At 23.8% G+C, this 288358-nt stretch overlaps 5 protein-coding genes across 13 annotated transcripts; 3 read left to right on the top strand and 2 right to left on the bottom strand.

Moving 5' to 3' along the window:
• Positions 1-14616: 14616 nt before the first annotated feature.
• LOC112599085 (ribosome-releasing factor 2, mitochondrial) lies at positions 14617-39122 on the top strand. 3 transcript variants are annotated; one of them, XM_025345811.1, is made up of 15 exons: positions 14617-14672; positions 33286-33413; positions 33585-33698; positions 33770-33922; positions 33980-34150; positions 35032-35300; positions 35370-35591; positions 36308-36439; positions 36555-36725; positions 37022-37124; positions 37191-37337; positions 37722-37909; positions 38525-38620; positions 38692-38838; positions 38900-39122. In XM_025345811.1, exons 2-15 carry the CDS (start codon positions 33287-33289, stop codon positions 39068-39070), a joined length of 2211 nt encoding a protein of 736 aa, XP_025201596.1. In that variant the 5' UTR covers positions 14617-14672; position 33286; the 3' UTR covers positions 39071-39122. The 3 variants fall into 3 exon arrangements, with proteins under 3 accessions (XP_025201596.1, XP_025201594.1, XP_025201595.1); XM_025345809.1 differs by lacking the exon at positions 14617-14672 and adding an exon at positions 32920-33167; XM_025345810.1 differs by lacking the exon at positions 14617-14672 and adding an exon at positions 32920-33171.
• Positions 39123-45640: 6518 nt separating this feature from the next.
• Positions 45641-50973, bottom strand: LOC112598852 (trypsin II-P29-like). Its single transcript, XM_025345492.1, has 7 exons — positions 50857-50973; positions 50721-50761; positions 50516-50622; positions 47924-48241; positions 46521-46765; positions 46023-46183; positions 45641-45951 (listed from the first exon to the last, which is right to left on the bottom strand). Exons 1-7 carry the CDS (start codon positions 50933-50935, stop codon positions 45784-45786), a joined length of 1119 nt encoding a protein of 372 aa, XP_025201277.1. The 5' UTR covers positions 50936-50973; the 3' UTR covers positions 45641-45783.
• Positions 50974-55389: 4416 nt separating this feature from the next.
• Positions 55390-100452, top strand: LOC112598765 (alpha-1,6-mannosyl-glycoprotein 2-beta-N-acetylglucosaminyltransferase). Of its 3 annotated transcripts, none has more exons than XM_025345365.1 (10): positions 55390-55444; positions 93929-94090; positions 94277-94491; positions 95422-95637; positions 95970-96211; positions 96371-96516; positions 96928-97085; positions 97272-97376; positions 99747-99961; positions 100028-100452. In XM_025345365.1, the coding sequence occupies exons 2-10, from the start codon at positions 94045-94047 to the stop codon at positions 100236-100238; spliced, it is 1554 nt and encodes a 517-aa protein (XP_025201150.1). In that variant the 5' UTR covers positions 55390-55444; positions 93929-94044; the 3' UTR covers positions 100239-100452. The 3 variants fall into 3 exon arrangements, with proteins under 3 accessions (XP_025201150.1, XP_025201149.1, XP_025201151.1); XM_025345364.1 differs by lacking the exon at positions 55390-55444 and adding an exon at positions 74973-75263; XM_025345366.1 differs by lacking the exons at positions 55390-55444; positions 97272-97376 and adding an exon at positions 74976-75263 and having other exon boundaries at positions 100028-100450.
• A 24550-nt stretch (positions 100453-125002) lies between these two features.
• Positions 125003-259795, top strand: LOC112598705 (gastrin/cholecystokinin type B receptor-like). 5 transcript variants are annotated; one of them, XM_025345255.1, is made up of 11 exons: positions 125003-125433; positions 130794-130976; positions 131073-131228; positions 212376-212657; positions 245370-245512; positions 254172-254287; positions 256652-256841; positions 257167-257300; positions 257712-257855; positions 257938-258102; positions 259478-259795. In XM_025345255.1, exons 3-11 carry the CDS (start codon positions 131212-131214, stop codon positions 259649-259651), a joined length of 1365 nt encoding a protein of 454 aa, XP_025201040.1. In that variant the 5' UTR covers positions 125003-125433; positions 130794-130976; positions 131073-131211; the 3' UTR covers positions 259652-259795. The 5 variants fall into 5 exon arrangements, with proteins under 5 accessions (XP_025201040.1, XP_025201042.1, XP_025201038.1 ...); XM_025345257.1 differs by lacking the exon at positions 130794-130976; XM_025345253.1 differs by lacking the exons at positions 130794-130976; positions 131073-131228.
• Positions 259796-265227: 5432 nt separating this feature from the next.
• On the bottom strand, positions 265228-275609 carry LOC112598704 (succinate--hydroxymethylglutarate CoA-transferase). The gene is made up of 4 exons (XM_025345251.1): positions 275176-275609; positions 268044-268369; positions 266720-267027; positions 265228-265814 (listed from the first exon to the last, which is right to left on the bottom strand). The coding sequence occupies exons 1-4, from the start codon at positions 275607-275609 to the stop codon at positions 265590-265592; spliced, it is 1293 nt and encodes a 430-aa protein (XP_025201036.1). The 3' UTR covers positions 265228-265589.
• Between the last annotated feature and the right edge of the window lie 12749 nt (positions 275610-288358).

Below are 288358 nucleotides of genomic sequence, written 5' to 3'. Positions count from 1 at the left end.
AAGTTAGGTATCATTTTTTTAAACACAAATAAATAATAATTTTTTTTCGTTTTAAATTTTATTTTGATCGGAAGGTATACTAAATTATATTTTTAAGATATTTGTCTATTTTTGTATCTATATTTAAACACTTACCTTAATAAAATTTGCTTTTATTTTATTTATTAAAATACTTTCCTCAGCATCTATGACCATCGGATGTAATATTAGTTTTAGATTAAATTTAGGGTTAAGTGAATTATAAGATTTATTTAAAAATTAAATATTATATAGTCATATATTTACTGATAATAATTTTTTCATATTTCGAATATACTTCTACTTTAAAATACAATTACTTAATAAAATAATTTTGAGCTATTTTACTATTGAAAAATTATGTCAATGAAAATTTATTAATAACTAGATCATCATAGCAAGTATTTTAAAATAAATAAAAAGTTAGTTACTTCATCAGAGTTTATTGACTAATCGATTTTATATGTACTACCCATGTAGTAAAATATTTTAAAACGATGCATGCAAAAAATAATCTCAATATAGGGCTTAAATATATTAGATAGTAAAAATGTTTATCAAGTAATCAATTAATAGTCATATTATTTTGTATAAGAAATCAAAATTCCACGTTTTATACGGCACTATATAAATATATTTTATTTGTATTATATTCTACTCATTTGTCTATAGTTTGTACGACCGATTTAAGCAATATTTAATAAAATTAATATGACAAAATCAATAAATTTTTATTAAATCATCAATATCGTTTTTGTAAATTTTAAATAAAATAGATATATTTATTAGCTAAAATCATAATCATTTTGATTACACTGTTAAATGTTTTTTAAATAGTAAAAATGTGTCACCCATTTCCATTTAACCGTTATTTTTTTTCTTTTAATCTTATACTGACTTTTTTAATACACTTTCGGGTTGGTATTATGCTTATAAGAACATAAGACCATTATAATAATATATCTCTTCCAAATTTTACATTATAGTTCAGTTGTCTCCAAGAACTTAATGAAAATACTATCCTCAACTAAAGTTCTCTGGAAAATATTAATAAACGGCGTCACGGGACTTAAGCCGACCCTGTAATGTGCTGTGCACGTCGCGCGTAACTTTAATAAGCGCGGTCTTCATAAATCATCGCATCCAAAACTCCACATAATAACGGGCTGGACTCCCTCTCACCTCCTCCCACAACACCCGCCGACGCAAGTCTCTCCCGGTCCAACACATGGCATGGTATACGCGAATCCTTTTAAACCTGCTCACGGTTCCTACGGGCGGATATATTCCTGAGAACCCTTTATAAGCTCCCCGCTGCCGTCACCGCGTTGTCCCGAGTATACGAAACTTTCACGGAAAACCAATATTTGTGTTCAGGATTTTGCCGTACTAGACGTCACCACAGGAAATAATGAAACCAAATTATTATTATTACTATTATTATTATAATTATAATCATAATGGACAATGGAAAATAGCAGAACAAGATAACGGGGTTAGCCTGGTTGATCGTAAACACGTATTCATTTTTATTTATCATGCAGGAAAACTTCCGCTGGTTGTTGCGAGTGTGTACTTTACTTAATCGCCGTGGCCCAGTGATAGAGCTCAGCCCAAGAATTATCATTATCTACCACATTTAACGCCGTATAATTATTTAGTAATACCTAGACCGAACATGTAAAATGTAAAGATATGACAATATGATATTTCATTAACTTCTTTTAAGAATTCTACATCAGTTAAATATTAAAATATCATTTAAATATTTTATTTTTTTCATATTATAATATAAAGTATATTAATTTAATATAATAATAATAATAACAACCACAATTTATTTAAAATACACAATTTAGTCAATAATTTTGAAATCGAATGTACAATGCACGTTGTAAACCAAAAAAATAAATCAATGATTATTTATTTTTTTTTTTTTTAACTATAAATGTGTATCAATTTTATTCAATCAGCATAAGAAAATATGTGTATTAAATTGCTAACTAAAAAATGCAATATTTAAACTAATGAAATTATTTCTACTGTATTTCCTTTTTATTTATTATTTAAACACCATTATTGTAATATATTATTTAATTTTGAATTAAAATAATGTGTTAATAAAATGCGATTAACGAGGTTATTGGCACCAAAATTGTAAAAAAAAATAGAAAAATACGTATTCACTAAGTAACTTTATACTATAAACTTTAAAATAGTCTATACACTTTCAAATGCAATACATCTCATTATTATTTTATGAAGTTTATTAATTTTTTTCAAACTAATTTAAATAAAATGTCATTAAAAAACAAAATATCGTGGTAAATTATTATGAAAACCTTTTTATACAATCTTTTGGAAACCAAATGAATCGGTAATTTATAATTATTAACTACTTTTAGCTTGTTAAGTCGTACAATTTATAAATATTCTATCATATTAAACACGTACTGTTAATAATATAATACCTATAATTGATGGCGTTGATGCTACACTAACGATGTGTTATGACAACTAATTAAATGTATAAGTAAAAATACGTTATAAGTATGATTGTTTTGTAATACGTACGCGGTTTGTATTATAATTTTATTATGCACTAGCCACAGGATCATTGATGCTGTGTCGTGGGAACAAACGTTTATCCCTTGTCACTCTGTATATGAACCTGTATGTATATTTTCTCTTTTTTTATCTGTTCAAACCCGTTATATTCCAGTTCAGGACCCTTGATTGACCCCCGGTGACCGCCGGAATCAACAAGTAGAACGTCCCATCCAGAGAAAAATAAAACCTGCACCACGAAACAATAAAGGGTATTTTTTATATTATATACATATATATTTCAAAAACATAATCCCACAATAACTTTTTTTTGTGTGTTTGTCCTATACTAACCCCATTTTTATTTTTACAAATTTAGTACCTTTATACAACATGCATATTATAATCTGAAGTGAAAAGCTATTAACGATTTAAAATTAATTAAGTCGAATCCATAAAAATTAAATAAACCAAACCATTATTTGTATACAAAGTAAATATTAACATTTCAAAACACGAATAAGTAATAATAAATACAAAATAACATGTATTATATATTGTATATTGTTTATATACATGATGCGTCTTGTCGCAATAATCTGATTTAAAAGAACCGAATAATCATATTCTAATACATATCATAATATATCGATCTAATCTAACCTTTAAGTATAGACAAATGGAATCACTTAAATTGTCAATAATATTATACTAAATGTTAAATAAACACAATCATTTTTATAAATATCTTAGTTTTACATTTTAATCTTTTACTGAATTTTGCTATATCAAAGTATTTATCATAGGTTATAGATGTTACAGTACTAACTATACTCGTAAATTATTTATAGTGATTTTTCTTCTGTATGCTATAGTACATAACTCTAATAGGTAATTTACAATAAATAATAGTTATTTTCTCACATACGTGTGTATTGATAAAAATGACTATTTCATTAATATTATTGTTATTATTATTTCATATTATAATTATTACAGTATAATACACTGCACATTAATTAATTTTATTATCTTTATTTGTATTCATAAATACTGAATTTCAGTTACTTTTGAATGACGTAGTTAGATACAAATATTAGTAATAATTTTACATACGTATACCATAATTTATATTAAATATATTATGTTTATGATTATAGTGCCTTACGATATGCTTTAATATAACTGTTTCGCAAATAATAACTTAAAAACAAATATATTAACTTAATGATTTATAGAAGTTATTATTTTAAATACTCCGTGTATTTATTTGAATACCATGATCATATTTTTTTTAAAACAAATAATTAATGAAATAAAAAAAAATATATTGTAAACATCTATAACTGGGGGTTAGGTTATATATAATAGTAAAGCTTTACTTAATAAAAATTATAACTTATTATATGTGTGGCTATTAGTTAATGATTTTATCCAATATCCATCATAGCAAAATAAATAAAAAAAATTAAAATGTAACCATATATGTGACTATGTACGAGTATGAATAATTTGCGCGAAAATTTTGAATCTAAAAGAAAGGATCCTTATAGACATTTCTCATTATGGCTACGCATAAAATATGGCAGCGGACAATCCCTCATGATTTTGTAAGGGTGGTTTTGCGGTGGTGAAGAAGTGGACCCTTTTTCACGCGCGTGATAATGGCCTCCGCTTATTATGTTCGAATAAAGTATAGCATTTAATTAAACGAATTAAAACAGAGAATATCATCTTCAATTTTTATATTGAATGTTTATTGTGGTCTGTAGACACGTGCAAATTTATGTATATACTCCTAATTATCAATACTTACTATTAACAAATATTTTTCTTAACATCTTTTATTTGAAAGTAAATAATTACTATTTACTATTATATAGCTGTTAGGATCATTATAATTTATTACTAATAACAAAAAAAAAAAAAAATGTATGCAACAATATCTTATGACACAAAAACATTTCTATTTTTAATTCAATTTAACAATGGTCGATATTCTACAACTACAATTTTAATATCTGCAGTAAAACGTTACAGTTTTTTTAACAATACTTAAATTTAGTTCTAATTTATATTACATCATAATTTTACTTAAATAATAGTATTGTATTGTTTATCTCTCATTATTTTTAAGTGTTTACAGTTTAACTAAGTTGACATTGAATTTGAAATATTATAATATAATGCATTATTTGTAGGAGTTGTGTTAATCATCTTAATACTTTAAACAATATTTATGAAAATACTAAATTAATTAAACAATTTAATACTGACCATCTATAATTATAGTTTCTAAGTTTAAAATAAATAAATTATAACTATATATTTCTAAAGCAACAAAAACGTTATTGAACTTATCGAAATAGAATTGTTTTTATCAACAGAAGTAAATAATAATAATAATAGATTAAAAAAATAACGAAAGTAACTATAACTTCAATTTATTATTTAAAATATTAGTTTTTCATTCAAAAAATGTATAATAATTACCTCAAAAATAATAGTAATTAATTTTAATGATTCCCTCTAATCATAAAAACATGAATGTAAACCCTTAGAGGGACAGCGTTTAAATATATAAATTTAATTTCCATAAATATAAGGATATATCATTTTACTATAGAAACAAAGTAACGAGTATTATAACAAAAAAAGTTAAAATTTCATAAGAATACATAATAATCCATACAATATGACTGACATAATAATGTTTGAGATTTTCTCAGTCAAATAGTTTATCATACAAAAATGAGAAGAGAACTAAATATGATGTTATTTTTTATGTATATTATCTTAAAAATGTCTATGTCGATCAAATGAAATTCAACCATCTTATTTATGAATTCGATATATTATGTTGGACAAATTTAATTGTAAAATATATAGAACTGAAAATAGTATACGTACTTATATATTATGAAGGGTGTGCGTGTGAAAATGGATCGATATTACACCATCGGCTCTTGGCCCGCGTCACAAAATAGACCACCCCTCGCAAGAAGCGCCTTTTGCCATCCCCCATCTTGAAGAACCAGCGGCGTAAGGGGGTGGCTGTCCCTTAGCACTAACCCACGCGCCACCCGTCTTAGCCGAATAATCAATATGACTGTACACCCCCTTAAAGAAGACGGGCGCCGCCGCGTATATGTCGTTCTACCCTGTATATGCATCTCGATCTCGGCAATCTTCGAGTATTACGCTTCTTCTCAATACAAAATTACAAATCTTAAAAATATACTAGATATGATACAATATAATATGCCCGTTTATTATTGCAAATATATATAATATTGTCCTTAAGTATAGACTTTATAGAGACATGATCTTTACGTAAGATTAATATAGTAATATTGCTGAAAAATACTGTATCCGACTTCTATACTCCTTTTTTTAGAAACCATTAGCTATAACGTATTCATCATTACAATGTATAAAATAATTATAAACATACTTAATCTTGTTACTGGTTATACAATAATTTGTAATAAAACAAAGATGATTTTAAACTAGGATAAAACAATTCAATATAAAATAAATTATTAAATAGAATAAATATTGCTATTATAGTTACCTGAAAAAATATTATAAAACTAATGATGTAATTATTTAACTAATAATACACAATTTAAGTATCCATCTATTTATATTAATACCAGTACACCTTGGGTTATGTTAATGACTCATTATAATTTACAATACCTCTATAAGTTCAGCTCGATCTAGATTTAAAAAAAAAAAATTCGTTAATAAATCAACAATGTCAGCAATTAACGAAAGCCATAATGGATGGACATACGTCAGAAATATAAAGTAATGCGCATATCATCTATGCAATATAATATTTACTACAGCGTATGCCAAAACCAACGTTAAGATAATTCAAAAAAATAATGCAAACTATAAGAAAAACAAATTAAAATAGATTTAAAGTAATAGATATGTTAATAACTTTTACAATGAAATCTGTAAATAATTTATAATATAATAATAATTGTAGTATCTCAAGAGGATCAGTGAATCCCCTCAGACACACACAAAACCCAATTTAGGATATATATATTTATATCCTAAATTCCTAAATGAATATAATCAATAGTATTCATATACGTTAATTTATAAAATATAATTTTTCGGACTTATGTATCATTATAAGATACTATCATTTATACAACACTTAACATATGTATTAAACCGAAATACCGAAATTTAAAAGTGTCTATCATCTACAATAATATTAAATAATATAATTAAAATGAATAATTTCCAAGAGATTTTTGATTTTAAATACCTGCACTAGTAAATTATCCAATAAATACTAATTATACGTGAATGCGAGTTGACACTGAGAATACTTACAGGTGTATACCAGTTAAGTTTCATATTATTTTAGGCACTTCTCTAAAATAGTTTGATACTGAATATTTTTCAGAAAGTACACAATAGTGTTACGTCATTTTTACGTGATAATTTATATGTACGTTAAATGGACGCAAGGCAATTTGATCCTTATGAATTTTCGACAATTTTTTTAACAAATATTATTGTTTACAATATAAAGTATTTGAAAAATTCTAGTTTACTCATGTCTATTTTTATTGTGTGGATAAATTATATGATACAAACACCATATTATTATACACAATATTTAATGCATATCGAAAATATTAGCGCAACCAAAAAAATATAAACCAACATCAAAAAACAACGATTCAACTAGTACCACCTATTTATCCTCAAAATACGGCAACCAACTATTAAGTACGATAATATAATTTTAGGACTCGACTCGTGTACAGACATAATATGTACCTAACCCACAATAGTATAGTATCGTATCCATAGTAATATAAAGGTAATAAGTATTTATTAGTTTTTAATATATTATTATAAAAATAAAGACAATATATTGTTGATTTCAAGAAATGAAAATCATTCCAGCGCACAACAGTTAACTATTTTTTTATTTTTTTTGAATATGTAATAAATCGTTTATAATACATAAACATGTTTCCATATTAATATCTGTTGCCAGATTTATATTTTCAACTTAAAAATTTAATATATCCTTTTTAAACATAAAAGTTTCAAATATTTTCAAAAGTTCTTTTTTTACTTTTAAGCTATAGGCAAAATAAAATTGATGAACGTTTAATCATACACGCAGGATTTATACTGACAAATAATATTAGGTTTTACAAATCAGACTTTATTGTCACTTACTACTTTAACTACTCATTGTACATATTGTATAAATTATTATATAATGTGACTAGGTACATGGCTATATGTTCAAAAATATTCTTTAAAGCGTGTACTTATAATATTTAATAATATAGGTATGTATCGTATCAGTATATTCACCAAATATCTTTAAAATAATATACGTGTTGAGATACTCTTCTGTCATATGATATTGTAAACTTTGGAAGAAATATTGTATAATTAGCTATTGGATTTTCTAAGTACCTAAGTACCTATACTGCCGAAAAAACATTTGATGCAAAAAAGTGCAAGTCGAGAAGTTCAGTATTTTGTATTTTAGTTCGGAACACAAATGAAATTTAAAAATAGCTCCTGTTTAATATTGAATGGCATTTTAAAATGGAAGAAAATAAAATGATAATAATAAACTATAACATTATCTTTGAATCTAGTAGATTTTTACGTAAAATTGTTAATGATTACTTGTCTATATCACGTCATTTGACTGAAAATTAATAGTGCTTATCTAAGAGTACTCGGGTACTCGAACAATTTATAAAAATATACGGACAAACATACAAAATAATTTGAATGATAATATAAATAATTTTCTTTTAATTTCTTTTCAACTAGAGTAAATAACATGATAATATTATGATAAACCACAGTATTCCATTTTAAGATCAAACAATTAAAATATTATAAATTAAAATTAGAAAAAAAATAACAATATTTAGTATCAATTATTTTATATTACATGATTTCTTTTAAGTATAAAAATCAATAAAAATGTTTAATTTGGAAATTAAAAATTTTTCTCTGTCTGAAGTACCTAATAAAAAAATATTTTTTATAATAAAAATAATTATTATAAAAATCAATGTTTCATCTCTAATATTATTTTCACGTAGTTATACTGATACATTTATTAACAGGCGTAAAGTGATAATCTTCTCGTATTAATTATAAATATTTTAATTAAAATACCATCAAACTAATAAAATTGAAAGCTATAATTTAATAATATTATTATATAAGGGGTTTGACGGACAAATCAGTTGAATGAAATTATATTTATTTCCCAAGGAAATGATTAAAAGAAGGATATTATATTATATAGGATGCAACCCCAAGATTTCCATCTACCAATAATAATAATAATAATATATATGATTGAATATCCTGTACTTATATTATTATGATTTATTTATAATTAAGGTGATATAAACTAAATATAATCGTGATGTATACAACAGCGCGATCTAGTTCTATAAATAAAAACAAATAATTAGAAATCACAAAGTTAATATGGGTAGCGCTCACGGTGAACATATTTTGAACAAACCCCTAACGGATAATGATTTAATACTCAATTTATTTACTATACTTCAAAAACTATTCAAAGAAATTTTTTGTTTATGAAATATTTTGTAACTTCGGTATATTAAATTAATGTTTAAAAAAATATTATTTCAAAATGTATTTTTATTATTATAATTTGTGCATCGTTATACGTCTACGTAATCTATAGGTATATAGTTTAATATTGTCGACATCACACAATGTCCACTGTAACCGCGAGCTTACTTAAATAAGAAAAAAAGTAAAACAGACTTGTAGCATAAAAAAACAGATAATATGAATACAATAATAAGTAGATTATTTTTTTCAAATTTATTAATGAATAAATTAAATTTTTATTAGATACCTAAACCTAGAATAAAAATTTTAAGCAAATTATCAATTTGTTTATTTAATATAACCCATGGGTTATATTTATATATTATAATATTTATAACAATCTTGTATTTATATCTATACAAAAAATTAATTCAACTATGCCCTAATGGCTATTTATTTGTAAAATAAGTATTATACTTATTAAAGTCATATTAATTATCTAAAATATTACTTATGTATACCATTACCTCAATTACTAAGAAGGACATACTATACAATATATTATACTAACTATTATTAAACAATGTAAGTATTCACTAATAATTATTGTAGTAAGAAGTATTTTAAATGATGATACAAAGTATACCCACTGTTGAGTAAAATTGTATCTATATTCTAGATAATTATTGGTATAAATGTATTAATTGAAAAATAATTACCTATTCAAATATATTTTTACAATTGTTCAAATAAAAAACAATTTAACTAATTTTCAACTATAACCTAACCATTTGTTCCTTACTATGTATGAATATTGAATAATGTTATTATTGTAGTAAATAGTCTATTCTCACTATTTTCAAGACTATAATGTTATAAGAAATAAATAAATTGTTCTATCTTCAAGTTTATAATAAATATCATTCTATTGTAGGTATATTAATTAATTTTTTATCATTTACATAATCTATAAAAAATATTTATGCATTAAGTCTAAGTGTTATAGGAATTTAATGGCTTTGGTACTTGAAGGAAGAGACCTTCCAATTTCGATGTGGGTCACATATTAAATTAAATAATTTTTTTTTTTTCGATAATTTATTAATCATACATTGCGTTGATTTATTTTCTATTTATTTAATTCTCATTTGATTTGTAATAACTCCAACTAAGGCCAATTTATCGAAATTCAACTAACTATTAGATGACATATTTGAAAAAAAAGGTTATTTTGAAATATAATTTAAAAATTATATAATCTGCATATTGATATTTTTATAAGTATTTATTTTCATTTTTGTTATTATTTGATATTTACTACTTATAATAATTAATAAACCTATTTCGAAATCATTATAACAATATTTTAGTTTATAAGATATTTTCTTCTATAGTTTTATATATAAGTACTTTATTTATAATATTTTTACATTTATTCTGAATAAAATAATATATATAATTGTGTGACTTAAAATACTAAGCTAATTATTGTTTTTAATATTTAACTATTTAAAATTACAAACCTTAACATATTTAATCTTTAATCGAATAAAATAATCGATAATTATTCGAATAATTATGTTCAAAAATTAATTGAATACGTTTTCATTTGAATTATTGTAAAATACCATATAAAATACCAATCAAAATTTTATCTAAATAATTCTATAAATACAATTTTATTTGAATAATGTCTAACTCTGGGTATACATAGGGTAGATTAGGTTAAGTAATCTATACTACCTATGTACTGTTTACCTTAATATACTTCTTAGATAAAATGTATTACCTAAAATGCTAAAATATGATGTTATTTGATATAATCTAAGAATATTAAACCTAAATTAATAAATATTAGATGATTGTATCGGTACCTCGTAGAAGCATAAACACGTTTTTTTTCGATGAGAGAGAGAGAGGGCTGAATGGGCTAGCTATGTTTTATACTTTATTACTCGTAAATAATTAAAAATGTATATTTATAATTAAAACTACCTAAATTGATGACAATATTATTTTTACTACTTAAAAAGACTAATATTATAATATTTTGTATTTATGTATTCTGGGTAAAATATTTTTCACTAACCTATCTTGTGCTATATTAATTTATTTTCTATATATATTAAAATAAACATAGATTGATTTTTTTAGTTATCATTATTTTCTTCAAATATTTTACAAGATATATTATAACAATATTTTAACAATATAGATTATAGAACATTTTTAAATTTAAAAAAAAAATTATTAATAATAAATGTCTAATAACTTTGCAAATACCTGATAAAATAAATATGTAAAACTATAAAAACAATATTATATAACATAAAAATGATTTGTGTGAGTACTTATGTATAATAATTTAAATATGTACCTACATGTTTTATACAAATGATCAAAATCGCCATAACAGACAGCAGAATTTTCTTGTCACGATTTAGCAGGAAATGTAATACATATTTAATATTATGACAAAAACCAAATGCAAACATATCCGTCGTAGAAATGTAGAATTTTTTTTTCTGATGCGTAATTAAAATTCTTCAAATACTTATGTGGTAGAGAGAAAAATATGTGATAGTTAACATAGTTAGAAAAATCACGGTATGTTAACAAAATCATGGTAGCAAACATAATGGTTGGTGTAAAATAAATTCAAAACCATTTCCCTACAGTTTACTACTTATAAAAAAAGAAACTAATCCTATCGACTATTAAAATAGGTAGGTAGATAATATATGTTTAATCATATAGGTATTTGGTAACATTCCTCTTCGCCCATAAATACGCCACTAATTGTGGATGACATAAGTATTATATTGAAAAATTACACAAAGTACAAACATAATGTTGTAATATGTAGTGATCTGGTAGACACAGTAGTTTTAATTAAGAGTGGAAAAAATTGTACTTATGCTATAAAAATATTATGATTGTATTGGTATCAGGTAACACAAATTCCAATTTCAAATATTAATACCAATCACTATATATTGTTTAATGTTCATGTCGTGGCGTATAAAAAATAATTAATATATGCTTACCTAATAACATTATTTAAATCCACGGAATGTAAACATATTTATGTGTATTTGTTATATGTATGTAAATACAGGTAACGAAGTGTCCTGTCGGTAATTTAATGGAAAATTGTAAAAACAAAAATAAACTGTAAAGAAATGTACTCTGCTAATAATTTTTTTTGAATACAATATTTTTTTTTTTAAATAATATTACTTTTTTACTTACCGGCTTCCGCTAAGAGGAATCAAATAATTATAAGAGTGTCCTAGCACTCCAACGTTTCTATCTCACTTTTTTTTATCACTAAGTAAATGCAAACAAGATTTTATCACATATCTATATGACTTATCTCCCTCTCGACAATTATTTTAGCGCCTTGACATAATTCTTGGCCCTATCATATAGTAAGTGAAGCTCTAATTATCGTTTTGAAAAAAAAAAAATGTTAGCTCCAGCATATTGAAAAAAAACATATATATGTATGTATATATTATCATGTAGATATATATTTTTTAAATTATATAAAGTGGAAACAATATTATAAGCTTATAAATTATCCAATCGTGTGTTAATTTAAAAAATATTATTAAGTTCATTGATATTACGATTGAATCTTTAAACTTTATCAATCACATATATTAGATAGTTTTATAAATCTCAACTATAAATAAAGTAACATTTTTATTTTTTATAAACTCGTATAAAAGGCAAATACTTAAATTCTTTAATACTATCATAATTAATTAAATAGTTTGTATTATGTTTTCACTTTATTAAGAATTAATAACATTGATTAGAAATCAGAAATTTTGTAGCAAAAACGATCAGATAATCAATTAGAAAATATAAATATTTAAAACACTCGTAATTTAGAGCAGTTAAAGCTACCAATAATATAATCAATAAATAAAACATTTTACATACATTTTTCAACATTGAGTGACTGTAATTTGCAGTTATGCTACAGTGAATTGTATATTTTATTTTTAATAAAAACTTTTTAGAGATTACAACATACAAAGCCTCACTCAGACAACTGAAACAACTCACGGTCTTAATACTCTAAATTATTTATATCTTGGACAAATTTATGATGTATTAAACGATAGATATATCATAAATTATTATTACGATATTATTATAATAGTTATAATAATAATATAATAATATATGATAACAAAGTTTAATTTTGTTCACGTAATAACAGCTTCACGCGTATATACGTACTCGTATTTATACAGCGTGTTACATTTATAAATCCTTAACCTTTCACTTAAAATTTAAGTAAATTAATAACGTAAGTTTTTAATTATTAATCAATAAAGATAGTACAAAACAATTTATATGTTATATCTAATACATATATATACTAATATAAATATTCTGTAATAATATACATATTTTGTATTTGTATACTTAAGACCTTTATTCCCACTTCGTTTCCTTTTAATTCAAATATTATACACACTATATTATGTAATAATATAAATAATGTTCTACTAAAAATAATATGAAGTTTCAGTGGGTGATGAGAAGGGATTGTGGATGAGTTCACTTCACGACCATTACAGCTCGCACTTTTCGTTACAAAATAGCTAAGTATCAGCACTCTACCCTCTCCCTGCTGAACTGGAAAACCTAGTTACATACGCCTATACATATACAGCTGATCCTATATTTGTTTTGCACAAAATATTTGTACATGTAACATTAGTTTTTTACTTAAAATGTATAGATCAATATCAGAGTGATTCAGTGATTTACGAAGTTTTATATTATTTCACAATTAGATATATGCATTTTACTGATAGAGTGATATAGGTAAATGCGTAAACCGATATAGTTAACACGCTCATAGGGTGTTAAGCTAATAAATTTTAACTGCGAGGCTTTTGATATGGGATTCTCCCATTTATCTTACGCGCTTAAAAAAAAATCTGCACGAATACTGAAACCACCCGGTTTAACTGGTTTCTATTCATGTCAGTTTTTTAAAGAACTATAATAATAATAATAATAACGTTTTTAAAGCATCTGCTTTCGTGGACCAGTTTTTGCGGGTCCAGTTTGACCAGCATCCCTTTTAAAATATATAATAGTTCCCCCACAGTTGTTCGACGTAACGTCACTGTTATCGGGTCAGTTGCACAGTTGTATATAATCATCACTAATAGAATATTATAGTCATCGAGAATAATGTTTTCGATAAAACCTCAAGTTTAGGTACATCACATGGTTAATTGTACTCTATGCGATCGTTCAATTCAATTTAATAATGTTTTATGTTAGATATTGCTTTACAAATTATAAATATATTTAATTTACAGAACTTAATTCAATACATCAACAAATCCATTTTTTTTTTTTAAATGTTTTATTCTATTAATTAATTATTATGAAATGTTTATAATAAAATAATGAATACCTAACAATAATATATAAGATGCTCAATATCATAAATGGAATTTATTTCAGTAAGTACTATAATATTTTGATGTATTATAATATTGAATAGATACCTATGTAATAATTTAACTTATCTGTTATCCATTAATTTTAAATTGAATTATAGAAATGTTAATGTTTACATTATTTTTAAGAGATAAATACCCATTTTTTATCCAAATTGTGGTAATTTAATAAAAACGTGTTTTCTATATGAACACATACTCGTAGCTTAATTTTACATGGTTTTTTTTATTATTTTGTTCTAAATTGTAGCTAGTAATGCATAAGTAAGAACTGTTTATTTTCATTATTAAGTGCATTATTTCTTAATAAATTATTTACCTTTAAAACTGATAAAAAACACGTCAATAACAGTATATACACTATTAGATAGGTATACCTATCTACTGTATACGTAAAATTTTGTTTTAGTGTAAGGTCAGCACACATTCACTTATTTATCATAAGTAATAGTTTTTTACAATTCAAATAAAATATGTCCTGATTAAAATATTTATTATTCCATTTTTTTTTTCAAATTGTGTATTGTAAAATGAATGTGTTTTAATTTTTTTTTCAATAAATAAAAAAACTAATACTACGAGCGTACATGTTTATAAATTTGTTTCACATTTAGTTTATGAAAGAGTAATTAGATATATAAAAATGAATTAATGTTTACATTTTATACTGACGAAACGGATTACATGTTCAATAGGAATAATAGCACGCCTTAGACAGAAATTTAGTTTTGATGAACGTAATACCTACTACTGCAAGCTGTATGTTTGTGTGCATAGTAGTTAATTAAAAACGGGTTGGTTTTTTGGGGTGGAGAAAAATCTCCCCTTAAATAGACATTAAAGAATATATATGTTTATTCATATACGAAATCATTGGTAGACAAAGCTGAAAGGATCTTTTGAAAAGAAAAACCTTCCCCAGCCGTAGATTTTAAAAACGACGTACAAAACTTCCTAATAAGGTAGGTCGTTAGATGTTAAGGTTGTTTAATACACAAGTAATATATTACTAGCCTATAATTATTCATTCAGTATGTTTATCAATGCACATATTCACTATTATGACTTGACCAACAAATAATACAAGCCCTTCAGATAAAATAAATTATTGAATAGTAATTATTTTCGTAACCTATTTATTTATACGGTATTATAGTTACATTGCTAAACAACGTGTGCATAATGTAAAAAAATATATTTGAATACTAAATTTTACTGAATATAATTGAACTTTGATGATTATGATGTATTAAATAATAGATACCTAATTATAAAAATCTTTTAATAATAGTAAGATAAAAATGACTAACAATTTCCTGTTTTTTAACGTTTAACATAATAACAAAGTGAGTAAAACACGAATAACAAAATAAATGTATTGATATATTTTCAAAATTAATTACGTTTTAATAGTTAATAAAAAACTATAAATTTATTTATTAAAATAAGTAATTTTTTACTAAAAAATGTATCATTTAATATTTAAAATATTTTATTGAGTAACAATGAATACTTAACAGATTCATGGATTTTAAATCAAAGTAGTAGTAGTATATGCGTCAATATTGCTATAAGACTTAACTACGTCACGTTGATATCTAAAATTAACAACATAGTTTTCTGAATCCTATCAAAAAGCTATATTAATTTTACTAAATGGTTCAAAGATCATATTGGTTAACAATTCCTAATAATATAAATTAATAAATATATTAAATCATTTTAGTACCATAGTATTTATACGAAAAAAAGTACATTCCTGCAGGTAATTTAATTTAAGTTTTTTGAAAATATTTTAAAGATATTATTATATAATGTAACAATTGATATACAACAATAAATAATATGTACGATATATTAAATTTCTGATATTTGTAATGTATATTGAAGTGTCTATATTTATTATTTTGAAGTCTTAAAAAAGAAATAACTTCAAAAATATTTTTATTTTATTTAATGATATTGCAAAACATTTTAAAAATAAATATTTTTGAACTTTTATGTTTCTGCATGACATACATTTTTCTATTTATAATCAAAATATTTTTTTAGAACATTTCGTTTTTTATGTATCGAAGCACTCTAAAAACTATTCTATTTTTGTATACAAAATAAAAAATGTGTATAATCATTTAAAAACGTAAAAATGTAAAAAGTGAGAACAATAACAAATTTTAAGCAATATCATTTTTATGGCACTTAAATAGATCGCTTTATTTGTATGAAAAACTTAATAAATAAGTTTCATAACCAATTTATTCATTATTTATACAATAATACGAGTACTCTTAATGATAAAATATTTCTGTATTCTAATTAAATTGTTAAAATACACCCAAAATAATCTCATTAATTATTTATGTTATTTATTGATAGTAATTGTATTTTTTTATTACTATTATTGTCATTGATCTTTCACAATTTCGGAAGAAGTGACCGGTAATTACATAGTATTTGCAATTTATTTGATTATAAAGCCATACATTATATAAGTAAAAAAAGAATAACATAAATACAACGCAATTAAAATTAACAATAAATCATTAATTTAAACATCATATTCTTAAATGTTATGAAATTAATTATTTATCTTTAAAAGTTAATATTTAAATTATTGTGTTAGAAAATTCAGTACAAGGTAAGTATCAAGGTTATAGAAGAAATTTATAAATTATAATCACTATATACAAATAGCCAAAATTAAAAAATTAAATTTCAGTTATAATTATTACGCTTATTCTATGATATATGCATATATATATAACTTAACTATTTATTCTATAGTTATTATATACATTAAAAATATTTTTTTATTTATTAGTTCTTTTATCAAATACTAAATGTATAGCCTAAATATCTCACTATCGCTATTTGATAATCCCGATCTAAGGTTGACTAATAGTGTTTTTTTTTTTTTTAATAAACTTGTTTATTGGTTTTTAATAAAAATTATTACTATTTTATTAGATGATTACTTGGAGTTTTCTTAATATTTTAAGTAATACTGTAGTTGGAATTTTTATTTTAAACAATTAATGAAACATATTTAATTAGCCTATAAACCAGTCGAAAGATGGCGGCCAGTGTTTACGGTCCAATTGTCTTGGCTTTGTAGTCTCTCATAATAATATCATAATATGTTCCGGTATAATGCAGCAGCAGATATCTCTTTGTGGTGTGTACTTTGAATCGTTGTTCGATTACATGGAACAGCGGTCTTCTAAGGAACGCTGGGGTCTCCTTGCATCATCAATGGGTCTTTTAGTCAAGGGAAGGGATCTGCCGATTGATATGTTTTTCCTAACCCCTCCAGTCGCGATTATAGCTCCAACGGCGACTATCGATTGGTCACTGACTTATTCCCCCAGTGTTCTTCTAACGATGGTAAAAACATGGAAGCCTACCCCCACTCCATTTAGTCTGGTACACCAACCCTATTAATATTTTTTTACCCTTTTATTGTTTGTTCCTAAAGGGTCTGTAAATATTGGTGTCGCACAATTTTGTTTGAGTTGTGCAAGACCGTTAAAACACCTGGATTTGCATGTAACGGTGTTCATAATTTATTTTACTTTCTCATTTAAACATAACATAATTATGACAATTATAATAACTAAATTATAATGCTTATGTAATCTATATTATATTTACTGTCAACCTCAAAATAAATAATTCAATATGTTACAGATCATTCGCAGCAATAATTAATTATCTAATATATCCTGCGAAAATTATATAATACCTGTATTATATTCATTATTTACAACAACCAATTTAAAACATATTTTATAAATTAAGGAGAAAAAATAAAGAAAATAATAAAAATAAATCTTATAGTAGCTTAGTATACAATGAAACCTCTGAATAGCGGACACTCTTGGTTACCGAAATTTTGTCCGTTATTCAGAAGGAATACATTTTTAAAATTCATAAAGCGTAAAATAAAATTAAATAATGTACATACTATGTATGTATTTATATGTTGTATAATGTTATTATTTATTATAAATTATTATTAATTACATATTATAATTATTTAATTATAGTTTTACAGTCAATAATTATATATGTTTTTTTTTTAAATTAAGTACAAGCATTTTTTAAATTATTTTTGTGAGAAATAATCAATGAGCTTTGTCTATTTATAATTACACCGTCTCTGTGCAATCTCAATAATAATATAATTTGCTTAAGTTACAGTAGAAGTGAAAATAGAACTGCTTTTTATCTCTATCGATGAAATGACTTACATTATTTACAGCAGACAAAGCGTCCTGTAAACTTGTTATTAAAAAGAAAAACCATCACTATGACTCTTCCACTGATAACCGAATTCGTCGTAATTTGATCGACCCATAACGAGGTTGTTGTTGTAATTACATTATTACAAGAATACATACGAATATGAATATGTATTATTTTAAAATTAAGATAAAAATGATGTCCGTTATTCGGAAAGTTCGCTATTCAGAAGTTTTTCCATTGAAAAGTAGTGAAAATGCCCCCGTTCCCATAAAAATTCCGCTATTGAGAAATGTCCGTCAGTAGACTGTATAAGGTACCTACAATAATAAGTAATGATACAATTGAATTCCATCACAATTTTATCTAAATTCAGTATAATCATTCTAGTTATTTGCATTAAACGTATAAATTTCAATAAATATTTCACAGAACATTACATAAATAAATATTGATGATTCATCAAAAAAATATAAATAGTTTTATTTAACATTTTTAAATACTTTTAATAGATGACAATATTTCCGTCAAAAACATTTTAAATTTTTACTTCATAAGAAATATTTCAAAATATATCATTGAATATAATATAATAATAATATTGTTATAAATTAAATTGATTTAAACGATTTTTAAATTTTAGATGCTAAAACAAACAAATTTAGATCATACGTGAAAAAGATTAAGCGAAATCGTGTTAAAATCGTGTTATTTATTACATTATAAAAATGTAAAACAAATCTAATATGCTAATTATCTTTAAAATAAACTAGATTGTATTATACTATTCTAATAAATATAGAATTTGGAACACAATATTATTGTTTTTATTACTTGTTTATTATTATTATTTTAGTGTAAATGTCAAATGTACATAATATATATGCATACTTTTATCTTTTTTTTAAACTACCCAACTATCTTTTAGGTTTATAATTAATATAATATATACATATTATATATAAAATATTAATAATTCTTGATTCTTTTATATACAACTACCAAATGTTTTGAAACTAAACGTATTAAGACTTAATACAACATTAATATTATACACGTATACACTAATACACTATACATAAATATATAATACATATTAATTTATCTTTCATTATTATTTATATTGTATTACGTTATTTTAGAATTAAAGTTATATAATAGATAAACGTAGCTCAAATTTTTAATGTAGAGAATAAATTATATTATAAAACATAATAATATAGATACCATATAAATAATATAATATACAATCTACTTACATACAATTTAGATATAATTATATACGAGTAGATAATATTTATTTTTTTCATTATTATTTGCTTTTAGTATAAGACTATACTAGCTCTACAATTATAAATATTATATATACAATAAATTATTACAATTCAAAGATAATAATATTAGCAGAATATAAATAATACAGAAACTAACATAACACGCCTATAATAATAACAGCAATAAGTAATAAAATAGTTTATTAAGTATCTTTTTGGTACTTAAACAGTAAAATATATAATACATAGATAGTTACATATTATGTAACATATTATAAGCAGAACGTAGAATATTATTACAAATGAAAAAATAAAATTATTATGAAAAAACCTAATTATGGCGACCGCCGGGTTGCATGAACAATCACTAAACATTTTATGAAGTAATTGTGAACTATAATGGTCCCTTAAATATAATTTAGCGATCCGTGATTGGTCTATTTAATCTATCAATTTTTCATTGAAAGATTATTATAATAGCAGTGATAAATTAGTATAACTGATATTTGACATATATACAAATAGTCGGGAATGCTATAGACATAAAATAATACAGTTAGATAGGTATGTTCTTACTGTTTATTCGAAATAACATTAAGGTGGAAAATTAGTGGCGTGATTAAAAAATAAGTATTATTATCATATTAGTTATTTAATATCATAAATAATAATATACTTGAATTCTTAAAATGTAATAATAATTTATTCATTTATTTTATTAAAACCAAGTCTGCGACGTCAAAAACTATTAGACTGACTTTATCAAAACTATTTAAACTCGTAAATATTTGCAAAAATTGTAGTTAACATCTGTTAAAATGTTAATATTTAGAAATATATTTTAAGTGAATAAGAATAACATAATATCCTTACACTTAAACAGCAAAAGTCATTGGCGTATAATTTTTAAATAATAGTTACATCAGATTTACTCTTGCTAAAAAATCAAAAGTTGATCGGACATCGCATGGGTCTGAGTTAAGAGATTCTGACACAGAATATTCTATTACCAATTATCATAAATTTATTACATATTTTATAATATTGCTCTGCTTAAAATGAATCAAATTTGATGAAATTAAATACATTATACTCACATTAACTTAAACTCATTTACCTGCTATAAATTCCTATATTATACTTTCAAACAATATGAAATGTATTTATATTTTTAAAATAATTTAGTGCCGCCAACTTAATTTATTTATATGAATTCTAGACACGCTTTTATTCAATACTAGTAAATCGATATTTAATTTTATAATATTTAAGCCTTAGCCCATATTACTTAATAGTTTAATATTCATAAATTAATACACAGTATATTTTATATTTAAACAGTTGTGACGATGGCAATAAATAAAAATAATTTTTCGTTCATCAAACAGTACTATTTTATACTTAAAATCTTCTATCAGTATAATATAGTTCAGATTAAATGGAATTGAAAACATACAATGATACAATAATTAAGATGTTTATTGTTTCCTTGTATTTGTTTAAACAAATCATGGGTCAACTACGCCTTTAATAATGATATTATATCATTATGTCGTAGATAAGTATTTAAAAAACCATCATTAATCCCGGAATCCGTTTTATACTATTATGCGTTACACAGTCTAACCATAACAATAATTATTGATTAAATCATCGTCGTAAGCCGTAAATTAATTTTCAGTGAACCTAAATACTCATTGAACACCTAAAGATGTCAGAGTCGTTTTATCGGTATATATACACACACACACGCATATATATATACTATTCTCTCGTCTATACAATTATATGTATATATATAATATGCATATAACAATATAAACACGGACGGCAGTATTGCTATTGAAATGGGAAAGGCTATATTTCCCGGTGCACCCCTACCGATGGTGGCGTCGGCGGTGCGGCATTCGGTCGCGGGGTGTGGTGGTGAGGGGATGTTCTTAAGTTCGGCAATGTCCAAGATTAAACTGTAGGTGACATCAGGAGAGGGGGTGAGGCGGGTGCGTGTATCACGGCGGGTTAAGGAGTTTGTTAACGTTAAAGTGAACGCGAATAATTAAAGTTGCGGCGGTGTACACGGGAATGCCGAGCAATCAACCAGACGGGACGGCGGCTAGAGGAAAGTGGTGGCGGCGCGCGCGCTGGTCAAAAGGGCCCCGCGGCCGTTCGCCGGACAACTTCGACAATTTCATAATAGACAAGATTCCTCCAAAGTTGCCGGCGCGCCTTAAACTTTACGTAAACCCACCCCCTTCGTAGCTTTCTAGCACCACTGGGCCCGATGTATATATATCGCCCGCTGCAGTATAGCCCGACGCGCGCGCGCTCACACACATACACACACTTATTCACTATGACTTTACGGTACAATATACGCACACAAACATGCTTCTTGCAGTGCTAGCTATGTTCGTGCATTCGGTAAATTTAAATCAGATTTAATTTATGTGGCAAATTACAAGATCCCCCATTCTGCACTTCGGTGGTCTTTTTGGCGGTAAAAGTATATATATATTATTGTGTATAGGTACTTCGCCGCTGTGTACAGCATTGCCGGACGAAAGCGTCATCGACGACCACGGCGACTTTGGAAAACTTTACAAAGTACATTTGTGTATATATATATATATATATATATACATATCGCATTATATATAGTAAGGTACCTTATATACTTGCCTGTATAAACTCGACAAACATTTTGCCACGAACAGTCACACATTTGATATGTATAACTGTCTAAATGGTATTAAACTAGTCGTTATACGCTTAAGCTATATAGTAACTATTCTACTAAGCTAGAATGCTATATGATACAGCTGTTTAAATAACAATACTCGAATTGAGAAAGTATAGAGTCTCAATTATTTGTAAGAAATATTTAAGCGTACCCCTTCTGATTATATCCAATTTAATAAGACATTTAAATATTCAGATGCGCAAATGTTTTTTTTATACTTTTTGAGGTATAATACCTCACTTTAATTTTTTAATTCAAGTACTACATCTAAACTGTAAATACTTATGAATATAATTTGTTACCGCAGATATTTGGTAAAAATCTATGATTATAAGGTTCTTGCACACACAATTTTAATATTCAATCATTAAGTAGGTAAATTGCTAAATTATATTATGATATTTTTTGGATATAATAATTATAAGATGCAGTTTATAAATAATTATTTAAGCATACAAATAATATTTAGGATTAGTAATGTAGTATATTAGTATATAATATTATAATTCATCATCATCATCAATGTCAACCCAAGACATGGGCGAACCAGGCGGTCGCCCGAGGCGCCTCCAGAATAAGGGCACCACTATGCCTGAAACGCATTTGAAGGTGTTTAAAAAATTGTAAAAACTCATACATTTTTTTTTTTAGTTGACAAAATAATGAACTAATATAAATATATCAATATAATCATAAATATTACAATAATATTACCACGTACCGTTACTATAAATTTGGGGCACAATGACTTATAATCATCGTCAGTCGTCACTACCGCCGTACCAATTTGTCTGATGTCGACGATTAGGTATGAATGTACGCGTTCGTCGTATTATATATTATGAAATGCATTTTCATTATTATGGAAAAACTATTCAAAATGAAATTATTTGTATAATTGGAAACTTACCGAAATAATATATTAGATCGAGTTCAAAAAGCTAAACATAATATTATGTTGAATTGCACTCAGGACATTAACCACGTTAAACAACTTTTTTTTATATAGATAAGAAATGTGTATTAAAGAAAATTTTATTATGTTTGAACCAATAAATTACTCGTCTGGTCAAGGAATTTTTGGGACTATATAATAATGTAAAATTATTAACTAGAAATAAGTAACAGTAGATGTCAGGGATACAACAATGGGGTGAATACGAAGGGTAAAAATAAAGATGTATAAGCAAGAATATTATGAGCTAATTTTCAAGCTTTTTTTATGCCATTTGATTGTCATTTACTGAACTTAATAGTTGGAGATAATGTTTCTTGATCTATTGAGCCAAAAAACTTCTTTGGAACAATTCAACGAATATACGTGTTGTTCTCTGCATCGGTGGGTCATTGATATATTTTAAAAAAACACATTAAATTTTTATCTGTTAAGCCATTATGTGAGAACTCGATGAGAATGTCGAATAGATTGTATTAATGAGGTAAAAAATGAAATCTCACTAATAATAAATGCTCTGAAAGAATTAACTGAATTACTAACAGTGTGTAATAATAATATAATCATATACAATAATAAATTGTCTAAAACAATAAAAATGTTATTTAAACTACATTTTTAAGGGCGCCTTTTAAAAACTTGCTCGGGGCGTCATAATAACTAGGACCGGCATTGTTCATCATTAATGTAATATAGAGTATCGGAGTATGTACAAATATACATCGTGAAACAACAATAAAAAGACCGCTAATTAATAAATATTATATTTTAATGTGTCTGAATAGTTTAAAAACAAAAATGCACTACCTACTAATAAGTATCAAGTACCAACTAATGCAATAAACACGCAAATTTAGCAATTAGCAACCAACTTTAAAGGTGCAACTATAATAACGTCGACGTTTAAATCACAGGAATCAGAATTCATATTATATTAGATACCAAGGTAGCGACTCGATTAATATTTCACAAACATATGATATTCAAATTTTTTTTCCTAATTAATTTATTAGCTAAGACCATCTTGTATTACAAACCTACTATTATATTTTTATAATTTTTATTTATTTAAAACCATGTAATAATTGTCTTTTTACGTCATTTCATTTTTAGCGATATTATTAAATTTTAATGTACCTAAATAAATCGTTAAATTGGTGTTCAACTTTACATTATTATACTGAATTATAAAATTATAAAATGTATATAAATGAAATAATATTTTGTAATTTAATAATCATTAAGATACTACACATTTTATTTTTAACAACATACTGTCTTAGTATGAATAATATTTTATTGAGTTTTCATTAAAATTCTTCGGTACATTTAATTAACTTGATACATATTAAAAACGTTTTAATTCAAAAATAAAAAAAAATACAACAAAATTTATATTACATAAGATAAATTGATTATTTTTCATTTTCACAACTAATTAGCTGAATGCCCGAATATATATTATGTTTTATAATAGCCTTCATTTTCCGAACATCACTGTTAATTAGTAACATATTATACTAAAATGTATTTTATCTCCATGGAGAACATTTTAAACGAATTTTTTAGACTATTGTTTTTATGAAATGTATATCATCAAACATTATTTTTGTCTCATATGTTAAGTAAACGTACGTGTTACTATTAGGGTTGATTTCATAAGTGCTTGGAAGACCGGGGAATATATAATACACCTTAATATAGCAATACTAAAACAATAATACAATTAATATCTAAAAAACACCCTTTAATATCCACCGCATCAGGTTTCAAAAAAAGGTTTTCCTCATCTGCATGTTAAAATATTCATTTTCAAAACAAACCACACAACAGTCGTTTATTTAGTAGACATATTTAGACTATTAAAATAAACGATTTAGTAATCAAGCTATCATTTTAAATATTAATAATTATTTAAAGTGTTTCTAGTTTCTGTTCTCTCAACCATTGGGACGTTGTAGGACGAAGGAAAATTATTATTCATACTACAACATGTAATATTTTAAGTGTACTCAAAATAATTATGTTAGCTATATCTAAGTCGTACATATCGATATGCTTATACATTTTAATAGTATTTATTAATGTATTTAATTGTTACCTATATTTTAAATTTAAAACAATATATAATTAAATATCAACGAATTTTAGATGATATTGTAAAGAACTAAAAATAAAATTAAAATTAATTTAAATACAAATTCTAAATGTTAGGTTTTCAGAAAAGCAGAAAATGTTAAGCATTTAGAAGTGGTTTATCTTTTTAGTAAAAATAATTTATATAATATGACATAAAGCCGTTTTTTAATTTTTGGCTAACACCTTAAATTAATTGTATTTATCATTTAAATATTTACATTCTTTATCCGTTAAGTGGTTTTATTTTTTTAGAATAATGTATACTTAAACTGGTTTTCAGAAAAAAATTGATGAAATAAAAGACAATATTAATATTAATACTATTTAATATCTCATCATTATACATTGAAAATGTAAAACACCATATTGTTTTAATTTCTATTTCCTAGTTTTTAACGTATAAAAAAAGAATAAAATTCCTAGCCAGTTATATGAAAATTAAATACCTAATTCATTTAAACTTTTTATACCTGCCGACTACTAAATTCAATTGTTTTTCAATAAAGCAAATTATGTGTAGACTCACAATGTACTACATCAAACTACAATATTTTTCTTTAATAATTTCACAAAACTTACTTAATTTTAATTTTTTTTAAATTACAAATAAAAATGTATATAAAATTGATTTTGCAAATTTGTTTTATAATGACATATTTATGTTAAACATATAATGAAAATACTTGGAACTTGGTAAAATACTATGCCTCATAAGTCCTGAACTCTATTCGAACTCCTGTCAAAGTTTACAAAAGCCGTAACCTTAAGCGACCATTTTACTAGGTAGGTAGATGAAAATTAATTTTCTAACCATACTCCAACATTTAGAAAATTTAACTTTATTATACTTTAATAATCTGTGACTGTCTACATTTTAATGTAATATTTTTTGGAATATTAGGCATGATTTAAATTGTTTTCCTTAGAGCTTAAAAATATACAATTACTAATAAATGTAATGATAAATTAATTAAAATTTACTATTTTGTATTCATAACTAATTAAATATTCCACTTTTAAATTTGAATAATTATTAAAGTTGGTTGAAAAAAAATGAGTAGCTTATCAAAATATCAATTTGATTGAATTTATTGGTAGATAAAAATTATAGATTAATAAGAATATGGCGTGTCAATTAACTTGATATAAATAAATTATTATTGTGTATTAATTATAAGTTATTTAAAACTATAATTTTACAACATAAATATAAATTATTTATAAAATAATATATTTAAATAAAAGGTTACACGCACATATCTAAGCTTTACAGTTCTAATTTTAGATTCTCATTAATTCTTAAAAAAATCTTAATTTAGTTATTGACATCGGTAACTTAAAATTGTATAATCATGCTCTACTTAGTACTTATACATTAAAATAAAATTATAATTACCATTATTAGATCATCAAATCAAAAAATTGGCACTCTAACCTAATATTATTATTAATGTTAGCAATAAAACAAATACCAAATATAAATAATAATATTTTATAAACGAATATAAATCAAATGGTATCAGAAAAATATTACAGCTTCAATTTAATCCAAGGTTTTTTTATAAAAAAATTAACTAATAAAATATATTAACATCAAAATTAAAATTGTATATCTACTCTTTTCATTTATAAAAATTAAATATTTATTTATGTTCATTACACTTTTATTGTCTTATTTACTCGTATCTATGAATAAACAAAAAGTTTAATAAAAATAGATTACACATATTTTTAGTTGATATCTTCTATAAAAATATATTCCTTGTTCAAAATTGAAAATATTTTTAAACCCTATTAATATTAAAAATTATGTATTATAATTATTTTGATAATTAATTAACTTTAATTAACATCGTGTACTGATTGTCTTAATGCATATTGTTAAGTTAATAATTTTATATATTATAGAATGTTAAATGTAATTATATTGTTCATAGAACTCCTTAAAAATAAATAGCCATTATTATTAACCTTAACTTAAACTTATACAGACTCGATTAATAATAAGCTATAATCCTTAGAAATATCTGTAATGTTCTGAAAAATTATTAGGATTTATAGGATTTTTATATGATTTCGTCGCCAACTAACTATATTATTTTTTTATTTATTTGGACGCCTATTGAACTGTTGCAATAAGTCTAAACTGAGATAGTTTTTACATTAAAAAAACATTTTCTTCGCGATATTTGTTTTCAGTACTTATATATCTACCCTTGTTCCCGGCCAAGAGTTGGCTTTTTATTGCGTCTGAAAAGGGGGCTGTTTTTTAATAAAATAAAAAAAGTGATTACGACCCCGCGACGAACGCAAGCGGAAAGAGGTTTTTATGGCATTAAACCCCTCGTGTGGTATAAAGAGAGTAAAAATAAAATAAAATCAGTAGACGTTCTCGAGTGGTAGAGGTTCAAAATATGGAAGTCTGTTGTACAGGCAGCGGTGAAGCATACTGGGGAGGGTAGTTGAGTAGCGTATAAAAGGAAGGGGACGGACGCGCAGAAAGCATTCAGACCGAGTAGAGAAAAGAGGATACTGGGTGTCTAAGATGTTTCGGCTTTCCCTTACTGCCGTCGGTTTCCGTAAATTTCAATTTACGATCCAACTTGTAACTATACGAGTATACACACTTGTGTTCATCGTGGGTTTCCTTGACGTCCCGCCTCCCAGCCCCGTCATTTGCTTCCTCCGCCTCCTACGCACCCCGTTGCCGTCGTGCCGTGCTCCGACCCTTAATTAATTGGCAAACTTTAATGTACTCTCCCCGTCTTGTATATATACGTACGCGTTCTTACTGTATGTACTACCGTATAACTGCATCCATCACCCCGCCGCCTCACAATTTCTAGCTTTGTATATAATGCAAACAGAAGTTGGTTTTATTTTATGTTAAATTCCAAGTTTTTTTATATATATATATAAACAAGTTGTATATTATATTATATACTTCCAGAAATCCTGAATATTTTACAAAACTACTCAGAAACTCAAGTAATAATTGCTCATAAATAAATAATTACAACGGTTGAAAAATATCTAGATTTAAGCATATATACAGTTCCGGAAATTACACCTATATATATATACAAATAATATTTATTTGCTATCTATTTCACAATTAAAATAGAAGTTAAAGGATAAATAATCTTATGTTTATATTAAACGTGTATTTAATAATATTACATCTAATTTTTTTAATTAATTATTATAAAATAAATTATTCAAATAATTATGTACCTACACCTATACCTATATTTAATTTAGTTTATCTTAGTAAGTTCTATGAACATTTTAAATTTAGAGTTATTTGTTTTTTTAAACAAAATTTCTTACCTCTTTCATTTTTATTTTATTTTAACTTTCTTTTTTTCAAACGAAAACCCCCTCCCCCTTCAATACAATTTATTATTTAGTAGAATCTATCAATTTTTTATTACATCTAGATTTGTAATTTGATCAAGTAATTTTTTTTTTTTATGTTAAAATGTAAGTACTAAGGCCTAAGAGTACTTAATTTATCTATAGTAATGTAAGTTTAAAATATAAAAAAAAAAAAAACTATTGATTTAATGGTTATAGTTATTATAGTTATCAATATAAATGTGTTATAATACATTAATAATTTGTTATTCGTAAAAACTATTCGAAAAAAAACTAATAAGTAGGTTCTAGACTAAATATTATATATAGGCTAGTTTCTAATTTATATTTTGTATAATACCAATATTAAGGAGTATCATATAAAAGTGTAACAACTCAACAACTATTTGAATTTCAATTCAGCCACTTCAAAGTTTTGAAAAAATTATCTGACCGAATCAAGGTAATAATTTACCATAAAAAAGGTAGTTTTCATTTTTAGAGCATACTTGATGAATCTGTCTGTACATAATTACGAGAGCTAACCGTAAAATGCACACTATAAATATTTAAAATTTTCCTATATAGATATTCATGTTACATAATGTGATAGATTTCAATATAAAATATTATAAGATAACTGTGGGTATATAATTTGTATGAAGGTACGAGCTACAAATCTATATATATATATATAGATTATTAATATGAATATATATATATATATATAATTAAGAGTATTAAGACATAAATATTATTATAATTTATATTAATACATAATAATTTATTATATACCTACCCATTCTATCTACTTGACAAAATAAACAAATGAAATACTACGCACGCTGAAGCCTGGAGACCATTTTTTTAACTTCTATAGATCATCAAGTAATAAATTAAATTACAGTCAAAATACATTCATATATTAAACGTTGGGTCTTTTTATTTATTTTGACTAACAAAACTCAATTTTATACTGTATTTATGTTTAATTAGATAATAACAAGCAATCACAATATTCGGAAAACGATTCTAAGTGTAGCTTGCAGATTTAATTTAAAACATTTAAAAAAATTAAAACTAAATAAAAAGATAAATTTTCCAAATGTCCTTAATTATGCTATTTACTATGTAATAGCCAGTAAGTAAATTTGAAAAGAATCATATTTCTAACAATTTAAACATAAATGTTATACATTTATACTTATATACCTATATAAAAATGTATGTTTATTAATAAGTATTATAATACATAAGTATAAAAATAGAAATTAGAATTAAGAATTTAAAGCCAACAAATAAAAAAAAAAACTATAATTTATCGCTTCTAAATCACATTATAAACACATGAATACCTAAAATTCATTTTTTTTTTAATTTTTAATTTTTTTAAATCTATTTTTTTATAAAACTCAAAAATATTAGGTAGTCCTTTGATAATTATAAGTAGTTTCAAGTTAAATCCCTAAGCTTTAGGAGTAAGTATACCATATACCTTTCTATACTAACTTTATCATTTCAAAGGTTTTCTCCTTGACCACACTAGAAGCCTTTTTCAAAAACCTATCAAACTTTACTTAATCTTTATTAGGCTATAATGTTCTTATGGTTAACAACTTGTTGCTTTATTGTTAACTATACTTTAAGTAATAAAACTAGTTATTAAAACTATTTAGATAATTATGTTAATAATAACACACAATATTTAATTGTATACATATAGTATAACATATGGTAGCATATATTAACATTAAATGTTTTAATTATCAAATCATCCAATTTTATATTTGAAGAATATTTTAAAATATATGTTATAACGATTTTTAACCGTTGAATAACTATAGTCAGATATGTATAGAGTAGTACCCCAACAAGTTTTTTTTAAAGGCCAGGTGGTCCTGGTCAGTCAACACACAGCATCCTTTTAGAACTAGCTGTTATGAATAATAAAAAACATACAACTGAATAAAATAACCGGACTATATATAATAAATCACATCACAATCCATTTTATATTCCGAAACACGTTTTTTGACACAACAAAAAAAGACAATAGTGAAGAGTAAAGCATAAGATAATCAGGTTTGGCCACTTGTATTTCAAAGAGGGAATGCATGAGCAAAATTGACCGGTTAAACCAAATGCTGCAAAAACTCTATTGTTAGTAAGACGTTTATCCCTTTTCATAGATATACTTATAAATATTATTCTGATGGTTTTTATTTAGTTTAAATTTTATTTTACTTATTTTATTGTTAAAAAAAATATTTTTATTTAATTTTAGTCACATGGTCAAATGTAAATTAAATTATGCCTATATTTAATGGTAAACAGTGATAATTAGGGATTGAATTTTGTAAGCATTTATTTTTATTTATTCTTTAGAATAACATAATATGAAGTTTTCTTAGCAACAAATAACAATATACCATACTAATATCCAAATTGTTTTGGTTTAATTTTATTTTAAACGATTTTTAGATCGTTTGTAATTTTATGTGCGATGACTCAAATAAGCATGTTTCTTTTTTCAACACTTAAAATATAATTAATGATAGGTATAAATAATAATATTTATTTAAATACCTAGTTTATTTTCTTATCTACACAATCGAAATAAAAATGAAGTAATAAAAAGAACGCATTACAAAACAATAATATTTTTTAAATTTACACGTGTAATAAGTAATAACTAGTAACACTTAAATAAACAATTTATAAACATTTATAGATACTTCAACGTTAAAACTGTATGAAATAATTTGAAATGTAGCTCGGGACACTTGAGTCAAATAAAAAAAGGTACCTATTAGGGCCAGTTGTCCATCTCTGTCTTATATTTATATAATAGGTATACTTATACAGTAAGTTATATACAATATGGATATATCTAATTATAATATAGGTACATATGTATATACGTAAAACGTAGCTATCATATTTTAATAAACTAAATCCGCCGAAAAATTAATTCTACTTACTTGAAAAATATTACTTTGATATTAAATGTATTCATTTAATATCAAATCTAAGATTTTCTTTATTAAATTCATAGTCAAAATTTATCATAAATGATTCGAATTTACAACCTACTTTTAACTTTTAAGATAATCTCAAAAAATTATGATAAAATCAAGTCTTGTATTATCTTAAAATTAGTTATTAATTCTACCAACCTCAAATAAAATTGATGATTTCAATTTTTAAATAAGTACCCTCAACAAAACTTATGACACCGTTGAGTGCTGACTCGTGGTTTTCTAAGGATTTCTCTTTTCTAAAGCTATTCTTTAAACTATTAAGTCTTTTAAATTCTAAATTACTTAGTATTTTAATTATATTAAACATTTTATTTTAAATCTATAGACTAGAAGTTAAAATTTAAAACCATAAATATATCACTATCAAATAACAATAAATATCTTATCATTTTTAAATTATGTGATAGGAAAAAAAGTTGTGATAAGATTTAATAACATATAATTAACAGATAAAAAATAGATATTAGATATAGGTACCTATAGGTATATAATAGCCAATAGGGTTCTACGAGTATTAGGTACAGTCGTACAGATTACAGATACAGAACCATAACATTAAAATGTAGAACTGAGTATGTCATAACTACATATAAACTATTTATTTTTTTAAATTAGCTAAGTATATTTTAAGTTTGAGTACTTTTGCTATTAAATTTAGCCAAAATCACATTTATTCTTATCCAGTTTTTGAAGAAACCTCACTATTTAACACAAAATATAATATATGCAATTACAGTGATACACAACCAAGCAAGTATTATAATTATAATGTTCATTTTAAATAACTATATAATTTTTTTATGTATACTATTAACTTAGGTATAGAGTTATGAAAATTATTAATTTGTTAATTTATTTTACATTATAGAATGTTATTTCTACATCAACGATTACATTGTAATGCATACATCAAGCATATTGTAAAACGTTATTGTCACAATATCAATAAAATGTCAAAAATAAGAAACATTGGTATTTTAGCACATATAGACGCTGGTAAATATTCAATTATTTTATGTTTTAGTGCTCAGAATATTAATACATAAATAATTTATTTCACTGATAATTATTATTATACAACTCTTATTTTTTTTACAATTGATATTTATTTTAAGAATTAATGAACAATTTAATTTTTCAAATTATCTATTTGTATTTTTATTTTAGGGAAAACTACCACTACTGAAAGAATGTTGTTTTACTCAGGTTTAATACATAGCATGGGAGAAGTACATGACGGCAATACAGTTACTGATTATATGGATCAAGAAAGAAATCGAGGCAAAAATATTTTTTATTATATCAATCTTGGTTTAAAATTATTTTTATTTATTTACCATATATTATCACAGGTATTACCATTACTTCAGCTGCTGTAACCTTACCGTGGAAAAAACACAACATTAATCTAGTAGACACTCCAGGACATATTGATTTTACAATGCAAGTTGAACAAACATTAAATATTCTAGATGGAGCAGTTATTGTTTTAGATTCTTCTGCTGGTTGGTTAAAATTTTAAGATACTATTAAAATGTGTTTAAATGTTTAATGTATTTTAGGAGTTGAAGCTCAAACATTAACTGTATGGCGTCAGACAGATAGGTACATGATACCTCGTATTGTTTATGCTAATAAAATGGATCGATCTGATGCTTCATTGCCATTGTGTATTAATTTACTTAAATCAAAATTTGATATTACTCCATTACAATTACAAATACCAGTCAGAGGTAAGACTTCTTTGATTTTAAAATCAATATAAAATTCTGTAATAGTAAAAATAAATTTAAGAAACTTAAAAATAAACAATATACTTATATTGTGTACTTGATATGCAATATTTTATTTTATCAAACAACACTCATTATTTTAAATTCTATTAATATTTTAGGAAATATTTTTTTTACATTATTCCCAGTTGAAATAAAATACCATATTAAAAATATATATATATTATTTAATATTTCTATTATATTTTTTTGAATAGCAACATACAGTTTTAATTTCATATCTGAGACAGAATATTTAAACAACAATTGAAATTTGGAAAAGAAGTTTATGAGTTAAAAATATTTAAAGTTTTGGTAAGCAGAATAGTAAAACAATATTTTGCTGATTATCCCCTTAGCATTCTACTCTGCTCACCAAATTTAAACTTTAAATACTAATAATTCATAAACTATTAATCCAGATTTTAATTTGCATGTACCAAAATATTTTTTTTAAATACTCTGTCTTAAAATAAAGAATTAAAAATGTAAATTTTAATTCAAAATAGTATAAACTTATAAAATTATAACAATAAAAATATAAATTTTTTAAAAGATTATTATTTTATTTTGAATGGCAATTGTGTAAAATATTTTTATAAACGTTGATAGATTTTGAAATGATGAATTTTGTTTGATAAAAAAAATACCTAGTTTGTACATATTTTTTTTTTTAATCAACACTTATTGTTTTACTGTCAAGCAATTAGAGTTGTCCTAAGCATAAGACTAAATGCTCTCTTTTTACTGTAAAAAAAATTGTTATAGAATATTAATAATTATCTATTTAATTCAATTTATATATTTTATATTTTACTAATGACAATTATTTTATTTTTCAGAAAGCAATGGACGACTTATAGGTTTAATTGATGTACTAAAAAAGGATTTATTAACTTGGCATGGCGATAATGGTCAAAAAGTTATTTGTACCCCTATAGAAAATAATACTAAGCAATGGGAGGCTCTATGTAAAGTACGAGAGGTACTCATTGGTGATTTAGCTGATATGGATGAAACAATTGCTAATATTGTTTTAAATTCTGATAATATCAATTGTATCGATTATGATACATTATTATCAGCTGTTAGACGAGCATGTATATCACAAGTATGTCAATAAAATAATTTAAATTTAAATTTTAACTTATTTTGATTTGTTACAACTTTTTCGTTTTAGAAAGGTGTTCCATTATTGTGTGGTAGTTCCTATAAAAATATTGGTGTGCAAACACTTATGGATAGTATTATAGATTATCTTCCATCACCAAATGACTGTATTACTTTAGATCCGTTTAAATTTTTTGGTACGTCTATATCGGCTAGAGCTTTTAAAATTGTTTACGAAAAACAGAAAGGGCCTGTCACATTTTTAAGGATTTATTCAGGTACCTTAGAAAAGGTAAGAGTAATTAATTTTATAATAAAAATGTATATATAATTATTATATCATAAATTGAATATACTACTTATCATAATTGATAAAAAATATCTTAGTAGAAATCAGATTTACTTTCAAAATGATCAATTGTTATAGTTTTCTTTTGTTTAAAATCTTATAATGTATCATCTATTTAAATCCCAACGTTCTAGACATATTTGCATTTATGTTTTTTTTTTTTTTTGTAGATTTATAATTATATTTAAATGAGATTAAAAGTTACATTTTTTTAAGTAATTATGTTTATATATCATATATTTTAAACCATTAAACTGAAAATTAGGAAAAATATGACACATTTTAGTTTTGAAAAAAAGTATCTTATTATTCATACATTAAGTATAGAAAAATAGTTAAAAAGAAAAAAAAAACTTAATAAATATGATAAGAATATTTAATTGGTATTCAATTTATCACAATCTCAAATAAGGCTCTATAAGGGTTATATTTATAGTGTTTTAGCTTGAAAAAACCTTATAATAATGTAATTATTAAATATATAATCAGTTGGTTTATTTATTCTTTAGTTAAATAACTTAAAACTATCTACAATATTTTTTTAAATTATTTATTTAAAAAAATAAATATACATTTTACCTAAATATTTAAATTCTTCATTAAAATATATTTATTACTACCTTTTGTTGGTCATTAATATATTTTATATAAATTTTCAGGGCCAGAAATTATACAATGCTTCTCAATCCAAATCTGAAAATATTAATCGTGTTATGATAGCTTATGCTGATGATTATAAAGAAGTAAATAATGTAGAATCTGGAAACATTGTAGCTGTTACAGGATTAAAAGTATATTTGATATAATATGTATTTTAAATAATTTAATTTATAAGATAATTACTTATATATATTATTATTATTAAATATTATTAGTTATTTTATATGGTTATATTTATTTTTTTAGAATACTGTTTGTGGAGATTTACTTACTAGCAGTAACAATGCAGTAAAAAATGCTTTAACAAAGTTATCAAAATCAAAAAAAATAACCCAAGAAGAATCTATTGAAATGCTTGGAGTTGAAATGAACATACCAGATCCAGTATTTTTTTGTTCTATTGAACCACCATCTCAAGTAAATTATTTAATTTATATTCTTAGATAACTTTCATTCTAATAAATAATTTATTTAAATACATACATAAAATTCATTAAAAATGTTGAATTCAAAAGATTTTCGTTTTTATATCACTATTATTTTATTTTTAAAATTGTTTTAATTTTCTTTATTTAATATTTTGTGTTTAGACATTGGTTTTAATCATAATTCATAATATACCTTATTAACTATTATAAGATATTTATCAGTTCTGATATTATTAGAACTCTATAACCATTTTAGATTTATAATATTTATTGAATTTCTATTAGGCATATCAGCTAGCTTTGGATAATGCATTACTTCAATTGCATAGAGAAGATCCTAGCTTAAGAATTCAATATGATGAAGAAACTGGTCAAACAATTTTAGCAGGTAAATTATACTTATATTTATTTCTATTAAATACCTTAGAATAAATTCAATTCACTTTCAGATTAGGCATGGGTGAATTGCATTTAGAAGTAATTGGTGAACGGATAAAAACTGAATTTAAAATTGATATTGATCTCAGTCGTCCACAAATTTCATACAAAGAAGGATTAATATCGGAAGCGAAAGAAAGTCATAGACTTGATTTGAAAATTGGTACTTTATTTTTATTTTTATATGCTATTATGAACTAATTCTACTATAGTTTGATTAGTGTTTATTGTAAATTGTATCAAACTCTCATACTTTGTTGTCTACAATTTGAAATGTCTAGTACATTTTAAAATTATTATATCTTACTTTAAAATTTAAATTAAAAAAAAACTTATTAGTGTTGTAAATAATATTCTTGCCTTTAAATTTAACAATAGGACAATTTACTCTAGTATAAAAAAAATAGACTGAAATGAATTCTTCTTAATGTAAAATGTTGTATAATGTTATGCATTAATAAGATACAAAACTCATATAAAAACGATGTCCTCTTTAATTTTTTTGATGTATAATTATTTAAAAAATATAATATAAATATTTTTTTAGGTTCAACTATGCATAGTGTATACATAGTGATGTCAGTATTAAAACATGAAACTAATAAAAAAATGTTATCATTGGATCAGAGTCCAGATAATGCTTCCAATACAGCAGCCATTTATTTAGATCGATTAAATATTATAACATCAAGCATAAAATCTGCTTTAGCACATGGTCCCAAACTTGGATGCCCTGTTAGTAATTAAAATATTTGGTATATTATCTAAATATTGTAATTTTATTTTTACTTAAGCCTACAATAAAGTAATTTAAATTATATGTTAGTATGTTACAATGCTTTTAAAACCTTTAAATTATTATGAATATGCATTAAAGTGGTGCTTTATTCAAAACAATATAGGAAGTTCAGTTACAATTATTTTTATGGTTATTAAATTTATGTTAAAACTGAAAAAAAAATGTTAATATCCTTAATTAAATCAGTAATTACATGTTATTTTTAGGTACCAGTTTACGTTTAAAAATATGTTTATATCACAAATTCAATATGAAAAAAAAAATATAGAATTAAATATTCAGATTATAAATAACTTTTAAATTAATTTATTTTGAAATTACACTTATGATTTTTAAGTAATATTTCTGATCTTCAATTATTTGTAAAATTATTGAACCTTACTTGTTTTAAAATTTTAAAACCTCATTCTGAAAAAAAACTTGTATGATTTTTCTAATTTCTTCAGTGTATAGACTATCATAGCTGTATGAAATGATAATGATGAATTTTACCTTAAAACAAAATTAACAGTTTTGTATGTTAAAATAATTTGTCTACTCTATATTTTAAGGTAATTAATGTTCGTTTTTTACTTCATTGGCTAGAAATTGGCAAAGGGACATCAAATACTGTTTTGAGTTCGGCTGTAAATCAATGTGTTCAAAAAGTATATATCCCATTGTTGATTTTAACTTAATTTGTCTATACATTTTTACTAATTCTAATTATTTAAAATAGTTACTGAAGTCTGCCAATACAATTTTATTTGAACCAATTATGAATGTTGAAGTTGTGACCGATGATGATCATTCTTCTGCTGTACTTTCGGATTTTGGAAGAAGAAGAGGCTCGATTCAAGATATTTCAACTAGATCAAATTATCGAGTAATATTATATTATATTTTATAATCCTTTCTATTATTTATTTTTCTGATTTATATTTTAGGTAATAAATGCATTAGTTCCTCTAGCAGATTTATTAGGCTATTCAAAGGATCTTAGAACATTTACATCAGGTACAGCATCATTTTCTATGGAATTTCATTCTTATCAAGAAGTGTCTGCTAAAGATGAAGGGGAAGCAATAAAAAATATTACTGGTTTTTATCCATCTTAATCGTGTGTAGTATAAAATAAAAATAAAATTTGTTGTTTTGTATTGGTAAAAATGTATTTCATATTAGTCATCTGATGCAAGAGATATAATATTTATTTATTATTGATTAAAATAGAATTCATTAGACGAATCAATTTATAGTTTTAAAAAAATAAATGCTTATACTATCACTGAAAATAATGATCCCTAAAGTGTAATAATTGTAAATGACAGTTACATTCAAAATCAATTCTTACAATTTTTTATGTTGAGTTGAAACTGATTTTATACGATGAAAAATAAAGTTACTCTCCTAAGTTCTAGTCTTATCTATTATACTTATATATTTTTTAAATATGTGATAGAATATAGGTACGTCTATGATAACTATATTATTAGATATTTAGATGTGCCTTATATAAATCTAAATGTTTCTAATTAAAACTGAAGGATCGGTTGCACCTATACCTATCAGCTATCTGACACTCATTAAATGATACAAATGACAAAAATTATTAATTCAGTAGTTACAGTGTTGAATAGGAACCAAGTAGTCACTGTCATGAATGAATATGCATGACGTATGTATTTAGTCGATTATAAAAAATCACAATACAATTTAAGATATTAGGAGTTAAGACCATAGACTAAATGAAAAATAGTCTGTTTCGAAATCCTCGAATGTTATTTAAAATATCAATCAGTTCTATCAGGTGATAATTGACCAATAATGAAGTTTTTAAATTTCAGCTATTTTGTCTCAAGAGTCAGGACCATGAGGTATGAATTATGAAAACTAAAGAATTAAGATAATATCTACAAAATAATAAAAAAATGTAACCTTCATGTTTATTGTCTAAGACCTTCGATTTCATAATTATTCCTACATAAAACTTAATTTGTACCTAATGATTAAGTGCTATATTTATTCTATGGATATATCTGTGTATAAAAGGAGGGGGCAGAGGCGCGTGGAATTAGTATACCACAGCAATCGGTTAAATATTGTGTTTTTCAAACTAAGATATATAAATATGTATAGTATAGTTTAGTTTGTGCTAAATAATAAGTTATTTTTGTTTATTTATAAATATAATGATATAGCTATGCTGATGAGTCATCGTCAAAAATATTTATTAATTAAGTAGTAATAATTTTGATTGTGATTTTCAAACAAAAATATTACGTTTATGTGTAGCTTTTGACTTTTGAAAAAGTTCATAATTAAGTTCATATATTTATACCTATTGATTTTAATATATATACACGTATGTTATACATGTATACGATTATAACTTATGAGTATTGATGTTACTATTTTATATTACTTTATTATTGATGTACCATTGATGTTATAATGGTACAACACAGTCGGTGATAAATTGACTCCTTGCTGAAGAAACCGAAAAAGGTAAGACTTTTTACATCGACACCACAGGACATACCTACCCAAGAATATTTATTGTATTATTTAGTATTAAATTATCTAGAGTGTTTTTTTTTTTTTTTTGGTTAGTTAAAACAATTTCTAATTAAGAATTAGGTACCTATGTAACGAGTATTCTGGTATCTACGGGAATATCTACGTATAAACACAAATACTATAAACAGTTCCATTCAGTTTTATTATGTACAAGCAGTTTGTTCTTGTGCAAACAGAATAAAATACAAATATAGGTAAACTCAACACATATAAGTTAAATTTATAATATGTCTACAATCTACATAGGTATTTAAGATTCTGAGCGGAACGATGAATATATTGAGTTTATGATAACGTGTATTTTCTTTTTTGTGTGTATGTGTCTGTCATCTGCACCTTATTGAAACAGTAAAAATGTTTAGATTTTTAGCTTTAAATGTGTTAATTGAATTTGGTTGGTACTCTGAAAGAAAGAGGGAGAGATCAAAACTAAGAAATTCTCAATAGGTATTTTTTAAGATTGTCGAGAAAAACCAAATTATTTCCGCTAAATTAGTTATAAATTTATTTTTTTATTTTGTTATAATTTAATAACAAATAACCATAAAAATTTTATCTCCAAGTGTTCATATTATCATTTTCTATATAAAATACAAATGATAATAAAAATATAGCAAATTTCATCAAAGTAGCGAAAATCGACAAATAATTTTTAATATTCATACCTAATATATGAAATATAAATAGAGTATAAATTTTATTTCAATAACTTGTTATAATATATTTTTAAATGTTATGGCTATTTGAGGCTTGAGCACAAAATTTGAAATATTTACAAATAACAATTAATTATTCAATAACACGGAATAGACATCTATATAATATATGTATAATTGATATGTGAGTAATATTTTTGTAAAATAGATAGATGTTTCAATGTTTGTATTTATAGTATAACTATACTTAGGTCTAGATGTAGAAAATATACGTTTCCTGTTATTTGGGAGCCACCGCCTACTGTTGTCTGTTTGTAGTGTTTTTTTTTTTTTTTTTTTAAGCCCGGTAACTCAAGTCATTAGCTGTGGACAGGGACAGTAAGTTTTTTGGGTGCCTAGTGTTTATTTTTTTAAGGTTGGAACTTGGAACACGTGTGTGACTGTGTGTATGTACCTACGGGCCGTGGATTCGTCATTAAGAACGAGGGTGATCAATGATCACCTCATCCAAAAGTTAGCGACGCTGGCCGATGCAAGTGTAAACGTAATATGTGGCAGCTGTATGATAAATAGTTGGAATTTTTAGATCATTATGCGTGGGTGTGGGGGATGTCTAATTTCCCTCCCCATTCATGATTTTTCAATATTTATTCGGAAAATTTGACACCTGGTTAAAGTGGTCTGCAATTCGGTATCGTCAGGATTTTGATAGTATATTTATTATTTTATAAGAATACACCGAATTCCAAAAATAGATAAATTTATCTATTACCAGACCCGTTGACTTATTCTTAGTATTATACAATATTAATTTATTATTTTTGCAATCTGCACTTTTGCAATCAATAGTAAGATGTCGTGTATTCGACTATTGGTCTAAGCCAGGGGTGTCCAACTTTTTGTGAAGTGTGGGCCGTATAGTTTTTAATATCAATCACTTTGCGACCCCCCTCATCTATATTAGGTAAAAATTTGAACAGTAAAAATATCCTATTATTAACCAAACGAAATATAACATTTTAAATATAAATTTATAAATACCATCATATTTAGTAACTTAAGTTTATCAAGTTTGAACGTTATGTATCGGGTCAACCCCCTGGTTGAGAAACGCTGGTCTAAGGCAGAGGTTTCCAAACTATGGATCGTGATCATATTTTTAGTGTCACAGGTCACATTATATTTTTTAATAGGTAATACATTTTTTTAGACATATGGTCATTGATACAATATTATTGTGGATTGCCAAAATTTAAATAATTTCCAAAATGGGTCGTGCCATAAAAAGTTTGAGAACCACTGTTTTAACTTCTAAGGTAAGCGGTAACATCGTTTTTAGCTTCTAGACATTCTCTATAATTTTAATATTACGTGATTATTTTTGTCGTATCGACATTTATCAATTTATCAAAAGACAATTTGAAAGGTTGTTTTGAAAAATTAAGCCTTTATTCCAAATGTTGTTTCCTCCTCTTAAAAAGAAAAATATTTCACTTGATGTCATTAAATGTTCTCTGGTGTTATTTCCTTTTGATACTGAAGAAGCAAAATGCAAAGACATAGATGCCGTTCAAGCAAAGATGGAAATATTAATTGGGGTATGTAATGATAGTGATTCAAATACATTTGATACTCTACTCTCTTAAAATAAAATCTAAAGAAATGTAACACATTTTACCATAGGTTAATAAAATCTGTAAATTAGCCTTGACTGCACCAGTAAGTGTAACAACAAATGAAAATACATTTAGAAAAAATTTTCTATTTGATATTTAAAAAAATATCAATTAGCCACTTTGTTGATATGATTTTTAAAACATGTTCGTAAAAAAAAAAAAAATGAAAAATGTTCAGACGTTTATTTTCTACATTTTTTTAAAATTATTAATAAGTATATTATTTCAAATAGATTTTCTGGATAATCGATAGTCGCCGTAATCCCGTTCAATAAGAAATAAATTTAAATTTAAGTAAACTTTAAAAATTGTTTAAAAATTATTGACTCAACCTTAATTAACAGTTTTTGACACCAAAATTTTTCTAAAAATCAGATTTACAAAATAGATATTTTGATTTTTTTTTAAATATCAAATTTAATTTTTTAATTTTTTAATTTTGCATACAAAATGTTAAAGAATATCAAAAAATATTTTTAATACATCGCAAATGACATTTGACAATTTAAAAAAAAAAACAAACAAAAAGTTGAAAATGTTCAATAAAACAAAAGTAATTGCCATTATTAGTTCATTGTAAAACACTCTGTATATATGTAATGTACGTTAAAAATAGATACTATCATAGTATCATAAATCATAAACTAATATAATAGAAAAAAATTTTGATCAAAGCAAGAAAATAATTTTTTAAGTCTGCGAATTAATAGGTCTACCACCCCCTAATGAATTGTTGTTCAGGACGACCCTGAACGAACCCGGGTACATTGGCAATAATTCGTAAATAGATAGCTTAGAATACTCTGATTTTGTTGGTGTTGACTAGTTTGGCCGAATCCTAGAGTGCAATTTCGTAGAATCAGATTGGTTGTAGTTGGCTCTTATATAAAAGTATGCGGTTGGAGATGTTCATTTATGATTTCAAGAGAGGTCTGAGAATATAAGGCGGCTATTGAATTATTTGCGTTTAAGTTTGAGGTGAGGGCCCTAGGTGAGTCTTTTATTAAACAGTAGACCCAGGTATTTTACTAAATTTGTATGCTATTTGGTTTTTATAATTAATATTTATTTTTTTCCAAAAACTTTCATAAAGTTTTTTTTTTTTTTTAAGTTAAATAGTTATAATAATATGGGTCACAAAATTACTTTAATTTTATTACTGTAATTTTGCTTTCAAAATGTGTTATACTTAATGGTATACTGGTATGTATTTAGTACCTACATATCTGCTCTAATCCCAAAATAGTTAATTATTAGCGGTGAAACTAAATATTTAAAAAAAAAAAAAATTAAAATTATATTTCCTTATTCATAAAATACATACATGAACATAGAATATGTATTTATAGCTTATACTCTATTAGAAAATAGTACTTATAGCATTGAAATAATATATGAATATATGATAGTAATATAACTAGTATAGAACTTATATTTAAGTTTATTTTACCATCATCTTTACGACTGCAATGTAGTTAGGTACGTACTCTACCAATAATAATTTAATATTTTAAACTGAAAATAATATAATAGCAATAATAGCATAATAATTGTTTGTAAGTAAAGTTGTATTTAATAGTTCATTAATTTATAGCAAGTAATTTATGATACGGGTAGTAATAATTATCATATTTATGGTAAGTTAGTAAGGTTAGCCGTTAGGTAAGTATTTATGGTATTTATATACAATTTCGATGATTCGATATAGTATAGCGTAAAACCTATAATCGGACATGTTTTCCTTAATAATACCTAAATGTCGGATAATAAAATGATTTATAATAAATATTACGATATGAAATAGGTAGGTACCCAATTAATTTCAAAATCTAACTATTACAAATTGATGTAAGAAGTGAGTGACACATAATTATAACATATCTATTCAAGTTAAATGATTAATTTCACTGGTATTGGTAAGTAGGTATTCAATATTTCGATACAATGGTTATAATTTATAATGTATAGCTACGGTAAATTGGCAAATTATATTTTTTCATAAATTAATTTGAATAATTATCATAATTTATTAAATCTGAATATATAGTAGGTATGAATTACGAAGTAGGTACCTATATCGTATATTATAATCCATAAATAAATAGTTTAATCGACTAAACTAGGTTTCATATAATCATATTGTATACTTTGCAATTTTTACCATAACCTTTTACACTGTCGCATGTTTTGAATCTAAACAAATTATCATTGTTCCTTTTGCACTTTTTCTGCATAGTACCTACTTAAGCCTTTAAGCACAGTTATCTGCGGATACCGAATTTGCATTATAAATTTTCTACTAGGATCATTTCTTGTATTATATAATATTTATTTATTTATAAATTTATAATATCAGCAATCATTCGAAGTGATGAGTAATTTTAATTTTGAATAAATGTCAATGATACCGCTTGTACGACATGACAATAGATAAGTACTCTATCCATGCATGAAAATAATCACGATGTAATTTTCTCATTCACTCACATAAATTATCTAATTTCTCGTTGATATACGGTCATAAATTATGATTAGGTACATTACATTATGGACTTTGATTGTTTATAATATATTCAACATTTGTGTAATGTATGTTTTAATATAAATTGTAGATCGTGTGTTGAATACAATTATATATATATTATACATAATATCATAAGATGTAATGTGTGTAGTATTATTATCTTAAATAATTTTACTGTATACTACCAAAAATAATATTTTAAGATTTCTAAAAACAAATAAGACGTGATAAATATAGTAAAAGATATATTAAAAGGTATTAAGATATATTCACATTTCACATATTTCAATTATTATTCAATTGTTTTGATATAAATGTCATGGCTAATTATAGATCGAAAGCTAAAATAAATAAAATTAATTTATAAAATATCGCTAACGTAACAGGACTTTTCGTTAAATGACATCTTGTGCGTTCACAGCTATCCATTTGAGATATGAAGTTACTTTTGTGTAAACACCGGGTATTCCTAATTCTCCACAACTAATGCCCCAAGACACTATTCCAACATTAGTCCATCTTCCGTCATGTCTTTGCATCAATAGTGGACCGCCGGAATCACCCTGAAAAAAAATGGTAATTGTAATTAAGATCTTATTTTAAATATAAAATAAAAATATATGTTTCTACGTACTAAACAGGAATCTTTGCCTCCTTCGTACGACGCAGCACAAAGATTTGTTTTGAAAATTGGTTGTGAAAAAGCTGAAACGCACTGGTCATGCTCCCAAATCGGTATAACTACTTCTTGAAGCACGTTACTGACTTCACCGGCGAAAACTGTTCGACCCCAACCTAATTATAAAGTAAATAAATTAATACAACTATAATCTTAATAGTGAATACTTTTTATATGTCTCTCGGGCAATTTATTGCGGGAACTTCATCTTTTAGCAGTGAAAATATTTTAAGTGGGTACTATAGAAATATTTAATAAATTAAAATAAAAAATGACATTCAGTAACTGCCAATTATAGGATTTAATGAACTTAATATTTAGATAAATTTAATAGCAAAACTATATAGGGTGTATAATAGTTTTTTATTTAAATAAATATAATATATTAAATAATGAAGTTGTACATTAAAAGCTATTAACAGTTTTATAAATGGTAGTTGTTGCTTTTCTCACCGGCTACGACAGCGTTTTTTTTATACACTTCCATATTTGTTTTAGGTAAACAAATTGGTCGAATAAACGAATTGTAAATTGTAGGTCTGTTTAACCTCACTATAGCAATGTCATTGGCATGTGTAGCTTGATCATAGTCTGGGTGTAATCTAATATCTGTTACTCTGTAGTCAATGTATTGTGTCTCGTTGTTAGTAGTGAAATCGTATTCACCGAGTCTAACAACAAAATCTTGTTTCGTAAATCTGAAAATAAAGGAACAAATTTAAACATAAAACTGTAATGGGGGTAATGCCAAAGTAACTAGAATTTCTATAATCACCATGATACAATAGCATAATGAATAAAAATTTTAATAATATTACCATTACTTTACTTGTTGTCAGATTAGGTGAATACCACCGAGTCTAACAATCAAATTGTCTTTAATGAATCTGAAAAGTTTAGATTTAAAGTTAAATATGATGTTATGGCCACATAACGGATGAAATACTGTTAATTGAAATAAGTTATAACTAACATTAAAATTAAACTGAACTTCAACTTTATATTCAAATTAAATTTAAACTTAAATGACTTAATACAATCACCAGAAAAAAGTACGATAACTAAAAACCGCAGTAATTTCACCGCATCATTAATCATAATCATTTATGATAACTGATGAGTGGTGACTTAATAGAAAAAATTAAAAAGATAATGTGAGCTAATTGAGAAGCTATTAGCTGAATCATAAAATTAAATTATGTAAAACTAAAAATATTATATCATACGAAAATGTCTATATCAGGAACTGAATAGTCAAGGATGGAAAATTATAAATCTAAAATGTATTAGGACACACTTATTTGCAAAATCACATAAAGACAAAAAAAATCAGTGCGATCTTTGAATTTCATTTAATTTGAACTCTATTTTGAGAAAAAAAATCAACAAACATTAATAAATTCTTAATTTTTTAAACGGAACAATTCGTAATGACATTTTAATATAATATGTTAGGGAAAAACAATTTAAATAAATAACAGCTAATGGCCTTAATAGACACATGACTCGTTATAATTATCAATAAAAAAATTAATTTTATGTGAATATTATAAGTATGTTTTTTTTATATATACATATATTCATTTAAAAATTAAAATTTATATATCGTGTTATATTTTACAGTAATTTTTTATGATAATGAAATGTATTAGAAGTAATTCAATTTTTAATTTACTAGTGCACTAATATAGTAATGCTTGTATATAGTAGGAATATTTTCTATTAATCAAATTAAAGGTTTTGTATTGTATATTATAGTTACCAAAATATGTACACGGTATAATAATATAATTATTACGGAATATTTTAAATAGCATTTGTAGAATTTGTTTAATTTTTTATCAACTTAGAAATACTTTTTAAGACAATGAGCAGCAGTCAACACAAATCGTCGATTAAGCAATACTCCACCGCAGAAATTCATATAGTTTGTCGTCTCTAAAAATACCGCCATCCATGGCCAATCATTGGCTTTTGCATTTTGCACATTTAAGATGTTGGGTAAAGACTTAATGTTTTGTCCACACTCCGGTTCTTCTGGTAACGGTTTAATAGGCTCTGGTAACGGTATATTTAGAATTTTATCTAAGTTTGATTCATCATCATCATTTAAGATTCTTCTTTCTGTATTTAGTCGAATAACTTTATTGATAGGACAGCAAAAACCCATTTGTCTAAGTGAAAAAATATATAATTATAATATTTGATTGGGAAATCAGAAATTTTAAATATATTTTTCAAATACAAGTTTCTTATATTCGTATATATGCTTAACTAAAATAATCAAATATTGCATAAACATGTACAATATTCTTTAAGGAATCGCATTTAAATATCACAAGTGGTCGGTACAGATAATAACTCTATCCAGCGATAAAACTCGTCGATTCTATAAATTTATAAAATTTCACTATGCTACTTTGCTACTATGACAGGATGTCGCGTATGTGGAAATACTCAGAATAAACGATTTTTGTCAGCCCAGTACGAAGATTAGAATAATATTTAAGAAGAGATTTGAGGAAATAGTTTTTAATAAATAACATATATTATGGCATGTTATAAACTTTATTCACTTATTAATGATTAACTATGGATCGTATTTGTTTCTATAATTGAACTTAGAAAATCGGAAATTTTAATGCCTAAGCCTAACCTTGTATACTATTTATATTTGATTTACATTAAGCTATAGTTTATGTTAAGATATACGCGGCACGTCCTGTATAGTTGTCTCAAAAGTTTAGGGTGAGCACAATATTGATTAATAAATACATGAAATAATAAATCTTTTTATTTAAGTTAAATGTGGGCATATAAGCATAGTAAGACTGGAAATAGTTTATTCGACTATACGATCTACATGCATGTTATACAGGTATGCACATCGTACATGGTTATTGGTTATGTGAAGTGTGTATCCCATGCCCAGAATAACATAATAGGTACCGATTGTGTATCAATCACTGCGTATCGATTTGTTGAGAAAATTGCTGACTATTATTTATTAAACATGAAAAGGCTCAGAGTACAGTAAATATAAATTAATACAATGCAAATTAACTTAATTATAGGTACAATGTCAGCAAAACTAATTAGAACAACATGGAACCATTGTTAACTTGGAGGTAATGAAAGGGTGGTATGATCGTTCGCTTGGCGTATCAGGTGTAGCAGATTCGATTATTACGATCATGATTATTAACATACCGAAGATAATAATATGAAATGGAACGATAGATCAGACAAAACAAAGAGGAATTGTAAAGTTGATAAGGAAAGAATAATGTAGTGTCAGCATAATTACTATTAAGTTTTCTTTTGAAGTAAATAAACTTTAATTATCTCAGCCAGTGTAACAGAAAATCACCAGTACTATTCATAAGAATATGCAAAGTTGTTTTAATCTTATAATTGAACGTCTATACATATTTTAAATAATTTTAAAATTTTAATTATGTTATATTACAATTGTACAAAATATCTATATGCTTAAATATAAAAATGACTAGAATTACGATTTTAATTAGTAAATATATGATTTATGATATAACTGATATAAGAGTATCTTTAAAATCGTGCTGTATGTCTATACACATCCATGAAGAATTATAAAATTGGTAATAAAATTATAATAGTTATAACAACAATACATTTTGTAGGTGTATTATGTTGCATTGAAAACAGAATGCATGACATAAACATTTACTTTTTTAATTTTATTCGAATGTGTAACTATGTGAGTACGACTCTTATTAATATTTAAAAACACAAAAAACGAGCTGAAGATAACCTATGTAATATTAATTATTAGCTGCAAAGCTATGTTAAATGCAAACATTTTTTTTATATACGTATTTTATATTAATAAAGTTGAAATTAAATTTGCATATCTAAATAAAAATGTGGGTATGTACTTGAATATTATACTTTTTAGACAATATAAATTCAAAAATATTTTAATTTACTTTATTTAACAGAATATAAAGAATATAATGTTAAAAAAATATTTTCATTTCAATTATTAAATAAATATTTATTTTATAAATTCTGAAACGCATTGTAATATTTAAATATTTTTAAAGTGTGATATTGTGATGAATACTATATTATTCACACAACATTTATATAAATTCTTAAGTTCGTACAATAAGTTAATTATTAAATAAGGAATATATTATTTAAGAAAAAAAAAATAAATTTTTGAATATACTTAATAATAAAAACATAGTAAAGACATAGTGTTATATCATTGGGTGGCTGTTTTTTTCATGTGTATCAAGACAAAAAAAATGTATATCCTCCCACATGTTCATTGTAAATAAATAATTACAAATTGTATGTTTTAAAATAAAATTTAAAAAAATATAATAATAAGTGTATCATCATGCTCTTTTTATAATAATTATGATTTCAAATTAATTTGAATTTTAGTATATTATACTCACAATTCATTTCCAAAACTACATTTTTGCTGGTTTTGTGGTTCCAAATTAATATCACAGTATTCAGACTTAGAAACACATTCCATGTCTTGGCGGCATACTTGATCACCCTAAAAAGATTAAAGTTGATCAGATAATGTATTAAGTAATTAACCGATAAGTGTTTAATTGCTATTTTAATATAATAATAAATAGCTAAAGGCTTTACTTGTTTCCTGTGTTTTTCATGTTTAATTCGCACTAGTTGACCTGATAATATTGATAATAATAATCAATACGTTAATTAATTAAAATGTACAATTATTTTGAATTATTTTTTTAAATATTTACATAGTTATGATTACCTGCAGTTACACCAAGACTAACAAAGAGAAATATGCATAGTGGTAACAAGTAAACGTCAATTTTTTTTAATAATAACATTTTAAAACAATAACTTGTTCGTTGTTAGCATCCCAAGAACAATGTGTTTCGTTAAGTACAGCGTGCATGATGTGTGCTCTTTAAAAACCTATATATGGATATGATGTCATAGGGACGATATAATAAGTAATAATATGAAAAAAATATATAAATATATGTATATATATACTCGTAAGTTTTATTGGAATAGTAAAAATAAACTCGTTTAGTCAATCATTCAAAATGTATCTTAAACGTGACTTCTCTACTTTTATCACTTTATAATACTATTACATATCACTGCTATATATAAATTGTTTGACTCATTGTCTATCATTATTCTATTATAAAAACTTAAAAAAATAAATACGTTTATATTCGATTAACAATGTTAAACTATTCATACATTAAAATTAACTTAACTGTTATAAAATTGAAAAAAATAAATAAATAAAACATAAAGGTTTAGACTGCTGTTGCAAATATACAATATTTTTATTCTGGATGCATGCATTTACAGTTAGTTAGGTCATTTATAATTATTGACTCAAACAGATATTAGTGGATTTTAAAAACTGAATAAGTTGTACCTATACCATTGTGGATAATAGCAAATTCATTTTTAAAATTAATTCATGATGTAACTAATATTTAAATAAGTTTTTTAAGTAAGTTTTTTTCGTCAAACGATATAGTCGTCGTACTTTTATAAACTATAATTTAACTCCAAAAATATATATTATACGATGGTTGTATCAAATAATAAAAGAGAAAAAGTAACTTTGTTAAAAAGTTTAAATGATCGATTTTGTGTATAGCGGTAGAGCAATATAATATATATTATGATACACGCGTGCATAATATTTAGATAGTTCATTTATTTTATTGCAAGAAAATTTAGCTTATTTATGATTAAATCGTTAATGTTAACTAATTTCTGCTGAGAACAAATTTCGGAAAACTATGTGCATAATTTTAATAAATTTGATAAGTTTAACTGCAGATTATTATAAAGCTATATTATAATGGATTAATGAATTAACGATGGCTCTGCAATGATTATGTAATTACTTACTTGCTTAAATATTATTATTAACTCCGTGATGGTTTTGTTGCAGTGACCAAACATACAGCATACACAATGATATTTTATGCAAAGTTTAATATAGTGTAGGTATTTTCAATCTTAGTTTAATAGTTATATTAAATATTATTATAATATTCAATTATAAAATATATAGAATATCTAATACAAAAGTAGCAAATCAAAATGTGTATATTGCATTCATTAAATTGAACCAAATATAAATTGTAAAATAATAATAACCTAAAATATCTAAAGCAGTTAAGCCCTTCTTTATCCATAGAATTAATATATTTTAAATTTTCAGGGTATTAGTTATGTCTATAGATAAAGAAAATATTTTAATAATTCATCATAGTTGAGTAGTTGACATAATAACTCAATAATATTATTAAATTGTGTTTTCATAATTACTACTATGAAGTTTGATAGGTACCTAGGTCATTAGGTTAATCTAAACTAACTTTTCTGTTACCTTAGATAGCAAATATTAAATAAAATAAATATCAAAGAACATAATATACATCCGCTCAAATTATGTGCTTATACTAACTAAATGATATGATAAAATTTATCACTTTGTTTTTCAACAGTTTTGATAATTTTTTTTAACATTTTAAAATATTTCAAACAAAACTAGTTCCACGTGTCTTTAGAAAATTGAAAAAGTAAAACGGAAACACGTGTAATACCTATAAATGTACAAAACACATAAATATACAATATACATATAATTTATTGTATTTTTTTTTTTTTTTTTTATGGATATCATAAAAAGACAAAAATATAGAAAGTAATCGATAAAATCTAATAAAAATAATAAATAAATATTTTTTGCTCTTGAAAATATACAACAGCATATTTGTATATAAATTGTTAAAATTGTTAAAATATTTGTATAATGTATATACTGTTTTCAAAATGAAATAAAATGAAATTTTTATGAGAGGGGAATTTGGGACTTTCGCATCAATCGAACTAAAGTATCTAACCTACTATACACGATTTTCTATTCCATTATCTTTTTTTTTTTAGTAACAGACGATCGTATGTACGTCGATTCCACTCGAGTTCAGCATCAGGCGTTAGTTGTCGCATAGGAAATAGAAATGTGTGAAGAGCTGACAAAGTAAAAAAAAAAAAAAATAATAAGCTCTAGAGAAGTATTTACACACACTGATACTATACGAGTAGACATAGTATAAAATACTTTTGGTTTTTATTGCGGTTCTGCTGCCATAATAAGATGTCATTATGTTTTTGCTACTTTGCATGACACATTACAATATGCAGTAAAAATCTAAGGTATAACCCAGCTGTGTACGTGAAAAACATCATAATACAAGATTTTAAACGACAGAAATAAACATTTTTATTTTAGTTTTAAAATTGTTATTTTGTGTTATGTAGTCAATGCTTAAAATATTTAAATTTTCTTCAAAACGTTTTAAGCCACGTAATTTAAAGAAAAAAAAACTAAATAAAATGTCTACAAGCCATGCCGGTATAAAGATTGCCTTTTTTTTTTATACAATTATGTATAAACTAATATGTATATATATTTGTCCTTTGGGGTCTTTGAGCTCTTCATTAAAACCATGATCAATACTGAAATACAAAATAAAGTAATAACGCGTTAGAACGGACACCGTTTTTTTTTTGAACTCTGTTTACGCCTTAGACATTTTTCTAAAAAGAATAAACTCATTAATCTTCAAAAATACTTAATATAACACTCGCGTTTTATTTTTCTACGTTCTTGTGGCCCAACAATATACGTTTAATTAGTCCCCGAAGTTATGAGTAGAAAAAGTCCTCACTCACGTGCACCTACATAATAATTAATAATATATACAGTAATATGTACATGATATATTACGCTACGAGTATACACCAAATGATTACAGTTAAAACAACAATTTGATGTTAATCAAAGAATTTTTTTTCAAAAAAACAATGGGCTGGCCAAATCATTACATTCTTTACAAAAAAACTATGTTTGCAGACTAGGCATGTAACCATGTTATGATAAGTAAATCTAGAATGTTAAATTATTAACACGCGGCATACGATAGATTTCTTCTCGTAGATTGTAATTATAAATCGTTGTATAATGTTGTATTAAAGATAAAGAAGTTGATTTTTGTATATATCTACGAGTATAAATTCGAAAAGGACATAAAATAACTTATCGAATAGTTATAAGAAACTTATGCAGCCGACAACGCATCAATACATAAATGTAATTTTTTAGACAAAAGCCATAATATAATAAAACTAATTAGCTGTTTAGACCGGTATAAATCGAATTCCTATCAAAGCCGCTAACAAAAAGCTAATAAATAGAAAAAAATTAAACAATTAAATTCACAGGTCAGCCGACTTCGTATTTATTTTCCGTTGATTACGACGTACCTAATTAAAAATAATAAATAATTTATTTTTCCAACTAGTTCACGATTGCGTTACACCTAATCTAACAAAATCGATTTACGTAGGTAGTAGGCACCCAACAATTAATAGTACGAATCCTGGATAGCTTATTGATAATGTTAAGATCAGAAGTCACAGTGGCGCAAATAGGAATTTTAAGGGTGAAAATAACCAGTATTATGCGTAAATATGTTGTTATTAGTCTTATTTTTATCTCATTGATTTTATAATTTCTTATTTTATACCATATTTTATGATAACCTGTATAATATAAATGTTTGTAAACAAGTCTTGTATGCAATAAATTGTTAATTTTAAAAAACTAAAGTTTAAACTAAAGATTATATAATCATAGTTATATAAATTATATTGTGGTATAATATTAATATTAAGTTCTACTTATTTTTTTTTTTCAAATATCAATGTGATTTATTGTCGATAATAAGTAAGTTATATTAGTTATAACTATTCTAATTTTCTAATATCTAATTTTTGTTTATTTTAATATTTTTTCACTAAATAATAATACTTAGTTAAATAAAATTATTTTATACTCACGTGTTTCTAATATATTAAAATTAAATATAAATATAATATAACATATTCGTCTATAAATCATTAGATATTTATAGTCATAAATCATAATACTATATTTCTGAAAATAATAAGTCATAAATAATGTAGAAAATTATACTGTTCAATTAAAACTTTTTTAAAACCACTGTGTAAATTGTTAGATAAACAGGTACCTAGTCTTGTTTTTATTTCATTAGCTGCACACGTGTAAAGTCACCTATGTCACATTTTATCGTAAATGTTTATATTACATGAATTAAATTTATCATTTAAATTTATAACTAAAAAAAAAATTAGACGATCACAAACCATATTTTCATAAAATTAATTAAACAAAAAAAGCATCATCCATAAATTTTAAAATAATATCAAATAATAAATACCTATAGTATCATAAAAGTATTCATTTGAAATTGAACTTCGCTCTACTATTACAGGTGAGTAATCATTTAAATGTATATTATTATAAACTATAAAGGGACATAATATTAATAATATGTCTATGGCGTAACCAGAATTTTGTTTTAGAGGGGGGAAGGGTTGATAATTTGTTATATTGTGGAACTCCGGGGACGTAACCTGGATGCGTAACTATAGTGTGTTAACTTTATCTTATGTCAGTTTAACTATTGATTAGATTTACTTAATTTGTGGTTTAAAATAATATCAAAAATACATTTTTATATAGCAGGTATATAAAACTTAATGATGTAACTTATCTCCTATAAAAACATTCTGTCTACTGCCGATTATTTTATTTTAACATATATCTCGACATGTCCAGTGCTTACCTTCATTTTTGTTTAACATATTTGATAGACCTTTTAATACTTGCTTAGATTATTTATACTATTTAAGGAGTGTTTAATGGCGATAAATATATCATATTATAAGTATAACAAAATATCATGAAATTATCATTATTTTTTAGTACATAATTTTAAGGAACTAAAAACAACTAAGAATTTTGATTTATAATTATATTGACATTTTTAAAAAAAGGTAATAAAGTGATTCTCATTCGAACAAAAAAGAAGTAAATAAATAAGTGTAAAGTGAAAACTTAAGTGATATATACATTTTTTTTAAATTAAAATTTATTTACCACTTTTCCTTTGTGAGAAAACAAATGTTTAAAAAACTCAATTATTTTTTTTCATAATTAAAATTTTAAAATAATTATTAAAAAAAGTTAAGAATAAAATAACAATAATACGTATTACGTTTTTTGATCGTATTTTTTTATTTTTCTCTTTCTATATTTTAATATTTTATTTTATAATTATTTTTTATGTATATTTTAATCTATCTTTGTGCCTTTTTGTGGTGGCATATAGAGTATATTATAAAATTTATTATAAACGAAAAAATAAAATAATAACACCGCACGACTGTTGTAATGTCGTATACTCATGTGTACCTAACAGTGTATAAAAAAATACTAAAAATACAATTATTAACATGTTACGCATAGCAATAGGTTGTTATAACGATAAAATAAATACGCCCAACAAACGTCAGGCACGCAAAGAAAGATAGGTACTACAAATACTCGCTAATCGTAATAAAATTGAATACGGTAGTTTGTCAATAATTGTCAGTAATACTATTAAACTTCAATAGCATATTGTACTGAACACTAATAAAAGTATTTTGTATACTGAGTGATTCTTTTATCGAAAAACAATTTTTATTTTGAAATCTATTAAATTTTTTCAAAATATTTTTTTTACATATTAATTTCTATTTGAAATAAAACAATATTAATTAAATTTTTTTTTCACTTTTTAATGTTTTTTTATCGTTATAAATTCTTAAATTTTTTCTTCTTTGAATGACAGCATACATTTTAATTTCATATTCTGAAGTGAAATATTTTTCAGAGTATATTGATATATGAAAATCTAAATTTGAATGAGTAGTTTATAAGTTAAAACTTAAAAGCATTTAAATTTTAGTCAAGCAGAGTGGAGTGGTACAAGAAATAGATACTCTGCAAATTTTAATATATACTACTGTACTTACTCAAATTCTAAATAACTACTTACAACTTATAAACTACTCGTTTAAATTAAAATTTTTATACATCGAAATATTTCAAAAAATATTCTATTTTAGAAAATGAAATTAAAAATATAGGTTGTCATTCAAAAAAAGTAAAAATTAAAAAGTTATAACGGAAAAAAAATACTAAAAACATTGACTGGAAATTATGTAAAACAATATTTTCAAAAACATTAATAACATTTAAAATAATGAATGTTGTTTGATAAAAGAATCACCCTGTAAAATATTATAGGTATATCATTAATATAGCAATGCGACTAACAAAAAAAAAATCATAATATGAATGATGGTAGGTATATACAATAGAAAAATAACGTTTGGAACATACTTTTTGTTATACGATGTATTCTATGTAGATAATAATATAATATATTGTTATCAGAAGATTTGAGATAGCTATTTTTTTTTTTATAATACCTATATTCTATATTAGTGTTATTTACGATTTTTAGGTCATACAATTTTTGACCATTACAGTATTGTATAATTTATAAAATATATGTCATTTTTGATTTACGTGTGTACATTTATTTTACGATCATAAAATTAAATTTTATGTGACTGCAAGTTATTTTATTACGTATTGTTTAACGTAATTTCAGAGTATCAAAATATAATTATTCTGACTTATAACTAAACACTAAGATGATCATTGCGAAATTAATTTATAAAACTTTAAATGATTCTAATTTAATAATTAACTATAGTATCAAACTTTGTATCAAAATAAATAGGTATATATTCATGAAATATTAAAATTACTATTTATAAAACTATAAAATCCTATTTTTGGTTTTAAATATCTATTTAAATTATAGGTAATAATTATTATGTATACCAACGAAACTTTGAATTATAAGAAATAACAATAATTTATTATTGGTCACAAATTATTTGTGATTATTTTAATTGAGAATATAATTTGCGAGGATTTTTAAGTCATTATAGAATAATTTATGATTTTTATTTTTTGATATCATCGTGATTTTTTTAAAACTTTTGTTCTGTATTGGAAGAATGTAATGTTTAATTTTATATATTGAAATGAAACATTTTGTAAGCATTTGCTACGTAGGTATTAATATTGAATTCCGAACAAACAGTAATATTATTAATAAGCAATTATAAAGGTTATAAATGAGTAGAGTTGCACATCGATATTTTTCGAGATGCTCGCGGCTGCTCTACATAACAATTAAATTAAATTTTGTACAATCATAATAATTTAAATTAAATTAAAACAGTATATAATACAATTATTCTAAAATAAATTCTCAATAATAATAATATTGTATTAAACTACTTAACGTCGATTCCTTTGAATAATGTAAAACTTACAAATTAAATTCTCAAACCTGCAATAATAATATATCATATTATGTGTGTGCCTGTCACTTCCGGTTCTAAAATACATAACCTGCTTCGACATTCTAATATAAAATATTTATTAAGTTATTACATACATGTCTTTTCGATTTCACTTCTACCATTATTATTATTATTGTAACTCCTTTTCTGTTCTCACCACAGTCTCATTCAACACAATTAGCATTCTAGTTTAAGATTATTATCTTAACATCATGCATTAATGCACAATATGAATACTATTTTATATTATTTATCGATAACCAAGTATAATATCCAATACACAATGCACATAAACATATGCTTACTGTTTTTTGCGTGAAAAGAAAAAAAGTGTATTTTACCGTTGGTACTTTACACTGTAATTAAAATGTAAATAGGTACGCCAAACGTAAATTATACACACTATATATTATTACATGCCTAGTTATACATGCAAAATGCTCACAATTTATTAAATTAAATTTAGATTTTACTTAATAATAATTAACGCTTATTTTAACAGTGTCGAATAACAAAATATTCATCTAAAAATCAATATAACCGCGTGTTGGTTACGGCAGTTCGTAAATATTTAAAATACAATGGTGGAAGATGATATTTTAAAATGGAAAAACTATTGAAATATTTTAGCATCCGTCTATTTTATCATTTGATACCATACATTGAAATTTACTGGTTCTAGCTTTATATGTGTTAAAATAACGTATACCTACACCGTGCGTCTGTGCATAAAATACGTTGTTCACCATCAATTGATTTTTACATTTCACCAACTCATCCGTATGATTGTCGTACCATCATAACCGATATGTCAGAATGTAAAAGGTCATTTGTTCAACCATTAATTAATTTCAATTACCTATATTATAAATCTATGAGTGACGTAACTATACCACTCAATGAGCCTAAAATTTATGGTACTGGGGCCTCGGACTATATCTTACACATTATTAAAAAATATATATAGTATATCTATATATAAAGAATATAAAGGTAAGAATATTGAATTATAGCATTTTAGAAAAATTATGTGTTTTAAAAATAAATATTTTCTGTAAACTCGTTAATGCTGTAATATTATTATTATTATTATTATTGATATATTATGAATTATGAGTTATGAGTTTAAGTCATATTTTTCGAGTAGGTGTATCGTTTTACATTTAATACAGTAATATACTAATATGATAAAAAACAATTTTTAATAAGTTAAAAATAAAAGAACTACCTAATCTTAAATTTTTTGATAAAAAGCACTCATTTTGCGGCCGACAAGCTTTTATTTTTATGTACCTAAAAAAAATTAAAATTAAAAATTACAGTAATTTAAAAATTTTTTTTATACTGTATATTAGTATATTGTATAAAAATCATAAAATATTAGTTGACTATAAATTAATTTTTATCTTTTCTTAACTATTTTCTTTCTACGTATCTTGATTTTTGATGTTTAAGTCCATTTATTATAATGTTACAAAAATAATACGTTTGCGACTCAAGTATAACTGAAAAATCTACTACTGAGACTACGAATAGCGATTGGCATATGGATAACTAGTTAACTTTGATAAAATCTCCAATTTTACAAATATAAACTATAATAGTATGTAGGTACACACTACACGCACGCTGTAATATTATACATATCGTAAATTGAAAAAAAAGAATGCCGTATATGCGTCTCAATATTTGCGAAGAACTTTTGAATGATAACGTCAAATAATGCGGACACATGTGGGTCAAATAGATTAACAGGTTCAAACAGAGAACGTATACTTATCAATTTTTTTAAACTAGGGCTGACGACATACCTCAAAAACACATTTATAAAAATCTAAATTTCAACATAATATATAGATATTTGGTGATGCACCAACAAATTCCAAAAATCAAAGTTGTGTGTTTGAAATCTATCATTAAAGCGTATAAAGGATATGGGATGAGAAAACTTGGTGATTCACTAAATATTTATTTTAACTGTAAACCCTCATTTGTCACAAATATATTTTTTTTAAGTATTATTTTTTACAACTATTTATTTTTTTAAATTGAATAAAATATTTACAACTTTGACATTTTATAAGATCATCGTCCTTATTTGTTTTTATCACTAAGTTTATCGTTTAAAGTGTTTAAACTACTATTAACTTTTGATATTTAAATGACAACCTGTGTTTTTGATATCATAATATAAAGCAGAATAATGTTATCTTAATAACGGGTGTTTACTGTAGTGCTATAAAAAGGTACCTAAGATGATGCAAGAGGTATAAAAAAGAAAAATTGAAATTTTAAGAAAGGTAAGAAATATATATATTGGTGTATATTATATTGCAATGGTATTTAAATATTATCATGGCTTTATGAAGAAGTAGAGAATCAAAACTTTCCTATATAGTTCTTTAGATCGTAAAATACTTTTTTTATAAATGGTATACATAAGTGGTATATGATTGGGTTTATATTAACTTCAATAGTAGTATTGAAAATTTAATATACGCTGGTTTTTAGTTAGCGTGTAAGTATACTTTCAAGTTCTTGAATTTTTGCTATTATCAAAAAATAAAAATGATGTATTGTTTTTAATGAAATTAATAAAATAAAATATTTATTATAATTAAATGGTAGTTTACTGAATATTAGGAAATATTCAACTCAATGTTTTGCAAAATATGAAAATAATTAAAACCGTATAAATGTATTTAAAACAATGTTCTAATTTTTTATAAAAACTATTATATTTAATTACATTTTGACCTTCAAAAAACGAGTTACAGATACGTCAGTGCGATAAACTGCATGACCAGGTGATTAATTTTAATGTAACATATGTAAATTTTACTCATTTTTCTTTTTTTTTTCTGCGAAAATTGGTTGCAATTTTACATTATTTCAGTAGGCATGTGAATAATTATTCGCTAATAAAATAATAATAGATCTTTTAAACGAAATAATAATAATAAAAAGAAAAATTACTGACGCTGATGTGCGTTTACTTGGTATTGTTAAATAGTAGTTATTATACATTAGATATTGTGTGAGTGTATTAAAATACAAGAGATATATTATTTCAATATAACTTACTATAAACTCATTATTGTTATACCAACAGTTAAAAGCAACAAAACTACAAAAGTGTTACTCGCCCTTCAGACACTCGCCCTCGACCTATTATATGTATTATTGTTTGTTTTTTTTTTTTAAGAGAACTCCAAAATCTTATTGTGTTGCTGTCGTCATTAATACCAAGATATTATTAAATGTGTACAGAACCGTCGGCTTAACTATTTGTTTCGAATGCAAAGAAGATTATTATTCTTTATCATATAGACGTAATCCACATATTTTAAGAGCATAAAAATGAATAAAATAATAACTGTGTTATATTTTAATTCGCTACATCAATATGCCTTATAGATTTTTGAGTGTAAAATTGTCTAAAGTTTAAAGTTATGTAGAAGTGTGTATATGAGCTGAGTATCAGTGACGGATGTAAATTAAATCTACGGTGGATTTGATACGGTGCCACAGTGCATACCTATCTAGTTCTATTTTGTAAGTTATATGTAAAAGTTGAAAGCGGTATTGGATGGTGTCTAGCTATCAGTTACTACCGACGTAAGTTGGATAAACAAGGAATTCGTTTGTTATATTTCGGTTTAAGTGTAATTCAATAAAAAAAAAATATCAACAAAAAAATTTCACGTGCCGCGTAATAGCATATTTTTACGTAGGTAACAAAAAGTATTTAAAAAAATAAATAACAATAATAATACAAAAGGAAACAAAAACTAAACTTGTGTATTAATTAGCCCAAACTTTATTGTCTTTTTCTATATATTTTAAGCTTAGAGCGAAGTACAGCATTAATATTTTTATTATTTGTTTTTATATTTTCATGTAAGATGTAGATACAAAATATATAGTCATATTATATAGTTGATAAAATATTGACCAAGTAATGTAACTATATATTTGTTAAGATCGAAACTCGTTTGACATATTTTTCATTTTTCAGCTACACACCACTTTTAGTACAATATGATATATATTGTTATATACATTATAATATATAAACACACACATACAATATATGTGACTATTTCTCAACTTCTCGTACAAATATGAGAAATAAAACGTGTTTTTTCGGGTTTAGGTGGATTGTCAAATATTATATAAAAATAATAGCGGCCATCCATACACACTATATACAGTAAATGGTTATTGATTTTTATTCAGTAATAATTTCGATTCAAGAAATGTAATTACTTTAGGCTTTAGCAGTTAAGTATTATATAATATATATCATACGTAAATCTTGTGCCAAGAATATATTTTCAGAGATGCAAAAAAACAACATAATATATGCCTATATCTGTTACAAAATAGTTTAACTGCCGTTTCAATGCCACTACAGTGAATTAAAACTTGTGGTTGGGTCATTTCGACTTAAAATATGTATGTTCAAAAATAAATTATTAGTTAGTATTTACCCATATTACTTATTATTTTACAATAGCATCGATAGATATTAAACACAGGGGCTGTAGGTTTTTGATTGTATTTTATTTAGTATCATTGATTGTTGTAGCTAGTTGACCGTCTATAATCGATGTAACACTGAGAGTCATGTTTACATTTAATATAATCGTCTATTCTAATAGAAAAAAAAAATTAACGTGTTGTGAAAGATGTCGCAATTGAAAGAAAATATAATCCATGATGTAGGTAATTGGTTCTACTGATTATACTAGCATAAAACACGAGGCATGTCAATTAATTTGAACCAAATCGATTACTACCCTCGACCTATCGGAACGAATTAATTTTGTTTGAATGTAGACGTAAGTTTTATGGACTTCGAAACATAATATGGGTTAATTGCACTACCGTAAGAAAATAAAACCGTTTTGTCCTAATAATTAATAGTTTTTAAGAAATTTAAAAATAGGTATTTACAAGTATTTACTATTTAATTATATTCAAGTAATATTCAATTGGTAAATGTTCAATAAAGATATCTAATATATTGATAATGTATTACGTTGTTTACTAATATGTATAATATTCTAGAAAATCGATTGATTTTATAGTATTATTACGATACACAATAATTTGTCTGAATGCCGCTACTGATTATTAAAATTAATTAATAGTTGATCAATTAATGATATTAAATTATCTATTCCTAGATCTCTGCCAGACAAGCGATATAAAACACACACACACACACACACACGTAATAAATTACAGTATTTATACATACATTAAATATAATTATCTAATACATTATTTCTATTTATTTATACGAGTTAAATGTGTTATATTATTGTATAATGAATGCATGGTATTTAATTAAAAAGAAAATATATTAAAATTATTTTTATTGTAAAGTTACTTGGTTTAACAATATGCATATTGTATATATTATTATACAATTTTAATCTAATCAAACACAACATTCAAGATTATACAACTATTGACTGTTAAATTATATTAATTTTAATATGTTATTTTATGAAATAAATGTATATATGAGTACAACAGTCAACAACTGTTTTTATACTATTCCAAACAATTCAAAATTTTTTCATAACTTTCAGTTACAATTTTTGCGTTTAATTTAAAACTAAAAAAAAATTATTAACTTAAAGTACTATTTTGATATTGGTATAATACAGATCATGAGCTACATACATAATTAGTATACAACATCATATAAATTAGAATTTGTGTATTTATATCTATACATAGTATATACGTATAATACCTATAATATTATGTATAAAGTTTTAGATTAGAATTATTTCCTAGAAATAGTCTGACCATTACGTGTATAGTTTACTATCGAAGAAAGTTTATAGTGTTAATAAAGAAATTTTGTTTTATTATACTTATGATTCATATGAAGCATGATTGTTATAAAATTATAATTAAAATAAAATATTCAAAATAATGATATAGGTATTATATATTATTATAGTTCATAATTTAAAAATAATTAATAAAGAAGTTTTATTCATTCCTAGGTATAACTAAAACTACGTCATACTGTGTAAGTTCAAATATTATGCTTTTAATAAATTTAGTTATAATAACATTTTAATTAATAGCTATTAGCTACAAACTTATAATATTATGATATAACATATAAAATATTAATATGTAATGTTTTAAACGAAAATTTCAGGTTATTACGAAATATGATATTATTCAGTATTCACACTAATAACATATTAAATTATACAAATATTTTGATTTTTTGGCGATAAAAATATAAAATGATAACTTTATATTATTTTATCAACAAGTAATAGTTATACATACTTTTAGAAACATAGTTTTTGGTAATGCTTCTATTAAAATTGTGTGCGATAATATTTGTCTATATTTTATACGTTTGTAATTATAATTATGGAAATGTTCATAATCTCCATGTCTTAAAAATAATAAATACTAAATATTATAAAAATAAGCGTTAGTAACTATTGGTTTGGTTTCAATTTTTGTTTCTTTTGAACCAAAAAATTTACGAATAAACATTTTTTCTGACAATAATAGAATTCACAGACTCGCAGTTAATAACAATGTTCATAATTGACGTGTAAATTATTTACATGCACTATGATGTGTTATTCAATAACTACTTTCCAATCACTAATATTTAGTAATTTAAATAAAACTCAGTATAAAAAGTTATATGAGTTTGTTAATTTTTCAGATTTATTTTGATCTAATTCATGAACACATATTATTGGTTATATTAATATAAAATTGCTATAATGTTCAAAATATGTAATTATTTATTTCTAATGAATATCTTGGGTTAGGTATCAAACTCTACTTAGAATCTTTTTTTGAATGTAGTAGTTTGATAATACTAATAACTATTATCCTGCGCCGAAATAATAATACCGGTGTAATTATGAGTATTCTGTTAGTATTTTACATTTGATAATTTTATAAAAAAAAAAAATAAAAAAGTTAGTCACATTAAAATAACTGTAAATACTAGCATAGGTATATTCGAATAAAAATATACACCACTAGTATAAAAAAAAAGAAAATTTTTATTTTTATAGGTGTTCATGTTTTAAACATAATTTACGTATACCTATTGTATATTTCCTCATCAGAAATTAATTTATTATTACTACTTTAATACATATTATATACTTGAAGCTTTCCTCAATGATAATCACGATTATAGGTGAGCTAAGCCACATCAAAGCATTTGGTTTGTAGTCTATAGTTGAAATTTAAATTTAAATATAATATTATATACTATATAAAACCAGTATGCATGTTGTATTATAATAAATTATACTTAAACTGCATGATAGCATAGTGAGACTATAATTTTATTCTAAATTAAATAATGCATTAATATGTTTTATTTCTTCGTACAAAATTTTCAAATAAAATATAATTATGAACACTTATGCGTATTATGTAAATGTAATATAAATCTAATTAACAAAAAAAAAAATGTTTCTGCATTATACATTATTTACCATAATATCATATGGAGACAATATAAAATACAAGTGTAGTAATAAAAATAATTTATTATAGAATTGAAATTTTAGCTTTTACTATAAAAGGTATATTATTTAATGGTAAATATTTATAAGCAATTTATGAATTTATGTTAACACATTTTGATACGATATTATTCAGATATGCAAAATTATTTATTTAGTTTTATAAGCTTATATTATGAAATTCGAGTTTTCTATGTCATCTCAAACAAATTATACCGTAAGGAACATTTGAATAGTAGGTAGCTTAGTTGTTTTTGTTAAGATAATATTTACAAGTTGGTATGTCATGTACATACACAATATAATTATTAGTGTAAATAGTGTAATAGATATTATAAATGTGATAATTAATAAATCACAATAATAAAATAAAAAGATAATGTACGCACAATATTTTGCATTAAAATCCTAAATTCTGGTGTTTTATACCCATATAAATTTGAAATTTTTTACTTAAAACAATATAGAGTATGCTGTGCATTTCATTTGCAATTATTCAGATTCTTATTAATATGAAAGTTCTATTCAATCAATAAATATAATATTACAATGTCAATAAAAAAACCACATTATCATCTAAATATTGTATTTTTTTTATACATTGTACTGATATGAGTTATGACTTACGTAATGATAATGACTCATTTTGATAAATCTGATTCGTATTTATTTACAATTAAGGTGTCAAAATAACACATTAAATAATATAATAAGTGGTTAGTGGATAATAATTTATATAAAATACAATATACTGTTATTAACATTAATATAATTAACCAAAATCGATGATGTTAATTATGATAATATTTGAAAATTTAGTAGGTACATTGTTTGTATAATAACCACATTAATATGCATATTGCTATACAGGACATAACTTGATTTAATATGTAAAAGTTGAAATAAAAACAAACATTACTACAACCAACTGTTTAATACAGTATATTATTATTTATCATTTTGGAAACATATTTTATAATTAGAGATTCTGAACAACAATGAAGTTAATGATTGTAATCATGATTGTATTTGCAATAGAAGCTAACAACTTAATGAATAATCCACTATAAAATATATCAGGATTGAATATTGTCTATATTGGAGTGAATTTATTGAAGTATTAGGCTTTAATAACATTATCAAAAAAAAATGTAATTATATAAAATAATACATTTCATAATAAATTTGTCCAATTTTTAAAATTTTGACTGAATTTAAAAAAGTTATAGAACTTAAACACTGTAGTATAGTATAAATTTAAAGTGTATCTTGTCATTAAGTAAGATACAAATATAATATATGTTTGTTAGATCTAAATTCAAAAATAAATCATTGCATACGAAAAAATATTTTTTGCGAAGGTGACTGGTAGATCAATATCTATTTCAAAAGATACTTTATGTTTTATACTATACTTATTATTAATAATATAAATATATATTTTATCCTGGTAGATTGAACTAATTTTTGCTAAATACATCGTTTATAACAAGTCAATATTTAGATACCATAAAATAGCGGGAGTAGGTCAACGTTAGCTAAATATTTTGAAAATATTATTATTATTAGAAAAATCTTATGTGGATAACAATTTGGCAATAATTCCAAATTTTTACGATTTCCTCTTTCTAAAAAAACATGAAAAATTAGTTTTATTGAAAGTTGGTGTTACATACATTTTTCAAAATACCAACTTATTTATTTGATTAAAAAATAAATAAATACTAAAAATAGGAGTACTGTTTTTGCTTTAAAATGTGATGAAAGACAAAAAGAACACATCATTGTTGAACCAATTCTCGCTTTATTCAGTATCTACAATTTATACTTATTGCTAATTATTAATTAATGCTTAGTTAGTTAATTAAATTAGTGTTGCTGTATTGATATAAACAGACAAGAAGCATTATAAAAAAAATAACGAATTGTTACAAACGGTTAATGAATGAATCTAATTAACTATTGTAATTATTATTTAACATAATATTATATTTCAGAAAAACTATAACAAATAATATATATCATGTAAATGCAAGTTTTTTAAATAGATGGTCATTTTATTAAGTACATTTTATTGACATCAGTATAAATAATAATTGAATTTATGTCTCAAAAGTCACAATTTAATACTTTAAACTAAATCATATTTGAGATTAAAAAAAAAATAAAAAAAAAAATATCAAATTAAATGACAACCACAACAGCTATATATTGTTAAAGTTTTAATGTTATATTTTGGTTTAACTGTTCATATTACTAGGAATAGCATCAAACATAATATAATTAAATTGGTTTGTTATTGTTTACAAACACAATAATATGTTAAATATGTAAACAAATATTAGGTACTTATATAAACATGAAAGACACCTAGATATTATATTTATACGGACACATATTATAGTAATTATATTAGTAATTTAGTATGTATAAATGTACACTATTTTAGTATCTATGTATGTGTAATATATACATTATACATATTTATTATCTATAGTGTATCAATCTGCATAATCAACTGATAGTTGCTGTAATAATTAGTAAAATGTAGAAAAAAATATTTTAAAAACAAAGAAGAGCTGTTAAAAACTTATTTATGACATGTCATCTATAAACTTAAAGCATAACACAACAGTCTGTAAATATTACCGAGTACATAAAACACGGAAATTGTCAACAGATGCATTGTAAACACTACCTACATGATTTTAGTTTCTGAGCGTTTATAGCTGAATAGCTTTATTAATTTAGTAGTTTTACAACTATATATTTTCCTGTGTTGTTTTTTAGAAAATAGCTGTTGAAGCAATAAAAGAGTTAGGAAATATTCATGTAGTAATTTTTTACTATTTTATTAAAATGTACCAGTTAATTATTTTGAAGTTTGAACATATCGCGGAGACTATTAATTGTAGTATTGCATAACGAGAATTTTAAATATGATAATTATTATTTTTTTTTTTTTTTAATTTAATGTCTTATTGCAATTACTGACTATGCCAGTTAAAAATTTCCTTCTAAATATTTGATCTTGAATAATGAATAGCGATAATTGATTAACATGAATATGCTCTTTAAGCCAAAATAGTCAAATAACTTAACTATATATTTAGCATTTATAAATTATTAAAAAACTTTACTAATTAGTTTTATTTTAAAGTTACTGGTATAATACCGAGTTGATTTTGTATACTATAAATATATGTATATTATATGACTATATTATTGACTTAAAACACTATTATGTGTATGTACTAATACTTGGATTTTATTATGATTCATTCAACTGTTGATATTATTTACATTTTTTATATTATAATACGCGTAGTTGTACAAATTGTTCAACTATATTTAATATGTTATAAACTTATAAGTGTAATATACTCAGTTAAAATGTTTAAAACGTTATTGTGCATTTAATTAATAAGCGTCTAGATTTTTATGATATGTACCTACGTCGTATTTATACTTTATACATGAATTTAACGGAAATTTAAAAACCATTGAAAATTAATATAATATTGACTATTCTACAATGCACACTTCAACACTTGCACTTAACTAATATAAGAACTTACCAACTATTGTGTAACATTATTGCATAATATATTATGTGCATACTTTATTGAATTTAACAAATAATAAACCAAATTCAAAAACCACTCTTAGTGTGAAATATAATAAAGGTAATATTGTATCTTGTATCAATACTATTTATTAACTATACATATTATATAATATCAGGTTATCTGTTATACAATAACCGCGATCTACATCATCGCTGGACCTTACAATGTACACATCCAATATTATGAGTTATGACAGAGAAATACAACGCTCCATACGTCTAGACCATCATTTTTTCCTTCCTTTGATGAGTATATTACATACGAGTATACGTTGTTCCAATTATGTGTTATATATACCGTTATGGAGTAGGTATGAACAATAGAATTTTACCCTCTCCTTTGTGGTCTATATAGTTAGTGCAAATTATGATGTATTCAACTTTGTAGTTTTTTTTATTTTCAAAGAAACTCATTACGGCCAAAAATGGTTATTTTTTTTTACTTAGAATTATGTATGGTTATAGAACATAAAGATAATATGTTCCAAGTATGTATAAAATATAATACATATTATATCTGACACATCAAAAGTTAGAAAAGCTTAAAACTGATTCATCTTGAAACTAAATATTTTTTTAAACAATATTATTATTTAATTATTGGTGGTAAAAAAAAATATTTAATGAATATTATTATACACATACTTAATTTATTTTAATTTCGTATATTTTTTTTTAACATTCATCAATCATTATAGTATTACTATGCATAATTTTAGAGTAATATTATACATAATCTATTGAAACATTGATTAGTTAGAAAAATTAATTGTTTCATCTATAGTCTACATTTATATTTACGCGTGGCTTTACTTATAAAATCACCTATACCTATTATGTATACAGGGAGTGTACAGGCTATTAATTCCAATATCCGTGTGTTTAACAAGTATCATTATTCTCATATAATACTTGCAGTGAATATTTAAAGAAATTATCAATGAGTAACATTAAACTTGCATTATATTTTCAAGCTTCTTCAAAAAATGTATTTATAACTTAGAGGTTCAAACTAAACAATAAATCCAGTCAATAGCTATAGCCAGTGGCGTGTTCACGGTGGTGGAATGATAGTTATCGATATTTTATATTGTTTTCTTGTATTATATTGTTTTATAGAATCCTACAGTGAACTATAGTCACACGAATTTGTTATCGTGAAAAATCTCAATAATTATTTTTACTTTCAAGTTAAAATTACAAACGAAATGATTAATAAATAAATAACAAAATCAAACAAAATAAATTAATATTCATTATTAAATACAATTATATAATAATTTTAAACATTGTCGGCTTGTCGCCCATAAATCATAATATATTATCATCTATTAGGCAAAAAATATTTTTCTTTTGGTGACGTAAATATCATCCAACATATTATTAGTTAAAATATCCACTGAAATCCACATAAATTAAATAAGGTTTAAGTATTGTATAGGTTATAATTTTGAAGAATCCTTAAGTTATTATATTATGTCAGTTCTAAACAAATGATTATTATGATTATAAGCTTTAACTCATTAAAGGTGTTAATGGATAAAATTATAAAGTAATGTTTTAGGCGTATTATTATACAAAAGCTATATAAAATGCATTTTAGTTTGCATAAATTTTATATGCATAATAGTATAGGCAATACTATGTTTAGGTGATATTATAATGTATACTTTAAAGTTTAAGTAAAAAGTAATACATGTTCAGTACTTTTCTTAATAAATGGATACAACTGGAAATTTTACGTAAAATCAGTTTCCAATTCGATTTTCTTATTTTGTTGAATTTGAAAAATGAATAACCGTTGATACGTAGATACTTGAAATTTATAGCGATTATATTATTAAAATTATCTATGTATGATGATATTTTTATTCTTTTTAAGTTATTTGAAGATATTTGGTATTTTCTATTATTTTTAGTTTTTTTATTTATATCTATGAAAATATTTCACGTGAGAACTTGAAACTTACATGAATGGTATTTATATTTAATAAGCACGATAACTTTTTCAAAAAATTTAGATTTATTTTATGTTATTGCCTGTTTTTTATATCATTAACATATTCACACCATTCTATGGTAAGTTATAGTATTGACTCGAAAGTTAATAACAATAATGTGTGGTACAAATATATTTATTCTATTGTAGTAATTATAATTTTTTAATAATAATAATACATAATAATTGTAATGAATTTTAAAGAAAATAATTCAATCTACTGCGTTACTAACAATAAAATAACTTACCATTATAGCAGTATAAATAAAGTAGATTTGGGAATATATAGAAACTGCAGACAAGCCGTTTTCACCCAAAATGGCTTTAAGTATGAAATTATGATTTTTCATTATGTTTAAGTGTAATACACACGTTACTGCAGTCTCTTACTATTATTGAGTAGGTGGTAGGTACATTCAACATATATTAAACAGGAAAGCGGTTATTTACTTCATCCCTTTTTTTACTAATAATTGTTTAAGCACATAAGTATTTTGATTACTTTGATTTATTTTAATTAAAATTCGAATGAACGTTTTTTTTAGTTATTAAGTTTTATATATTATGACATACAATAAAGATTATATTTCTTAATAATGGTTTTAATTTAAAATAAAATACACATAATATTTAATTCAGTATATTCAGAAATAAAATGGTCGGTAATCTTTTTAGACTCTTGGGCCGCATTCAAAAATTAAAAAAAAAATTGTGGGTTATGTCAGATACAAATTTAAACGTATTAAGTCTTATTCTGAGATTTTTTTAAATAATCAATTTAGTTGTAATTTTGGTCAAACTTAATCCCCTAAATTCTAAAATCTATTACCTACCAATATTATTAACACGCTTGTTTTAATATTTAAATAGCGCGATACTGCAATAGCTCTATCATCGTGACATTAATTATTGCAATATCAGTCTTCCTCAAGGGAACATGGCATATAGTCTTTAGACTATTACAATATTATAGCTATTAAAAATGCAACTAGATATCGCTTTTTACTATCATATTATTGTGTGGACCCGATTTTTAACATTGACGATTTTTTTTATTGTTTATATTTTGTGTATATATAATAAAGTATAATATTATACTTATATATTTTCTTACTATATAATAGACTATATAGAGTTTTTTTTTATCTAATTCTATCTGTAGGGTTGCTATTTTACTTACATTTGTATAAATATTTTATGAGAAAAACCATATACCACTCTTCCATGGTAAATCACCAGTTTTAGATTAACCTATATTATCAGTTACCACACACAATGGTCAGCAATTTCAAATTTGTGACATATGTAAGGCAAAAAAATAATTCAATGTTACAAATCGAAATAATGGCAAATCGACAAAATCATCAATCATTAGCGATTTTTTTTTTTTTTTTTTTTATTATTATTATAAAAGCCGCTAGTATAAACTATGATAGCTTGACAATTACATAATAAGAATAAAACAGTATAAAAATTAAGATTAATAGACAATTAAAATCATTAGCGATAAGTCATAACATGTTTGTGTGGAAAAAGAAACAATGAATTTATTTATTAATAAATTAATGATTGTCATCAAACCAGAAAAACAATTATAAAATGGATTTTGTCAGTTAATCAAAATATATAAGCAACTTAATTATTTTATCATTTATCAAAACATTCAAAACAATATTGTTTTTCTACTTAAGAAATGTTTATTAAAAGATAAAATATTTACATCAAAAATTGAAGTTCAATTTTGGGATAATTATTGACTGTTCTTAAAAACTTTTTTGGGACAGCTATAGACGGTACATTCAAAACACTACTTTTTTTTTGTGTAGTATGGTCCTGACTAAACTGATATATGGCAACCCTAACTTTATCAGATTTTTCGTTTTTTATTATTAATATAAAGGCTTCAATTATCTCGATTATTAGCCTATAGTAAAATTTACATAATATAATAATAGTTTTTTACAATATTAGATATAATATTTGATATTTTCAGTTTTTTTTATCAAAGTCTATTAGTTTGAAAAATTTTAAAATTTTAGCTGTGTTGTGTTGATTGAGGACTTTTTGACTGTCGAGGAAAATAAGCGAGTTTGCATAATTGGAGTAGTTAATTATTATAAGTGTATGTTAGGTGTGATAGAAATTAGGTTCCTCAGTTATCAAACAGGGGAGTATAGTGCATGCATAGATAATAGAAGATTCTATTATCTGAGTGCATGAGATGGGAGATGGCTTATTCTTATTATATTTATAATTATTTGTTCTCTCTTAAATGAGTTTTCTGGATATGTCTATTTGGTTACTGTGTTTTTGACGTTTTTCAGTTTATTGTGGTATAGAACCCCAGTAGTTTTATTATGTTTTTATGAACCGTTTTTTTTATAAAATGTTTACACTCGATCTACTGTAAAATAGACTCTTACATACAATAGGTAGTAGGTACCTATGTGGCTATGAGAAATTTGTTTTACCTAAAATTAAATAACAACATTTTTGTTTCTATAAATATGAACTATATTATACTTTTTAGTTCTTACTAAAAACACATTATTCTAGTCGTATGCGTATTTTGTTTGCTATTACTTATTTGTTTGATAATTTCTATAGTTTGTTTTAACGTTTCTTGTTCTAAAGGACTTATCTATTCAATTTGTTGTAGGTATAGAAAAATAGTAATTAATTCCCTAGCATACCGGAGGTAAATAAAAGAAAAATTGTACTTTTTTAATTATGTTTCTCCAAAACTTATAAATTTATTGACTATTGTTTAATATTTAAATTTATTTAATAATTGACATAATTTTTGACGCTCTTAGAGGGTTTAAAAAGTAGGACACAAGGTTGGGGGATCTGACTATATTTTTTTAAAGATGTTATTTTAAATTATAACATATTCATTGTAATATGATTTTATTTAATATAATAACCAATAAATAGACGAAAAATATTAATAAATAAGTAATACCTATAATAATATACTTTTAAATAATTTTCCGTTTAGTCATTAAATCATTACATTGTTTTTTTTTTTTTTTTTTAAATAAAATCAAAATGATTAGATTTGTGCAAGCACGTAGGTTGGTAAGCTGTAGGTATCTATGATAAATTACAAATTGAAGAAATTTAAGGTGTTAATGAGGTATTATGCATATTATAGTCACTAACAAGTAACAATTGTGGATAAATTTGTGGAAATAATTGAATTGTTATTTCTAATTTCTAATAAATATTAGACTTGCGAATTGGTTTTCGTGAAGGTCTTCGTCGATGCGTTTGTAGGTCACACGCTGCGACTGGCCGCTTGGGGCACGTCGGTCAGCCGGCCGGGGCGGATAGCGAGTCATCCACACCGCCGCGCCGGTGTTTATGTTTTTTTTTTCTGGTGAACCTTTCATTTCATGAAGCCGTGATTATGGTAGTCTTATCATTCTCGTGCGATCCGTCCGAAGCTCGTTAGTCGTTGTGTTCGTCCTCATCGTATCTAACCGGGATTTTAAAATCATAATAATATTATTATAATACATTAATCATACCTGTTAGTTATTTTCTTTTACATCACTATCGATGGTAAAAATGAAACAACGAGTACAACACAACCGATTTGATGACTTCACTACACGGTAAATTGGACGTGAACGTCGAATATGAAGGTATGTAAATCGAGTTTATAATAATGATTATTAGGTATTTATTGTAGTTTGTATACCACTTTAAATTATCATTGAGAGTTGGTTATTAAAATTTTGGATCTATGTCTTACATTCTAGATCATATGTACAGGAAGAATACATAATAACATTGTTTTGTATTACACATTTCATGAGTATCATTATTTTTAAAAAATTATACACAATGATGGTCATTTGATTAGAATATTGATTAGTAATAAATTCTAGTTCTACTTGGTTGAATAGGTATTTCAATAATATTTTTACATAAGTACTTATTTGTTTTTGTTGTATATATTTACATGCAATTTAAGCATTACATTTTAAATTTGAATTATACCTTTTGAAAAATTCATAGTTAGTTATCTACTCAATCTAAGACATACATTTTAATATTTATAAATCATATTTGTAATATAATATACCTATTATATACAGTAAGTTAAAAATTAATTTCCATTTTTAACTAAAGTTAAGATATCATGATGTAGTATATTGGTGCTTGAATACTTGGTAGTCAATAGACTATTAAGAAAACCATATTAATTTTCATTATTAATATTTAAATGTAACTAATATTATGTATAATTATTATTTAATATTTTATTCATAATATGTAACTTATGTACTCTTGTTAAGAAATATATTCTAACATATTTATTCTAATCAAAATTTCAAATTCCGGGTAGGTACCTACCGTTAAATTTATTTTAAGTTTAAAATGTTTAATTTGATATGGTAATTTGTATTTTTTGTGATATTGTTGAAAATATAATAATTTAAAGGTACCTTCTGTTAAAAATGTCATTAATGTTTTAGATAACTTATTATTTTAAGTGCTATACATACATAATTATTGATAAGTTTTTGTTTACAATTAACTATTGCTACTTAGATTATTAAAACAATGTGATAAGTAAACAAAATACCTGAATATCATATTATATTTACAACTTAATTAATACATCAATTTGAATATATAATTAAACTATTTGCTTCATTAATAATTTTTATCATAAGTTCACTAAGGACTTTAATTAGGTATTTTATATTTTAATACAGATCTATTATTGTTACTAAATTGTTATAACTGCAGTTGTAGTTTTATAAAAAATAATTACTTACTATATTAAATCACTTATCAATAATTATGTAATATAAAAGCAATGGATTCTAGGGTATATTACATGTTATATCTATGTTAATCAAATACATTTTTATTTGATATAATTATATAATCAAAAATATTTAAGTATGTACCTATGTTACCTTATGTTTCCCATAATACCTTTGTTCTTTTTTACAAATAGTTTTATTAAATTAATTAAGTACACGATCTAACAAATATCAATATATTTTTAATAGAAAAATAACAGATTAATATTCTTAAAATTATGAAATAATAGCTTAAAGGAAACATTAGGTTAATGTATTTTATTTTTATTTCAAATTATTTTATATTACCTAGTTATTCAAACATTTAAATGTTATGAGTTAGTCTCATTAATTTTGTGTTTTATTTTGGATAACTTAAAGTGGAGGATATAGCTTTCACCACGTCTTGACTTTTTAAATTTTATTTTAGTGTTTTATGTTGGCTTTTTGCAATAGATATTTTAATTTTAAATAATTAATAAAGTAATTATTAATTACAATCAGTAATACATTTTAATTGGTCAGTGTTAAGAATAATTTAATACTAATATTTAATAGTTTATCTGATAATTAAATTAAAAAGAAAATTTTGGGTGCTAGATTAACATGAGGTAGGTATAACAAATTTAAATTGTTTCTTATATAACATTTTATTATAAATAACAAATATAAATGTTCAAAACATCTAAATTAATCATAGATTTTATGAATGATGGATGAAGCCCCTCACGGTAATCTATGGTATATTTAAAAATTTTAAATCCCTCTTTCATTGAGTTGAGCTTCAAATACTTCATTGTTAGAATAAAGCTATCTAAATATAAAGTTGAATAAGAAATACCTAATATGAAATGTTTTTTTTTTTTTTTATCAATTATATTAATCCTAAATACTAATACTAAATATAGGTACTATGTTTTGGTTCTTAATAGTCAATACCTATATTATTTTTAGTATGTCACCATAGCATTAGGTATAAAATTTGAAATTGAAATATTATCCAATTCAATGATAATACATTAATACATTTATTTTTTAACTCGATTAAACTAGGGAACCAGTCAAATGTTCAAATGATTTTTTTTTAATAAAGAGTGTTCAAATAGATTGTATTCGAATGAACTTATATTTGAATAGTATTATATAGGGATGTTATATTTTTCCAAAGGCGGGCATTAACTAGTTAAAATGTTAAATAACTTAGCTTTTTGCAATTGATATTAAACAATTTTTTATGAGATATTTTAATAAAATTATGAATTATAAATTTCATTGTCTCAAATGTTCTCAATGTTGCCTTCATTTTCTATATTATATATACATAAAAAAATAATATTTGTTGAATTATTAATTTGAGATGTGTATAGTTAAAATTAATAAATAATAATGTATCTTGTAATGTAAAAGGGTATTTACACTGTACAATGTACTTTATGATAAAAGTTCAATAAAATTGTTTATGATTTAGTAAATTAGAAAGACATAGTCATTTTGTACGTGATTTACATATTAATTAAAAGAAAATAGAGTAGCTTTTTTTAAACTGAATTAATATTTTTTTCTATATTACATTTTAACTTATCGAGTTAAATTTTAATTTGTTAACAGTTAACTTCTAACTTATCAATCTTGTACTCTTTTAACCCAACTTAACTTTGAGTTAAATATTTTCATTAACTCTTAGCCATCTTTGTATTTTCATATTTGAACATATTCACAAATTTGCGATAAAGAAAAATTTAAATTGTTGATTCCACAGTAAAAATGTTTGAATAATCGAAAATATATTCGAACATTTAAACTTTCTAATAGATTATATTTGAATACTTTTCATTTGTATACATAACTTTCAAACAAACGACCTCTCGCCGTTAAACTAATAAGAATCACTTTTACCCAGAAACCAATGGCCCTACAAGATTACTAATGATAATAGATATTTAATTTTATTTGTACATTTAATATACTATGACTGTTGAATTAGTGATATGGAAAAATAGTGATATGTATTTATTTTGTTGGTATTTTACTCATCTAATACAATTTGGTACAATTTTTTTTTTTTTTTTGTCTCTTGACACATTTCATTAAGTTTGTATTATACATATTTTTCATATCACATTGTACCTACTTATATTTTGTTGTTTGTATCATTGTTGTTAAAAATCCCTGTGGCAAATTTTTTTAATTAGTTGTCCGTCTGTTTGATTATTATTTTGTTTTGTTTTTTTTGAGAACTAACGTCTCTTGACACATTTTTATTATTACTTTTTAGTTTAAAAAAAAAAATATATATAATTTTATACATATAATTAAGATGTTAAGTTCTCTATATTGCTTATTGTTATTGTGTGTTTTATTAAATTATGAATGCATTAAATGTAATAATAGTAGTTAATAATTCAAATAATAATATAAAATTAGTTAATGAATAAATAGAATTTGACTTTTTAGAATTAAAAAAGTAATTTAAGTGTTACTATTCGGTGGTTTCTTAATCATGTAACTTCAATTTATGCTCTTCCCCCTTTAACAATTATGTAATTTATATGTATATATTTACATATTATACATAATCCATTTAAATAGAAAATAGGAAATAGCAACAATAGATTTAATATGACAGTATCTTTTCATTTTACTAATATTTTAAGTTGTAACTTTTAAAATTATTAGTATATTCAAGGTAATTATAAAAATGTAACTATTTTACAACAATTTTAAAATTAAAAGAAAATTATATTTTAAGTGTAACAGGTACTTTATGAATGTTTTATAGTTGATCATTTGGTTAAAAATTTATAGTTTAAATTATGGTTAAATTATATTTATTTTAGGGTAATATTTTCCTTTAATAATTTGGATTTTAGACAATGATTAGACATTTCAAGTTTAACAGGTATTTCTACCATATTGCAATTTCGTATTGTTTAACACTTTAAATTTTAAAACGAAATATTAACATATTATTGTGAGCTTATTTCCGTTCAAAATTGTTTTACATATTATAGTTAACAGTTGTTATAAAATCTAATATAAAAATACATCCTAACTGTGGCCTATGTTATTTCTACTTTAAAAAAAATGATTTAATATTACTTTTAAATATTTTTGGGGGTGCGATATCTATGCGTTATTGGAAGAGAAAGTAAGTAGGGTTATATTTTTTTGATAAAAAAATAATTACAACAGTTGTAAGTTTATTGATTTATTCATAATTCAATTATATTACACTTCTCAATTCTTTTTTCTTGTGTTGCAATTTTGATAAATTGAATGGTTAAATAGGTAACAAATAACAACATCATTAAACTTTAATTTTTTTTTATTGTGATATTATATAAATTTTGATTTATCTTTTTTATTACGAAATTATTTAAATATACAATGGTTTAAATGAAATCATCAAATTACTTATGATTGACAATCTCAAGTATGAATAATAGTTTTTTTAGCTATGTATTATTATTTATTTGTAAATACGATTCTATATTGGCTCAACATTAATGTTATATTTAGTATACTTATTATGTTATAATGTATATACAAATATTAAATTATGCCAATTATTTTAAAATAAACACTTATTATTTTTTTTGGAAAATATAAGAATCATGTATTTCTAAAAATTTATTTTCCTTTTATTTTTGATGGTAAATTAATTTAAAACATTTTTAATAACTTATATTATATTGCATTTTGAAATTCATAATCCGAAGCAGTATACTTATATTAAAATGGTAACGTAAAAATATCAAGTTCTAAAGTGTACAAATGCAAAATGTAATAGCAATTAAGATGTAGCTATAGATACCTAAGTAAATAATATTCTAGATAATTTTCTAGGCTACATAATTTGCAGTGCACTATACCGCTCTTCAAATCTTAAAATAATTGTTAATAGAACAAACAATTACTCAGTTCAATATGTGATGTTTATACATTAACATTTTTGAAAAAGTATTAAGTTTCAGATTATTAAAATATAATGTATATTTAATGATTTGTTATTTTCAAATAATTACCGTTTTTAGGTTTCCAAGTTATTTTGAATTTTCAGTATTTCTTTAAAACTTCTATGTGGCATGTGCAATGTTTAATCAATCTTTGTATTTGATTAATATTTTCAACCATAGAGCGTAAAGCCTATTACAATAAAGCGGGCGAGATGAAAATAAAACGGAAATCGATTGTCCACGGTGTAATTATTTATTATTATACCGAAAAGCCGGTTAATTGATTACCTCACACAAATTACTTGAATTCCTCTGTTCTTGATTCAAATTAATAACAATTGCTATTATTATTTACTTAATATTATATAATATCAATCGCAAGGACCTTAAATATTACGCCAATTGAAAATTTTAGAAGAACCTGCATATTACGGTTTCAGAAGTTATTGCAACATAATAGATAATTTAACCAGTATTTAGTCACTATTTTAAGGTTACGATTTAGTTGGGTGTTGCAAAATTGTTTAATTTGAAAGCAACTATTAGTTTTAATTTTTTTCGAATTAAAACTAAATTCTCTGATAGTTAAATTAATAGATATTAAATATTTTTAAATTAATTAAGTCATATTTATGACATTATGACTTAAAAGTTTTTCTTTATTCCATAGCACACATAATATCAGTGGCGGCTTGTGTGCTTTGAAAGTGGGAGGGCGATATAAAATTGCTTATTTATGGAAAGTAGGTATCGAACACAAATAATATTAATAATGGTTATTTAATTAAATTAATTTAATAAAATTTTTATTTGTGGATGAATCCATGATTAAAAACTTAATAATTCCAGTATATATTTTTGGAAAAAAATATCAAATTGAAATAATTGATTGCGAGTTATGACTGCACAAAGTAAATAATAAATATACGCAATTTCGGAATCCATGTGTATCGGGCGATAAAAATCATCGCCCCGGCGGCAGTATTATTATTGTGTTCCCCCTTCTTAGTTTTTGTATTCCGATCATAGTTATGACGAGCGACTTTTAATATCACCCAAGCATCGCATACGCTGCTCGCGGATCTTGGTAAATCGTTATCGGTTATCGATTTTCAGAAGCTACAGTGTTGAATGATTTATTTTTAAACTCCCGTTATCTGATAATGTTTTCATAATACTTAATAATGTAAATATTATAGAAAACACAATTTTTATTTTTGATAATATTATACTACAATATAAAATTAAAAATTGATAATAAACTTATACATTTGTAATAAATGATAATTTTAGAAGGGGGCGATCGCCCCATCGCCCCTATCTACGAGCCGCCACTGCATAATATACGATTTTGTATCTAAAGATAATTTAAATAATTTTTTTAAAGTTTGCAAATTTTGACTAAACTAATTATTCAGTAAATGTTCTACTTTTTATTTATATTTAATTTATTATTTGTTCACTAAATTAATACACGCGCATGCACGTTTAATGTATTTTGGAAATAAGTAAATAATTTATGTTTTAAATATGTCGTTAAGGACGTTAAGTAAGTAATATTTTAATAAGTTTATTCATATTATGTACTGATGTTTCAGTATATATTTTAATGGACTTCATATCTGTGTATATTTTGTTTATCAAAATGTATCATTTTGTCTTATTTAAATCTTAACTAACTATATAAACAGTTAAATTTATGACTAAAATTAAATTATTGTAGTAATGTTTTAAATATATTTGAATATTTTATTATAATGAGAAATTACACGTAAGTTTTCTGTATTTTAATATTTTTTTATTTAACTATAGGTAAATTTTAAATCGATTTAACAATTTCAAATATCTCTCTAACGTACAATGATCTGAAAATAATCTTTATGTTGAAAACAAGAAATAAACTCATTGTTAATAATCTAAGTATATGATATATAATATAAATAAACAAGATAATATAAGATAAAAATTATGCATTTTTATGTTTGACCAGTTTTTGTCAAAATTGAATTATTTATTTTATTATAATTAAATAATGAATAACCAAAGGAAAATTTTCACCTAGTGTTTACGTTACAATTTTCTGTGTATCGTAAAATATATGTTTTCAAGATATTTATAAGTAATTATAACAGTTGAAATTTTAAATTTTTTTTAGTTTTTTTTTTTTTAATTATTAATAAAAAATTTTGCTTAGTCAAAATCCTTGAAAATATTTTACAAGGTTTCCTTATAAGTTGTTTATAATTGAAATAATTAAAAATAAATTTACTAGGTACTAATCTTTATAAGTGTTTGAAGTTTAACATTTTTATGACATTAATGAGAATGATTAACATGTAAATTATCTATTGAAATAATTTTAGTTATTTTGTTGTATTTAAAAAACGAATTACCGTTGGTAATTGTAATTGTAAATTATGATATTATCATTTTCTATACATGGTATAACTTTTAAATTATGTTGACTTTTTTGAGCTGTTACTTAGGCATGAGAAATGTTCGATTTCTTTAGTTTTGTTTGTATAAATTATGTTAAAATTGTTTTTGCTCGGTTATAAATCTGGACAATTTAATACAAAATCTCTCACAAGTTGTTTTTATTACTATATTAAAATATTTAAAATACAAACATGCAATTTTTTTGTAAGTTCTTTTGCTAAAAAATCTTAAAATTTATAAATACAATTATTTTATTCGTAAGTTCGAATTTAGACCAAATTACATATTTAAATTTTAAATAACCATATTCATTATTTTGTATAGTATAAAAACATAATTCGTGAGGACTTCCAATTTGTACCTACGTATATTATTATGTATTATAAACTCAATAATATTTTCAAAAGTATTGTTTTCGCAAAATAATTATTGATCAATTGTATTACTATAGTAAAATAAATTACTCTAATAACAAATTGTATCTATATTGATACTTATTTTTATTTATTCATCGTCTTATAAAATTAAGAAGATTAACTATTGTGAATTATAAATAACAAATATATCCACCGTATAAAAATATCAAAATTAAAAATAAATACTAGTTTCCATCGGCAATAAATTAACTCTTAGAGTAAATGATAAGCAAAAGTACTTTAATAGTTTAATGTTCGTATTCTGTTGGCTATTTTTTTTTAAATGTTTTGATTAGATTAAATCGTTTCAAAATTACTATTTAATACTGTTGTTAATGTATTTTAATAACTATATTCGCTTATTTTTGTGTGGGCAACAAATTTTAGTATAGTTATTCTTAAGATGTGATTGATTTAATATAAGACGATCATTATTTTAGAGTGTAATTATGACTTAGCTATTATGGTATTACGTTGAATTGATTATTTAATATATGTACAATACTCGGTATAATATATAAGTATATAAGTATGATTTATTTTAATTATTGAACAATTGAATACTATATTGCCTTTATTGTTTAAAATTTTGTAAATAATGCTATAAAATTGTATGATTGAAATACCCAAAGGAAATAATCTTATACTAGCTAAGCTAATTATATTTAGTATACATAGCGTATCTACCAAGTATATGCACTTCCAAGTATGAGTAATTGGTTAATAAATTGCATAATTCAACAAAAGTGTATGATGTGTTTGTAAATATTTTAAAATTTAAATTGATATAAACTGCAAATTAAATTTTGTTTTAATAATTTTATTATTGTTATATATACAAGTATATTATGTATTACGTATATTATATTGTAATAATAATTATTGCTCAAGGTAGAAGAGATGGTAAAGACATGGTAATGAACTTCCATAGAAAATTTTTTTCAAATTATTGGTATCCCATAAAATTATATCGAAATTCCATTAGAAGGTTTAAATTGAATATAAGAAAAGAATAAATAGATCTGTTCCGACTTTAATTTAATGTTTTTATTCCTATCCTATCGTAGTATCTTGAAATATCTAGTTATGTTTTTTTTTATTTTATCATGCATTGGCGAATACAAATATTGAATATAATAAATAATTTATTCGGGTTATATTTAAAATTGAATACTAATGCTTGGAATCAGATAAAAAAGAATAATATTAAAGAAAAGAAAATATTTAGGATAGAAATATTTTTGTTAAAATTGTTAATCAAAACACAATTAATTTTGAATAATATTATTACTTTTATCTTGAATTTGAAAGAAACTTTTATAATCTGTACCCAATTATACCTAGGTTATTTGAAAAAAATAATAATAAGTACATGGGATATATATTAGAGGAAACTATCTCTTTGAAATTATGGTAAAATAATTAAAAAATAATATCAGTAATATCTCAATTTATTACTCACCAGAACCAACCAATACAAAAATCGAAGGACAGCCTGATTGTATTTCAGATTTTGATTGAATTTTAAATTTATTATCCATGTAAAGTTACCGTTTTACACATTTTTACCTTTAATTTAATGTATTTTTTCTTTTTAGTTGCATTTTTATAATATGGTTTATTATTTTTTGTTATCTGTTTCTTTGGTGTCCGTTGACCTAAAAACCTAGTCGAAACCTATATTCGACCACAGAAATAATTTTCACTGAAACAATAGCTGTAAGTACAGATAAGTCTTTCATTATTGTCAAAATAATGAATATTATTTCTGTTTCTGTTTATTTTAATTTTTAAATTATTTCGATATAAATATACTACATGTATATATGTATGTATGGGTGGTTTTTAATCATACCATAATATATTTGAAAAATAAATATAAAACTTAATGTGTTATTATTATTATTTTTAAATTTAAATTATTATAAAAATTATAATAAACGTATGTATAAAGAAACTTTTAAAGTGAAATATATTATATATAAAATCAACTTTAGCAATTATACACTAAAACATTGCAGTGTAGTATAATATGTATATATACAAACACTTGAAAGTGGATTAGTACGTCATATTATAATATAGTCATCAATCATTCATGAAGTGCTTAGCAAAATTAAAAATAGTTTTTAAAATATATTTTTATTCTGAGCAGAGTGTTTTAATTTTAAATATATTTTTTGTTTGTCTTTTATAATTTTTAAATTAAATTAGTGTCTATGATAATATTTTGAAAGCTCATTAAACTATACTGAGATTTTAAATTAAAATCATTTAAAAATTTCATGAAAAACATAAATTATTATACACTATAATTGTATTTTGTATATATTTATGATAATTCATTATTTTAACTATTTATACAATTCTGTTTTTATTTTATATTTTGGTTTTGACATTAGCTTCACATAAGTTTCACTTTATCTATATGCACTTGCTCGTTTTTCAATATTCTAAAGTTCTAACTAAAAATTAAAACGGAATTCTGTGATTATAGGCTAGAGTATAAGTTACTGTTATACAGATTATACGTCAAACAGATATATCTGAATATGTTTTTATTTTTTAGTATGCCTTTATACTCTTTTTAACATGGTATGATATAACCAGTTAACATTTAAAATATTTGTAAAACTTAAATATCTATTTCGTAAAAGTTATAAAAATATATAATAGTAAAGGATAAAAAACTTTTGACTGTATATACAAAAACTAAAAAATATACTGATTGGTTAAATAAAAGGGTAACATATGTTGTTTAGCGTAAAGGTGCATATGTCATATTGTCAAATACCTATAAACGAAAAAATTACTTATTTAATTTATAAATGATTTAACAACTAATAATCGTTACAAAAATGTTTTTATTTTGTTTTATATAATTTAAGTTTAACCATTTTTGATAATTTATAATGATGATTAGATTAAATTTAATTTAATGTACTGTTTAATAAAAATATCTGTCTTAAACAATGCATTTTGTTGAGCGTTTGTCAGATTCGTTTCCACGTGTAGCGTCATCTTAATTATTGTATTAACACGTGCAAAGTTATACCAATATTGTAATATTATATTATTAAATCTGATTGAAAGTGGTTTCTCACACATAAAAATAAAATTAGTAAATCGCCCGCAGTACATTATTATTGATTAAATGTAGTTTTTTAACTATAACTCTTCGCGTGTATTTCTAATATATTACCCAACTTATTAAGTACAATGTTCCGCTGCATAGTAATAAGTCTAATAATATATATCGTATAATAATATATAGGGTGATTTACCAAACACGCTCATTCCTTGATTATTAATTTATCTTATTATTATTACTATTAGTAATACAAATTAATTATAAATTATTAAATTATGCTTAAAAATAGAGCTCCACAAATCATTTTTCGTATAGAATATCGAAAATCGTAAGTATCTGAATGACTTACTCAATAACGAAGTATACTAAATATCTATATTACACAGCGACTTATTTGATTGAAAAATAAAATAAATTATTTTAATGTAAATGTAAATTGTTGAAAAAAAAAATACTGAACATGGGGTATTCTTAATTGAAAAAAATAAATTTATATTGCTACAGTTAGTCATTTCCTAAATGGCTCAAAAAATATAAGCATTAAAAAATGTAGCTTTTTATTATTCTTAAAAATTCAATAAATCAGATTTTGAAAAAATGTATAATTAAAGGATAAAATATAAATGAGCTTACTTTGTGCAACATTTTGTATATGATATACTAATGATAACATAATCTAACAACAGTGATCGGCAGACGGTGGCGGCGGTGTAGTATGGACATCCGTGCAGTTTGCAATTTACGCCGCACCATTGGAACAATATGCGCGTAAATTTACGTGGGTGGGGGCGGCAAAGACGAAGACGATGCGTTAAGTTATATTATATTATTATATACATTGAACTGCTAGGTTGTCGTGACAACGGTTGTTTGGAACGCTGCATCGCTGGTGAATTCAAATAGGGGTTCAGGTGTATGCAGAAGGGTCGGTTGAGGAGTAGGGGTATTCCCAGGTTTTGTGCGCCCGGCAAGCGTTAAACTGTCCGTGTACGGGGTTCAAATGCAAATTTCTGAAGTTGTTTTACTCCTTTCATTACCAAATCTAACTGATATCTCAGCTCCCTTGACAATTACATAGCTTAAACCGCTAAATGTTTTTTGTATGTGTTTATTATAAAAGTATAAGGTATAAGGTATAAGCACATCATATATATATTGAAAATAGATAAACAACAACGTACAAATATATGATATATGTATTGATATACACATACAATACATATATTGTTTTGGTGAATTTAGTTTTGTAGTTTTGTTTTGTATTATATGTTACGAGTTAAATACCTTGGTGATAATTCACCAAGTATGTATAGCTGTATATTTTTAATTAAAAAATGTATTTATTCAAATTCTTGAGTTTTTTTATTAATTCTATAAACTTTTGTTTTTAAAATGAAAACTGCATTTTTTACTGTATATTGGTGGATAATTGGTTTGTAAATTTTGATGCACCTACTAAAAAATTTAAACAAGTTATTTTTCAGTTATCAAAAGGTCATTGATTTAATAACCCTTAAATATGATTTAATAAAATATAAAACATGTAATATTAGATCCAGAACCTATTTATTATATTTAGACAATTTAAATAAAATTATAAATATTGATAGATTTATATTAATTATTATTAAAACTTTTAAATCACCATATTATGTTTAATGTAACATATTATGGGTATCCTACGTATACTTTTGTCATTACAGATCTCAGTTTGTCTATATCACAAATAGGTACTACTTTAGATTACCCCCAAATAAAAATTTCTATTTTGTCACGGCCTTTAAAATTATTTTTCTTCTATATACACAAATATTTTATATTTATTGGCTACCTTAAATTAAAAATTAGTAACCTCAAGGGATTCGTGATTTCTTGATTGATAATAGCTGATCTTTAAAGAAACATATTTAGAAAGAGGTTGGAAATTATAAACATTGAATGCAATTTTAAATTATACGACAATGTTTTTGTTAAAATCTTTATACGCATTATTTATATCAACGAGATCACTGGCTTATTAGTTATTTAATTTACTTAATAAATAAAATTACGCTGATAATTATAAAATTAGATAAATAATCGACGTCTGATGACAAAAATACATACTTTGTTTGGTAAGGTATTTTCACTTATATAGACGTACTTCAGTGACGTATTGACGGGGGGGGGTAGGGGTTTTAACCCCCATAAGAAAACATATATAATGATTTATTTTATGGAATATTACAATTAACAAAGGTTTTTTATCCACATATATGTTTATAAATGTTAACCCCCCCCCACCCATAAACGAATTCTGCGTACGCCACTGACCGTAATTTATTCGTTTTGTTTTGGTTTTATTTAGGTATTTTGGTTATAAAGTATCGACCAACATAATTAAAATAATAGATTTTTTTTAGATTCTGAGTAGTGCTATACAATGTACTTTTGTTATTGTGAATACACTTTTAGTTTAGGAATTGTTTAAATATTTTAAAACTTTGTTTTATATAGAGTATTATATTATTGTACTACTCGTATATTTTGTATAGTTTTAACAGAAATAAAATTCATATTGAATCATATTTAAATGCTTTAATTTTAAATGAATTGACACAGATTAATTATTTACTATTTTTTAATTGTAATTAAAATTGTTGATTTTTGAATAATTAAATATTTTTATACTCCTAGTTAAACTGAAATGCTATAATATTTGTTTTTTAATTGCTGTATTTTTTATGAAGTTTTTATAAAGTAGCTTTTTAGGCAAAAGTTTTATTTTTCATTTTTGCGTTAATTGAGAATCGAACACTACAATAGTATTTAAATATCTGATTTTCAATTAAATTTAAATCACATTTTTAGTAAACTGAGCTTTCTTCACAATTGTTTTTCATCACAAATTTATCAATTGTTTTAAAATTTCAAAACATTTGCTTTAGTGAATAGTATTCAACAACCAGTTTCAGTACTATAATTGTTTTAAGCTTAATATTTATATCATAAAAATAACATGGTTATATAATTTTGACTTAATATTATATCTAAAGTATAAAGATTATACCGGAACGTGTATTATTTAGTTTAATGACTGACAAAAAAAATGATTAAGGACAATAGATATTGTGTTTAAATTTTAGTAAAAATATGTAAGTACCTAACTTATTTAACTATTTAAAAAAAATTACCATAAGTTTTTCTTTTTCAAATAAAAGATATATTAGTTTTTTTAAATATTTCATGGTCATTATTACTTATTTTTAGGTAATGACTGTAATAACGTAAAAATCAGCATATCATTGCATGCCATTAGTAAAACAATTGAAGAAAATGTGTACATATAATTTGAATGAATTTAATATTTAAAAGTATAAAGGTCAAGGATACAAATAACAAATTTATAATAATTAATTTAGTTTTATTTAAATAAAAATTGGTTGTATTTTAATAGGTTAGTTCTAAGTACACATGTAGGTCCTTGTATAAAAAAAATATACCATCACGTAGTAAATTTATTTATTTATATCTAAGCACTCTCAAGTTTTATGGTTTAAATAATATAATAACGATACATTACATGGCTAACATTAACTACATACCACAACTTTATGCCTATTTGCGCTGATATATATATATATTTTCTAATAGTATTATTGTAGTGAATGAACCTTGTATTCAATTTTAGATGAGATTAATTGTTTTAATTACAATCTTATATCCTTGTTTTAAAGCAAAAAATTTGGTATAAAGCTACTTTTTAATAATTCGTGCGTATTAAAAATTGTTTGATGAAGTTCTCCATTAATTAAGATTTATCAAAATTGTTATGTTATAATTTTTACTCTTTATTAACCTTTAAGTAAAAGTAGTCATGAAAGACATTTTTTAATTAGTGTTTATGCTTATAAATGATAATGTATTTCATTTATATCTATTATCTTCAAATTAGTTTGTTTTCTTGTTAAATTTAGTTATCATATTAGGTGCAAAGTTTAATGATCCGTTTGTTAATAATTTCGTTTTGTATTTAATGTTTCATTAGTTAAAGTAAATTATTTTATCAGATGTAATATAGTTATTTATTAGTAGAGTTAATTTATAAAAAAAAAACTGCTTTAAAGAATTCTTTTTGACCATATATCAACGCCAATAAAAAATGACTTAACATTTTTTTAATTCAATTTCATTAATTAATTTAATACATGTTTTAATGTTAAGGGAAGTCTAATAAGTCTATTGAAAAATTTAATTAGAAAAGACTCATTATCAATTCTTTTAATCAGTTATCTACATTATCTTGGAATTGTTATTCGCGACATGTAAAAATATAAGACTATAGATTATATTAAATTTTATTTTTAACTATTTTATATATGTTAAACTATTATGTTAAATCTAACTTAATTTCTTGGGGATTACCTATTTGTGCCAAAAAAAAAATTCGTTTTCGGTACAGCCTGTTTGTGCCAAATAAAAAAGGTATGTTTTTTCCAACAGCCCATTTGCGTCATATTTACCTGCGTTAAAATTTAAAATTATAAAATTGGTTATAATTTGTATATTTAAAATATGTCGTATCTGTAACGTATAAAAAAAGTTATTTTTATAAGTCTATACATTTTAAATATAACTGCTGCATATAAGCGTGTGTCTGTCATAGACATAAGTATTCGTTCTAGGAAAATTATTTTAACTGAAATGAATAACTATACAATTGATTCAGATTTTACGAAAAAGTATTTACTATGCTTGTAAAAAATCTTTTTCTTCAAAACCTAAATCTGTGTTTGATGTTCATTAAGCATTGATCGATATAAATTTTACTACTTTTAAAAACGAAGATTAAAATGTGTATTGTTGATTATTATTTAAAAAAAATTCATACAATTTACTATTATTATCGATATCTTATCATTTTCAAAAAAATATGTACTTACTATTTATTACCTATTGCTTAAAATAATTTGTATTGTTGGTTATTATTTTTAAATATTCGTACAATTGACTATAATTTAAATAAAATTGTATTGATTATTATTTGAGAAAAAAATATAATACTTTATTATAACTATACCAGGTACATTTTTCGCAAATTGACTGTCGGAAAAAATATACCTTTTTTTATTTTGGTATAAATCAGCGATGCCCATTTCTTGAGATACATATAATATTTTAAATTACCTAAATTAACACTTAAACTTTATAAAATGCTAAAAAGTTCAAAAACAAAGTTTCATTTTTTAAACACTATTATCATTAAGGAATTTCACATAACATAGTTTATATTCTTTAAATTATATATTTTTTACACATCTTAATACTGCAGTAAAGTTGGCTATAATATTGTTTTTATAGTACATTAAAGATTATTTAGTGTCTATATTATTTAAAAAAAACAAATAGTACAAACTAAATTCACCCTTTACAGTCGCTGACATGACATGTGGGCGTAGACCTGGGTCGATTAGATAACAATGTCGCGTCATAAATCCGCAGTATCGCTAAGCAGTCAAGTCTACTCTACGGATCACTTGATAATTTATATCGTCAATTTTATTGTTTTTACAAATTCATATGTAATACATTTCTAAATTACTTTTACTATATGCGGTACATACAGTGAAATGACGCTTAAAACACTATTCTGAAGGAAACAGAGAGAACGTTTTATTGTATAATGTAATATACTATTATATGAACCGGGTATTTGCTGAAATCGACAAAAGCAAAACTAAATTGAACGAAAACTAAAGGTTGCAAAAAAATATTTTTGTTTCTACCTAAAACCCCATGAATATCTCATTATTTACACGATTTTGGCATAATTTTGTTATGGGTGGTTTTATTTGTTTTTTATTTTTATTTTCTTGACGATTATTTATTTTTCTTTCTCGCTACGTAATCTCTATTTCAGGACTAATTTTGAGAGCCTATATAACGATGTGAACATGACGTGTTAAGATTTCAATATCCATATTTAATAGTATATAAGTATATACATTTATTGAATGGAATCATTAGAATTTTGAATCTTAGAATTAAATGTCGTTTTATTTAAAAAAAAAAACTTAATCTCTAGATTTTCTTAATACACACACACATAATATATATATGGAGTTTCAACAACAATATTTAAAGTTTATAATAAAGGATGAACTTATTCTAAAAATATAGTTTATTTTTATAATGTGAAATAAATAAAAATGAAAAAAAAAATTATGTATACATATAGGTACTACAAATACTAACATTTTGTAAATTCATCGATTACATGTATATATATGAGGAAACTAGGTACTATTAAAATGTCAAGTTTAAGTTCTTTAGCTAAGATTTGATAATAAAAAACTCAAAATCAAAATTGCATTTTAAAATTGTAAATCTTTAAAAGATATAATGTGATAATATAGATACTATTTTAATTTTAATTATTGTATATAGTTAGCAAAATATAATAAGACTAATTTTATTGTTCAAGTATCTAAGAAAAAATTAATTTTTTTTTTTCATAACTTTAAAAAACTCATTATATTTTACTTTGTGAAATTATTTACTAAATCGTATTTATTTTATAGAAATTTAGACTTAAATTTTTCGAAATAATTTTTAATATTATTTTTAAATGGCAATATATTTTTGATTAGCGTTCAGCATTTCGTGATATGTCCTCGATTTTTAATACATTGGGATCGATGCATGATATTACTGTATCGGTCATACATGTCATGCGTTCAGTTTTTCAAATAATTTTAATTTTTCGATTTTTCATTGAAATATATCTTGTAGGTATAGGTATAATTTAATTAATTTTAATTGTAGATAATATAATTGATTTTCATATAATAATCGTAAATTATTTGTATACAATATAATATTTGCTTCATCATTTTATTTTAAATTTCAATTATTGTAAAATAATACTTGTGATAATAATAGTAATTAGTATGTATACCCATTAAACAAAAATTTTAAATGTTTTACGATCATATATTGTATATAATGTTAGCATTTTGGTATTGTGACATTGTGTTAATATTTTATAATATGAGCATAGGTATAACAATATTAAAATGCATTTGACGTACGTACGTTAAGTTACAGAATATTTTATACTCAAGTTTAGAATATTTAATCGATTATAATTATAATATGATTTTAAAAGTTAATATATAAATATTTATTAAACATAATGTATTCTATACGCGAGAAAAAGCTCTATGTTAAAAAAATAAAATGGCTATTATTACCTTGCTATTATTTAAAATAAAGAGAAACATGAAATCAAAGCGTTAATTATAGAGTATTGACTATAAATGGCTATTGTAATTGATTGATCGAATGTTACCCGCCAAAACATATTAATGAATCAACCATTGTATTGCTTGGATTGAGTTATTAACCATTTAGTTGATGGTCGATAAAAATGATGACAGGTGTATTAATATTTTTTTTCTATATTTTATTATTATGAAAAATCTAATAAATTACTTGTTTCATATAATTAAATTAGGTCTATATTTGCATTTAAATTAATTTTTAATAGTCAAAAATCGTTTTACGGTTGCATTTGATAATAATGTGTGTTGTTTTTTTTACAATTTTCAGGTGCAAAACCAGCAGAGTACCGCGGACGCGCATTTAGTGGATGAACCACTTTTTGATCCGTGTCCGTCGTTCTTGGGCTTTTGCGTTGCACATACATTCAGAAGACACGCGAAAAAATGGTTGTTAAAGTGACTGAAATAATCAAATTTGAAATGGCGATCGGTATGATACAATACATTATATATATTATATACACACTTTTTCTCACGATATAGTCTTAGCATTAGATGGAATGTATATTGCCTATAACATATTATAACGATGCAGTAACGTAGTTAATATTAATACGTATACATAATAATATAATAAAGTATTATATGTTCGGCAATCGTGCTTGTTTTAATATAGACGTGGTGCGGACGTTGCGACAGAAAATCATTGCCGTGTGTCGGAAGCTGGGTATTGGCATTTGTTTACGCACCGTCATACTGATATTTTGTCTCACATTCTTCTGGGTACAGATGCACATGTCTGACGTAGCCGACAACGAGACGTTACAGATACTAGCCAAGCCGGACGGACTACTGGACGCTAATGATTCTATGCTCCAACTGGTTCCACAGGTGCGATTTATATGTGCATACAAACAATATTAATCATACTTTTTGAATCATCCTGTATAATGACTAATGAGCTATAGAATTTTGATTACAGAATAATATTGGTATATATTATTTATTTATTTAATATTTTTATAGATATTTATTTATTTTCACGATAAATTTCGATGGTTTTTTAATTATAGCTTTCAAATTTTATTGATATTTTTATTTTACTTTTAAGTAATACATTACGTATTTATTTTTTGATGCTAAAATATGTTCTACATTTACCTTAATATTCTTATTCAAAATAAAGTACTCTTTACTTTTAATAACAATTTGATTAATCTAATCTATATTCACGTATAATATACGTATAACCTGTTTCATGCTCTTTTAATGATATTTATGCATTATCTACTACATGTTTATATCGGATATTTGAAGTCAAATCATAGGCGGATACTCGTGTTCAATTTCGTTTCTCCTGCACGATATAATATTGTATTGATTATATATATATATATACCTGCATAATAATTGTATCAAGCTTACATGTAGGTTTTACGTGTGTACTATAAACCTTATGATAGTTTATACTATATATATATATATATATATATATATATATATATGTATTAAGTATGTATATATATTTAACCATGTATATGTCGTAACCAGTGGTAGTTTAAAAAATTAAATGTCAGGGCTGTCATTAGTATAATTGCATTTGACTTTATAAGTACAAAACGGATCTGATGATATAATAGGTACTGTATACCAAACCTCTATAATATTAAATCAAATATTAGTAAGATGTATCTCATCGGAATCCATTGGCTAAATAAATGCATAAATAAAATTATTTAATTTTATAAAAATCATATTGTTCTATTTTACCATTTTTTTTTATTTTCTAATTTTTTGTATTTATATATTTTATGTATACAGCATTTGCACAAGTACTTGGTCGCGTTGCCCCAGCGTGGTGACCGTCCGCATCAGGCCATATTGCCCGGAAACGCCAGCGAACACGTTGCAACGACTGCCAGTCTGAACGCATCCGAAATACGACGTTTGATTGATCAGCAAAACTCCAAACAGATCGTTTTCAACGAAGATGTATATGGCCCATTACAAAACGATTCTCTAGTCATTGTCATACAAGTATGCAACTAAATTATTCGATATGTACCTTTATACATTATATATTTATGGACTTACAAATGCTGAATGCATAATTGTGTACTATAATTAATTCGTACTATGAATAGAAATGTCATTCATGTGTTTTCGCGTACTTATAATGTTTATTATTTTTAAATATACATAATATAAGACTTATTATACATTTCTGAATGAGTATTTGACACCTGCCTAACGGCCAGGAAATGATAGAATGTAATGACTGTAATTATATGATATTTTTATAATATTGTCATAATTCTATAGCCTGTATATATATATATACGATGTATGTTGAATTGATTGTTTTTTAGGTCCACACGCGTATTATGTATCTTCGGCACACCATAGTGAGTCTGGCTAGGGCGCGGGGCATCGAAAATGCATTGCTAATATTCAGTCATGACCATTATGATGAACAAATAAACGAACTGATACAGATGATAGACTTTTGCAAAACCATGCAGATATTTTATCCGTATTCTATACAAACGCATCCGGTTTCATTTCCTGGTGAATCTCCAGAAGACTGTCCCAGAGATATTTCCAAATCAGAGTAATTATTCAAATAACATTTAATATTTATTGTAATAATATATGTTAATAATTATAAAAAAATGCTGAACCTTCCTTATACTTAAGTTAAATTATTAAATATTATGATATTAACGTATGTTTCTTTTTTTCTATTTTTGTTTTCCTTTATGCCACATAGTGCGGTTAAACGGAAGTGTATCAACGCCATGCATCCGGATCAATACGGTCATTACCGAGAGGCGAAATTCACCCAAACCAAACATCATTGGTGGTGGAAAGCAAACAGGGTGTTCAATGAATTGGACATTGTCAGTAATTATTCAGGTGTGTAACGGATTCGTCGCTTACCTCTGGATCTCGAATATGTAACGAATTCAGATGTGGCAATATATTTGTAACCTATCTATATTCCATATGTTTTAACGGTGGTCAAATACTGTGTCGATTTATTTTTTTTCGCAAAAATTGCAATATTATCAATGTAATATATTTATATACGTAGGTACAGAATGATTCACAAAGCATGACTATCTCTATTTTTCCTTAAATAATAAATTTTGATTTGGGAATTTTTTAATATACTTAGGTATAATTATCAAATTTTAAAATATTTAGATTTTTTAAACTAAGATTTTTTTTTTTGGAGGAGGTTGTTTCGAGATCTAAGACATCTTTAAACTTCTGTTTATGAATTAGTCGAACGATATTTATATATCATTTAAATATAATTTTCAGGCCCAATCTTATTTTTGGAAGACGACCATTATGTAGCAGAAGATTTCATATACATGCTTAAGTTGATGGAAAAATCATGTAGCGTGGCGTGCCCACAGTGCAGTATATTGTCGTTAGGAACATACTTGAAAACATACAATTTTTATGGAGAAGCAAAGGTACGTTACAATACTTTTATATTTACATATGTATATGATATCCATGACCTCTGTGACATTTATGTTGAATATAATACGGTGTTAATTGATGACAATTTTTTCATTATGACTGTTGCGGTTTTGGATCGATTTTGAAACACACACAATACTTTACATAAACGCATAAACAAAATCGACGTATAATAGAAGGATATTTTAAGGGTAATACGTCGACAGCAAATATTTGCTGCAGAATTAACACCGCCGACTTGGAGTTTTAAAATAGTTCCTTCATTTTCACATTATGATAAGGTTGAACAGTTTTCCTTACTTGTACCTATATACTTTTTTTGCATGCATATATTATCTAATCCTATTAATTATTCCTATAACCCAATTTTAGTTTCTGTATTTTTTTCATTTTATATTAATAATTGAACCCGCTAAAAAAAGTATTATTTTCATATTCGATATAAAAATATCTGCATGCATATTGCATATTGCCTACTATAATCGCTACCGGTTTAATGTAATTATACTTTTAAAAAATCCAATGTATTTATTAGATGTTTTTCGTATAGTTGCATTTTATTACTTTTTTATCTCACATACAGAAAAGTGTGCAACATGAATTAAATATGTTTTAAAACGCAGATTGCTGAGAATAAATTTGTTTCATAAGTATATGTAGTAATTTAGGTGCATTAACCTTGAACTGTTGGTTATTAGTTAGAAGCCTCTACGCGACTTGTCCGCCATGCAGTTTATCAATACGTTTAATTTAAGGAATAAGGTAAAATGTATTCCTATCGGCTATCAATCTTAGTTCGTTTGTACTAATGGTAATTTACTAATTAAAATTAATAAGTGGACATTTACCCAACTAGCTAAATAAATAAAACTGTTTAAATTGCATTACAATAAGCCATACAATTATTTCGCCAATTGACGTGGATGTGTGTCTTGATTATACTTAATACTTTTGAATGTCTGTTTTGCATAATTAATAAAATTTGTTTAGGGTTCAGTAGTAGTCATAGAAGCTAATAATTTAAATTTCTCTTGAATTGATTAATCAAACTAATTAAAATAACTTGTTAATTTAATTTAATTTGTTTAATTATTTACAATAATATCATATAGGTACTAAGAGAAAGTATTAAAAAAATTAATTTTAATGCAAGTTAAGTAATACCTATTTATTCATATTGCTAAAAATATATACTTGTAATATGGAATATTTATAAGAATAGAATTTTATCATTATATAAGCAATTAAAATACTTAAAATAACTTGAAATAAATTGAATTAATTTCATTTTTGAATACCCTAGCAATTTATTTTTTATATAAAATAAAATGATAAAGTACTAAATTTTTAATATCTAACATACCCGATAGCATAAAAATACAGACTAAATAACAACAATAAACGTACTAAACTTACAAAGTTAACAAAATCTTTAATTTTAAGAAACTTAAAATTTATAAATATTATTATTATTATTATTACTATTTTATTTCTTTGAAGCTTAAATTTTTTCAATGCGATTACTGATTGTGTAATTTTTATCAAGCAAGGTATGATATTCTTCAAATAGTTCATATCATTTAATTATTTATAGTTTTATGAGATATTATTGCTAACAGTTAGGTACCAAAATTAATTTTGATTATTAGCATGAATTGTTTGCTTGTTCAGAGTTGTATGTTATTAAATTTACAACTATTAATCTGTCTTATGGAAAGAAAATGACATAAATTGTCAAATATACTTTAGGTATTATTATACCAATTAAGCATTTAGTTTCTAAAACTGTTTTTATAAAACTAATAAAATCTATAAAAAACAATTTTATGTTTGTTATATCTGTTAATTCTTTTTAATATTTAATATTATGATTGTACTAAAATTATTGTTAATTTTAACAAAAACATTGTTTAATGGATTTTTTGGCTTACACTCCTAAAAGTATGTAGTTTTCTTTAGTTTATATTTGTTTGATTGATGTATAATAAATTACATTTTTTACTGTTAATTTATATGGAATATCTTTAAGGTAGTACTTTGTGTTGATTTTATATTTTGACTGTTCTAGTTATGTTAATTTGAGCATTTAAATAGTTGATGTAACAACAATTATTAGTTATTTTTGTGGCATAAATTACATATTGTATTTGTATATTATATAACTCTTAATTTAAATGTTGATAGAAGTCAAAGAACTTAGCATTATTACTCATTACTTAAAGGTTTTTTTTACTTTTTACTTGTTTGTTTTATCTTTTTCTTTAAGTGTGTAAACTATAAATGTATTTTATAAATTTAAATTAACATCTATTGATTTAAAGACGAAAAAAGGTTAATTAATAATAATTACTTTATAGAATTATTTTCAGTGGTTGCTATAAAAATGTTGCATTGATTTATTTAACAGTAGTTGGTTCTTGAATTACTTTAGTTAATGCATTGCATTGTGATTGAAGAACATACTTTAGCTAATATTATTAGTTATATGTATGTTTTGATAATAATAAGGTTTTTTTAAGCATGTGAATTTATTGTTTCATTTTGTGTTAGATTTTTTATTAATAAATAAAAATAAAGTAATTTAAATAATATACATGTTTCATTTACATTTAAATTCATGAACAATTTGTATAATATTTAAAAAATTTTAGGCTGAAATTTCTCAATGGATTAGCAGCAAGCATAATATGGGTATGGCATATAATCGAACTGTTTGGAAACAGTTTGTTGATTGTGCTGATACATTCTGCAAATATGATGATTACAACTGGGATTGGAGTCTGCAGAGTGTATCCAATAATTGTCTTAGCCATGAGTTTAAAGTGTTTGTCCTCAAAGCTCCTAGAGTATTTCATATTGGTGAATGGTAAGTGTTCATAAAATTAAAACATTCATGTATAAAATAATAATGTAAATTATTTTTCTTGTATAGCGGTGTTCATCATAAAAAAAGTTGTTTTGATATGGCGCTCATAGCTAAAGTTCAAAAACTGCTTAGTTCAGTATATAAATATTTATTTCCAGAGAAATTAGAAGTAACCTATGCTCCAATCAAAAAAAAAGTATTGCACAAAGGAAATGGTGGATGGGGTGATGTTCGTGATCATAAACTATGTTTGCAAATGGTAAATCGCCTTTGGTGACATTTGGCACTTAATTTTTAATATTTATTATATTAAAGAAATAGATAAGTTCCTATATTATGGAGTATAGACCTCCTAAATGTGTAGACATAATATTCAATATTGTAATTTTGTAATATGTATTGTTATGTCTATGCTTGAACCAAGTCTTATTTATTGTATTGTTTTTATTATTATTATTATCATTATTTTTGTTCAGTTATTATTATTTTTTTATTGGGTGAAATTTGATTTTTATGTATATTGTTGCCATAATTGCGCTCAAGAGTTTTATTTTTATGTAGTACGGCAACTACTATAAGTTATATTTAAGGTTTGATAACTAATACATTATTTATATATTAATGCATTCATAATATTTTTTAAATATCACTATTGGTTTTATTTGGTATGAATTTATATACCATAGTGATTTTTAAATTATATTGTCGGTATAACTAATAAGTTTTATATTGACACAAAAAATAAATACTTAACTTTATCCTATTCAACATAGCAACTGAAAAAAAAAATAGAGTACATCTTATTGTACTACATAAAACATGTATTTTGTATTTCATAATTTAGCTTCAGTATTTTACCTCCATTAAATGCATTGTTAAAACATAATAAGATAAAAATTAAAATTAAAAGTGCAACTCTGAGATTAATTTTCTAGTCATTTGAAGTCAATATTTAACTTTTAGTTGCATTCATTTCCAAACTATCAATAGTCATTAGGTTAAGTTTTAAATGCAATTGTAATTTGTAATATAAAAGAATTACATGATAAAAATGTATGAATTCCCTATATATATTTTTCTTTCATATTTATAAACATAAATCTCTTTTTAATTTAGATTTAGTTGGAAAAATGTATTCAAATCTTTAAATCAAAAAAAAAAAAATAGTAACAATAAATTGTCACTAAGTTCAAACAAATTTCATACAAAAATAGTTATTGCTTAATATTTGTGTTATTTAGTATAACTGAATCTATAATAATAACTTTAAAATTATAATTTCTGAAGCAAGAAATTGTTTATTCATAGTCTTTTAACCTTTTGTCTGTTCTATTAATTGCATTTTTATTTATTTAATATGCCATTATACAGATAATATATGTTTGAGTTAAGGACCATGAGTAATAAGTGTATGTATATCTACATATAACACTAGATTCTCGGATTGCAGAATATCCATTAAAAGTTATATCTCTATTACACTGTATTCACATCAACTCAATAATAACGATGCAGTTTTATCTTGGTATTTTAAAAATAATTTAATAATTTTTTTTAACAGAAATGTATTGTTTTTATTTATACTTGGAACTTAATATACATTTTATTTTTTTAATAACAACATAAATGATTCAAAATAAAAACTAGGTTACTGAAATAAATATTTTTTAAATATTTATCAGGCTATTATGGGTAAAAAATAAGATAATTGCATCGTTCAATGTCCTTTTGTGTTTTAATTTACAACTATGTTCATTTTAATATCTACACCTTAGTTGAACATGACTGGTAATAATATATATTTTTATACTTAACTTACTCATGATTAAAATCATTACTTTGATATCAAAATTATTTATAGTATATTTTGAAATAATTTGGTTATTATTATCCAAAAATATTGGTTTACATTTAAAATTGGCTTCTTCCTTAATAATATTTATAACTCAAACAATGATAGTATTTATAATTGTTTTGAAATATATTCATTAATTATTATTCATACTAATCATTTATTAATATTATTTCAACTATAATATTCTTAAATTGTATAGAGATATATTTAGTAATAATTTAATTATATTATATTTAATATTTATATAACTATCATACTATACTAAATTATAGATTGGAACCCAAATTATGTTTTTTAGTTTCTTGTAAAAGTAAAAGTTATTATTTTGAATTGAATCAATATTTTTGAAAAGTGATTATTATAGAATCAAAAATAAATCAATGTTACATTCATTGTTACAATTAAATACAATGATAATATAAATTAAGAAACATTTAAAAACCATTAATATGCTGTTTATTTATATGTATTGTATATTATATTCAAGTAGTCAAGTATGCTCAATAAAATGTATGTTTACAGAAATTAATATTAATAAATAAATGTATTCATATAGCTTGAACATAAATCATTGTAGTATTATTTGCTTTAAAATAACCATCTTGCGTTTCAAAACTTTTGTTATTTAAATTTTTATTCTTATTCATCAGATTTAAAAATACAGGAAGTACAATAATTAACTTTTTATTATTGTTATTGCTAAATTTAATACGCATAATATTGAATAAGTTACTTATAAAACATATTCTTCGTGCCCAATATCTAGGCTCTAAATCATTATTTGTAGTTTATACTTACATGTATATTAATTAATAATCAATATGTAATATTATGTTTGTTGACCTAAATCAAATTATTATTTATTCATAAAATATATTTTTCATATTAAACTACTAGAATTTACAATAATTAAAGATTAACCTCCCTTTTAATCATCTACCAAATTGATGCCTGATTGGTGCTTACCAGTCAGTATAATAATATGATATTGTATACTAACTAATATTATAAGAGCAATGTTATTACCTATAATGATTTTAGTGAATTTAATTTTGTGAAAATAAATTAAAATATTAAAACAGTACATGTTGGTAGATTGAAATATATATATTTTTTTTATATGTTTACATTATATTATAAAATATATTGATTTGTATTTCATCAATGATATTACTTATTAGCTAGAGGTAAGAAATCCCAATCAATAAGTTATTTTGATTGGTGTCCTTTTGCAATATGATATTCAATATGTTTAAGTGTGATAATATAAGAATAAGCTTTATACAAATAAAATAAATACTATGAATATTTTCCTGTTTTTTTTTACATGTACTGTACAATAAACTGAATTAACTGCTATACCTACATTGTTTATGATTTTTGATTTCAAAATCTACATTAATATTTAAAATACTTTTTATATGTTTTAATGGTTTCTTTTCTATAAAAACAACAAATGCACATAGTTTGTATTTATACCATAATGTAATGTTAAACTAATATTTTATTCTTTTAATAGTTTCTTTTTTATAAAGACTAGAGTCAAATAATTCAATTAACTTTTATTTATATAATTCTGGTGATGCTAATATAATTTTTTTAGATTACAAAATATTTATTAAAATTTCATAAATAAAACATTTTTTATGATTATACATTCTGTATGATATTGTTTTATTGATACTGTTCTACTTGTACATCAATTTTAAACATACTTAATTTATTAGTTTACATATTTTTAATGATTATGTACTATATCTTTTATTAGTTTTAATTACTATGCATAATTTTACCTAGGTGTATAATTATTTAACACTTAAAAAATGCCATACCTACATATGTTATCACTGCCTCATATACATATAACATAGCAGCAAATTTGTGTTTAGTAGAACTTAACATACATTGTTAGTTTTAATATTAAATTGAGTTGATTTATTATTAAATTTAAAATCAGTGATAAAGCTTTTAAATTTTTAAGCAAAAAATTACAAATTGAAAATGTGCATAGGTATCTTAGAAATTAAAATACTGAAAACATTTTACTCTCAATCTTTAATAATTTCTTTACCTTTAGCTTTGATAATAGATCAATTCTATCTAATATTAAAGCAATAAAGCTAATAACATATAATGAATCTTAGTGAACAAAAATTTGCTATGTTTATAAGATGAAGTCAACATATGTGAGTGTGATGTTCTTAAATTACGTCATTATAATAATATTAAATCAATATTTCTTTGCTCTTTTAAATCATTCTTTCAAGCTTTCTTTTGTAGTACATAAATGATAATAATAGCTATCAAATCGTAGTAGGTAGTTGTTACCTTTTAACTATAAACTAGGAACTTAGAGACTTAGGAGTTTGTATGTTTTTTTTAAAAATAATCCAAAACATAGCTAAGTAACAAGAAATTCGTTTTGTAGTATTAGGTAGGAGTTGAAAACAAATTTTTATTTTGCATTTTTAGCTCTTTTTTCCACATAAGCTCATATTCTATGATATTTATATTTTAAGGGCATTTTTCACATATTAAGCAAAATATTTTCATATTTAAAGACTTATTGGTCGTTTATTTACAGTCGAAAATTTTAGTTAGACTATGCAACTGTTTATTTGGGTAAGAGTTTTATAATTATTTAATCATAAATATTACTGTATGCATTTATAATTAAAATGTTAGTATTTTCTTTTTAAGGCAAACTTAAAAACTAAGAATAATTAAGAAAAAAAACTAAGCTGCTTATTTAAAATTTTTTAGTTATTTGGTTTTTAAATTATACAATCAAACATATTTAAGAATATATTTAAGCATTTTCGTGTATTAGAGTGTACATAGTAAATTTTTAAGGTAAAAATGCTTACATTTATAATGTTTTTTAGAGTATTTAGTCCTTAGCCTTACTAGTATATAACCAGCTCTTATTACTTAGATACCGCAACACAATTATTATTAAAATCTATAAGTAAGATATGTATTATAATTTCTATAGTTTATATATTTTAGATTATAGTGGATAGTAGGTATGTAAATGTACGTTTAGTCTTTAATGCACGTGTTATGTCTTATTCAAAATATCTACACACGAGATAGGTACCTAACATTTGTATACGTTTTATGAATATACTTGTATGTCATTTATAACAAGACAACGAGTTGACATACAAACAAACAATTATTAATTTTGATATTTGTTTTTACCGGTTTCACGAAGACTTATTTCTTTATTTTAACAATAATAATATAAATTCACTAGACCATAACACTAATAATTACTTATATCGGTGTTCTACTGGTATTGTAAGTAGATATTTCGCTAGTAGCTAAGAGTGTAAATTATGGGTACTTACTATGTATTATTATGTATCTATCTATAAAATTGTTTTCATTGTCATAAAAATTGATTTTATATAAGCTGCAGTATCATATTGCTATTAGCAATGTACGAATGTATCATAGAAGCATGTACTTACAGTGTCATACTTTTTTTTTATTGTATTTCAACCATGAAATTATAATTTTACTGCGCCTTCGGTTGGCTATACCATAAAAGACACGTTTCTGTCATATAGGTAGGTATACTAGGATTTAGGAGGCGTAAAAATTAAATAATGGAATGCAACTTGAAATAGTTGGTATCAATAAAAATTGCATTGAAATATTAGTACTTACCAATGGCGTACTAACGGGGAGGGGGGTGTTAAGGGTTAAACCCCCATAAGTAAAACATGTATAATAATTTCTTTTATGAAATATTACAATTAACAAAGGTTTTTTATCCACATATATGTGTATAAATGGTAACCCCTCCCCAAAAACGAATTCTGTGTACGCACTTGGTACCTACGAGTACACTCACGAATTCTCAAATTTTCTTTTGCCGCTATACACCCTATATTCTGGTGTTTGGCAGAGAAAAATTATCGTTTATTCCCCTTTGAATAATACCAGGGAGAGGGTTAATTTTATCGTAAAAATTTTCGGATAAATTTTAAAATTATTTACATAATTTTTTTAAAGGTAATGGTGTTTAAAATTTAATAAAATTTAAATTCTGATTTTTTCAATATTTTTGTATTTATATCATAAACATTGTAGTTAAAGTGGGACGGATCAGAAATGTTAACACATTTATTCTAGTATCTGTTTATTTAGTTTAGCTTACTTTAAATTATTATTAAGTTACACGTTCACCTTTACTTGCGAACCAAATATTATTAAAATAGCATTATCGTGCACATGAGAATAATTGAAACTAAGGCTTAATCAATTTTATGAACGGAAAGTAAAGTATATTAATATCGGTAAAATTTACCGAGCTACCATCTCTCCCTTTACTATTATAAATCATTATTGTTGATGGTCTATTTTCCATATTAATTTATAATAAATATTAATATTTTTTCAATAAATGTCAACTTCTACAGGATAACCATAAATATTTTATCCCGCATTACCTTACCATCCACCGATGCTTGTACCTATTATATTACCAATGTACTACAGCACCAGCTATATCTTTGACATCATAACATGTATACAAATTATTTTTATCACTTATTTTAATTATAAACATAATATCGAAAAAAATATTGAACAAAAAATAAGCAATTTGTATAAATGTAATTTTTTTTTTAATAGGTATTAGTATTAACTATTAAACTATGATAGCTCAATAATTATTGAAAGTGAAACAGAATATTAATTTAATAATAAAATTACAATATATCATACAATAAAGCCAGTATCCAATATAAAAAAAAAATTATAATTAATTAGCAGTTATAGATTTTGTATTGGAAATAGAGTAGGTACTTAGAGGTTAAGAAAAATATTAAGAGATTTAGAGAGTTTATTAAAATTAAGCGTTTAGGCTGCAGAACAAGATAATTAAATACAATTTAGGAAAGGTTACAGACATTCGTTTAAATGAAGTGTACAGAATGAAGAATCGTTTTGACCAAGTTTAAATAAGTGGCGGGGAAGTAAATACCTAAGTCCTAATGTCCCATATAATGTAACCGATTTTATTGGACTATGCGCATGGCCTATCTAAGTGTACATTATTGAACAAAAATTTTGTAAAGATATTAGGTGTAATATTTCTATATCTCGAGGTGAATCCCGTAGGAAGGTTATTTTATTAAGAGGACTATAAGTTACAAGTGTATTGTTTCATCAAAGGGAAATGTAAAATTATAATAAATAATAAAATTGAATATTATTTCAAAAATAATAGTGGTTATAAGTTATAACAGTTGTTTTCAACTAAAAAAGGAAATAAATAATGTAATAAAATATTTCAAAGTAAAAAAAAAATTATATAAAATAAATGTAGTAATAATAATTTCTTTAGCTCAGAATGTAATATACATAATGTTATACCTAGTGTCCTAGTATAATTTAAAATCACAAAATACACTAGCTGATTACCTTTTCTCTATAAAATTAAGGTGAAGGGGGGAGGTAATCTTGACATTTTACAAGTTAGAATTTAATTAAAATTGTAAGTATTACAAAGAATGTATATATATATATATATATTCAGAAAAAACAACAATATCAAATTAATTATACTTACAAATTACAGTAAATAGTTGTTATGCTTTTATCTATCGACGGCGTTATAATACTATAATACGGCAATAATATACGACATGACATTGTACACGTACATCCTGTAGTATAGTATTATAGGTAACATTATATTATAATTATACCGAATGAATGTGTATGGGTAGGTAAGTATAGACAGTATCTATCCCTTGGGGACGATGATTGGCTTTGAAACGATGTGTGCTGCAGAACGTGGTATAAATTCGAAATGACAGTTACACGCCTGCAGTACATTTTGCAAATACGTTAAATCCAGGTGTATATAATTCAGCGTAGGTTCCCGAAGGTATTTTGTTGAAAACGTGTGTCGAAATTTGTTTTCGGCTATTATGAATCAGCCATGATTTTTTTTTCATCGTCTAGAAAATTAGAATATTGAGTGGTGAAAGGAGTTGGCGCTGTTAAGTAGTTGCAAAATTAGTCGTCAGTTCCCATTTTCCTGTACCTACCATTTCACTCATTTTTTTAATTAAATAGAAAGAACATAGGTAGGTAGGTATGTGAAAAAAGCAAACACATATCATCAGTGTACATAGTTTTAGATCTACAATACTGACATCACAGATTTCATTAATGTATAGAATAAAAAGAATTGGTCCCTAAATATCACCACCTTGTGTAAGTACACAATTTTTAATTGCACACGAGCTCCTATTTAAATCATTAACTTTCACAGTTTGTATCCTATTATGTAAGTAGCTTTTAAATCAGTTTAAGCTTGAACAATTCGTTCTAAAGCTAGGCAATATGTTTAATAGAATGTCACGATTAATCGTGTCAAAGGCTCTGGCTTAGTCTAAAAATATCATTATTTTAATTTATTACTATTATCTAAATTACTACACAGAAATCGACCGACATACTTTGTAAAAAGCATTATCTGTACTTAAACTCGGTCTAAAGCCTTATTGATTTTTTAATAACAAACTATTTTTTTCTCTAAAAAATCAATCACTCTAGTTTTAATAATTGTTTTCAAATATTTTTGAAAAATTACTTAACATAGGTATTAGTTTATAATTATTCATGTAAAATCCCCGTTTTTCAATAATAATTTGACAACGGCTACTTTAGTTGGTATATTATAATTTATATTATACTATTTATAAGGGTTCTAGCTCCACTATGCAATTTATGTTTCATAACGTTATGTGGGGATATTATTATAGTGTTTCATGATCAACGTTGCTTTATAACGTAAGCACGATATTACCAATTTGTTTTTGTGCGTTAATGCGCTATACAAAAGTACATAAACAGTTGAGTGTTATAATATGAAATGTATCATAGATGTTTTTGTGTACTGTTTTAAGTTATGAGAGATCAGGTGCACATGAAGCGTAACAGTGGCGTTATCAATCCTATCAAGGGGATCCTTTTGTTATAATTAGACGCAGTGTGGCGGTTTTGTTTTCAAATTTTTGGATAATACACCCAGAATACCCTAACTGATACTCCGTATGCATGGTTCATAATAAACCAGTAAATTATTCATATTTATATTATCACACGCTAACTCAACAATAATAGTAATCAACAATATTATAATCGTCAAAAATATTCACTATGTCCTGTACTTCTGACTCGTCTATAGTGCTACATATACGGCACTACGCGTTTTACGGCTCTCATGCGCAACGCTTGAGCGTTTTAGTGTTTTATTGTATTGAACAATTATTATTTGACAATCGCATCGAGTTTTTATTTTTATCCTGGCCAATGATAAAAGGAAAGAATGCTTTACTTTGAAATATATTTCATTATTTATCAACTTATTTTTTATAGTAGGTATGTTTTTTAAATATCATTAAGCAGATGTCATCACAATATTTGTTTTTACTCTCAGACTCATGCGCAACTTAGATATCTAAAACGCTTTTATATACAATCGTTTTTTTTAATGATTTTTTGGTGTATGACATATCGGTTTTATATTTAATTATTACTTGAATTTGTAATCGACTTTCAATATAAAAAAAAGAGATGTAAATTTAAATTATTTTGAAACAAAATTTAGACAAATCTATTAGTCATATCCTCAAAAACATTGAAGTATTGAATTATGTTTTCTACTCATATATTATGAAGTTATTTTAGCATTTACACTCCAAGGAAAAATAGTTAAATCAGTCTTGTGAAATTTGTTAAACTTCAAATGGAATAAGTGGCATTTGGCATATACGAGTATATTAAGAGATTCAGATTTGAACTACCTGTGTATTGTAAAAATAAGAATGGAAATTGAAATAAAATGGCATTGATAAAACGGACATGTACCAGTTGTCCCCAAAAGTACCCTTTTTATACCAATTCCCCCTAAACTACTTAGATGAAAATGTACCAGTTGTCCTCAACCAAATATACCAGTTGCTCTTACATGTTAATATAATATACACAATTACAATATATAGCTCGTAAAATAGGGGAGGTAAATATAAAAATCATAAATTAAATATAAAATTATTTATAAAAATAAAGTAAAATAGTACAAAGTTATATAGTCAAATTCATAATAAATAATCTAATTTATTATAATGATACGTAAGTGGCATATTAAATAAAATAATTTGTCAATAAAAAAATAGTACAAAATTCAAAGTATTATGTTTTGTTATAATAATTAATAACCGATTTTACAAAATTTAATCTACTGATATTTTTGTTTTTATATTTATTTATTAAATCTTCGATCCTGGCTTTTTTGTTTAAGTACCTATGTGCAATTTGTAATATTTTTAATTTTGTTTACACTACTTACAGCAATGTATGTATTTGTTTGTACTTCTTTTATAACATTTACGAAAATAAAAATATTTAATTGTGCACTACTCAAGTTCCTCAAAAATGACGAATTAAATTATTCACAAGCATTGGTTGTTCTTTCTGAATCAATTGAGTTCATAGCTCAGATTGAAGGTGGAAATGTTGAACTCAATGAAATATGTGTGTCAACTAAATAGTCAGAAAATTCAACTAATTTTTCTGATAAAAGCTAAATTGACATCAGATTTTCAACAAAACAATCGTTTACTTCACTGGAGGGTAGTAATGAGAGACCAAAAATTAAGTGAAGCCATTTTCCAATTTCTGAATTTGGATCCATATAATCCGGCTTTAATCCTAAATGTTGTATGCGTTTCCACCATGACTGAGTTAGATGAAATCTGCACCCCACGACTGTAATTAATGGCCAAACAACTTTAGAAGCTACATGGATACATGTTCGAAATCGGATACAATCATTGACGGATTGAATTCAAGTTCAAAGCCAGAGAATTTTTCTTTTAATATAATAAATAATAGTTCAAACGTTTTCGATGATTCGTTTGGGAGCAATGAAAACATTAATAGAATATAATGTCCATTTTTGACACAGTGTATTGTAATAAAAAGTTGTAAAAAAAATTTCTCACAGTATTTTAATGTTCCGTCTACGAACATTTTATCTCGGGAACATTTTAAATTTTATTTTGTAGTAAAACTTATTATATTTTCTGTCTTGTTGTTATAAAATAGAAAATTCTCACCTCTGTAAGTATTTAATTGTAATAGTGTTAATGCTGAGTGAACTTCGGAAATAGATTTTGGTAGTGGTGGAAGTGTTTTTATTCTCGCACGATGAAATTATGCTTCTGCGAATGGAGTTTACATCGTTTAATGTTATATCCACAACATTTGATTGAACTTCTTCTTGTATTAATTTTAATGGGCGTTTAGAAATTTCATCTACAGCTTTCCGTTTTAAATTATTAGAAATGGTTACGTTTGTTAAATTTTTACGTGGAAAATGTTTGTGTAGAATAACCGATTTTAAAAGCATCGTTTCGTTGTCACTTAAAAACAGCTTTGACGTACACGACTTTGATGTACATCGCCATTTTACACCAGCTTGTGTAATACGATCTTTATATAAGTATTATTATTTAAAACTAACAAAATATTGTCCTTTTCATTATACATTCGTGTAATATTTTCCATCATGTTAACTACGTCAATGCTTTCCGTAATTCGTCTACTAAAATGTACTTATTAAAGACGTATAAAGGACCATAAAAATAATAATTAAGATATAATAAATGATAATAACAATCGTATTCCGATAAAGCCTAATAAATTATTGTTAGGTACTCGTTACTTATAAATCGATTATCCACTCGGACGCATCTAAAATAACGCATTTTGGTAAAATCCTTGCTTTACACCAAGTAGGCTATTATTGTTTATTAGTTATTACAAAATACAATATTATATATTATAATTCCAATTTCCAAGCATATGAATTTGATTCTATAATTTTATATTTTATTTATAATTTGTTTATTTACATTCCCTATTTTACGAGCTATATATTGTAATCGTGTATATATTAACATGTGAGGGCAACTGGTACATTTGGTTGAGGGTAACTGGAATATTTTTAAAATCTCGATAACAGCCGAGGAGGGCAACTGGTCAACACCAGATAAAACAAAATGTTACCTATTGAAATAATAGGAGGTATATACTCGTGGGCATACGTAAACTGCGCCCAAATGACCTTTTTTTTTGTAAACTGCGCCCAAATTGTTATCCTTGTTAAAAAGGTATAATGTAAGCTGCGCCCAAATTTATATCTATGTTAAACAGGTATAATGTAAGCTGCGCCCCGTTTGTAAATTATACAAAACTTTTAACTTATTAAAGTAAATCTATGATGTGTACTTTTCGATCAAAATGTGTTTTTGTCCAAAACCATAGTATTTATAAAAATACTAATACGTTATCGAATAACTATTGTGGTATACGATAACTGATGATTATCACTACATCCGACATAGGTCTGCTAGTACTTTAATCAGTGAAGTCACGATGGCCGAACAATTTGTATCTCAGCGCGAAAAAAGCTTGAAAATAATTTCAAAATTTAAATTTCGAAAAATAAATCGGCCTTTAAGTTCAGGTGAGGTTAAGTGGCGATGTACAGTTAAAACGTGCACAGCATTTTTAAAAACGGTAGGTGATGACGATAGAATCACAGAACAAAATTTAAATCATAACCACAAATCATTAAGTGACCAAAACCTTCAAAAACAATTCGTGACTGGTATTGTGAAACGCAAGGCAACAGAAGACATATGCACCAAACCTAGTAAAATATTTTGTGATGTTATTAAAAAATTGCCGCTAACGGATAATTTACAAGTAAGTGAAATACGTAATATTAAAAGAAATATATATAATGCTAGAAGAAAAACATTGCCTCCATTTCCTAAATCAATTGAAGAAGTTCAATTAATTCTTGACGAACGCGATGTTCAAACCAATAGAGACGAGTTATTTTTATTAATAAACAACAAGGAGTTAAAATATGTTGTTTTCAGTTGCATTTCTAATTTAAAAGCTCTTGCATTGTCAAAATGGTTGTACATGGATGGTACGTTTTCATACTGCCCAAAATACTTTACACAAATGTTTACAATACATGGTTTTATCAACGGCTATTATATACCACTCGTTATATGTTTACTTTCCGATAAAAGTACAATATCATACACTAATTGCTTAAAATCTATTTGTGAATATAGTTTCCAAAACAATATTACTATATCACCTTCTGATGTTGTAATAGATTTCGAGAAAGCTATTCATTTTGCATGTAAAATTGTTTGGCCTCAGATAAAGATACACGGATGTCGCTTTCATTTAACACAGTCGTGGAATAGAAGTATTCAACAAAATGGTTTGATTAATGACTACAAAGATAAAAACAGCGATATTAGAAGGTGGTTAGTTCAATGCTACGGTTTACCATTTCTAAGCCCTAAAAGTGTGTCTGAGTATTTTGTAAATTATTTAATGGAATCAAAGCCTGACGACGAGAGAATTACACGATTTGCTGGTTATTTGGTTGATGTATATATAAGTGAAGAAGCTCAGTATCCACCTGAAATATGGGCTCAAGCATCAGCAGAGTCAACTTTAACCACCAATGCATGCGAGTCGTTTCATTCGCACTTTAATTCTAGTTTTTATACATGCCATCCAAATATTTTCATTTTTATAGAAAAATTAAAAGAAATTCAAATAGAAACGTATATTAAATTAAATAGTATAAATCAACCCTTTAAATACCAAAATTCTAAAACCAAAAAAAAAACGCGACAAATTACAAAATTTGATTAATAAATATAATAGTGGTCAAACACCAATTTATGAGTATGTATCAACAATATGTTATTATTTGTCCTAATACTATACTTTTTAAAATTATATATATTTTTATTCTATAAACTGATAATAGCCGTATTGAACTAAGTATAAATAAGAAATGTTATTATTTGTTCCAATATTATACTTTTTAAAATTATGTATAATTTAGAAATTGTAATTTTGTAAAATATAGCTTTTAATTTTTAAAATTTTACCACAGCGCAGTTTACATGTTACCTTTTTATACCTGATAAAAACACGGGCGCAGTTTACATGTCACCTTTTTATACTTGATAAAAACTCGGGCGCAGTTTACATGTGTGATTTTGTGTTTACCTGTACCTTGGGCGCAGTTTACAATCGCCGACACTCGTGAATCATGCATTTTTTTTTCACCTCACACCTTATTTAATGGTATTGGGACTTTATAGTAATACCCTACTTTAACTCATATTATCATAATTGTATGGACAAATATTATTTTAAAACGTAACTACAATGATTTAAATAAAATATGTATGCGATGATCAACGGAAAAATATTTATAATGTGAAATGGAAACATATATACAATGTTAAATAGAAACATACACATGACGATCAAAGGTAATGTTTCGTAGAAACATCTATGGTATGATACAAGGAAACATAAAGATAATGTTTTTTGAGTGTAAAATTATTATGGTCATTAGCAAGCACGGGGACGTTATCGTAACGTCAATGCAACGCATATAGGGATATTATATGTCCTTATGAAATGTCCTAGAAACATCAATGAAATGTAAAATTGCACAGTGGGAGACTATACCTACACAACTATATATGAAAAATTCTATTGCCGATAAACATGTCTAGCAGATAAAAATATTGTAACTGCATAGGTAAAATATTTAAATTGCATAAAAACACAGTTCAAGAAGATGAGGTGCAATTGATCCTTTCTACCTCGTATCTACCACTGCGTATAGTTGCGTTTTTAACTCGTTTTTATATTTTTATTCTATGTAAAATTGTAATATATTATTGTGTAGGACCTACATATGTAATATTAAATTCGCACGAGTAAAGTGGGTCAGATATTGATGGACGTAAGGGAGGTGGTTGAAGGAGTAAGCCCTTACAAGCATAAACTGATCCTCCTTCCCAATAAATTACTAATTGTTTGAATACAATATATATTTTATTCACGTAAATAATCAAGTTAAAAAAAAATACAGTGCATAGGCTTTAGCCTTTTTTAATAAGCGTATCAAGTTCCGCTTATGTGTATATTCATCTGTATTGAGTTACATGCGCAAAACCTACGCGGTTGTTTTATCCCTATACGTTCTGAGCTAATGACTTTCTCCAAAATCTTTGGATTACTGCTACATATTGGCTTTAATGAGGTACTATGGTATACGCTTATTTATTTTACGCTCGTTTCTTCTAAAATAGAATGATTCGAGATTTCATATACCACAGTGCAATTCAGTTTAAGCAAACTTCCTCGATTCAAAGTACGCACATCCTTCAAACGATTACAATACAATTTTAACGCAGTGCTTGGTAAAAACATTTTTATTGGTTTAAATCAAACATTAAGTCAAACACTTCGCCCGCATTACAATGCCCGTCTTTTATTTAATTAATACCATCGCGCCTATAGGTACACTCTTGACAAGTTTCACTACAACAACGTGTCTGTCCTTGTTTTCGCGTACGACAGTGTTAAATAGATAATAAAAAATTTAGTGTCATCTCGAAGACTGGTCTGACCTATTATATTTACATATGTTACTGAATATATATATTTAATATTTATAAATATATATTTCTACATCTACATTAAAATTATATAGACGGTTGTCAGCAACTATAGTTCAATTGCATTAACAAACACGTTATATCAAAAATATAAAAACTCGTTTATGTGATTGAAAAAACTTTCGTTTTTTTATGAAAATCAATAAAGGTAAATAATAAAATATACATACCTAACAAAAGTGCATCGATAATTTTATAAACTCAAGTTAATGTTGTTTACAAAATCAATTAAACGAAGAAAATTGTATTCTTAGAATTATTTTCCTTGTCGTGAAAAAAATCGTTGACTCCGTTTAGGTACTACAAAATACCTATTGTTAATGAAGCTAAAAAAGATGATATTTGAGGGGTTGCAAATAACTCAATTAAATGTTTCTTAAAAAACCTTATTCAACAAGTTCACATTAATAAAGTATTAAGACAAGTAATAAAAAAACACTGAAATATTACGGTGTTTCGTAAGGAACCACTTTAATGTCATTACTATTCATTATGTTTATACCCAAACGGCTTACTTAGTTTAGATTCTAAATGCTCATTCTTTTATTTTGCTAACGATACTACAGTTTTAGTCTATAATAAAAATGATTTTAATTTATAAAGCAACGAAAATAATGTCTGATATAAAAAATTGGTTTAAAACTTATTCTTTAAAAATTTATTTTAATAAAAAAAAATTAAATTTGCTATATTTCTTTTACTATATTAATAATAAAAAGTTTTAATTTTTAAAAATTCGTTGAAATACGTGATACAAAATTTCAATATAGAAAAGTTGTATATATACTTTTAAATCACAGTATCTTAGTATCGTGAATAGATCAGTATTTAAAACGGAATTTTCGTATTATTTCAACTGTGAAAAAATTAAGGAGCATTTTTTTAGGTTTAAAACACTAAATTGTATTTTATTGCTTAATACACTATCTCTTCATTAATTAATTAAAAAAAAAAAACTATTCTAGATTATTCAAAACTAAAATCATTAAAGTTTAAAACCTTTAATTTAATTTAATTTATAATGCTTAATAACTATACGCAAAAAATAAACGTTAACTTGCTATCACGTATTTAATCACTATTGCTTTGCAGAATCCATCATATTATGATGTTAGATGAAATTAAATCAACAGAAACAAAAAAAAAAAAAGTAGAATATTAGTTTCTTTTAAAATTTAAAAGTAATGCCTACTATTGGAGAAAGAAATTGTACTTACTTCTACTTACCTATTATTTATTTAATACAATTTTATAAACATATAGAATGGTTAAGAACTATTTTAAATGATACCTATTCGGTATATACACATTAAAGCATCAACCTGAAAGTTTCACAGAAATATTGCTTTTTAAAATTACCTTTATTAATATTTTATGAATCGATAAAAATCTGTATGTATGGAAATATAAATTAAATAGTTGCTGAAAATTTAAGTGGTTGGTTGTAATTATATTTATTTCAAAAAACTCTAATTAATTATTTAAAGAAATTAATTTGTGAATAAATTTAATGATAAAAGCTCTATAGATATTTAAATTATAATATACATACATGTACATACATGCATTTATAATATTTCAAGTAGATAATAGTTTATATATTACAGACTTTACAAAATAAACTAATTTAGATAGACAATTTTTATTTTTATTGAACAATTTATAGGTATCTATATTATTGAGATATCATTTCTAAGAACAATGTAAGAATCTAGCCAAAAACTTTCATTATTTTTCAGAAGATGAAGAAAACTCATTTGTAGTGAACTAACTATTTCGATAGCATATACTATTTTATTACTTAAACTCAATGGTGCCATAAGATGAGCCAGTAAAATCATAAATGTTTTCCCTTAAGAAACAGTAGGTATTTCAAACTTTATTTTCAAACAGTGGCATTTGGCTATTATTCTATTAAGTGTCTAAATTATATTTTAACAAAATATACACATAAAATAAACCTATTACAAATTAGATTCATGTACAATCAACTATTTTATCATACCAATTTTAATATATACCAATCATCTAAAACCCCTAAAGTAAACATTTTTCAAGTGAAAATCATATATAATATGCCTAATGTATTTGTAAACGATGTACATAATACATATTACGAATTATCTCAACATGGTTGCCCTTGTACGAATTATTTACTGTAGATATAAACTACTACCTACCTGTATTTTGTTGTTTTTTCTTATGTTTTAATGTATATATTATACCATTTTTATGTACTGGAAGCTTATAACTTATATCATACATTTGCGATTCAAATATTTTTTAATAGTATGAAAGTTATGTGATGAATAATTGATTTAAAAATATATTTAATTTGAAAATCGCGATTATGAATTTAATTTTTCTATTCATAGACTGTTCGTTTGAATATTATTCAAACTCACATAATACTGTTGATATACGATATAGAATGATAATAATATATAATAACATTTATAGTTATTATTACATTAATGTAAATTTAGATAATTATTTTTGTGATTGAATCGGTAAGTAGGTATTATAAACTAAAAATTAATTGTCTTTGAGATCTACTTCTATCAAAACTCCTAAATTTGCAATTACAAAATTTAACTAACCGCAAAAAAAATATAAAAGTACGGACGTGTCACGTGAAATTAGTAAAATAATAAATTACTTAGGTTTGGCCATTTTTTTTATTCAATCGTTTTGAAGAAAATTAATCATTTGGGTTACTTTTACGCGTTTAGGATATCCACATTTTAAAGGGTTTTTAGAGATGTTACGTATAAAGTTCATTTGGAAACAAGACATGGATTAAAATAGTTATAAATTTTACAAACTTTGCTTATTTACAATTATTGATATGTATAATATCATAACTCAATCGCATAACTCAATGAGTGCGAGCAATCTTAACTTCGTGTTTCAAATAAACCTACACGTAAGTTTATTCATTTTTTTGTGAATTAATACATAAATTATTAAACTCAATTTTTTTTACTCTACTTTTTAGTGATTCTTGCATGACTGCATATGGTGCCATCCTATCAATATAAATATATATATATATAGATCGTCTGAAAGGCCTACTCATGGAAATTTGAAATTCACCACACAAACACAATTTGATACGTAGGTACTAGCTGGTAGATACAAATGATACAATATATTGTAACAACTGTCGATCGGAAATAGATGAATAAAAACATGAGACATCGCCGTTGTAAAATGTAATACTTATATTATAGGTACCTATAAAATAATCTTTCAAGTAATGATGAATTAAAATTATATTTAAGTGCTATAAAAATAATTTTCGTTAGATAAACAAAAGTGCCTGAATGTTAATTATTATTAAAATCGTTTCTATAATTTATTTAATTATTATAACCTATTTAAGTTATTTACTTACAAAACTTTATTATAATTTAAGACTTGAAGATTTTTCTCACCATAATATTTAATAATAGTAATATTAATTAATTTAATAAAAATATTAAAAATGATCAATGAGCCGATGTATATATTTTTTATGTGCGTTCAGCTTTTTTGCATTACTTTATTGTTATTATTAATTTCATTACTTATATGAAAACTTAAAAAACCTATATTGACAAATAGTCCCGCTCAGAGTCGTTTTTCTTATACCATGTTTATTGAATTAAAATTAAACACACACAATAATAGTAACCCTTTTGACATCTATTGTATAGTCAAACAGTACCCACTTGCCTATCTTTTTTATTATTAAATTAATATCTTGTATATTTATGAATTAAAAATATATTATTGATTTTTTTCAATTAAGCATTTTTATTTACAATATATGTTAAATTAATTTTAAATTATCAAACTACGAGGACCTCTAAGGTGGTAATAGAGCAGTGGTCTTATATTGAGATGGTAGTATTAAATCTGCTGACTTGTGAACATACTTATACAAGCTTTCAGCCAAAATTTTAATGCGATTTAGGAGTTATAGAATTTAGAGACTTAAGTCTAAGTTTTTTACTCATAATTAATCGTTAATATTTTAGAGGTTTTTTTAGATAATGAAATGATTTCTTTAAAAGATAATTAAACGAACCTTTCCTTTTTGACTACATTCAAATTTACCTATTTTATGTTAACAGATTGTAAATATCCATTAAAAAAATCCTCAATTAGTCAATCACTACAAGAAAATGATTTAATCGTTATTGTTTACAAAAATCCATAGTTTCGATTATTTGGTTTCATGAAAGTGAAAACCATTAGTGATGGTCAATATATAATTAGGTTAAGTGTTTACTCTCTTCAAGTTAAGTGTAGTTTGTTATCATCAACGATGCACGTTCATCAGGCACAATATTTTAAATGTTGTGGTTTATATAGTTAGGAGCATTCCATTAGCGTATAAATAGTGCTCCGTGAAAAATGTTAGTAGTTTTGTATAGTATTTATTAATCACGTTAAAAATGCGGCACGTACTAAAGTATTATACACAACCATTGTGTGAAATGAAAATAAAATAATTCAAAAAATATATTTAAAATACTATATTATTATAATAATTTAAAACAAAGAGTAGTTTGATTTTATTTTTATGAAAATACATAGTATTATGACGTATTTAGCAAAATTAATGGCAGTGATATTAATACAAATATTATGTTTTTCTGATTTTTAAATTTTAAACATTCAGTCGCATATTAGATTAGTGTAGAAAAATAATACGTTTTTATTTACGAATAAGTCGATTGTATGGTTATTACTTTGTATAAGTTTACGAAAGAGTGCGTCCAAAACAACGTTTTCGTGCTTTAAGCTAGAATCTTATTGCGTGTACATTAAAACGGAATATGATGCATTTAAACCAGAACTTGAATTTGAAAAAAAAATTTGTTTTACGTTATTTAAAATTAAAATGTTATACAAATGTTGAGTTTATCGTTATTCAGAATTAAAACGTTATTCAACTTTTGCGTTTATCATTATTCAGAATTAAAATTTTTAATATATTTTATAAATTATAACTATTAAATAATTGAAAACTAATTATTTAATTTAATGATTTTATGTCTTATTTTATGATATATCATATATTTTTTTAATCGTTTAGTTTTGTGTTATTTAACTATTTATGTTCATAGTTTTCCATTATAATTAAGTTACAAATCTCAATGGTTTTTTTTTTCAAATTAAACGTTATAATCATAACGTTATTATAATGTTTGCAAGCCCTGATTTAAACTTATTTAAGTATGTTTATTATTTAGATAAGTTCATAGGCGTAACTAGATCTTATAGTTAGGGAGTTCTAGCTTTAGTGTTTATAAAATAATTAAATAAAGTGGAGATTTTGCTATTTACATCCCTAACAAACATGTTACCAACAATAGTTATTAATAAATGAAAAATAAATATTATCTTTAATAATTTTATAGTGTGAGTGATGTGTCTATATTAAGAATCATAAAAAAGTGGCGTATAGGAAAACATAAAATTATTAAAATATATTATTCTAATTAATAACTTTCAAGTTTGATTTTCCTAAAATATAAATGAAAGTTAAAAATTTATAAAAGAAAAATTATAATAAATACCCTAGGCATTACAATTTAAGCTTAGTACCTATTGGCTATTAGCAATTTTTTTTTTTTTTTTTGATATGTCTTCGTTATTTAGAATATTTAATAAATTTTTCTTAATCGCTATGATAAATAATCTAGAAAATCGATTTAAGTGTAATAAAGTTGATCTTTAAGTTATATATTCGAATTCGTTTTTTTATAAGATAACTTGTTGGAACATTATAATTCAATAACTAAAAACTAAATATTTTTCCATGATATTAATAGAAATAGAAATCGATATTTGAAATTAAAATTTAAAAATGTCATTTCCCTCAGTGAAACTAAAAACTATGATAGGGGATTAAAATAAAAGTTGGGGGCCTAAACCCCCTAGTTATACACTTATACCATGAGTAAATGTAAGAGCAGTTTAGAGCAAATAATACTAATCTCAATTAGTTTTCATTGTGTATGTATACAATTATTTAATTATTATTATTTTGATTATTATTATTAAATACCTTAAGTGCTACATTTTACTGGGTGATTTTTGAAGTGAGGTTGTTTGGTTTATTTTAACAACTGTGTTTATATTATATATAATATATACTTAAATTATAACCTTTTAATATTTCAGTATAACTCAATTCAATTAACCAATTAAAATGCTTGTTTCTGTTATACCATAAATGCCACATACACGTATAAAATATTTAAACTTAATAATCGTTCAAATGAATGTTTGTTTTCATTTTACATTCAGTACCAATAAACCCTAAACGATCAATGGTTTACAAAAATGTGATTTTTAGAATTGCTGTAAAATATATTCAGATTGTAAAAGTTTAATCGGATCGCTCTTTTAATGATTTAATGTTAAATATATTTAGTCTACACTCCCTGTTCGTGAATCATGATAAGAAATTACAGTGCGTTTTTGAATACTTTTTCCATATATCAGGTGCTTATTTTAACTGTTAGCACTTATAATATCATATAATAATATTAACGTTTCTTTAAAATATTTTCATTTTGATAGTTTAGAATGTTTAGATTAAAGTCTATATATGAATCGATGTCTTTGAAAAACTTTGAATTTATCATTTATAGAGGTATTCATTATTTAAAAAAATGATAAAATGTATACATTTTTAATTTTTATAACTTCGCAGAATATTTTTCATAGATAATTATTTATAAGAATTAAATCTTGAACAAACATTTAAATATTATGGTTATTACTATATTATATCTTATAAGTTATAGATATTTAATGTTATTATTCGAAAGAAGAGAAATGGCAAAAGGCAGTAGTGATCTAATCTACTAGTCTACTTAGCTCATCGAACTTCTAAGTTTTATAAAGTTATAACTTAAAATAAATTAACTCGGTATAAACTGTTTTGAAATTAAATTTGTATACGAAAAAATTCCCAGAAAACTATTTTGATTCAAAATATGAACTTAAAAATTATTATATATATATAATAAAAGTCATTAAAAACTTAACAATTAAAAAATAAAAATAAAAATAAAATATAAATTTTACTAAATACTGGGTAAAAAATATATTTTCAAAAAAGTTAATTATTTTCGTGATAACAGGTGTTTATTAAATCCGCCCCGTATGTATAATATAATATATTATAAAATATTAATAAAATATGTAACGAATATACATTAATTGAATAAATAGTATACTGGTTTATTAATAGATGGTATTTAAAAACACACTTCTCAATTGTTAATGCATACGCATAACTTAAGAAGAAAAAAATATTACCAATTTATCCAGTATTACGGTTTTACCATAATTTGTATATATTTATATATATATATATATATAAGTATTGTTATACGCGTTTGTGTACTGTTGGGTAGTCGATATATTATCCTAGTGGCTGCAGCAGTTCTGAACTTTTGAAAACGCCTTCGGATCAATCGACCGTATACTAAACTGGAGCCAAACTCGTAATCTGTATATAATGTTCATTAATATATACGTATATACATATTTTATTATAGTAAATCATTAGGTATAAGATTTTAGGTAGTAGGTTGCATTTATTTAAAAAAAAAAATAAAAAATAAAATAAAATCGGTTGGCCCGTGTTTGACGTGTCTTAAGCCTAACACGGTTGGATTTGACATTATCATGTAAAAATATAATAGTTACTGAGTTGTAACGATCTTAAGGTAGTGTTGGTACTAACTCAGCGAGAAAAATGAGCTACTTTTACGTACTTACATTCGTTAGAATTGTTTTCACGCAGCAAAAATAATATTGATAATAATAATAATAATAATATTACTTTAAATGTCTAAAATATGTATAAGAGATATAAATATCAATATATTATGGTGTATAATATAATATCATTGATTATAAATATTTATAACCAATAATAAAATATATTTATTACTAATTATTATTAACTAATCACAAATTTTGTTTACAATTATAGTATTTGAATCACACGTCTATTTGCACCGTAAATTAAAAAAAAGAAAATTATTAAATAACATATAATAACAATAAGCTTTTCTCGAAGTATACAGAACATTTCTTTTTTGAATTAGTCGCGTGAACTTATAAGTTATATTAATTATATTATGTTCTTTATTTTTACTTATATTAACACGAATATATTGTAGTAATATTTAAAAACTAATAATTATTGTTTGTTATTTGTTCATAATTGGTAAGTCGTTAATTATTTAAAAAAAAATTGTTTTGATGTGTTTTTCTCAAAAATTATACCCTACTTGCGTTGCTTTTCGAATGATGATTGTCAAAATAAATTAGAGAAGTACACGTGAACTGTTGTGTGTGTGTGCAACGTAAAGGCTACGGAACCTATACTCGTACTATTCCGATTGAAAAGCTATGTAATTTCATTACAATTTTATCTGAGTATAACAAGTAAAATAACTAAATTACTTTTTAAAAGTAACTTACCCAACACTGTCTAATTACGGTATAGACGTAAGTTAGTCCGTGGTACCCGTATTACGCGTAGGGCTAAAATAGTATGATGTAATAATAATATTATCTATAGGTCATAACATAGTTATCATAGTCCTCGTCGAAATCATTATCTATCTATTTATTTTATTGATACAATTCGCGTGTTGACATGTTCGCGCGCGAAAAAAGTTTGGCGTTATTACCGCGATATGTATTTTTTTTTTTTTTTTTTTTAATCTTTAGTCCTTCATACAGACGGCTCGTTGTTAAATAATAATAATAACAATACCATATCCGCGACGGAAAGTGATAATTATGTGTTGTCTAACAGATATCAAGATATAGATAGTACCTTATAAATTACGTTCCTCGCGTTTTCGCGCACACGACGTGTACGACTTCGTTATTTTATGGTGATTTGTACAGTTATTGTAGGTATACATCCACGTTTTACGGCATTATGATACGTTAATCGTAACGATGCCGTAAGCAACCGTTTTTACAGTAATACTATATGATCACGTAATTTAAATAACTTATAATATGTGTACCTTGTAATAATATTTGATCGCGTCAAGATAATCTGCAGCAACTCCACACTAATCGCAAACTGCCTGTAGTAGTATTATAAAAAAAACAAAACATATATATTTTAACAGCCAGTGGCTGTTAATCGATCGGTTTTTTGAGTGTGTAATGTGATTTATGAACAGTAATTTAATATAATATGATCGAAACGTTTCACCAATCTATCTATTCGCCACACTATTACCATGTTTCATTGTACAGGTGTCGTTAAATTCGCGAACACGATGTATTTGTTATATTATATAGATCACTATGCTAAATGTCTTCTGAAACAATAACGAACAAGAAACATTATATGATAGTCACAATCATAGTAATCATAATTATATATTATTATTATTAAACGAGTGCTTGTGAACCAAACCGCGAGACCCTCAACGAGGGGAGGTGCACCGCGTGGACAAGTGCCGTCGCCGCCACCGCCAACACCTATGATGATGCCGCGTTGTTGGCTTTTTCTCAGTCGCCGTTCGCCATTCCTGCGGGACGGTTACAATAATTCGCACGTAGTCGTAACTCGTCAGCCGTGTCCGCGTCATCGTCGTATTGTATTATATATATATATAACTACAGTAGTATTGCGTGAACAAGACATCCGATAACGAACATAATATAAACACTGTAGTTAATGGCACATTTTATTATTACGTTGAGATAACGAGAACATATTATTCAGAAAGAAATTTTTGAAAAATTATTCTCTAGCATCAGTTATAAAACAGTTAAAAACTGTTAACGGTCTAGTCGAACTTTATTTTCCTCTCCCGGACGTGTTACAAAAGAGTTCGCGTTTAAAACCACGAAATATTTTCATATAAAAATGCACTTCACTCCGAAATAGTATATTATCGGTTTTACCGCAATAGTATGAGCTTGATCCATAACTCGGAATATCTCCTGAAACGCTGGTAAGTTGGGTTATAATATTTTGGTTTCTACTTACGTGAAACCCCATTTGAAAGCGAAAGTGTAGGTAATTTTTTTTGTTATTTAGTTGGCGACTTTGATATTTTTAACATAATTTATATCATGACGGTTGAACTGCATGCAAACTAATTATTTAATATTGGTGGTCGAATACAAATTCCATTACTAGAGCATTATAATCTTGGTCGTTTTTTATTTTGAAATGTTTAAACGCAGCCTTGACCGACGAATTTTTACTTAATAGTCTGTATTACATTAACAATAATACAATGATTTAAAAACACTGGAATTATCAGCGTTATAAAGATGTACCTATGTATGTCATGACAAACAACCAGTTAAAAAAGGTTTCAATAAAATTACATTTAGGTAGTTTTTTTTATAGTCATTTATAATTAATTAGATGGGGTTTAAATAAGGTATATATGAATTATAGTGTAATCATGCGATCAAAGTGTAAGATTACGTAAATTTGTTTAATTTGAAAAACTATACAACCCAGAATTCAATTCTGCAAAAGTTATATAATACTTTATAATTGATTCAAAACTATACCTAACAAAATCAAGCACTACAACTAAACACTTATTCAAAAATAACACGTACACTGTAAGTTATAAACACTATATACAAAATAAAAGTTAACGATACGAACATATTAGATAGTCCTAAGTTGATAGGTTTAATATGTTATTCAATATATAAAATTCAAACAAAAATTAAAAGTTAAAGTTTTACATTCATCATTATTCAAATATCCATTATGGTGTTTTATTATAACTATAACAATGGTACTATATTTAAAATAATTATTAGCATTTGTTTTAATGTTTTATTTTAATCTAGAAACTAAATACTGATAAAAATGCTAAAGTGACTATCTTATTTATGATGTTAGTTTATTATTTTATCAAATATTAATAAGAAATTTAAACATATAGGTACAGTGATTACTCGTACAATCTCAATATACCTATCACGATGTACCTGTATGTAATATAGTTTATATTAGATATCATTTATTACTAATTATATTCACTATTAATAAATATTATGTTTAAATTGGTTGTTGCTATACTACATAACGTTCATTATCAATAAATTAATAATGTTAGCATTTAAAGTTAATAGCTATTGATAAACATCATGTTCGGTGAATAATGCATTTATTTATTATGTTAATAGGTACAATTTATAGACAAATATAATATTTTTATTTTTCTTTCTTTTTTTGTAGGTGTGTTATTGAGCCCGTGATTAATAGGTTATTGTAGTGACAAAACTGTTATTTTATAGCAGTAAAAATGTGGTAATTTTTTTCACTATTAATCTCTTGGTTCATATATTTTTTTAAGAATCATATATTTTATTAGAACATGACAATTGATACAGGAATTTAGGACTGATTGAAGCCTATTGATTACTATAGTAAATTTTATACTCAATTATTTAATGATTAACTTAGCTAGTCTTTGGTATATATACTTACAATAACAATGTATTAAAAATATTTATTTAAATAACATTATACTTTTGTATTTAAACTTATTATCATTTATCAAACGTAGATTGCAATAGAATATGTATTTAATATTAGTTCTTGAAAACATTTTTAATATTCTTAATTCATGGTCAATGCATTATTACAATAATATAGGCATACAACTGTGTATACAGTTTATATTATTGTGTACACTTTGCGATATTGCATTGTTATAATTAAGTTACAGTGAAAATTATTTTTGATTATTAGTTAGTTGTATGGATGGTTCTATGTTGAGATGGTATTATTGAATCTATTAACTTATGAACAGATTTAAAGAAACTTTTAGCCACACTGAAAATGTGATTTAGAAGTTGTAGAAGTTAGAGATTTTAGTCTCTAAGTTTCTTACTAACTACGAATTAATTGTTAATATTCTTGAGGTTTTTCAGTTAGTGAAATGATTTCTTTAAAAGATAATTACATGGATTTTCCATTTTCTTCTATATTAAAATCTTATTATTTTAAATTTTAGTTAATAGATTGTAAATTCAAAAAATTAAAATAATATTATAAAAAAAATTCCTTGATCAAGCAACCTATATAAGAAAATTAATTAATCTTTATTGTTTATGAAAATCCACAGCTTCAATTATTCGGTTTCATAAAGTGAAAACCATTCGTTATGGTCAAAACATAATTAGGTTAAGTGTTTGCTCTCTTCAAGTGGGGTGTAGTTTATCATCAACGATACATGTTCATCAAGCACAATATTTTGAATATTATGGTTTATATAGTTAGAAGCATTCCATTAATATATAAATGGGGCTTTATTCAAAATGTTTGTAGTTCTGTATAGTATTTAGTAATCACATTAAAAATGCACTACACAGTATACAACCACCGTCAGGATGAAGATAGAGCTATAAGTTAGCATCGAAATACATTTTTAAGATACTTAAGATTTCTTTTCAATTGAAACGTATTAAATTTCAAAGGAGTAGATAATAATATATTATTATTATTCAATTATTTTTTGTAGAAACAACAAAGACAACACTATTATTTTATCAATTGATAGGAATTTGAATGATGGACGTTATATATTTAGTCAAAAATTATTCTTAATTTTAAAGGATTAAAGACTTTTTTCTATTTGATATACCAGATTTTTTAATCTTTTTTTTACCTTGATGATTATTTTTAAATGACTATTATGTATATAGAACGTGGCGTTCTTTTACTAGCGTTTTACATACCCAAGTATTAATGTAATATACGTGTTATTAGAATTTTTTATTATACGTTTCTACTTTCTTAACATCCTAAAATTAAAACAATTGAATAATGTGTAAGTAATTTTTAATTACTGTATTCATTAAAGTATAATAAGCTATAATTTTTAATCGAATGAATTATTTTACCTATATGTACTAATTTTTTGTCATTTTATATTTTCATAATCAAACCGTGATTTATTCTTAGTTAAAATAGTATTTATTATTAGACATTTAAAATTTATAAATTCTTTCAATTTTTTTTTTGTTCTTTTGTTTAAATATTGCTGAAAAATTAGTACTAGATTGAATCGTCTTTCTGTGACCGACAAACTATATTTTTGAACTAATAAATCGTATAGAAATATTCAAAATGTAGATTATCATTTCAGTTTACTTAACAATAAGTAAAACTTTGTGAACCTATGTTTAAATTTCACTCTTAAGACGTTGAGCAAATGTGGGATTGTACAAAATCAAAGAAATAAATAACGTTGTGGCTTAGCTCAAAGTTTTCTTGTGTCTTAATTAGCAGAGTTTACATGGAGATCAAAGCTCATTGAAAACAATCCTTTCGAATATTAGATATCTTTATCAGATATTTCAGAGTATTAGCTAGTCTAATTTCTGATTGGTATTATATTAGTACGTATATTTAACTTAAAATTGAATATTGCATTTTTTTGTAATTTTTAATAAATCAATATTTTCAATAGTTTTTAATAATTATTTAAAAAATATAAATAACCTATATGAAAAATAATTAGGTACATTAATGGTATCATAGTAGGGCAATAATTCACTTATACCAAACAATTTTACGCTGGGTCAAAACATTTAAAAATTTAATAAAAGGTTTTTTAAAGCTGGTCTTCAACATTCAGAAAATATTAATAAAAAAACGTATGTCTATTTTTTTTTTTCAACTTTGATACAGTTGAATACTTAAAAATGTTTACTATTAATATTTATTCGAAGGAATTTCACGTTTTTTTATTATTTATCAATAAAATAATATATTATACATAAATACTTACATTTATTATAAGCTATTTAAATTATAGATGAAAAGTATTCACTCAGTTTCCGCACAAATTCATTATTTTTCGTATGCAATAGTTTTCTACAGAATTCAAATTTAACTCATCTGATACAATGGCCCATTTAATGATGTAGTACACTTGAAACCATACAGTAGATCAACTTCTCCAATTTTAACTTATTAATAATAAGCACATAATGGCTTACCAATTTTATGTTGAAAATAATAACTAACCTTTAATATAACCTTAGTATACTAGTATGTACTTCAGTGAGTAGGTAGTTCAAGTAGCTCACAAAAAAATGGCCAATATTTGGATGTTTAATTCACTCGTATATGGCCAGTACATATCATATAAATTATTAATGCATTAAAGTTAATTATTTGGACGTTATTATAGTATAATTAATATAATATTATAGAAGACCGTGCATTTTAAAAATGAATAGTTAATGTAATAGATATGAAGGTCGGTCAATTTTGTATAATATTAAAAAAAAAAAATTTTAAGCAGCCAATCAAATTGGTAAAATCATTAATAAATTTACATACATTTAATTTTTTTAATATAAATATCAGCTATTAGAGCAATTCTCTCGAAAGTTTTAAGTGTCAACATTATTCTACTATTTATTTGTTGAGTACTGCAATAATTGCATTGGAATAATTATAATTATTATTAGGTATTAATATTACACACCAAACTAAAATCATTTTTAATAAATCTTCGTTAAAGACTTCATTTTAGGGTGTAGCAAATGAAACATCATCTTGATTTATGATACTATGATATGATTTATTCGGTAATTCGGTATACAGTACAAGTTTCCAACACAGAATGTATAAATAAAAACTAATTTCCATTTTATTATACATAATTCTTTGTAGTTTTATAGTTTCTTTGTGTAATTTTCGAAAGCGTACAAAAAGACTGGGTTTTGTGTCATTTTCTTTTATACAATATGTTTTAAATTGAACGTCTTAAATACATTTCTGTATAATAAACACTGTTCAATTTCATAGAAGTGTAAAAAAAATAAAAAAAATAAAACGTAGCATCCTATATTTTATTTTAACAATAATTGTGTTATCTTTCAACAATATGTTATGGTTTGTAAATATTTAAAATAAGCGTAAGTTGCAGCAATACCACGAAAACAATTGATTTCAATAAACGTTGAAAGGTCTTAGAGATATATCTTTATTAAGTATAAACAGTATTAAACATAATGTATTATTCAGTTATTGATTAAAAGTAATGGAAATTATTTCTTGTAGCGCAAATATTATCTCTATCAAAAATGATTTTATACGTATTTTACCCATATGTTATTAATTATTATACATTGATGGACGCGTTATGCTTTCAATAGGCTTGTGTGTTAAGAAATTATAGTAAAAGTAATATTACACCTTTGATTATAAATTATAATATAATATATTGTCAATTAAGTGTCGTCGTATTATGTTGGCTATGCGTTTTTGGGTAAAACAATTAAATCCTAATGTAATATCGAATGATATTAATTATGATTAAAGGTGGTGGGGCAACGAGGTAAGCGGGCTGACGTTATACAATCTGTTGAAACAATGCATTTTAGCTGCCGTTCGGATAGAGTATTGTGTAAGCACAACTGATCTCAAGTAAATGAAAAAAACATGTCACCTTCATAGACAATAGCTACAAGTTATTTTTACCTTGAATTTCCATTTTTAAGTATGGTAATATTGTATGCAATATTGTATATATTGTATTATTCTATCGTAATAATATCAATAAATTAATTGACTGAAAAATATAATTATGAATTCTTTCAGACTGTCTGATAAACGCGAATGAAACTTTGAAACGCATCCATCACAGTGTTTCTGCAGAGACGTGCATATATGTAACTTAAAACAATACATATTAAAGTCTAAGCATCAAATTTTATTATGTGGATTTAAGATTGTCAATATGAAGATATTGTTTATGTAAGTTCTGAAAAAAATCAAAAAATGATATTTCATCTTAAAGACACCTATTATAATTGCATTATCTTGATCGATATTTTACATTTAAAATTAAAGTAAACAAAAATATGAAATGTAGTTCAGTTTTTTAAACTAAAAAACCATTTTGTTCTTTACAGAATTGAAAATTAATTTCATAATAACAATATGTTTATAATTTTAAAACATTGACTAACATAGCGTGTTTACAAATTTGTGTCTCAATTCGGACGTCGTTATTGCTGCTTAGATAATGATATTATGATATAATATTATTATTTAAAATTATTTTCTAAGCAATTTTAGTACTTAGGAGTTATGTTTAAATAGACGACTACTTGAAAAATTAAATACTTTTAAACCGTCACCGTTTTTGTTGTACGCTTAGATTATATTTAAATATATGTGCAGTATAGGTATACTAACTATTTTTTTTTTAACTTTTATTTTTAACAAATACAATCTATAAATAAATTTTACAATAAGCATGTTTGAGGATTTACTTTTTTGGCATGGTTAATATGATGAAGTAATCACAATCACTCAGCGGTAACACTTATTGGCTAGAGAGTTAGAGGTTAACTAATTATTTATATTAATTATATCACATAGGTACGATTCGGTGAAGTATAAGGTCTTATAACTATTTGTATAGATGTATTTAAAAACAACTTAAGTATGTATTAATTTTCTCAACAGTAATAGCAACGCCGGATATGTAAACAGATTTAATTTGCTAAGATAGTGTAGACAAATGTCAGGATAAGTTAAAAGTACTTTTTATTTTTTCAATCAAAGTTAAATTGGGTTATCTGTTAGTTTTATTGCTTAGAGATTTAAAATGAATATATTTAGTTGAGATTATAATTTTTACATAAATTTATATCGAGTTGTATTTACTTAAGTTATATTTAATTTATACGTTATTTTGATCCTTAATGAAATATGAAAATTTAATTTTTCAACAGTGTACAATTTAGTATTTATAATACAAATTATGAAATTAAAAATAACACTTCTTTTTAAATATAAAATTGTATGTCTAAAAGTAATATTTTTTATTAAAACATACAAGTAAAAATAATAATTACATTTATAATTAAACATTCTTTAACAGGATTTAAATTAAGAAAAAAATTAACTTAACGTGACTATACAATCAATAAGCTTAACAACTACATATTATCATGAAAAAATAATTAACTCGTTAAGTAAGAAGTTACTTTGAAAAAAAGTAAATCGATGAGTAACTTTGTTGAAAAGTAACTTACTACATTAGTTATAGTATATTACGAGTACGTTAGTTTCAAATTGAAGAACGTGTTTCTAGAAATTTTACCTCATAGTTAAGATAAACTCGGTTTGTAATTTGCATTTTCATTTTCATTTTTTTTTTTTTTCATACACAAAAACAATTATTATTTTAATTTTGTTTGAGTAGTTATGTATAATTACATTCGTATTTCAGTACATTATTAAAATGCAGGAAACTTTTTGTTTCATAATTTGTTTTTAATTGTTTAGGTGTATTGGTACAGTAGTTAATTTATTTAAAAAATAGCTTATCAGAAGAATCTCATAATCGTGAAAGTGTAGTTACTCGAAACATATGTTTTTCGAAAACTTATCGAATAAAACCGCAGCGCAATACGTCTATTATAGCATTCGGTTATAAATAAAATTACGAACATTCGTTCTAAATTATCATCTCCTGACGTAAATTTATTTCATTTAATTTTACCATAAGTATATTCATATTGCAAATTAAACGTGTACATATCTATACGATTCTACTGAAAAAACAAATTAGGATGACAACTCGATGAAAAACTAGCCTACGTAGGTATAACAGCTGTAAATGACAGCACTGACGTATTTTATCACAATCTTATGAATATTCTAATTCGTTCTAATCTCTTGCAACTTTTGCAATTTTTTCTGTGAATTAAACTCTTGAGTTATTTTGGATGATTTTCAGTTCAAACATTATTTTGCAGTCTTAAACTTTTAATTCAAAGTTAGTCACATTCATTTAGCTTTTAAATTTGGTCCTAAAATTATAATATTAATATTATTTGACAAACTATTGTATAGAACTGAGAATGAAATAAAATTTTTAATTTATAAAATAAATAAATTATAATATAACTAAGGAAAATAGTTTTAAATAATATATGCATTTATTAAAATAATAATTTTAGTACATTACATATGCGAATAAACTAAGAACTTTAACGTTTAAAAATGAAAATAACACTGAGAAAATTTAAAAAACTTAATTGATCAATTATAAAAAGCATATCATGATAAAAAAAAAAATATTATAATTGATAAGTTATTGATATCATACAGTGGATTTATCAATCACGTGATAACTACCATATTTTCCTTTAAAAGTAATTTTATTCAGATTATGATTTTTATATTATTTATATTTATATTTAGATTAATTATTCTTATAGGCCTCATATTTTTAAACCATTTAATAAAACGTATTTTGTGACGATACTAACACTTTTTGTTGACACAATTTTTTGCAATGTTGATGTGTTGATGTTTTGAAATTAAAATTTGTTTCTGAGTTATTAAAAGATGTATATACATTTAATGGATATTGGATTAAATATATTATTTTACTAGATAGCTAGTTACAATTTTTAAAAATTTTCTAAGTTTACATTATTTAAAAAAATTAAATTATCGCAGTTCTCATAATATTATTTCCTAAGCCCGTGATCCTAACAATATTATTACTTTTACATACATTACATTTAAATTACTCAAAAATTTCTTATTCTTATTTTTATCGATTAGAAACATCAACATTTTCAAAACATTCATCCGATTCGGGATTAATAATTTATCATATACATATTTAAAATTAAATTTATTGCAAATAATACATTTTTATTACATACTCGTGCATACATTTAGTGTTTAAACATAAGTTTAAATTTTAAATTTTTAAACAGTTTTATAATCATGACTGTTGAAATCATATAATTTTAACTGTAAAAATTGTATTATTTATTACATTTATGTATATAACGTGTAAATATTTTAAGAAAAAAGTTTCATCATACATAAATTAATGATAATTTATTAGTTTTGAAAGATTGTATGCAAAAAAATTTTTCGTTAAAGCCATAATAGACTATTTTGAAAATTAAATTGGAAAGCCATAATGAGTAGTATAAAACGAATAAAAAAATATTTAGGTTTTTTGATCAAATTTATCTGTGAGCCACTGTAATATTTCACTGAATTATAGATTTAATTTTTAATATTATGACATTGTCTAAAAACTTATTCAAATAAAATGTATCCAACACAGATAAGTTTTAAACTGTGCATTATTATTAATTATACTAAATTTGTTCAGTTTTACATGTTAACTTTACTTTTTGATATTCTACTATTAAAGCGTTCTATTAATCAGTGATAATTCAAAATTAAACTAAAATGTAATTAGATATGATATATAAATGGTCAGTTTTAGTTTTCGTCAACAAACCATTTTTAGTTAATATTCAACCAATGGATTTGTTTTATTTGATCATAATATTATAAACCAAACAGATGATGTAAATTGTAGTCTATAGTTTCAGTATTGTACAATAGTCTTGTCAAAATAGATACATTAAATTAATTGAATGATTTATGGTAAATAGAAATGATAATGTAATTAATAGATATGTATTAATAGTAGAACATAATGATATTATAAATTATAGTAAGTACATATTTAAATGTTAGACTTTTTAAAACAAACACTTTTTCTGAAAATTTGTATTTATATATATATATATTTATATTATATTAATTGTAATAAGTTATAACTTAAAGTTCTAAAAAACTAGTTGTATTTTTACTCTATAAAATATGTTTGCAATACTAGATATTATATTTATTATTTTTATGTTCTTGGCATCTACATCGAGGTCATTAAACAATAATATAATATTGTATTGGAAGTTTTAAATTTATTTTTTTTATCAAATGTGATAATAGTTTTTAGCTTATATAGCTCTCACTCGAACGCCATAAGTGACATTTTAAATTCATAGAGAAGGATTTTGTTTTATATCCTTTAAGGACCATTGAATAAAAATAATAATGTTTACTTTAAAAGTTTTATTAAATCTATGCAGTTGATTAAACATTTAATACTCTTTTTATTTAAAATAAGCAATTTTTTTTTAGAATTGATCAGGTATAATAAAAATGTTTTGCTAGAAAAATTAAGAAAGTAAATTAGTGTCTAATACTGTTACTGGCACATTAAAAATATTATTTACCACTTGACCTTTTGTTACTTTTTGTTATTCGACATAATACCCGTTCTTTTGATTCATAAATCATATTATGAGAGATAAGTTCTTATAACAATAAAACCAATATGATGTTTACCGAGCTCACTTTATTGTATTTGATACAACGTTGGTCGTAGAGAATTTCAATATAGAATATTGCAGCTCCGGGAACAAATGCAAAATATCAAATAGACATTTACATGACAGCGTTACGTCAGTAATAATGAATTTTGATGTGAATCTTGACCATTAATTATAACATTTAAGTTGATTTCTTATAAGCAAGCGCATTTTCATCTTTTCTTTTAACAGTGAATTTATTAAAATAATTATGAGATTTGAAATTTTTTAGTATCTACAATTATTAAGGGTTATATTTTCAAATATTTAGATTTTTAACATAATTTAAAATGTTTCATGTGGTGAAATAAACTTATCAAACTTGCATATTATAAGTTATAAAGTAGAAAGTTTTATTTTTGAAAATGTTGGTATATTTATTTCAAAATTCGAACTAGTAGATTTTAAGTTATTAAAATACATACATTTATAAGGAATAACATTATAGTTGTCTTGTCTATAAAAATTGTTTCATAAAACTATAAAATAAATAATGTATTATTAAATTTAGAACTTATTACTCAGTCAAATTTACAAAATATAAAATGTTTTTAGTTGTTCAGTCGAGTCTCGATAACTCGAATGTCAAGGTAGATAAAATTTAATTCGACTTTTGTATTTTTCGAGTTACATAACTTAAATTTCTTTAAAAATACGAAAAAATTCAAGTTAATTTTTTTTTTTTTATTTCTAACTATAATTACAATTAAAAAACTAAATTTTAAAACTTATTTCTCATATATGTATTTATTAATTAAAAATTTATTAAAAAATCATATTTCAAAACACAAAATATGTATGATTTTTACAATTAAGAGAAATTACTTGAAATAAGAGTTTGACGTTTGGGCTGTTTAAAAATAAAGTCTTCAATTTACCCCCCTCCCCTCCAAGTATTTGAAAAGTATTTCATTTGCACCTTAGGTTTTTTCAATGAACACTTACTTTATCAAGTGACGCTTTTGCTTCTATTGTAAAGTCAACTAATAGATATTCATCTTCTTCGTCTTTATCTGAGTCAGATTTAGGAGTCGGTTTCATTGCGTTTATAAAGTCTTGATTACTTAATACTCTAGTTGTATGTATCTTAGTGTTTATTTCAGTAAATATATGAAATGTAATTTCTGGTTCTATTTTATAGCGATCTACTATAATTTTTCAATCGGAACCTCCACCAACTTCTATATGAGTATATTTAATTTCTTTATCCTTAATTGAAATTCCAGATTTAATAAAACAGTTAAAAATTGTATTTTCCTCGAAATTTTACCATGCTTTATAATACATTCGCATAATTTGTAACAAGCTTATCAAAAAAGATCTTTCTTCATCGATATCATTGACCATTTTGTGAATAACTTCTTTACGATATAAGATTTTAAAGTTTTGCATTATACCTTGGTTCATTGGCTGAAGTTATGAAGCCATATTTGGTGGAAGAAATTCTACTCTAATAAAATTGATTTTTTTTTTTTTGTATTATGAACAGTACAATTGTCAATTAAGAGGAGTACTTTTTTCCCTTTTAAATTCATCTTTTATCAAAATTAGAGAGTTATTTTTCAAAAAATGCACTCGTCATTCATGCTTTTTCATTTGATTCATAATCTAATGAATATATTTTAATACTTTTGAAACTTTTGAGTTTTGCCGATTTTCCAATTAATAGATCAAGCCAGTCATATTTGATCCTAAAAGAATTGTAACTCTTTTTTTACTATTTTTTCCTCCTGCACAATACTCTCCTTTTAAAAGATATGTTTGACTTGGTAAACACCATAAATGTCATCAGGGGAATATTGATTTATTGTTGTTAAGTATTTTACTAACCAATCACAACACATTGATTGGTCAACTGAAGCGTTTTCACCACATATTTTATGAAAAACGACGTTATTCCTACTTTTCCAACCGTTTAACTAACCTTGACTAGCTTTAAGTTGTTTGTTTGTTTGTGGTCAAATTTAGTAGCAAAAAGTTTAGCCTTCTCCTTTAAAATTGATCCATTTATTGGAATATTTAAATCTCTTCATTGAATTAATCAATTGAGTAAGCTAACCTTTATATAGGTTTATTCAGAAATCTTCATTTTTTTCATGAACCCTTTATTAGTTTCGTACTTCCGTAAAATATTGTTTTCATTTTAGTTGAAGGTGTACTCGGTGGAATATGAATTTGCTTGGCAATTTAATTTTTAAGCTTACCACTTTTAGTAATTTGATTTATTATGTTTACTTTTCAGCAATTATCAATGTAACCAATTTACATTTAAAAGACATAACTACAAATTGTACACGCTACACAATGAAGATATACGGCAACTATCGATTATTTTATAGCATAATAGTACATAGTGATAGTTTCATTTGTACATTAATGATTGTAAACCAGCTGTTATTTTAATGATAAAATGTAAGAAATAACTTCAAGTTATCTATGATCAACTATTTTTATACTTGACTTATCGCATAAAATATTGCATTGAGTGTATAGGAATTTTCTATGGACGAAAAAAAAATTCGAATTATCGAGACTTGACTGTATATCAATTACTATAATTCTTAAAACATCGTAATACTTATATCTTACAAACTTATAATAATAGATATATTATTATTCTAAGTAAGTTTTATTAAATAACTCAAAAATTATTTGTGCAAATTTTGGTTTTTAATACAATATCAACATTTTTAATGAAACCACTGACTTTATAATTTACAGTAAATACAAGTATGGAATTACATTTGAAAAGAGCATTTTTTATCGCCTTATTACGTTCCTTAAATGTTATGAAAAATCTGAATTTGATAATATGGTTATTAAATATACCTATTTAGAAATTAAAAAAATCCAAATTTAAATAAATTTAATATTAAATTAAAAATTATAGATAATAATTCAGTGTATTAAATGATAATACTGCAAACTAGTGTAATGTGTATGGTTTATCACTGATGACCATGATGGATACATTTTATTCCTCGTTTACTTTAGGTCGTAGGGTAAACACGTTTTAGATAGAAATCTAAATTCGTTCTCAGATATTTTTATTTTTTATATCTTAAGTATCATTCACATTTATTTAATTTAAAGTATAAGCTAGGTACCTACAGTGGTTAAGCAATGGATCGAGTTTGGTGAAAAAATACTTTATTTTTTTTATTTTAGTCATTGAATCATTATTGATCCTTTATTTATAATAATAATTATTATTTTTATACAATCGTATAATGACGTATAGAGTACTTATAAAAACAAATCTCATAATAATATGTTTTTTATTTTTTATTTTGTTATTAGAAATAATGTTTTAACGTCACAGGTCATTAGAATTAGTTTAAAATTATTTGGATATAAATAGTAAATTAAAAGTAAAAGATAAAATATTATAATGTGACTAAAGAATTACAAAAAATTATTTTTAAATACTCAATATTTTTGACTATACCTTTATTGTATGATAATGATATAATGTATTTTTAAGAAATTAGCTAGATTTTATAGGTATGCGATGATGTAGTTCCAAATTCTTCAAGTACCCTTATGCAAATACGTCCACTACTATGTCACTACTATGATTTATTAAAACTGATCGTTTCGATTATTCGTTCAAAATTTAAATTTTATATATTATCATTTGAAAATAAAGTATTTGAAAAAAATGTACATAACTCTCATCATAATAATACAGTATTTTGACATAAATAATCTAGTATGTTAGTGGCGGCGTTTTATAGGAACTATTAATGCAATGAACCCATTTGTCTGTAATTCTTTGTAAAAACAAGGAAACTGGCGAGGATCCATTTTCAAACAGGAGCCACGTATACATAATATTGGTCATTTGAAGTTATAGGTAAGTTCAGGTTTTAGCTCACGAATTATTTGAATTATTTATTTTAATATACTTAAGATTTATTTATTTCGTCTTAATTGCGGCATACGTCGAATTTCCCATGCATAATCTACATTCAATATCCGGACTGCGGTAGGTAACTAAGAAGACTACACTTCCGGAGCACATGTGACTTGTTCCGGAAAATGTATAGGTTAGGTTACCTCCAAATCATGCCACATTATTACATGATAACTGCAATATAATACATTTGATTTGATTTGAGATTTGTGTCATGTATTATATTATAGTAAATTATATAGACGCATATGAAATGTCATACAAATTGTCTTATATATACGGGTATAATTAGTGTTATTACTACCGTATACTCAAATATTATATTATTATTGCTATTCAGCGCTCTTTATTTTGGTCTGCGACATATGTAAGACAGGGAACCACAACGACATTGACGTCAATAAGAATAGTTATGTAATACTACGTAATAATATATGATGTGGTGGATGCATATAAATTTTAACCCCCTTCCCTCCCTACTCGAGGGTTCATAACGAAAAACTATGTCAAAATATGTTAAAATATTATCTTAGTTATGTACCTCACCGCACTGTAAAATTATTGTCCTCCTATACGTATGTCAAAAACATGCCATTCACTGAACGATTTATCATTAGACGTATATTGTCGCTGTCGGTAAAAAAGGTAGACTGTATAGTACTGTGCATTTGTATATTATATATGTGTATTACGTATTATTACATTATTATTGTGTCTCCTGTACAGATTTAATACGTATTTGTTATTCGTATCGTACACTATTCTACCTAAATATACATGACAAATCAATGTTCTGAACACGTCAACTAGGAGATATATCTACAGTATATATTATATATATATACTCTAATTCCTGACTCAAGTATTTTTGTTTTTCTTTATATATAGACTATAGTTATTATCCAATAACATAGTCATAATTTTTAATTTCATATCCCTTACAAAATGTTTTTTTATTAATTTCAGTATGTAACAATCGATTTTCAAACGAGTACTTAATTTATTAGTTATGACTGTCATGAGTATTTAATTCTCTGTAGATTATAGTAGTGATTAAAATTTTATGAGGTATTAATGTATGACGTTTCAATGTGCCACTTCATTTCGCTCAACATAACTAAAACACTTACTTATGTAACTACTCGTTCAAAATTCAATTTTTATATATTTGAATTATCAGAAAAAGTTCTCTTCAGGATATAAAATTAAACATGTACAATGTACACTGTTAGGTAAAACAGTAAAAATAAGAATGTAAATACAAAATAATATTAAATACATTTTTTTTACGTTGTTGTTCTATGATTACATCGAATTACCTAAAAATAATGTTTCAAAAAACGTCAAAGCTTTCCCATTAAATGATTGTTTACGCTTCAAAGAATTACCCGTAGACGTATTTTAATTTATACAATTATTTATATTAGAGTTAGTATTGTGTTTTCGCAATGCACAATTTTATTATTATTGACTTCTGTGAACTTTTGAATTTATTTGCAAAATATGATTTCTTTTGTCGCATATAGATAGTGCTGCAATTGGATTCATAAATTTTGTTCGCTTTATGAACTTGATGCATATTTAACTGTGTACAATGTGGTTTTGCGCATAGCCATATTTTTTAATTTTATTTATGAACAATAAACTTACATAATATACAGAGTGATTCAATAAACATGCCCAACCCTATTTATTTTTTAAATAACTAATAAATTCAAATTCTTATTTTTGGAATTTTCAAACATACTTACATAAATACTATATTTGAATTTTTTTTATATTTTTTGTATATATCAGATGTAAAGTAAATTTCCTTGATTATTTAATATCTTTAAACTTTTCTATAATTAATAATACAAAAAATGTGTAAATCTTGTCATGAATTTTGATCAAAGTAATAATTTACAGTTTAATAATATATGTATATTTTTTTAGAAGTTATGTTAAAATTTTAATCGAAAAACTGTAGACCAATCGTATTTTAATAGGAAAAAAAATAGAATGAGTTATCAATTTATTAAATTATCCTTAGCTAATAGCATCAATTATTCAAACTACTTCATATTTAAATTAAAGTAATAAAACAAAAAAATAATAATTATTTGTAATAATTTAGTTTAGTATGGGTAGCATAAGTAATAACTGATTCGAATCAAGCTTTTTGTTAAATATTTATACTTTAAAACTTTATTATTAATTATATACATTTGATTGTACTTTAATTACAATTAAATATTTAAATGGTTGTTTAATAAAATGAAGAAATAAAAATAATGGAATTTTTTATTGAAAATATTTTTATTGACCATGTAATTTGTTTAGAATAATTCAATTAAGGTTGTATTTCATATTATAATAATATAAAAAAATTATAAATACTTAAATGAAATTGTTGCAAAAATTTATTGTGTGTAAGATAATACGTCTAGTTCAAAACTGTTATGCATAAAAAATATAATTTAAATCAAACAAACCTCACTTATTATATGTATTATTTAATTTAATACTTAAACAAACAAATAATTGTAGGTCTTAGTTATAATCATTACTTTTTTTTATTTTATTTGATTTCGTAATTATACTTCGAGTAAAATAAGAAATTATGTTCCTATCTGTTATATTAATATTTTTGCTTTAACTTTTATTCTTGCATTTTTAGATAATATTAACAACAAGTGATTTTCTTATTTGAACTTAAAAGGTTATTCTTAAGCGATAAAAAGAAAAAAAATTATATTACATAATATTAAGGTAAGAATTAATTTACTGACCTATAAACGATACAGTAAAATTATATTTTGGTATGGTACATTTATTAACATGTTAAGTGTATGTCAAATTAATATGTATATTTTATTTTAAAATATATTATATGTAAAGCTCTGATGTGCAAAACTAAGTATATATAAAGGAACTAGAAACATAAAATGTAAATAAAAAGTTGACGATAAATTTATTTTTTTGAATTTAAATATTTTACAAAACGATTAAAACTAACATATTATGAAACACCTACCTAGATTATATTAAAAAAACAAGAGTCTTCCTTTAAAAAAAAAAAAAAATGCATTTTTAATTAAATTAAGATCCTAACGATGATAGATTATTTTATAAAATCGTTACACTAAACGATATGAATAGTCAAAAGATCGGAAGTAACACGTATAACGCAGTTCTATTTTATATAACCATTGAATTTCAGCAATAAATAAAGGAATAAAAGCTCAAAATCTAAACCATTATTATATTGTTAGTTGTTACACGTATGTAAAATAATAATGATCAATTTATTTTCGTTTATCATTCAAAAATAAACAATTTTATTATATCGAAAATCCTTTCAGGCTGTAATAAAATTATACACTTAACTTTAATATTTTAATAGTTCACGTACTTATAGCAATATAATACACGCATATTTAAACCGGCAAATAAAATTTTTTTGCATTAAAAGTTTCACAAACACGCACTGTAAGTAAAGTAGCGTTTCTAACATAAATTAAAATCTACATAGTTCATATTTTGTTGTAATTTGTATGTAACATTTTATGTTCGTTAGTTAAATTTGTGTCACTTATGAAATCGGAATAAAAATTCCTCAATAGGCATATTAATATTATTATTAAAATCATAAAGATAATTAACGAATTTTCTTTTTAACTGGTTATTATTGTACTAGTATAATATACGTTATACTTTTAGAGTACTCAGTCTTGGTACATGTACTAAGAGAAATAAAATTTTAGCGTTTATTAATTTAAAAAATAACCAGTTATTAATCACATTTTTTATAATATTTCACTTATACAGTGCAGGTTAGTTGAGATGTATATAGATACATGAAGTATAATAAAATTATATAAATAAAATATTATTATTTATTTAAATGGCATAAGAAAATGTTGGGTCCCTTTGTTTAAGGGTTGTTAAATTGTTGAAAGAAATTACAATAAATCTTTGGTTTAGAAAAACACTCCTGACAGATAGTCGAATAAACATCGCTTAAACGAAAAAAAGGGCTCAAGATTTTATTAAGAGCGGTTACTTACACACATTTTTTCGTCTCGTTTGTATGTATTATTTTGGTCACAAAGATTTAAAATGTAAAAAATGACCTCCGCAAAGTGTTATTTCTCCTTGATTTACAATCTGCGTATACCTACCAAATACTTTAGATTAAATAAGGAGAGTTTTTATTTAAAAATAGAAGGTTATATCCACAGGATACTTAAGCGTACATTTTAAACATTTAAAAATTTGGTTTTAAAGTAGGTAGATTTAAACATTTAAAAGTTAGATTTTTAATACCGGTTTTATTGAATTAAAAATGAGTGATTATACATAATAAATCGTCCTGTATACTGTGTATGATATCTGATCTGTAAATTAATATTTACTATTTATTAATTATATGGTTTAATATACATAATATTTTATTGATTAATTAATATACAATATTTTATAATAATTTTATAATGAATCAATGATAATAACATGCATAAAAAAAAAATAAAAAAAATAGCCACTCAGTAGTCAGTGGTGATATTTGATAATATATTGTTTAGTCTATATAGATTTGATTTTTGTTTTTTAAATAAATCGAAAATTATTCATCTAAAATATATAACAATTATGATAACAAGTCTGTATATAATAAATTATTTATTAACCAAATTATATGAGCATAATTATAATTATATATATATATATATATTTATTTTATAAAAACATAACAATAAAATATTTAAGTTTCAATCCAAATTTGTAAAATTTACTTTAAAAATCTTTTTTCTATTTTATTTAAATTTACTTAGACATTAATATTTTACTTGGGTAATCATATATTAATGTAATTAAAAAAATATTTCCAGTTAAAAAATTTAAATTTACGTGATTCACGATTTTTGAAAAATTAGAAAAAAATATTAAAACTTACCGTAAAGTAGTAAAGTGATACAAAAAATATTATTTGACAGAGTGAATAGTACATAAAACTCCCTCAGGATTTTCAATACGTTCATAGGTTACTTTTTTGCCTTTCTAGAACACTATAACACCAACCATGGAATCTTTATCGACCTATATAAATATTAGCTATAACATTTGCGTCTGTTGCATTATCATACAACTTTTATAGTGCTCAAATTTTATCTCAAAATCAACAAAATAAAAATACAAGCTGATAAAATAAAAACAAAAAATAAACAAACAAACAAAGAATTGTAATAATTGAACTTTTAAACCCGTTAAAGACTGTAATAAATAAACTTATATTGTTTTCATCAATAGCGATTTTTAATATCATATTGACATTAAAAGTTTTTAATGAGTTTTTTAGAAGGTATATCAGAATCATAATATGAAAAATGTACACATACTCGTAAAACTGTTCGATTCATTCTTCATATTACATATTACTTCAAAGTTTTGAAGTGTCACTGTTACTTATTATGTATTATAAATATGTAATCATATAAAATATTTCATACAATTTACTTATTATATATTCACATATGTATACACTTTGTCTAAATAATTCGTAATTGAAGTATAGGTATACATAATATATTAATATATAGGCATATATGCTATACACTGAATTGTTTTTTCGCATGTCTGTGTTGTATGATGGAGGAGTAACAAATAGTTGTGATTATTGAGAAAAGATAACTAAATTCATTTAGATAATAAACAGATAATAATTATATACTAAATTAGTATGGATAATACTATGGTAGGTTAGTAGAAACAACCAATTTTATTGTTTTTATTAATATTTAAATAACATATTTCATTAAAAAGCGAAAAAAATAAACATAAAACATTTGGACAAAATATAAGTAAATAATTTTTGAGGTTTTTACAGTGAAAAATTTTGAGAATATTTGAACAAAATTAGAGTAACATACTTTTAAAATTCAAAAACAACTACTAAAAAGCTTGAAACCAATAACGGGTATACTATGTTGCCTAAAATGATAAAAATAAATGAACATTTATCTAAAAATCCTCAAAGATATAAAATAATATTTTAAAAGTAAAAATTATAAATGATTTTTTTGTAGAAAATAGCTATATGTGAACCTATTGGAGATAAAATCTTTTGATTAAAAAATTTATATTAAAACAAGTAATATTATTCATGAATTTCAAATATCTTTCTGATGGTGACGACTGAAATTGACTTTGTCCATATAAGTAAGGGGATTTATCATGAAAGTTAACCGTAAGGTAACTGAAAAAATAGTTTTCTAAATAATACAAAATAATAATACAAGAAAAATTTCTTAATTTAAATAATTCCGGTAATAGACGATTATCGGTTGAAATCAATAAGAACGCATAAAGTTTTGAATATTATCAGACATTGCAGTGAAATTGATATAGTGTGTGAAAATACCTAAATTTTAATAATTGGAAAAACGATATCAAATTACAGTGCAAGTTTACGGCTACGTTTTGAGCGGTGGGAGATACGATTAACACTATCTCATTATGAAGTTCACCCCACCACACGGTGTTAAATGACCGCATAGAGGGTGCGATTTAACGCTCAAATAAAGTACTGCAGTAATTTGGGATTCGACTTTCATTAATATAATTGTCATATACTCAAGCGTGTATCAAAATGCTTTGAAGAGAATTATGTAAATATACATATCTATAATATTATTATATGAATAGAATAACGAAACCGGTATTATAAACTGTTTCACCAATTATTTTAATACATTAATACAATATTACCTTACATAACGCACACAGCAGATACTTGCATTGTATTTTATTCTAATTACTATCGTAGAGGAAATATATTAAACGTGGATTAGTGTTTATTATTATAATATAATAATTTACTAGTTTGTCGAAAAATAATCGTATTTTTTCCAATCGATTACGTATGGGATATTATTTACTTCCCAGCCACTCATTTAAACTTAGCCTGAACAATTCTCTTTTATGTAAATTTAATTTAAATGAACGTGTCTGTGACCTTTACCATATTTCATTTTAATTGTCCTGATCTGTGGGCTAAATGCCTAATTTTAATAAACTCGCTTAAATCGTTTAATATTTTTTTTTAACCTCTATTCCATACTCAATAGAAAATCCATAGCTCCTATTAAAATTATAATTTCTCTATGGTCTATATAATAAAATTATTCAAATCATGGTTTAATTTAATATAATTTTTAACTAACTGACTATAAGTATGACCATTGATTATAGAATAGATAGAGTAGATAGATAGCTTAATCAAAAATAATGTTTGACGACTATATTTAGAGTAGGTATGAACTTAAAAAAATGTTAGGGTAATCAACAATATAGATTATAATATTATTTAAATTACGTATCACATTTATATATTTAATTATAATATAATATTCGACTAAAATTAATTACAATGTTCCTAAATAATATTACAAGTTAGAATAAGTTAGGTTAATATTTTGAAAAGACAGAATATAACTGCACAGAAATCTCCAAACAAACGGCATTTAAACATATAGAATATCTAGTGTTCTCTTGAGGATGGATGCATGTATTATTTGCATAATCAACGGTGGTGATGTCGAGAAAGTAATACAAGAGTTGTTTCCGCGGCGTCGTAGGTACCAAAACAAAAAAAGGTTAGGATAGGTTGGTAAGGTAATAATATATGCTTATACAGAATGGTTGATCAGAGCCTCCCTTGTCGTCAATTCAAAACGAAAAAATGTGATACATGCTTATACATATATCGTGTTTATTTCATTGTTTAGGAAAATCAGTCATCTTTCTAGTTATGTGATTGTATATGATAATTTTATTTTTAAATAATATCCTACATAAGTATGTATATATAATTCATATACCACATAGTAAATATCTATTTTAATTATTTAATGTAAAAACAAAAAATAAAAAAATATATTAAAAACTTAAAATAAGTACAATTATAATATTAACAATACTGATAGCCATATGTTATGACAATATTTCTACAAAATAAGAGTTAATAGTTTACATCATATTATAATATATAATATTAAAAGATTTATCATTAATTTTTTTTCGCAAAATTATTCCAGTGGTCATTGAATAGGTGCGTCATTGAAAAAAAAAATATAAAATAAAAATAAACTCATATTAAGTATAATTATACTCAGTTGTGTTGTACCCTAAATAATCGTTAAACTTTTAAACAATATGTAACATTATATTCAATATAATATAATACGAAGTGAAACCTCCACTAACGGACACCTCTTAATAGCGGACACCTTCCAATAGCGGATGTTTTTTGGGGAATGGGGACATTTTCACTATTTTTCAATAGGAAAACCTCCGAATAACGGGCATTATTTTATTAGGGAATTTTTAAAATAATGGTAAATTCCTAATCATTATTTGAAAATAATACGTATTTACATACGTATGCACTCTCGTAATAATGTAATTACGATAACAAACTCGTTATGGGATGATACGATTACGAAAAATTCAGTTATCGGTGAAGCGATTATGTGTTATGACTTATGACAAAAGTATGTCAGTTAGTAACGGTTTTCGACGTGATAACTACGTTAAAACGAAAGCGGTTGTCGTTTCGCGAAAAAGTTGACATTTTAGATTACCGTAAAAACAACGGAAACGTTCTATTTTTACTTCAGCTGTAACATTAGCGAATGATATTACTTATGAGATTGTACAAAGACGGTGTAATTATAAACAGACAAAGCTCACCGATTTTTTCAAACAAAAATAATTTAAAAATACATGTACATAATTTTGATTTTGATAGTAAAAATATACTTTAAATAATAATATGTAATTAATAATAATTATAAAAATATAAAAATGTAATAATTTACAATAAATAATAAGTAATAACATTATATTATGTATGTACATACATAGTACATTATTATACAAAAAGATTTTAAAAATGTATCCCCTTTGGATAACGGACACCTCCGAATAACGGACAAAATGTTGGTGACTAAGAGTGTCCGTTATTCAGAGGTTTCACTGTAATAATAATTATAAAGCAATTAACATTATTACATAATTATTATTTGTACTTATTTGTTTACTAGAATTTTGTCATCCAAACACTAACTCATAAGTAATAAATATTCATTTTTTAATTTTTTTAAATGTGTTGCACTTTTATTTATTTTTCACTTTGGATCTCACATAAATATTATGCTTTATATTATCTTGCAAAAAACTAAAATTATTGACTTAAGTATTATACTAGTATCGCTATATTGAAAATCGATAAAAAATAACTTAATTTTAAAGCAGGTAAAAATGGTAAAAAAAGATAAGTTATGTTGAATTAAAAAATTAAAAATAAATACAAAAAATTAGAGTTATTATTTCTTATTTTGTTAGATTTTAAAATCAAGTACTACACGGCGTATATTTAAAAGACAATTTGAAAAAAAAATAATTTATATTAAATTTTTATAATTCGTTAAAAATAGTGAAAAATACTAAAAATAATTATTGTATAGATCATTTTAACAAATAGTTTCGGGTATACAAATCTGAAATTGGAGGACTAAAGTTTTTCAGATAAAATATAATTTTAATTTTAGTACACAATATTATATTATAAATACGATTAAATGACAATATAAACAGTTTTATTTTTATTTAATATTTCTAGATTTTAAAACTTTAAACTATTTTTTATTCATAAAAATGTTTCAAAAAATAATTCATAAAAGTGAAAGAAAAAGATACTCAAGTAACAAAACCACTATTGTGCTAAAAAATCAAAGATATCACAAAAAAATATTCAATAGAACGATGCAATAGAATTTTTATACTAAAATCCCAATAAAATATAAGTACTTTAAGTTTAATAAAATTTTTGAAATTTTTGTATTATTTTGTCTCATTAACTCACTTGATGTGTGATCTCAAAGTTAGTTAAATTGTGTATGACGTTCCCAAAGAGGAAAATGCTGAGGATTCTCATCTTATTTTCCTGAATCAACGCCTATTTAGAAGCAATAACAACTCACTCAGAAACGTTTTAATATTTTAAGGACTGTATTTTATTTTAATTTATACTTTATTTTACTTTCAATAATAAGTAGATTTTGTTACGATTATAATTTTTAATACTGTTATCTAATGTTTAAATAATATCTACATCAATACGATTTTGTACTTCGGTTCGAGTTCAAAATAATTAATCTATTTATGAGGTCAAAACCCTCACGATGGCAGGAGAAATTCGATTAAGATAAATTTCATAATAACCTTTGATCCTTCTTAAAAACTATACATAAAACAATGTGAAAAGGGTACAGACAAATTATATACTAGGGTGTCAAATATTTGAAACTCCATAGTTTTCAGCTATTTATTAGTTCTTTGTTGTATTGATGCTTGTATACTAGCTATTGAACTCAAAACTATTTTTCAGTAAAATGTGTAAGTGTCTACGTCGCATAATATTATAGAAAAATTAATTGTTTTTTTTAATAAATAACATAAGTTTGAGCTATATTATATTATATTCTTTATATTATTTACAAGACGTATAATAACGTATACCTATTACTAAGGCTAGGGACTTATAGGAGATTGCATATTTTTCATTCAAAACATAGCTCAGTAATATATAAATTTGTTCTTAGTACTAAAAATTTTAAAACAATCATTTTTGTTTAACATATTTTGTACATTTAGCTCTTTTTCCTTTTAAATGAATATTTTATTGTATTTGTATATTAAGTACATATTTCACATATTTTATTAAAAAAAAAAAAAGAATTCAAATAATATATGATATAGAGAATAATATTTTATACGTACTAAATAATATTTAATATCATTTTTCTAGAAATTAAAAAAAAAAAAAAATGATTAATATAAATAATTTAATAATTTATCTACTAAGTGTTTTACCGATTATTTGTGTGTTGTTTAAAACATAGTTATTCGATAAAAATATGCCGAATATAGTCAGTTGATATAAACTCGTCTCTTAGTATCATATGTGTTTTGGTCTGGCATTAATGCAGATAGTATAATATTTTAAACTTAGTAAAGTTTTTTTAGTATGGAAATTATGCCTTATTTAATAATAAATACATTTATAATTTTTTATTTTTAATGAAAAACAAAATATTTTTACTAGTATATTTTAGAAATTTTGCATATTTTTAGAGCAAATATTATAATTTTTAAGGGCATAAATGCATGTATATTTTAAATTTTTTTTAGAGTATGAAGTCTCTAATCTTACCTATTTCAATGGACCTAAATTACCGTATATTGTACACAATTGAATGACATGTATTTTATGTTTTAGTATACTTGTTTATTAGCGAATTTTAATATGAAAACTTATCAATACAAGCAAAATAAATAGTGTTATAATCGAATAACATTTTAGTCTTAGAAATATTAAATACCCTATTTCGCAGAAATAAAAGCTTACCGGCTACCGACAGATTTAGTCTAAAATATTGCGGAGAGATAACGTTCTGAAATATCCATGAAAAACTACCCGGGTCATAATGTCTGTTTATCATACACAACAATAGATATAAACGAGTTAGATAGTTTAAGCTTTTCAAAACATAACAAAATCGTTACTTGCGCTCACACGGTCTTTTATACCATAGTTTTAGTGAAAATCACAACTACCTTGTAGCTTCCCGAGGTAATAATCGCGTCCCATGTCAGAACAACTATAATTAAAACAGATATAGACACGCTAAATAGACGTAGGTATATACGATTTAATACCACCCACCACAAATATATAGTTAAGCGATGAAGGTTTTAATTTACACACCACTGTGTTCTAAACTTGCAACACTATTTGGCGTTGGTATAAGTGGGTACTATTCTACCGTACAGTAGGTGTTTAGTGGTTTACTGTAATGGATGTATTAATTTTGAATTCAATGTTATATCGTTAAGTTTAAAAAACAATTTTAAACGAAGACAACTTGTCAGATTAAATCACAAATATTTTTTTGTTTTTCAATATTGCTATTGAAATTCATTATTTTACAATTCATATTACGGTTGGTTGGTTGAATTTTTGCCGAAAAAGTTTCATTCATAAATATTTATGCATAATTAATATTTAATTTTATAATAATGTATATTTATGCTATACTATATATTATTGTTATTAACTTTTAAGTCAATATACTCTTTTACCATATAATGGTATAAATAGGCGTTATCTATAAATTAATCTATTTATTTTGAAAGTCATAGTATAGTGGAATCAATAATATATGTTTAAGCTTTAAGTCGCTACAAATAATATTTATAACAAAATAAAAAATATAGTAGTCTTAAAGTACCCAAACTGATGACAAGTTTAATAGAAAAAATACACATTATTGTAAAATCAATAAATTCATCTCCACTCAGAATAAAAATAAAATAACAGTAATCTGTTTTTTGAAAAATATCCAATGGCCGTTAAAAATCAATAAATCAATGAGTCCAAATAATTTTCAAACAGTTTTTAAATTACGTTATTTCTGCGGTGCCTTTTTCTAGGTGAAAATATGACTACGTGAGGTAACCAACGCGACGCAATCTTCTGGTTTTAAAATTTATTTTTTATCCATATAATATTAAGTGATGCACACTTTGGGAACCATTTGTGTAGTTTATACAAGTAATGTGTTGGAGTTGTTTAAAATATTTTTTTTAAGACTTTGCCTCTCCACACAATATATATTTTTAACTAATTGTTAGGTACGATTTTTTATTTAACTATTTTATTTTAATAGTTGTTGAAAAATGGACTGATGATAAAACCTCTAACGCATTCAATAAAACTAACTGTATTTTAAGGTAATTTTTATTCACTATTCATTATTATTATTGCGTGATTTTAATTCGCGTATAATGTTTTATGAAATATGCTTAATTATTACGACGCCACAAAACGAGATTAAAACGAAGGGGTTATACGCTTTCCACCAGTTGAAACTCTGTACGACGACCTTCACTTTATAGAGTATAACTACTGTATTTATAATTTAAAAATGTAACGGATCTTAAATTGTTATATACTTTTCTCTTAGCCCATAAATTAAATAACAAGCGTGGTTTTTTATATTCCAATAGGTTAGTTAAAATGACTATATTTATTTTCTCCTCACTGACTAAGTAAATCGAAAATGACCGGTGTGCCGTTTTTATTTGCCTCTAAAATACCACCGAACTATATTCGTACGAATTGTTTTCGCGATGGTACTCACTGTTGCGTTAAAATCAAAGAATTATGGCGTGATTAAAAATGGGTATTGTATAAAATGAAATATAATGTAGCTGGACGATATGATTTTTTTACTTTTTAGAATTTTCCTAGTATTGAGTATTATTATGTAATATGGTTCTTTGAAGTCAAGAGTTATTTTTCTTGTATTCAAATTGTTATTATTGTAACGCAATGAATCGATACAACTGATGAGCTGGTATATTAATTAAGTGTGCACCAGTTACTGTATTATAATCGGACCATATTATTAAAATATACTTTTTATTATTATATTTACAATTAATAATTCTTAGGACCAAGTTTTTTGCCGTTTGGCTTTCTGAGTTTGAAATGATTGTACCTATACAATAAAATATTACCTTAATTTATTTAGTTACAATAATGTCTATGACATAATTTTGTAAATTTTACTCTTTGCCCGTCATCTTGCATACCTTAATTTATCGTTCTATATATTCAAAATCCTGTTTCTCTTGTCTTTGTATTAATATATACATGAATATGCGCAAGAAAATAAAATGAAAATGAGCCTGATCGATTATTACGGTTAGTGGTTGGCGACTGGGTTGTAAAGACCGATTAATCAACTAATGAGCGCTATATTTGAACAAAATTATGGGAAATATTTCTAATATACGAGTATAATTTATGTTACAGTTACTATATGCATAAACATTTTTAAGATCGTTAGTGTTGCAACTAAAATATTACAACGATTTACCAGTGACGATTTAACTATAATAGTAATAAATAATATTTTAATAATATATAGTAGTGAAAACGATTAATTATGTGTATGTTAGATGGAAATGTCACCGTTCGGTATTATTTATTTATTGTAGTGTAATACACTGAAGTGTGACATAAAGCAAATACCATATAGAATGCCGTTTTCAGAAGTTCATTTCACCCTTGTAACTTAACCTCTGGTCTATATCAGCAACAGAAAAATATAAATTAAACAATCCGTAAAATATCTTGAGATGTATTTAAATAGAAGATCTACATGTGCAATTCATATTAAAATTAAAATAAAATTTTTAGTTACGAGTTTTACTTCTTAAATTATGCTTCCTATTAAAATACAAACTAAAAAGTACAAATGTGACAAAAAACATTATTATAACTCATCCTTCTTTTGGCTTCTTATAAAACTAAAAAATTTAAGACATTTTTAACAACAGAATTATTTGAGAACTTTCGTGATTTAAACTAATTTTGTTAAAGTCAAACTTTTGATATAATATACCTATTAAAGAAATGTGCTAGTTTCTTTTAAACATTTTATATGGCTATATTAAAAACATAATTTGAAGAACATTTGTGTATTACATTTTTAAACTTATTGGCTAACTTTTATTTTCGAGTGAAATATTTTTTATCAGTACCTTTGTATAAAAAAAGAAATCAAAATGGTCAAATATTTATAAATAGCTCAAAAAGTGTCAAAATTATTTGAAAATTATTTCTACGGGTATAGAAAATATTAATATAAGTATTTTGTAAAAATATCTAGTTATTAATGTTTATTTGTTTTTGAATTCCAACAAAATATTAAATATATATTTTGTTAAAACTAGTTTTGTGAACAAATATACATTTTACTTCACTTTTTTTTCTTTTTTTTTTCCGCGATTATTTAAAAAAATACATATAGTAAATGTTTTATTTTTACTTCTCAAAAGTAACATTAATATTCAATTTATTGCTATTAGAAATCAACCTCAAAGTTGAAAATCGAAGCACTTTTTCTTTTTTTTTTTGTATTCATACATACACACTAACTTATATTGACGTTAAATCAATATGTTTATCGCTCCACTCAGAATCTAAAACTATTTAAATATTGTAGACGATTCCTTTTTTGTTCGGATTTTATAGGTAACTATAGAAACTATTATTTTAAAAACTTCAAAAGTAAATATAAATATAATTTTTTTTTGTCAATTGGTTGTAATACTATTATTATTTGTCGACACTTCTGGAAATTGCAATTTTGTTGTCAGCAATAATAATCAGTGGCTAAAATTGTCACATTCAAATTCGTGTTGTCTGCTACAAATAAAAAGAACATTCAATGCATATGTGATTCGAAAATAGTAATAATAACTATTATTTACGTTCCTGGTTTCAATGTCTTAAACATTGAAATACCTATTAAATATATATTTATAAACATTATATTTTTAAATACATATTTATACCATCCTGCTCATTAATAATATTCTTTCAACATTTTTATTAATTAAAAAAATTTAACGAAACAAAAACTATTAAAAAATTATATTTAATTTCGGCTCAGTACATGGGTTATAAAATGATTGATTTGCAGAAATTTACGGGAAGTTCTGTTGAAATCAGTGATTTACCGCGTTACAGCTACAAATTTCATACTAAGATTGGTGAATTGCGAGAATGTCCTTTTATTTAACTTAAAAATATTTATTGATTAACGACCTCGTGACCGTTAACGCAGTTATAAGTATTGGCGGCCATGACTGACATTCTACATATTATTATTATTATTATTATTATATTCTGTAGTGGGTTTCCAGAGTTGCTTGTTTTTCGTAACCGATCATCGCACAATTTAATCCTGTCATCGAAATATTCACCGGCTTACCGACATAGAATGAATTATTATGATTGATATCAATAAAACTTACAACATTTGAATTTTTTTCTAACTATTTTGAAAAACAAAAATTATTGACGGGTTGATCTTATTTGTACTATGCAAATAATTTCACAATAATTAATATATTGTGCTACATAATTTAATAGAAAAAAATACAAGTACCATAATATCTGTTCTAATATTCTGTATATCATCATAGGTTTATTACATTATTTCATACCCATGCAAAGCCGCACGTATTAGAAATTTAATAACGCATAGTTCGTCACATATTTCATGGAATTCGTAGAATTGGTTTAGGACCGTGTCACAGTGATATTAACGAAAAAAAAATGTCTCAGTAACACAAAGCAAGCCCAGCTAAGTTAACGTGTTTTTTTGCCATATTAAGGTTTCATATAATACGTTTTGTACAAGAAGTATTCTCAAATGTAACACTGTTTATTATTTGAATACTTTTTTTTTGAATTTTCATCAATAAATATACATATTATACTTTATTAGACAACTAAAAACCAAAAATCATTTTTATTATTGCTAATATATATTTTAATTTTCTTAAATTGTATAAATATGCTCTTGTAATATATAGTATATTACGACAAATTAATTGCAAGTAAATAAATAATTAGATAAATGAAGAGTAATAACACATTAGAATTGAAATAAGTTATGTATGTATATGTTAGCGGTAATGTATGTAATACGTTATTTTATTAAATAACTAGTTATTCTATAAAATTCTTAAATATTCTCGTTAATATATAAATAATACAGTTTCACTAGTTAATATATAAAATACCGATTGGGTTTTCGTTAATATATGAAATTTATATCATTAGGTAGATGACTAGAACTGGATTAGATAACGTACAAGATTTGTTACCGTTGTCGTTTTATTAATAAATATAATAAGATAAGATAGTATTGAACCACACCATACTAAAACAACTTTACGCGAGGTCACAATTTAATTTAAGCACGGAAAAGTTTATTACGCTAAGTGACGTTCCAGATGTAGATATTTTCCTTTTAAAAGCATACGAATCCCAATCAACTGGTAATGGACAAGGGTTTTTTAATGTACATGCCAACAAAAGTGCACCAAAAAACGGTGCATATGCTTAAAAAATAATTTACTTTGTAATTCTAAATGCCACCTAAAAAGTTCCTGTACTAATAAATAAATTGTAAATCGTAAAAAAATAAATGATTTAATAATCATAACTATAATAATACATTTTTTATTTTAATTTGTAAAAAAAAATTTATATCAATATTTTATATAATAATGTAAGGCGTTTGACTTAATACTATAACATTTGATTTTATTTTTTTTTGTAATTTGTAATTTGTGTAAGTTTTGATTAAATTTAATCAAAACTTTTATTCAATAATAGTTTTAAATACATTAACTAAACCCTTATTGTTAGTTTATAAAATATCTAGTTAGTATGTAGAATAACTAGTTGAGGTATGTATTTATGGATTCATTCTATACATTAACTAAAAGTAATTTATAGAATAACTAGTTATTTTATAGAATTACGGAATTTCATACATTAACGCTAACATATACACATAATGTGTTGTGTTTAAAATAAATAAATAAAACTATGTGAATTTTAATTAATATATTAAATAGATTTGGCTAGATAAATATTTTATATTAACACTCCAAAAGTATTTAAATTTTTATCTTTAAGATAAAACGTATAAACTTTAAAAAAATAAATATATTATGACTTATTATAAAACATTATGGCATTATTAATATTATTGACGTTAGGTATTTTTAAATTTTATTCAGAGTTTATTGAAAGACATCATATGAGATTTAAATTTTAGTTATAATAAAAAAATCTTTTTCAAGAAATATTAAATTTGAAGTTTACTAGCTAATATATTTACGAAATACAATTTTATAATCAGTAAAAATTTATTATTATTTTACTGAATTGAAAATCCGTTTTTGAATAACATTATGTGTTTAATTAAACAGCAATTTATTATTTTTTTACTAGATTTTAATAAATTTTATCATAACAATATAACAATAAAAAGTGGCTTAAATTAAAAGTGTAATAAATAAGATTATAAATTATAAGGAACGAAGAATAAAATTCAATTTAATACAAAATAAATTATGTACGTAGAAAAGTTTGTTGGGTGTTTTCAATATTTTATCTACCAAGAAATTATACATCATTGGTTATATAATGATAAATATTATTTTTCTAAATCTTTTTTAAATACTGTTTTGGTATACATCTATTCATTTTTTATATCTTTTTTTTTTTTTATACAAAAACTTTATGAACAATCGTAAATATGTTCGTAGTTATAAGTTTGGCTAGTAAAACACTGTAAACATTTTTAATTATTTTTGACGAAGGTAAGATAAAAAATCTACATATTATCAGGTTTAATTTATGATGTACGTAATACTATATAGTAATTAATTATTTATTAAAATTTTCGTTTTACGTATTGTTGTATGTGCTATGAACAATTCTAAAACACAATATACTTGAAACTTGTTGGTTGAAATTAAAATTGTTTATTCAATAATTCAACCACATTAAGAAAAAAAAATAACACAACACTTTAATATAACATTAACCACGTTAATAAAATTATTTAAAGTTTTGACATAGTTATTTTTAATTTGTATTATAATCAGAATATCCGTTAGTATTCTTATCCTTGTCACCTTAAAAAACTCGTGAAAATATCTACAATTCTAAGAGTTTTTGATTTTATTTATTTCTTCTTATGAGCAATTTAAATAATCAAAATAAATTGGAAAACTTAAAACTTTTATTTAACATATTTAATGAAGTACCTAAGGTAATCGATATTAAAGAACATGAATGATAATATAACAATCTTTAATCAATCATATTAAGTAGGTACCATATATTGTAATATACTAAATGTCTCTAATTCTAGTGTAGAGTATTGAGTACCTATTCAATATTATGTTATTTCTTACCAATTTATCAAAATGAAAAGTTTCGAACTAATTATTAATAATAAGTTGTATTCATTGTTAATATGGCATTGTAGCTGAATTGCCTATCCAAGACGCCGTATTATAATAATTTTATTATTGAAAAAGTCATATTATCTATGTTGTACAAGACCTAGAAAAATATTACAAATGCTACGTGTTCTGATATCCCATAACAATATAACAAGATACTTTGATATAAATAAAAAAAGGGAAAAGTTTGCAACAATATCTAATATGATTATAAAATAGATTTTTTATGGTCATTAAACATGGATCGAAACCATTTTAAGTTGTAGTTATGGTTTTACAATATAACTTTTGATATAGGGTTAACGTGATGTGTTAAGAAAAAAAAAAAAAACAACTAGTTAGATGAAATTGCACTTATCACTATATAAAGGATTTGGGTGTGGGAGATACATCATTCGGACGCCATAAGATAATAGGATCATCGTACGTATGCATGAACCGTGGATACGCTAGGGTGCACATCTCATGACCAGAAGAGATATGATCAAGAATATTAGGGAAAAAACCTATATAAGAGGGATGGAGATAGGAAATTTTCAGACGTTATTTACAAAAGTTAGGTCGAGTGTCTTCACGTCACTCTATGTTTGGATTTGGTCATTTGGACTTGGAAACATTTTTAATTTGATATATTTTTACGACTTCTTTATTTCACTGCAACCCAACTCCATACACGGTTACTTGTACGTGGCTAGCGTTTCAAATATAAGTATAAAAAATAAGATCAACAGATCAAAAATGAAGGTTAGTATTAAGTGCTTGACAATAATATAAGATTAAATAATTTATTGTACACATTTATGATTATAAAACCAATAGATATGACATTTTTAATTATGTTTAATTTGCATGTATTTTTAATAAAAATTTCGTCATATTTTATTGAATTATTATTAATTATTAGTGTTGCATATAATTATATAAATGTTTCAATTATTTATAAATTGTTAAATAATATATATTTATTATTTTTAAAACTTTCATAAATAATTGGATTAAACAAATAAACACATATGAATATCGTATATAGATATTTTTGACAAAATATTTTTGTTTCATATTAATTTTATCAATATATTATTTATTGTAAAATATATGAAATAAATAAGTAAGTTTCTAAATGCATATATTACGCTACTTATTTGTATACTGAAATAGTTTTCTATTTTTTAATGAATAAATTGTAAATAAATATTTAATTATTTTTAATAAAAAACTACTAAAACCATGCAAATCGTTATTAAGTATTAAATTACAATTATACCACCATTTTAAGATTTTACTGTAAAATGTAAACTTAATCTAAGTTATAAAAAATTTTTAAATAGAGTTTGCTGTGTTTTTTTATAAATCTTAAATTTATAACACTAAAAATAAATTTTTTTAAATAAAATTTAATAATTATTTACAAAATATTGTTTTATCAAGCTGTAATAAGGTTTATAAATTAATTTTTTTATTCATAATAAATGAATAATTGTTCTCCAAATGTGCTAATAAAAATGTTTACAATTTATAATTTAATAAAAATACTTTCAATTACCATCTAGAGCTCACATATTTATTTTTCATATTATACAAAAATTATTCAGATTATATAAAACACATTTATATTTATTTCAAAAATGTATATTAAATTAAGTTTTTGGATTTAAATTGTATTATTCTATTATTAAAAACGCATATATACTTTATTTTTATTTTATTTTGATATAATTTTTTTTTCTTATTAAGTACAGTGTTTCTAAATTCGTTTTTTTATTTTAATCGTTGAAAATATGTTCCTACTTCCAAAGACTTACCTAATACCAATGAATAATTTTCAGATCTATTTGTTGTAAATTATATTATTTATTAGCTTCTAATTTTATATTTTCTGATTTATCGATATGTACAGGATATACTTTTATGAATAATATAAATATTTTCGTTTTCCTTTGTTTGGAATTTCGATATTATACATGGGTCTCAAATATTACTAATATAAAATTACTAATATAAATATTTAAGTTTTAAGCTAATGTTAAACGAAGATTATATTTTCTGTGAAACATATCTTTTTTCATATCATCATCACGTTATCATTAAATTCACTTATTGTTTGATGCCTATGATTTATGAACAGACTGTGAAGTAAAACAATTTTAATTCACAAAAATTAAAATAATATTCAATTATATTATAATCAACTAATAAGCAACATAATTAGTTACGCCAATCAATGTCATTACACCACAAATAAGATTAACTAAGATGAAATTATTTATTATTTCTCTTAAAAACAGAATATCTTAAAGTTACTCTTAATAGCTCAAATAAATATTTTTTAGAAGAACTAAAAGAAATGGTAATATTAAATATTTTCATAGATGTGTATATTATATACATAAATATGTGCATATAAAGGTATATTATAAGGTATATCATCATTGTTGATAGTTTTTATTATAAGATACTTTATTTTATTACGTCTTTTAGGAAGTAAGCCATATTTTTATAGATTTTTTTATCGTTTACTTTATTCTTTATATTAAGTGGCCATTGACTCAAAAACGACGTCGTAATGCTCAAGACTTGTTGTCATTATTAACTTTTTATTTAATTAATATTATTAATTTTATTGGTATTTTAATAATTTGCTTGTATCTTATCTAATGAATTTGTTCATTTACCTTAAAGGTATAAAATATTGCAAACAAAATACAATGATTTATTACATTATACATTGGTTATCACGATTTTTAATAGGTTGTATAATAAACACATGTACAAATTGAAAAAATAAAATACTATCTCTGTACAATATTTTACAAATATAATGGTAACCGACATTCTGTCTTTTATAAATAATTTATATTTTAGAATTATTAGAACAATAGAATTCTCTGTAAAATGTGATAACAATACAAGTGAATGATATGTTTATTATATTCCAAACACCACAATGCTATTACGTACTTTTATACTATATTTACATTGTTGGTTAAAATGGATTATATAATACTTAATGGTTAATTTGAGTTAAGGTAATGGCTATATCGCATAAATGTCATAAATGTCACTCATATATGTAAGTATCCCATAAAAATAAGTCATTGGATCTAAAATTTATATTACGTTTTATTCTCGAATATGTCTGCAAAAAAAAAAAAAAGCCTAGTGTAATATTATTAAAATTATTACATTTTTATTTTATTTTTTCTTTATAAATCTTCGACTACGAATTGGTTCCATAATAATTGTAGTTAAAAATAAATTTCACCCGTAAAAGCAAAAACTTAATAAGAATAAACACAATCAAATTAAATTATTGTGCAGTACCTACCATATATTAGTATATAATATAAGTTAAACTGTTTTAAATATTATTCTATTAATTACTGTTAACAAAGTCAATTTTAATAAGTTATCCTTTGTATATCTAATCTGCCTGGCTATGTATGTATGTATCTCTCTCTCTCTCTCTTCTCTCTTATTATCTTGATCATGTAAATGGTTTTAGCTTCCGGAGAATTATAACCTTATGATGTACTCATACTTGTTACGAACGTGATTACAGGTACGAATAATATATTAGGTAGGTACGTCGTTATAAAACTGACTTTATATAGTGTTATGAAGTTGTTAAATAAATTATTTACGGAAATAAAAGTGATATAATTAATGTTAATTAAATTTATTCTGTTTACTATAATGTAATATAACAAAAACTTTAGCCACAGCAACGCGTGGCCGGGTCAGCTAGTTGGATTATATATTACATTATATTAAGCACTTAGGTATATTTTTCATTGTAATATATATATTTATATAGTGTGAACTTATTATACTTCAGAATGTCTCATTGTAGATTTAAAAGACAAACATATAAAATTTAAAAATATATTACCTAATCAATATTTTCTTTTAAAATATTGGAGCACATTATCAATAATAAAGTTAAAACATCTCTTCATAAATGTGTTTGATTTCGTTAATAAATTTATTCTATGTATGCAATGTCATATACCTATCTTTCAACGGCACACCTCAACCTAACTTGAAAATTCAAACGACCATACATTAATCGGTTACATATTAGACTTGGAGTATGATTAAGTATTGTGATTACTCAAAATAAAATTATAAATCGTTTTAGATGCAGAAAATACCTAATTAAAACAAACATACAAAAATATGGGTCTCTCAAAAACGCAACACAAACCACAAACGTGACTCGATTGAAAACCAGCATTGCCCGTTACCGTGGGGCTTACCTTTTTAAATATTATTTACCATAAGCTGACTTAGCTCATTTGCTTTATTGGACTATATTACGAATATGATACCTGTCTTATATTATTGTTATTATTATTTTATTTTATGTATATCAAATAGATTAACGCATACAAAAGTATAAGACAAGTATATTTTTTGGATATCTAAATTATGATTTAAATCGATATTAAGATGCAGCATCGTTTTCAGACACGACAATATATTTTAATATTTTTTTTCGAAGAACTATTAACTTCGAAGTATTTATATTTCAATAAACAAACGTTGATATATTATCATTATTTTTTAATTTTAAATCCTATATTTTTTCTTGTTATGACATAATGATAATGTTTGGAAGAACTTAATTGTTGTTTAAGTTTCGAAAAGGAATTTAAAAATACTTTTTGACAATTTATTAATTGAAATAAGATTTTTATTATAAATGTCAACATATATAAGGTGATTGCAGGGTTACAATTAATTGTTTTAGATACAGCAATGGCACTTTTAAATGATTTTTAGCTAGCTAATAGCACATATAAGGTAATAATAAATAAAAACATTATACCTGAAAAATTGGTGAACCATATAGAAAGTGATTCCGATCATGTGGTTTATGTGTATATGTTTTTTTTTCAAGTTTTCGATAAGGATGTTGAAAGTCACTAAACTGCAATAATCTTCGATAATGTGGTAAGGAAAAAGTGAGTTCTATAATAATAAATTATTGAAACTTTAATGTTCTTCTAACACAACCTGCACCATTAATGAGTGACCAGCTTTTATTTACAAAATAATGACAACTAACTTTTAAAGTTTTTCCATGTGTACCCTTAGAACAATAATAATGGGTAAAAGTCACTTTACAAAAAACAAAATACAGACCGCTCTAAATTTACCTCGAAAAATATTTCCCTCTTTGAAATTTACGATTTATAAAAATATACATTATACTACATTATTAATTTTGAAATTTAATGGCAAAGAATTCATAATATATAAAAAATAATATTTCACTTTGAATTCTCTTAGTAGTGACATTTATATTACATTTAATATTTAATTTTGATTTATTGTAATAATACCTATTAAACACAAAATCATTGAAAGATACGTATTTACGTGGCACATATCACATTTATAATCTTCATGCCATTTACATATATTATAATGCATTATAGTCAGATTATAAAATGAAAAAAAGTTATCATAATGATGCTAGCAATATATTATTATAATTTACAAGATACCTAAGGCATTGTTTTTTTAAAAACAAGATACTTTTCAAACATTTAAAAATAAAAAAAATAGAAAAATAAAATAAAAATAATCTATCTATTTTAATATTTTATAGATACGGAAGCTTCAAAATAAAGTTAATCAAAAATGCATATAACATTTCATATTTGAATTACAAGTTAAGTTATCGTATTTTAAATTCTATAAATTTATGTGGAGAATGGGATTAGACTAGTAGTTTAAAAATAATTTAAAATACTTTTACTAATCATGCAATATCGAACAAGGGGCACATATTATTTTATAGTTATCGATAAAAAAACTTAAAAAATAAAAATATATTACAAAATAATTGATGTAATTTCTAATAGATAAGTTTACTTACCAAAGATATTATTGGAATTTTCCTAGATATTACATTAATGTTATGAATCAATTTTTAATTAAGTGGTAAAGTTATTAAATTCACAGTTTTTTAATATTGATTTTTCTTATCAAAAAATATTTTCTGAAAATCAGTATTACTTAAAATACTATACTATATAAAAATCTTATTTTTAAAACTTTTACGAGAAAAAAGTTATCGGTGAAGTACTTACGTATTTTTTTTTTAAATCAATGTTACGATTAATAATAAAAAAAAACTTTTCTAAAGACATGAAGTTAAAAATATTTGTTTATATGATTTTAGTTATAATTTTTATTAAAATGTATATTTTATAAAAATATATTATAAGACATTATAATACATTATTAGAAATGTATAATTATTGTTATTTTATTTACGATTCGTTAAGATCTTACTATGACTTATGACTCAAAATATATTCTTGATATAATGATCAATAAAATACATTGATCATTTAACTAGATGCCAAAATTAAAAAAATGAATAATTCTAGATGGACAATAATAATATATATATAATATATTTGGAAATGATCAGCGTTTTAGAAACAGAACTATAGAAGGGAATTTCGCAATATCGAATACAACTTTGTTTTGCCAAAACTTAGTTATTCGTAATTATAAGTAATTATATTATATTGTACTTACGTATGCCTAATATTCATACTGCATACTCGTGCTATATTAGATGATTCACATAATATCTCACGAATTTATAGTATAATAAATGTCAACATAACTTTGATTACTTTATTTGGAATGTACAAAAATAGGTCAACGAACACATGACGAACTTGGACATGTTAGCAATTATCTTAAAGTGTCTTGTAGATTCGAAAATAAATTTTTTACGGTCAACACGTTTGAAAACTCAATTAGTGGTTGAAACTGTATTATCATTAATTATTTTATAACATATTAATATATTTTAATGCTAAACTTTTCCTACAGTATTCTGAATAGTAGCCGTGTACTCGTATTTTACAACAAATTCAGTTTTATACAAATATATTTTTTCAAATCGTTTTAAAATTATTTAAATTAAATTTGACTTTTATATCTGGCATAAGTACCTACGAGCGCGAGATGTACTTTTTATCTTAATATAATTTTAAAAATATTTTATATTATAACATTATATTATAGCATATAATTTATTTTATTTTAATATACGCATTTATATAGAATTAATTATGTATAGTGCTAAAAATAACTTACACGGTTTTCTTTCGTTATATATATATATATTTTTTTTTTTTAAAAATTTGATCAGGGTATTACATAGTCTTGTGTTTTTGTGTGATGTTTAGAGAGCAAAACAACTCGTACATTTTTTTTTTTTTTTGTCTGTTAAATTGTATATAGGTACCTACCGTACAACTACTTCAATACCTACGTTTTTTTTTTTCCTATTGAGAAATGAACTATCTAAACCTACTCTTCAGCCTTTGGAAAACTTGAAACCTTTAAGATTTATTTTCATTTTAATTATATCCATTAACTACTGCTCTATATTTTAAATTTTGTTATATTTTTTCTTCACCTTAATAACCTTGCAATCCTTCTCAAATATATAAATTACATTTTTAACCAAATCCAATTAAATATTATTTTTTGCATTTATTATTTATCTGAGTAAATTATATTAATTTTATTTATATATGCATTATATACTTAAGTTCATATATTTCATACATAAAATTTTACTATAAATTATTTTTTAATTCATACTAATTTTCACTAAAGTATTTCCTGAAAAAATCAATTTTCCCACTGAGGTGTATAAAATCTATCAATACGTCAAAATCATTAATATAAATATATTTTGAAATCGTATAAAACTATATGGTACTTATTCAAACTATGGGTTTACCATACTTTTCTATGTAGTTATATTTGTGTATTTTAATGTAGAATTTGGTATAGTATACTTAAAACCAGATGATTATTATTTTTAAACATAGAATTATATCAAGTTATTTTTGACTAAGTTTTAAATTCTCTAAAAAAAAATATAAGAACATATAAGCACTGTCAATTTGCAGATTTTCAGTATTTATAAACGTATCATTATGATGTTATTTGGCCAAATTAGACTCCATATCTCTATACTATGTTTCTACTACTCACTAAACTACTTATTACTTTAAATATATATTATTATTTTAATTTACCATATTTTTCTGTAAATATAGAGACTAGGCATTGATGTCTATAAAGTCACTTAATTAAGGCTTTTATTTATTATTTATTATACACAAATTATCAGTAACTATTTAGAAAATAGTAGCTCTAATAACTAATAAGTAATAATATCTGAAATTATGTATAATATATTATTATATTATAAACAAATTTTAAGTAAATTCTGTTATACATATAGTGTACATTTTAATTTTAAATACCAACGATTTAAATATTTAATCATCTTGATTTTTATTTATATGACTTATAGTAACGTATTTATTACTGAATTAAAACCCTATAAAACATTATTTATATAAATTATAAGCCAAAAATAAATTAAGTAATTTATTAAAAACTTATTCTCAGATAGTAACTGTAAAATAATTATATATATATATATATATATATATATATATAATTTAAATTAGAAGTAAAATAGATACTCGTATAATAATTTGAAAATATTATTGAATTTATTCTAAAAAATAATATAAAATTCAGTTTTATAAAAAAGTTTCATTGAATATCTGAAACAAAAAAAAATGTATTGTATTTCATATTCATAGTTCATACTTACATCAAAAAACTAAATTTGCTTTATTATATTGTGCAATTATCGTTAAAAATTGACTTATATTTATTTATGACATGGGCCCAAGTACTGAATATTTGGAAACTTTAAGTAATTCCATTAAATAATTAACTTGACGACATTATACTTAAATAGTTAAATAATATACTGATTATATAACTATACTATTAACTATGCGATAGTTAGTTATAAATTATAATTAATAATCTCGTCTATGATGGATAGACATGTCAAAAAAATGTTATCGTTGAAAATTTACTCAGAACGGCGAGCGTTTTGAAGTCTGTGGTAAGTGCTGACAAAGACAACTCAGCGATCGATATGCTTAGCGAAAAGTGAATTTCTACTGCAGTTTAAATGGTTTTTAGATTTTAAACAAACTATGACAAAGAGTTCATAAACCTTGTACGTAAAAAAAGATGGCTACGAATAACATGCACCAAAAAACGACCAATATGGAATTATTGTAGTTATCCATTTGGTATTTTGTAATAAACTTGCAACCGTGGTTTATTGTGACAGGCGTATAAATTTACAAGTGTAATTATTCACTGTGGAAACAACCTTGTTGAGAGGGAATGCACATGACAAATCGACCGTGTACTAATAGACACTAAACACAATTCAAACATTGTTAAATATAAACAGTAACTATGATTTAAAAAAGTCAGCTAAGCGTCTATCTACACTCACTACATTATACAGTTATTGTCTTATGTAGGGTATTGAATTTTTATATTATTAAACAATTAATGCCATTCGGTGGTTTCTCGCAACGGTAAAAAATAATAAATTTTTGTACGACAATAACAGTTTTTATTATATGAGTATATGAGTAAGTAAATAACCTGACAATATTATATTATTGTATAAGGTAAGTACAGTTATCAAATAGTTCAACGTCTTAATTAAAAGTGCATTTATGTTAAACCTGTTTACACTGATGAGTAACCTTGAAACCTTTGGATTTTTTTCCTTAGGAGCTGCTAACATGGGAAAACAGTGAAAACATCGTTAACACCTGCCATATTTCTAACTTAACTTTTGTAATACAAACAATAATAATATTCAAACGTATTTTATATTTAAAAATGAAAGATAGACGGTAAAAGCCGTGACTATTTAATCGTCACAATAAAATAATTTCCATGATCGCACTTTTCGTCAAAAATCATTCGAAGATATTTGTTCAAAAAATAACTAATTTTTGACGAATATGGCAGTAAGAAATGTGTAAAGTATATTTTATTTTAAAATCTATTACGTTTATACTGATCACCGTTGAACGACTTTTATATGTATAACTCAAAGTTGAATTGTATAATATATTTTTGAAATAAATAAAATAATGCCTTACTATTCTCATTCAATATGTTTGCGTATAAAATAATATTGGTTATTCAAATAAATTATGACAGTAAGTTCAATTAAATATTGAAAAAAATAATTAGAATATTAAAAACAATATATTTATTTAAATTATAATTTTTTAGATACATTTTTGAGCTCGGGTATATTTCAAGGAATTTTCTGAGATAAAATGTTCGAGAATTTGGGAATTTACTCATCACTAAATAACGTAGGTACCTTATACTATAAGTTCTTAACCTTTTAAGGACCATGCTTCTTTTTATACTATTGTATGAAATCACACCTCTCTCACCACTAAAAAATTGAAATATAATTAACGTAGGATATATATATATATACATAGTATGTATACATCATGACTTGTGTTGGTTATTTAATTTATTTATAAAGGAAAAAAATGTTATTACTATCTAGAATTTTAAGAATATAGCTAATATACTTACTAAATATATTATATATATATATACTATAGTATATGATACAAACAATGTTTACAACCCAACAGTACTCTTTGTTTTTTTTTAGCTAACGTAATTACCAAAAATATACTCAATAAAATATAATCAGAAATAACGTTTTTATGCTTTATGGTTTTTAAAAAATGTCACGCCTCTAATGAAACACGCCCCCTCCTCACGTGTTAAGAACCGTTGTCTTATAATAATGTAAAATAGAGTGCACAAAGACATTTTAGGGAATTAACATTCGATGAATATCTTTTAATGACGATATATCAAATCCTTTAATATGATTTATTTTACTACGATTTATAAATCGTTTAAAAGTTGAACGATAACGATTCAGCGTTAATGATCGGGTTACTCCAAAATAACAATTAAATTTTTAGTGTAAAATATAAAAACAGTGACAAATACTATAATATTGCATACGAGTATTATAATTATACACAGTTGTGATGTGCATAAATGTGTTAAATTGGTATTAGAGTTTTAAAGAACTAATTGATATAAAACCCCTTAGTATTACGACCAACTGTGAGAACCACTAACATATGTTTGTGATTAGTTTAGGTAAACAAAACATAGGTGTCTGCAGTATTCGTAGTAAACTATCCTAAATTTCCGGATATAACATACGTTAAAAATGAAGGGAATAGAGGCATAGTTAATAGATTATGTTGTACTAAGTACTTACGATCAATACAGACAGGTACCCAATTTTAAGTGATGAAATAATTTTTCATTGTATTTCAAATTAAAATGTTGTTTTTGGTAATGAATTTTTACCTATTCATCATTTGCTAGGCATAATTTAAACATACGTGTCTAATTTTAAATAACATAATACACACTAGTAGTTAGTAACACATTTAGTAAATTAAAAAAATGTTATTCCACATTTTATTTTTTTAATTTGACTCCCTAAAAAATATTAATTCATCTAAAACCCTTCAAAAACCTTTCGTATTAACTCTAAATATCAGTTTGACTCGTTTGTTTGTTTGGCAGATTAAATATACATTATAATTCACACAACTAACTACATACTATTTATTTAGAGTATACATGAGTACTTGAATTTATAATAATACAAAATCATGATTTTCCCTAAAGTCTAGTATGTATGTCATAATAAACTAAGTATTTTATACAATTTTAATATAAATTACTTCATCTAAAGTATTATAATTTGATACTCTTTTCAAGAATATCTAAAACTTATATTAAAATATTAAAAACTAACTATACATAATACATATTTTAATTTCATACAATATTTTTTCACCGAAGATAATAATATTAAATTAAGTAAGTGTAATGTAAAATACTAAAAGAAATTTAAGTTTCTGGAACTTTTATAGTAATACTACACTGTTTTTAAAAATAGATTGTTTATCTACCTCCTTATACAACTTTTTCATAAATGTAGATAGCTTTTTGGAAAAATTAATGGTTTTCTATAAAAAAAAAAAAATAATAATAACTGACATTTTAACACATGCTGCTACATACTTATTATTATAAAATATGTAAAACTTCAAATCGATTGAACATTACTTACATTACTATATACAGCATGTAAGTAATGAATATTAGAGCAAGTTTTGTAATACTCTAATGTGTCTTTATATTTAGTAATTTCACTCAACTAAATTTATAAATGTAATAAGCATCACCTTTTATCAAAATAATCGCAGATTGTTGGAAAACCAATAACCTAACCTGATTATAGAACGATTATTTAAGTGAAAATAATTTTATGGGTAAAAATATTTTATTATCATTATAATTATTATTTTTTTTTTTTTTATTAATTTAAAGTTTTCTTATTTGGTCAGCTAACCTTAATAATATGGTGATATTAAAATACATTATTAGTATTAAAAAAAATATATATATGAATTTGTGTGATAATAAATTTACTATGATGATAGTAAGAATAATAAATACCAGTTATCTAATAGATATAGTTATTATCATCGGTGTTTTTTATCTTCATGTATACATAATATATATATATATATATATCACGGTGGCTTCAATATATTAACTGATAATAAATTAAACGACATAATTAATATTATGTAATATAGATTTTAAAGTAATGGACCAACTCTGTTAATTTGAAATGAGAATTTATGTACTATACGTTTAATACGTATATGTAAATCAACTATAGTCGGAGAAGATACAATTAACTATATCAGTTAATAAAGCGTTTAGACCTATAGTTATTATAGGTAATAAATCGTAATATAATTGATAAAGTTAATTAATGGTCTAAACGTGCATTGGTTTTTTATTTTTATGTATTTCTCCGAAATGTCGCGTTAGACGAAATCAAATTATGACACACGATTTATGTTACGACATTTGTGAAATTTTTATTTTTATTCGTGCATAATCATTATAATATTATGTTTATGTAGTGAATTATTAACTTTATAAAAACGATGCACAGAATGGGATTTCTCTGAACTGTTATCTAATGTTGATTTATTGTTGTCAGAAATATATTAAAAACACTCGAGAAAAATCTTCCAAAAAAAAAAAAAAAATCTAAAAATATAAATATTATTGGATCTTTAGCCTTAAGGTTAGACATAAGTTATAATCATAAACTTGTTCATCGTTACTACGTATACGTTATGAACATCTTTAAATAAACCATGTCATATTTTTTATCAAAATATGTTTTTTTTACATAAAATTACGCTCTAAATATGTTTTACAATAAATATTGTATAAAAAAGATTCTAGTCTCAATATAAATAATAAAAATACATACTTATATTATAAAAAATATCTAGTGTCTAAAACTTTTTTCGATCCTTGTATACCTATATACATCTATATATAGTTAAGAATAACAATAATTATTATACAATTAATAAAAATAAAGCTATACACTTGTAATATTAACTGTGGACAACGATTGTATTTTAATTTTAAAAATTAATTATGCAGTACGATTTATTTTACTAACCCATTAATGGGCAATCGTATTTATTTGTGCATATATATGGATACACTTGTTCATCCTTTATATGTTTATAGTATTGATTTATTCTCATTGAATAAATAAAAAAATAAAAAATAAATATATATCCCTTGAAATGTATGTATGCATAGGTAAATCAAAGATTATTATTTTTTTTTATCACTGATTATTATTGCGTGTTACATCCATAAATAATATAGTTTCAAAGCAAATAAAGCGTTGTGGAGGAGGTGGCATTATTAGTTTAACGATATCGGAGTAAGTAAGATTGAGCGATAAGCTCTCACATCCTTCCACTTCACAGAATTGTAATAAAAAATTTAAATTTATGATATGAATAATATATTAATACAAAATGTATGAAATGCTGAGAGTAAAAAAGTATTTTATAATACCTGAAAATCTAGAAATAGTTAATTTTCTAATTGTACGGAGATCGATAAAACCTAAGTTTGGTAATTATTACATCACTCTCTGAGTACATTTTTCCTGACATTGAATCATATAATAAAAATAACAGTGAAATAAATAGTTTAGGTATTTTTAATGAATTTGATCAATTAACTAGTAAAATTTCTACTGTTCCTTGTAAATAGTAGTACGTATATCTAACTTATTTTTTATCTTTGTAAATTAATTCTTACAGTACTTAACATACAATTTATACTCTTTCTCTATACCTAAAAATGTTCCCTTCTAATTGAAAATTTATGTATATGAATCCTATTTATAAAAAAGGTTTAAAATTGCTAGTCTCTAACTATCGTCTCATCTCAATTATTTCAATCGTTTATAAATTTTTCTCTAAAATTATGCATTATAAATAACCAACTATTTTTAAAACTTACTCATTTCACAACACCATGGTTTAAGATTTAATAAATCAACATTAACAATTGTATTAGTGTTTAAAATGCTTAACATTTTATTTAACACTAATTTTCCTATGACAGTCCAACTGATGATATTTTTTACAGATATGGAAAAGTTTATCGACAGTATAAAATATAATTTATTAATAATAAAATTGAAAAAAAAATTGGATTCTCCATTCCTTTATTACCTTGGTTTGCTTCCTTTACTTTGATCGCGATTTGTTAAAATAAAAAATAATATTCCTGATTAGGTTAAGTGTTATTCAAGGAGATTATATTCCTCTTCTTTGTTTAATTTATTTATTCTATTAACTATTCTAATATCTCACTTTTTGCTGACGATGCAAATATTTTAAAAGTCATAAATTCATTCATTGATGCCGAGAATCTCCAGAAAGATTTAATACGCTTTGATGACTGGCCCATAAATAACTATTTGCTTAAAAATAAATAAACCAAACAATTACTTTTTTCAAGAAACACAATGACTTGGCTTTTAACTATAATAATGTGAATGATATTATTCTCACTTATAAAAATCTAGTAAAAGACCCTGGTATTCTTTTTGACTCTAAACTATCATTCTCCTCTTATATTATTTCCATCAAAAATAAAGCATTATCTATGTTTGAATTTAGTATGCATTATTGTTAAAAAATAACGATCTTTTCATTTTTAAATGTATTTTTACTTCTATTGTTAGATTTCATTTAGAATATATTACATTATTAAGGACTCCAATGCTATTGATATTTGCAATCACATTGAAATGGTTCAATACATTTTTTTTTTTTTTGATTTATTGAATTACAAGATTACTTCATTCTGATTACGATAATATGAATATATTTTTAAATCTCAAATCTTTAAAAATCGCAGAAAGGATTCTTATATTATTTTTTTTTTTAAACAATTTTATTAATCGATAAAATTGATGATTTTTATTTATTAAGTCTTATAAACTTTAAAGTTAATGCTCATAATACTAGAGACTCCTGTTTATTTTATATTTCTTACTCATTATTTCTTCAGTTACATACTTAACTCCCTTATAAGAAATAGTAATTTATAGAAATAGTAACTCTGTCAATACTAATTTTGATTTTTTTTTATAAATTTTATTTTTGTTATTTGATTTCTCTTTTTTTATTATCTTAATGATATTCTCTTGTTACGAATAGTTTTTATACTAGTTTATGCTTATGCAACAGTATTCTTATTTTGTTCAAATTGTTTTCATTTAGTTATACGTTTTGTAAATCTAATATTGCATTTTATCTTGCAATTGGATCTAGATCCTTAGTAAACAAAAAAAAATCATGGTTATAGACCAAATACCAACTTATTTATTATTGTAGCTCGGCTTTTTATTGTATACAAATAATGATAAATTATATTATAATATTAATTTATGACACAGCAATATTGTAAATTCATCGTAGGTATAATAGAAATTAATCTAAAAATAATTATTGAAATATAAAGAGTAGATATATTTTATTTTATGGAACGAAAAAAAGACAAATAAACAAACAGTATATTTTTCTGAGAACTTGAGAATCTAAATATTAAACAATAAGTAGATCATGTGTGGTTTTCACAGATGTGTTATATTGGAATTAAATGATAAATAATTGCACTATCAGCACTATAATAGTTTGCAATGTAGTAGACTATACAGTAAATCATTTGATTCTGTAAACAGACAAAATGCGAGAGTTTTGAATAAAATATTTCATGGTTTATTTTCTATTTAACATTAAAAACATTATATACGACGTATAATATACTGTATATTACATCGGATTTATTTTTATTTTTAAATGTGTATTTTTCGTGAAAATTTAAAGATCGATTACGCAAATTTCAAGACTGTTTTGAATAATATTATTATTTCGAGCTGTCTCAAGACTTTTACATGGGTACACTATATTCTATGAACGTGTAGTAATAATATTCTTGCAGCCAGAGCCGGGGGATTATATTATACCGTCCAATAGATGGCTAACATATTATAAAATACAGTGATTTCCAATTTTTCTTTTCTGCACAGCCCGTGAAAATAGAAAATTTGTCCTACAGGCTACAACTTTTATGAATATGGTTTTAAATTAAATAAATGGTGAAGTCACTGATGTTTATTAGTGAACATGTTTATAATAGAGTCGGTCTATATTGTTATATTAAATTTAAATTCAATTATCAATTAGTGAATACGAAAAATCTAAAAAAAAAAATCAAAAGTACTTAACTTATTTATTGTTATCATTATTTATGTATATTTCCGGAATAGTATCTTACTCTATAAGTCATATACTATATAAAAATAATAATAAATGTGATTAGTGTGTTTATTTCCACGTTTTTAAGCTTATACATTATTTAATCAAATGCATAACGTTAAGCTATCAACAAATAAGTGTACATAAATATTGCAATTTTATAGCATTTTATGCCTTTTGGGAACGCCTGATATGATATAACATACGTATAATATGCTGGTCGTTGGAGTACAATATGTTATGTTGATGCGAGTTGCCTATTACCACAATATACCTGGTGACGCGTAAGTATAATATGCCGTATTATAATATGCAAAACGTAATATTAATTACCAATGACGCATTTTATTATAAGATTGAACATATTTCACTGCTCCAGTTACATCAGTGTGGTATAAAATTAAATCCATTTTTATTCGATTCTATGATGTTCCATTGAAAAAAAAAGTTTTAATAAATATCAAAGTGGTGTGAACTTATACATACTGTTTGAAATATTTATAATTAATCAATTTTTAGGAGTGACTGAAATATTGTTGTATTTACATTTTTAAAATGTCAAATCTTTAATTGGTTACATTTTTTCCATTATGTACAATAAATTAGCTACAAAAAGTTTCTAAAACTTTTCAGTATAATACACTTAAATTACGCCTTAAACACTATTTTTTTCAACCCTAAAATTTATGTTTGAAAACAAAATAGTATTTATATTCTGCAGAAACACATCGAAATGCGGATATAGGTATATCGCTATTAATAATGAGTATGCAATCGTATTCTTGTATTACCCTTGGGTAAATTAATTATTTATCTTATGTCTAGAATACAAATTGATTTATCTTTTTTTCGTGGTATAGCGCTAGTGCTTACAGTGCGGTTAGAATAAACAATGTTTCTATAGAAGGATTCACCGAGTATGCTTAGTTACTTTATCTTCTTCAATAGCGCTGTCATTCAAAATCTAATTTTTCAATTTTTGAATATATTTAAATTATATTTTCAAATTCTTGAGATTTTTTTGTATTACTTAAGAAGTATCTTATAGGGATACAAATTTATTTAAAATGAGAACCCCCTCCTTTTTTACTGCAAATTATTTAGAAGATAATTTTTCTAAAAATGTTGACGTAACAAGATCAAAGTTCAAACGAATAGATTTTGGGTTATTTAACTTTGTTAAAGATAAATATTAAGACTATGGATAACTTAATGATGTTAGTCATTAATATTGATCTATCAAACTTAATAATTTGTAAAAACGGTCCAAGTATATTCAACACTAAATTCAATATTACATATATTTTTTTATCGTTGTAAAACCATTTTTAAGGTTTTTTATCCTTAATCAAAACATTTTTAAAACTGAAAAACTACTTATTCGAATTTTAAATTAGGCATATTGAAATTTTCAGAAAAAATTATCGACTAAACAATTTTTAATAAAAAAATTACATCATATAAGTTTTTATCACTTCATTATACTCTTAAGTAGTACAAGAAACTTGAGAAACAAATAATATACTATGGGTTATTTTTTATTGAATAAAATTGCTTATATTATTCCTTTGATTGCTTATAATGAACTAGTTAAAATGATGAAAGAAAGATATTTTGGTTTAGAATTTTGTGATTCATTTCATCTACAGTAATAATATAATACTATAGATAGCGATAAGCTTAATGAAATGAGATAAATAAGCAAAAACATAAAATTATGTATCGCTCACTATAGTTTACTACTTTAATTTTAACTCTTAACGTCTGAACCTTAATATATACGGTAAAGTTAGGTTATTATAAATTCATCATTGATCGTATTTTACGTTGTTATAATATTTTTTATGCCTTCTATTATTTGTCAAATATGTTTGATTGTGCATTTTGTGTATGCATATAGTCTATAAGGTTACAATTGTGCATTCTAGTTGTTTGTCAACTGAGATTTCAACCTGGAATTCTCAGTGTATCTCAAAATATGGTGGTGTATCGATCTGTATCAAAAAAATATTTTTATCTGAATGAATAAATATACTTACAAACCACTAATTTCAGTTTTTAACAGATTTTTAGTCTTTTTTATGTTGGAAATATTAATATTATCGTAGCTGGTGTTTATTTCTTCCCAAAAAGCAGTATTTCTTAAATAGTGTGAACAATATCCTAATGATGAACTAAACGTTTGCGGTGATTTTAATTTACCAAATTTGATTTAGCGTACGTTAGATAATAAGTAGATAAGGTTATTTGTACTTGCGACATAATGTAAAGGTCCTCCTATATTATTAGACGGTTTCGCTTATCTTAATTTTATACAATATAACTATCACTATAACTTATTCGACTCATTACTTGATTTAATTAATGGCAGTTTTTATAATACCCTTATCTTAAATGACACCGATAAAGCAGTAACATCTATAGATACCGATTTTCATCCAGAATTTTATAAAAAAAAATCACCTTTCTTTCTAATGTTAAAGAAATAGTTTGTTACCAAACAACTTACGCAATTAACCATACTGATTTCTATGGTCTAGCTTCTAAAACATGTAATGCTAAATAAATAGCTTTTTAAAGATATTGATATCAATAAAGCACTAAATCGCTTTTTCAATATGTTTTAGTCGTTTATAAATATTTTAGTTCCAAAAACTGTAGTTAAAATATCGAGTTTTCTACAATGATACAGTAATAAATTAAAATTCTAGTTAATACATAAAATCCATAACTTGTTGAATAATTTTAACGATTATAACATTTTTAGTTACTTTAAATGTAAAGTGAAAACTGAGTTCACATTAGTCTATTTAAGTTAAATTATTAATAAATATTTGTATTTTAAAAAAAAAAAAACCCTAAAAATTTTCAGACTTTGTATTATCAAAGAATCAGGAAAATTGTATTCCTAACCTTACAACTGTAAAGAATATAGTGGCGGATAATAGTCAAGACATAGCTAATATGTTCATGGTCCTTTTAATCAACCCTCTACTTCTGACTCTCCTTTAAAAGATTTTATCGATTTAAATTCGTTTAACCTAACTATTATTGATATTTTTGAGGATTTGTTTTAACTTAAACCTAAATTTTCTTTTAGCCCAAATGATATTCCTCCTATTTTATTACACAATTATCATTACTCTTTATCTATTCCACTCAACTTATTTAAACTATCTCTTGATTCAAATGTTTTTCCTGAGTTATGAAAAAGTAACTTTATTTAATTTACTTTAAAATAAAGTAACAGGACCAACATTGAGAATTACAAACCACAAACCAATTTCTTTATTGTCTAAAATACCTAAATTCCTTGAAGAATCAATAGTTTTCAAAATCAGTTTACTGTACACAAATATTTTTATTAATTAATAACGTGGCTTTAAATCCAAAAGATCTTCTGTAACTAATTTTGCTACATTCTAATCTTATTCACTTGATTTAACGGAATCTGGATTCCAAGTTGATGTTATGTATACAGATTTACAAAACGCCTTCGATAGCGTTAATTTTACTTAATTAATTCAAAAATTCCAACATCTAGGGGTATCTAAGCATCTAATTATTTAGGTACTAGCGTAGTTCACTCCCTATATTAATAGGTGTATTTCATGTGTTAAGATTCATAACTTTTTATTACTTCTAACTCTGGTATCTACAGGTTAGATTAGGTCGAGGGCCTCAAAATGATCTTTTTCATTTAGGTTAATTAGTATTTTATCAACGAAATCGTTCAATGTTTTTAGTCTTACAATTTTTTCGGTTTGCAGATAATCCAGTATTATTTAAAGCTCTTAAAAATATTTCTGATTCCGAATAATAATAAAATTACAAAATAACTTAAATAACTTAGAAAAGTGATGCACAAAGATAATGAGTAATGACCAACCATTAACATTAATACATTTAGTACAATTTCTTTTCATATAGATCCTGTTTAGTTGTTGATTTTTCTTATAATATTAATTCTATTCCGTTTACACCAGTTAAATTAATTTATGATCTAGGTGTAATTTTTACATTTATTATTTACTGAGTACATGGATTACGTTTATGGTAAAGCTTCAAAAACACTCTGATTTTTAATAGGTACGTAATATCCATGATGTTTCTAATATTAATGCCTTAAGTATAATTTAATTTCTACTTGTACGTTTTATTATTGAGTATGCGTATTTTGATAAGTATCCTCACCAATTAACATTCATTGTACAATTAAACAAAGTTAATAATTAATACATAAGAATATATTAGTTTCTATATGGTGGTCTACAAATGACTACACGGGTTTGTGAGTTCTCCTGATTTGTTATCACGACTACTTTTATCCATCCTTTCTTTAAATTTAAAGCAAAAATTTACTTTTAATATAAATTTCTATTCAACTAAATAATATTTGGTTTGCAAATCTTTTATGTGCCGTATTAATAATTTATTTGATGTTGATTTATTTATTTATTTTCCTTTTATACAAGAAAATTTGTATCTCTAAATTCTATTCTTTATTTTCTACATTATTATTATATTACATTTTAATACTTTTTTACTCTATTTTCTTAACCCTTGAGGCGTTGAAAATTTAAATAAATAAATAAATAACTCGCGGCTGGTTTCTCTGATTAATCAGTATGTGCTAAAAAAATTACAACCAGACATTGATAACCGATTAACTTTTAGTTAATCATCAACTTTGAAACAGTTCTTCATATTATGATCCTTGTTTTTAAAATAACAAATCACGACGTTTTACTAAATGAAATTATACACCTCTATGATCATATTTTTGTCATTATTCTTCACTCTGATTCTGTATTTTTATTATATGTTAATAGATATCATAATACCTGCAAATAGTTATCATTTATCCGATAGTAGATAATTATTTTATTATTGTTACACATACTGTACAATTGATTTAATATACTATATTAATTTAACTTATCACATTCGAGAATAAATTAAGAGCATATTATACTTTAAAATATATACAGAAATAAGCGTAATGTCTACAATCGAACGTGAATCAATATTTTTAACTATGTCAGATAAATTAATCTCCACCTTTAAAATAATTATGAACATTGTCTTGTAATTCAAGTTATAATAATATTGTGTAAATTAAATAGCATGACCAATAAATACGATCACGTGTTCTATAGAAGATTAATATTATAAATACAAAGAAAATTTTTTATAGGTATCAAGTGGATTTTTTCAAAATTATTAAAATGCTTTTGTTTTATATATCTTAATAAAGACTCAAATTTTTATTATTCAGTAATAAATATTTACGTTTAAAATATGAAATTCAAAAGTTTTCTTTTACGATAATTTTCATTTATATAGATTTCGTAAAGAAAAAACAACTCTTCCGTAAAAATCGTCTTGCAAAGTTGAATTATCCAAAATTTTATCACATGAATTTACCCACTTTCAACACTTTAAATATATAATATTGCACTATGACGCATAAGATGCTATCATGTCTTTGAGTTTATTAAAAAATTGTTTTAAAATGGATTTAAAAAAATCAAAAATGATAAAGAAAACTATTATTATCAAAAATAATTAATAATCTTATAAAATAAAAATGAATTAATTCAATTACCTTAAAGTTTAAATTTTTGATTTGTTATTATTATTTATTATTATTATTTTTTGAACTATAATTACGGTAAAACAGTCACGCCAGTCACGCACTGAAAAGGTAGAATGAATCCGACGATATTTATGTGGTTTTTTTTAATAAATTATAACTTTTCACTAACTAAATGTACAATATAAAATAATATATTATATCCTTAATTGCTAACGTGTACCAGACACTAAACAAGAGTCTTACACTTTTACCGTAAGAAATGAGTTTTTTTTTTTTATTATTAATTACAAGATGTTTCAGCATATTTGGTGTTATTAAACACACTTATGTTTTACAATTTGTTAGTTATATATAATTAATTATAAATTTTGTTAAAGACATAGGTAGTAATGATAATAATTATTATTTATTATCAGAGGTATTCTAAAATGAGAATGTAATTTTTAGTGAATATCTTCACTATTCATCTTCATCTTCGGTGTCTGATAGGAGAGAATCTTGAGGAAGTCGAGGGCGCAGACGTTTATTGACTGTTTTTTCTCCTATGTTAAAGTAGTGGGTTCCGTCTGAGTCTTTAAGAAATGAGTAAATAATGTACAAGTCAACAGTAATCCATTAGTATATAAACACTAAAAATTATATGAATTCGTTTATATTTTATACAGAAATAAATGAACAATAAAATGTTTGCCATTTCACTGAGATAGTAAATAACTCAATGTGAATGATGTTAACATTTCACGAACTCCATTGTTTGATCCTATATTATGCAACCTTCACAAAAAGTAAGTTTATCTGAAACTGTGAAATTATTGTTTGAGAATAAAGTTGACTTTTAAGAGCTATAAAAAATACTGGTTTATCTCACTTTAAAGGTACAAATCAAAAAGTACCTTACAATTGAATAGGTGTTTTAAGAATCTAGAAATAAAAGTCATTTAAAATCTTGTTTACTATATTGTTGGTGATGATATTCTATTTCTAAATAAAATAAAAAATTCCTTTGATTCTTGTAGTTTATTAAAGGTAAACATTTGTAAACAAAATATTCTTTATATTATCTATGTTTTTTATTCAATCATTAAAACAGTCTTTATTTATTAAAAAGAGTACGAATGAAATAATATTTTTCAGATCAAAAAATATTATTATACCTCTGGCACTTATCACATATACGTGAGCGAAGTAAAACGAGTTTTCAAAACTGAAATTTAGAATCACCGAATGAACAGTTCCTTGCTCGATAACTAATTTTGAACCCACGATATGAACGTTGATGTAATGATGTTCAAGTTTGGTATATGTAGTTTAAATAAAACGTAATAAATCCTAGTTAATCGTGTAATTGTGTTTAAGATTAAAAAAAACTTATTTGTCTTTGTTCAAACGATTTAAAAACTCAATAAATCTTGTTTATTTTGTCAGTGTGTACCCATAATAAACCAAATACTCTGAATTTTTTTTTTTTTTAAACAGTTGTTTGGTTATATAATATAAATGATTAAACTGTCACTTTATTAAAAAAAAAAATAAAAAAATGCGTTAACACAAACATAAAAGAATATATTTTATTGGCCGACTATAACAGCTCTAAATATTATGTATTAACTGATGAAAATGAAAATTTAAATACATTAAAATAACAGTTATTTTTGTATTTATTTAAATAATGGCAAATGTTTGTGTTAACAAATAACTCTTAAGATGTTTTGTGAAAGGTTTTACAAAACTCTATAAAACAGGTGGATAATTTTTCATATTTAAAATTATTTAAGTATTCGATAGAAAGAAAAACAATAATTTCATATTACTAGATAATGCTGCAATTCGTTGATTGCATTACATTTTTTACACCTCATAATGCAATAAAAGTAACTGGGTAACCTATATACAATTTTGAAGACTATACATTATAATATAAATTATAAACAATAACTGATTTACGAGCTTACAGAATTCAAAGTCAGGATTAATTATTATACCCTCAGAGTGATTAAGAAAATTATGGAAAACATGTAGACACGTGTGCAAACTTTGTGCCATGTACCTTTACTATAACGCCTGCTTAAAATGTACTTGCCTTCCGAGCTTCTGAATATTGTTTGTGTGTTTGGATAAGATTTCTGTGTATATCTCTATACTCAATTATGTAAATCTCGTAAATATTTAGCTACCTATTTAACGCGATACATAAACGTACAGATACACGTGAGATACAGAATATTAGGACATATAATAGTATATTATGACAATATAAATACATATAGCATTTTAATCGGACAGAGATTTTGTTCGAAGACGTGGAATAAAACGCGATTATAATGATCCTGTAATACGCTAATACGATTTGCGAACAACAACGGTTGATGAGAATTAGATACGATTTGTATGAGATATAATTTACGTGTAAGCATAGCAGTGATATAATAATAAATTACCATCGACTACTGTGCCCTCGGGTGGCGCTCAACCGTTTTTATGTTGAAAAACATCGTAATAATACTTACAAAGGTACGAATTTTAACTAGAATAACTGTACCATCGACACGACAATAGAAGTCCGTTTCAAGGTTTAAACCAAAAAAATCGTTAATAATATAAACCTAAACAATTATTAATAAAACAGGACCAATAAAAACCACATAATATATTATGTACCTACCCAATATTTCAACAATATATTACGTTTACCATGGTGACACACGTGCACCGTAATGTCATGATTATTATTATTATAATTTTATGTTATTGGTAAACATGATATTATCATGTTTCTTTTGTATTTTAACATTAAAACTCCAAAATGCACGTATTCAGTCCCACACGTGTCACTATTATTGCGAGTACGATAATCATATAATCTATTGATATTTCTGTGTAAGAGGCACTTCGATTAGCTATACTCTCCGCACGTGGATAACCTCCAATGTTTCCATTATATCCACGTTTTGTTTTTTTTTTTTTTTTTATTTGTTTGCTTAGCCACAGTAATTAGATGGTACCTCGGACTAGCCTAGATGAATAACATTAATAGCAGTACTATTATAATCGAGCGTACGTTAAGCGAGTAAGATTTGTCCAATCGCGTTAAAGCATTTAAACAATTATTATTCTTCGTAATAGTAACACGTTTTGTAGCTTATCGTCTTACCACCTCACATATCCCGTTTTATGTCCTGAATTTCAAAGTGAATTATTTTGACAATTCCTCGACTATCAGGCTTATACACACCATTATAATTATGACCCTCACTTTTTCACTTTAACATAATCTACTGTTTTGTATAATACAGGTATTGTAGAATTCAACCCGTCAATTATATATTTTAACTTCGTCATTTTTTATTCAACTTGTTCCGTTTTATAAACAAAAATAAAAATAAAATAAATATGAATGAATAACATACGTATTAACTATCGATTTTAAAACAACTCAAGTCACAATATTTGAAATGTTTATTTTCAGTAGTGCACATTGGTGACAATAAATTCGTGATTATATTTATTTGCAGTTATCTAACGACTTGAATACTTTCAATAAACAATATTATTAAAACCATCTGAGTACACAATCGTTACGCAATTATCATTTTTTTACTAAAAGTAAATTAAATTTTTAAGATTATATACAAAAAACAAACAGTTTTTGACTGTACCAAGACAGAAACCAAAAAAAAAAAAAAAATCGACAAAATAAAAGTATACACACTATATTATATTGTATAGTATGTATACTTCCGTCCAACATTTACATCATTCTATTTATTTTTTTTTGTAACTTAAATAATATGTTATATATATAAATATAATATATGCATATTATAGGATGTGGAGACAATAAACACATTTCAACGATAGGGCCGATAAGAAATAATCGATGCTCTGAAGGACATATTATTAGTAACTAGTGATGGGACATCAATCAATCCGTTCAGAAGTCCGTAAAGAAAAATCAATATATTCTATGTATGTAGGTATATATACTTATTCTTAGGTTTACGCGTTGAAAAAACAAACACACACGCATATACATATTTATACTATAGACGGTCGAATACATTTGAAAAAACCACGAGTGTGGACAATCAATATTCGGGATAAACTTCTTAGCAGCTTGTAGACTATCAGTCATAAGTAAAGTATTTATTTAAAACACAATACAAAATTTATTTTAGAAAATTCGTACTTTCAATAACAATGCGTTTTACAAAACTTTATAAATCCCTACAACCATACATTATTATAACTTTTAAAAACTGGTTAAAACAGTCGTATAAAAATGGAAGTATGAATTCATCGCACTCTCAGTTGGTCGTCTAATAAATTTTACGCCAGAAAAATCACCTTTTGATAATAGAATACTAACAAAGTACACTATTAAAAATTAACTAACTAACTCGCCTAATTATTCATTTTTTACGAATTAAGAAACTGTCAACATTTACATATACTTACACAAACAATGTATTTTAGTACTTTACTTAACTTTAAACACAAATGACTGATTCTTCTATTTTTTAGTCAGTTTATTGTCTTGTATAATACGTCTCGAAATTCATAGCGAGAAATGAAAATAAGAACCACGTATTTTTATGCCAGTTAATTGGTTTTTAAACTTTCTTTTATTTCCTTGTGCTCACTTTGCTTTAGTTTTTAAACATAATTTAATCGAATTTAAATGGCTATAATAGCATCATTATTCACGTGTATTTTAACTTTAGAGCTGCTTTTTATATTTTCTATATACTTACAAATGTTTTTTTTTTTTTTTTTATTTCCTATGATTATTTTAAATGGTACAAATAACTTAACATTTACTTTTTTCACTTTATATATGCTATTTTGACAAATTTTTCAACTCATAAGTAAAAAATTATATAAATAATACAATAATTTACAAATTTATGATAATTAAACTATAATTCTGAGTATTTTTTGAACATATTGCATAACCGAAGCACATTCAGCACGTGTTATAAAGATAACAAAATATTATTAATATCAATAAGGCTTAATAGTATTTTATTTTCGTATTATTATCATAAATATAATATACGTTCATACTACAAAGCACGATAATTTGCATTACGATCAATTTGTAATGCTATAAAAAGTCTTAAGAAAATTTATTTTGATACCAAAAATTGATGTTAACTCTTTTAAATTCAAAGGGCAGTATGTAAATTTAAGTAAATGTATAGGTGATTATCAAATTCTTTTTTTTCTTATTTTTTGTTTTTAAATTTATTATTCAATCACGTTAAACGTAATACGAAATCAATATTAACTAATTAACAATTATATAATTACTTTACTCGCAATACATGAAGGATGATAGGAATTATATAATATTATAAATTATAATTTTTTTTATTTCTTCGGTTGATGTGTTCTACGTTTTATAAATTAGACGACTACGTACGCTATCTAAACTTTTAAAAACGACTAATACGAAACAAAGAAGGAAAAAAACTTAATCCATCACAAAATTTCATCTAGAACTATTTTACTGATTTTATTCAAAAGAGGCTAACATAAAAATAAATAAATATATAAACTGTAATTTAAATTAAAAGTTTATTTAAACTTGCCTTAAACATTTATACAAAACATAATATTTTTTGGTGTACTTTTGTATTATAACTTTAAAATATATTTACAATGAATATATTATTTGGTTAAAGTTAGTTATTTAGACATGAAAGATTACATAGTAACGAATACCTAGCAATAATACTTTTGACGTAATATGTACGAGTATATATATATATATATATATACTTATTTTTAATTAATATTTTTGATGATAAAAAGTTTCTACACACTATTTTCTCCCTAACCTATTCAGAGGATTTCTTGCGATATTACAAGAGTCAAAGGATACAAGATGCATGGGGTTAGATTAATTTGTAAGACAGGAACGAAAGAATTTGTGTATACGTCGATGTTGTTACTTTAAAGACTCTTTAAATTTTATATTAATATAAATTTATAAATATCTATTAGTATTGTATGGAAAAGTTGTAATTTATTAGTATTCGATTTTTGCACAGTGCCCTATAGTTTTGTTTATCAATGAAAAAACTAAAAACATTAAATAAACTTGAAAATCGATATTATACGTATGACTTTATCTGTAGCTGCTGTGTATAATATTTGAATAGTATATTATATAATGTACGTATGCATATTGTTTACCAGCAAAATTATATACCAAATAGATATTATAATATTTTATTTCAAGTATTTTCAATAAAAGTTAATAGAAATTAAATTATGCTTTTTTATATCTAATACGTAACGTTTGTCAGGATTTTAAACATCACATAAAACTTGTACATAATAATATAATATTATTAGCATACGTTTTATCTCCATTCCTTTGAAACACAAATAAGAGCATGTAATGTATTTATTATATCTATGGTTTTTCATTACGATGGGTACGATTTCAACAGTAAAATATGCCACGTGACTTTAAAAAAAATAAATTTTACGATAGTTTAAAATTATAGGTATTAAGCATGACATTATACAATTATAAGAGTTTATAGGTACCTAGTACCTACAGTTTATATTATTAACGTCTATATTACACGCGTGTCCATTAAATATCAGGAGTGTTAATATTTATTATTTATTTAAGTTATGTATTACTTAATATTTAATTTAATCTTGTGGTTGTTATATTACATTTTTATAAGAACTATAAAAAAAAATCTATTTGATTTATAATGTATTTTATTATGTTATATAATTAATATACGTCTTGTCCTCAGTTTTATATGGTAGTGAATTGACCAAATAGCTTATTATCGTTAGAACATTGTCATTATTCATTTTGGACATTCATTTACGATTAAACTCACCTTTTATATACATTATTACTTATATTTTGTACAAAAATACACTGCATTCTTGTTTGAGATTCTAAACATAAACGATAATCGCGCTTTTAGCTTTAAATTACATTGTTTTTCGCATTATTTTTAAATCATAATTTATCGTAATTTTCTAGAATAATTCATCAGTTTATGCTGTTCATTTTTATAAAGTAAGCATTTAAGTCTAAAAATTTGAATATTTATTTGTCTTTTATTACACTCTTTTATTACACTATTTATGAATTATTATTATTATTTAAAATTTCCACTCTATAACCAGCAATATTAATAATATCTATGCTTGGAACTTATAACTATATCTCATACATATTTATTCGTTGAGATTTTTTGACAACGCATAGTAGTAACATATTTAAATTTATTTATATACTTTTTTTGACTAATTCAAATGGCTGAATTGCAATGTTTATTATTTTTAATGATATTAATAGTTTAATGTATACGTATGATGTATGGTAATAAAATGTACGATCTTAAATATTTACAATTGTGCACAACTCATGACAAATAATGTCGTGACTTGAATTTTTGATTTGGTAATGTTAGAAAAAATGAATTCGAAATAGGCTGACGTAATAGACTATAAATTCTACATCACAAGGGTTCAAATATGCCTTCTATCTATCTCTCCGATTAACGCATATTCTAACATACTATTGTTACGGTCAAATATAGGATATCCGATGTAGTAAAGGATATTTTTTTTGGTCTCCGAGATAACATTTACTATGAGCATTAGTATATTATTATTTATTATACACAGCCTAGATTTCATAAAAAAAAACCTTGATAATGCATGATGGGTCGACTGCAAATCGACCTGACAGCTGGGTGTTTCGATGGATTCTTTCACGACACCATCCCGACGCTAATGCAACTATGCGTCTACACTCGTAAAGGAATGTCAGTACTGCGATGATAAACGAACGTGGGTGATGTGACTCGTGAAATGACCGTTATAAAAAATTCGATCAAGGAACAACAATAATAATAACAATTACCACTCTGCACAGGGATCAGATGTCTTGACGTAGGGACCGATGCGACATCGCTGCTGGTAGAATGGAATATTTATCGACATTTTATACCCGTAGAGTGGAATCTCATACGATTATCACATGACTGGCGGTCATCGATGGCTGCGAGATCAATTTACCATTAGCGTTTCTATGTTTCCATAATTTAAAATCTGATTTGTGATTTCATGTACAAGAAAAATATTTTTTCAATATAGATAAATAAATTACATAAGTTTTAAGTGATATTCTCAGTTGCTTTTGTACATAGACATATATTGTTGAAATAATTGTAATATATGGATCAGAATTATATTGAGATATAAAGTTTGAATCATCAACAGGCATTTATAATAAAAAATAATTTCGTTATGATAAATAAAATTTTAGTTTATAGAAAAAAAATATTGTTTATTTTTTTTTTTTTACTAAAAATTATGATTATAAGATGATAAATATATAATATTTTGTCATTTTAATACCTTAAAATTCTCAAATCTGCTAAATCACTTGAAAATATTTAAAAATACGTTATACAAATTATGTTTCAAATATATTTCTTAACTTTTAATGTATAAAATAAAATAATATACTTCAAATATATACATAAATATATATTTTTAACAATACATCAATCATATACTTAGGCAAAGTTTTCTAATATATAAAATAAACATACAATTTTTTCTGGAATAATGATTTCCAACGAGGGTTGTTTAATATTTAGGTCAAACATTAACTTCCATGTTTTTGTACCAATAATATGGTTTTGACTACAAAAATAAATATCATACAATCATTAATTAAGTTTTATACAATTATAAATTGTGATTTCGTTGGTTATTGATGAAGTATAAAACAACTAATAATACAAAAATAGTTATTTATACAAAAAAATTACATTTCATAAAATTCTCTAGTTATGTATGTTGAAACAATATTTAATCTTGAGTAATAATCAATCTTATTGTTGTTGTTGTTTTTTTTTTTTTTTTTAATACATCTATTATATTATTATAGAAGATACAGGAATCAGAACCCTTGCACAAATCTAAAATAATTTAAAGTATTTAAAAATAAAATACTTGGAAGATAAAAAATACAACACTTTTTTTATATAATAAATAGATATGTACATTTTATGAGTTTAAAGCTACCAAGAAACATAAATAATTAGATATATTTTATCAAAACAATAAATAACAGTTTATGATAATGAGATGGACTATTTAACTGTAAATCATAATGTATATTATATAATTGCAATTATTACCTTGTTGTATAATAATTTATAATTATTATTAGACTCACTTGTGTTCCACGTCCAACTGATCACCGAACAAATCAAAACACGGCGATGAATTCGATTAGAATTGATTAACATTATGTTTTATGATACAACACAGTAATGGTGTCAGATTTTGAATGATGTGAAATGAGAAACGTAACTAACTACTATTATAATTAATCAAGTTTAATATAGGAACGATAATTGATATCCGTTACATGTAGTTGGGAGAAATTTGTTGTTTTGTTATTAATTAATTGAATACTAATAATTTTAATCATTTGCACAATACGACAGATGCATGATATTATTGAATAAAATATCTTCCTGATTCTCTAAATACTATGAAGTGATATGTAACGGAGTAAAATAAGGTAAAATTTAATTTATTACACTTTTAAATGCATCCAACATATAGCAAAAGATTCCTACTTTTTGTGATGGGTTTTATAAAAATTAAAATCATTTTTAATTTTTATACTACTAATATTTAATATTTACAATAATGCATACTTCAATCGCCTTTAATGTTTAGATATTTATTTTTCAGTTAAATTTTATTATAGGTATTCAACTGTAGTAAGATTACAAGACACAGCACACGTATTATCCATCCCCTATAAAAATATATTTATTTTAAATTGTATTTACCTTTTATCCGATAGTATATTATTTATTCATGTGTATTCATTCAAATAAGTCTCATATTTAGAATACAAAAAAATAAAAAGTAATAAAAATATGTAGGTATTCAAAAGTCAACACATTATTATTAAATATTCTAACCTTTTATGCGAAAGCTGTTTAAATTATTTTGTACTTTGATAAAAAAAAAATAATGACAACAATAATAATAGTGGAAATTAAAGTCTCATTTTTTCAGTAATATTTGTATTTCTTTTCATACACTGTGAATGACATGCAAATAAGTACTTATCTTTAAATAATAACTACATATCTGAAAAATGAATTATTTATACTTAAAATATAAAATAATGATTTTAATATAATAAGTTATACACATTGCACTATTATTTAAAACAGATAAAAAAAATACTAAAAAAATGTAATATCTGTGAAATGGAGCATTAGTAATTACTTATTAGCTTGAGCATTTTACATTAACATTTTTCAATTTTTAACTGAGCCTAATATTAACAAACTTTAAATCCATATAGGTTTTTATTAATTTATTTTTAAGTTTTATAGAAGCATTTTGAATATTTACCTTGTATACATAATACGACAAGCTGTTGTGGCATTTTTAGTTGCAAAGTAAGTCAGCGTTTTTGTAAATACAGTTTTCTTTTGTACATTTATTTTTCTAATTACACCTGAAGAAACCTAATCCACCGCTGTTTGAAATTTTTTCGAATACTTTTCTAAAATAAATATGTTGGTCTGCTGCGATTTTATTTACATAAATTAATTTTTTTTTGCATATTTCTAACTAATTTCAGGTGTATAATTGATTGATTATTTCCTCTTTTGTGCCAAATATGTAAAAATTATTTTTCATGGCAATATTAACTACTGCTATAATATTTTGTAGATCAAAACGTTCACGGTTCACATCTGAACTCAGATACGCATTATGCATACTATCGCCAATGTTAGCTGTGAAAAATTTTCGATTTTTTGGCACTTAACGCATAAACTCAAATATAAAATAATAGATTTATATGTGATTTTTTTATATTTCTTTTGTGACTCGCTGACCAGGCGTGTCGTTCGTCCGTAGCCTAATTTAACATAAGTATCTCGTAAAATTTCATATACCAAATAATTTGTCATGTAATGGATAATTTTAGACTCGATTTTCTCAAATGAGACAATGTGTTTGTTGCAAGACATTGTTTCTATGATGTTAAACCATTTCAACAAAGTATGAACAGCTCTATGTTTGGTTTCTTTGCGTTTGAACTTTAACACTTTCCTCACATATTTATCGTATTTTTCTTCATTAAAAAAAAAAAAAACAAATTGTCTTCTCTTTTTATTCATTATTTTGTTGTATTTATTATAAAATACTTCTTTTATATTTTTCATTCAACTGGTATTTTTATAAAGTTAACGATAATATTATACCGTATATGATGTACGGATATTGAATAAGTAATATCTACACGTCGACAAAACATGTCTACATCATGAAATATAAACATATATGCGAACATATTTTATAGAAATTAATTGTTGATATTCACTGAAACACGGTGGTCAATGTTGTTATTGACCAGTCAACAGTCATTGTCAGCATTCACCGGTGAGTGTCGGTATATTGCTATTTTTTTGAATAAATGTTAATATCTACAAAAAATTCCAATGAATATCGACTTTCACCAATTGTGGTATTTCACTTTTATTATGTATAATAAAAATTTAATTTAAAAAAATCTTTGAAGATTGAGATTGCGTATAAATTTGATTTTACATAACAAAATGACCATCGACACATGGGTATTACTATGTCAGTTTGAATATTTTTAGACCGATATATTAGAATCATTGCGTATTCTGTCCAGTTCGATATGGTCTTGAATATCATATACTGTACGAATAATCAATCGAGTTCCAATTTTTCGAGGAAATTTGGTTATTTCATCATGATACATTTTTTCTTTTATGTATCTGGTGAAGAATATCAACAACTCCAGTTTTATGAATTGAAAAGTAGAATAATAGATCTTTTTCAACGCCGAAAATTGTACTTACTTACAACATTAAAAAATATTCGCCGTAAAAGACTAACGAAATATTTTCCCTTATGAAAATATAATATATCTGTAGTTTAAATTTTTATTACATTCTTAAAATGTTGACATGTTAATTAAGTGTTTTTAACTTCTATTTTTATTATTTTAGTTCATTTGTTTTTATCATATTCAAAATATTACGTAAATAAAATACAATATCATGAGTCATTACTAAAGTACAATAAATAAAAAAGTTATTTATTCTAAATCTCGGAGCCTGGCGACAGGAACCATCATATAAAATATAATAGTTAATCTAAAATATCAAGAAAAGTTTATGATAAAACAAAGCCATTTTGACTACAAAATTTGAGGAATGTTTATTGTCTATTTATTTTATTTATATTGGTCTTATAATCCTGATTTTACTACAACATTAAAAACGATTTGTTTACGACAAGTCGTAATGTAATAAATTATTAAAAAATAGTAGAAAAGCCGCATTGTTTAACGTGGATACATGCATACTACTTAAACGCGTTTAAACGACCGATATAAAATTAGCGAGGAAGGTTGTAAACTTGATAATGTATTTATCGTAAATTAATTGTGTACCCAGAAACAATTTTATTTACATTGATATACAGTTAACTAATAAAGTATAAAAGTGTTAATGTTAGTAGTACGAAAGTAAATAATAATTAATATCACTGTTTATACTTCAAATAATATTATTCTTTAGCAGTTTTATTAAAAACTATTAGTTGTTGTGTACCGACATAATATAATTACTAATACACGCTTATAAAATATATACGTTAAATTATCAACATTTTGTTTATTGAGATTTTGAAATAAACAAAAATGATAATTAAAATATAATATAAAATAACTTTCTACCTATATTACTTCTCATACTCCGTTCAAGCGTGCCTTAATTTTTGGAAAAACGTCATTATTCCAATATGTCACCGACATTTTTTATGTTTTATGAACTATCTATGTATAATTATGAGTGAATAAAAAATTTACATGAATTATACAATTTCATTTGGACTGTATATATTATATGAGGTATTCGGTAAAAGTCACATAAAATAAATAAAGATCTTAAATTATTTGATTATGCGTGTTTTAATTGTTTTAAAGTTTTATACAAATCTAACTTAATATAAGTAAAAAAATAATCCTCGACGATAGAAAAAAAATATCGCGTCTTCAATCTTCATGTTTATTAATTAATTAGCTCAATTCGAGCTAATTAGGTGTACTGTAAAGATTTAAATTTTTACTTGAATATTATTGCTTTAAAAAAAAAAAAAATATATATATATATATTCAATTAGAACTAGTTGGAAGTTACCTACTTAAAATAGATAGTACGGCCACAATATGTTTCGCCGAAAACTGATGAGTGCATAATCTATTTCATATTATATTATTTTTATTCATTTTTGATTTGGTTTTTTTTTTCATAAATTTCCCAAAAAAAGAATAGCTGACTGTTTTGACAAAATGATCTGTTGAAAAGAACAATAAATATTTTATTTTGCTCTGTATAAATTATCTATTAGTCTTTGTGTTGTATGTGGTTTTATGAATTTTTTTACTACTTCGTTATCAAAATAGCGATGACCAGAAAAAAATACACTTCATTAAATTAATATCATCAGTTGCTCCATACATTGTCCCCTGAGAAACCAAAATAATTGTAATCGTTTGAAAAAAAAAAAAAATGTCAATACATAAAAGTTTTACAAATATATATTTCGTTGAATTTAACAATAAGCTTGAATATCCTTCATATGCTTATTAAATATTTAAAGATTAGTGTATAATTTTTGCGACTTGAAGCCCGTGGCATATGATATGGTTTTTAATAAAATATAAATATATAAAATTATTTTAAAATCACATTATAGTAATAATAAGCTTCAGAGCACTTATTTAAAAAAATCAAATTATTCATTCTAAATTATTAAAAATCCATTTGAGTTTTTAGTTGATAAAGTGAAAATCAACGAGCAGAAAATGACACTATATAGTACAGAGTGTATTCGATATAAAGAATATGTCAGCGTACTGTTTGTTTTCTCTCTTTGACCCACGCTAACATAGAAAAGACGCATTTACGCAGAATTAATTTTTTGATGTTTTTAAGTTATCATAAAGTAAAAACACATATTACAAAAATCATAAAAACAATTTTTCAGGGCTTAACATATCGGTTCGACTAAATATTGTCTCAAATTGATTTTAAATAAAACTTAAATCAATAAATAATTTTTTTTATTTTGAAAATTCAATACTTAGTCAAATAATAATAAAATATAAAACCGGTATGTAAAGTCCTGAAAAATATTATCTCATATAATTTTTATAATATGTGTTTTTACTTTATATGATAACTCAAAAACATAAAAAAAAAAAAAAAAAATGATTCTGCGTAATTGCGCGTGTTGTCTTTGTTACGCATGGGCCAGAGAGAGAAAACAAACGTCAGTGCACTGACATTCTCTCAAGTATACTAAATCTATAATTTTAATTAGTCTGTATTACTAGCTAGTGGTCGAAGTCTAACTATAATTATTTACAATACATTTGATCCTTGAATGTATAGCTAAAATTACATTAAATATATTTATAAATATATAATAACAATCTAACTTAAATACGTGGAAAAAGAATAGTTTTAATTAAAATTTCGCAAGCAATTACTGCATATAAATTAACATCTTATATATTAAGCAATTTTTAAGACGAGCTAGCTAAATTTTTGAGGAACCTCCTTCACTCCTAATGCTTGTGTCTTACGGTAATGTTTAATTAAAACTAATTGAATAGAACATACATAATGTATTGTATTGATACGACCCGACATTATGGTTTAAAAAATGTATGAACTATCGAGTACCATAAAGCTGTGTAGATAAATTACGTTTATAAGCTATACAATAATTTATATTTAAATATTAAAAATATAAGTGATTATAGGTGAAGGTTTCAACTTTTTTTTCTATTTTTTGTTAAAAATGTTACATAATATTTATTTCTCTTAACATATTAGTGACGGTTATATAATCATGTTTTTGATCTAAATATCTAATACATAAGATAATTTATCATGATATAATCTTCAAATAAAACATGATTCATTGTCTATCTAGATAGCATATTATCATATAGTATGAGCATAATACTAAGTCAAAATAATTTTCAAAATTTTCAAAGCGTTAAAAATAAATTACAAAATTAATAATTTAATAAAAATGTTTAGCTCAAATATTTTAGTTTAAATACATATTTTATTATACCTACCTATTTTTATTGTGTTTAAAAAATATTTAAAAAGAAAGAGACTACATTCAAAAAATGTATTTAAAATATATTTTCTACTTGTGTATTTGTTAAGATATTAACAGAATTTTTTTTTTATAACGTTATCCTATATACCATATATGTATAGTTAAAAATGCTTATTATTTGTATATTATTTGTAATAATGTATTTTGTATACAGTAACATTTTTATAAAAAAAAAATAAATAAAAATTGGCAATATATAACACAGAAGTGTATTATTTAGTAAAATGTTATTGCCAATTCGTTTATACCTATCATAAATGTTATCAAATTGCATTACAAGATTTTTATTTAGCTATATTCCGATAAATTTTTATTTGTATTAATAAATGACACACTTTCTTTACATGTTATATCAAATGTGTAATAAGAGTGCATTATTATTATCCTATATTAGAATCTATGAAAGTAGATCAAAAAAAAATAAAAAAAATATCAAAAGTTTTAATAGGTACTTCAAAGTTAATGCAAATCAAAGGAGTGTGTAAAATCGATTTGATAAGAGAATCAACCATAAATAGCAGATATTAGGTTTAAACTTTACTGATATAAGATAATGCATTGCATAATATTATTATTATAATATTAAATACACGTTGGTACTGTTTAAAAATTGTTCAATCAACCTATACTATGGTATTAGATAAGATAATTTATTACTAAAACTTTGTTTTCATATTATACACAAAACTAAACTTCTATAAATGTTAATTAATTTTAATGTTAATACAGGTTATAAGCATAATATAAGTATCAAATAGTATTATGATATACTTACTACAATATATTATGTGTCTCTGTACACTCACTGTGTGATGAGTTAAAAATGTTTTAAAATTTTTGTACCTATTCCACATTTCTTGTCGACTTACTTTCATGTGAAAAATATGAATCATTTAATTTAAAAACTCAATACAAACCTTTCAGAAATTGAGCGTGTCAATGTAATAGAATAAAATCTTCCTTGAAACTATAATGGCATAATATTAGAGTATGCCATTCGTGTTTTTGTTTTATTTTTTTTATTAAAAGACCAGACGGAAAAAAATATGTTATCGTCTTTGGTAAAATTTATTTTATGGTTATTAATATTTTTGAGATATCGATAGTAACAAATATGTGGGTATATTAATTTAATAATAGTAAGTATCCAGGTGGTAGGGATTTGTTTTCATATCCCATTGCTATCGTCTATTATAACAGCTGTTATTAAAACGTCACTGGCTAGAGCCTTGCAATGTTTACGTTATACAGTGCTGTTACATTACATGTACCTTATAGTTATAAGTATTTTAAATTTATATAAGCGCAAAGTGGGCCAACATTTTACAGAGTATGTTCGTGACACTTTATCACTTTATTCCACTAACTTATTAAATACTCGTTCAAAATTCGATTTTTATGTATCGAGGATTCTGAAAAATATTCTGGCTTCGAATATGAAATCAAAAATATAATTTTTCATTTAAAAAGTAAAACATTCAAAAAATGATAACGATAACAATTTTTCAAAATTTTATTTTGCAATTACATCAAATTATGTAAAAATAATATTTTCAAAAAAATTAAAATTGTTTATCAATGAGTTTGGGCACTTATAAATATAATCAAAATTCACTGGTTAGTAGTATTATATATATATATATATATATTATAAATTAATCATGTTTTAAAAATAGACCAAAAAGTAATTTTCGTAGGTAAAACGTAAAAATATTATCTATTATATAATATAATAATCTACATATTATTTTATTCTCTATTTTTGTTTATTTTTTTTCTATCAGAATTTATTACTTTGTAGCAAACTTGGTAATTTTGTTAAGAGTTACTATACTATTAATAATATCATACTAAGACCTAAGGTTAGGTTACATAGTAACTTATGCTTAATTTTTTTATGCCTACCCCCTCTTTTCTTTCCTATTTAACTCTTTATAACACAATTCTGATTAAAATGTTACAATAAAAATATAAAATACTTTTATTATGAATATAAAAGATATTTACTTCAAATCCTTCTGAATACCTGTTGTATCAACTATCAACTAATAAAATAACTAATATTATTTGTTGAAGCATATAATTATATGTTCGATATTTCGGACTACCAAACCGTATCATCATAATATTATAGATAGTTATTGATTTATATTTTTTTCTGTCAAGTTTTCAATTAAAATCTATTATTATTATTATTGTTGTTGTTATTATAGTCTATTTACAAACATTATGCGTATGTCACGAATAATATCAGCGGTTCGGTTAATGTCGGCATTATCGGGTAAACATGTACAATATACGCGGCGTATTAGTCAAATCCCTTAGCTATTGTGTCCGTATATATGTTCATTGTTTATACACACCTCTTCCGATATATACCTAAGCCCCGCTGCGACTAAACAACGTGCAGCGATGTAGTGGACGAGGGCAAACCATTTATGTATAGTTTGAAAACGATATTATTACGATACGAACAACTGTGCCAATCAGCAGCTGTGGTATCTATACAAAGTAATTCTTCAAGCACGCTTATCCTAACCTAACCGTGTCTTTTTCAGAAAATTTTCTTCGATGACGTATTTGAAAAAATCGGAGAGAAAATAAAATTATAATACGTATTATTTTATTTACACAATAACACACTATTACATTGTAATAAGTAGTCTGTTATGAGTGTTATGACTAAACATTATAATTAAATATATACATAACATTTCACATACAGTTTTACATACACATATAGTATTATTATACATCAATGTTATTTTTAAACACATGTATGTTAAGTTCAATATAGGTACAAAAAAAAAAAAAAAATAATAATAATAATAATAGCTAGAAAAAAAATATTTTTACATTATTTTTAGTTAAAAATTATCAAATTTTAATTTTAATGATAATATTATTATTAAATTATTTTAAGTTATAAAGGAACCGAATCCGGCAATACTTTTTAGCTGCGTACAAATCTACATTTTGTCCAAGAAATCTTCTGTTGGAACGTCAAGTCCTTCAATACCTACTTATAAGCGCGTATAACGCATTAAGTTTCCTGGTAGCATTTTTTTTTCTTTTCTTTGTAAGAACTCTATCCATTGTGCTGAAAGATCTTTCAACCGAAGTTATGGTAACGAAGATGACTAGAAGTATTTCACAAAGCTGTTGTAGCTCAGTATATCCTTTATCAGCTTCCATGATTTTAATTAATGGACTTTCATATGCCCTGTATAACCCACTATCATACATAGACTTAATAAAAAAATTAAATGACTTCAGGTCTATCAGTATAGCTTCTACATTAAGCATTTAAAAATATACACAAATTTATTTTTTGTTTTATACAAATTTCAATGAGTTAGGTACACAACATTATAACAGTGAATACACCGTTTAGATAATAGTAAAGTAATACGTACATTATCACAGTGAACACTGAACAACAATGTTACGCATTACAAACTAGGTAATGAAATACCTACGTATTATCCTTCTGATATTATTTTTGGTGTTTAATAATTTATAGTCATCGTTATTCCATAATATTATCTATATGATAACTGATTTATATCGGAAAAAAAATTATAAATAGAATACTGTATTACCTACTATGTTAACTCTTATCAGATATATCTCTTATCTATTTTTGGTGATTCGCCGTGATATAGAATTTACATTTGTCTTATAAATATTTGATTTTTTTACTATTCAAATTTTTGTTGAGAAGGGGGGGGGTACTAGATATTCTCCGGGGGAAATCCCCCCGCAAGAGTGCCTGAAAAAAAACTGCCCCTGTAGTCCCCAATTTTTTCTTATAAAGATAAATGTATTTGTATTCTGGCTTTTGGATTTTTTTAAGTAAGTATACTTATCGAATACAATCTTTTCAACTATTCAGATTTGTTTGCCATATAAAGACTGTCTTTGGTGTCCTGAAAACAATTTTTTTTCAAATTAGAATCAACATTAACGACTTTAAATTGATAAATACATTGTTTTTTTTTTTAATGTTATGTATTATGTATAAGTCAAAATTTAAACTAGTAGCTTATTAATATTATTATAATGTATTTACTGAAGATAATAGTTCTTAAAAATATATCAAATATATTTAATGTTGAATATAGTTTGTATTATATTATTCAGATAACTATTAATTATTATAAATTATATACTATTGATGGATTAATGTTAATTACTATTAAAAAATTTTAAATTATTATAGTCACCATATATTTCAAATCTATAATTTTTAGTACATAAATTGAAATCACTTAAAAACTACCTACTCGATAGTGTTTTAACTTATGGTCATCAAGCATATTAACATATTCCAAACTAAAATTTGAATAAAATCAATGTGAAAAATAGGTTAAGTATTCTTGGTGAATCATTCTGTATATAAGTATAAATTTAACATAGTCGAAACAAATGTGTATGTGTGTGCAAAGATTCGATGTAACTATACACTTTTCAGTATTCCAGTGTGTCTTATTGTCTTATTATTATTATTTATTTCCACTTAACATAATGTATATTTGTTAAACAAATCATTACTTAGTAGGACAGATGAAAATTCAAAAAAAATTAAGAAAATATGAATTGTGTTTTGAGAAGTTAAGTATAATTTTCAAAACATGATGTCAAGTTTAATACGTGGAATCATATATCAAACATTACATAAAACTTATACGCACATATCATAACATGTATATCAACTAATTTTTTTTTTTTACATATACAATTTGATCATTTATATTATGATAAAGTATTAATATTAAATCTAATACAATATTTAGGTCAAATTTGAAAAATTCTAATTAGTAACACCAACGTATTATATTAGTTATAGTTCTAATGGAATGAATGCATAACATAATTCACATTTTACAAGTATAAGTCATGAATAAGAGTAGTAATGGCTGTAGTCTTTAGTCTCTGAATCCATTTAGTGATAGAACTTATTTAAAATCAAAAAAACAATATTTTTTGATTAGCATATTATTATGAAAGTATTTTATGGTAAATATAATTATTATATAATCAATTTCGATGTAATTTATAATAGTTCTGATACCTTTTCACAATGATTATTTTGTATAAAATCACCTGAGTCATTATGTGTAATTAACAAAGCAATGACACAATTCAAAACTAACTTTCAATTCTACTTGGTTTTTATGGTTTACATGGAAAATTGTAATTTGATTCAAAGTCTACAAATAAGTTATTTTTACTAAAAATATCTCTATATAGTATCTATTATCTAACCATTATATTTGTACTAAATTGTATCATTGAATCGTGTTTTTGGTAAAAATACTATTTGGGTCTAACTTCAAACCTCTTTTATATTCACTCTTTTTGTCACTGTCACCACTTCCGTTACCGTTTTGTTTTTGTTTTTAACAGCTATTTTAACCTAGGTAAAAGTAATGAACTTATTGAGTTAAAAATTTATATCATCTGTTCTAAAATAGTTTTAAACTTATTTTCACACAAATAAATTGTATTTTTCGTTATATTTATAAATTATTACCTACATTAAATAATGATTTTAAAATATATTTAAATAAATATAATAACGTTTGCGCTTAAACTGTTATGTAAAATAAGCTTAAATAACTTTTTATTCTTATTTACGTTAAACCTAAAATGTACTTATCAATAATGCGTTTTTATGCAAATTGTAATTTCAAATAAACTGTTTATGTTACGCTTAATATCAATACTGCAGTTATTTAGATTTGTATTTATTCAATAACTATTTATCTAAACACCTTTAAAATTAATACAATTTTGAAATTATTTATAGTATATAGAATGGGTCGACGACTGGTCGATCGCGATTGACTGGTCAATTATTTTGGGAATATAGTTTGATCGTAATAAAAATTAATTTTACCATTGTTGGTCGATCGCATAATAAATTATCGGATAATGTAGATTGCTATATTTTATTCTAGGAATTTACCATTTATAAAGATCAATCATGATATACGAAATAGAATATCGGTCATAACTCGATTGTCAATCAATCACATGCAAAGTATATTCTATATATTTTCATTTTTACCTAATTTATTTAGAATTTAAAATTTTTAAACATTTAATGAATGAAAATAATAAGTGTAAAACTTCATTTTTATCAGGAATGGGAGTTATTATTATTATTATTTTTTTTTTTTTTTTATCGGCAATTGCGTTTAATTATGTTTTATGCTGAGTAAGTTTTCAATTTTTATTTGAAGAAATTAAGATAGGTGTTATCAAACTCAACATTCAGATTTCGATTTAAAGTTTTCAACGAATTCCAGTTTACAACAAGATAAGCTAAAAACAATGAGAATAGTTAACTGAGAATAGGTAGTTTGTTTTTGAAAATCAAAATAAATTGGGCCAAAATGTAACTATTTCATCATTCAAAGTAACTTAATAATTAGCAAAGAAGAAAAAATAATTTTCCAATGATGAATTAATAAAAGAAGCATTTAAAAAGCTATTGTGACTCACTTTTTATAGATTTTAAAAACAAAAGTGAAATTTTAGGTGCCATTAATTCGATTCAATTATCAGGTATCAAGTTGATAAGTCGTATTGGAGCTTACCTTCAAATAAAAAAAACTCAAATACAGACTAATTTATTAAAATGTTTGTGTAGCAGTTTACGAATGAACGAATCTAACGATACGATTGATATTGCGCAGCTTTCTATATTTTTCATCAGAATGTGTCTTGACGATTTTTCTGTTAAGCAAAAGTTTTTACAAGTCTTATTGTTAACCAAAAAAATTAGAAAAGAAGATAATTATAAAACATTTATACAATTTTTTCTCAAGAGAAAATTCAAATTGAATAATTAGCTAGTATTAAAGCTAATGGAACCTGAATGGAATTTTGTGAAAATAAAAAGAATTTTAGCGTTATGCAAAAATGATAATGCGTTTCCTTATTTTTTTAAATATAATTATATAATTCATCAACAAGTATTGCATGGTTCAATTATAAATATAAACAATGTTATAGAATTATTAGTTAAAATCGTAAACAGCATCAAAAGTAAGGCATTGAAAGTCTTCTTTTTTGTGAACTCGTGTATGAAGTAAATTGCCATCGAGGAGAATTAAAGAACATAAAATAGCTTGGAGATTTCGCATTTTTAGTAGCTATTACAGAAAAAATTAATTTCCTAAATTTAGAGTTAAAAAGAGAAGAAAAATAGATTACCAATATGATATCAGATGTTCAAGCGTTTTTTAGTTAATCTGCATATTGGAAAAATAAAATGAAGAACAGTGATGTCCAGCAATTATCTACACTTCAAGAAACAATAAATAATCATTCTGAAAATATTTATGATCCTACAAATCACATAAATAGAATTTAACATGTACGATCCAAATTTGAAAAAAGATTCAGTGACTAATATTTGAGACAGTTGCGCAGTTTATATCAAATCCATTTTCTGAGGATGTTTAAATCAGTGCGAATGAAATTGAGAATTTGTTTGATCTCGATGAAACAATTTTGAAAATGGAAATAATATTATTATAGAATGATTCAGTACTTAAGATTACCTTAGAGTTTTGGAAACATGCAAGTACTCAAAAATACCTAAATCTACAAAACATTGCTCTTCGTATAACTTCATTTTTTGGTTCACTTCGGTTATATAATATATTAATCAACATTTTTAATTATGAAATATTTAAAAAACAGGCAATAATTAGATTCGAGTTATAAGCAGATTTTTTTTAATTATTTATCAGAATTTTCAAAACTTTAAAAAAACCAATGCTAGGTATCATATTGATAAATTAACCATTTTTTTTTACTTTTCTTTGCGGATTTTGTCACACACTATTCTTTAACCTCAAACTTTTATAGTTTTGTAAATTATACAGTTCAATTTAGATTTCATGGTATTATACATTACCTGATTCGTACTTTTAGAGCTTAAACCCTATCTAACCTACATTTAAGAGGTTTAAAATAGGTATTATGTTTAGAAACTAATCAAAATGAAAAAAAAAATACTTACTTAGATTACATATAATATAATAATATATATATTTAGTGCCAGAAAATGCGAAAATGTTAATTATATTATGTTTAGTAAGCCATTTATTTATTAACTGTGTATTAAATTGAATATATTCAAAAGTAAATGTAGAGTAATAAAATAACAGGTTTCCGATTTAAAAATACTGGTATATTTATTAACCACATACAATATTTTTAGTTTTCAATTTCCTAAAGCTTAACAAGGTGCATACAAAAAAAAAAAAGAAAAGCTATCATTTATTATAATATTTATTTTCTGTTACTAAACGACAGTAATTATAAAAAAAAAAAAAATTAAGTTTAACCAAGTGAAATATTGAGATGAATGTACAATTCATGTGATTTTTAGGTTCACCTTATTCATAGTTTTTAGTTTAACTTTAGCCTAAGAATCTAAAACAAACTCATGTAATAGATAAACTTAAATTTATTTTTGCTAAATAATTAATACAAAAATATATACACATACAAAGAAAATCGTCTATGCTAGAATCAAATGTTGTACTTAACATAGCTATGATCTGAATTAAGCCTAGTTACTATAATACTGTAATACTGTACTTAAAATAATGATTGGCTCAAAATCATTACGCCTGCAATTTTTTGTATTTTCAACTCAAGGTCAATTAAAAACTTAAAACATAATTTAAGTACATAGCACAAGCTGTATGGTACCAAGAATTTAGTGATAATTATTATGACTACCCTGTCATTCTTATACGAATAATCCACCTCTATGTTTTGAGTAAATGAGCTGAAATAATTGAGGAATTAAGTAAAAATCCAACAATCAGAACAATTAGGACTTCTGTAAGAAGTAATAGTATTTTTTCTTTGTGTAAATTAAAATATATAAATTGTGAGGCAATCATAGGAAATAAAAATCTTATATAATTCGACCTGGTAAGATCTCAATACATAATAAATTCTAACAGTTTAACATTGTCTTCTTATTCTGACACAGAATGCATTCCTATTTTATCTTCTTCTTCTACGGTCAACTGATAAGGATACTATTAATAATAAAAACATAAATAATGATGTTACTTTGGAGGACTGTTCCGTTTCATTTTATCGATAAAAATTTGCTACATTTTTAATATTAAATTTGGTAAATCCAGTCTAGTGTGTCTAATGGACAGTAAAATATTCCCACACAAAATAGTTTTTACTGAATCGTAAATTTGTAACAATAAAAATTAAGTTAATTTTTCATTATAAAATAAATCATTACTCTCTAGTTACTACGATCTGACGTCGATGTATCATAGTAATCGTGGTGATGGTGTGGTGTAATGAAAAAAACTGTTCATAACTTTTTATATCTCTGCCACGAACCGATATAGAATATGTTTGTATTAGTATAATAAGAATATTATAATTTATAATGTTAATTTATGTAACACTACCTATCGATATACATATTATAAATAACATTTCAGTCGCCTAAAATTCTTACCCTTTTGCCTATCTATCTTTTCTATAATTAATGGTAATACCTTACGTTGTTCAAATTGTTTCACCTACTCTATACATTGTTGGGCCTTTGATCGTTTAAGGACAATTTACTGGTTTTTAAACAAGGATACACAATCATTTTTGGATTACTACCAAAAGTTAATTAAGAACTGCAATGACAATTTATACCTTTAAACATAATTAAAAATCTTCAATGAACCAATTTTATTAACCAAAAATTCCAGGAATGTATATTTTGTATATCGATAACTTTTCTGACTATTCAGTTTTCATAAAAACCACTAAATTTATATTTTATGACAAAATGTATTCACTATGGAACAAAAATTAAAAAGTTATTTCCTGATTCATAAATAAATAATTATAATTTTAAAGGCAATAAACACCAATTAGATAATATAAATATTGATGATACAAACTTAACAAAAATTCTTGTGGGGAAAATATAATGAGAAAAAACGTAATTGTTTGTTATTTCAACGTTTTAATGAAGAACAAGCTCTAATTTATGCATAGGTATTATAAGTGTCTTCTTATACTTCTTATAACTTAAGTAAGTAAAGCTCAAAACTTTTGTTCCAATTGATTGAGTTTTTCATATTTTATACTTTTTTAAATATTTATTTTTTAACTAAGTGTCATAAGAACACCTATTTAAAATGTTAAAAATTATTAAAACTAGTTTTATAAACTCATTGAATAATGATAAGTTAAAAAGTTTTATACTTATTGCTTCTAACAAAAAATTCCAACAATCTAAATTCTGATGAATTTATCAAAGAATTTAAAACAAAATAAAACAAAGAAATATTAAAAACTAAAGTAAATTGTTTCATAAACAACTTAGGCTTACAGCAGATTGATGATATTTTATTGAAAATATAAATTTAAGCGTTCCACAAAAACCTTTATTTTTTCTGTAAAAATAAAAACACTTTTTTTCTGGTACTTATGTATATACTTGCAATTATTTTTTACGTGTTTGACCTTATTAAATAAAATAACAAATTAAACACTAATTAGTTATAATTATTTAATAATGCAATAATTGTATATTATTTCATAGTTATATGTATTGATGCAATTATTAACGTTCAACTAATAAATTAATATGATTATTTCACAAAAATTTTTTTTAAACATTTCATTTTTAAATAGGCATAAAGTCCTATGAAATAATTAAATTTACTTTTAAATTATTCGATAACTGTATGTGAGTCTGTATTATTAGCTATTAGAGATGTTAATTTCGCATACACATTTTATGATCAAACATAAAATAACAAACGAGGTAAAATTCTGTCAAATGATATGTCTTAGAAACATTAAATAGTTCCCCGAGGAAGGTTTGACGTAATTATCGATACATATTTGTACAATTAAAGGACAAGCAAATCCATGGTAGTACAATAAAATACATTTTAATAACTTGCACAATAGTTTAAATTTATGTGTTTAGCATTAAAGAAAAATAATTACATAATTTATTTAAATTGAATGTCATTTATTATTTTGCTACGGGCACTTTGGTAGGTATTATAAATCAGAACTAACACGATAATATTTTTTAAGAGGTATTCACGCAATTTCAGATTCATATTTTTAGCTGAATGTTTTTTGAGCTCTCGATCATGCACCGAAAATAACGTTGAATATAGGCATATAATACGTACTTATACGTTTATTTGAAAAGATGCTACTCGTGGATTACAGTAAATTGTCGATATTTCGAACTCAAAAAATTACCAGTTTATGGAAAGTGAAATGGAAAAGTCAAATTTAAAATGAGATTTCTTCACTCGTCAGTAATTGCGATGGTTTTTATAACACCGGAGGCGCGTGTAAACTCTGCACTTTTTATACCTGTTTTGCCAATTTAGCAAATGATTTTTATTGTAATAAGTTGCAGATCATAAGTTCAAGTTTGTGGTTGTCGTTGAAATAAAAAAAAAAAAAAAATAATGCGTTACAATTGTTTTTATAATGATTAACAATAATAACTTTTGAAACTAAAAACTCAAACACATATCATATATCAACAGTATGACTGTTTATAATAATTTAAAATTATAAATATTGATGATATTACGTAATATCTTAAAAACAACTTTAAAATAATTATTAATTGTATAATGTCTTTATTATTGAAAAACATATAAGTGAGCTATTTAAATTTAAAATTGTTTATGTACACTGAATATTTTTTGTAAGTTTAAATATTCGATAAAAGATAAAACTATTGATTTTTTTTACAAGAATGACAACTATTAGATATAGAAATTACAACAATTATAGTATAGAAATCAGTTTCAGTTTTAAGACAAATAATTATTATTATTTTTCATCGTATTTTTTTTTTTTTTTTTTTTTTTTTTATTGGGCAATCTGTTACAATAGTAAAACGATAAGTTTAATTTATAATAATTTCAGTAAGTATATCAACAGGGGGAATGGTAAGCTCCTACAAATGTAATGTTAACTCCTACAAAATATAATAAAAAAGAATATTACTCGTACCACTGTAAAAATATATGTCTTGCAATATATTAATATATAATATTATACAAAAGTATAAACTTGAAACAAATATTTTTCGAAAAATAAAAATTTAATAAAACAATATAGTCATAACTCAATTATTTACGTTTATTTTTGTGGTATACTATGGAAATAAACTCTAAACGTGAAATTTTTCTTCGTATATATTTCCTTTTTTGTGCAAGTATAAACTTATATTTTTAAATTTTTTTTGTTTGTCTGCATTGCGTTCATACCATTCTAATTATTACTATCGCTGATCTTTTAACTTTTTGTACAGCAAATTCCGATATGAACGTATAATATAGTATAATAATGTGAATATTACCGCAACCTTTAAGGATCATAATACATCGTATAAACATACTCTATTCAAGTTTTTATATTTTATATATATTATATTTATTATTTTCAAGTTAAAATCATTTTTAACTTTTTGAGCTTTTCAATTCCAAAATCGTGAATTAAAATAATATTACCCTATTTTTTTCAGGTAAAAATGTAAAAAGGTTATTAGTGAGGAGGTTACATTTAATGATGATTCAGGTAAAAAGTTTATTCGTGTAGGAGTTCACATTTGGCCATCAATAGTACGTACATGAAACACAGAGTGAAAAGATCTCCCAGTGGAGGTATTTCATCAAAATATATTATAATTTTAAAATATTTCAACATAATATAGAAAAGATACCTTTACAATAGCTACACCCTATTGTTATAATAGTTCAATTCTTATATTTATATAATGCATAAAAATTATTTACATTAAAAAATGTATTAGTTATCTATCCAATAAAAAATTTTCAAGGTATAAATAAAACAAAATTATTATAATATTTTACCTATTGTAAAAAAATATTTACAGATTGTGAACTATATTTTCAAAAAAAGGTGTTCTTCGAAATGTGGCTAAGACTGGGTCTTTAAATTATGCGATTATTTTGAGTTAATCTTTCAACAGAATTTTTCATTAACCCAAATACTAATAAATAAGGTACAAAATAATATACTTTTTAGTAACGATTCTGATTTTATAAAAAATCAGAACAAACATGAGGTCAATTTTTAACATATAATCTTGTTTAAACATTACAATCGTTTTTCTCCTCGTAAAATGTACTCTATAAAGAAGAAAGTTTAAATATTGTGATATAAAATAATTTTAACAGACACAAGAATCAAAATGCTGAAAAATTAAAAAAAGAAAGTCAGAATCCTAAGAACTGTGAATAATCAAAGACATTTTAACACCTTTATTACATTTTAGAAAAAATGGGACACTTAAGAAAAAAAATATTTACACTCAAAATAATTTAAAAAATCTATGAAAAAAAATCACCATCACAAAAAATAAACGAAGAACATTTTATTTTATTTTAAATCAAAACAATTTTTAGTATTAAATTAAGCTTTAACATGACTTATATTTATGAGATAACATAAAATGTCTACAGTTCCAAAACTAATGCAGAACATTGAATTCTGATTGTACCACCTGGTCACCTGGGTTTTCAGCATAAAAAAGAAATAGGTACAACATTTGGGAAAAAAAATCCAATAAAGTCGAAAACAGAAAATGTAGTATACTAATTTACTGTTTCTAGACAGATGCCGTATCTAACGATATTATCAATAAGGATGTTAGTTCTTAAAATATATTGATTATATATTTGTGTGTATTTATTTTTAAATTTTGAATATTTATTTATGAATAAATGATAAACATTACAAAAAACATTTACTTTTCTCAGTAAATTTTACTAATTTTTCGGTAAAATTTCGAATTTTTTTCGGAAATCTTATAATCTCTAAAGAAATACACAAAACTCCATGATGACAACGTTTAATAGTTAGTTTAGAAACGTAAATTATTAGCAGCCGGAAATTTAATATTTTTGTGTGTTTATAGGCACCTACGCTTTAATTAAACCAATTCGTATAGATTGTTTTTTTCGCACAAATTTATGTCATTGTAAATGTTGAGAAATTATTTTGTTAACTAAACGAATTGCTGGCGGCTCGTTTAATCAAAATCTCGCACTGGGGAAATCTTCACGCGACCCCTACACTACGACGCGTCGTATATGCCATTCTACCATGCGCACCTCTTTGATTGACTATCACTTTGTACGGAAGTTAAGTAAATATCAAAAGTCATAAGCTGCGTATTACTATTAATTATAGAATATTATAGAATATTCTTTAATCAATGATTTTATGAACCCATAATGAAATTTCGTGTATTACGACAAATGCTCGACACTCAACTGTTTTATATAATATACTTAAGGTGAAATAAAAATGTATGAAAAAATAACGTCAAATGCATTCGTAAAATGAGCTCTTTTCATAATCATCTTCAGACGCAAAGACTAATCATTGCTTTTAAATATAATAATAATAATTCAAATATTTTTTCAAATAATAATAATGATTTAATGCTGTCAGACAGTAAAGTAAATTGAGACGAGAATAGGTAGAATGGTACCAGACCGATTAAATATTTTTTTTCAGTTTAACAGCTTACATAAAATCATCAACAATGCTTCATCAACTACGTTCAAATTTTAATATTATATAAACAATATATACATAAAAAAAAACTCACTTGATTACAAACTTCAACACAATAATGTTATAACACAAATAATATAATAATATCATTGAGTTTCACTCAACTACTTTTACAAATTTTATAATATAAAATTATGTTCAATATGCACTTAACACTGGTATGACATTTTTAATATTATTATCACTAACGGAAGAATTATAATAAAACTTTGAACATTACTGCAATGTACAATATTATTAAGTATATTTTATTTAAACGTGTAGACGTAAATGTATTTAAGACAATAAATACGAATCTTGTATAACAAATTTTATAATTCTTATTGAATATCAATTGATTTATCTGTGGAAACGAAATAATGTAGAATAAATACAACTTGATTAATGGAAAATGTGAAGTCTTCATGTATATAATTTCAAAATATTTCCTATTTGTACGATTTAGCCGACTGTACGTATTACGTACTTCTTTAATTTAAATAACCATACTATAACACGATTTTATCGAGTTGTTTTTGTACTCAATAAATTATTTCCGTGTGAATCGAACAATAAATTGTCAATCGATCATGACAGATTATACACCACCCCATTAAAATTTTTATACAAACATTTTAAATATTTGATATACAGATATTTAACTTAAACTCTAATTTTCACTTATTGTACAAGATAACATCATTTTACAGTATAAACTTGAGCAGGTACATATTTCTTCTTGATAAGTCCATTCGGACTTACAATAATATTGTTTAATATACAAGCCAAAAACAACAAATACACTACATGGTTTATCAAAAATAACCAATTCATTGAACTATTATTATTAATTAATAATTAAGCCCGTTTTATTATTATAACCACAATTTTTTTGAAAATATTTTTTAGAAATAATTTAAGGTTATTAGAAAATAACATTTAAAATGAGAGACTATTATGCTTCTCTACTTCTAACATAAGTTTTAAATACTTATAGCTAAATAATTACTCGTCAAAAATTTTATTTATTTATATAAAACTTAAAAAAATATTCCTAATCAACAATATTCTGGGTATAAAATTAAAAATTTAGGTACGTTGCATTTAAATAAAATTTTTAATTATGATAAAAAAAAAAAAAATTAAAAAAATCTGATACATATATTGTTATAATGAGTTATAATTAATTAAATGATAATCTCATGGTCCATAAATTTCAATCGTTGTATAAAATTAAACATCTCGATAACCTAACCTATACTTCATCAAAACCATGTCAATTCCAATTGCCAACAATTAAAAATGTCTCATAACGCGATAGTTGATTACTAAAATATTTAACGGTAAAGCATAAAAAATAACTATGGCATTTTAAATTGTATGATTTAATTTTACGCTTCAAAACAACTGAACTTACAAAGTATCCAGTTTTAGTCTAGAGGTATAAATGCAAATATTCCGTACAAAAAAAAAAAAAAAATTAAAAAATATTTTAATAAGACTCTGAATGGATGATGTATTTATCTACAAAACGTAATAATAATATATTTTAATAGTATATTCGTTGTTATTATTAATTAATATACTCTTAATATTGTTTTTGATCAATGATATATCAACGTCGACAAAGACTCTCAACCGTTTATGACGTTACAGGATGAACAATTTAACGAGACACATTAGCACACCGTCTGCACACGAAATGTTTAACAACACGACGGCACGTAACGTCAGCAGCTTGTGGACGAAAAATTCGGCCGGAATGGAACAGGCCGCCGTAATTGACGAGCTGATCGCCGAATTTTCGTCGTCGCAAATGAAATTCACTGAAACCAGAAGTATTTTGTTGATCGGTCTCTACGTCCCGTTGTTCCTGGTTGCAGCCATAGCGAATTCTGTGGTGATCGTCGTGGTTATCAAGTATCACTACATGCGAAGGTAAGAGAATGTATTAATGGTTGTTTAATTGCGTTTCGGTTTCTGCTCTCGGTATTAAATCTTGCTGGTCGATAGGTCATATTGACTTAAGGAGAAGTACTGCAATGTAAACATTTTTTAAATTAGGTAAACTTTAAAAGTTTATAACGGTTAATAATCAAAATACAAAAACCGATTTTTTACGATAATCGTCTTACTCATTATATTATATTATTTATTATACTCCATAAAAATGTAACATGTACTCGATATGCTCGTTTATATAATATATAAGTATACATTTTAAATCAACATAAACTTAACTAGTTATCTAGCTAAAAAACCTGTTTTATCAGCGGTACGTGTGACCTAATTCGCATTTAATTTTCAAAAATATTGTTTTAGAAAAATAATAGAAAAATAGAAACCAAGGGAAAAAGCAGTATATTTATTCATTTTAAATAAACAACATTTGTATAAAAATATACTAAGAGTTTTATTTTAACCTAAATATTCTTAAATTTAGATACAAATAAATTGTTTAAAAATACAATATTATTTACAAAACAAATGCTTAACTCACTAAATTATTTCTATAAATATTTTAATCTTTTTTTCTTTTTTTTTCATGTAGTAGAACTTGTAGTTATTTAACGAAAAATGTCAACATGGTATAAATATTTTTCTCTCTATTATGTAATCCAGTCTAAAAAGATTTTAAAAAAATCACTTGAAGTACGAAAGGTAAAAAAGAATAATATTATGATAACTCTATATTACGATACTTCAAACTATTTCGCTATTTCAAAATCATAAAGTCTCCCAACTCCTTTGAAACTCTGATAAAAAAAGCAGTATGTTTTTTGAATTATTTTTTACACGTGGCAAAGTTGTGAATATTATAATATAATATAATACTTTTTAATATGCCACATAATTGTTTTATGCAATAATAACCAGAAACTAAAATAATTTATTACTCTAAAAAATAATAATAATAATAAATAAAAATACACAAGTTAATATATTATCTTTTGCTAACTGTTAAGACATAAAAATTTAATTAAATTAAATTTCTGGCAAAGGAAAATAATATAAAAGTATTTATTAGGAATGTTAATATATTTTTAAAACCATCGAAAAAGTGAGTTTTTTTAAAATATATATCGTGGTTTTAACGTAGATACAAAAAGACTAATATATGAGATAGTTTGAAAAAAAAAATAAAAGTTAAATAACAATAATAATTACCATAAACACTGGAATAAATTATAAAATTAATACATTTATTTTAAAATTAAAAGGATCAATCATGGGAATAAATAAATATGATTTAATGTAAACCTTGTTTTACTACACGATGAATATTAAGTTCAATAGACTGTTACACATGTCGTGTTATTTGTGTAAAGAATTCTTAAACGTGAGAATATTAGTAGCAATAGCACTTCAATCATATATCTATTGTTAATAAAGTTTGGAAGTCATTATTAATGTTTGAAACATGAAACTTACAAGTTTTGCACGAAAATGATTAAATTAATAATACAAAACTGCATAATTAATGCTTTATTATGTATTATATGATTTCTTGTTATTATTCTTTACAAATAATTAACTCCGTCATTATAACATACATATTTGGTTAAAAAACTTAGCAAAGGCTTAAGACAAATAAAAACACTACACACTAAATTATAAAACATGACACTTCGCTTGGGTTATTATAATCATTACATATTCAAGCATTTAAGTAGTATTATACAAAATTACATATCACATCTAGAAAGTTTGAAAACCTTAAATTTTTAATTGGAATGAATCGCATGAGTACAGTAACATGCGATGATTAAAGAAAACGATTTCAATAACCTATAACAGTATCTGTTAAAATAAAATTTAATATTTTCACATTATTATAACGTATTGTCTCATTTAAAATAAAGTGCATGAAATATCTCGATTCATAAAATCAAAATTAAAAACTAATCTTGAGTATTAAATCACAAATAAATTTCCTGAATTGAAAATAATTTTATCGCTATAATATAAAATGTAGAAGTGTACTCGTAAGTATTAAGCAACGCCAAATGTTAATAAGCTCAAAATTGTTCTTTAGACGACCAAAAACGTGTTATTAATATTTAGGAGACATAAAAATTTACAACTTATTTCAGGGTAGGTATACTGGAAATACAAGAAAAGTTTTTCCTTCGTTGTAAACTAAGGATTTATTACTGTTATATTAACATCAGTGGTTTCTTGTGAATGTACGTGGGATGAAAATAGGAAGATTTCAAGGAAAGGGAAGATATGATATAAATCATAATAATTAACAGTATTAACATATTCAATACAAAACAATTGTAAGTGCTGAACAAATTTTAGTTTTTGTATATACATAATTATACAGTTTGAATTAAAAAAATACAGATAATAAAACAAATAAATTAAACACAAATAGTTCGGTCAGTAACATAATATAATATATTGATATCTAAATAAAATTAATTAAATGCCTATAATCATCTTTTTTCAGATGAATTATCATTAAATATTGATGAATTAAGTTAATTATTATAAAATTAAAGTTTTAAAATATTCACTGAAACAGATTCATTTGATTTATAAATATTTATAAAAATTTATCAAGCGTGTCTTTTCATTTTATTCAACATTTAGTTAGGTAAAATAAAAACCGTCTGATAATTTTGAAAATAATTTCTCATATCATGCTATTGAGAAGTACTTGGATTTAAAAAAAATAATAATTCTTTTGACATAATTAAAAATAGTTGCACTTATATAATTATAAACTAAATAGAATTTACAACGATTGATGAGCATAAATTTATCACAAATATAAGAGAATCGTATTATATTATCTTTTTGTTATATGTGAAAAACTATAAAAGGAAAAATTTTAAATAAAAACGTCAATATTCGTTAATATATTTATCAATTATTTTAAAAATATAATTCACATGTCTAACCCTAGTTTTTGGTAAAAATTAAAATTGTTTCTAATATTGTTTATCCATAAAATATCAAAAATGCCATTCTAAGAAATGTAAAACATTTCATTTTTTATGATTTATACATATTATAACATAGTTCTTCTAACCATTTATAACACTAGTTCAATAAACTTTTGAGTTTTATAAAATTGTATTTTATGATTATTAACTAAAACAACAAACAACTAATTTACCATGGTAAAACAAACAATAACTCACAGTTTTTCTTTCAATAAGATAATTCAGGACAGGATATTTTGTATTAGCTGAGTAGATTAATGTGCTGAAGATCAGAAAAATAAGTACCAACTATAAATACTAATTTACCTCCAAATGCAATATTGTTTTTCTTATAGCTAACCCAATAACTTTAAGTAAAAACTGAATAAAATATATGAACGTAAATACTATATTTTAGATATTTCCAAGAATCATTTTGTATATTAAGATTTTTATAACACGTTTAGATAATTTATTGAAATAAGTCAACAATTTTTTCCATGACATAATTTACTTTATTAATATTTGATATAAGTTAAAATATTTAAGAATTAATTTTTGTTAGTTAAAAATTTATTTTGATTATGGATGTTTCGAGTCTACAGACTAATTTATTTAAAGATATTTTATTCAAAAACCTGAAAGAATCGAATTTGAATAAAATCTTTTCAACCCTAAATTTTACGAAAAATCTACTGTCAACACCAATTCGGTCGTATGGTGCATTAAATTGGAGTCTGAAAACTATCAAATACGACCCTAACAAAACTGCAAACACTCTAAATTATTGAAAACTTTCTAGGTCGAATCAATCTAAATTTGAACGACGCAAAATTGTCTACACAAAGAGTTAAATGCAAAACCAAGTCAAAATATATTATGTGAAATTTATTTTGTAAGATACATTTTATAGAAAAATTAAGAATTTCTTTTATATTATGTACTACAATAGTATAAGATTACTTTATTATGGTTCAATTCATAACACTAAAATGGTATGTATATTTAATTATATTTAATATTGTTATTAATGTCAAAAAGTGTAGAATTTGAATATATACAACACTACAAAAATATTTCATATATAGTTTAATAGTATTAATTATTTTATTAATATAAGAAAATTTTATTCAAGAGTATTAGAAACATATTCATCACTCAAAGAAAAGAGAAGTAAGAGATTAAATGAAATAGTGCTGGACCTTGTTCAAATTTTCAATGGGATTGGTAGTTCAAAAGAGAGATTAATAGTTCTAAAAACCACACTTACTTTTGGGTTATACAATACTTCTCATGAGTTCAAAGGGTTTTGTAAAACTTTTTACCTTATATAACAGAAAGAGACAATACATTTAATTTATCTTCTACGGGATCAGCAATACTAAAATTAAGTGCATTCAATCAAACATGATAAGTTAAACGTTTGAAAAATTACCAACTGTTTTTTTTTATCGTACATTGAAAATTTGGTACGCAAATATTGTGTTAAGTTATTAATTAAAAATAAATAAAAAGTTAAACACTAGGAAGGTAATAATTTCACGAAGAGCCAAAACATTTAAAAAAAAAATAAAACTTCCGATAAAACACAGGTAAGATTATTTTTTATAATCGCTATAATAGACAGTAATGTAATTAAAATGAATGAAAAAAATAAAGAGGTATACTATATTTTAATGTGTGTATTATCGATGTGAATTTTTTAATAGTATAGCCTATTTTTTCTATATAAAAATAGTAAAAATGCTTTGAAATAAATAAGTAGTCGTCAAAAAAATGTTTTATAGGTTTGCACAATCAACAAACTAAATAAATTTCATAGCCATTTTGAAAAAACTGAGTTTTATAAATTAAATTACTTACATTAAATATATATATTATTTAAAGAACAAATTTTAAAATACATAAGTAAACATAACAAATAAAAATACTGTAGGTACGTAAAAAGTTTGTAATTGAATAATAAATATTAAATGTAAATATAATATTCAAGTAGAATGTTTAAATACGATTTAAGTATATATAGTTAACATTTTTTTTGAAATAATTGTATTGATCAAAGAAATTTTTGTGCTTGATGATTTAGAGCCAAATTTTAGGTTGGTTCAATTTTTGTGAGATGGAGGTGTAAGGTTTGCCTTTTTTATCGAAGTTGAGTCAATTTATTTTTTTCTCTGAATTCTCACTTAATAAGATAAGAGAAAGATAAGGCAATTAATATTTGATTTACATTAGTCTATAGTTCAGGATAGTTTCGACTGCTATTGTAGAATAGGGCCAAATTCTGTGAGTTATCCATAATTTTAAACCTGGCTATTGACTTCCTATTTTTTGAAATTTTTACCAATATTTCTTGAATCTGTATTTTTGGTTCACTCTCACTACCATTAAAACCAATTCACTGTACTCCTATCGCCCGAAATGTAGTCACCTGCACCTCTCACTATATGTGAGGCGATTTTGTCCCCGCAGAAAACAACTGCAGGTCTATATTCTCTCAGTATTTATCACTAAGTTCATATTCACATTATGTTTTTTATGTTTATTTGATATTGTTATTAGGTAAATAAATTAATTTTACTATTATTTATAAAATAGGTTGAATTAATTTTTTTCGAAAATATTCTATTTTAAATTATCATTATACATAAAAATATAATATTATACGTAAAAGTTTTCCCATGAATAATTTTTTTCAACTGTTAAAAAATAATGAATACTGTTATTTACAGTTCAAATATTAAATTTTATGTAAATTTTAACTTCAAATGTCTATAAAAAAATATATACTTTTATATTTTTTTTTATTTTGTTGGTTTATGAATTACTTATAAGAAACTTTGTATTAAATGTTCAAATCTTAGCTATAAAATGCATTTATTTTAATAAAATTCAACTAAAAAAAAAAATTGCGAAATGTTATGCTTTTGACAAATTTTGTCAAAATTCTAACTTTAAATGCTTATAATAATAAACTATAACAATGTATACTAAATATTTAAATATAGCTATAAGAAAAACTTATGTCAAGTCTTATATTAAATGTTTAAGCTTTTGGATACTCGAATACTTTTTTATCGATATTTATAAAAATAAAACAAAACATTATAAATGTAAGTATATAAATAATTCAAAAAATTTGAAATATTTTGAAAACTTTTAAATAAATAAAAAATTATGCTATGAACAATTGATAAACATTTCAAGTATTTCAACTTATTTATTTTTATTTTTTTTTTTTTTTTTAGTGATATAAAAAAAAAACCAAATCAAAAACTAGTTAAAAAGTCCTATTTTTACTTTCTTTTCTATTATTTTTAAAATCACTGAGAATTTTTACATTTGTCTTAATAAAACCTAGATATAATTTTCTATCTAAAACTATTCTTAAAGTTAAAAACTTAAGCGTTTTTTTAACTACCTATATATTTTTTATATAAATATATGTAAAAAACCATGGTAAAATCAATACATTCATCTCTCGACTAGAAACCTAACATATAATTGACTTTAAATTTCCTATTAAAACTCTAAAATAACTGTTATTTTACGGAATATTCACGATCAAAAAATTCAGAATCTTCTTCATATAAAAGTGTATATAATATAGTTAATCATTGCTGATAGGTATCCAAATAATAAATTTCTAAATAATGACCTAACTTATTAGATAAATAAATATTTTGACATTTTAAATGATGGATTTTACTGCACTCACTCAACACATAAAAAATAAGAGAAAAAAATTCCTTAATAAAAATATATTCGAAGGCATAAATATTTTTGTAAAAATATATTTCATTAAAAAATGTATAATTTTATTATTTTCGAAATAACTAATTTTTTTAATGCATGTTAAATGTTTAAGCATCATGTAAGTAATTGAATCATTTTTTATATACTACTTAAGTATGTCACGTAAATGTATCAGTAAATAATTTGATAAAAGAATATTTTTAAAACTAAAACGTAAGCATCCGAAACTGAAAAACTTGTGTTTAGCATATTTTACAATTTACAAATAATTTAGTGATACTATTATAGACGAGGATTTTTCAATTCAAACAAACTTATCATAAACTCTCTAAATTCCAACAGTTTTATCACAACTGACATTCTAGTCACGTTAGGATACTCTCGAATGAATGAGAATAAAAAGATCATATGGAGTTTTCAGAAAATTATTTTAAATGTAAAGTTAGGTAGATTATAAAAGAAGTATAATCGATTTCTATCAAGGTATTCGCAAAAATTATTCCTAATATAATTATTTCCAAAACATGTAACATGATATTTCAATATAACTTGTAATTTTGGTACATTGATGCATATTTTTAATTTTGACGCTTATGAAAAATGATATTTTATATAATTGTATATCCAATATTGTACTTTATTTTTCACAGTCTATAAAATATCAATATGATTTTTTCCAAAAATTAAAACATTGTAATACACACAAAAATATTAAAAATATCTATCTTAAGCATTTTCTTATTTTTACATGTCGACGGTGCATTTGTTGCACAATGATAATCGCAATAAAAATTATTAATTAACATCTTATAATATTAACGTTAGAAGGTACATATTTGAAGTAAGCAAAGTTTAAAATCTGTGAATAATTAAATATATAATCTATGTCGTTTACATAAATAATCGAACATCTTTGTAAGCGAGGTCCCTAGCAAATCGTATTCCAGAGCTGCATCCAACAATCTTAATTAGAAGTCTTAAAACTTAAAATACATTGACTGTTATTACGTACAATACCTATAAATTTTTCCAGATTATTTCAAACAAAATAATGATAAATAATCAAAAAAGACAGAAAAAAAAAATTTTAACATATTGTAATTGCACAACAAATATAACAATATGTTGTATAAATTATGTATTTCTATCGATGTGTATAGGTATGTATTGAATTATGTCAAGAAAAACAATCAGATCAGAACACAAAACGTAAAACACAACATAACTATAGACGTTTTTCAGACTTATACAATTTAATATCAAATTAAAACCATGCGGTCGTTATACTAACCGTTGAAATAGAGGCGTGCGTGACACGCATCATATTGTCGTGATAGAGATTAACGAGAACGGTTCCGTAGTGGCGGAAAAACGTGGCACATTTTATAACTGCGTGTCAAAAACTCACCGCTGACGACGGTTATGCTTTTAGGTATATATACTGAAGTACTGTACGTACTCACTATTGTTATAACATTAGATAAAGGTTGAACGTGTACGAATCGTATTTTATACAGGACGATTCGCCGATAACGAGCCAATGAAATCAGTAATTATAATATGATATAGCTACTTATAACTCATAATATCATAGTATGTATGTCGTTTTTATTTTATAATAATGAATTTTACTATAAATCATTATAGGTCTTGCGAAAATTCAAATAAAATTAGTGTACCACTGGCGTTAATCCTTCGCTTGCATTCTTCTACACGTAAACAAATCTTAAATGTTTTTTTGTGCGCCATTCATAAACATTTGTCGAAAATCAATTCCTGATAATAACATCAAGGGATTATTTCAAACAATATCCACCCGATGACGACAAAAATTAAAACAACATTCAATCAAAAACCAAAATTGATAAAGTGGAATAACAAATGTCAGCTTTATCACATTAAACAGAGTTTTTATTCACATGATCAAAGCTTATTTTTAAAACATCATTAACATAAACCATTAATCCTATAATATAATTACATTATCATAATTATTTCATACACTTTTGAATTAAAATCTTTTAGCCTACAGGTGATTATAAAACGATTAAATATATAGTAATGGTATTTATATTAGTACAATTTATAATATCAGCTCTTGGCTATAATTTCCGTTAGGAAATATTCAATTACATGAATAATAAACATAGAGTTTTTGATTTTAAATCTATCCTAGAGGCCTTTGTTTGAGAGAAAATGTATTCTCCCCATAAACAATCTCTCGATTTCCGATTACTTTCCATTTACATATTTTCCAAACTATGCGTGAAGCTATGCTCTCACCTACTATATCATCATTTTTCATTAAATTCGTTAGACGTTATTGCGTATAAATGTTGTTAAAATTAATAGCAGGACTCCGAGTAATGATGTGTACTGAAAACTTTTTAAGGAAAAATCTTTTTAAGATCAGATTTTAAGTATGCTCATATAACAGAATATTCATACTTTCGTAGATTTATAATATGGCATCAGCTTATGACGTAATAACTAATATTATATGTATATATTTGTTTAATAACATAGTACATTCTTGAATTAAAACAACAACTCTTGCAATGTAATTATTTAAATTTTAAAAATAATTTGAAACTGGAATAAAAAAAACTAGTAAGTGTTAAGAAGATGCAATTTTTTTGACTGAAGTGAATAAAGGGACATTTCATTATATTTGTTATTTTAGTTAGACACGGTTTTAAAAACAACTATGTCACTACTATAATAATATCCGCTGTAATATAACATGTTATAATCAAGTAGAATATCCACATACTTACAAATATTTTACCCAACATTCACCGTAATTTATAAATTTCAATTAAACATAATATAATATTTTTGACATTTATAAAACAAATACTAAAATACTATACGTAAATAATAAGCTTTGGACTAGAGTAAATAATGGTTGAACCTACAATGTGTATTTAAAATAAAAATGTTGTGGAATAATATTCAATATATTTAAACATTACATTAAATTATTACAACAGTAACGAGTAAAAGTATAAACAACCAGAATCAGCCATTTGATTATCATTTGATAATAAATGTATTATGTAGTCTGACATATAGGACGTTAACGGACATTTATGGCTTATTCATACATTTACTCTACATTTGTTTTCAAACTTACTCAATAAAAAAGAGTCAAGAATATCTTAAAATACATATCATTGTTTAACATCAAATGGGGTATACCATAAATCGATGAAATAACAAATGATTGATTATGAATCTCCCATTAAAATAATAACCTTGTTTATTTTATAAGATGGTTTTTTATGCTAATTTAATTTTTTTTATTCTACCTTATACATTATAATTGTTGTTAAGATATATTTGTTGTACTATAGTGGCTATAAATAATAATAATTTAAAAAAATATTATTTGTTATGTTTTGCGAAAAATAAAAGACTTAAACCATAATATTGTACATTAGTGTGTAATAAAATATAATATAATTGATAAGAATACATAATATTTTATATATTTTATGTTACCTAATAATATAAGATTCATATTTGTTTCGCTGTATAAATGTAAAATATGATAAATTATAGATATTATGCATAAAATATAAAACGTTACATGTGTAAATGTCAACTCATAAGGTGAGCTATGTATAATATTGACATTCATTTATTGTTCAACACATTTTTAAAATTAAATTGGATCATACAGTAGTATTTCACACGTCAGTAGACAATAAAATATTCTTCAATTCAACTTAATATTTATGAATATGGTAGGAGAATTGCAGATTATGATTAATACATTGTAATTCATACATTATGAGAAAAGTAATTTATATAGCTTTAGGTTAGGTTATTATATATAAGCATTTATATTTTATCAATTCAAAAATGATGTTAAAACAATAATGAAAAAAAAAAAAAAAAATTAAAAATAACTTAAAAACTTCTCCTACGTTTTTTTGAGTTTGTTTGAAAACTGTAAACATTATTAGAAAAACGATACATAATTAAAAATTAATATTACTTACACAATACAAGATATAATGGTAGGTAAATCAAAAACATTTCATTATAAAAATAAATTAACACAGTTTATTTGAAATTTAAATTTTGGTAAATTTTATATGTATCTACTATATCATAGAAAACATAATTTCGATATTTTATAAATCCTAATAGCCATTAAATATGTATACATTTCTGAAATAAAATTTTTTAAGTAAATATTTTATAAATTGGCTAAATGTATTTTTTTAAAGAAATATAAAATTTACTTTGAATTGTTATTTATTTTTGTAGTTGAAATTAACTTAGACGTTTGAAGTTTTACTCCATGATGCTATACAGTGGATAACGTCAATAGTATAATCAAAATTAAAATATAATAAAAAACTTTTCATTAAAATGTTCAAAGATTTTTTTTTTCTTAACCTTAACTAAATATGAACTTAAATAAAACTACTAAAATATTGCATGTTAATATTTTTAAATAATATAAAGTTAATTTATTTTACGGTCATAGACAATAGTTCTACCGGTTTTTATTAATTATAGAAACCTAGCTCTAGGTAAAAATGGATTAAAGGGCATACAACTGACGTCTGCATCAAATACACTATTTTCTACAGCTGTGACAGGTTTTTGATTAAATTCAAAATTTCTACACAGAAAGTAAATCAACATTTACGTGTTTCAGTAGTATCTAATGAGAAAGTTGTGAAAATGCAGAAGTGATGAGTGTTTAAATAAGTTTGGTAGAAAACTCGTCATAAGTCCACACAAGATTTAATGCTCTGGCTTAATTTATAGTAACAATACATGGAATAGGACTTTCAAATCTGTGTTGACTAAATATTTTTGTACTTCTAAACTTATATGCTATTATTAATGACATACGTAGGTACACTTATTATTATTTATGAACTGACTAATTTGTACTTTTTTACATTTTCTACTAAAGTTTTGACATGATTTTGGTCTGCAACAAAATTACTTGGTTTCATAATAAATATATACCTAATGTATAATATCATATGTTTTTTTAATATCGTAATAAAAAATGCATGTTAAGAACCTTTTATTATTATATTATTACTTATTGTATACATTACATACCTTAAATAATTATGTTTTGAGATTAGTCATGTAAAAGTAAATCGAATATATGGTCAGTTTATATTATAACTAAATTATATTATACATAATGACTGCATACGGCCATAGATCACTCATATTATATAAATGTCCTATATCTCAGCTCACGATAATTTATGTTAGTAGTATAAACTATAGCCACAGATCATCTATGAGTAAAACTATCATAATATTAATAGTATGCCGAATAACAAAACAGTATCAATTGCATACAACAAATCTTAAAGATTATCGAATGTTCATAATCATAGGTTGTTACGTGTGGTTAGAACGAGCGTTTATTGTAACAGGTTAAAAAGAGAACTTAATAGGAAATATAAATTATATTTAAGCGAAAAATACAAAAAAATAGACGATTTTATCTTATTTATTATTTACAGCACCTTAAGATATAATTTATTTATCAACAAAATATAACGAACACATTGGCCTAAGTATATACACACACACACATATATATATATATATATATAATAGCAAAAAAAAAAAAAAATACTAACTAATAATATCTAAACATTTTTTCTATAATTTGATATACTTTACTTGTTATAATTGATATTTTGTTATAAATTTACTTTTGTGAATGTATATCTTAAGATACAGTCACGTGGGATTATGCTGAGACCTTGTGTTTTGATCATTTTAAACGATAATCGTTGAAATGATTTCTACTCTTAGTTACACGGCGTTATGTGTAGGCAATATTGTTACGTCACTGCATACCATACACTATAATAAGAAAGAATATCGCTCAAAAAATATTCAGTGTGGATTGAGTAATTTATTTACATCTCGACCGTATAAGTGTAAATTTATGCTTTTGTATTAAACATGATTTAATTTTTCATTAATATAAATTATAAAATATAATAAGTTACCCCCAAATTCAACTATATTAAAAACTATTCAAAAAAGGTTCCCGTTAATGAAATGACATTGGAACGTTAAGTTTGATAAATGTTTCAACAAGTGTGGTGAATTTTGAAACTTAATAGCAATTATTATGTATACCATGTTCTAGGAAGTTAACTAATCAAATATCAATTATAAAGTGGCTTTTACACTAGACAATGGTAGTATTACCAATGTTACATATAAATTACACAAATTATATACAGCTAATCAGTTGATTGTTTAAAAAATACCTAGCCACAGTATAATTTAAATGGTTATATTATATTAATATTCAAAGCTAAAATAGAGCATTGTATAATAATAATAATAAGAAGAAGAAGAAGAAGAAGAAGAAAAATAATAAAACTGAAAAAAACATTTTTAATTTATTTTTATTTAACAATGATTATAGAACTCACTTAAGTAATTAAGTAATTAGTTAAATATAAATTTTAAAATAAATATCAAAACTATAGTAATAATTTAACTAACTAAGTAAAAAATGTTATTAAATTCAATCTAAATTATATGACATAGAACTCTGGATTCAACAAAAGTTTAAAAATCCACTAAAAGAGTTTCAATCTAAAATTATTTAAAAAAAAAAAAACTTTGATCGGTGAAAATAAGCATTTTTAATTAAAATAACTGTTTTTATGTGGATATTAATAAACTTAAATAATATAATAACATATAATGTAAGGTGTTAAATGTGAATTAACTTTAGAAGTTTAGAACAAAACAATAATATTTTGTTTATTATCCATTGGACCCTTAACAAAACTTAAAACAGTATAAGCAACGAAGAAACTTAATTTTATCGTATATTCTTTATAATAGTATACATATTTGATATAATTAACCTCATATATACTGCACTAAAATATGTAATTTCATCACTACACATTGAATTTCACAAAGAGATTCCTAAACTTTTATTAAAGTTTAAAATTTAACACATGCATGTCTTATCGTTCAATATTCTAAATAATCAAAACTTACTTTAAGTAAGTAAGTACATCATCTAAGAATTTACCATTAGTTTATTTAATTATTTAACAGATATTTAAACCTGGTTAGTCGATAGACAGTAGTGGACCTTTGCCAAAAACTTATTACTAAATATTATTACTACAATTTTGTTTATTGTTTTATTTATAAAAATCAATGACAAACCATCAAAGACTAAACACAATATATAGATGCATCTGTTGACTTGAATTGAATATTGTGAACCAACACAAAAAAAATAGTTTTGTTACAGAAAAACAACGGGACATTTTGTTAAGAAAAAAATTAGCACAATTATTTTAATAAACTACAGATTGGTCAAAAGTAAGTTTTTTCAGTCATCTTCACCTATCTAGAACTAAAAACAATCGTAATGCTCTAAAGAAATAATAATATTGATACATTATAAATTATCACAAAAATAAAAAAAAAAAAATAGTATTTTATGTACGTTGAAATAGTGGATGAGTGGTAGTATGCTGTTAATCGACTGATCATCACAAAAAAGACACAGGTGTTTAAGATATAGATATATTATACAGCCGAATTTATTTCAAAATTTAAGACAAATTAAATAAGTTTCTTTTGAATTTAAATTGTCTTTATGACATCCTGCGCAATGAATTCTTACGCAACACTGATAACACAATTATTAAAAAAAAATAATAATAATAATAATAAAATAATAAAATGGAAATCAGCAAAACGTAAAATATGAAATTTAAATTTCATATTAATGTATTTTTGTGATTTTATTCTCATTTACGTAAATAAAATATATATATTTTATTATTATTTATTTTACCTCACAATTTATTTATTTTTTTATTTTAATAGGATATTCTCTGTTTCCATTATTTTTTTTTTTTTTTTTTTATATATATTATTAGTTTTTATACGTAAAATATTACACAACGATCTTTTCACTAACAAGATCTTATATAAGTATTTAAATATTCTTTGACAAAAATTAGAAAGACTTGGAGCTTTCAAAAGCCTTCCAAGTCTCTATCCAAAGAAATATAAACATAATTGAAAACAATTATAATATTATTATAAAAATATTATCTTAATAAAAATATAGAACATATAATTATACTTAAAAATTGAACTCATTTTTTTAAATGTATTAAGTAAAAGTTAACCATCTTTTATTGTTTATAAAATAAATCATAAAAAAAAAAACTCAATTGAAAAAGAAAAAACTATAGTAAAACTATTAAAACCAATAAATTATTCAATTCGCACCCATAGTCTAAAATACACAACATGAACTAAGGTGAGTATCGATATTGACATCCGATATAACATATTTATATAAATGTATTATGACAATAGGTAATGTTCCAAGTTTAATAATTATAATTTTGTTAAATATTATAGAGCCATATAATAGATTTTAAATACGGTTTAAAATTCTTCCAACAATTATGAAATTAAAATAAACATTTCATAACGTTACAATATGACTATTTACAACACTACATACTCATTAAATATCGGTAATAAATTATGTAATTAAATTTAGGTACAATTGTTCAATCATTAATGCCAAACTTTTATTATAGTTATAACATAATATATTAAAAAGTTCTTTAAACATTAAGAAGACTACAGTTTTTAAAAATGTATATAATTTTAATTAATTTTCCAGAATATGAGTTACTTCTCAAAGTAATATATATTAAATTGACAGAAAAAAAGTTAAAATAATTGTTAAAGAAATTAAAAAAATTCACGTAGCAAAAATTATTTCAAAAATCTCATTATGATGAACTAATTGCACTGCTATAATGAATCAAGATTTTACACACACATACACATACATAATCGTGTATTTTTAATATCAGAGGAGGGGGTATTATACTTTTTTATAAGATAATAAATTTGAAAAACACAGTTGTTCATCAAGTACAATGTATATAAATAATATTATTATTTTAATACAATTATAGATTTTAAAAAAAATCAACAAGTGGAAAGTCATTATATAGTCATTATTCTTTAACAATAAATATTTATTATAATAATTATCAAAAATACATGATACAAAAATTGCAATGATCTCCAAAAATGTATACTGTATTTCCAAAGGAAAAATAAATCTCGCTTATTTATAAAAAAAAAACAGCTTTAAAAAAATATATATTATAACAAATGTCTTGAAATTCAAAATATATAATTTAAATCTTTAACTACACTCTCAAAATATAAGTTTCATATACTGATATTAGGAAAAATAATATTTTTTTTCACTGAACCTTTTTAATTTTTACTAAATATAAAATACATTCAAAAAAAAGAAACCTTCATAAAAAGTTTTTAACAATGTAGAATTATTCACGTAAACTTGAAGATTTGAACAAGACTTATAGATTTAACATGGCTTAACGAGGTTTAAGTATTACACTTACTCACATAAAACACCTAAATTTACGACATTATAAAGTACTGTTATAAGACTTTGAAATATAAAAATCAAGAATAATAAATTATTACTTATTTGTTTTTTAAATAATATATTTTATATTCAAAATTTGTGTATCTTGCATTAAAAAATATACATAAATAAAACAATTAACGTTCAGACTATAATTTATGAGTTTATAACCAATGAAATTTGTCATTTTGTAAATCTGTTAGATACATATTTACTAAATAATATATTTGATTTTAATTATTTTAAAAACATTAAAGTTTAGTGAAAACTTTAATAAAATTACCCTACTGATTAAAAAGTTATAAATAATTAACATGTTTTTTTTTTCAAAATGTTATATAATTAGAGTATATAATTCTACATTTACCAAACTATCTAAAGGACGTTGATTCCGGGTACTAAACTGACTATACTTAAATATTAGTGAGCCAACGTAATTTTTAATTGAAAAACTTTTACTTCCTGAACAGAACAAAAAAACAAAAATGCATAAGTTCTATGTTATGTTTTTGAGATCCGAGGTCTGTCATTATTTCACAGGGAACTATTAAACTAAAATACATGTTCACAATGATAAAAGTATATTGATAAATAAAAACTACTAAGCAAGAGAGTGACGGTTGATTTTTACATTATTCAGGGAAAATGTTAAGATTTTTGTCAAATGAAGTACAACAATAAAAAAATATTAAGTGATAAAATATCATCACTCTACATAACACAAAAAGTAATATAGTGAAAATGGTCATAGTATTGCATTGAAAATATTTTTATAATGTGTATGAAGATTGTTGATTATGACATATTCACATAGAAATACCCCCAAGACAAGATAATAATATATTATCCAATGCGTTATAAATAATTTTCTAACTTTGGTCAATATGTAGTACACGAAAAAAAACCTTTTAATATGTATTCGATTTGAACTATAACACACATAAAACATTTAGATTTATATCAGTGTGATGTGAATATAATTATATAATTTAAGCCCATAATACAGTATATTGTCTTTATACTTATTCATACGATGTTAAACGTCATGGTTTAAGGGCTGATTGCCTCCGTGTTTGGTCGACCGTATGGTTTATACGTTTTATTGGTTACTATGGTGATTTCGTTTTCTGTAATTTCTATATTGACATCAAACACGCGGAAAAACTCATATTATCGAACATGATGTATATGTTAGTAGAAATGTGAACTGCGAATACAAACAAATAATTTATAATACGCATCATTCATTTTTTTTTAAATTTAAACATATTATGCATATTTCAAAACAATTTTGATAATCATAATTATATAATGTTTATATAGAATAACAAAAAAAATTAACTGATATTATTATTATTATAAATTTAATTCCATAACGTTTTATGATAAGCTATAAATATAATATAACTACGCATATAGTTGTACACAAGTAACTTACAATTAATAGCATAATCAATTTTTCAATCTCCAGTACTGTCATTACGTCATATTTCTTCATTAATTTTGAGTTTACTTTTTCTCTAGTTTTATTTGTTTTAAATGATTAATTATTTCAAGATATTTTAATTGACTGAGAAAAGTATTGTTTTTTAAAATTCAATGACTTCGTTTAAATATTCATAACATTTAAATTCCATTTTTAAAAAGTATTTAAGATTATAGTAAACCGCATTCAATTACTTAATACTATACATGTACGAAGAAATATCCTGTAAAGTACAAAAATTCGACTAGCTAATTAAAAATATCAATTATTATTGTTCATTTATTGTTAATAAATTTTATCAAGATAGCTATCACTTTTATTATACCGATATGGCTATATGACTATACAGTTTTTAATAGTATAATAATGCGAAAAAATTTTATACAACGTGTTACAAAAGTGTCATATTTTATTATAATCTTCTAAAGAAATATATTTATAATAAAAAAAAAAAAAAATAATATTAGTTAAAATTTAATAAAATGATCAATATTATAAATTATTTGTTTGTATTTGTGGTTTATATTACGTGAACAATACACTCATTATCGGTATTCCAAATTTCCTGAAACATAAGCGAGTTAAGACACATATTATCTTTTTCCATTGGACTAATTCTTTTATTTTAAAAATCATCAAAAATATTTAAAAAAAATATAGATATAAATTTTACATAATGATAATATAATACCTATTTATTTCATCACATGTCAAAAAAATAAGTATACAGGACAATTAAATAGGTATGCTCATCCTCATTTTTCCCCTTTAATAATAGATTTATTCAAATTTTAAATATTTTAAATTTTAGAAATAAGTAATATTACGATTATAATTTTACTTAAGGACCTCAAGTTTTCAAACATATTTTTTTTTTTATTAATCTTTTTTAAGTCCAGCAACTAAGGCCATTAGCTGTGCATAGGAACAGTAGATATTTTATGTAAGGTTTAGTTAGTAGGATTGGAACACGTGGGCGTATGTGTGTGTGTCATGGATTTGCCACTAAGAATTCAGGTGGTCACCCATCCGAGAGCTAACAACGCCAGCCGATGCTCGATCTAAAAACACATTAATCTAGGCCAACCACCGTGCCACGCCAGACCACTTTCAAACATAGTAAAATTTCTAAAAATTCAAAGTTTTAATGAAATATAAATGGATAAAAAAATAATAATAATAATAATATTGGTGTAGTATCATGATTAATATGGCTTTTTGTATAGTCCAATATGTAGCTTTGATAAGCTAGCTCACAAAAAGATAAAAACTGACTTTAAATAAGTAAAAATATAAACTTTTCAATCATAATATATGTGAAATGTTTACCTTAAAATATTATATAAAGTATAAAAGTGAAATAGAAGTATTTCCAGTAGTTTTTAAAAGTTATCGGTTTTATTATTGAAACAAAAAATTCCACAAGTTTGATGTTTTTCAGAATGACACATTGGGTGATTGTAATACCTTGTGCATTGACAACATTATATTAAACTTTGCTAGGAGCTTTATAATATTTACGTTAGAACCACCTGTGGCTGAAAAAAATACGCTACTTTAATAGCATAAATGTCAAATAAAATACAGGCTAACATATTTTATCTTATTTTATATACAGAGTGGTAGTTTTAAAATTAGCTTTAAATTATGATAATAATTCATTTTTTGTGGTCAAAAAATTTAAACACAATAAATATATCGTGTATAATATCTTTACAAGTTTCTGTAAATTCAATCTTATCGAAGTTTAAATATTAAGACTGAGAAGAGAAAAAAATGGTCTTTCTATTATGGATTTTAGTAGGTAATTAATACGGTTAGGTTTTTATTGGATCTAATTGCTGAAAATTTAAGTTGTATGGGTACACATTTTTTTAGTTATTTTTTTTTTATTTAGAAGTAAACCGGTCCTAAAAATTTTATTTATTTACTGAAAATAATTTTTAGTTATATGAACATTATTTTAAATGTTAGATACCTAATTTCTAAGCTTTAAAAGTATGATATTTATTATTTAACTGAATATTATAGAAGGTAGATATTTATTGGAATTAATTATTTCTGAATATTTTATTTAAATATACGATGTATGTATTAAAAAGTAATAATTTAAAAAGAAGTTTAAAATAAATAATTCTAAATACTTGGAAGTATAAATATTTTTTTAATATGCATTTTAAATTTAAATGTATGTATTTTTTAAGCATGTTGTTTTTACAAGAATGAACGAATGTAAAATGTAAAGAAAAATATAAATTCACATTGATAAGTTTAACAGTAAAATATTTATACATAATAATATACATATAAATCAACATTCAAAATAAACTACATTATAAGTACAATCCTTGAATTTTTATCTAATAAAATTTCACAATCAGATGAAAGAAAGATTGTTAAGCACCATCAATCAAATGACACACAGAGGACTTGTTAGAAAAATCGACTTACAATGAAATCTCTTTAGTCGATTTCTTTGGACAAAATTTCGATAAGACGAATAGTTCTAAATTGACCTCTTAGGACCGTTTTAGAAAAAAAAATGTTTATAACTTATAAGACTATGATATAATATTTTAAACACTAGGACAGAAAACTGACTAAGTCTGCTTTTTACAACACATTTAACAAATGAAAACGGTTTTGTCTGTATTTAAAAATTATCTGTAGGTACATAACAAATATTCAATGAAAAAAGTGTGATTTGTAAAAAGTAAGACACTTTTTTTAGACCTAATGGTTTATAGTCGGATTATCTATTTTAGTCTATAGAGCATAATCCACTCACCACATATCCACGTAATAATTATACACTGTTATATAATAACTATAGTTATTAATATAATCGACTAAAATCACGTGACATTATGGGTAAGTTTTTTGGGTTCACCGTCATTATTCTGATTTTATACCATTTCATAAGACCGTACATATTACTTGTATGGTTATGTAATATATTCAGGGGTAGATAGGACTATTTTATGTTATCGGGAATTGAATTCAAGGACTCAGAAAGTCTATATTTTAAGTCGTATATTATTTTATTTTAATATAGAATTCGTTAGTCAGAATTATTAATACACATTTTTTTTTTTTTTTTTTAATACATTGGTATGTGCGACAATCTTACTAGTAATATCATCAGGGAAAATTTTAGTTTATATTTCTTTTTCAATACTTATTAACATTAAACTTTTTAAATGATCTTGTGATATTGAATTTCTAAGATAATTTTTTACATACTTAAGTTTTGGAAAACTTAGTTCAATCCTACTTGAGTGATTAAAAACGTAAATAATAATTAATATGCAAAATAAAGAGCTGGATAAGCATTACTAAATAAATTATAATTAACTATTACATTAAAACAATAAACCACATAGTATTTATCTTACGAGTATGTTTCCTAAATTCGTAATCGATGGTGTTTACATTTTCTTACCACATCATACTCTAAAAATAGATGATATTACAATATTATAATATTTAGTAATATATTCATTACCCATAATATACATAGAAACCTACCATATATAATTAACGTAAATGTAAATGTTTTTATTTCATTTTTAATTATAAACCAAATACCAATAAAATAAACTGTTTCAAAATTATATAAAGTTCGATATTATTATTATATTATTAATAACATTTAAAACATAAAATACCGTATTGATACTGGAGACCCCATATTTTGGTGTGGACAGGGGCCCACTGGGAAAATTCTGATTTCCCTCATAGGCCTATCTGCCCTTGGACGTAAATATATTATACATTTCAATAATACAATTATAATTATTCTTAAAGCCGATATGCATGCAAAACATAACACATTCAGTATTATGTGAATGATTCATTAAATATTTTTGATTCATAACATAATAGAACAGTTTAATAATATTCTGTAGAATAAGCCAACAATTTAGAAAATTTAATTTATTGCTATAGGTAGATATTGCTGAAATACACTCAAATAGTTATTGGTGATTAAAATGAAACTACATAATATTTTGTCTTGTATCTAACAGCCCAGTTTAATGAAAACAGTCAAGGTACAGTTAAATTACAATATTTTAACTATAAACATTTAAATACAAAATATGTTCTGTTTAATACTTATTACGATTGGTCGTAATCAATAGTTAATACGTATTTACATGGTTAGTGGTAAATTATTGTAAGACTGCTTTAATCAGTGTTTAATATTTGTATATTAAATTCAACATATTTTCAAACGGCAATATTATTATATTAAGTAAGTATTAGATTTCTCGTAAACCATTTAAATTCCTTGGATTTTCTCGATGTATTTTCTCTGAATTCAAATTAGACCATTTGTTAAAAATACTCTATCAGTTTTTAGTTTAGCCTACACTGGAATAAGAATCTCTTCTTTAGAACCCTCGATTACATACAGATTCACTAGCGGTTGAAAGAATTTAAAGCAAATTCCTTTCATTTGCTGCTTATTTTATTAATGTCCCGTATCCTTCACATGATTATAATTTCATTCTTAAAGTTTCAAGTTTATCCAGTTTTGATGATCGGAGACACATTGCGAATATATAATTTATTACTAAACTTTTATCCTATTCGATTATTATCTACCCTCCTTTCACAAATAAATTTTAAAGTTTCACCTCATTTTACAATAAATACACTTCTATTTTCCTCATCTATCTTATCGTCTACTTAAATCCCTTCACAATCGTTTTGCTAATGAAAACTACACTTAGAACTGTCCATATATTTTTTATCGAATGATATTCTACTAAGTCTTTTATTATTATTAATTATTTTGCTTAAGATATTGTTATAAATATCAAATAATACTTACTCTATGTTCTCGAATCATAATCTATATTTTTATTAACTGCATAAATTAATAAGTTTTCACATATCTCTATTATAAATTATAATCAATGACTAAAATAACATATTTTTTAATTTTAATGGTATCTACTTCACATAATTTATATATAAACTAATTATTACACAAACAATCGTATTTATACGCTTCAAATACCGATCATAACAATTATTATAAAATAAGCTAAGGCCATAATAAAGGTAAAATATAATTAAAAATAAATAAATAAATAAGCCACAAAAATAAATTATGAACAAAAGTACCAATATATCCGTATAAAAAGTTTTTAACAAAATTGATTGGTGGATTTCTTGTTTCAAGCCACACAAAATTTAATCATATAATACATAATTACACTATAGGTATAAAAAAGTGATGTTTTTTCTAAAACTGAAATTGCTTAAATCTCCAAATATCAATACCATACAATGATTAATTAATATAATGTAAAGTGTTTCTATTAGATTAAGTTTTAGTCGACGAAAACTAATACAAGGGAAAAAAAAAAATTTGGTAATACATAAAGGTCAAGCTATTGTTTTATAATATAATATACATTATATAGTGTACTACCGTACTAGTACATAGGCTTTCTCACTCAATAAATTCACAATCTGATCAAAATCAGTATACCACATATCCCCCTTTCTGATAAATCATCAGTTTAATATAATAATATTTATTTTTAATAATAAATTAATACCACAATTGAATCGAAGAAAATAAAATCATGTAGAAACTTGATATGACTGGCTAAATAAATACAACTTAATTATTTTTTTTATTAGTTTTTAGTGCAAAACTATTATAGCTCGACAATTACATAATATAATATAATATAATGATTAATATATACGCATAGTACATAAAAACGTAGTACACAAAACTACATAATATAATATATATTTGATTAAAACAAAATAATTATTAAATTATAAAACCAGTTTCCAGTTTAAAAGTTATTAATATTTTTTATGACATTTACGGAATTAGAGTTGAGGATGGAGAAGAAATCGAGAGGGGTATTGAAGGCATTAAGGGAACTGAATAAAATTATACGTTTAGTGGCTAAAGACAGACAATCAAAAGTAACATGTTAGAGGTTGTAAAATGTATCATTATTAAACATATAGTACTTAAACAAAAATTAAGCATAAATTATATATGAGTACTTTTTTTTTTTTATGTGGAGTAAAAAAGAAACAAAAATTAATAATGAATTAAAATGTCCACAACAACTTGGTGTTATTATAGTATTATCAGTGACAATTTATCGGAAAAACATTGAGGTCACTTTAAAAAAGATTTAGAATATTCAACGATAAACACAAATACATAATCAATAAGAAATAAGGCGCAAAGTTCTATTAACATGAGTACGTACTGAATAGCGTATCGTTTAATATACATTATTTATATAATATTATGTATATTTATATAATATCTATAACCATGTGGATATAAACGTTTAGTAGGTACAAAAAATGTATATACTTGAATTTCCGTCGTAATGATATACCTAGATTAATTCAACTGGAAATCAAAGATTTATAGAAAAAAATAAATATTTTTCTTTTATACCGATTTCTAAAAAAAACATCTACTCAATAGCCCACTATAGAAATGTTTGTGTATTTATCCACAAATCATCATTATTATGTCTATTTTATTTTTATGTAACTCATCCGATATAATACATATGGCACATGGGTACCATATCATCAAAATTATAACGAAAAATGGATTAAATGTGTTTTAAATAATAACATATTTAAACATTTAAGGAAAATGTGTTTCTTCATATTGTAATACCTAAGATTAAGTTATTAGATCAATCTTATAACGTTTTAACGACCTTTTAATTAGAACATATTGATCATTATAATATGGATAATATGGACAGCGAGTACTTCATTGTTGTATCTACACTTGAAATTTCAAAATATTACATTAAAATAATTTATAATTAACTACATAACTAATTAGTCGTAATAAATCAAATTTTAACAAATCGATATGTTGCATCCATTTCGCGGTCAGGCTCGTTTCGTGAAATAGATAAAAATGTCAACCAATTCACAAAACAGAATTTTTATTTCACACATCACATAATATATGGATAACTTTTTACAAAATGAACATAAAGATATAGTAGTTCGGAATTTGTTCCGTAATTTGTACCTACACATGATAAAACAAATAGTAGGTACGTGTATAATTTTTATCAATAGAAACAATTTATTATAATTATAATTATAATAGTTATGCATTATGAAAAACTATTAGGTTAATTTGTATTATAAATTATTAATAATAAGTGTCAAAATAATTAAAATTGTAAACCTCTTAGTTACCACACCGTGACAGTGTATGCGTCCAATAATTACTGTGCGTTTATTATTATGACTAGTTACTCTTTTATAATTATTATCATTGATTATTATTAATACTAATAATTTATAATCAATGTTATTATGTTAGAATATCAGTATGTAATTATTTGTTTATTTTATATTAAACTATGCTTACTTTCTTTCTTTCTTGTTTTTTTTTTTTATTTATTGTTTTGCAGGTTAATTTACGCTTTACAACTACGAAAAGGACATCAAAATTTTTCAAGAGATAGTTACATATTCTCACCTTGTTTTTTATTTTTAAATTCTTATAATTATTTTTTTTAAATTTTTATCTCATGAGTTAAAAAATATTATTATTTTGAATTTTTATTAACCTGTTAGCTTTAGCATGAATGTATTGAATTATTATTTCAATTTCGCCCATAGAATGAGGTTTTTTACTTGGTTTATCGGTGTAAAACAAAAAAAATTCAACTTTTTTATCGAACAATTTAATTTTGATTTAATAAGTATAAAAAATATTATAATAAATTTCCTGGAATTTTAAGGTATCACAGGTTATTAATATAAACATGTTTTTATTGATAAAAATTATACACATATTTTTTGTTTCGTCATATACAGATTACGGAACAAGTTTTGTACTATTAATTATCCATGTTCGTTTCATGAAAAATTTCCGTCATTGTGTAATTACATGATATGTAAAAAATTAAGTTCCGTTTAATATAATGGATAAAAATTTCATCCAGTTCACGAAGCGGGTCAGAACGCTAAATAATTACGATAGATATACTTCAAAAACTATTCTTTTTTGGAATATAAAATTAAAAACCAATCTTATAATTCAAAATAACTACAACCTTAATAAATAATTACAATAAAAAGTTGTAAAAAATATAACTTTTTTTCAAAAGTATAGTTTTTCAAAGACATTAAATTACATATTTCATTTATTTACTCGTTGATTTTTAAAGATTAGTTATTATTACAATAACTCTTATAAATACACAATGTAATATTTATACAATATTATACTATATACGTTTAAGTAGGTAGTATACTAATAATATGTAACATACTTAAGTAATTAAAATACAATTTACATATTGTAAATAGTTGGTTAACTAATATAATATGTATATTGTATATATAATAATGTACACATTTAAATAATAATTTTTACAAAATAATAATACCGTTTTGGAATACATTTTATATTAATATAATACCGTGGGAATTTAAATATAACATACGAGTACATGCAAGGCATTTGTAAAATAAGTAATAAACATAACAATAATATTATAATAATATATTATTAGATATCATGTGATTGCAATATTTACAATCTTACATTTAATTTATATAATCTTATAAGTATAAACGTTTTATATGCATTTTATTAGAATACAAAATTATGATAATTAGTAATAACTTATTACTTATTACTATACCTATACACCTTTATAGGTCTTCAATTAAATACTTGTACGAATATCTAATGTCACCTTTTCCACTGTTATCTTATACTCATAATAATATTCAATATTATTTTATATATTTGATTATCTGTACTTTATCAGATGTTACTTGTAAGTGTTGAGCTTTATTAAAAAAAATTTGAAATGTTATTTTAACAATAATAATGTTATTTACAATAAGCCTATGACCTGAATTAGTTACTTAATTTCTTAATAAACAGTATAATATAACTAACGGATAATTAAAATATATCACATAAAACCTCAAACAAATAGACAAACAACTATAATATTAGATACAACTAGTAAGTAAAAAAAAATTAAAACAATTTCTCCGCTCAATTTTTTCTTTATCATCCACTACTATATCGATTGTTATATTTACAATGTTGTGTAATGTCAATATAATTTTGTGTTTTCAAAAACTTAATGAGTTTCTATACTGATATTTCCTTTATATGCTTTACTTTATTTATAGTCCAGATTCGATAAAGACAATTATTTTAAATGTATCACAAACAATCGATACAATTTATAAAAATAATAGTCTAAGTTAAATACATTGGTTTTTCATAATTATTTCTAAATAGATAGGTAAGTATATAAATTGATTTTTTTCTCATCATAACAAAAATAAGGTAAAATTATGTATTTAGAATGTTTTAAATATTTATAATATTTATTATATTTCAAAATTTTAAATCAAGTTTAACACTTTAGTTTTTAATTTTATAATGAATTATCAAAAATATTTTATAAAACGCCAATTTATTTTAATTAATATAGTGTCTTTACACACATATTGTATTATTTTTTATCTGTACATTTTAATAAGGCTCCGATCTATATTTATTTTAAGTTCAATCTTAATATTATCATGTTACACTAATATTTTATTTATTGTATATTATATATTATATAATTAATTATATGCATAAGGTATACATTTTGAACCACAATAATTAATTTTTAAAATCTCAAATAACGTCAATTACAATCAATAAAATGTGAATGTGAGGTTAAAACTCTATATAACCTATACTTATTTTCATTGCAAAAGTACTAAAAACAAGAACAAAATATCAATTTTAAATTAGTTTCTAGACAGATTTTAATAATTAGAAAATAGAAACACCAATAAACAAATCTATATTATCGGATATTATATTAACTATACGTAGAACACTACTCACAGCTGTATCGGGTAACATACACTATAAAACGCGAAACATAACATGATAAAAATGTCTCGTAAAATAAACGTATATTTACTTCTTGATAGTAATTCTCTAAGTGTGTTAAAGCTCTGACTTAGTAAACAGTACTAAACACGAACAAATAGAACGAATCCAAGTGGCTTTTATTTATTTATTTGGTTACTGACATAAGTCTAAATACAAAATTAAGTCCAATAATTAGAAATTACAAACTAATTGAGCTATTATAGAATTACGTCAAATAAAATAAAAGAAAAAACAATAAAACAATATTAATAATTACAATATATATCAAAAATAAATAAATAATAATAATAATCAGTCATTACTAATAGAATTACCATTATTTATACAATATTAGTCGGGAAGAATTGCATATTAAAGCCATATAGGTTAGGTTACCTATGAAAATCATGAGTTATAAAATAAAAATTGATCATTAACATTAATGTTTTGTCTAACATTATGACAGTTAATATTAAAGTCAATAAAACTTAATATATATGAATAAAATTATTCATTTTATTATTTAGAATACATAAATATATATATACATATTTTTTTTTAGGTAACATATTAAGAATCTCATCATATTATTTTGATTAAAGATTTATAAAATTACTAATTTTGTTTTAATCAGAATGAGGGAGCCTTTCGATATTCAATTTAAAACTAATAAAACACAAAATGTATTTTGAATAAAGTACAATATGATTGGAAATACTAATAATATTAGAGTCTCAGATAATTTCAGCATATTCTAGATGAAACCTAATGATATAAGTGAATAGACATTTAAAGGTTAAAGGATCGTAAATTGGAGAAATAATTAAACACGTTAAGACCGAACATAGAGAAAGCTTGATTTTCAATAGAAATTATAGGAGGAGAGAATATTATGTTTAATAGTATCTACAGCAATGCGTTTAATTTATAGTATTTCTTTATATACATAGAAAAATATTATTCAAATATAATTATAAAATCAACATTACGAAATTATAATAATTAAAAAAAAATTTCAACTAAAATCATGTATTTATTTCATTGAGCCATTTTCAGATATTTTTCCGTTATTTTAAAATGATTAAATGTCAACATAATTTTATTTAATAATCTCAATGCATTTCGAATAAACATAAATAATTTAAAGTAATGCATATTTATAAGGTAAGCATTTAATTAAAAAAATTAAATGCCTAGCAGTCCTATTTTATTATTGACCATTTTAGACGAATGATGAATTTATTTATTTTACCGCGATGTTATTTATTATTGTTATTTTTTTTATTTTGTTTAAACATTTAATATTAGAAAAAAAATTCTTCAATTTTCAACTGCATTATGTTTTTTAATAGGAAAGGAAATTTTACTACTTTGAAAGGATTTATAAACTAATAAGTTTCCAATACTTTTTTTGACAATTAGATAAACAAAAACTATTTATATACAAACAAATAACCGTATATATTTATAACTATTACTATGTGGTTTTATTTTAAAAATATTTTAACTCTTTTAACTATTTATAAGCATGATGAATTACCGATATTTGAATAATTTTGTCGATAACAATTTTCACTTAGTTAAAGCACTTAATAAAAGGTTCCTCATAAGTTATGATTATTAGGATTAAATAAAAAAGTTTTTTTTTAGTTTTACATGTATATATAATATACATGACGCTTAAACAATCATTTGGACAAACTTTAAAGTACCTAGGGTTATTTGCTTTTGAATTAATTACAACAAAATAACAAAATTGATTTTGTCAAAATGTAAAATAAAAAGCTGATAGAAAGAAGGGTTACACAATTGTATGCAGAGAACATACATATATATATATATGCTCGTATATTTTATTTTCATGATTTTTTTTTTTAATCGGTAGTATTTAATAATGTTTCACCAATACGAATTTATAAAAATAAAAATGCAGACATGAGTGGTTAATAATGTACAGCTATTTGAAGTTCATCGATTTAGGTATCTGATAGCATTGCAGAATCCTACCCCTCGACGTTACTATACATGTCGTCATTGCCTTATTTATAGTTTTTTGTTTGTGATTCGGTAAATTTTCTCTTCCACTGAGAATTTAAAACAATGACAATACACCAACGTTTAGTGTAATCTGTTACAGATAAAGTTGTACTTTCAATAAATACACTTCCGCTTTTATCTATTATTTTCAAACAAGAAAACAACTTTAATTAAAATAGATATTTTAATGAAAAATAAAACCTATCGATATTAAAATAGATCATTGTGTAAAATATTTTTTATTAATTTATTTTATAGATTTTCTTTGTAGACATCTGTTTACTTTAGAAAATACAATAGCATATATACTTAAAAAATATTTTACAAGCTTTTGATATACTTATCTATGGCCATTAGAAAGAGTTTTTTGATTGAATTTAAGTATAATAGTTAAGAATAATTCCTAATATTTTTTAAGATTTATCTTAAAATTATAACATAAAAAATAAATCAAAGCACGCACATTGTTACTTGACAATAGTAGTTAAAATATAATTTCTAAAAACTTTAAGCCATTCTTGAGCATAGATTCTTGCATTAATTAATATTTTTCAATCATTAAAATATATTAAAAAAAATTCTTCGCATTATGTTTTCAAGAAAATGTAGGTTCCCATTCTAATTTTTAATATTGAACTCCCTTCCTATACTATCACTTATAAAGTAATGTGAGAATATATAATATTTACAAAAAGTTTTAGATGATGATTTTTTTTTTTTTTTTGTACATATGATGTATTTTTATGATAGAATGTTCGACGAGTTCTTTGTCGATTTTGGTAGGTTTAGAGTCAATTAATAATTAATTATAATTACATTTAGAATAATATTATATTTTTTATTATGATTTCACAGTGTAGACAAGGGTTTTTTAATATTGATACTTAGTGTTTAATTTAGGGCATTAATGATTTATGGTAACTTTTATAGGGAAATGCAATAAATCATATTTTTCAATTTCAGCCCATCTTAATATGGACATAATCGTTAATTTCTTTATTTTAATCACCATTATTAAAAAGTTATTTTATAGACCAGCTTTTTAAGTTCTTACAAAATATTAAACCGGAAAATAAATCCATACCTAGCCAAATTAATAATCTCTTTTCCCAGCAAACAATAAAAAAAGTTTTTTGATTGTAATTGCAGTTATACTACCACGCCACATTATATTAATATTTTTAATTACGGCGTTAAATTTTATAACTCACACCATTGTTATGGACATTAAATGTATTATTTTAGTAAAGATTGTATTATTATATTATTTAAAATCAACTAAATTTGATATTAACGAAGATATAAAATGTACTCATATGTACATACATAATGTATATTAGCTACTTATAATTACTTATTATGTTAAAATGTGACTGTTTTATTTACAGCAAAAATCAAATAAGTCCGTACTTGCAGTTATACCACATTATATATTATTATATTTGAATAATATAGTAACATCTTAAAAAACCTCTTACGAACGATTTGATATGAATCTGTATGAGATTTAAAAAAAAATGTATTTGTTTATTGCAAAATTAAATATATTTATTATAAATTAAATTTGTGAAGTATTCTTAAAAATGTACTTACACTGTTCTAAAGTTAAAATAACTAACAGAAAAGTACAAATACCCGTGTTGGAAATGGTATTTGTGACAAAGAAAAATTCAATTTCAAGCAAAAACATCTCTTGATTTTTTTTCAACCAACTAAACATAATCCAGTAATAAAGAAATGTTCTTTTCGAGAAATCTTAACCATTTACGGTAGTTTATACCAAAAAAAAATTATGTACTTACAAATATATTCAGAAAATGTTGTCGTTCTTAAAGTTCGTAAAGTCAAAAAATATTACTGAGTAAACTAAAAATAAAATAATAGCTAGGATATTACTTTTTTTTTTAAGTTTATGCAATTAAATGTCTCGGATCATAACACTTTTGCGCCTCAGTCGTGCAAAATGACAAATGCACTCCACTAGGTTATCAAGACCATTTAATAACACATCACAATAACGTCCAAATATAGCGTAATTTTCTGCGTATATGAAAGCCGATCCTTAAATAATGATTAAATCAGTTGGCAACATTATTTCCAAGAATTTAAACACGCTAATGTAAAACATGAGAACCATTTCCTCGGAAATTTTAACATTATTCCTATATATAAATAGAGCATTGTTCAAAAACTTAAACATCATAACTCTAAAATTTTTAATTATAAGAGATTAAATTTGCATAAATAACAATAAAAAATAATTTTATTAATATACCATATTTAATATTTACGTGTAAAGCTTATAAATAGGTACATTTTTACACGTAATGATAATTGGTAACTATATTAACACCTCTAGCGAATAGATAATAACTTTAATTTTTTTATCACAGTATAGACTATAGAGTTAAATCAGAGTATAAATCTATTAAATATATTCATATATAAAACTGTAGTTTTAAATACTATAACTAGTGATAGAAATTAAAGTCAAAATACTATTAACTTTACATACAATTGTATATATTACGACAGAATCAAAAGGTTGTACTTTTCTCTAGACCACATCACATAGGTCGTTAATAAATGTTCAAAGAGCTTGAATTCAATAACAAGTTATCCGTCTAATTAAAGATATATATTTACATTTATAATATAATACGATGACCAACGTCGTAGCCTATATTATATAATACTTATATATTGGTAACCTTCATCAAAATTCGTTTTATCACTGTTATTGAATATTAATGCAATCAACGTTTACATCAGATAAAATTTAAAAAATCATAGATAAGTACTATAACATTTCAGGTTCAATGAAATATGAATTATAATATAATATGTATAGTAATAAATATTTTTAAAGTATACCAATGATTTATTAGCACCTACAAATGCTAGATAAGGGTGGTAAGAGGTAATGCAGTTTTCACTATGTCTACCACTAATAAAAAATATATATTTATATAAAATAAATGAAATATGTATGCTAAAGTTTGTTTTTTTTTTTTTATTATTATAGTGTAACCAACTACTTTTTGGTGAACTTATCCATCGCTGATCTCCTAGTGACATTCATATGCATGCCAATGGCAGTAGGACAATCGGTGACCGGCTTATGGTTGTACGGCGAGACTATGTGCAAATTAACATCGTATTTACAAGGTATAATAACTGGTTTATCGATGCTATATTAAATGTAAACACACTAGCTTTTTTTTTAAATTAATACAATACATAATTTGTATAATAAAAAATTTAGAACTAAGTGTTAATGTAGAATAAAAATAATAATAAGTACATTTTAGTTGCTTGTAACGATTGGTCGTATTTTTGTCTATGTGTTTTGTTATTTTGTATACTTATCATTTATTGATAATAATTTTATTTTAAAATTTTAATCTATAGTTGACATTTCTAATGCTGAAATGATTAGATATATGAAAAATACTAGTTTGAAGTTTTGTACAAGTTTATAGAATAAAAACGTGTCTCAATAACTTAACCCCAACTTCCAGCGAGTGGAGTTTAAACGAACTTATATGAAAAAAAGATGCCAATGAAAGTAATTGAGTCACTAGATATATTCAATGTATGTCATATGCACTTTCTAAAAAAAAAACTAATTCAGCCCAAGAAAAATAATGTTTGAGTATACAACAATAACGTTTAGAAAATATATAAATACAACCTATAATAAAGTTTTACGTATATTTGGTTCTTAAACGTAACTGCCAAGAGTTTATCGATTCTTTGTGCTTAGGTGTTTTTTATTTTTTCCTTTTTTGATTATTTCTAGAATATTGGTCAATGATTCGAAACCCACATCAAAACTATCTTATCAAAAAATAAAAACGAATACAAAATCGTATTCTTTATATTTTAGCATATAAAACCTACTAAATGTATACAACACTTCAAATTCTAGTCATAGAATTTAATATTGAAACACTATAATTTCGAAGACAATAAAATAATTTATGTTGGTGTTATGACTTACTTAACTTTGAAATCAGTTTATTTGAAATATTGTCTTAAATTTTTTTTAATATTCTTATTTGCACATTTAGTACTTCTACGTTATTTTTAATTACTAATAAACACAAAATTATTGTCTTATTACACCAGTAGACCATATATTAACGTTGTTAAGCTATCTAAAAAAAAATTAACTTACTTTTTTAATCTTTTCCTGATATAAGATTTTTAATTGATGGCTTCTAAGATTGTAGAACATTTATTTTTCTCATCATAAATTAAATTTGTTTCTACTTAGTGATACAATGATACTTAATATTTATTCATCTATTATACATATATCGAATATTAATGTATAATATCTATTTATCTATGTATATACTCTATGTCTACAGGCGTCTACGAATAATAAATAAATAAACAAAACAATGATAATCATGTAAAGTTTTTCAAACTAAATTATTTTATTTCTTTGATACTATATCTTAAAGATGTCAGTAATTTGTATTTTTGGTTACCTAAAAACGAATACTCTTAACAAATTACATATTAATTATTACTGTAGCTCCTAAATGTAACTACAGTGGAAACTATTAATTATAGGGAAACTATTAATTATATTTTGTATTAATAACCAAACTTTATTACATTTATATTTACATTGTGTATATTTTAATGTTATATTTGATTCCTATAAATTACTTATCTTTTTCAAACTATCTACCAAAAATTTTAACTTTTTTTTCATGTTTATTTTGTAAAATTCAAATTGTTAATAATTTATTGTATAAATCTAATAAAGCTAATAAAGCACAAGAATATAAATTGAAACAAGTAAAAAAAGATTATAGAATCATTTTTCATTTTTTTCATATATTAACAATGGACAATGTTAACAGTGAAGATCTTTATCAAATTATAACCATAAAAAAAATCTTCGAAATCTGTTGATACGTATAATGATTGAATTTAAAAGAAGATAATAATGATATATATATATATATATATATATATATATATATATAAGGTTCTTAAAACTATGTTATTTATAAAATGTGTATTATTATTTGTTAGCTCATGAACACTAAAATAAATAAGATTGTACTTTTTCAATGCCATTGATGCGATGGTAAGAAAAAAGTACTCTTTTAAAAATCATAGTTCATTCTTCATTCGTTTTAAATTTTAAAATCGATTCGATAATGTTATACAACTATTTCCTATTCTTAATGTGATAAGCGTTTGTAAATCGCTGGTTCATAGACAATTCTGGAATTGATACGCGATCGAAAAACTATTTAAATTGCACGTCGTTACCTATACCAAAGTAAAGAAGTTATTCTATGTTTTAAATGTTTTGTAAGGAACTATACTTTCATGTTTGGTACTTAGCTCGTTTTGCTAGTATGCCTTCAAAATAAAACTTATATAAACACAGTACACATATAGATTGAGCTGCTTTAAATAGGTATTGGTTTATAAAAAAGCTAATGTGGTAATATGTATACGCATAATAAATATATATAAAGAAAACAAGTCTCAAAAAACGATGCTTTAATAGTTTAAATCTTTTGATATAATTTAATCAACTTAATACTTCACCTAAAATCTAAGTCATATTACGTTTAATACTCTTTTTAAATATTTTTATTCGAAGTGATCAATAATCACGAAACTAAATATTCCAAATTTATTATAGCTTTATACTATACAGTATACATATTATAGTATAATTTAAATATCTTGAATTATTCTAAAGCTATTTCAAAATTAACTAAAATTGATTTTTTTTTGACAATGTGTTATGTATGTTTGAACTATAAAAAATAATTTGCCTTGAGCTAAAAGTTTAAAAATTAATTATTAGTTGAAATTATTTCAGAATCATATATTTATAATAACTAATAACCAAAATATATATTGGCCAACATTTTCTAAAACACACTATACTTGTAAAATATTATTAGGTAAATTAAATTCATTTTCAATTAAACAGCCAGAAAATGATTGAGTCTAATTTGTAACTTATTTACACCTTATTGAAATACTATATATTATACCTGTCTACACTTAATTAAAATTTTATTATGAATAAAATAATAAATATATTTAATGAAAAACGAATATCTTCTAATTGTTTTAGAAATAAATTTTATTAAAAAATATTACTTATTCATCCTGAGCTGGTCTTATTCGGATAGAAAAACTATTTTTCTATGATAAGAGTAAACCCCGTTTTTTGTGGTACAAATTTACAATTTTACCTATTATTGATCGAGAAGCTAAAGAAAAAAACATTTATACTATTTATACTGAAAAGTTTAACCAAGGAAATACTTATAATTATAACCAAAATTGAGAATGTATTCATAATATTGTAAATTAACAACAATAATTTATTATTTGTTGATCATTAAAAAATTCACATATTCAAATAATTATTGGAGGACATAAAAATTGAAAAAAAATAAGTAGATAAGAATTCGAATACTATATTATTTAATATATGTCGATTTATTTTGATTTAAGTTAGTATCATAGTGATAAAAAAAGGTTGGGAATCACTGAAAATAACCCTTAGTTTAATAATACGAGTAAAATTATACATGGGTACATATTGATTCTGATTTTTTCATACTCGTTAAGTAATACTTCAATGAAAATAAATCTAATGATGTCCACATAGAGTACTATAATATTTTATGCACTCTTTATTTGATCAAGTCAAAATGATAAGCTATAAGTTAGTTTAGATGTTATAATCAGTGTTGGAAAAATTTCTTTTAAAAACAAACTCATTCCTGTAATAAAAAATTGTCTACATAGTATATTTTATTAGTTATTGACAAAATTATTATGATACCATTACTAACAATTTGTAGACAATTTTATCATTAAAAATAATGTGCGTTTAGTTTTTTTTTCACAACTTGCGTACATATTCTTCATACATAGAAACTCTTTTCTATTCCTTGTTCGGCTTGTTCTAATATTAGAAAAAGGACGAATTATTTTCTAACACTGTTTATAATATGATTATTATATGAGACAAGAAGAACACTTTGACTTAGTGCAGGTATACTTGTACATTAATTTTTATATTATAATAAAGTTACTTTTAAATAACTGAAAAGCCACCCTGCAACGTATACATTATGTATAAATATATATCTACGTTTAAATAATTTGATCCCAAATTAAACATCGTCGAAAGCTGTATCGGTAAGAGGTCACAATCAATTTTGTCAATGACTCTACGATACAAAGCTGCTAAAATAGCTCCATGAGCGTATGTGCTAATCATTAAGTCAGTAATGGATATAGCACATTTTGCAAGGACGGCATTACCGGTGGCTTATATAGATCATCGATTAAGGTGGCTATAACATCATGGATTGATTTTTATTTATATATTTCCATAAACCTTATACCGTAGTTTAAGTTCTACATAATATATTCCCATAAATTCATAACCAATTTATCAATAAATAAACAGCAAATGTTTAGCTTTTCTTCCATCCATTAACTAACAATACCTAATAAAGTCAAAACATACATTTAGATATAGATAAAATAATTTTATTTTGAACAAAAAACATAATTATTTTAAAAACAATCAATGCCTTTGAAAATATTTGTTTACATAATTTTTAGTTATGACAAAACAATATTTTTGAAAAATATCATATTTTTACTAATATCTTTTATTATTAGAGTTTTTTTTTTCTTAATTTATATAATTTTTCTATAAATCATATCGTATATTAAGTATTAAGTAAGCAAAAATATGTATTTTTTACTGTTTATTTTATACAGAAGTATATTAATTAAATTTTTACTCATGATAGTTTTTTTTTTATCTAACACATCCTAATGCATAAAAATATCTATTAAAACGAGAAAAAAATAATTAAACAATATTATGAACTTATTATACAAAAGCAAAATTAAACATAAAATTATTTATTTTATTATAAGTTTATGCATTTATTAAGGCAATAGTTCTAGTTTGTAACTAAATAAATAATAGATAAGATAATGTAGACAAATAGCTTTGAAATGTCAAACCAGCGCTTATATTTGTATTAGTTTTTCAATCGTCAATTAAACTCTAAATTCCAAAATAAATAATTATTTACATTTTTATTTTAATCATATTATTATAACTATTAAAATAAAAATATCATCATACATCAGTTAAAACTATTTGTGAATATTATCATGTTTAATTCAAGTAAAATGCATTTTATTAAAAATCCAGAATCCATGAACGCTAATTAAACTTTTACAATACCTACCACATTACATTTTACGATTTATTTTTTACTAACAGTGGTTAATTGTATCCAGCTATTATCTTACAGATATCTTCAATATTATTTATTAAATAATTAGTATTTTAAATGTTTATTTCTGTTCGTGCATTCTATAAAATACGTTAATGCTATATTATATAGTGTAGTTGTCTGCGAATAATTTTGGAACAAATCTGTAGTTAATGGTGACGCTTGATTTAATTAAAAAAGGAAAACGGCTAAACATCTAAGTTGTCAAGTCACAAACTTAATAATTATTTAGTAAAATGTCCAATTAAAATTTGATTATTCGAGATATATTTCCGGGCTGCTTGTAAATGTTTTAATTCCTTGTTTAATAAAAGAATCACTTGTTTATTACATTATATTTTATTATATTAATTTATCATTTTAATTATATAAAATAAAATTATTTATTAAAAAAAAATAAAGAAAAAATAGTCAATTTGTAGCTTACTTTTGTATATATTTTAAAAATTGAATATTACTCAAATTACTAATTTGTGTCAAGTATTTAAATAGTATTATATTTTAAAGTTACAACAAGAAATAAATGAGGTTTTACTGAATTAAGTATAAGCATTAAGCAGATATGTACGAGAATAAATAAATATAATTTAACACTCTATATGTATAGCTTCATCAAATTATAAATAGAAGGTGTTACTAAATTATTCCTTTTGTATAAAAGCCAAAACAAAAAGATATTTACACACGTATTATATTATTATTATAATTCATTACTCGTAATCATAAATCATATAAAAATAAATGTATAAAAAAAAAATTTAAAAAACAACAAAAATTCTCAGTGGAGGATAGAGTTTTCATCGTAAATCATATTATTCGAAAAAAGGATCCTAAAATCAAACAAAAAATACTATAGAAATATGTCATTTTAATTTTTTTATAACTAACCTAATGTATTAAAAATTGTATTGCAAAAATATTTTTCGATTATACATTACAGCGAAATTAAATTAATATTTATTAATTATAACAAAATATTCGTTTTTCTATGTTATTTGTGCAATTAATATTTTTAGTATTATTTCCTTACTTTTGGGAAAATTTCTAATATAAATTAAGAACAAAATTTTTCTTAAGCCTAATTAGTATCAACAAGATAAAAATTTTTCAATCAATAATAATACTTCATAAAACGATTAGAATGAATTCTACTATAAGAATAACTCCTTAAATTATAAAAAAAAAATCAATTACAGACACAACACTAAATAATTCACACATCATTAAAAAAATCAATTAATTTCACTCTGAATCTAATGTTAAAAAAAAAAAATAATAATTGAAACCTTATTTTAAGTTTGGCATGCACAGATTTTAATAGTCTGGAAAAGGTAAGAAATTTGATTAAAATACTATCATCTACATGTTGTAAATTAAAAAAACAAACCATAAAGTAATTAGAGGGTGCATGTATATCAAATAAAATGGGAATTTGAATATAACTCTGTTGTACAGTAGATGTCTAATGAGCCATTTAAATGGCTAAATTTTTAATTCAATAACGATAAATGATTCTTAGCGGAGACGGTTTATCAGCATGTATCTAAGTATATTAAATCATGATATATTTTTTGATATTGTTATTAATGAAATTTATTTTATTATTAGCATTAGCATTATGGTAGGTTGATTTAGTTTATACTAAAAACATTGAATTTATTATATTGGTGATTTTTAATTATTACAATAATATAAATTTATATCATATTATATTATTGTTATTACTTTTGAGTCATACTCAAAAATTTCAAAAATAGTCTGCATGTAGTACAATCAAATATTCATTTTAATTTCAATGAGTTTAAATTGAATGATCCTTAAAATAATTATTTTTAAGTACTTTGTCACTGTCAACAGTATCAACCTTGATCGAGCAATAAGCAAATAACTATTTCCAATTAAATTTTGAAACTTGCAAAATAAAAAACGGAAAAAAACATTCTACTATCTTACTATTTTTGCTATTCAGAGCTAAAGAAAATTAAGAGAATTCATAACTATTGTATTTTTTTGATAATAACTTTTTTCTAAAAAAGTATTTATCAAGCACTACATAAAATTAGTTTTTGATATAACTTTAAACTTATAAATTATTATTTGGAAATATTTTTAAAATACGATTTTTATCAAAAATAAATTTAAATAATGGTTATAACTCACCTAGTTGTTGTTATAATATCTATATTATTATAATTTATATTTTACAACATATTCTTATACTTAAACAATAATTCTAATAAATGAGTTAACTACTTACCAGAAAATACATATACATACGGATATACTATACTGTTAAATGTATTTGATTTATTTCTTTGTATTGCATGATTTACCTATTAAACACTTAACCAAAGAAGAAATGGAAATCACTTTCGTATATAATTTTTAAATGGCAAAATTATAGTTCAATAACAATTATATTAACTAATATGTTAATTTAAAATAAAATAACAAAATATTAATGTGGAGTGTAGTACCAGTATATGTACGGACACTAGAATAAACTTTTTATAATGCAAGGATTATATTCATTAAAGTGAAAATAAAAACCTTCAAAATGTACGTTATTGAAATATTGTTAAAAAAAAGAAATATTTTTCCAAATTTTTGATAAGTACAACAATAAGTAAATTATATATTAACAAATATAAGTGTGATACCAAAAAAATGTATAATAATATGCGTTTTACACGAACATTTTTAAAAATATTGAATTCAAATAATGTTAAAATAGAAACTAACCTATATAATATTAACGAGAACCCTTATTCAATTCTTTTTAGCCATAATTTTTTTTTTCATTTTATAAATAAAGTATAATACGTGTTCAATTTCTTACCATCATAAAACTTTTATTAAATACATACATAATATTATGTAAATTTATTTACTCGTTTTAACTACCAACCTAACCTATTACTAACATTTTTCATAGAAAAAACTCATCATTATTCATTGCATAAGCTAAAAGCTACACGATTCATTTTGAATAAAAAATAATTCATAAAATAAAAAAAAATATAACTTGTAAAAAACAATTCAACTTCAATATCAACATTAATCAATTAATAAAAACATAATAACTTATATAAAATATTATAAAAATATAAATTAATTACGAAAAGTTGTTTATCTTTTGAAAATGTAAAAATAGATTAAATAATATCATATGTCTGTATGTTTACTAGCGTAGACTATCTAAACATATAAACAATCGTTATTGTGCACCTAATAATATTTAAATTGAGATGACACAAGATTTTAACAACAGTAAAAGAAAAATTAGAAAAAACCTCTGTAAAATGTGTGTAAATTTACTTTTATTTAAAATATTTACCAGACACATATAGTATGTTGTATCTTTAATAGTAAGGCAAATAGTTGTACTAATGTACTATAAAGTACAAACTTATAAGTTAATTATTTAAAATCCTGTCACAAGACATATACGAGTATAACAATTATATAAAACATTATTTATAATTTTATTTTATTTATAGGTGTTTCAGTTGGTGCAAGCGTTTTTACTATAGCTGCAATGAGTATTGATCGATATTTAGCAATCGAACATTCGATGTCATTCAGAAAGGTGCTCAATCGAAAATCAACCATCTATGTAAGTTAAAAACATGTTATTATAATGTAAAGTATATGCATTTATGAAAAAGTAATAATCATTATTAATGTCTTAACTAATACATTAATAAAAAGTATGCAAATAATACCATTCAGTCGAAAAATAATTAATTTTATATTTTAACGTTATTAAAGTTTAGAATCGAAACTTTCGTGAATAATATTTTTAATATGCTTAAAATATACTTTTAATAATATATTTCAGTGCTATTTTTTAATAAAATAGATATATAAATTATAACTATTGTGAAATTTAAATTATAATCTATGTAATTCATCCTTATACGAAATATACAAGCATTGTTTTAAGTTAGAATATCAAAAACAACGTGATTAAATGTATCCGGTCAGGTACGTAACTTCACTTAATTTCTATACTGCGCTAATTTAAAACTATTGTAGTTTATGTTACTCTAAATTTTTAACTCATGTTCATTTTTAAAAACAATACAATCAATAATATGTGCATGATTATTGATTACCAACATGCTTATTATTACATCAAATGAATATTTTAAAATTATCTTTAACACAAAATTTGTCTATACATTACGCCGTACGTATAGACCTAATATTGGAAATTTTCTTTTTCGTTCATCTCAGAAAACATTAAACATTACTCAAATGTATATCAATAATAAAATTATATCAAGAATTTTTAAAAACAAATAATAATTTAGTAGATATTTTAATGAATTTCAATCAAACTTAATTTAAATAAAACAAATAAATAGAATAATCAAATACAATTCACTCGGAAAAATATTTTCAACTTTCAAGTGGTATTTAGTCCATTCTATAATATACATATAGTGTTGAAAAAAATAAATCTTCATAAATAGTACTACATTTTGAATGCAATAATACTCAATGATACGCCTAAAAAATTTAAAACTGTACATTTTATATAATGTTTTATAGCATGTTGCCTACGGGGTTGATTTATTTAAGCTTTGTAAAAATAAAACTGTATAATAGGTATAAGGACTTCAAAAACCATATATTTAAATTTAGAGTACAAATTTATTCAGTTATAACTGATTAAACAAATTTTTTTTAAAATTATATATTTCTTCAAGTGTACTTCCTGTGATTTTTAAATGAGCCATTGGTGCATATGTTTTTTTTTTCTAACTAGAAAACTCACTTTTGCAGTATAATATCTTAGAATAACAGTTCTCATACTGTGGTACGCAAATGACTACATAGTGTTACGCAGAAAGCCACATGGTGATAAAACGGAAAATTAAAAATAAATATTTTTACTTGTGATTAAAATAGTTGTTATAATATTATTTAAAAAAATATTACAATTATTTACCATATATTGTATTTTATCGCTAATATAAAACCTAAAAATTCGTGGTTATCATTTTATTCATATCTCATTTTAAAAAAAATGATACATTTAAATTAATAAATAAATAATAATTATATTGAGCTATTTTACTACCTTAATACTTAAAATAAACACAATTAACTATGTAAAATGTTGATCGTTTTATTTTTCATCATTATTAGTATGCAACTGCTTAATAATATACTTAAGTGGTACACGAAAAAAACATTTGAAAACCGCTAGATTAATGTGCATCTCATTATTTAGAATGTCATTGAATGTGTTAGATTTAATGATAAATCATTATTAATAAAAAGACAATTTTTTATGAAGAGGACTTATGAATCAGCATCTATTTTGATGGTTAGATTATTCAAAATTAATTTTATTAATATATTTTTTTAATTTAATTAGTTGAATTAAGTTTACCAAAAACATAAAAATAAGTTAATAATCATACCAATTAATGATGTGAAAATTATCATACTATAAACATTTAGAAAATTAAATTATGTATTGAAAATAATAATTTACAATATATATGACCAAAAGTCTACTTGGTTAATATTTGTTTTTAATCAGAATAAAATAAATAAAGTAATTTAAAGATAAAATATTATTTTTTTGTTTAAATAATCAATTATTTTCATATTTAACAGTCAAACTTTCACTTCCTGAATTTTAACTTATTGGTATACAGTCAAAAGTAGTCTTTTTAATGCTTTCGTTTAACTTAAAATAAATATGTATCACTCACTATCATTTTTCTTCGCGTATTTTAAACATATTGTTGTACACTACGACACAAATTAAATCAATAAAATATAAACAACTATTATTCATTTTTTATCCATAATAATAATACCAACTAGTTTTTTAAAACTATTATTCCGATTATAGGTCACCTTTTTATTTATTAATACGTATGCATGTTAAACTAAAAACTAATTGTAATTTACTTTTTAAATATACTCCATTGTTTTTTTTTTGTTTTTTTATTGACAGGTAATACTTGCTTTATGGCTTGTATCCATGACTATATTTGGCCCAGTTTTATGGGTTCGTCAAACAGAATCTGTGGAGTTAGGAGATGATCCAATATTAATTGATGCTGTCCATAGATATGGTTTGGCATGGTGTATAGAAGACTGGGGAAATGCACATGCAAAATCAACATTATCTAAACACGTTTATGGTACATTTATTGTTATAAAATGTATCTTTATTAGTAAGCATTAGTAGCAGAAATTTAATCACAAAATTGTATAAATATATAGTTAAATTCTAACTTGTACTTTACTTTCATTCAATCTTGAATACTTTGTTAAAATATAATTAGTTTTATGATATTTTAAACTCATCGCACGTTTATCATTTTGAATCTGTCCCACCATTCGTATTGCATAAAAACTATTTAGAATATTCAAAAAGTCAAGTACAGACTTGACTAAATAAAAAGTATAACACTAAATAAAGAACTAAATAAAACTAATAAAGTAAAAATAGATTACAATTTACAGGTATTCTATGTTTTGTTCTGGTGTATGCTACACCCGGACTTTTAGTGACTGGAGCCTACACATTGATGGGTCGGAGATTATGGGCAGTGCGACCACCCTTTGATGACCAGCAAGGCATGATAAGTGTTCAACAGGTCAATCAGTTTATTTTATTTATAATATGTATTATGACTTAGATTAATGTATGATATAATTTGTATTATATTATAACAAATTAAATTGTCATCTAGTTATATACTTCTATATTTAAGCAAAAATCAAAAAATTATGAAATTATAATCCTTAACTCATTATATAACAGGAGCATTTTAAATACTTACATTTTAGAGTACACAATAATTTATCTTGAAATATAAAAATAATTAGTTGTACTTAATTTTTAATTTAGTCATTATATAAATATCGAAATATTTTACAGCTTAAAATAAAATACTATACTATGAAAAAAAAATGTCAAACAAAACTAACAATTAATAATAAAAAAATGTATTATTATAATATTTTAGTCTTCACAAATTTAGTATAAAATATATTTTATTTTTCAGGTCAGAATGGTACGAGAGAGACGTAGAGTAGCAAGAATACTCTTTGTCTTAGCAGTAATATTTGCACTGTGTTGGCTACCATATAACTTATTAACACTATTTTTAGATTTAGACATCACACTTGATAAATTTGGTTTAAATCAGGTATTTACGGCTATTATGTCAAAACTATTTTGTAAATAACCTTGCGATAAATATATATATAATAAAATATATTTTTTTACAGGAGTATTTAATGAAGTGGTATCCTTTTACACTACTATTAGGACATGCTAATTCAGCAATCAACCCGTTGTTATATTGTTTTATGACAAGAAATTTTCGAAGAACAATTAAAGGTTTTGTATGTAATACTGGAATCGCTAAACCGAGAAGAAGAAATCGATGTAAAGTAAGTTGATAGTCTACGACTTCCATTGAAAACAATATAATCAATTTGTGTTATATTTTTATAAATTATGAAAAAAAATAATACGTTTATATATAATAAGATACAAGTATTTACATTTATGAAATAGAAAAAAATATAATATGTTATATCTACATTAAAATTCAACATCATATTGATGGTTACTAATTTTAATCATACACTATAATAGAACTTGTATTTATATAATTTATAAGTAGAACTTGTAAACTTTATGATAACTTTATGATTATAACGTTATATATGACAAAAAAACGGTTGAAATTTGTAAACGTAATTATAACGGAAAACGATAAGCATAAACAATTAAATAATGCAAAACAAAACATAACGATTAACTAAACATATGATATATTGTCATCAAACAAAACATAGCACAAGACTTATAATATATAGTATAACATTAAAAGAAATAAATAATTTCCAATTATTTAATAGCTATAAACTGTAAAATACATTAAAACTTTTAATTCTGAATAACGATAAACGCAAAAGTTTAATAACGTTTTAATTCTGAGTAACGATAAACGCAAAAGCTGAATAACGTTTAAATTCTAAATAATGATAAACTTAAAATTTGTATAACGTTTTAGTTGTAAGTAACGTATTAAATTTTTTTTTTTAATACAAACCCTACTTACAAGTAATATTTATTTAATTACATGAAGTTAATCTTTAATTTATGAGCCCGATAAAAATCCTATACTCATTAAATAAAGCTACAAAATTCATACAGTTTAGATATATAAATTAAAATAACTTAATGCGTTTTTTTTTTTTTAATTTACACTTAACAAAAAATGAACTTTAAAAATATTAATTTTTTTTTGTAATGATATCTATAATGATCCATTTTTACAACTTCAAAACGCAAATGTTATTATTACATTATATAATTCCAATATACAAACAATTTTTCTGAAAATATAATATTTTGATGTTTTAATATACATTTTTAACACGTTAAAATATTTAGTTGTTTAAAAAACAAAACGTCCATCCAATGGTTTTTATTTTTTACAAAAATCGTAATAATGTATCTTAATATTTCATTAATATTCCATAGAAATATTTTTTATTTATTAAATGTATACAATGGTATTCACAGAAAATGTATTGATTAATTTAAATATTAACATAATCTAAATTCAATGAGAAGAGATACATAAAAATTTACAAAAAATTCAAAGTTTAAGACCACAGATATTTTATAAAGTTTATTAAATGCATTACTTTGTTGTCCAGGCAATATGAAAATATTCATACATCAAAATATTTTAAATATAGAAGTATGCAAAAATTTGATAAATAAATTATAAGTCTGGATTTTCATTAATCGGTTTCAGAAGGGGTTGACCGAGAAAAGCACAACCAGTGGATACGGCTCGTTCCGCAACCCACGTCGGCTGTGTTTCACCCTGGCCCAACTACGCCAAAACAATACAGTCCAAACACGAACTGCAACGATATCAAACCTTGCTGTTCTGTAAATGAAAATGAGTTCATTTTGTAATATTATATTGTATTAATATGCTTAAGTTCATTTTTATATTAAATAATTAATGTATTATAGTGTAAATAGCTTAAAATATGTCCGTATTCGAACAAAAACTTCTCGTATATAATATGTTTTATTATTATCATTACTATATTTTACAAATACTTAACTCAATTTTTTTTTTAATATATAACAATACTATACTGTACTCTTTTATAGACACTTACTAATTATTACCTCAATAATATTATGTTATATAATATACGAGTATATATATATATCTTTAAAATTCCTACATCTTATTTACATAATATGTATAATATATTCTCATTTTTATCTGTATATTATTATAATATTAAGAATAAAAATAAAAAAGCTATACAGAATACGGAGATCAGGTATTGCAAATTAACTATACTAGTCTTGAAATTCTTCTTCACTCACTTTATCACAAAATGATATGGAAATAACATATATTAGTACGATTTTAATGACAATTATACATTAAAATGATGAATCTATTAATCGTAACGATTGAGTAACTCTGTATTAAAATTCAGTCTTAAAACCCAAACTAACAAAAAATAAATCCAAAAAAATATTATTATGATAACAAATTATACCAGTAAGCGTTTCAAATTTGAAATTCTTTAAAAATTAGTTTTATATTAAAATTATTATTTTATTGCAAGCTAATTAAAAAAAAAAAAAAAAAAACATAAAAATAGAATAATACATTTTTAAAAATGCAAGAATTTTTGTAATTTAAACATAATATATGTCATTATTATTTTCTACAAAATATATTTCAGTGGCTCGGTAGACATTCATATAATTTATATGTGAAATTCTATGGAAATATTTGTATACAAAATTTATAATTTTATAAACAACAAGTTTATTTAAACTGAAAACAACATTTATTAATTTTCAAATATTAAGCAGATTTTTAATGACCCTATATGTATCATTGTTTTATTTTAAAATTGCGTGTTATAGGTACCAAGTTGAAATCTGTCTCGTAGAACCAACCTCAAACGAGAAAACTCAACGGATAGAATAAAATTAGATAAAATTAGCAAAAAAAATGCTTAAAATAATTAAGAAAATAACAAATTGTCAAAGACATCAACAATTATTTAACTATACAGCTATAATAGCCATGTATTAAAGGCTAAAAAAAAAACCGTTTACAATTTAATCTAGCCATTGTTATATTTCCTACAATGGTACAAAAAGTCATTATAATTTTGTGTTCTTAAAGATTATACGATACAAACGTATATTGATGTTTTCTTTATAAACGGTAGTATTTATGACCAATTTTTTTTCAATTAAAGTAGATATTTTATTATTAACAATGATTATTGTTTCAATTTCTCAGGACCTAAGAGACTAAATGTTAGACATGCGTACAGAGATTCGAATGAATTTAAATTTTGTTTCAGTAGTTACAGCTGCCAAATATAAAATTATAAGCAATATACATTATAATTAAAAATAAATTTTACATATTATGTAGGTATATATTATGTATATATATATATATTTTTTTAATAATGACAACAGTTAAAAAAAATTATAGAATTATACAGTATAAAACAATTAATAATAGTTAATTATATTGACTCACTTCTAAAAAGCTAAAACTTGTGCTAAGAAGTAAGATTTTCTTATAAAACTATAATAATATATAAACGAAATAACTTAAATTTTATAACAACATATTAATTAATTAATTGAAATAAAAGGAAAGATTTATAAATCATAATTAAGTGAACATTATCAAATTGGTTAAGCTTGATATATAATTTTAATTAGTTAATAAAACAAATCCTATTTATTTATCAGAAATATGATTTTAAACTTTACCTATTTATCGTCGCCAATATAAGAGTAAATTGGAATTTTTAATGATACCGTCATATCAAAATACATACCTCGACACGTCATAATTACTGTCTCAAAACAAATACATAACATGTACTGCTATTATCATCGCACATCCTAATAAAATATTACTACATTTCTACAATAATCTACGTACGTTTCTTCAAATCTGCGTGAATTATTTTAACGAAGATCACCAGAAGCACTATTTTTAAAACAACAATCATCGATAACGTAAGAACAAAACAATTCAAAAGAACTATTGGGTATCTCCAAATGAACGCCAGATATATAAGAGACCACGAATAGCCCCATATTTCATTGCGAATTATCAGCCTTTAATATCAAGCGCCTTCATGCTACTCAACGTGATTTATTATTAAAAAAAATATCTTGATAACATTTGAGCGTTTCAATAAATAGTTATTAAATTATTTCTGAATCCAATTAATTCAACTACAAGTATCTCCTTCTCCATCCACAAGTGTTTGGGCATGGGATATGTTAGTTACACCACACAGCATACACAAGAACACTTTGAGCTTATTATATATTTTAGAGATGAATAAAATTATGCATAATGTACATCAAAAAAACAAAAAAAAATACATAAATTATAAATTCGTATTAAAAATTAACCGATATAGTTTATCTCGAGTAATCTTCGTGTTGATAAAATGTTATCACTTTATAATAATCCTCTAACGACTATTATTAAATTTAATAGCATAGATATATTTCGTATGAAAATCTATAAATTAGTGAACAAAAAATAATTGATTTCTATGAATGTATTATAAATGTATACTCGGTAAGTTTACAAATATGGAGTTTACATTTACTTTTTTATACATGACATATAGTATTAAGTACTATAATATACAACATTGTAATATACGTATTTTAAATTATGAAATATGTATACAGTGATGTGGTAACTAATAATATTTCCCGTATATTATTATAATATATCATGTATGAAAATGTTTTTATATATTAAAATTTATAAGTAAATATTATAGTATTGGCAAGTTTAGCTGTTAATCGCAATAATAACTGAAAAGGGAATTCCGTTTACGATTGACTCTTAGTGAGAAACGATAGAGTAGGGACAGCAATCCAAAAACACAATAATAATAATATACATATACATATAATTATAATAATAACTATTACTTTTTATCTGGCGGCATCGGCACACATGAATAAAAAAATATAATAACCATATTATAATGTATGCGGAACGTCATTCGGAAACGTTTCAGCAAATACATGACGCTTGTCCCGTTTATTAACTATGTGAAAGGAAATTACCATAACTCGTCCTTCGAAATGAGACCACTTCTATAATATTATGTTTTAAACCAATATTATTAGTGTCCGTGGACTATCATATTATTATATTTAATCGGTATCCATCTATATTATATTGTATTTCATCGTAATACAGAAAATCAGACAAATTACGCATCCAATACGTCACACATTTGTATATAGTGTATAGTAAATTATGATATTCAGTTGGAATATTTGTAAGTTTTCAAAATACATTGGTTTATTTTAAATATATGTGACACGGCTTTATATCGGAATATTGAATTACTTTTATGGCTATTTCGCAGATGTTAATTTCAATTAATGAATTATGATAATATAATATAAGTATAGCTTGAAATCAAAAACAATGTCAGAATCACAAAACAGAAAAACATTGTTTGCCTATTGTTTGAATGCCAGACTAACAGAGCATAGCAACATTGAAAAAAAAAACGAAAAAACAGATAAGTTTATACTTTGCCAGTTGGCAAAATATACTGCAAATAACAACGAAAAATTAACTTAAAACTTTGCACGTAAGAAAACTTTATAAATAATAATAATACACAAACTGGCAAAATTATTGTGTGAATAGAGAAAAAATGAAACCAAACACTGCAGTTTAAAATAAATGTACTAAAGATAAACACTCACACCTTGTGTGTAAAGAAAACCCAACCTTATGCACAGTCTTTTAAGTGCAATGAACCATCAAACACCTCGTTGAATTCTGATAAAAAGCTAGCAACTGCTGTAAATCAATATAACATCCCGAATTTCTCCATCGACCACGGGGGTTAGACGAGAAGATTAACAAATAAATAGAGAAAAAATAAATATATAGGTAATTTATTGTGATAACAGAAAACATGTATAACATTAACATATCATTAAGTGATTATCTTATTAAGTAAAAGGTATTGTAAATACAAAAGTAAAAAAATTGTGAGCCAACCAAAAAATTAATAATATAGTAAGTATACTACTATATTTTTTATAATGTGTGCATTATGCAGGGTAAGAGTTTATATTACATTAACAGTGTTTAATAAATAAATGACGTAAAAATGATTTATATTTAATTTTACAGGAAAGTACAATAAATAATATTTTTTATTTTCAGTGTATCTTATTTTAAGCTGTTTATTTTACACTCTTATTATTAAAACGTTGTCGAAAATTGTTTTATTTTTTTTTTTCAGTCTGTTCAATATAATGTTTTGAACCATACCACTTGACATTTGCGCTTCAGTTATAGAAAATGACAAATATACTCCACTCGGCTATCAAGACCCTTTAAGGGCACATTATAACAACACCCAAAAAGAGTAATTTTCCACATATAATATACGCTACAGTGAGACAAAAGTACCTATTTCTCAATAATTTGAACATTATTCCTGTATGGCTGTATTAACGGAACAATTTAAAAAAATCAAATACCCTATCCCTGAAATAATGTTTTTAATCATGAGTATTTAAATTGTATGTTATTTTGTAATAAAAATAATCAGTTGTAAAAAATAGTTTTAATGATTTAAAAACCTAACACACTGTAATAATTATTAAATAAACATGAATCATATTCATTTGTTTAACGTATAAATTGGTAAATTTTTTTTCATTTTATTTCATCGACGTTTTAACGGTTGTCGATTGGTAGTTAATATAAAAATAGGTGTTTGTTATTTTTTCTACTATACAGAATAAAATCAATGTATAAATATGAGTATATATAGTATATATCTTCAGTTCCTAAACTTTTTTGGTTCACGTATCTCAAAATTTTCTTGTTCGGGAATTTTTAAATTTTCGGAAGAGTGAACACAATTTATCGCGAACACGGATAATCAAAACACGGTTAATCGAAATGCCACTGTGTACCTACATATAATACGTATAATATACAATACGTCAACATCAAAAGCCGACACTCCCCGATAGATCACATTATACGGTTCAGTAATACATTTTTGAAGCACGTAATTTTATTATTTTTATTTATGTTTTATAATAATCAATAACAGGCATATGCCATTTAACAAAAAATTACAAAATAGTAAATAATTAATGTTTATTGGAAAACACAAATAGACATAGCGATAGTTATAAAAAATAAAAATGACTTAAACTACTTATCCATCAAAATAAAGATAAAGATTATAATTTTACTGACAACTCGAAACAATGACCAATATATTAGCTTATATTATAATATCCATACATACAGATATGACGTTAATCGTTTCAACGCTATTATTTAATTTTACGGTATGTTTAAGAGATCAAAAAACTAATAGCTACAATAAAAATTAAATTTCAAATAAATTAAATACTAATTAAAATATAATATTTATAATAATAAATATGTTTAAAATGTACCAATATACTGTGTATATCTACGAAGAAAATGTCAAAGTTTGTTTATACGAGTATTATATATATTTATAAAATGACCAACAACATTTTTATGAATTTATCAATATATCAGTGATCTTCATAATTCATAGGCATGTCAATAGTGATTTGAACAGTTGGTGACCGTTTTATAGCTATACGGCGAGACAAAGTGTGAATTGACATCGCATTTATCAAATATTCCTAATAACTAGTTTATCAATTGCTAATTAAATTTAAACACCAGTTTTTAAAAAAAATGTATGCAAAATATATTTGTGACATCACAATAAGAAACAACACTTTATGTAAAAACAAAATAAATAATAAAAAATGAAAACAATGATAATCATATTACGATTTTTGAGCGCAATAATTCGATTTCTTTGGCACTGTATCCTAAAGAAGTGAGTACTTCGTTTGTATGTTGACCCAACAACGGAGGCTCTCTTCGAATTAAATTGCTGCTGTTCTTGAATGTAACTGCAGGACCGACTATTTTCAGTTTAGCGTTATATGAACAATCAATATCTTGGACAATATTTATATCCTTAACATGCTCATTGTTAAATGCCTATAAAAAATATAAAATTAAAATAGTAAATTTTATCTTCATATCAAATTTTATATTTAAATAAAACAACTATTTGTAAATATTCATAAAAAAAAAAAGTTCGAATTAAGCTATATACAAAAGTTTTCATACGATATTACGTGAAATTCAGATTAAGTAACATGTAGTAAGAGTAAAATTAGTAATTTAATAATATAAATAAAATCTACAAATTAATATAAACTTAATTTTCTGCATCATCCATATAAATGGTTTCGATTTATGTCGAATGAGAAATAAAAGAAAAAAATGATAATATTGTGTATAGTTGATTGATGGATTATTATTTATTAATGGGCTTTTCTGCATATTATAAAACCATATAATACATTATACTTTAATATTTGATTCCCTTGGTGAATTACTTTTGTTTTTCAAAACTATCCACCATACCATTCGATAGGAATTCATTTTTCATTATATAACTTCGGTAATAATTTACCAGAAAAAAAGGAAAAAAATAGGGTTTTTACATTAAAACTCTATGTTTTAGCTGGCGTGGATCAATAAAACAAAACACAAAAACAATTTCTAAAATAAACCATACTATTTTAATATTTAAGAAACATATCAGTCAGGATATCACGTAAATCTAAAGCCGAAAAACTTAACAATGTAAATTGAAACTAGTGAAAAAAAAATAGTATATTATTTTTCGTTTTCCTCAATAAAATTTAACGGCAAAGATCTTTATTAAATTATAACTATAAGTAATTTCAGAAATCGTATAAAGTATAATGATTGAATTTAAAAAAATATATAAAAATGAGATACATTAATATAAAATGTGTTTATTATCATGTTATTTTGTGTAATGTGTATTTTTACTTGTTAGTTTATAAACACTTAAATAAATAAGATCGTACTTGTGCCATGTCATTTACGGGACCGTGGGGAAAAGGTACTCCTTCAAAAATTTTCATCCACCCTTCATTCGTTTTGGATTCTAAAATCGGTTCAATAATGTTATACAACTGTTCTCTATTCTTAACACGACATTCGTTGTTCACAAATCGCTCATCCGTAGCTAATTCTGGAATTGATATGCGATCGCAAAACGATTTAAATTGTACGTCGTTTCCCGTACCCAAAGTAAGGAAGCCATCCAATGTTTTAAATGCTTTGTAAGGGACCACACTTTCATGTTCAGTACCCCATCGTTTCGTCAGCATACCTTTAAAAAAAAGTTTTTCTTATTCATGATATATTAATTTATATAAATTTATACAGACTGAGCTACATTAAATGAATATTGGTATTAAAAAATTAATAAAATGCAAGTTATAACACTTTGATTGTTTATAAATCTTTACATAAAATATAATCAATGCAACATTTCTCCTAAAATCTAAGAAATAGTATCTGGTTTATTGAATACTATTTTTTTAATAACCTTATACAATTTTTAATTAAGATGATTATGTAACTGATTTTCCAAATTTATAGCAATTTTTATATCGTTCATATTGACTACATAAATATTATTTCAATATTCTGAATTATTTCTGAGGTATCAAAATCATTTTTTTTCAACTTTGTAATATTTGTGTCTGAACCATAAAAAATTTATCTTGAGCTTAAAGTTTAAAAATAAATAATTATAATTACTAATTTATGAAGAAGATAATTAAATTATTATTATTTAAATTACGACTAGATTTAACTAATTTATTAGCGAGACAAATAATAACCATTGAAGACAAATGGAGGTTATAGAATCCATTCAAACGTTTGAAAAACATCGGGATTATAATATCTAATGTTTATTTTTATTCATTATTAAAAGTTTAAGTTATTTTTTTTTTACGGTAGATAAGTACTAAAAAGTATATAGACAGAATAGAGGTATTTGAAGAATAAAAAATCAGTTAACAGTATATTACAGTATTAAACAACTACTCTTAGTAGTTTAATAATAATAGGTATTGTAGTATTCTACGTATTAATGCTGATTTTGCATATTATACTATTACTTAATAATTTACTATATTTCAATGGAAATAAATCTTGTAATTTCCTCATATCAACTATTATAATCTCTTATATTGTCCCCATTTTCATTTTCTTAGTACAAGTTGTGTTGGATGTTTGAAATTTGAAACAAGTAGAATACTTCCACATCAATAATTGTAGTATGATAAAGTTATTTTTAAATTATCCAAAAGTCACTTAACGATGATAAAGTATTACCTGCGTTTAAATAATTTGATGCCAAATTGAACATCATCGAAAGCTGCGTCGATAATAGGTCACAATCAATTTTGTCACCAACTCCACGATACAAAGCCGCTAAAATAGCTCCATGAGCATACATACCAGTCATTAAGTCAGTAATAGGTATTGCACATTTTGCAGGAACGGCATCACCAGTGGCGTTAATTAGACCACCGATTGAGGCAGCTATAACATCATAACCTGGTTTTTGGCTCCATGGTCCCTTGGATCCATAACCAGTTATCGAACAAAATACCAATTTCTGGTTTATCTTACGTAAATCTTCGTATCCAATGCCATGTCTAAAGAAACAGAAAACAAGTCGATTTAATACGATGTTTTTAATAATATTATACTAATATTACCACAAAAAAATATCATTAGGTAATTATACAATTATTGTCAAGTTATAAAACAAACTATTTCACGTTTTTAACCAGTTATCGGTTATACCAATATGGTTATCATGAGATGGTTTACTACTTCGTTAAATCATTTTGTAAAACGTATGTATCTCAGTTGGCCTAAATATCCAAAATTGGCATTAAAGTAATTACAAATTTCTAAAAATATGTTATGTTGAAATGTAAGCCTTAGTATAGACACAGATACAATCTTATGAGTATAAAATAATACTTTAATACAAGTATACAACTAAAATATGAAATATGTAATATAAAACTGGACTTGATTAGAGGCTGACTCCACTATATCACTATATGACGATCAGTTAGAAAGTGTTTTTTTGCAGAAGTAAAACACTATATTTATATAATGCTATCGTAAAGGTCATATGCGTATTAATAATATCCATGTAAAAATTAAAAATAATGAATAATAACCGAACATTATTGTAGATAACACGTGATAATACAACTACAAATTACAATATTTAAATATTAATTAATTATTTTAACGATTTATAATATATAAGTATATATACAATATTATATATTTATTTAAAATACTATAATCGTACAAACAAAATTCTATTTAGTATAATCCAATTATACATAACCTAAATTAATTTTGAATCTTGTATTAAGGAGAGTAAGCAGGTAAATTATATCACCATTTTTAAAACTATTTTTGTTTTATACTAATAAATATATTTTCGAAATTATATTATACAACTACTGTGAAAAGGTATATTTCGGAATAAATTTAACAGCCTCTGCAAGCAGAAAAACCAGTTAAACTATTAATTATTATTTAATTAGAATTTGTCATTACTATTATAATAGACCTGGTGTCTTATAAAGTTTTTTATATATACTATACACTATATAGTATATGCCAAAAGTCCTGTATTACCCTATATTTATCTCCATGGCAAATATATATGAAAAATATATATATACATATGAATTAAATACATATTTTCAACAGTAATCTATATGTAACTTAAAACTATATAAAAGAAATATTATTTAAATTATTAATGATTTTAATTTAATAATATTAAATTTCTTACTAATAGCCTATAATGGTTTTACAGATTCTTAGGGTTGTAAGATGCTTTTGGTATATAATTTAATCTCTATAATCTCTCCAACTATTAAAATTATTTTTATTTTCTAATTAATGGAGTGTTTTAAAAAAAGCAATTCTTTGAGATTTTATTAAGCTAGACAATTATTAAAAACATTTATTACGCGCTTTTAGATCGGATCTGATATATTATAGTCGTAATATAAACGGGGTAGTTTATATTTTTTTCGTAAAATTACAATGCTAAATACACGAATTCTTGCATTCAAATCACTGAACGTGTAATTCATTTAAACATACGCATATTGTCTGTGTAGTTCATTACATAGGTACGAAAAAATATAATAAATTATATTATTTGCTTTATATTATACATGAATTTATATCAATTAAATTCTTAATTATAAAGTGTTTATCTAACACGTCTAAATGAATAATATTAATATATTACATTAGGTGAAATAATGAGAAAAATAACCAAATAATAAATTATGAACTGTATAATATTATGTTTAATTATAAAAAAAAAAAAAAAAAAAAAAAAAAATAATTATTGAAAAATAAAATAAAACTATTTAATGCTTAATAACTAATCAATAGATGATTTCAAAGGTTAAAATTCTATTTTTCAAACAGACAAATAATAGATAATATAGATAACTAGTTTACAAATAATGTCAAATTGGTATTCATGCATTTAAGTTTGTATTGATTCTATAAATTAAACTCTAAATTCCAGAATATATCATTATTTGTATTTTGTTTCAATTAAATTGTTATAACTATTAAAATACAAATATCGATATATACCGCTCAAAACGTCTTGAAAATTGCATTATGATTTAAATTCAAATTTATTGCTAGTAAAATCTAAATAATATCTAATTCAATTAAGACAAAGTCAATGCATGTGAATCAAAATTTTACAATACCACATTACCACATGTTACTTTTTTTTTTTTTACTTACACTTACATAATATATTATGTCAATAGTCAACTAGTATTTTATAAATATTATTGACACTTCTTATTAAATAAGTTATTATTTTATTAAATATCGAATTTTAAATGTCCTACATAACAACTACAAATAATTTTTGGTCAAACTTATAATTAATAATAACACTGACATTAAAGTGATTGATAAAAAAAAAAAAAGGAAAGATCTAAACATCTTAGTTGTCAGGTCATAAACTTAATACCTAAATATGTAATAAAATATTTAACTAAAATTGTATTAATTGAGCTGATTGAGAGTTAGTTTAAGCATTTACATTCATTATTAGACAGAATAAGCAATCATAATATTAGATATTAATGTATATCATTTGACTTGCACGAAATAAAATTATTCACTAAAAAAATAACACAAGAAATTACAGTAAATTAAGTACATTACAATAACTTCTATGAGTAATTTCTACGATATATTTAAGTAAAATGTTCTGTTTATTTTTAGATAAATTTTAATTTAATTAAATATAGAAAATATATATATATATATTTATATAATGTTTAAATTTACTATTTATATATTTTTCATTTATAAAATTGAAATTAAGACATTCACCAAAATGAAAATAAAAAAGAAATGAAGTTAGTACCCATTTGCTGTATAATGTATAGTATATGTCAAGTGGAGTTCTATAATGAATGTATTGAGTTAGAATTCATTAATATATCATTGTATACAAAAAACGATTATATGCGAAAATAATCTAGGATTTATAATAAACCTATATCACTAATTATATTTTATATAATAATTTTTGATATTACTATTATTAATAGTAACACAATGTATTAGTAACACAATAAGTTCAAATATTTTTTGACGAAAAAATTGCATTTTAAATATCATTGTATGTAGATATAAAATAACTATATTTTATGTAACAGTTATATACTTCCATTGAGTTGAACTAAATAATTTTGTCTAAGTTTGAACTTAAAATGTCCATATAAAAAAAAAATAATGTTTTTATATTTTTTATATTTTTGCTTTCAGAATGAACTATTTATGAGGAACTTTATATTACGTTTTTAATATTTAACTATAAAAATTACACATCTTATACATTTTCAAGTTTGAAATAAGTTTCAAATTTTTCTGGTTTTGAAAAATTTTATGAAAATTTAAATTCAAAAGTTCTTAAAAATAAATTATGTAAACGGTTATATTTTAAATATTTTTAACATTTGTAAAATTTTTTATGAGATTTTGTATGAAATTGTCATACATTGTCAGAATATATTTTCTTTGACATTGATAAAAAAAAAAAAAATGAAAAATTTCTAATATCTTAAAATAACTTAAAAATGTTGGAATATTTTGAAAGTTGTACCATGCATACAAATTGATTATATAAACATGATGAAAATTTCAAGTATTTACAGTTATTTGTTTTTAATTACACCTAAAAAAACCAAATTGATTTGTCCAAAACTGAATTTGCATAACAATTTACAGTTTTCCTTTATTTTTACCCGAATATTTTGAGAAATACTGGTCATTTTTAATTTAAAATTCTTTGAAGTATAAACTAAATCCAATTTACCATCCAAAACCACCATCAAAGTTTAAAATCAAAGGACATACAAAAAAAAAAATCACACACATTATACGCTTGCATCATTATAAAATCAATACATTCATCTAACTAAAAAATCGTTAGAAATTTAATAACTCTGGTTTTAGGAATAAATTACATGATACACTACTTTTGTTCTAATTTATTTAAACATGTTTTTATTCTATAGTAATTAATATATTTTTTTAAATATGATTCTGGAAATTGTAACAACTGTATCAAAGGTTCCGTTTTAAAATTATTTTGTAACTTATAGTATTATTTAGTGAGTTAAAACTAAGAATGAAAAAAACTTAAATTGTTTGATGTTATATTTCTTAAAATCTTAGAAAAGTTAATTTATAGTTTACTTATGAGTATATTAAAATTTTTATTTACTCGAATTACTAATTTTCGTCGTATATTTGAATAGTAGTGTAATTTTTAAATTACGATAAGAGGTTAGTAGAAGTGCTTACTATATAATGTGTCAGAATATGAATTAGGGTAAATACGATTAAACATTTTGTATTAAGTACTACTGATATAGCTTCATCAAATCATAAACATAAGTGTTCTTGAATAATTCTTATTATGTAAAAGTTATGTAAGCACTTAAAATATTGTTAACACTCGCTATACATGGTTTTAATATTTTTAAAGAATATTATAATAATATATCAGCATAAGTTCGTTTATATGCTAAAAATTAAAACGTATTGATCAAAATTTTTTGAAAAATGTCAAGTTTTTACGATTATCATACTATAGTTTTTTAAGTATAACAAATTTATAATTTCTCTGGCCTATTTTTGCTATTTTGTTAGTAATTTATTTATACTATTAGGAAAATTACGAAGATAAATCAATAACAAAATATTCCTGAAGTCTAAAATACCAATAAAATAAATTGTTCAATCAATAAAAACAATAACATTAAACTACCAAAACAAATCTTTTTGTTAAGATAACTTTTTTTTACGTCTAACAAATGCAATAATTTACAATATAATATGATTAAAATAATACTACCTTACCAAGTACCTAATGTACAAGAGAAGTTTTTATTTTACAGGATCTTACCAAATACTTTATTTGTATTTTAGGAAAGTATACACTAATTTATCGTTAAAATCTAATCGTATTGTAGTTTAAAAATAAGTAATGCAAATATCATCAAAAATATTTTATGTGCAGAAACAAATTCACAACAACTGCCAACCAGTCTTACACAAATATATAATTGGCTATTAATTTCTATTAATTTAAAACCCTAATTAATTATATTATAGTAATATTTTATACTTAAACAATATATTTTCAATATTTATAAAATAATAAAAAATATAGAAAATCTGAAAGTTCCTTGACAATAATAATAATATCACAATTTTTACAATTATTCTTATTGTTGTTGTTTTTTAAATTTTTTCATAATAATTTAAAAAACAATATTAAAAATTTTCAATTTTAAACTCAAAAAAGTACAAACAAGATCCAGTTTTTTATTAAAAACCTTTATCAAAGTTAATAGTAATAAGTGCATTTATTTTTTTATGAAAAAATGTCATAAGACACAAAAGATAAATTAAAAAAGTCATACATCATTGTAAAATTAATTCGTTCATCGCTTCATTCGAAATCTAAAACTTAGTAAATTTTAATAAATGTTTACAAAAAATTAATACTTTTCAATTTCCATATGTAAACAAATGTTATATTATTTGGCAGTTTTAAAATCAAGCAAAAATTTTGGAACTTAAAAAAAGTAGCACCTTCTGTGATTAGAGTTTAACTTGTTCTAACTCGGATCAACTGGTGTCCGTCACACAATAATATTGACAATGAAGTTAACATAAATGAAAAACCATATTACTTCTCTACTAACTACAATGATGGTTTTTCATTGTTTGTACTTTCTTGGATATGCCTTTATTGAAAAAAAATAAAATATTTTGGTAATGAAAACTGTTAAAAAAAAATTTGTTTCACAACAGACCGTCATAAATAGGGAACGTATTTAAGTAGGTATACAGCTTCACAGATATTAAAAATGTTTTTTCATTACCTTACGTCAGTAGTTCTTAACTGGAGTGACATGTCACCTTAGGGTGACATGGACCTAGCTTAGGGGTGACGCAGAATTTTAACAAGAAAAGAAAAAAAAATAAAAAAAATAAATTTTTTCGAAAACAATCATATTATTTCTTATAATAAATATATTATACACCTATACCACCACTGTCATGTACATAACATACCTCAAAGTTCGTATCTTTATAATAGTTTGTATTATTTATATTTAATCTTTTAGTCCGATAAACACGTACCTAGTAATTTGCCGTGCGATAACGATGCGATACACAGCTAAGATTGTTTATTATTTTGATGTTAGGGTGACGCATTGTTTGATTCTAGTGGCTAAAGGTGACATGAATCAAAAAAGGTTGAGAACTACTGCCTTACGTATATATGTACTATTTATTAATGATATAATTTTAGATCAATAAATAATACGACTAACCAAAAACCTGTTATTTACACAACATATCTTTCTTTTTAATTGTTCATTTATATTATAGTGCATCTTTTAATAATATAATAATAAGCTGACAATATATCACTTCTAATAAGTAATAATTAAAAAGTTATGCATGTATTTTGGAATTTTAAATACAATTTTTTGCATAATATTATTTGAGAATTTTGTTTATTTATTTTGAATTGAGCCTATTGTCTTTTAATTAATTTCTTTGTTCTGATAAATAATCAATGAAAACAACATTGTATACTTATTTTATCCGCTCACAGTTTTCAGTTGTTACGATATCCATGCACCACGTCCAAGAGCGTGCCGTAATAGAACGGACGAGTGGAATTCATCGAAACGTTTTATATACAATTTAATACACGTCCGCCAAGTCGTTTATAAGGATGGTCGGGTAAGCACATAGCCCATTTTTCAAAAACTCCGGTATTCTGTACTACCGGCCCGTGTCGTCCCGCAGCGTCATTAGCCATACCCGTCTGCGCATAATCACTCACCTGTCCAATGTGCCAGGTATATAGTTCTCGATGAGTACGTGCGACCGCTCGACCAACTTGCGGATGATCGCCTTGCCGTCCGGATGCCGGAAGTCCACGCACACGCTCCGCTTGTTCCGGTTCAGCGAAACGAAGTACAGGCTCATGCGGCCCTCGCTATTCCCGCCGTCACCGCAGACGTCTACGTACGGTGGCCCGTAACCGCGGCTGTCGTCGCCGGCCACTGGTCTCTCGACTTTGATCACGTCCGCGCCCATGTCGGCCAACACCATCGCGCAGTAAGGACCCGCAGCCACCCGGCTCATGTCCACCACCCTGACGCCGTCCAGCGGTCTAGGACCAAAGCCGCCGCCGTTGCGCGTAGACGCCGCTCGGCGGGCTGCTGCCGCCACGAGAATCGCCGCCGCCGATCGTTCGAACGTCCGGCAAAACATTTCCACTGGTGCTGTAGCGAGCGATCAAATAACCCGACAATGCAGTATTATTGTTGCAGTTATTGGTCTTATGACTTATACAGATGATCGTGTCCAGTGCACCGTTGGCGAGTAAGATAATGTTATATTTTGCACTCGATCGAACCCGCGACTCGCACTCGTGTCGTGAAGTATATTATATTGCTGTACGCCTGTCGGATCAATACTGTAGTTGAAATGATTATTTTTTTATCAAACCGTTCGATTTCCGTATCGAACCGAATTCTCCGCATGACGTTGCAGTGGTGCCATAACACGGATCGTTATAAATTTTTTTTAATAGTCTTTTTTTTCATGCACACAGAGTGTTTAATAAATGTACATTCTACTTAAAAAATTTGTATTTATTTAAAAAGCGAAGATAAGGTACAGTATCGGAGATAGATGTAATAAATATTCTCAGAATAATCAAGTTTTAACATAATATAAATACGTTTTTTTTTTCATTCGTCCATCTCGCGACATTAACTGATTACGGCAATTAACGGAAACATTACAAACGTTCACGTCTGACTAGAACAAAAATCTCATCTTTGCAATAGATACACATTGAAAACTTTAAATACGACCAGGCACTTTCACTGTTGAAATGTTGACTACATTTTGGAGATGTCACTTTTGGGGCTTCTCTGTATTTTTGCCTATAGGTCTCCATTATAGTTAATGAGTTTCATCAATTCGTTATCAAATATAAATTTTTGAATCATCCTATATACAACTGATTCGATTTGTTATTATGTGTCTATGCACTGCAGTACACATGACTATGGTTTATGTCTATTTATGCGCTATTATAATATTATAACATGACATATTATGCACAATATTATATTTGTATAGATGACGTGTCCATCTATTGTGTTAGTTGTATGAATGGCGATCGCATGTTATTAAATATTGTAATTAATGCTTAATAATATTTGACGAAGACACGCTAAAAATCGAAATCCCCCACCTGTGTGGTACAAGCTATACCTTTATAATACGAGATATAGTACATTAATTAATTTGAAAGTCATCACACATAAGCCCTAATTTAAAATTAATTTTGCATATTTTAGAGCAGTTTTATATAATTTAATATATATGATTAATTACAACCCTTTCACCATAATTAAAAAAAAACATATTTTATTGCATTGATATATTACGCATATTGGCTGATTATTTAGTAATTTGTTATATCGTGCATACATTTTATCAAAGAGGTAATGGTAATTTAGTTGAGTCGCCATAACTCAAAGTTGAAAGGGGGAAGAAATCACTTCGAGATATCATCTATTATTCGGATAACCAAATTGAAGTTTATCAAAATTAAGTCAAGTTTTAAAATAAAATATAATTTTAATTTTAAATTCTGAACGGAGCGATGTATTGATTTTACATTAATTTATTATTTTTTATTATGTCTTTTACATGACAAGTAATCGATAAAATGCTTAGATTTTCAACTTTGAGAATAGTTTTGAAAAGAAAATTTGATATAATCAATAATCTAGAAAATTAAAAATTAACAGTTCTCAGAGCATATTTTTTATAATTAAAAAATAAAATTAAGAATATCTGGAATTTTAAAATTATATAAATTTTTTTAACTATATTAATTATTTAATTTTATTATAATTTAAAAACGAATAATTACAGAGAATGTTTTTATTAACAATTTCTCCATATTATGATATAATTTTTTAAATATTTTTTTGATCTCTTTATAGATGATAGAAATTTCAATTTTTTTTTTTTTTTATAAATGTCGATAAAAAATTGATTGATGAGTAAAACTAGATTAAATTTTAAGGTTCCTATTAAATAATTAATTCATCAACTAAATTATCCAAACATTTTATAAACATTTAAATTTATAATTTTGACAAAATTCTTAAAAATTTAAAAAATTACAAATTCATAAAATATTTTATGTTTCTACCTTAGAATTAAAAATTTAAAACAAGGTTTTTAGTACATTTTGCAACTTATATTTAAAAAACACTGATAGAAAATAAGGTAATTTTTTATAGCCTTTTAAATTTTAAATTTTTACGATAATGGATAATCCATATAATAACTATATATTTATATACTTCAAAAAAAAAATAACTGAAAATATTTAAAAAATTTCACAAAACTTATAAATTATCATCTAATATACATAATTTATTTTTAAAATTTTTAAACTTTTTTTAAACTATTTAAAAACAATACAACAAATTTTCAGTTTTTTTTTCTATACATTTTTCTTCAAAGTTCTTGAAAATCTAATTCAAAATACATTTATTTGTTCATTTTATTTACAGTCAATCTAATCTATATAAGTTGATTATATTATATTCAATATTTTATATTGATATAAAAATAAAAATATTATATTTGTTGTTATAACAGTTACATTTTTAAAAGTATACAAATAATATATATAAGTAATTTTGTTAAAAAACTATAATCTTTTTTTTTGAAATTATTACAAAAAAAAAAAAAGATTACAGTACCTAATCAAAATATAAAATGCTTAAGATAAGTGTTCAATAATATAATATAGTATTATTTTTTAACCAAAGTTAGAGTTAAAATTAAATAACATACTTGTATAAATTTAAACTAAATAATTGATATGAGCACTATGAAACAATTTTACAATAAACATTCGAATTAATATTCCCGGTAATTATAAATGAATTATACGAATACTAAGTAAAAATCACTTTTAAATCACTAATTTAAAATATTTAATAAGATGATAAAATAGCTAATTTTCTATGAAATAATTTTTTACAAAAATCATTCTACTACGAACGCGTTCCTAATTTATCTATTTCCCAGTATCGTAAATACATAAAGAGTTCTGTGAAATCATTTACCCTTTCCATTAAAGCAAAAATATATGGACTGAATGTATTTAAATACCATTAGAGAATTAATTATATTCAATAGTCAATAGACTCTATAGAATAGACATACGATTTCTATTTATACGAGAAAAACAATCACTGTAAATTTCACATAAATTTTGAATATGAATGTTAAATTTCTCTAATAAGAATTATTCGTTAAAACATATAATATTAGCATAATTTTAACTTAACATTTATTTATTTTTTTATTAAATAAACTTAAGTTAACTTAATTACCTATACATCCTATACCCTCAAAATCTATATTTACTTATAACTATTTATGATTACGTAGATTTATAATCTTATAAAATATAATTTACAGTGTGTATAACTAAATTATATTCTGATATAATACTTTAAAATTAAAATGAACCAAAAAGTAAACAAAAATAATAATTTTCCCTTATCCAAAGTAATTAAACATAACTATAAACTATAGTTCAAGTAATTAAAAACGATAAAAAGAAGGTAAGTGGATACCGCTCAGTTAGATATCGTGTACGGAGTGAATTTTAAAAGTGTACAAATTTGAATTAAATGATAAATCATTTTATGTGAAAAACAATTCAGAACAAAAACGGTTCATTAACTTATATAATCAAGTGATGAAAATATAAATACCATAAAACAATAAAAGATTCATAGTAACCATAAATAGATAATATTTTAAAATTAATCAAAAATGTTATTACGTATAGTAATATTCATAATAATATAAAATATATAAAAGATTCAGTTTCTACGAATATTGTTTTTAAATTATAACAATATTATGATTATTATATCATTATTTATCGATTAAATAAGTAATTTCACCGAAATTAGAACATAAAATTTTTACAAACAATTTTTTATATTATAGATTTTATGGTTTTAATATGAACCACTTATGTGAAACCTTATATTAATTTTTTTATTGATATTTATGAAGAAAACTAATAAAAATTGAACATTTCTCATGTCTATAAATAACATGGGTAGATCTTTTGAATATGATAATGTGTTATGAACATAAACATAATATATAAATTTAATGAACATACAGTAAAAATGTTAAGTATTTATTGTTATTTTTTTTTTTTTTTTTTAACACAATAAAATATCAAACAAAATTTAAGCAGAAATAATTACATATTTTACGTATTATATCGAATATCTTAAGCAATTGAACTTGAAATATACATAAAAAAATAGTTTGCATTTTCAATATTTTTTTTCTTATATAATTTGAAAAACTAATAGTGAATCGTATATTAAATTTTTATGAACTTCTAACTGTAAAATATTTTTCTAATATTTGTTATTTTTATGAATTTTTCAAAACTCTAACTTTAAACGGTTAAAAAAATATATTGTGATCATAGATTTTCAATATTTTTTAATTGAGAACTTAACAACTTATGAGAAACTTTTTATTACATTTTCAAGCATTTCTACCCAGCAAATAAATTTTCTAAATCTAAAATCAAAAACAATTAATTAATAATAATTTATTTTAAAAAGTCTTCTGTTCTATATTTCCAATAACTAACACAAATTTTACCAAAACCTCGGTGATAACTTAGATTTTAGTGCTTGAATTTCTGGTCAAGTGATGAATAGGGTAATCAATAGAATATTTTTAATAACCAATAGGGTATTTAACTTCAATTACCTATCTTCTTTATTTTAATTATTTAAAATTAATTTTTTTTACAGAATTCTAATTTTTAAATTTATATTCTTTACGTTTATAAATCATTCGATGTAATGTGTGCTTGCGTAATTTTTGCTTCGTTTATTATAACATTTATCTACTCTAAAACGGTGAAATTTAAAACGCATTTTAAACGTGTTGATTACAGAAAAAAATTGCTATTCTTCTATGTAATTATAACCATACATCTCCTCTCTTCAGGAACTTACCCTTAATAGGAGAAAAAATATACCATTAGTAAAACTTCTCTATATTAAGTCTTCCACTAACTCCCGTAATAAACCGTTATCAAACAAAACCATTGAAATATACGTACATAAATATGAACTTTGCCCTTACAGATTAATTACTGGCCATAATAATAATGATGGAATAACCAAAATTAAAATTATAAACAAGAAACTAACAGTAGATACTAGTATAGATTCAAGCTATGCCGACTCTGATAACAGTGCAAATAATTAACAATTAGTCACTTCACCTATTAATTGTAAAAACTCCCCAGAAACATCACTTAATCTAAAAATACAGAACTATTAAAATTAATTTTCTTCTCCACATTGTTACTCCACACAAGCAATTTAAATAATACTAATGAAAAATGACAATATATTATCATTATCAAAGCACCTCCATCCGTATTTACTAAATCGATTATAAATAATTACCAATAGTTCTGCGAAACAATTAAAAACCTTCTTACTTCATCCATGGAATTCTCGTGCATAACTACGTTAAACAACCTAAAACTTGTTAAGTCAAACTCAAACTCATATAGAATGATAATTATGTACCTCAAAGAAAAATGCATATAAAATCCACAAAGAAGTATCAAAATTAAAGCTCTTAAAATAAAAAAAAATACCACAACTTATGAATTTCCAAGACATGAGCATCATTACAGCAATAACGCACCTCGCGTAGCGTCCGTCCGTTTTAATAATCATCATACCTTAGCCACTTAAACAAAAAGCAAGGAAATTCTAGCAAAATATGCGATTTTTTCTAAAGACTATCTAAAAAATTACAGAGGTTACATACTTCTCAAGAACATTCAAAATCACAGGAACTACCATTTTTTTTAATCAAATAAAAATCATTTCAACAATTACATGAGATACTGTGAAAATAATACTAATGTATCAACCTACCCAAGTTATAACATTACCTCAAAAAATCAAAAAATACCCATTTCTAACTTATCTTATGCTCAAGCGACTCAAAAAAAAAATAAAATAATAAACCTCATTAGATTTTACTACTCAACTCAAAATTCCACGCCAAATCAATCCAATCTAGTTAAATCGTTCTTTTTTTTTATCTTAAACCATGTCTCTTCCCGAAAAAACCGATTTTTCCTACAGAAAATGTATCTGTAATTCACAAGTTTCGACCTAAAAAGTTACCTAGGTATGATTAAATTACAAATAAAAGAGCGATCATGTTCCTTACTCATATCTATAATACTATACTCCATTTGTCTTACTTCCTTTCTACATGGAAGTATTAAATCATTTTAATGATTTCTAAACCTAATAATTTTAAACACCTTAACAGTTCTTATTATCCAATCAGTTTACTACCTATATTACCAAAGCTCTTCAAAAAACTCATTTTACATAAAATTAACAATTAATTGACAAACATTGTATATTGTTTTCATTGCAACTACAACACAATTAATCTAATCGATAGAATCACAGATAAAATTTCAGCCTCTTTCAAAACCAAATAATATTGCTTCGAAATATTTTTAGATGTATCCCAGACTTAAGCCATGTTTGGCATAACAAGCTTCTATTTAAACTAAAACACTTTCTCCCTATACCATATTGTTTAATAATTTAATAATATTCAAAAAATTGGTCGTTTTCAATTAGTCAAAATAATAATTATTCAACTGTTCAAAATACTATAGCTAGAGCTCTCCTCTATTTTTTATAATATCTTCACCACTTATAAATCTACAACAAATCAAACTATCTTCACTTTATCTTCTGATGACACCGCAATGTTTACATCAAATAATAATTCTCATATCGCGTCTCAAAATCTACAATTACATCTAAATATAATAAAAACTGGAAAATTAAAATCAACAACGAAAATTTGACTCAGGTGATTTTTTTTTTTAAATAAAATAAAATTTCACCTACTAAAATTTAATAACAAACCAATTCTACTTCACTAGTCAATCAAATACTTAGGTATCACTACGGATAAAATATTATCCTGATCTAGTTACACCAAGTAAAGACGTTAACAATTTAACCTCATTCCATCTACTTACACATAAACTTAAATCTAACATAAGACTTAAAAATTATTATGCAAAACAATCATCAGGTCGGTATGGTCACAGAGCATTCCAATGTAGAACCTAACTAGGAAAAAAAATAATAAGAAAAAGGGGTTTTCTGAGAATCTGTTAATGAATAATCTCCTCTTCGTGTGATTCATATTTTATATGTAATTTTCTCTATGTTATTATTGCTATTTATTGTTTTTATTTTGTAAACAGGTAAAATTTACTTAAATAAATAAAAGCTAATTAAACAGTACGATTAATATACGTAAGATTAACATCATATTGTAATGTCAAATGAACATTTTAAAATGCTCAGAAATGTACCTGTATTGCCTATACATTACGCCGCACAATATCAATTTGGTAACTGAAGTTTATAAACTAAGAAATGGAAATTTCCTGTTCATTTTAGAAAATCTAAAACCTCTATAGATTTTTCGTTAATTTATATTGATTAGAAAATGATTCTGTAATATTGTGCGTATAAATATTGCATTTTGTGTTTTAATGAATCAAAATTATTTTAAATTAAACAAATAAATAATATAAAAATAATTCACTCGAAAAAATTATTCCAAGTGATATTTTAGTGTATGCTATAGACTATTAGATAGAATAATTTATGTTGAAATTATCAAATATTTAAAATATAATGAAATGACACAAAGCTAAAATTTTACATTTTACATATTTCAGAATAAGTTATACACAAAATTAAATTATTCAAAATTTGAATAAATAAAACTGTTTAATGTAACAACTTCAATACCATAATACTTACTCATTTGAATGTTGAATAAACATTTATTTAGTTATGAATAGACAGTTCAAATCAATTAGTTCAAAACCCAGAATAATACAATTCTTAAAGTGTATTTCTTATGACTTTCAAGCAAACCATCGTTATAATATGTATGCTATTATAATATAGTCAAATATATAAAATGTGTATTTTTTTCTTTTTTGCAAGCCAGTGAAGTTGTTTCTATAGTGCTAAATATTTCATACATACCTTATGAATGATTAGACCATTATAATTACTTTATTAAATTTAATTTCAATAATAAATCTTTTTTACAATTTAACAATTTTTAACAAAGAAAACGTATGAATCAACATCCATTTTTGTGAATAGATTATATTTTAAAGATTTAAATTATTTCTCATAAATTCTTGTTTTGGTAAGTTAAACAGAGTTTTAAATACTTTTAGACTATTAATAAGTGAATATCAACGTACAGCAATAAAATCGTGTAAAAACTATAGAAGTAAAACAATTTAATTTCAATTATATTTGGAAGATAATTTGTATTAAATATGATAAAATTTTAAATAGTCCTTGTAATTCGTATTTTTTAAATTTAAACAATATAATCAAAATCATACAAAGAATATCCACTATTTTTCATCGAGATATCCAATTTTTTTTAAATTTAAACTTAAAATACTTAAAAAATAAAATTTTGATTGTATATTTCGATATTTTTTGTTACTTTAAAAAAATTTAAACCATTTAAGGATCCTTCTATTACTATTTCAAACATAAATGCCGAGAATCAAAAAATGTTATCAAACACAAACCGAAAAAACTAAACTTATTAGCAGTGCCTACAAATTACAGTATAATAACTTATTTAAAATTATTTTAATTATTTAGTAAATTATATATTCTCCAATATTTGCATTTTTTGAATAATAATAAAATAAATAAAATAGATTTTAAATAAATCGTTCATTTTCGTTTAAATATCGAATCTTTGTATTCATCAGCCAAATTTTCCCTTTCTGAATTTTAATTTATAAGTCTATATCCTAAAGTTATCTTCGATATTAAACCTCTCTTTACATTAAAAGCACTTACCTATCAATAATATGTTCTATTAATCACTATAACTTTAGACTATATTCACAGTTTACAGTACACAAAAATTGAAGAAAATATTATTTCTAAATTTTTTTTTACTATAGAACCTGAATTTTATAAATTTGTTTGTCATATAAATAATTTTGAGACTTAATGAGTTTGGCTTAGTGAGGCCCAGTAATCTCAAAAGAATTTTAAATAATAATAAAGTAAACTTATTAGTATTATATTAAATTAATTTTTTTTTTCAGGAATATTTAATGAATTAATGTGGTAGTATTAACCTTCTATGTTTTTTTTTAATAACTACAAAAACATTGTTTTGTATATAATAGAAACATTTATAAAAATATAAAGAAAATAATATGTAGTATACATATTAAAAATCAACACATATATTAAACGCATTTATTGGTCATTGATTAGCCAATAATATACAATAGTATATATTTAAATATAATTTAAAGTAACATTTTTATGTATAAATACATAATATCACTAACCTTCAATAATTCTGTAATCTATTAAATATAAAAATTCTTCAGTGATTAAATAAAGCTATAAAATGCACATATATTAGATATTTAAATCAAACTTCTTTATCTTTTTTTGAATTTATGTAAGAAAACAAAATAAACTATGAAAATATTAAGTTTTTATTTTTAATAATAGAGTTTAATTTACAATATTCTATATTAGTGGTTTTCAACCGGTGTGTCGCGATAAATCTATTAATGGAGTTAAGTTTGTATATATAATATACTTCACATATTATATGAATTGGTATACCGCAAACATTTTGTAGAAGAACAAGTGTGCTACATTGTTAAAAAAGTTGAAAACCACTGGTCTATATTATCAAGTATACGCTAAGTATTACATGTACAATTTTCTTGACAATGTGACATTTTGATTTTATGTTTAATTGTTTAAATAAAAATTTATTCAATTGGCTTTTATTTCCATATTATATATATTCTAATACTAGATAACTATGTTCATCCTGCTCAGTTATATCAAAATATTACAGTCCAAACACAAATTACAACTATATAAAACTTTTCTGTTCTGTAAATGAAAATGAGTTCATTTTGTAATATTAAATTTTATAAAAGATAATATTTTAACAATCCAACGAAATAATACAATCATAACTTGTTTCTGTGAGTATTTTATAAATTATTTATTTTTTTAATATTATTTTAAACTTTTTATAAACAATATTAATATATTATTAAATTGACTAAAACTTTTTGAGATTCTATGATCATATTTATTTTTAAAATAGTTTAAGCTGTAAGCCCGTCCATATATATTAAATGCTTTCCTAGAATTTTATAATACAATTTTAAAAGTTATACATGAATAAAACCACTAATGAAAATAATCAATTTTAAAAACTGAATAAAAATCCATCTAATTTATATATTGGTTGATTACATTATCAAATAACTCTTATTATTTCAAAACCTCGATAAAAGAATCATCCTCCGTATATCAAAAGTTGTCAAAACTGATTTGTTAATAACACCTCTATAATATTACGTTTTTATAATCATTTTTAATCTTGAATAAATAATTTGCAATCATTTCAAATCTTTATTGAATTATCAATTTTTAAATAACTACAAGTTATAACCAAAGTTCATTTTATTAAATGGATATGTGAATTACATTTATCTAAGGCGAATCATGGGAGTGCAAGATCCCTAATCATTATATCTAAGACTACACATATACTTAATTCCACGCTATTTAAAAAAATAATATTAAATCTCATAATTTAATTGTATAGATAATTAAATATTAAATACATTTTAAAAATATTCATTACTAACCTTACTCGTATAGCCGCAACTCAGATAAGTTACTATAATCAACATAAAGACTAGTACAATAATTTATCAAATTGCAAATGTTGTACACATTATAACTATTAGTAATATTTAGAATTTTGTAATTTATGTGAATTACTTGAACCTTAAAAAATTTTAGTAATTAATGTACATTATATAATAATAAGAGAAATTTAAAATTATGATGTTAGTAATATTACAATTTAACAGTAAGTTTAATGATAGATTTTACAATAATAGGTATCTAACAAAACATTTACAAATATTTTAGTTGCGTACATTCAAATAAACCACCCTTTGAATCCATATATGGTAATATTAAACACTATTCTGTTAAATGCACTAACCAACATATTTAAAAAAAAATAAGATTACGTTGTTTTACAATACTTTTTGAAAATTATTTATCTATACATAAAACAATTTGTACGTTTTATTTAAAATGGAATAAACTTGTCATCTGACCTTGACATCTATTAATGATTTTAATTCTTTTGTTGAGCTATACATAAAAACAATAATGAAGTTGATCTCCCTGAAATGCTACAAAAGTAATATTATTTTTCTTTAATAGTAACCATATGATCTATTTCTTTTATAAAGTATTTAACCATTTTAAAGTTATGTTATATGTTTTTATTTTAATTAATTAATACCATCTAGTGACTAAAAGTGAAAATTGTTACTAAAATTAAATTATACTATATCACGCAAATGTTAGCTACATCTAATTATAAATTCTTAATATTCCATTTAAATTATTATTTGCAATTCCAATAAAATATTTATATTTATAACTATCAACATACTTAATACTGTAAAAATTTAATATATTTTGATTTATTTAATAAGATGAATATTATTTTAACTAGAAAATTATTTTAAAAAAAATAAATGTAGTTTTATAAAAATTTTAAAATTATTGTTAACTTTTAAAAGAAATATATAAATTTTTCAAATTAAACTGATCATATTTATTTTCAATAAATAATAATTATAATTAAAATAAATGTATTTTTTCTAATTTTTAGTAATATAAATGGTATGAATTTACTATAGTATAAAAGCATATAATTATTCAAATTTTTATCTCACAAACTGGTTTTAACTTAATGTTGCTTATGATAATATCTTATAATTTTCATTATACTAAAGTACTAATACTAAACTAAGTATTTCTTTACTTCCACATTGCAATGGAAATTACTTATAATATTATAATATTTATTTTTTTTATATATGTATATACTTTAAATTAATCGAATAACTTCAATAAAAATATAAATGATAATAATCTGTCTATAATAGAATATTATTATATTATACCTACATATCATAATATTTAGGTTATTTTGCTTCAAAAATATTCCTTTTCTTCTGCGTAAGTTAAAGTGTTATTTAAATTATTGTTACACTTTAAAAGATTCTATTATACTAAAAGTAATCATACAAAAAATAAAAATAGTTAAAAACTAATATTTTTATACTCTTCATTAATAACATAATATAATAGATGCCCTAATCATTTTATTTTCTAATATTTATACATAAAGTAGATACGTGTTAACATATTACAATTATGTATGTATAACAAGGTCATTTAAAAAATATATAATACACAAATATAAAATTAATGAAATATTATTACAAAATTGGTTTTACTAATAACATAAAATATATTAAAATAGTATATGCATTTCGAATATGGCATGTTTGATGATAATTACTCTTAAAATTAATTACATAGAAACTCATTTAAAATCAATCTATGTTAATTATAATTTTCAGATCGCAACAATACTATAACTATTTATAACTTAATGTTAAAGGTAACATTATTTTATGAAGTAAGGTACCTATATGAAGTTTAAAAAAAAATAATAAAAGTGTTCATTTATTATAATTTATGGTATATCTAATTATATCTTAAAATTTAAATCAATAAATAAAATAAAATAACCAACAATAAATAATAAAAAAATGTGTAGGTAAATTTTGTTTTATATTTCATTGAATTAAAAATAATATAATCTTTTATAAAAACATCATAATTTGTTCTATGCATTTTTGAGAATAACTGATTGTTCAATAGGTA

Source organism: Melanaphis sacchari, unplaced genomic scaffold (genome assembly GCF_002803265.2).
Source record: "Melanaphis sacchari strain LSU unplaced genomic scaffold, SCAv2.0 Contig4_pilon_pilon, whole genome shotgun sequence".
Taxonomy (NCBI): Eukaryota; Metazoa; Arthropoda; class Insecta; order Hemiptera; family Aphididae; genus Melanaphis; species Melanaphis sacchari.
Note: the sequence above shows the minus strand (reverse complement) of the source record. Positions and strands in the feature narration are given on the sequence as shown.

Bases quoted from the DNA above. Each gene is read 5' to 3' on its own strand.
- LOC112598852 (XM_025345492.1), bottom strand. From the start codon at position 50,935: ATGTTATTATTAAAAAAAATTGACGTTTACTTGTTACCACTATGCATA. The intron at 50,623-50,720 runs GTAAAGCCTTTA...TAATCTTTTTAG, and splicing joins ATGAAAAACACAGGAAACAA to GGTGATCAAGTATGCCGCCA. The intron at 48,242-50,515 runs GTGAGTATAATA...TTTTTCACTTAG, and splicing joins TGTAGTTTTGGAAATGAATT to ACAAATGGGTTTTTGCTGTC.
- LOC112599085 (XM_025345811.1), top strand. From the start codon at position 33,287: ATGTTATTTCTACATCAACGATTACATTGTAATGCATACATCAAGCAT. The intron at 37,910-38,524 runs GTTAGTAATTAA...CTATATTTTAAG, and splicing joins GTCCCAAACTTGGATGCCCT to GTAATTAATGTTCGTTTTTT. The intron at 38,839-38,899 runs GTAATATTATAT...TTTATATTTTAG, and splicing joins CAACTAGATCAAATTATCGA to GTAATAAATGCATTAGTTCC.
- LOC112598705 (XM_025345252.1), top strand. From the start codon at position 184,729: ATGGGACATCAATCAATCCGTTCAGAAGTCCGTAAAGAAAAATCAATA. The intron at 256,842-257,166 runs GTACATTTATTG...TACAATTTACAG, and splicing joins ATTATCTAAACACGTTTATG to GTATTCTATGTTTTGTTCTG. The intron at 257,301-257,711 runs GTCAATCAGTTT...TTTATTTTTCAG, and splicing joins GCATGATAAGTGTTCAACAG to GTCAGAATGGTACGAGAGAG.
- LOC112598765 (XM_025345365.1), top strand. From the start codon at position 94,045: ATGGTTGTTAAAGTGACTGAAATAATCAAATTTGAAATGGCGATCG. The intron at 96,517-96,927 runs GTGTGTAACGGA...TATAATTTTCAG, and splicing joins CATTGTCAGTAATTATTCAG to GCCCAATCTTATTTTTGGAA. The intron at 97,086-97,271 runs GTACGTTACAAT...GACGTATAATAG, and splicing joins ATTTTTATGGAGAAGCAAAG to AAGGATATTTTAAGGGTAAT.
- LOC112598704 (XM_025345251.1), bottom strand. From the start codon at position 275,609: ATGTTTTGCCGGACGTTCGAACGATCGGCGGCGGCGATTCTCGTGGCG. The intron at 267,028-268,043 runs GTAATACTTTAT...TTTTTTTTAAAG, and splicing joins ATCAAATTATTTAAACGCAG to GTATGCTGACGAAACGATGG. The intron at 265,815-266,719 runs GTACGATCTTAT...TATTTTTTATAG, and splicing joins CCGTAAATGACATGGCACAA to GCATTTAACAATGAGCATGT.